At 39.5% G+C, this 206,479-nt stretch overlaps 2 protein-coding genes and 1 pseudogene across 23 annotated transcripts; 1 reads left to right on the forward strand and 2 right to left on the reverse strand.

Annotated features, from left to right (window-relative positions):
• Positions 1-1,508: 1,508 nt before the first annotated feature.
• PPP3CB (protein phosphatase 3 catalytic subunit beta) lies at positions 1,509-50,044 on the reverse strand. Of its 3 annotated transcripts, none has more exons than XM_082632682.1 (14): positions 49,707-50,044; positions 35,161-35,361; positions 34,334-34,458; positions 30,749-30,860; positions 28,793-28,938; positions 28,385-28,524; positions 28,204-28,281; positions 28,004-28,098; positions 25,124-25,249; positions 17,387-17,464; positions 10,200-10,284; positions 9,375-9,472; positions 4,532-4,561; positions 1,509-3,126 (listed from the first exon to the last, which is right to left on the reverse strand). In XM_082632682.1, exons 1-14 carry the CDS (start codon positions 49,789-49,791, stop codon positions 2,948-2,950), a joined length of 1,578 nt encoding a protein of 525 aa, XP_082488808.1. In that variant the 5' UTR covers positions 49,792-50,044; the 3' UTR covers positions 1,509-2,947. The 3 variants fall into 3 exon arrangements, with proteins under 3 accessions (XP_082488808.1, XP_082488809.1, XP_082488810.1); XM_082632683.1 differs by having other exon boundaries at positions 10,200-10,281; positions 49,707-50,043; XM_082632684.1 differs by lacking the exon at positions 4,532-4,561 and having other exon boundaries at positions 49,707-50,042.
• A 1,824-nt stretch (positions 50,045-51,868) lies between these two features.
• Positions 51,869-204,219, reverse strand: USP54 (ubiquitin specific peptidase 54). 19 transcript variants are annotated; one of them, XM_082634279.1, is made up of 24 exons: positions 145,314-145,382; positions 123,428-124,267; positions 112,386-112,478; positions 96,583-96,717; positions 94,910-95,023; positions 94,688-94,770; positions 94,158-94,263; positions 93,899-94,045; positions 91,858-92,007; positions 89,744-89,912; positions 88,235-88,405; positions 85,653-85,784; positions 85,103-85,483; positions 84,616-84,847; positions 83,555-83,688; positions 74,659-74,826; positions 72,071-72,205; positions 70,943-71,138; positions 68,487-68,916; positions 67,538-68,060; positions 59,856-59,974; positions 59,106-59,246; positions 55,222-55,408; positions 51,869-53,177 (listed from the first exon to the last, which is right to left on the reverse strand). In XM_082634279.1, exons 2-24 carry the CDS (start codon positions 123,572-123,574, stop codon positions 52,618-52,620), a joined length of 4,653 nt encoding a protein of 1,550 aa, XP_082490405.1. In that variant the 5' UTR covers positions 123,575-124,267; positions 145,314-145,382; the 3' UTR covers positions 51,869-52,617. The 19 variants fall into 19 exon arrangements, 17 of the variants coding, with proteins under 17 accessions (XP_082490405.1, XP_082490401.1, XP_082490407.1 ...); XM_082634275.1 differs by having other exon boundaries at positions 67,538-67,696; positions 67,892-68,916; XM_082634281.1 differs by lacking the exon at positions 145,314-145,382 and adding an exon at positions 204,167-204,219 and having other exon boundaries at positions 67,538-68,916.
• On the forward strand, positions 165,380-166,532 carry LOC309797235 (protein FAM136A-like; annotated as a pseudogene). Its single transcript has one exon. The product of its transcript is annotated as a protein FAM136A-like (transcript).
• Positions 204,220-206,479: the final 2,260 nt, after the last annotated feature.

Here is a 206,479-nt window from a genome sequence, read left to right on the forward strand (position 1 = left end):
GGTTCGTTGTGAAACTAGTTAGAAGACAGACTAGAAAGGGCTTCCTACTCAACAAGTAGGAAGGGGGCTTCCCTGGTGGCGCAGTGGTGAAAAATCCTCCTGCCAATGCAGGGGACGCGGGTTCAAGCCCTGGTCCGGGAAGATCCCACATGCTGCGGAGCAACTAAGACTGTGCGCCACAGCTACTGAGCCTGCGCTCTAGAGCCCGCGAGCCTAGAGCCCACGCTCCGCAACAAGAGAAGCCACCGCAACGAGAAGCCCGTGCACCGCAACGAAAAGAAGCCCCCACTCTCTGCAACTAGAGAAAGCCCGCGCACAGCAACAAAGACCCAACGCAGCCAAAAAATAAATAAAATAAATTAAAAAAAAAAACAAGTAGGAAGGGATCTATGAGGCACTGGGTGATATTCTACCACTCCTCATGTATACCACTTTTTCTTAGTTCCATTCCTTCCTCTTATTTTCTTCTTAAATTTTACCATTAACCCTAATTCTTCTGATTTGCTAATGATGCTTTATGTTTACTCATGATTCCCATAAACACTATATAACCCTAGTAATGGACCTAAGGAACTAAAGAAGTTCCTGCTACCTGATATATTAGTTAAGCTCTTAATTTAGAGATGCATAGTTTTCACAGACCAATAACATCAAGAGAATATTTAAGGTATACAGTACATAATAACTGTAAAGGCAGCTCATGGACTGGGATGCAAGTTAATATTACAGCAAGCAGAAGCTGTAATGATCAACAATTTGAGTTCTGTTTGCTACCTCGAATTAGGCATGTATATATACTTCAATTTAAATTAATGCTTTTTTTAAAAGTCTTTATTGAATTTGTTACAGTATTGCTTCTGTTTTGTTTTGGTTATTTTTTGGGCCGTGAGGCACGTGGGACCTTAACTCCCTGACCAGGGATCGAACCCACACCCTATGCATTGGAAGGTGAAGTCTTAACCACTGGACCACCAGTGAAGTCCCTAAATTAATGCTTTATAATGTGTATCATTATAATTATTGTTGAAAAATGTAATTAAAGTTGCTATATAATTATATTATTATAAAATGTTGAACAATATGCAAATTTCACTCAATTTGCAAAATTCTATACTTATTTTGATTGTGACAAAGAAGGAAAATGCAGTATTATTTTCTTATTGTTAAAACACTTAATAAATTCCAAATACTACTGTAACAAAATTCTAGACAATAACATTTTCTTTCAATTAAAAGTTAAGTGAAACACTGATTTTAAATAATAGATTTAGGCCTATAATAGGTACCCAGAGTGCTCAGTTACTAATGCTCATGTAAAACAAGTATAAGCAAAGTAAAAAAAAAAAAAAAAGAGCAAAATTTATGAAGACAAGAATTTAATTCATCATATTACCATGAACTACCCATGAGATAATTTTCTCTGAATATCCCAATTCTACTAACAGGATTTTCTGATTTGCATGAGGTCAAATCAGGCTACATCTTCCAAATAAAACCCAACACAGAGATAGGAGCAGCGGCCCATGCATGGAATTTATTGTGTGCTACTGTTTATAAAATAATCAAATAGTCCTGCACATGCATAATATTTCCAACTTAGAAAGGAGACCATACAGGGTGCACTTTCTGGCAAACAAACAATAGATGGTTCCGCTGCCTGGAGCTCTGAGTTGTATTCCAGGGCATGAGGGAAGCAGGCCACCAAAGTAAAGGAAATACCAAGCTACTGTGGCAATCAATACAGGTCAGTAATTGTGAAAAATTAGCACATGGTTCCATTTAGTCTAACCAAGCAGTTCTGTAACTATCAAAAGAAAATGTTCAACATGCAGTCTTGACTTTTATGCTTCCACTAACATCTGAATGACTGAACAGAACTGTTGCTTCTATGCTGCACTGCTTAATCAAAAACACTTCCAGAACATTTTAAAATTTCCTTTGCATCAAAACATAAAATGATAGAAAGCCAGCAGTAAATCACCCTGGTGGCTATTTAAGCAACTTGAGTACTCACAGTAAACTAAAATTTCTCATAACATCTAGGTAACCTATACATGTCGTACCTGTACATCATAGGTCTATATATTAAATATTTGCAAAATGAAAACATGCATACACAAAATACGTCAAGTTTTACAGACATGATTTGAATTAAAATTTACTTTGACAATGTACAAACTTCTTTTAAAGTACCTTAAATGAGTAATTCTGTAATTCTTCATAATTCTGAAATTTAGAGATTTTCTCCTTAAATCTCTGGGGTGTAAATCTCAAAAGATCTGGGCAAGAAAGATTCTAAATTAGTTTTTGGATTTGTGTACAAGTAAGAGAGTCTGCCTAGAAATAGGTTATGCATTCATAATTGAAAAATACCAAGACTATATTACAGAATTAGCCACATTTAGGAACTATAGACCTGAGGTCAGCATTTTGTATAAATGCCAACTGGGTTTCTCAGCATTTTGCCCATAATTCAAAACACAGCTTAGTAACCTCAGAAATGTATTTTAAGACCATGCTAATTCATCCTTTAAAGACATTTCATGGGGGGGAAAAAAAGTCCACATTATCTCTTAGGATTGTACTTGAAGTTATGGTTGAAAAACAAAATCTAATTCTACCGAGGGGAAAAAGAAATCTCATTTGTAAACTTAAATGTGTGAACCACAAGCATAAATGGAGGTGTAGTTGCCCTCCACTGGAAATTGCCCCAAGCCCCTTGCTCACTGCTCTCCACCTTGGCAGCGATGACCCAATCTTATCAGATAGCACAACATGTCCCAGGGCCCTCAAGCCTCCATCCAGGAAGGGGGCTGGGGTCTCAAAAGCACAATGGTTTCTCCAGAGGGACTGTGACATTTACAGTCAGCTTGACCGACCCCTCCAGCTCCTCGGGTGATCTGTCCATTTGGGGCCCGAGATGTGAGAGTCCCTGGGAAGCCGTGGGTCACTGGGCACCATGGTTGCCAGTCCCGTGGTTCTCAGTGGCATGTGCGGTGTTCAGAGAATTGAAACCATCTTGCTGTACAGCATCTTTCCGGGGTGGCATTCTCTCATTGATCCTATCCAAACCCTTTGCCTCTTCAAAACTGCAGATTCTATGTGGTGGAGAGAATCCTCGTATTGCTTAACAAAATGCAAATTTGATAAGTCAGTAATTGAAAAACATTTCTGAGATTTCAAAAACATAATTAATGATTTTTAAGAAGAAAGAAATTAGTTGTACATAGCAACATTTAAATCTTACTTTAACTGAAGCCTATCCCCATTCTAGATTTCCCCTTAAAATGTGAAATGTTTAAACCTAAATATAAACATGACAGCTTCATAGACAACAAGTGTTACATAGCCTTAAAAAAAAAAACACACACAAAAATAATCCTCCCCTGCCCCCAAGACCTCCAGGCAATGGTCTCAGGGTCTCAACCTGACTTCTACTACATCAATTATCTCCTACCTCAGGCCCTAAGATCACCAGTGACTATCACAGTAAGGCAGCAACAAGAGTAGGGGCAAGTGAGGAGGCTAAACAAGGTTAATCCTCAACATACAAATCTGTACCAAGAGTGTGGGAGAAGAAAAGAAAGTTAAAATTTAGCAGATCAGAACTACCTTGGAGGTCAAGGTATTATCACCCCATTACCACCAATATGAAATGAAAAAGGTAGGAAATGCCTCCAGGAGTTAGATCTGTGTTTGGCAGATTGTAAAATGTATTTATAGTTCCATATTTTAGGAGATGTTTTCCTTAATTCACTGGCCATTCACTGCCTGTTCTTTGGAAACCCAAATCAAAATAAATGGCAATCCTCCTCCAATTGTTATGGTTTCTCATTCACTTCATCTGGAGTGATGTATCCTCTATTAGTAAAATGTACATAGAAAAATTTTCCATACTATTGGTTATAATCTGGTTGTTTTAATATGCAAGCCCTGGGACTCAGAGTCTGTGCATGTGAACCAATTAAGTGGTTGGGGCAGCAAAGCTTTCAGCAACGTGGAATACCAACCCAATACATGATATATGCAGATGTAATATTACCAGCAAACACTAGTCCAGACTGCAGCACAAAATCATAGTGACAGCTCTGCACTCTCAGGTGAATTACTGAAAATGAGTATGTCATTTTTATATCATGAGTATACCAAACCTACATCTAGAGAGGATTTCACTTCAGAATAAAAAAAATCTGGGTAGCACAGAATCATGCAAAATATGGAACAGATCTTTATTTGCAACTGTAAATGCTATAATATTATACCATAACATGCTGTACTCTAAAGAATTCTGGAACATTAAATGCTGGTCACATTACTATACTAGAAAAGGGAAAAAACCAAATTGCCACTATGGAACTCAGTCCTTGTGATTTAAAAAGAAGAAGAAAAAGATATGACTGTTAAACTTGAGTCAGTGAGTCTGATTCATCTTGGACTGTGCAAGCTAGAAGTAAGACACACCCACAGGACATTCTCTGATGCCCACCCACACACCACAGATCTCTGCCCAGTGCAAGGACTCTGATCGTACCTTTTTCAGCCTCAATAGCCTCAACTGTGGCTGTACAGAAGTGAGCAGAGGCATGCAAAATGAATGAGAGAGATGAGAAGGGTCATATCGTACAGCAGAAAAGGCAATGATCACTTAAAATATAACAGTACCCCATACTACATTATCATTTACAATTTAACATATATAGTACCCGTATTAGAGAGCCCCATCCAATCCCCCAATTCCTGACACAGCACAGTTTACACACAGCACTAAGACACCATCGCTCAGAGCACAGAACACATAGACCTATTGTAAACACAGACACCTCAGCATCCATGCAAGTGCACACTAGTATTAATTACCCATCTTGAATTCAGTATTTTGATGACCTTAGAATTTTCCAACATGTTTATTATGTCACATCCATCACAATCACAAGGAAATTCTCTAGAGTGAAATTATGATGGTAGAATTGTAGCAGAGCAAACAGAAGGAGATTCTTTTCTTTCATGTCTAACTGAAATAATACTTATCACCAGTTGGTTCCCTAAGATATAAACTAGAAGGGGTCAGCAATGCTTTTCCTGTCACTTCTAATTCGTAGGGCAAAGCATAAGCTGCAAAAGTTGGTATGGCTACAAGGAAATTTATGGTCAGTAAACTTAGTGAATTACTCTAATTAGAACAGTTCCATAGTGCTGTCCTCTGTGGGTAATCTAAAAGGACTCTTCTTATCTACTAGGAACTTTCTTTCTGTTATAATTGGTGTTCCAAATATCTAAAGATATCTAAAGATATCAACATATAACATATATAAAAATCCATTTATGTTCAGTGTATCACGAACTCAAATCTACCTCAGGTACTAACAGCCTCAAGTGAAGATAAAAAGGCTACTGAGCATGTTTTCAAGCCCATCTACCAACTAGAGAGGAATCAAGAGATAGAACTGAGGTCCTACAGGCAATAAATCCTATTCGTTTCATGATATGGACATACATATAGATCATATAAATGAGAAATACATTCTTGGTATAGCTTGTCTCTGGCCCATTTAGAGAATTTCAACGTATTTAGTCATACATTTTTTTGTAGTCAAAGATTCTTTTGGTTCACTTCTGGGTTCAAACTGTATAAAGCACTCACACTGAGGACCAGGACCAAAGATTGCAGAGGACATTATTGCCTGCTAATACTGCCAAGTCTCAATTCTTACTTTACCCAAAGTGCACAAACTCATAATATTGATAATGTTCCATCCCTTCTACTTTGCTTCTTCAACGATAAGGCCAATTAGAATAATTATTCCTAAAATGAACTTTTAGCAGTATACATGATTTAGAAATAATAAAATTTATCCAAAGCAGTTATTAATGTGAAAGGACACTGATGAATCTAAGGAATTAAAGAAGGCTAAATTAGATGTTTGTAATCTCAATCAGATAGTAAAGTGGGGACCCCCCCGAAAAGGAGCATAAACACTGAATAAAGGAAGAATTAATTTTTCTCAACTGTTAAATCATATTACAAATTAAAGCAGATATACTTATTGTATACCCACTGTACTTATTTAAATCACCATTTTAAAAATCTAGCCCTGTACACTTGGAAAATACTCTTGGAATTTGTCCAGACAGAAAACTGGGATAAATGACCCACCTCTACTGGATCAGCCCTGGAATTCCTATTCTTCAAAACATGGACTATTTTCTTTATAATTTAGAAATTAAATAGGGAAAAATAAAATGCCTACCAGAATCTACGTTTTAAAGAGCTTGTGGTAACAGAAGTGATTTTATATGAGATATTTCATAATTTGTATTTTATATATAGTAATAAATTAAAAATAAAAAACTGATTATCACTGTAAGAATTAGTATCTATTTGAGTATGTCAATAGTTTAAAAGTCTATTAAAATTTTTTTTCAAATTATGAAAATGACAATACACTTTTGGGGGCTTTTAATTTTATATGCATTTTCTAGGTCAATTTATATTCTCTGCTCTTTCCCAAGACCTCTAAATGCCCCTAAATCCTTTTCAGGACACAAAATGTACATCACACTCAAAATTGCATACCATGTTAAGCTTGAATGCTTAGAATTCAAAGAAGATCATTTGAAGCTTACATATTAAGCTGGAAAGAAAGAGATCTGATAATTGCAAAATTCTATCTGAAAAGCACTATTTTTCCTCAATGTTTTTCAGTTTTATGGGGCATCTTGACATGGCCTTACTAAGTTTGAGTGTAATGCTGTTTCAAACTGTGTTCCTCAATACTACACAGGATAAGTGATCAAGAGGAATTGACCTTACTATAATATAGATGGCCACATATTTTCTCATATAGGTCCTCGTGAAGGTAGCATTATAACGGCTAGCTCCCAATCAAACCTCCAAGAAGAAAATGCACATAAAATATGATTATCAAATCCTACTCCAACAGAGTTATGCAGTTTGTAAAAACACTTGAGAAATATCATAAATTAACTGTAAAGTTATTGATGAGACAATTTCTATTTTCTGACAATAGGACGGAGGTCTTAGAATTTTAAAACTTTCTTTTTGCAATACTTAGCTCTCAGGTATTCACGTCAGGGGTCATGTCTACTAAAATTTTAAATGTTACATAAATTTTTAAAAATCACATGGGTGATCATACTTCTGTATGAGTTTTGTTATTTGTTTCAAAATGGGCTTGTCTTATGCTAAAGAAATCACTTCAACCAAACGTAAACCACACGATCAAGATCCATTGCTGGCACAGCTAGGGAGCTATCTAGTTTCCCAAATCGGACCCCTTAAGCTCAGCACCATCCAGTAACTCACTCTACGCCGGGAATAGACAGTCCCTTCAGTAAAGCTGTCTTTCAATCCTTCCCTGCAGTTGGGGGTGATTTCAAAGTTGGAAGACTGAGCTTCAGGCTGCATGCAAATTAAGAATAAATAGATGTGCTGAGCTCTCAACAAAGCATGTAATTAGCAGGCGCTAACTGTGAAATCTGAAAGAAAGGTTTGCTGTGGATACAACATAAAAGTAACAATATATCCAAGGATAACTGAGAGATGACCATAGTTTAGATTTACTTAAGTATGAGACCCTTTTGGTTTTCTTTTCCTTTTCTGAACAAACAGGAGGAAGGATATGGCATTTTTCAAGTTATTAAAATTCATCCTTTTCTATTAACATTCTTGCTAGTTTTATTGAATGTTTACGGTCTTCTTAATTTGTTTTAATGAAATTCTTTTTTGCTCATTTTCCTAATGTTTACAAGATAATAAGAAAAATGAAGGGCAAGAAATATAAAGAGAATCAAAGCAGATTTTTTTAAATCAAAAAAGAAACCTCATTCAAAATGAAAATTTGAAGCTATAATTTCAAAACATACTTATATATCTCACATATACCAGTAGTGGTAGCAGACAACACAATAACATATAAATAGAACATGTATAGGCTACAAGTAGAAATTATTTGTCTACAGAAAAATTCTTTTTATTTATTTAAGCATTTATTATGAGACCGAGTGAAATGAAATTGTGAAAAGTCAATCTAATTTAAATTTATTCAAAATTTAAAATTAAAATTTCCTATTTTTTTGCCTTAAAAATTTGACTAATTACAGCACCAAACATGACTAAGAAAACATCAGATCTGTTGCTTCCTGTTTTAATACAACAATGACCCTTGGAGGGCTGTCAAAAGTGACTACAATAAAACATAAATTAAGGCTTTACATATCACATTTTCTGCTTTCCAACCACAAGGGAAAGAAATCTAGACTTTCGGTTATTGGGTATAGTCTATAACATTCACATCACTTTCTTCTATTTAATCTGTAATGGGCTTTCAAAAAGTTAACCCAGTATTTACACAGATATTTACTCCAAAAAAACTTGTTTTTTTTAAAATATAAAATATTCAATGAGCCAGATTACAGGAATGCTTTACGTATAATTCTTTTTATTTTCATGCAAAATAAAGGCACACTTAATAACACCCTTTCAATTTTGACTTACAGGATTTAAATTCCACCCCTTATAACAATGACTTAATATCTAACGTTACATTCATGTTCAGAATGCACAAAGTACAGCAACAAATGCAGCAAACCTCAAAACAAGGTGCTACAAAGTTGCTTCTACATCAAGACAGACAAGTGTCTGATAGAGTAATTTAACTTAACATACTTTTACAGACATACAGCTAACCTAAAGAAAGACAGACAGATTTAGGAAAGCAGCTACATCTGCAGAGGAAGGAAACAGCGTGTTACAGACAGTCAATTATACATAGAACATTTGACAAACACCACAGAAAACAAACTTTGGCATCATTTACCAGGGTACAAAACCTTGCACAAATGTTTTGGCAAGTGAAGTGCATAAGTAATGTTCTGGGGCTCAAGCAGATTGTTAATTCTAAAATTAACATCTGAAAATATAAGCACAGTCTAATACAATTACATAAATTAGAAAGATAAAAAAATAAGAAACTTGGAATTACATTTCCATTTAAGTAATATGGATATCCTTGATTCACATTCTGAAACTGAGGCTTTAAAAAGAAAAGGGTGCATTAGACAAACGAATAAATATTTCAGACATTATGATATGAGTTATTCCCATATCATTTCATGAAAAGCTGAGAGACTGATCATTATTTGCAATTGAAAGGAACACCCATTCTATCATTTTCCGGCCTGGTCAGGTTATTAATCAGATACTACCTATCATATAGTATTCTGCTTGTATCAGCTGCTGAGACAAGAACTAAAAAGCAGAAAGAATTCCCTGCATGCATTATGTGTATTGTTAGCAAAAGAGTGAGGTGTGCCCCAGTCCATGTGAGGCACAGCAAGTTGCATAACATCATTACCACTTTGCAGGGTCTGCCGTCCTCCAGCTAACACTCCACTAGGCAACATCCCTGTGGGAGTCAGGCCCTTGAGTGTCAGCACACTTTCACTCTCCTCCCTATAGCAGAGAGATACAACAAAGATCAGAGACTTCCAACAAGTACTTAGGTTAAAAGAGGAGATGGGGCCCAGATGTAGGCCATGTATGTAACTTATGACATTCATTGCTATTACCATATTTTCCTCAATTCCAAGATATACATTTTTCCACGTTCTAAATGTTTCAGATATGAGGGTATGCTGTACAACTGAGACATATATTGTTCTTCCTGAAAAGCTTTATTAAATATGTGGTGAGATTCATCACCAATGGGTATCATAATATTGATAAAATATGGTATTTCATGTCTGATATAAGCAGTTTTGCAAAAAAATTTTTAAGGACTAACCCATTCATGTGCACCCTTAAACCTGGTCTTCCTGAATTAACCCCAGGAAGACAATTTGTGACTCCAGCAAAAAGGTCTTCCTTTATAGATGAGCAAGTTCATCAGGAACACTTTAAAAAGTGCCCCCTCCTCCTTATTATGCTCTAATTTTAAGGTGTAGATCTAATACTTTCATCATAGAATGACAAGAGATACCAAAGGTGAACAATAATAATCACAAGGGTCAAAAATACTAGTTTCAAAGGGACCTGTGTTCTCTTCAACATGTAAGTATACAAATTCTTTATAGAAGAATGCTACTATATTGCTTTTAGATATCAAACAGGACATCGCTTATAATAAAGTATAATAAAAGTGATTTCTGTAAGACAAATCATTGGGAAAATATATCATTACCTGAGAACAGAGAAGACCCTTGCCATCTTGCCAATTGCTCGAATTTTGTTTCTTATGATTTCTTTCCGGGCTGCAGCTGAACCTACTTTCAATGGAATAAATAGAAAGAAAGACTCAAGTTTAGGGCATCCATACTTGTACCATTCTATTAGCCTGCTTCACTCTCATCTGAACCAACACCAAGCCCCTCGCCACCAACTCACATGGAAGAAATTAGATGAATTCATGCCAAAAAGCTTCTCTTTCAATGTTTAGCTCAGCACTGGTCTAATACTGGGATCTGACACAGATACAACTGAAAAGTAATCAGCCAACTTTATCACTCTCACACTACAGACTAACCAGTAAAACAGCAATGGGAAAGAAACTAGAGTCCAACCTGTATCACAAACCAGAGGACAAAAAAATGGTAACAACTCTACAGTCTTTGTTTAATTCTCATGAGAGCCTATGGCATGCAGACTAACAGACTAGAACTGGTCATAACCTTTAGACTTCTGTTTGATTATCATAAAAGCCTTTGACATGCAGGCTGGAAATATCCCACCATACTACGACAAAAGAAGCTTCCTTGCTCAAAGTTTGTCTGAAAACAGTGATATGAAGCGACTACTGGGCAGATGACCCAGAACGAGGGGCCATAGCAGCATTTCAACAATGTACATCTCAACCTCATGGACTAGGTGTCCTCTAAGGTCATGCAAGTATATACAAGCTTTTACATCCCTAGGTGAGTATGACACAAGGAGAGTGAGCAATGAGAAAAGACTCCCCCAAAAACATGGCTAAAGAATCACTAATGCTTCATCTCCAAAGGGTTAGCTGCGCTGCCTATCACTGATACAGAAGAGAATGTATCAAAATAACTGAATCTTTGCCTGAATAAAGACTCAAAGGTTGTTATCTTCCTTCCCTTGGCCTCCAGAAAGAACAACAACAATCTCAGTCCTGTTATCTCATATACAGCAACTAGAATCACTCTGGACCCAAGAGTGTGGTTCCTTAGAACTGTGCTTCAACATGATGAAAACAAACATATGGAAGCACCGTGGTTGAGGAGAAGGTTAAGGAAAGGCTAAAGACACTAGACCAAAAGGGGCCTTAGGTACACAGAGGTCTGAACAACCAAAAGTCTTTTGGGCTAGAGCATCTTATTTAAAATTCAAGCAGTCCACAAATACATATAATTAAAAACTAAAATGATGACTGGACCTTACTGCAAGGAAACAGAAAAAGAAATCCAATTTCAAAGATGAAAACAAAAGACATATTTTAGAGAAAATAGGCTCCACAACCATGTTTATGATGCTCTAAGTGTAATATTGTAAGTGCTGAAGCTATAGCTTTTACAAATCCAAAACTGTGTAGGTCCATGGTACTACACAGGTATTTTTAAGATGCCAAAAAAATTACTTAAAGTCTCAAAATCATAGAATATTGGAATTTGAAGACATTAGAGATACTGCAAAGTTCAATTTCCTCATTTTATAGACAAAGAAACTAACTTTACTAAGTGTCTTGTCCAAGGACATAGGGTAAGTCTGATTCTCTTCAAATAAATTAATATATTTTGTTTTAAAATTGACACAGTTTTTGAAATAGCCAGACTGGGGGAGAGGAGTACGGAGATGGGGGAGGATGGCTGTAATGAGATACATTCACATTTTCAGCCTGAATTTATATATCTATAAAACTGAATGATATGTAAACTATACTGATTTCAAATTAAAAATTCACTGGAATATAAAAACACTTTACAAATCAGGATTTTAAATCAGTCTACAAACACATCATGCATAATATTAAAGTAAATGTCCACAGTAAAATTACTTTGGGGAATCAGACAGACAATCAAACACCCCTAGTCATGCAGGGAAAAGTACAAAACATTACAAATAAGCAAAAGAATGAAATTTTAAAACAAGAGGAATGAAAAAGAGGGAAAAATATTTCCATGCACAGAAAGACAGATATCTTGGAATATGACTTCTAAAAACATCAAATTCTAACTTAGATAAAACTTAAACTAAATTTGCACAAGGCCCAAGAGGACTCTGCATAAATATACTTAATGAATACACAAACTTACATGGACATGAGAATAACTTATGAAGTCATATTTCAAAACAATGTTACTCTGTCTGGTCTGTACCTTTTTTATTGCCATATATGAGCCGTTCTTCAGATGGAGAGTCCAGAAAAAAGGAAGTGAATGATGGAGAAAAGGTGGTTGAGACAAATAAAAAGATAGAGATTTAACTTGGCAGTGGTACTGAAGAATGAATGTAGAAAGAAAGGGAGAAAAATGAAGGTCCTCATATTTGAAATTTGAAAAATGTAGTACTGTAAGATCTGGCAAATAAAGGAGGGATGCCACTGGGTAGAGCTCTAAAGGAAAGATTTCTTAAAAGATATGTGTTCAGAAGAAATTATGGACAGAATGACTATAATATTTGATGAAAGTAGACAAATTAGGGACAGAAAAAAACACGTGAAAACACATAAGACTGATAAAAGACTGTGCTAACAACAATCGCACATTTATATTAATACCCTTAAGGAAATGTGTCACCCATGGAAGTATGTTAAGTGAAAGGCAATGACACAAATGAGATACAAACTCATGTGGTTCTTCAAGAACACCAACATCTGTAAAATCTGTAGCATACACAGAGAAATGTAGGTAACTTTATAAACTACCTCAGTGGAAAACCTTACCCACTCCCAATAAAGGAAAGGCTAGGCCTCCCACACTCCATAATAACAAGAGCACACAATTTCTTGAATCACAATTGTGGAACTTTTGCACATACTCAGGATCAACAGTATGTGCTGTCTGTTCCCAATCCAATCTGGGAGTTTGAGGGACATCTTTTTGCACAAATAGCAACAGATTGTTTCAAAGCAAGTAATAGCTCTTAGAGTAGGCAGCAGAGATGTCTCATTTGAGCTTTCCATTCTAATGCTGAGATACATGATTCCATTATAGGAAATACAAAGTTTTAGTTTAGTAAAACTATAACACATATGGATTATGTATTTCCTTTACCAAACTCAAGACAAAAGATAAGTAACTGAAAGCAACAGTATGCATTCTAAATATCATAGAAATCAGTGTTCAAAAATTCCCTTTAATGATTACATAACACCTCTAAAAGGAACACTATGTGCATTTACACATGCAATATGTTTAAGCAAATTTTTGCCTTTAAAAATAAACCCACATGTACATTAAACAATACAGAATACCAAAGGCCATCACTTAAGAAGAAAGAGAGTCTTATTCCTTTAGCCAATTTCAGCCTTGAATATGCAAAATCTACTCTTTCCTTCCGCCCAGTGGGAAATGTCCAACCCTGTTCTTTCCCTTCCCCCACAGAAAAGCTAAACCCTTATTGTGTCTCCACAGCAATCTCCAACCCAACAAGTTTTCTTTCTAAGTCAGATTTCTTCCCAGGCCCAGTCCATAACATGGTTCCACTGCTGAGTAGGAGAAGGGGAAGGAGAGGAGAGAAGGTATGCTATCATGCTCAAAGGAAAGAAAAGATAGGGTTAAGGGGAAGAAATAAGAGAATATGTATAAGAAAGGGAAACAAATGTAGTTCTAGTAGCTCTTTTCCCTATCCCATCCTAGTATCTATCCTAAACTCCTCCCCTTTCCTCCATTCCTCAAGGTTCTTTCTCCCCCAAGCCACTCTCATTCCCTAATGCAAACTCCCAGACCCATATTCAAAAAATTTTCTTGGGCTTCCCTGGTGGCGCAGTGGTTGAGAGTCCGCCTGCCGATGCAGGGGACACGGGTTCATGCCCCGGTCCGGGAAGATGCCACATGCCACGGAGAGGCGGGGCCCGTGAGCCATGGCCGCTGAGCTTGCGCGTCTAGAGCCTGTGCTCCACAACGGGAGAGGCCACGACAGAGGCCCGCGTACCGCCAAAAAAAAAAAAAAAAAATTTTCTTGGCGTCCCTGCTCTTAATACTTGGTAGTGTAAGGGTGAAGAAATGTGGAGTAATTGCACCTGCCATGTTGGCAGTGAAGGGAGATCTATTTCTAGTATTCAACGCTGGAACTCAGTGTATTTTCCCATAGAAACATTGTCATAAATGGTGCTTACCAATTTTTAAATTACTTAAGAGTGGGAAAGAATTTTCATCCTCTCTATTCCCTCAATCTATGGAAGAGAAGATTTTGAGAAGTTAGGTGACTTTCCCAAGATTACACAGCTAGTATAATGGTAGCACCAAGAGACCTGAACCACTGATCCTTTTCACTAAACTACAGTGCCTCTTTAATGATCAAATTTGATTCATCTCTGGGGTGTAAGAATGATATAACAAGTTGATAAATAAGCATAATTTATCAATAATAGGAAAAATGTTGATAAGATACATAAAATCTCATTAGAAGGAATATAATAAAATTTTATATTTACTCCTGGTTGAATTCCCAAAAATGATTCAGTGTCTATCTTCTTATAAATCATCAGTATCTAAACCAAGTACTATATTAGACTTAACAAGGAAACTTCTTCCCTTTTTACTATAGAAAGAGGACTAAAGCATCACCTATCACTACTCCTATTTAACACTATTAACAATATTGATACAATTTTTTTTTTTTTTTTTTTTTGCAGTACGCGGGCCTCTCACTGTTGTGGCCTCTCCCGTTGCGGAGCACAGGCTCCGGACGTGCAGGCTCAGCGGCCATGGCTCACGGGCCCAGCTGCTCCGCGGCATGTGGGATCTTCCCAGACCGGGGCATGAACCCATGTCCCCTGCATCAGCAGGCGGACTCTCAACCACTGCGCCACCAGGGAAGCCCAGATACAAAATTTTTGAAGAAAAAGAAATAAAAGGTAAAAATGTAGAAAATAAACAATATCAGCCTTATGCAAATGACATATTTTTTAAAGTTATGGGAAACAAAAATTACCGTAGGAAGTAATTCTGCTGATCCAACTTGTTGAACATAAGATAAACCCACAAACATATAATTCCTTTATACAGTCAGAAAATATAAGAGAGATACCAGTTGCAATAGTAATAAGAACATAAAATACTGAAATATTAATTTAACTTGGTAATAACAGACTTTTCCCAAAGAAAAACTATATAATTTTAAATAAAATAATTATATATTAAATATATTAAAAGGAGTAATTATAGTAAATGAACTAATTATATAGAGCAAGAGATTTTGATCTTAGTTTAGAAAATCAAATATTATTTTTAAAAAACTTCCTAGATTCAGATATAGATTTAATGTAACACCAATTAAAACTCCTATTAGATAGTTCACAGAATTTGACAAATTAACAGAAAACTCTATTGAAAAAATTAGTGGAACATGTACAAAAATTATTTCATTATATTATTGATCATTACATCAATAACTATAACATTAGGAAGTAGGAACTATTATCTTGATTTTGAAGATAAAAAAACTGAGGCTCAGAAAGGTTAAGTAACTTGCCCGAGGTCACAAAGCCATTATGAGGAGCTAGAATCTGAACCCAGAACTAGTCTTACAACAGTGATTTCAGAACACGGAAAATAAATATTTAATTGAAATTATTTAAAAATTTTATGGAAAAGACAGATATGATGAAATATGTTAGAACTAAAAGCTTCTAAAAATATCATAGAGAATTAAAATAAGGAAAAATTAATATTATTCATTAAATCTTATTATCCAAACAAAAAAAGAACTGATATAGGTTAATTTATTTCAATGAACAAAACTATAAACCAGAGTAAAAGCACATCCCTGCCTGCCACCAACACATGGCACTAGCAGACACTTGTATATAGTCACTTTGTGCTTTCAACAAATGGACTTAAAACTGTGGTTAAGAATCAAACCTGTTTGTAAGTAGAGAAATTTCTAAACAGTTTTTACTCAGATTTTACTTGTTAAATGGTCACTTGATAGGGACAGTTTACATAGTTGGGAAAGCAGATAGTAATTTCTCCCTTAGCATCATGAGAATTCAAAGAAATGTAAATTAAACCAACTGTAATTTATAGCCACCAAGCAAAATAAGTAAAAACAACCAAAACCCAATTAGGTGGGCCTGTGAAGAAATACAGGTCTATAGATTCATTGCTAGAAACACTTCATTTTGGTCCAATTCTTATGCAAAGTAATCTGGCAGTTCATAGCTAAAATAATGAAGCTAAAACTCTTCATTCTCTTTAACTCTGTAATTCTCTTCAAGAAATTTATTCCAAGAAGGAAAATTAAAACTATTGTATGAATATGTTTATTGCATGCTATTCATAATAAAGGTAATTTAAAGCAACCCAAATGCCAAACAATATAATATTAACTACAAAGATTATGGTATATTGATATACTTAGAAATATGTAGGTATCGAATTTTACCAATATGTAGACCATGTTTAATACACGGAAACATTTATATACTAATTAAAACTATGAAAAGTATGTTGCAACAAAGATGTGAGGGGCATATGGAAGGGAATAAAGAGTTTTCAGCTTACAAACTTTATGTTTTTGTTCATTCAGTTAATTAATATAAATATTTAAATTTAAGTTCTAAATAAAAACTTCAGAACATAAAAATAAAAGTAATTTTGTTTCTATCGTATTAATTTATACTATAAATGTGCATTAGGTACATAGGCTGGTTGGCTTACATAAGAACTAACAACCGTGTATAACTTTGTATGGAAAAAATGCTTGCTGAATTTTAAACTAAACTAACAAGTGGTCTCTTAGAACATAACCACTCATAAATTGAGAACAGCTTACTTTGAGTTTTCAAAGGAAGAAGTGACAACGGCATTGGGTATTCAGGTATGTTTCTGATGCACTAAGAATACAGTACCAAGGAAACAAAAAGCATTTTTATCCTCCCTTCTCTAAGTAGTGTCCATATTCATGAAGAACCACATTCTTTTAGCACTTCAATTTTCCTTTCCTTCTGTTCTTTCTTCCAGATTTCCCCTTTCCCTAAATTCATTTTCTTCCCCATACCAACAGAAAAAAAAATTACTAAAATGATTTTAAAATCTTAAAATAAATAATATCTGAAAAACTGACTTGTCATTTATCAAATAGCATAGCCATTTGAGAGCAATGACTATATTTTACAAAAGTATATTAAAGCTGGGCAGTTAAAAGATACTATTTCACAATAAAAAACAGTAAAATGAATAGTCATACCATCAAACTGGTCTTCTCCTTCAGTCATAAGTTCATCATCAGAGCAAATACTCAGAACGTTTACCAACATTTCCGTCACTATTAAAAAAAAAGTTACACATTAGTTTATCATATTAAACTATCTATATGTATACAGGGCAACTATTTACACAAATGATCCAAGACGACGAACATATTCTGATAGCAGAAATGATGGAATTAAAAGCTATAAGGGCTTTCAAAATCAAAGAAATTAAGTGGCTAACAAGCCTGAGAGATTCTTTATGGAATAAGTTTTCAGGTCTCTCAAGAAAAAAAAAAAAAGAAGCCCCCACAGGGATAAGAACAGGAATGAATAACATCTAAATACATACATTTAAATTCTTCATTTATGGATACAGCATTAAGGAGTAAGAAAGGGACTTCCCTGGTGGTCCAGCGGTTAAGACTCCGTGCTCCCAACAGAGGGGGCCCGGGTTTGATCCCCAGTCAGGGAACTAGATCCCACATGCCGCAACTAAGACCCGGCACGGCCAAGTAAATAAATACATATTTAAGAAAAAAAAAAAGGAGTAAGAAAAAAACATTGCACAGTTCCACTGTTTCAAAAAGTTTCAGGATTCAATCTTTTAAAAACTGGCTCCAGCAATTCCCCTGAAACTTAATTCTTAAGACTACTAATGACTATCTAACAACTGGAACCCATGGTTCTTTCTTAGGTTTAATTCTCCTTCACCGTTCTACATTCTTTTGCCTTCTCTTTTCCCTTGGTTTCCAGGATTCTACTCTTCTGGTTTTTCTACCTTTCAGACTATTTTTCCCACAAATTTGGACCTTCTCAAGATTCTCTCTGCAGTCCTGTTGTTTTTATATGTTCAATCTCTTGGTGATTCCATCCATTATTATATATTTTCAACTATCACCTTTTGAAGATGATTCAAAATTCTTTATTGCCAGTCTTGACCTCTCCTTCAATCTCTGGATTTCCCCGCTGGTTTTATTGCCAACTGTCTCAGACTATTTGTATATCATCTGTTTCCCCTACTAAAATGAAAGCTTCATGAGTGCAGGGTGCTGTTCTGTTTACTACTGCATCCCCAGAGCCTGGTACCATGCCAGGCACATGAGAGGCATACAGTAAATATCTGACAAATGAGTAAATAAAAAAATTAAAGGTATAAGCAAATTTCAATTAATAATAAAAACACGTATTGGATATTAGCCCCTGAATGTCCTGATGGCACCTTGAAATGAACACATTCAAACAAAATTCAATACTGCCCCTATTATTTCCCCTATAGTATATTAGTAGCACACCACATGTCAGGCACTGTGCTAAAGTTCTGGGATTCAGGTATAAAAGGTTCAGTCTCTACCCTGCAAAAGCTTACTAACTACTAAGGATATATAGTTATATATATACATATTATAACACAAAAAAGTGATGAGCACTATGCTGTAAGTACGCAGAGTTATGCACAAGATCTGCTGAAGAAAAGAAGGCTTTTGGGACTTCCCTCGTGGAGCAGCAGTTAAGAATCCGCCTGCCAATGCAGGGGACACAAGTTTGATCCCTGGTCCGGGAAGATCCTACATGTCACGGAGCAATTAAGCCTGTGTGCCACAACTACTGAGCCTGCACTCTAGAGCCCGCAAGCCACAACTACTGAGCCCGCATGCCATGACTACTGAAGCTCACGCACCTAGAGCCCATGCTGTGCAACAAGAGAAGCCACCACAATGAGAAGCCCGCACACCACAACAAAGAGTAGCTCTCGCTCACTGCAACTAGAGAAAGCCCATGCGCAGCAATGAAGACCCAACACAGCCAAAAATAAATAAATAAATTTATTTTTAAAAAAAAGAAAAGAAGGCTTTTGGTAGAGGAATCATGAAGTAGAAATTTGCCAGGTGGAGAGGGCAGATAAAGCATTCTAAACAGAAGTTAGAAAAAGTATGAAGAAGTCATATAGATCAGTGGAATAAAACTGAGTCCAGAAATAAAACCTCACATTTAAGGTCAACTGATTTCAACAAGGGTGCCAAAACAATTCACTGGGGAAAGAATAGTCTTTTCAACAAATGGTGCTAGGACAACTGGATATCCACATACAAAAGAATGAAGTTGGACCCCCACTTCACACACACAACACACACACACACACACACACACACACACACACACATTAAGTCAAAAAGGATCAAAGACCTAAATGTAAGAGCTAAAACTATAAAGTTTTTAGAAGAAAACAAAGGGGTAAATCTTCATGAGCTTGGCAATGGTTTCTTAAATATGACACCAAAGCACAAGCAACAAGAGAAAAAATAAAGAGGACTTCATCAAAATTAAAAACTCTTATGCTTCAAAGAACATCACCAAGAAAGTGAAAAAGACAATTCACAGAACAGGAGAAAACATTTGCAAATCATATATCTGATAAGGGACTTGCCTCTATAATATACAAAGAACTCTTACAACTCAATAGTAAAAAGACAAATAATCCTTTTAAAAATGAATCCATTTTGAAATAAACATTTCTTCAAATAAGATACGCAAATGTCGAATAAGCACATAAAAATATACTCAACATCATTATTCATTAGGGAAATGAGATACAATTTCATATCCAATATGATGGCTAATAAAAAAAGATACATAATAACAAGTGTTGGCGAGGATATGGAAAAACTGGAAACATTATACACTGCTGGTAGGATTGTAAAATGGTATAGCTGCTTTGGAAAACAGTTTGACAGATCCTCAAAAGGTTAAACATAGAGTTATATGACCCAGCAATGCTTACTCCCAGTTACATACCTAAGAAAAATGAAACCATATTGTACAGGAATGTTCATCACAGCATTATTCATAGTGGTCAAAAAGTGGAAACAACCAAATGTCCATCAGCTGATGAATGGATAAATAAAATGTATATCCACACAATAGAATATTATTTGATCATAAAAAGCAATAAAGTACTGATTCATGCTACAACATGGATAAACCTTGAAAACATTATGGAAAGAAGCCAGTCACAAAAGACTACATATTGCATGATTCCATTTATATGAAATACCCAGAATAGGCAAATCTATGGAAATAGTGAGTAGATTAGTGGTTGCACAGGGCTGGAAAGAAGATGTGGGGGGAACTGGGGAGTGAATACTAATGGACACAAGGTTTCTTTGGGAGGATGGTGAAAATGTTTCAAAACTGATTGTGGTGATAGATACACATCGCTGAATATACTAAAAACCATTGAATTACACAGTGTAAATAGGTTAAGTGTATGGTATTTGAATTATACCTCAATAAAGCTGTTATGAAAAAATAAAGAAAAAGTAAGAAGGCATGAAACTTAAACAGCATATAGTACATTAAGGAAGTTGGCTGGGCTGTTTCATACCTGGAACTAGAGAACACGAAAGAAAGAGACAAAAAGTGAGGCTGAAGAGAAAGTAGGGAAGGTCCAAAGACCACATGTGACAGGCTAAGGTTTAGCCTGAAAGTTACCAGAGTCATTTATGGATACTAAATAGTAGCTTTTAAGTGTGTAGTGCTTTCCATCTAGAAGCTTAGCTGTGAAGGAAAGGCAAGAGAATCACAGCACAGTAGTAGTCAATGAAAGATATCAGAAAAAGGAAATGTTATTTATTTTTTATTTAAAGATCAGATAGATTTGAACAATTTACAAAAGAGCTTAGCAGAGAGAGTTTGAAGATATAGAAGATGTAAATAATAAAGTAAGTTTCCTGAAAAAGCAGAAGGGTAATGAAATATAAGGACAAGTTAGAAAGGCTAGTCCTGGATAGAAGGGTCACATCTTCAACAGGATAAGAATTCAAGACGAGTGCGGTTTATTGGGAATTCCCTGGTAGTCCATTGGTTAGTACTCCACACTTTCACTGCCAAGGGTCCAGGTTCAATCCCTGGTTGGGGAACTAAGATCCCTGCAAGCGGTGTGGCACAGACAAAAAAAAAAAAAAGACTGCAATTTATAAAGCAGGGGAACAGTCAGTACAGAAAGCTCCCATTAATGGTACGTGTTCTCTCTGAGAGTAATGGAAGTGGCGAGAAAATGTTTTAAAAAGATAAAATTTTAGAATATATCCTAACGGAAATGAGTGAGGAGGCAGACTAGTGATATAAAGGATGTTTGGGTAATACTGAGAGCCTAGCTAATGCTAGAAATCAAAGGGTGGTACCAAATCATAAGGCTGTATAAATATCTCCAACAGTGCTTTATATGTTGACTGTAAGAGTGGAAAAAATGGATAGTTAGACTTTACTGGGGCTAAGATTTATAGAACAAAGTAGAAAAATGAGAGAAAGGAGCTTGGGGGTGTGTTAAGAAGAAAGAGAGGCAAGGGGGGATCTGACTAAAAAGAAAACAACATGTTCAAAGGCCTAGCAATCCCAATGAAGGTGAAGAGAAGCTATAACTGAAGTAAGGAGTTGCTAGAATAACAGAAGTTTCATCAGAGTATGTTAATAGCACTATCATTACCAGACTCAACACATCCAAGCCACCTTCAACCATTCCCTCCTCTTAAACGTGCAATCTTGTTAAGTCTCACTGATTCTTTTACAGTTCTTGCAGTTCTCCCATGCTCTCCATTCCTAATGCTAACAGGATTTCATTATGTTTCCATTTGACTCCTGATGAAGCTTTACCACAGGTCTCCCAATCTCTAGTCTTCCTTCCAGTTCACTTCACCAGAGTAATTTTTCTAAATGACTATCATGATTATATTCTGTTGCAGTTGCTTCCCACTATTTATCAAAGTTCCAGATTCTCTGTTTAAGTGATCAAGATCCTCCTGATCTAACCCTGACTTAACTTTTCATTCTTTTTCTACTACTGTCCTTCATACATCTTACTTGCTAATCTAATTGAACCCCTTAACACTTGTCAGGGACGTTATGCTTTCTTCCTTTCAGACTCAGGTTTGGGAAGTTCTCTCACCTAGAATTCTCCTGCCCAGATCTACCAGCACAATTCCACCATTCTTTAAGCCCCAGTTCAAATGCTACTTTAATCCCTCTGACAGATACAATCTCCTCTCTCCTGTTAATTCCTATAAAACTATGCTTGTCTTGGAGCACTTACCATATTACATTTTATCATTACTTATGTATCTTTAGTCCCCTATTAATCTGCAGAGACCCAATATCTTACTTGTATTTTTGTATCCTTAGTACCTTGAATAAAACATTTCCAAAATATATTATACTTCCAAAAATATCTAGCAAATGAACAAATTCTACATGTATGACCTTCTACGGAAGATCATACCATGCTGGACTCTGAAACAGAAGTTCTTAAATTGGGGCCAATAAGCCTGAGTGGGGTTACCAATCCACTTCAGATCTGTAAGCATCGTCAAAATGTTACATACGTACAGATGATACATATATTTCGTACATGAAATTTTCTGGAGGAAAAGTCTGTAACTTTCACCAGGTTTTCAAAAGGGTTTTGTATTAAGAAATTAATAAATGTATTTATGTACTTTAATTTTTTTTAAAAAGAGTCCTTATCTTTGAGATTCATTCTAAAATATTTATAGATACAAAAAATAACAGCTGAGATTTGATTCAAAATAATTGAGGTGTGGGATGGGAAGTAGTGGATGGGGATATAAATGATACAGTATTGGCCATGATTTGATAATTGTCAAAGCTGAGTAACTGGTACATAGGAATTCATCATATTATTCGCTATACCTTTGTATCATGCTGGAAATTTTACAACATAACATTTTTTAAAAACAAAATAAAAAGCCCCCAAAAGGGTAAAAAACACTACTTTCATCTAACTTTGGGATTAAACCAATCTCCAAGGGAGCCTCTGGCTTAGTTAGGTTAGTTGCTTCCCAGGGACTAGATCAGAGTCAAACTGGCTTTTTCCATGTAGAATCAAATGAAGTGCCATTTGCTGCTTTTCACACCAAAAGAACATTTTCATTAGAATGAAGAAGTAGTTAGGCTATTTAAACAGCTAACATGTATTAAAATGGAAAACCAGGCAGAGTTTGAGAAAATTTTCTTACTGTGCTCAACATTGGTTAGGATTCTATTTGCATATAATGTTCAAATCTGAGATTCCCATTTTTAGAAAGATATGAATAATTTAGAGAAGATCCACAGAAAAACAACAAAAATGGTCAAAGGGTTTGAACACGTCCTCACAATAGCTAAGATGATTTAGAGTGGCAAAAAAGAACAGAAGATCACTTAGTAGCAGACTTCAAATGTAGGATCACTGAATCCCACTGTTCTTCTTCACTTATGAGAGAGCCACAGAAACTAGATTAAATTTTCTCATTTCTCAAAAGGAGTTAGACTACATGATTTTAAGTATACTATGAGATCTAAAATTCTATGATGTCCTGGCTTTTGATAGGTGCATTCGTTGAGAAAACCTATTATCTTCTCTCTCCTTGTTTGAATACTCATAGCATAAACATTTAGGTTAGATATAATGAAATATTTCCTTTTTTGTGGAGGTATAAGAAAATCAAATTAGAAATATCCATTCTCCTCCTACCTTATCTTCTCTGCTCTCCCCACCCCCCACCCCACTCATACTACATTAAAATAGTTGTGTTGCAGTCTAGCCTGGAGGCAGGAGAATGAGCAAGATGAATTCTTAAATTTCCTTTAGCCTGATGATGCTATCATTGAACTATTTCTCATATACCAAAGATAGAAGGTTATAAGTGTAATGCATCCCTTGCACCTAAGCCCTTTACTGGCCCCCTTCTCAAATGCTAAAGTGGGTAATTCTATCTCCATATTAATGTTGACCTACGGAATAACTGACAAAGACCAAAGGCAATCTGCAAAAAACCTGTTTAACATACACAGTTTAAGTATTAACTCTGAATTGCAGAATGAAAAATTGCCTTGGCAGAAGTAACATATCTCAGACAGAAAGGAACATTTTGTAACACAGAAGAGGTGAGAAAAAATAGAGAGGGATATAGAACAAAATGTTTTACAATCATGTCTGTACTCTAATATTCTTATATTCCATGTACGGAAACTGAGGTATTGCTTTGTGGGAAAATTAACACTAAAATGGAAAAAGAAGAATGTGATAAAGTAAGGAAATCTTAGGAACTCTAAAGAACTAGAATAAAATATAAAAACAAAATCTCTTAAATAGCATTTATTTTTTTTAAAAAGCCTATTAAATACATAGTAATAGGAATCTCTAAATTATCAGAAAAGCATTACCACTAAAATTGTATACATATTTTTTTATATAGGAGAAGAAATATCAGGTCAGAATCTGAATTTCTCTTTATCATTTTTGAGAGTACAGAACTGCTACAAAATGACTAATATTGCCTCAAATGAGGGCAATTAAATTCTCCCATGAATTGCCATGACATCCCCAAAAGTGGTGTTAAAATATGTAAAAGTGTCCATTCCAAAGAAAAGCTATCCCTCTATTCCTTCATAAAATATTTAAGCTAAAGAAAAAAAGAAAGAAAACCCAACAGCTGAAGACAACATCAGGCTATTTATAAGTCTTCTCCCAGTCCTCCAGACACCCTCACATGGGGGCTGTAAACAGCTAACTAAAATATCTTTGAGGCTCTCATATCCACACCCACTGACACAAAGTAGAGCTGTAGCCACAGTGAAATTAGACTTCAGCTTCCTTTAGCAAGTAGTATATGCCTGCAAGAGTACACTGGAGCAAATGTAACAGTAATAAAACAATTTTTAAAAAATAAAAATCATACCTTTTTCTCCAACAAATGGTAAAGACCATGTGAAGACATCCATAAAATTGGGCAACCAGTAAGGGTGTGGAGAACAGTTAAATTGTCGAATATTCATCACATTATTTTCATACTTTAATACAGCAGCTGCAAGATAAGTCTGAATGTCAATGTAACAATTTGCCTTTAGCTCTAAAAGTCTAAAACACATATAAGCAGAAAAATATCTTTTTAAGGGGGTGGGGAATCAAGGTGTGAGTAGAATGAGGGCTAGTACAGGGAGGTAGGAATTAATTTTTAGTAGTAACACACTTTTGCTTTTAACACACTTTTATGTAGAGCATAGTCAGATCTTCACTTGTCATTATTAATGAAATTCCCAGTCTTTCTCGAATGTTTGTTTTACTTTATAATCCAATGATAAACATGCACTTTTACTAAATCCAAAATTGTGAAAACTCAGTTTTTAGAGGAAACACAGAATGACAATGAGCAATTTTCTAGGTTTAAAATTTCATACAAGTTGGAAGAATTTAAGAGGGTCTTTTTAGTTGCAGGCAACCTGAAAAGGACAGCTAAACGGAAATAAAGCAAGAAAAAAAAAAACAGAAAAGAAAAAAAATTTGGAACATTTTATTTATGAATGTAGGAATGTACTTATTTCATGTATTATAAGAAATCAAATGAAACTACTACAAAAATATTTTACTTCATATAGAAAAAAATTCCATTAAAATACCGAAAGAGAAAATATTATAACCAAATAACCCACAGGTAACATACTCTTCTCAATTTCAGGTATCTTTCTAACGTTTCATAAGTTGACATAAACAATACTTTAAATTAATCCGACATAGATTTCAGTCACTAGTTATATTATTTTATGGGACACTGGACTAGATGGGCTAGATTCTAATCTAAGCTACAGCATATACTAGCTGTGCAATAGTTAGCAAATTGTTTAACTAATCTGTTTCTCATTTATAAAATAAGACTAATATGTTCACCCTGCCTACCTCGGAAGTTTAAGGTCAGAGAATGTATTTCACATGAAAGTACATAAAAGTATAAAATTCTTTGTAGATACTATAATAATTATGTGGTTACTTTTTTTTCATTTTAATGTAAAGCACTGAAATGTAGATGTTAAATTCCAAGATTTGGGATTCTAGCTCATATAGAGTCAAAAGTAATATGTCTGTTTCCCTTATGAAATTCCCGTGAAATAAACATATTTTAAACTTAGCCTCAGAAATTAAGGGCTGATACCAAGCATTCAGCTTTAAAAGAGAGAAAGAATCTAGAAAATTGCCTTACAGATGGAATGAAACATTACAAACATATCCCATACCATGTAAGCACTCAAGTCATTAACAATATGTACAGAATCAGAACTAACAAGAGACATTTGATTCTGACAAGGCAGATTCAATGGTTTGAGTTTCTTTTCTGAGTACTAAGAAAAGTGATCCCTTAACCTCCTGAGTTAAACTGACGAAGGACAACCAGTAAGGCAGTAATCAACCAAGCACTGAACACTAGCTCCTTTAGTACTGACAAGGGGAGGTTACAAGGGGATGTAACAAATCAATTCTGAGGATGGCGTCCAAACTTAGATATGTTCCTCTTCAAAAATGAAGCCATGCTTCATTAGGTATCTCAAAATTTATAAACCAAAATATAATTTAAAAGACTATTTTAGCACTGGCATAAACCTTGGAGGCTGCAATGATACTAGCTTCTAAAGATTACCAACTCAGTTAATGTCAATGGTATGGTTGTTTTGGTAATTAATACAGTATGGCGTTCTTGTAGCATACTCTGTATCCAAGTTATTATACAGCTTGCTACTGTCTGATCTCAGGCAAATATTTTAATCTTTTAACTATCATCTATACTCTTCCAAAAACTCCTATTCCACTCCTCTTTTGAACTCACACCACAACCCATATTTAGCAACGACCTCATTATTTCTCCTAACGTACTTTTAAAAGTCTTTAACCTTCTGTTCTTTCCTCCTGGTACAACCACTCCAGTGTGACCCTGGAAACTATGGCATAGTCCACTGAATTCCAGACATGTCAAGACAGAATAGAAGCTGGCTTCTTAATTTCCTCTTCTGAAAATGTGAACTACATAAACATACTCAAGCTCATCTTCAGTGTCCCTGGCACACACTTAACTAGATTAAGATCCTTTGGTATTATCTCTCAATAAACTGTGTTCAAAGTTAAAGTAAACCCAGTTATTATAGACAGAGCAAATTTGGAGGGAAGGGGGGGGAACAGGAACCACTAGAACAGAAGGTAAATTAAAAAGATGTAAGAAAAAAGGAAGAAAGATCAGTAAAAAGAAAGGAAAGGGAAGAATGTATCCCTGAAAGGAGGTCAGATTGACTTAATCAAAGCCTCAACTACAAATCATAATGGGGCAGTAGAGATAAAAGTAGGGAATAAGAAAGGGAAAGAAAACCTACATCAGTGAACATAAAACAAGAGACATGATGAACAACTATGCGGTACAAATACATGAAATGGTCAAAGCAGCAACAACAGCTTTATGCAAACAAGAAAACATTCTCTTGACTATAAGGGGGAAGATTTAAGAAAGGGGAGTTTGAGAAAATCATGTTTATTTCTGCTTGACGTAGGTACCTCAGAACATTCTTTCACAAGGCAGCTTTTGTGAATGACAAGTTGTGGAATGGTTACATATGACTTAAGTTTCACATTTTGGATTTTTATTTCTTGCCCTCTCCCCTCCCTTATCTTATACTTTTTTATAATAAGATTTGGATAGTTACAGTTTCAAACAATACCCCTTTTTCTATTATATTTTCAAAAAAATAAGTCAATTTATATATTAAGTCATTTAACAATTTTTTTATCAACAACATCTTACCTTTATTATTGTAGACATCTAAGTAATTAGGTGCCGAAAAAATTGTTATTAATGAAGGGAACCCTGTAGTTTGACTTTTTCTGTACATTCTATAGCTGCAAAACAAATAGCTTAATATGCATCGTAAAGCATCAATCATGGTTACTAAGTTTGATTTGTACATAAGGTGTTAATTTGGGTCAGGGAAACAGAACTCTTACCCTGCATCTTGAGCTTCATGAGCTCTAATAATCGATAACAAATTATTGTTTTGCAAAAATTCACACACTGCTGGATAGCTGTGGGCAAAAAGAGTAAATTAAGTAAAATAATGACTTTCTATATGAAGCATATGCTATTTTAACAACTATAATGTGATTAAACTTGGATATTTTTCCTTACTTATAAAAATAAGAACATCCTCGAACTGTATTGTGACTAAAATGTTCCTGTGATTTTTCATTTCCAAAATCTTCAGAAGGATCAGACCATAGCAAGTCACACATTGGTCCAAATGCAGGTGGCTCTTTGAATCTATCTAACTGTGAAAGAAGAAAAGAAAGAAACAAAGAACAGAAATAACTTGTCAAAAAGTGAGAATGGAATGGACACAGGAAAGTGGTACCAACTTTGAATACTGTCCATACTACATTGTTCTCAATGGTTAGAAGATATTTCCATAAAATATCAGTATATTAATTTTTACCATTACCTAATCTTGGCAGTGAAGAGAGGTTTGAAGCTTCTAGTCTCTACCCAACAAAATACTATAAATAGGAATCAACTCTTGGATCTAAAATATATACTCACTCTCCTAATATCATCCAGTGTGTGTATTTCTGGTGAAAGTCCACCATGAACACAAAGAAATTGTTGGTTTAAAAGTGCAGCAAGAGGCAGGCTATCAAAAGCTTCCATACAAGCTTCATAGACTCTTTCTGAATATTTAATTTTACCTAGAAAAAGAAAAAAATTCAATAATTGAAAACTGCATAACTTGTTGATCATTTTGAAAACGTGTGTGTGTATACACACGACTATTAAAACCAAGGCAAGAAAATTAAAGATACGGGAAACAGCCAAGTGGCAGCCAGGGGTTCAGACTGGGTAAAGGGGTGAGTATAAAAAGGCAGCAAGGAGAAATTTAAGGGACAATAAAACTTTTCTGTATCATGACTGTGGTGGTAGGCAGCTCTATTCATTTGTCAAAACTCAGAACTAAACACCACAAAGAGTAAATTTTACTGCATAAAAAATTTTTTTTTAAAAAAGGCCAGCATCTTGCCCCATAAGAATCAAGAAGGATAAGCAATGTTATTGATCTTGTGAAGACAAAATATTTGCTCTCTCTAAATTTATTTTGTGTATGCAGCAGATAGTCATAAATGTTACTAAAAATAAGTAAGTCAAATCTCTAAAAATAGTTCAACTCTTTACCTTTATAGGCCAAGAAAGGCAAAATTAGAACTAAAAGTTAAAACAGTGTTAATACTTTACTTTATTCTAAGAGTCAGTGACTACTTTGTTGTTATAGGCAAGACTACTATATCACCACAACAAAACTCAAGGTCCATCCAATTAAAAAAAAGATTTTATTCATATGTTGCAGGAGCAGAGGGTTTCCTTTAGCCTACAATGAACAGTTAAAATGGGCAGTGAAGCAAGAAGCCAATATAACACAAGAAAGACTCTACCAAATTAAACTCTCATCTACTTTTAAGTAGATATCATACACATTCCCTTGCTCCTTTATACTTTGAAATTCCTGGATATTTTATGTTTTGGGTGGGATTTTGGCGGACGGTTTGTTCCTTATCTAAGGAAAAAAAAGAACTTAGTTCCTACTTCACTTTTTAATATTGTAACATTCAAATATGAGAAAATCTATATCCAGCAACCAGAGGTTATAAACTGAGAGTCTGCTGACAGATCTGTTTTCCAACACTGTGGTTTAATAAAAGTTTTAATTTGATTGCTTTTAGGTCAAGCATGCACTTTCCAGGTCTCATCTTATATTCTTTAGGTTACCCACCTGATCCTTGAAGTTATATGAGTTTGCCACCTCTGCCATTATCCATCACTATATCGATCTTTATTGAATCATGTTTTGAGCCTCAATAATTCTGAAGTTATTTCTAATTTTAAATCTTAATTCTAAGACTTAATACAGCCATGAATATTAACAAGTACACAGCTATGAGGTGTGAAAAAAGGTCAAACCCTGCTCCATACCATATGGTTGCTTATAGCTATTAGATTACCACAGCCATAATAATTTAAGAGAGAAATGGGGTAAACATTGTAGGTTAAGACCTTCCATTCATTAATAGTGTGTTTAAAACAATCTGCATAATTAAAAAATAAATAAAACAATCTGCAATGATGACAGGATAATTAATTTGCTAAGAATTTTCATGGGAATGCCTCAATATTGATGGAGAGAAATCTCCAACGCATCATTTCTTTTCTTTTGGTTTATATTCATCCTGTTAGAAAAAATAATTCTAACATTAAAACTACATACAGAGCTCAAAACTGTTCCTAGGTACATATGTAAAAATCAAACTCAATAGGAAATACTGAAATGAAAACATCTGAATAAAATTAAACACTAGAGAACGCTAGACAATCTTCCTCAAAGCTTTACACATTTGGACACAAAATCTGTTCTTACATGTTGCACTGTAAAATCTTCAAACTCTTACTACTGACATCACTCCAAAAGAATACTGAGGAACTGAAAATATTTCTCATGGCAGTACTCACATTCCTGCTTAAAGGTAAAATATTCAGTAAGGTGTCTGCATTCATGGTTGCCTCTCAGAAGAAATAATGTGCTTGGGTATAGAATCTTCAGGACCCATAAATATAAGACACACTACAAAAGAAAATGTTTCCAGTGAATTAATCTTATATTTTTGTTTAACTAAGCTGTTTGATCTTTGCTTCTTTTCCTCTAACCCTATTACCCTTACAATCTCTATCACTCTTCATTATCTTCTTCTTATCTTTTTCTCTTTGTCCCTTACTAAAACATAAGCTCCATGAAATTAGGGACTTTGTCATCTTATTCACTTCTGATTCTCCATTCTTAGAAAAGCACCTAGCAAACAGTAGAAGAGCAATAAATATCTGTTGAATGAATGAGTCAAATAATTTAATTACTTTAGATTTACAAATTGTTTGCTGTAAAAACAATTAGCAGATTGGTCTCCTCCTTAGGTATACCAATAAATAAAACAATAACAATGTCAAAAATAATAGCAGCTAACATTTATTGAGTACTCATAATGTGCCAAGCACTATATAATTAATTCCCCTCCTTTATTCCTCAAACAACCCTACGAAGTATATAATATTATCTCTATTTTACAAATGAGGAAACTGAAGCAAAGAGCTTAAGTAACTTGTCCGAAATCACAAAACCTCTAAGTAATGGAGATAGGATTCTGATCCTCTGATCTTAAACATTATGCCATGCTGCCTAATGAAGAGAATAACCATGCTTTATGTTTACATTGTTGGTTATGAAAATTGCCTTATATAATGTAGGTGCTTATTACGTGAAATGATTCAAAGATAATGCAATTTCTTAATAAAAAGAATATTAAAACAGTACAGCAGCTATTTTTCCCTAAATACACCTAACATAAGAAACAGACTCAATCCCACTACTGGGCAAATACCCTGAGAAAACCATAATTCAAAAAGAGTCATGTACCACAATGTTCACTGCAGCTCTATTTACAATAGCAAGGACATGGACGCAACCTAAGTGTCCATCAACAGATGAATGGATAAAGAAGATGTGGCACATATATACAATGGAATATTACTCAGCCATAAAAAGAAACAAAATTGAGTTATTTGTAGTGAGGTGGATGGACCTAGAGTCTGTCATACAGAGTTAAGTAAGTCAGAAAGAGAAAAACAAATACCGTATGCTAACACATATATATGGAATCTAAAAAAAAAAATGTTTCTGAAGAACCTAGGGGCAGGACAGGAATAAAGATGCAGACGTAGAGAATGGACCTAAGAACACGGGGAGGGGGAAGGGTAAGCTGGGACGAAGTGAGAGAGTGGCATGGACTTATATATACTACCAAATGTAGAATAGCTAGCTAGTGGGAAGCAGCTGCATAGCACAGGGAGCTCAGTGCTTTGTGACCACCTAGAGGGGTGAGAGAGGGAGGGTGGGAGGCAGATGCAAGAGGGAGGAGATATGGGGTTATATGTCTAAGTATAGCTGATTTACTTTGTTATAAAGCAGAAACTAACACACCATTGTAAAGCAATTATACTCCAATAAAGATGTTAAAAAAATAAAATTAAAAAAGAGAAAAAAAGAAACAGACTCACATTTTACTTATTTGGTTAAAAAAAAGAAGGAAAGACTATTTCATACATAAATAAGCTTGGTTTACATAATCATATACAAAAAGAAAAAACAAACTTCATTTATTTATTTTTTTGGCCGCGCTGCTTACGGAATCTTATTTCCCTAACCGGGGTTAGAGCCCGGGCCCTTGGCAGTGAAATCACAGAGTCCTAACCACTGGACTACCAGGGAATTTCCACAAACTTTATTTTAAACAAGTTAAGGTATATGAAATGTGTAACTATTCACATCTTCATTTTATTCACAAGAAAAAAATAATTAAACTGGGGAAATACTTATTAAACACCTGTCCTTTTTCCTTATTCTGATTCTTTATTATTTTCCTTTTATAACAATAAAATATATTAAAAGAGTCAGCTACTAAACCCTCTAATACAAAGACATACATACCAACATGCTCAGGTACCAACTAAGCTTCCTAAAATTTTTTATTTTATTGTTTTTGTCAAAGCCCCCAATCAAAACAGAATTTTTAAAAAAAGAAAAAAAAAGCCCCCAATCTTTTTATTAAGGAGGGCAATTTTCTAGTTTTCTTGAAGGCTCCAGGGAAGTTTGAGGAGGCTGATGATGAAACTATGAATGGAAAGAGGAACAACTAAGGACAATAAAATCCCCAAGGGAATTTGGGTGGACAGAGCCCTGAGCTCTCTTCCCCACTAAGGATCCTAGCATACCTCAGAAAGGAGGTTGAAAACACTGGAGGAGAATTAAACAACAGTAATCGGCATGGAAATTCACCAGGTAAAGCTTCAGTATCTAGTGGGGGAGATGGTTAAGAGCACAGGCTTAGAGTCAAACTGCCTAGCTCCACCACTTACTAACAATATGACCATGGGCAAGTTATTTAACCTCTCCAAGCCTCAGACTCCTCTATAAAATGGATAAAATAATAGTACTTACCTCATAACTTTGTTGTAAAGATTAATCAATGTATATTAAGTGCTTAGAATATGCTTGAAACACATTAATGCTAACACACCTATCTATTTGTAGAGCTTCTACCCAACAATTTTACCTGTAAGAATCTGTCCTGTAGAAATAATTGGGCAAGTATATAAAGATGTATAAATAATATGGCTCACAGAAGCATCACCTATAATGGCAAAAAACTGGGAACACCTTATATGCCTAACAATAAGAAGTTGATTAAATTGACTGTGACTTGTTTAGTCGATGGAATACAATGCAGCTATTAAAAATGATGCTATAAATTTATAATTATTTACCTGGAATGACATCACAGCATAGGGATTTATGAAAAAAGGAAGTTACAGAACCTTATAATAGGGTTCCATTTTCATTTCAAAAAAGGAAAGAAAGAGATGCATATATTAGAAAATACAAATTGTTCTAAATTTATATCTTATTTTAATTTATATAATTAGAAAAGTAAAAGGAGCAAAAAGAACCATCTACTGTTAAGTGATAATCAACAGGTCATTTTAATGTCTCAAGTTTTTTAAAACAAATACTTTCAGAATGCATAGATTCTATATGATATACTTGGGTTTTAACTGTTATGGAAGGAGGGATAGAAGTACTAGAGTTTAAGTAATAAAAGCACTGTAATATATTTTATTTAATCGGAAAAAATACAATTAATCTTTTTTTGCATGGGTGAATGCCTTTAAGGGCAAGAGAGATAAATAGCATTAGCTCCTTGAGGCCACTAGATAACAGGGCAATAAAGACCCCTTAGTTTGCTTACAATTTCCACTGGGAAAAATGGCAATTATAATTACATTAAGAGTGGCACAAAGAAAATTAAAAGAATAGTTTGAAAGACAGAAGAGGAATAAATAGTAGCTTTACTAAAAACTTTAGAATATGCAGAGGTATTAAAAAGAACCCAATACAGGTAATTTAAGGAACTTATTTTATTAGGAATTAATGGAAATCATCTATGATAACACTTAAAAGCAAATCAAATGACAGTATATGATTATTACCTCTATACTAAAATAACCTCTGTCCACATAATCACCAAGAAAAAGGTATCGTGTATTAGCAGGTGATCCTCCTACTTCAAAAAGTTTCATCAGATCAAAAAATTGGCCATGGATGTCACCACACACTGAAACAAGAAGATTATTAGATATGAAAAAAAAACTCTGAAATAACAAATTTTACTTAAATTCTAATTTATTTTACATAAGAGATAGTGTAAAATTCTATCAAGAAAGGTCTAAGAAGGAAGTAATCTATGAAGAGTCATGATAGGGATGATGTGTACACAGGTGTTCATGTGCTCAAGATCTAGAACAAGATATAACAAAAGTAATGAAATTTGTAGTAGGTGACAAAATTTTCATCTAACTTTATAAAGCTCCTCTTTAGGAAGCCAAGCATGCATGTCTTAGGATGACAAAATTATAATGGTGGCAGTAAAATCTCCATTCTACTAACTCCATACTTTCTGTTGACTTCTAAATGATCACTTTTGGTATCTGATACAGCATTGAGGTATCTGCCCCTAATGACTGAAAACAAAGTAAATAAGTATTTGTTGAATCAAATTCAGTGATGGCCAACACAACTAATGAAACCTTCACAAAAGCATATTAGACTAACTTCTGCACTCAGATTATTTAGGATCATGTTTATTCATTGAAAACAGGCAAAAACTTTAAAAAGAAAATAATCTGGAAATTCAAGATAATGTCCATGTAATATTAATTTAGTATACAATATGAATGAAGAAGAAACAGCTTTATATTTAGGTAAGTAAATAATGGTGCAGTAAAAAAAATAATATCCAAAACATAAATAAGTGTACCTGTAATTGGAGCCTCTACTTCTATCATGGTTTTCTCTCTCCGAAGAATGGCAGCACCCTCATTGATAATTCTAAGTGCAATTTCTTCATCTACCCGACCTTCTTTTACTAAGTGGTTCTTCAAAACATCAACCCTGGGTATCCCATCCATATCAAAAACTTCTTCAGATGTCAAGCGATGCGTTGGGGGGAAAGGGACAGCTGCAATTTTTTTTAATTAATAAAAAACAAATCACTATTAATATATTAACATAAAAACTAATCAATGGATCTAGGTAAATAAGAGTAAAAACTGAAAAGCTGAAGTTTTTGTTTTGCTTCTTCATTTACTGGATGGGGTATTAATTTTTTAAAAGCTTTTTTTAAAAAAAGTAATCAAACTATACTTCCTTTTTAATAATCTATATATAATAACAGAAGAATTATTAGAGAAATAAACTGTCTCACAAAATTAAAAGTTCTTTCAGGATAACTAAAGCTTTTTTCTTTAAGCCAAAACATTTTTGGTAGAATTCTCAAAACATACACTCTTCATCTTAAATGAAGTAAAATAAATACAACTTAATACCACATAAGCATGAATAGAAAGAAATCCCAAATATAAGGTGATTTACCAACTTCCTATTAAAAATATATAAAACAATGCCTGCTAGCCAACTTGAATAGAAACTTCTAGGGATATAGATTAAAACAGCCAAATGCTTATTGATGGAATTTAAATTAATTCAGATGCACATATAGATTTAAAATAACATTAATAAATAACGATAATTTTGAAATACTGCTTTTTCTCTTACCTTCATGTTTCATAAAATACTTTCATTCAAAATCTTTACACACATTTTTGACATCAGTGTATTCCTTATCACTGGATACATTTTTTCAGTCATCTAACATACTTTTCAAAAGCAAATCATCCTCACTCCCGTTTAAGTTGTTTGAGATACAGCACTTTTTAAATACATATTCAATGCTATCACTGCAAATTTAACCTAAGCCACAATTTCCATTTGTCTAACTACTGAAATAGTTGGCCTTTTTACTCCTGTAGCATATATTTACGATTTCCACAAGTAATTACCAACTGTATTGTTTTAAACTGATATTTGCTTTTTTCTATTCATAAGAATTTAATCATAATAAGAAATGCCAGATGAAAAAAAAAAGACAAACTGATTTCAACCTAAAGCTCTAAATCCATTGTCATTGAATAATCCAGTCACTTATTCTTACTCATAATGTTAAAATCAATACTTTTCTCTCATGCCTGTGATTCATTTCTCATGACTGTATTACCATTCTCTTTTTCAAACACATTAGCAAGGTTTTAGGTCAAAGTTATAATGTCTTTAAACATTATTATCTTCTTCATATACTTGGAATTTTCAACAAAAAATAGTACAATGATTTTTGTCTTCACTATAATTGAAAATACTTTGCTTCTGTTTAAATGAAATGAGATTTAAAATGTTGATTTTAAACTGATATTTGTTAAATGGTATGGAAAACGTGAAGGTCCATTTTCAATGGTATCTACCACAATTTTGAGGTCACATACCTAGGAAAAGTTACTACATATCTGTTAAAATTTTTTATTCCTTTTTTACTAAATCCAACAAATGACCTCTTTATGCATTCAAAATCAGCTTGGATTGAAGTAGTTTTAGGCCCTTTACCAAACAGCACTTTGTTTTTCAAAATAAAGAAAGCCAAGAGGGCTTCCCTGGTGGCACAGTGGTTAAGAATCTCCCTGCCAATGAAAGGGACACGGGTTCGAGCCCTGGTCCAGGAAGATCCCACATGCCCCAGAGCAGCTAAGCCTGTGAGCCACAACTACTGAGCCTGCGCTCTAGAGACTGAGAGCCACAGCTACTGAAGCCCACGCCTAGAGCCCGTGCTCCGCAACAAGAAGCCCGTGCACCGTAACAAAGAGTAGCCCCCACTCGCTGCAACTAGAGAAAGCCGGCGCCCAGCAACAGACTCAACTCGGCCAAATAAATAAATAAATAAATAAATATGTTTTTTAAAAAAAGAAAGGAAGAGAGAAATTTATAGTAAGAATTTAGTCTACCTATAGACTCAAATGTAAGGCAGATCTCTCTTTTCTGAAATAAAATTTTTAAAGAAAATGTCACTTTATATTTGGGTATACAGTACATAGTATTTTCTTGATGCTTCAGGGCCATCACTGTGATCATCAATTATTATGCAGAAGACTGGAAAAGTATAGGACCAACTGTTTCTTCACAGTTCAACTTAAAAAAACAGGGGGCTGGGTTAGAATTACATCAATTACCTAAGAAGAGTAAATAACCACATTCTCTTAGGAGGAAAAAAATTTAGGAAGAACTCAGTTCTTATAAGTGAGACAAGAACTAAGGCAGAGGGATATCAACCATTTCTAAAAGACTTTGAAATCATCAATTCCTCTTGCTTTCATCTTTTTTGATACTTAGTAAAACAAAACTTGAACTTGCTTTCCCCCCACTTCTTTAGAACACATCTATTCCCATTACTTTTTACTGCATCTAGAATAAGACATTAAGATACATTTTGTTCCCCCAAATATAGTATGTCAGATTCCAATAAAATAAAAACCTTTCTTAACGTATGTTCTTCTCCAACCAAAGATTAAACAAACCATTATACTATATGCTATAACCAAATTTGCCCCTAACAGTAAACCAATTGCTTAAAAACTACAAAATTTAGGTTGAGAGTCCGCCTGCCGATGCAGGGGACACGGGTTCGTGCCTCGGTCTGCGAAGATCCCACATGCCGCGGAGCGGCTAGGCCCGTGAGCCATGGCTGCTGAGCCTGCATGTCCGGAGCCTGCATGTCCCAAGCCTGTGCTCCGCAACGGGAGAGGCCACAACAGTGAGAGGCCCGCATACCGAAAACAAAAAACAAACAAAAAAAAACACTACAAAATTTAACAATTACTAAATAAAAGTTACTTTTGGGACATCATGAAAATTAAGTTTAAATATCTCTTAAATACAAATTTCTGAGATCAAGATGGGATCATATTTTTCTCATCAGGCCAAGAGAATTTTTCCTCTACTTAGGAAAAAAGATACTGTTTAAAATGCTGCATTCTAGATTATGCATACTTCCTAATAATCAACAACATAAGTCAACTAACAGGTGAATTCTGTTCAAAATACAGAACTTCCTAAAAACCCATCTGAAAGACAATCTCTCTCTGCCCCACTCAGCCAGTCGCCTGTGGTACTGCATGTTTTCATGCACATTGCGAATGCCCCACTGCAAGTCACACTGAGCTATTGCTCCTCTTTAACCAAGAGTCAGGATGTCTTTATTCATCTGGGAAAAAAAGTATAAACTGCCTCCAGACCTATGTTTTCCACTTCTTTTTCAATTCAAGGCATACTTTTAAATTTCAACACCAGGTGGTATACTTTTAAAGGAATGGGTACAGGTTGAGGGGTGAAGAAATGCCACCATAGGTAAAAGTAGATGAAAAACTGTTGTTCTAACAACACAACACTGATAGTGGAGAATAGAGAGTTTCAAAAGAATGTTTTAATATATGAGTAAATAAGAAAATAAGAGGCAAAAAGGCATTGTGCTCTTTGGCAGTTGGAGAAAGGAGCCATAGCAGGTGATCTAACTAAGCAAAATAAAACTGATCAAATAGAATTTGGCCTAATAGGAAATTAATTACTGACCCTGTTGGTCAATAGAGGGTTAAATGTTTTTCATCAAAAATTAGTATTCTCAGGGCTTCCCTGGTGGCGCAGTGGTTGGGAGTCCGCCTGCCGATGCAGGGGACATGGGTTCGTGCCCCGGTCCGGGAAGATCCCACATGCCGTGGAGCAGCTGGGCCCATGAGCCATGGCCGCTGGGCCTGCGCGTCCGGAGCCTGTGCTCCGCAGCGGGAGAGGCCACAACAGTGAGAGGCCCGCGTACCGCAAAAAAAAAATAAAATTAATATTCTCAACTACTACCATCAACTCCTAAGGTACTTTAAAGCATTTCCATCTAAGTTCAGGTTTTAAATGGTTTTTTACATTTCTAATTCATCTTCAGCCAACTATTCCTGTTTTTCTAGGGTTTTCATGCTATATATTTTTTCTCCTTATTTTCAGACTATTTTTCCAACTCTTCTATGTTTGAGATAGGGAAAAACCAGTACATAAATGTATGTAAATATAATGTGAATGGTCAATAACTGAAATGGCTAAAATGGAGGATTAGCTTGAACAACCTAAAGAGCTATAAAATCATAAAATCACCAAGTTTCCAACACTAGAAAACTTGATTTGGTAATATTCACTTTAACCAAACTGTTCTGTTGAAAAATTTCCTTTAACACAAATTTTGACATGAAGGTCATATCAGTATAGTAATCAATAACCTTCACAAGGTATTTTAATTCAGATTTAATATATGGTGGCTGATAGACAAGGCCTCAAAAAATTTAATGTAGGAAGTTGAAAAAATAACCCAGGGACACAGACTGATCAAGGATGGGGGAAGAGCAGAGATCTTACTTTTTCTACTAATGGTAAGAAATCCTGGGACTTAACTAATCCTGTTGCCCAACTCTAAGCAAAGGCTGCAGACTATTAGCCCCGTGAGGCCTCCAACACCAACTGGGGTGCAACCTGTGCCACCTGAAAACTACTCCAAAGTATCATTCAGATGTCTGTGCTTCTCACCAGTTCAAAATAAAGTTCCTCCTGATTTTTTTCTCTGTATTTCTTTTGTTCACACCATGCCATCCTCAGGCTGTTCTCCTCCCTCCCAATCCTCTTCATTGAGGCCTGCAGAATTCCCATTATAAAAAAAAAAAAAAAAATTCACCCTTCTTTCCTGTGTGCACATGCGTGGGCGCATGTACACACACATTTTAGCTCTTCACAGAATGCTGTCTTCATCTCTCTAGCTTAATTAAATCTTAGTCCTCCTGAAGGACAACACTTCTGAAACACTTTTTTCAAAGTTGACGATGCTCATTTTTCCACACTCCACTATTTCAGCAGAAAAGGCTACAGTCTTCTTTCAGCTCCCCACTACCACTTCCAACATCATCACTCCCGTGAAGAAGAAAATGCTTCCTCGTTTGAGGTTCATGACTTCTGGCTAGTTTATTCTTGTCCCAGCCATCTACTAAATTTCTGGTCATCTGTCACATGAAACTCAGTTTCCTGGTTCGAAAGCCTTCTCCACTCTAAGCACCACCATCATCAATGTCCATGTGGATGACCTACGTAAACCCAAGAACTGAGAGGTTTGAGCTCCATTCTACTTCAATTTCCCTAGCCTTAGCCATAATTTCTGCTGCAGCTCTGAAATCCTGAATTCTAATCTCTTACTCCATGATCAAAATCTCTAATCCTTTCAGATTCACTCCCTTTTCTTCATCTGTTCTCCAATTATATCAAGAACGTGGACAGCCTCTCCTAATCAACCCCCTTCTGGATACCTTTGCTTGCTGCAATTTTGAAGCTATTCCATCACCCACCCACTTTTTAAACAACATCCTGAATTGTTTAAAGTCCTTTTGTCCTTCTATCCACCCTACTTACAAAACTCCAATTCTTGGATGAGTTAGTTTCTAAACTTGGATGCTAAGTATAAAATCATCAAAACAGGGCTTCCCTGGTGGCGCAGTGGTTGAGAGTCCGCCTGCCAATGCAGGGGACACGGGTTCGTGCCCCGGTCCGGGAAGATCCCACATGCCGCGGAGCAGCTGGGCCCGTGAGCCATGGCCACTGAGCCTGCGCATCCGGAGCCTGTGCTCTGCAACGGGAGAGGCCACAACAGTGAGAGGCCCGCGTACCACAAAAAAAAAAAAAAAAAAAAAAAAATCATCAAAACAGCTCAGTGCTACTACAAATTCACGGTCTCCAACTTAGTTGGTCACTAGCACTAGCCATCAATCCTATTAAACGTTCTAGTCTGTGCTCTCTCCCATTCTCCTCAGTGGAGATTTCAAATGATCACCTCTTCCTTGAACACTACACTTAATTTCTCTCTTACTCAGTAGTCAACTTGCATCTTTTTCAGAGAAAATTGAGACCTTCAGGCCAAATGTCACTTTTCTGTCCCTCTCCATCCACATCTATGCCAGTATCCACTTTACATTTCTTCCTATCAGGGAAGAGGTATTCCGTCCATCCAATACTAAACATTCTACTGTGCTCTGAATCCCACTCCCCCAACTTCTTCACTTCAGTTCACCCTTCCCACCCACCCATGCCCCTATTCTGTTTCTTCTGCCTCTGACTCTCCATTGGTTCTTCCCTTTGAGCAGATAAACATACAACCAGCCCTCCACAACCACAGGCTTGCCTGTGCAGATTCAACCAACCACGGATAGAAAATATTTTAAAAATAAAGTTCCAGAAAGTTCCAAAAAGCAAAACTTGAATTTGCCTCTCTGGCAACTATTCACATAGCATTTACATTGTATTAGGTATTATAAGTAATTTAGAGATGATTTAAAGTAAATGTGAGGATATAGGTAGGTTATATGCAAATACTAAAACATTTTACATAAGGGACTTGAGTGAGCATCCACGGATTTTGGAATGGGGAGGGGTATCCTGGAACCAAATCCCCACAGATACTGAGGGGAGACTGTACTGAGGGGAGACTGTACTAAAGTCTCTATGATCTTAAAAACAACCCCAACAAGTAATTCTCCCTTACTCCTCATCCCTGTTTCTACTATATATCCCTTATTTTACAACTAAGCTTCTTGAAAGAGTAATCTACAGGGTACAGCTTCATTTTATCACTTTTTTGTCTACTTTCCTCAATCCACGTTTATCTGGCTTCTGCTCTATTCCTTCACCTTATATCTCTCTCCTCTCTTGGGTTCTTGAACTCACTCACCTGGTTTTTCTCTTAATTCTCTGGTCATACCTGATCAGCCTATTTCATGAACTTCTAGTCCTTTTTCTGGTCCTAGGACAGTGTGACCTAGGATTCTGTCCTTGGTCCTCATATCACACTCCTCTCATTCATAACTATGGCTTCAACTAAAATCTATATTTTGTGTACTCCCAAATAGATTATTCAGTCCAGACCCTGCCCCTAACTAAACTCCAAATCCTATTAAACTATCAAATATCTTCATTTGGATGTTTCGTATCTTAAACTTAATATGTCCAAAACTTAATGTCCTCTATACTATCACCAATATAGCTACTCATCTGGAAATTATCCTAGAAGTCTTTTTCTTCCTCGCCATAACATGGTCAATAGGTCCTAAATAATTCTCTGATCTGGTTTTGTCCCTTTGGTCCTGGGACACTGAATAAGGGCTTTTTTTTTTCTTCTAAAATTACTAAAATCTTTTCAATTTTGCCCATGCTTCACAATAACTCAGAATACTTTTTAAAATTCAAATCTCAACATCCTCCTGTTTCAAGACTGGCTTCATCATATAAAATCCAAATTGTGTCTCTTAACATACTATATGAGATGCCTTGTAATCTGACCCTTCCCTACATTTCCAACCCTCATCTTTTGCCACTAACTCACATTCCGGACACATCCTATACTTCAGATATTTAATCTTCATTTTTAAAGTTACATCACTTTAGAAAAATCTCTGTACTTCGCACGCCCTATTATTTGGAGGTACACTATTCCCACCTTTTGTCTAACTTCTCCTTGTCCTTAAATCTCATTTCAGTGTTCCAATTCTTTTTTTTTTTTTGTATTTATTATTTTTTTTTTGCTTTATAACAAATTTAATCAGTTATACATATACATATGTTTCCATATCCCCTCAGTGTTCCAATTCTTGAAAACGTTTCCTGTTCCCAGGCTAGGTTAATGGTGCCCCCCTCCTTGTGGTCCCATAGCAAAGCATATGATGCACACCTACATCATGGCACTTATCAATTGTACTGTAAGTATCTTGTCTCCTCCTCAAGCTTATGAGCTCCTTGAAGGCGAGGGAGCTGTCTTTCATCTCTACATACCTAGTGATTAGAACATGTATACTAATGTCTACTGAATTTATGATACATTAGTTACAGTTTCTAAATTACTTATCTTACACTAATTTATGTAGCAATGACAATATATTTATAGTGCTTTATTTACAGTTTACAAACTGCTTTCACATACATAACGCTATCTCAGAGACATCCTGTGAGTTCAGTAGGGCAAGTTTTATCTCAATTGCACAAATAGGATAACACGTTCAGATAAGTTAATGGCTCTCTCAAGGTGTTTCAACTAGTAAGGGGTACAGCCATGATTGAAGCTGAGTTCTTCAGAATGCTACTCCAGTACTATCTGTCTTATACACACAATGACAATGCTCTTCTGACTAAGAGTCATCAAAACTCTCCTCTTCACCAAGAAGGGTATAACCCACTCAGATGCCACGGGTAGAAGCATGCTCTAAAGAAAGATTCAGCAGATCCTACAACACTGTCTCCAAAATTTCTAAGTATCCCTTGGATTCCTTTTAATTTGTGGTGGTTCTTTGAACAAAATAACCTTCCCTCAAAAACTGGTTCCCTTTCCTGGCTTATTTTTGTTATGGTATCATCATTCTCTGTTACTCTGACTTAAAATTTTGGTGTCATTGTTCTCTTTCTGGACTCCAAGTCCTACTGATTCTTCAAATTCTTTTTTTTTTTTTAACACCTCCATTGCTGCAATGCTAGTTCAAGTTCTTATTACTTTGTGTACGAGAAAACTCTAACTAAAATCTCTACTTTTCCTCCCCTTTTTTGTACAAAGCATAGGTAGATAAATCTACCCAAAAATTTGGGGTAGTTTCTTAAGGACTAAAGAATAAAGGGAAGAAAAGCCTGAAACTTATTTTCAAAGTCTTTCTTAACCATTCCCAGTGCCTTCCATGTCACTCCAATCTCTTCTGCTTTCAACTACCAATGCTCAAACAATCACTAAAGCAAAATTAGTCTGATTACTGTTTTCTCAAAAAGGTTTGCTCTTCCACCTGTTTCATTCCCACATCCAGTCACTGATCCAATATATCTACTTTCTAATATTACTCAGAATTTGTGTCATATCTGGTTTTTCTCTTTCTCTTAATTCATGCTGTGGTCATTCTGCACTTGGACTACTCCATTAATCTTCTGACATCCTGATTTAAGCCTCTCCCATTATAATATTTCATTCTACACAATATCACGTTAGCTTTCAAAAACCAAAATACTGGGTCATTCCTTTACTTTAAAACCTTCAATAGTAATAATGGTGATGGCTACCATTAGTTGAGTACTTACCATGTGTCAGGCCAGGCACTGCGGTACAAATTTTACATGAATTGTCTCTATTAATCCTTCAAAAATCCCATATTATTAACTCTATTTTGCAGATGAGAAAATTGAGGGTTGGTGATATTAAGTATCTTGTCCTCAGTGAAAAGGCTAAAGTAGAACTAGGTTCAAACCCAGGCAGTCTCACTCCAGAGGCTTAATCATCCAGTGTTCTTAATCATCCAGAGGCTATACTGCTTAGCTTAAGTTTCAGATCCTCAATTTTGTGTACAAAAAATCCTTTCCAACTTCATCTCCTGTTTGCCAAGAACTTTACACAATACTGTCACACATTTCATGCTTTTTTCAAACTCCATGCCTTTCTGTTGCTGTTTTCTCTACCAGAAAATATTTTCTCTATCGCAGCCCTACCTTATATCTGGAGAAATTCTACTCATCCTTTAAGGCCCCCCGCTCAAAACATAATCCTTTCAGTAAAGTTTCCCTCCAATTAAGACAGTTAATTCATTTTTTACAGCTCCAACAGCACTTTGTACCTAATTCATTATATTATTTATTTGCAATAATGTCTCCCCCACCAGACTGCCTCCAAGAGAATCTATCTTACTTAATTCAATTCTGTATCCCTAATGCCTAGTATTATGTCTGGTACAAAGCACATACTCGATAAATGTTGCACAAATAAATGTTCCCAATCTTTTGCTTATTTGAATCTCACCCATCCTTCAAGGCCTCTTTCCTCCTATACAAACCCTTGCTAGACCACTCCAGTCCAGAATCATCACTACCTCCTTTGAACTCAGCTTGCTGGGTCTGCCACTTATCTGGCAATTATTAATCACACCCAGCCTTATGACATAAATGATTAACTTTTCATGAGTGCTTATTTCCCCAAGGACCAAGACTGTATTTTATCTTTCACACTTCTGTTGTTTCCCTACAGTTTTTAGCTATACAGCAGGTACTAAATAAATATTTGCTATTTGATTACTTTGAATTTCCAAAATAAATTTTACATACCATACAAGGATGCCAATTAGCTTTAGCTTATTTCACCTCTGTGTATAAATAAACATTTTTATAATGAAATGAAGTCATATGATTGGCACTAAAACACACCTCATCTAATAAATCAAAATTCTTTCACCAAACTTTTCCTTATAACTCTTGCCAATTCATTCAATAGCTCTGAACCTAAAGCTTTTGCCTCACTACTGAGCAGCTGTATTTCCTCCTTGGCATTTTCCTTCTAGATGACTTGTTGCCAGTGTTCTCTTTCCTTCTCATGCGCGTTCTCTCTCTCTCTCTCCCTCTCTCTCTCTCTCTCTCTCACACACACACAATATTCTCTGTTCCTTTGCTTTCTCTAGGACACATGGTACTGAAGATTTATTTTAGTATGCTGAACAGTTTAACGAAGGTGGAAAGAAAAAGAAAAATCATTTTCAAGAGTTATCTTTTTTATTTATTTTTTGTTTGTTTGTTTTTTTGTTTTTTGAAGTATGTGGGCCTCTCACTGTTGTGGCCTCTCCCGTTGTGGAGCACAGGCTCCGGACCCGCAGGCTCAGTGGCCATGGCTCACGGGCCCAGCAGCTCCGCGGCATGTGGGATCCTCCCAGACTGGGGCACGAACCCGTGTCCCCTGCATCGGCAGGCGGACTCTCAACCACTGCGCCACCAGGGAAGCCCTGGAGTTATCTTTTTTAGATAGGTAAGTCCACAAAATAGCTTTTGTAAACAAAAATTAAAATTCAAGTTGCTTTAAAATATAATGAAATAGAACTAGTAAAAAACATTGAAGTAGCTATGTGACCCCAAGACCTATGTGGGTCATCTAAAAATCTGTAATGAAAATAAGCAATCCTAATAAAGCTAAGGTACTGGAAAACACGTTAGCCTCAGATTTATAAGCAGGGCAGCTGGCAAGAGAACCTAAATGAATCATAAGGCTGCCCATCAGATATATAATAGCTAAAAAACTTACAAAGCACACTCTTTAGCATTTTGGTTCAATCTGGAAGTCTGATAATTTAAGAGATAAGGATAATATAACCTATGAAATAAAGAAAACATGTTGAATGCAAAAGAGAGTCACATTGTGGGTGCTAAAATGAACATATACACAATACAGACAATGCATTCTAAGCGATAAAGGTGAATTTTTGTATCAGGAGTAATAGATTTAATAATCTCAAGGGATAATCTAGTTTTACAAATCTGGGACCTCATCTATACAGCAAAAAGTACATTTTAAAAGTATCTGGAAAGAAAAGGAAGTACCTGAACAATTCAGGTCAAGCAAATTTCCGGGCGAGGAGGGAGAGCAATATACATAAATTCAGGGTTTTATACTTAAATTACACACACAAATTTTGCTGATGTGTCAATAAGGCATTCACGCCAATACAATCAGCTGTTTTTCCTAGTTTGTTTCTATTTTCTTATTTTCAACTTCCTATCTTAGCTAAAGATAGAAAAATGCTTAACAGAAAATTGTCAAGAGGGCATACTATCTCACCTAAACCACTTGGGCTACAACAACTTTCAAACAGAATTTGACCAGAGCCAGCAGCTGGAGCAGGCTCAGAACTGAACTGCTTTAACTAGCCAGGAAACCTAATCACCCATAATCAGGGATATGGAATTACCACTAATAATTTCAGTGAATAGATAATTTATACATGAATCACCTATAGTATTCCAAGATCTCAAACTTCACATGATGTGAATTTCAGGCATTTGATATTAAACACAGAAAGACCTATTTCCCCTTCAAAACCTATGTGACCATAAAATATAGGCCTCCTGACTAGAAGTGTAAGAGTATAAAATTTAGAGACCACAAGGAAAAGTTTCAGGGAGTAAAAGACTACTTGTATTCAACGTCAACGATGGTCTCCATAACATTACTACTATGAAATGGTACTGATGCAAAACTAGCACATACTGGAATTAAAAGAAATCTGGGGCTTCCCTGGTGGCGCAGTGGTTGAGAATCTGCCTGCCGATGCAGGGGACACGGGTTCGTGACCCGGTCCGGGAAGATCCCACATGCCGCGGAGGGGCTAGGCCCGTGAGCCATGGCCACTGAGCCTGCGCGTCCGAAGCCTGTGCTCCGCAACGGGAGAGGCCACAACGGTGAGAGGCCCGCGTACCGCAAAAAAGAAAAAAAAAAGAAATCTGGATTCTTAACAAGTTAAACCTAAGTTGAACTAGCACTGTGGTCATATATCTTCAGGAAACTGGTGTTCTTTGTCATCAAATGCAACATTAGAGTACAATTATTGACTGAGAAAGACAAGAAAAGCTTGAAGACGAAATCTAAAAGGAGATTTCTGTACGAAAGGTAAGTTTCCCAGAAACTTCCAAGGAAGCCAGAGACTCCATGAGCAGCACAAACCAGTCTGTTGCACACTATATCTAAAGCATGTGATCCATATCAGTCATTCCAACTAGCTAACAAATTCCATGAAGAAATGAAAGTTGTCTTGAAGAATATACTACAAAGCACATGAGATCTTATATCCATGAGCTCTACTAAACTGTAATTTTCTTACCAACAAAGTCCTATTTACCTAAATCAAGTGACTTTTATTTCATACCAATAAACTGCAAACATGACTGTGTCTTGCATTCAAAACTCACCCCTAAGGAATATGCCTTATGTCTGGAATCTTATTTTTACTGTATTAAAGCAGTACAAGGGAAATATTACCACATACTTGACAAGAAACAAGAAGATTCACAAGCATAAGGAGAGCATAAACTCACTGTTCAGCAATGTGACTGGTTGTCCCATCTAATAGTAGGCTGAAAAGTACCCAGGGAAATTAACAGACAGCACAAGTATACTGTCAGCAAATTAACAGGCAGCCCATGTCTCCTATTCCCATCCCCACAGAACTTCAGGATTTCACGATAGGATGAATGCCTGAACTACCAATCTTTTTTCTTTCTCTTTTTTAAAAGATTTCTCAGGACAAGGATTCCATAAACTCTTTTTTAAGTTCATTCCAATAACTGGCCTGAACAGATAGTATTAAGTTTTTTAAATTATCTACATAGCCTAGATACAAATTAGTGTTATTATTATTAAAGGAGACTCGAATTGACAAATTAAAATTAAAAAAACACAAAGGAAAAAGTTTTTCTTGTTTTTAAATATTTTAATGAAAACATATCTGGTCAGATTTCCAAAACTGGGCTAACAGTGTTTACATTGTGCCAATATACTTAAGAAGCTGAATGAAATAAATAAATAAAACAAATAAAAGAAGTATCTATCTTTCAGAAATAAATGTGATACAATAAGGAAACCTTTATTCTAAAATGATTTCAATTTATTGACCAAGCTACAGGATAAAGAAAAATCATTTCAAATTATGTTTTTCACCTCCGCAGCAGTGCTTGAAGTTGATGGGCTCTCCCAGAGAGCGTGGAAATCTTAAGCAACTCTCAATTAGCCCTCAATTTCTCTATCTTAAATTAATCTGCTGGCCTGTGGTCGTTAAACAACCATAAATTCTGCACCAGCTGAGAAATATTTAATTTTTTCTTCTAGGGGGAGTGTGTGGGTGTCTGCCTTCAAAGGAGGGCTTTGGCCTTTGGCCAAAGAGTGTTGACGGTTTTCTACGTAAATGCTTCTTCCTATCCCTGAAGATTTTTTCTCTTTTATGCTGTCTTTTTTCCATCTATTCTGTACTTAAAGCCGGGGCCCCCAAATTCTGGCTCGTCCCTTCACCCTTGTCCGATCCCATACAGTTCCCCCAATTTCCGCGCGGGGTGACACCTGAGGGCCGAGCGCGAACCCCTGCGGCTGGCGCTAACTAGGCGCGAATAGGGCAGACGGCTGTCATTGGGGGAGCAGACATGGGCCAAAGCCGAGGTGATTTCTGACTGCTCATCGCCCGGCCCCGCGTGGCTGAAGGTCTCCGAGACCCTCGGTCCGCCCCGGCAAGCCAGGCGTGCAGCTGTCGCGGTGCAGGAAGCTAATCGCGGCCTCTGGGCCGCTTGTGACAGACCGGGCAGGAAAAGAAAGGGGCTCACTGCGACTAGTAGCCTCACCCCTTCGGCTAGGAGACCCCAGAGCGAAACCCCGCCTCGGCCAGAAGGCAAGCGAGAGACCGCGGAGCCGCCGCCACCGACTCAGCCCAGCCCAGCAGGGGCCCGCCCAGGGGCCACTCCCCAAGGGAGGCAGCCAGTCATTCGCCCGCCCTTCCGGGCCCGCTCGGGAGGGGACGGTCTCCCGCCCGCCCTCACACAGCTACCTCCTCAGGCCAGGCCCTCAGGGCTTCGTCCACCTCTCACCTTTGACGACTCGGTCAGCCCCGGGAGGGGGCGGCGGGGGCGGGGGTGGGGGCGGTGCAGCCCGGGCCGGCTCCGGGGCGGCCATGCTGGGCCCGGGGCTCGGCTAGGCGCTGGGCCGGGCGGGGTTGGGGGCGGGGGCGGCGGCTACCAGAGCCAAGCGGCGGCGCCGCCGGGGAACATGGCGGACCCTCTTTCCCTACAGAGGGGCTAAGACCAGCATGCACCGCGCGTGCGGGGGCGGGGGCGGAGCAGGCTCTAGGGACTTGGGCAAAATTACTGAGGCTAGGAGAGAAACGGGACGAGCCAAGGGACCAGGTGAAAATTCTGGGCAGGCAGAAACAAAAGAGTGAGAAGAGATGGCTGTCTGCATCTAGTTGCTGCGGTGAATGAGTGCTAGGGAACACGACACCGGCTTTTATGGAGCTCCCAGTAAGATGCGGAGACTTGATCAAACCTAAGAATCTCCTACTAATAGAGAAAAAATATATAACAATTTGACTACCGAATCCGGGTACTTTGGTTGGTAACTGAAAGGAGAAATAGAGGAAGCATTCTAGATTCTAGAGCAAAGCAACAGTTCAGAATGGAGTCTGAGAGAGAATCTGACTGACCCTTGTGTTTAGAGCCTGGAACTGTCAAGAGTCTGGAGGCACAGAGTAACAATGCAGGTAGAGCAGACTAGGCTCCAAGGGTTAAGAATCAAAACAGGTAAGAGGAAAGAAAGGGATGACACCAAGAGATGTTCAAAGAGTACAGAATTCACCTGAAAAGGACACAGCCTCCCTCTTGATTCATTCAGAAAACAGAGATTACGAAGGCAGAGGAGCAAGTAGGGAATTGGAAATTAGTTCCTCATAAGAAATACCTCACAGGATATTTCTCTGCGTATACAGAAATGTGGGCCCAGGTTTTCTACGGAAACTTTAAAGAGACAGACACTCATGGGGAACGGAGTAGTGGGACAAGAACTGACTGTTCGGGACTTCCCTGGTGGCACAGTTGTTAAGAATCTGCCTGCCAATGCAGGGGACACGGGTTCGAGCCCTGGTCCCGGAAGATCCTACGTGGTGCGGAGCAACTAAGCCCGCGTGCCGCAACTACTGAGCCCGAGAGCCACAACTACTGAAGCCCACGCACCTAGAGCCTGTGCTCCGCAACAAGAGAAGCCACCGCAATAAGAAGCCCGAGCACCACAACAAAGAGTAGTCCCCGCTCGCCGCAACTAGAGTAAGCCCGTGCACAGCAAAGAAGACCCAGTGCAGCAAAAATAAATTAATTAATTTTTAAAAAAAGAACTGACTGTTCAATTAATAATTATTAGAAGAAGAGTGTGTGTATGACACCAGGAAAGGTACTGGATCATCAACAGAGACCAGCATATCCACTAAGATCTATGTATCTTGATGGCATAGGATTCAAGTAGCATAGGGTGAGAAATGCCTGCCCATCCTCCTGCTCAATACTACATGTGCTCAGAATCTGTTCATAATAGATGGTGATAATTAGATAAGAAGTTGTTCAAAGGTCTCAAAGAGCACCTTTCTACCTCTTCATTTTGTCAATCTCAGTGATCGTGAGAGCTGGGGTAAAAGAGAAGAGAAATGCCCAATGGGTATTCTTTGCAAAGGGAACTCACAAAATATTTTTTAGAGGGAGGTGAATTTGGGAGTGAGGCAGGGGTGAAAATGGATCTTTCTGGCATGGAAGTGCAATAATTCCACAGGGGAAGGGGAGCGGCAGCCATGGGAAGAGAGCAAGGAAAGGATACGAGGCGCATCACAAACTTGTAGAGGGAGGGCACCAAGAGTACCTAGATCAGGAGTGAGTTTGTAAGAGGAGTTTGAATCCCCAGAAAATCTCCCTAAGGAGGGAAGGAGAGTGTTGAGTGCCTCTTGGCAGGAAAGGATAGAAAATATACTAGTGGCAATAATAACAAGGAAAGTCGCTCCATATTAGGACCCATTGACTCCTACCTTGAATATATACCCTTCAACTATCCTTCAATTCCTCTTTGGCTCCTCACTTTCACTCTGTCAAAAGCCATATACAGAGCCCCAGGCCACTGGGAACTGGTATTTCTTGCTTCTCCAGGCTTCCCCACCCCAATACAAAAGAGCAAGAGCATACAAAAGGGATTAAATAGACAATTAAGTGACAAGGAATTAAATAGAACTATCTTATAGATTTATTAATGAAAAATACTTTACAAAAACAGTATGTTTGGCCCTAAAATAGTTCAGCTGACTCTCAGGGTTTACAACGGCGACTGAGCGAGTGGCAGTAATGGCTCTGCTGCTGAGGACAGGAGGGTATGTTAGTGTGCCTGACTCCATCTGTTCAGAAGAGCAATTGTTATGTTGGCAGCCTCGCATTCTAGGCCAAAAGTTTGAGGGCAGAGGAACAATCTGGGCAGGTGGGTTAGCCTGAATGATGTGGTCAAGACCAAGACTACAGGGCTACATGTCCCTCCAAGGATGGTGGATTGGGAAGACAGAAGGTCAGGTAATAGGGACAGGTGGATAAAACAAAGAAGTTGGTAATATAATAAGGAACAGAATACGAGGGCTCAGGTGGAGGTGGGGGCATAGAGTATTCAGGAATAAAATGGTGACCCTAAGATCCTAAGGAATGGCTAGTGTCCAGAGTAATATGGATTCATCTTTAAGGTGGGTCAAATAAAGCCCTAAACAGCAGCTGCTTCCTTTTGCTAGGTGAATGGAAATTGGAATTTCAAATATTCCCTCTCAAAGAGCCAGGTCTCTTTAGCAGTTCCTGGCACCCCTAGGAGAAGGTGCCAACTCTATGTTGAGATGAGACTAGCACAGCCCCAGCAGGGATGCAGGGTACCAACTCTGCTGCAGTACAATTTAACAGAGAAAGCTGTGGCTCCAGGAGAGGAAAGGGGTGACCTTTACCACCTGCTGTGCTGCAGGGCTCTAGCCCTGATCTGCTCTCTTCCAGGGGCATCTGCTAGAACAAACAGAAACTCCTCTCTCCCTGTCCTCCTGTGTCCAGATTGCAGGGTATAACTGCTTTGCCTCCAGTCATCATCTGGGGGCATATCTACTCTTCGAGGACCAGGGGCTCGAACCCCTGGAATAGGACCTGAATTCCAAGCTGACCTCAGGGGTACACGAAGACTGCTTGACGGTAGGGACACAGGGTAAACAATGGGAGGGTGGGAGGGTGAATGGAAAAGATCCTCCCAGGACTGAGCATGAAGAACCTGAAGGCCCTGGTGTCTCTCTGGTAGTGTGGCAGTGTGGGTTAGCTGAGGCTTGCACTCTGGAGTAGTCAGGAATCTGGCGCCAATATGCTGGTTGGTCTCTGACCACGCTCCCCGGGAGGCATCTGTTCTGGAACGATGGGGGAGACTCCGGTAGTTCAAAGTCCTTCCTGTGTGCTTGACCGCTTCGGAAGTTTCACCCCTGTCACACATAGCCAGAAACTGCCGGACACTCCTCGAAGTTCCTGGGAAGAGAAAAGAAACCCAACGATTGAGCATCTTCAGTAAAACCATTCTCCTTTCCAGAGGACCATTTCTGGCTGTTCCTTCCAACTCCCCACCTCTCCAAGAACATACACATAAGGGAAAGAAGGAACCTAGTTTTGCTTTTAATTTCATTTTTTAAAATTCTTAATAAACATTAAAATCAAGTCTCTTACCTCCAACCTGTGCAAATGAAACAGTCTCCTGGATGTTGCCATACTTCTATCTCACTGCACTATAATCCTTCCTCCAAAAGACAGACAGACAGACACACACACACACACAGAGTCACACACAAATGGCTCTCTAATATTGCAAATATATGTTCTCACTGTGACAACTTTACTCCTTAGAGCCACCACTCCAAAACATCACTCAGTTTTTCTTAACATGGTATCTTCACTGAAGTTAAGCTGTGTCTGCTTACATTCTTGCTCATTCTCCAAGATCTCTGCTTTTGTTTGCACCACTCCCACATACATAATGTGGAATGCCTTTTCTATACATTGATTCCCCTTTACTTAAAAGAAACAAAATAACTAATTTTCCAAAAATCACTTCTAAACAATATTTTTCATTCTTTATTTTAAAATTCCATCAACACCTGTACTATACTTACACATATATATATATATCTGACTATTGAAACTCTGAGCTCTTTGAGAGCAGAAAGCTGCCTTCTTTCTCCCCTGTATTCACTGTAGCATTTGGTGCAAAACAAGTTGCAATAAATGCTGCCTGACTAATCAGATACCCCTAATAACTGTCAAAGGAGGCTGGCTACCTGGCTGTTCCACTGAGTAATATGAAGTCCATTTATCCAGAAGGCCTGCGTATCCAAAGGTCCCTAATATTTGGACACAAATATCAACAATACTACTCTATCTTCTGTTCTAAGAATGACAACCATCCCTTGCCCTGGGGATTTACATATCCACAGACAGGTTTCTCAACCTCGGCTCTACTGATATTTTGGGCTGACAATTCTTTGTTTTGGGGATGGGATGGGGTGTGCAAGGAAACTGCTTGTGCATTGCTGGATGTTTAGCAGCATCCCTGGCCCCTCTACCCACTAGAAGCCAGTAGCACCTCCCCTTTCCCGTTGAGAATCACTGCCTTAAACTGTAGATTCGGCCCATAAGGAGGAAAAGGAACAAATCTAGCTGTGGAGGGTCAAAGCCAAAAGGATACTGTCCACCTTCCCCAGGATTGTCTGGGTCTCTATACATGGCATGGATATTCCAAGGATCTTTCCAAGTCTCCCATTCACACCTCGTCCTACTAGATCAGGGGTCCCCAACCCCTGAGCCACGGTCTGCTATCGGTCCATGGTCTGTTAGGAACCAGGCCACACAGCAGGAGGTGAGCAGCAGGGGAGCAAGCGAAGCTTCATCAGTATTTACAGCCGCTCCCCATCACTCGCTTTACCACTGGAGCTCTGCCTCCTGTCAGCATTATGGCGAGTTGTATAATTATTTCATTATATATTACAATGTAATAGTAATAGAAGTAAAATGCACAATAAATGTAATGCGCTTGAATCATCCCCAAACCATCGCCCCTGGCCCTCCCATCTGTGGAAAAATTGTCTTCCACGAAGCTGGTCCCTGGTGCCAAAAAGGTTGGGGACTACTGTCCTAGACCATTGCTCATCTGAGACTCGGGATGGAAGGAGAGGAAACTAGCTGATAGAGATGACACTTCCTGTTTTGGGGGATCCTAAAGACTGGGTATTAACTCCCCTTGGTCACTTAAAAGCATACCCTATCATGACTGAAGCAATTCATTTTCATGGGTAGTTAGATTCTGGGAGCTCTGGTCTAGACCATGTTGCCCAAGAAATGATTTAATCATAATTCATCTAGATCAATGCTTCATCTTTAAAGCAGTAATTCATATCCCTTTACAACCCCACCTGTGACCCCTCTTCCCCCACCCCCCAACAGGTGTACTGATTTGATTCTTCCAAGTCCCTGGAAATGTACCACATTCCAGCACATAATAGTAGATTGGGGGGAGAGTTACCTGGGGGTCTATGGGGCTCCCCTGCCACGTTGGGCATCAAGACATCTGGGGACAGGAACTGTGGTTGGGATGGGTAGAGTTGGGGACCAAGGAGAAACACAGGAGGGTCATGGATGACAGGGAGGGAAGAGGAGCTGGAACAACGGTGCCCGGTTTCCAAAGGCTTTTTCCTCACGTTTGATGAATCCTTATAATGAGACAAGACAAAAAAACATAGAGATGAGGATTAACACACAGCAGGATATGGTTGGGTAAACAGTGAGGAAAGCAGGGGGCGATGGAAGGAACTAGAGTACAAGCATTCCTTAATCTAGAGAGGGACCCAATTTACTTGTCACTCTCCCTATCAGCCCCTCTAGGAAACATCCTGACCACTATGAACTGGAGACACCAAACTATAGATTCTCGTCCCTTAATCTATCTTCCTCATAACCCTCACCTTCCCAAACTTAACATCACGGTCTTTAGCAAACTCCTTAATGCTAATAGTAGAATTAGAAAGATTGTGATAGAAATTTAAAAATAGAGAAGAGGGGAATTCCCTGGCGGTCCAGGACTATGTGCTTTCATTGCCAAGGGCGCGGGTTCAATCCCTGGTCAGGGAATGAAGATCCCACAAGCTGCTCAGCATGGCCAAAAAAAAAAAAAAAAAAAAAAAAAGTAACAAAAGCCTCTAAAAAAATACATAATTAAAAATTAAGAAATTAAAAATAGAGAAGAAATGAGAGAAATTCAGAAAGCCTGAGAGATTGAAAAAGAAAATTCTACACTCTCTATAAATATTGGGAACTAATATATATCTCCCTAAATGTACAATCAAAAACTCTCTATTCCATCTTTCCCATTACTGCTACACTCTACAGTCTCCACTTTGATGCTGCCTGTCAAGTTTGTACCCATTGATGCTTATGACCTGCTCTATACTCCATTCAACATTCGCTTCTCTGGCAAAATCTCAGAAATATCCCCTTTAACATATGAAACACGAATATGTCCAAAATTGAACCAACATTCTTCCAAACTCCTCCTCCTGGTACTGTATTTTCTTGTCACCTAGACTCAAATGTTGACACTGCCCTTGATTTTGCACTTTTCTTCCACAATTCCATTAGTTGCCTATGCCATGTAATGTCATTTCTACCTATAGGTTTTATATTTAAACTCAATTGGACCACTGCAGCAGCCTCCAATTTAGTCTTCCTATCTCCAGCCCACTACCTCCTTAGTGCAGCCTGCAAGTTCCTATGTGATATGGCAATGCTGATCTTTCTCATTTTATCTCCTACCATTCCTGTGCCTTTTACACTCTAACCTGCTTAACGTTCCTCAAACACACCAAGCTCATTCCACCTCAGGTCCTTTACACTCTGCGTTTCTGTTACTGGGAATGTTCTTCCCGTGGCTTACACCTTCATGTCACTGAGGTCTCTGATCAAATGTTACTTTCTTAGAGCTGATTTCCCTCACTACTCTATCAAAAATAGCCCTGAGAATAACCACTATTACCTCTTTACTCCTTATCCTCTTCCTTTGTTTTATTCTTCTTTATCACACATTGTCTGGGGTTTACTTGTTTATTGTCTTTCTCTCCTAGTAGAATACATTTTTCACTCCAGTATCCCCAGCACCTTGAACAGCTCCTGGAACATTACAGGCACTTAATAAATAATATATTAAATAAAATCATCTATATGCCAGTATATCTTATTTCCTTTACTAGATTGTAAGATATTTTGTGTTGTTCCATCGGTGTGTGCTCGTAGCACCTAACAACAGCATGGCACATGGTAGGCATTTACCACATAGCATAAGGACCAGGTGCTAGTCCTCTTGGCATGTGACACAGCCATAGACACCACTCTTCACTGGTTTCCCTTCTATCTCTCTGGTCTCTCTTACCAAGTCTCCTTTTGGGATTCTTCAGAAGAACCACCTTAAATCTGATACTCTTCAGGGATATGTCCTGGTTCCTCGCCTCTTTTTGTAATACTCTTTTCCTCTTTTTTAGTGGCTATGATTCCCGAATCTCAATTTCAAGTTTATATGTCTCACACCCAAAGGCCTACCAGATACCTATCTCCACTCAAGCTTAATATATCCAAAATTGCAGATATCTCTCCCCCCAAATATATTCCTGCTTCTCCTCCCTCAAATATTATCATTATCAACCTACAATTCCTAGATATTATCCTTGATTCTCCTTTCCCCATATCCAGGCAAGTAGGTATCAAACACATTAATTTTTACTTCCTAATTGGCTCTCCAGTATGTCCACTTCTATCCTCCCAAACTCCTTACTGTGGTTCGTGATATGACCCTTGTTTATAGTCTTTCCAGTCTCACTTGTCAATACTCTCCATCCTTCCCTCACCAGACGCTAATCATGCCATACCAATGAGCTTCTTTTAACTCAGTTAATGTCTGCTTCAGGTCCCTTTTTCTGCTACATTCTTTTTACTTCCTGCAGGAAGACTTCCCTGATTCTTCAAGCCTGGTTTAGATGTCCCCTCTATTATGCTTCCATAGCATTAAATTCTATCATATTATATTACAATTGTTTATTTATCTGTCTCCCCCAGTAGACTGTAAAGTCATGAGAGCAGGGACTGTATCTAGCTCACTCACCACCATTTCCCCAGCATCTGGCACAATACCTAGAACATAAGCTCAAAAAGCATTTGTTTAAAAGAATGAATCGGGACTTCCCTGGTGGTCCAGTGGTTAAGACTTCGCCTTCCAATGCAGGGGTTGTGGGTTCGATCCCTGGCAGGGAGCTAAGATCCCACAGGCCTCGTGACCAAAAAACCAAAACATAAAACAGAAGCAATTTTGTAACAAATTTAATAAAGACTTTAAAAAAATGGTCCACATCAAAAAAAAAAAAAAAGAATGAATCAGTGAATAAATGAATGATACAGAAGCCAGGACAAAGGAAGCCAACTCTCCTAGGAAAATAACAATTCGCCATTAAAGGTATATGAGAACAAATATTGGGAAGAAAAGACCATCTTTTCCAAAAAGAATGGCCACCTGTTCAGAGCTCTTTAGAAACTTATGAGCAATAAACTGGAAAAAATGACTACCTCTAGGGAAAGAAGTTGGATCTGTAGAAGTGGTGGAAGAGACAGGGGTTTTTTTTGTACCTTTTAATTTTTATATTACATTTTTAAGACCTGTTTTTTAGTATTTATCAAACTGACCTGGTGAGCACACTTCAATGTACTGGTGCTTTGTATCCTGACCCCTACTGTAATAAAAATTCAACTTGCCTTGGGCAAGTGTGTGAAATTCTCAAAAGGCACGTTTTAGAAACCCAACCACTGAAACTATTTGAGTTTGCTGATCTCTGCTGACTTGGGTGTTCCTGTCCTTTTCACATACAGATTACTGTATTAATGCCGTATGAAAAGCCCCAAGGATGAGGATTTTAAATCATTTTCCTTCTCTTGCTAATGTACATGCTTCATTTCAGCTTGAAAGCACACTGGACCCCACTCAGTCATGTACTAGGATGGGGAAGAAAAGGCAAAAAAAAATACTCCATCCCATCTCTTCTCTTCTTCCTTTGATTAGTACAGTGGGTTCTGACCCAGTCAGCAGCAGTGGCTTCTCCGAGACTCCTCTTGAGGCTGCTAGTACTCTTCTCATCCTGGGGAAGCCTATAATACACCTTCCAGAACTGCTACAGAGAAGGAACAGTCTTCTAGGCTCCAAGTAAATGTGTGTCAAGAAAATAATGACTATGTGTCCTCATTTTTGCTGAGTGTATCTGGCTTTCCCCCAGATTACAACCTTCAGTTTCTCCTGCCCCTTCACCTGCAGTATATTTTTACCTAGCAAGAGAAAGAGCATGCTCTGAATAGATAGACCCTGATTCTACTTACAAAACTGTGGGAAGAGACTGGGACCTCCTCCCTCTCTGAGACAACGGTGCCACTGAGACTGCGTGAGATGCGCCGAAAGTTCTCTGCACCATACTGATCATCCTCCCCACACTCCCTGCTGGGGCCTCGGCCAGGTGCAGCCTTCAAACACACAGACACACACAGGCAGACACATAGCACCAGACCTGTGGTTTTCCCACAGACACTGTCCCGAGGGATATGGGAGAGAATAGGGTAAGACTCACTAGTAGATATCTGAATTAGACGTATTTAAAAGGTAGTGGCCATGTGGCAATCTCCTCTCACTCAAAAGAAGCCCAATCTTGGACGAAGTGAGTGAGTGGCATGGACATATATACACTACCAAATGTAAAATAGATAGCTAGTGGGAAGCAGCCGCATAGCACAGGGAGATCAGCTCGGTGCTTTGTGACCACCTAGAGGGGTGGGATAGGGAGGGTGGGAGGGAGATGCAAGAGGGAGGGGATATGGGGATATATGTATATGTATAGCTGATTCACTGTTATACAGCAGAAACTAACACAACATTGTAAAGCAATTATACTCCAATAAAGATGTTAAAAAAAAGAAGAAAAAAAAAAAGAAGCCCAATCATAGACCTTCTTCTCTTCCAACAGCCCCACATTACCATGCCGCTGCTTTACCACCAACCCTACCACTCATATCTCTCCATAATTCTTTCCCAACACATCACCCCATGCCCAAAACTTTAGCACCTGAGGTGGCTACCTGAGAAGTAGACACTGTATTGGCTCCATGGAGACTTTGCTCCATTTCTGCTGTTGGGGTCTTTGAGAGATCAAGGCCAGGGGCTGAGCGCAACCTCCTCCCTATACCATCTGTAGAGCCTGAGGAGGAAAACATAAATACAAGTTGAAGCCATCTCTTCTCCTGGAGTCTAAACTCAGTCTGGCAGCACAAAACTCAGGAATTCTTGTTTCATTAAATAACAAATATGCATCTCTGAATCCACTGGAGGATGGGCTCCTGGAATGTAGAAACAGGAGTTTCAGAATATGGATAGCTTCCTATAAGGCCATAAGGATCTCAAAACACAGGCCTTGAAGAACCTTGTTGAGAAAGGGCTCTGTGGACAGATAGCTGAATAGTAAATATAATCAGCTTTGCTTCTGTCAGCCTTGGGCCCAAGACTTATAATACATACAGAGGAAATTATCTGATATAGTGATTCTCTAGATCATCTGTGATGACAAAGGAACTATTATCTCCAGTCGGTTTAGGAATTGAAAATTATCATAGTAATCACATATTAAACCGCCTCATTTTACAAAGCAGGAAAATGAGTTCCAGGATCTGACAATTAGTAAGTAGTTTAACCAGGATTAAAACTCAAGTCTCTGCATTTACACTTCCAGTTATATACTATGAGCAGGAGCTCTTCAGCAACATTTTGTATGTGCAGTGCTCTTTTATTTCCCCCATTAGCTTCTCTCTTTTATTCACTTAAATTCTAAACAAATTCTAAATGTTTATCTCTTCCTCAAAATCTTGCGAGACTATTAAGAGATGAGCTGCTCCAAACTGGATATGTGACTCCCAAGGGGCTCACCCCAATACAACTAATTAAGCCTTCCATTCTGAAAATGCACACATCCTTGACCTACATTTGATATATATGTCTATTGCCAATTCATGTCTTGATTTGATATTTTGATTCTAATATGTGTCCCTGGCTAAAGCATGATATTACTGATACTAAGCTAGAAGGCCAGTTATTTTCAATATTTCCTTCTGCTTAAATGCAGTGGTTCCAATACTACCTCAGATTCATCTAGAACTTTAAAAAAATACAGCTTTGTGTACCTCTCTGCAGACCTACTGAATCAGAATCTTTCTGGTTGGAGCCTGGGAATATTTATTTTTAAAAGGTTTCCACAAAAAGTGTGGGAGAATATCCTCAAACATTGTTGGAGGAAATGTGAAATGTTATAGTCTTCCTAAAAAGCAATCTAGAGATAACCATTAAGACTGAAAATATATTTACCCTCTTAACCAATAGTTCTACTCCTGGGAATAAGAAGCAAAACTATCTGTTTATTGCAGCCTTGTTTGTAGTGGCCAAGAACTAGAAATAAAGTAATGCCCATCTATAGCAGAATGGCTAAATACATTACACTATCCTCAATATCAAATATTGTCCAGCCACTAAAAAGAATGAATTGAGTTAAACTAGACGACTTAGAGGAATTTTCATCAAGTATTGTTGAGTTAAAGGAAAAAAATATGTAATATTATCCCCAAACCAAAAAATACTATATATGTAGGTCTATATAGGATGATATGAACAGAGAAATACAGAAATATGCACATTAGATTACTGTCTGAGAAGGTGGTGGGGGATAAATGGTAGGGATTGATTTGAAGGAAGGAGAGAGAAACAAAAATTGTCTGTAATAAAAACATCATGGGAACTTCCCTGGCTGTCTAGTGGTTAAGAATCTGCCTTCCGGGCTTCCCTGGTGGCGCAGTGGTTGAGAGTCCGCCTGCCGATGCAGGGGACACGGGTTCGTGCCCCGGTCCGGGAAGATCCCACATGCCGTGGAGCGGCTGGGCCCGTGAGCCATGGCCGCTGGGCCTGCGCGTCCGGAGCCTGTGCTCCGCAAAGGGAGAGGCCACAACAGTGATAGGCCCGCGTACTGCAAAAAAAAAAAAAAAAAAAAAAAGAATCTGCCTTCCAATGAAGGGGACATGGGTTTGATCCCTGGTCAGGGAACTAAGATCCCACATGCAATGGGGCAAGTAAGCCCATGTGCCGTAACTACTGAGCATGCAGGCCACAACTAGAGAGCCCATGTGTCACAACTACTGAGCCCACGTGCTATGGAGCCTGCACGCTCTGGAGCCCGTGCACCACAACTACAGAGAAGCCCGCCCAGTGCAGCAAGGGGCACATGTGTCACAACGGAAGATCTTGCATGCCACAACTAAGACGCGACGCAGTCAAAAATAAAATAAAATAAATAAATAAATATAAAACAACAACAACAAAAATCATGTGTGCTATGATCCCATTTATATAAAATTATTCTGGGTTTCCCTGGTAGCGCAGTGGTTAAGAATCTGCCTGCCAATGCAGGGGACACAGGTTCGAGCCCTGGTCCAGGAAGATCCCACATGCCGCGGAACAACTAAGCCCGTGCACCACAACTACTGAGCCTGTGCTCTAGAGCCCGTGAGCCACAACTACTGAGCCCACGTGCCACAACTACTGAAGTCCATGTGCCTAGAGCCCATGCTCTGCAACAAGAGAAGTCACTGCAATGAGAAACCCGCACACCGCAACAAAGAATAGCCCCTGCTCGCTGCAACTAGAGAAAGCCCGCGCACAGCAATGAAGACCCAATGCAGCCAAAAATAAATAAAAATAAAAATAAATAAATTTATTAAAAATAATAATAATAAAATTCTTCTTTTTTTAAAAAAACCCATTCTTCAGGTGACTATGGTGGGCAGCCAGATTTAAGAATTACAGCTGTAATGGTTAGAATTTGGTGCTCCTCTAATCAAGTCAAGTGTGATTCCTACCTAGACAAGAAGGTAGCCATTGGAACCTCCTGAAGAGAGTAGACACTTACTCCTTTAAAGATACTTAAACAGAGGTGGAGGTGGCCTTCTGTAAGGAGTACTGTTGACGGGTCTTCTCGATTTGATAGAATTAAGGTGACATCTACTCACTGATCAATAGTAACAAGAAGAAAGACTACCAGACATTATGTACTTCTTGATATGATATAAGAAGTCTAAGTACTACCTATGAAATATTCTTATTTTTAAAAAGTAAACCTGATTTTAATCAAGAATCAAGCCTCCTAACCCTAAGTACCAAGTTATAGGGAAAAAGAGGGTCTTAGGAGAACATGTTTTAAAAACAAAATGACAACAAAAAAACCTCTCCTAGAATATAATCTAAAACGTGGAAGACAAATGACCAAATTTCTTCAACAAATAAATGGCAAGGGGAAAAAAGAGACAGGAAACTTACAGGCTTAAAAAAAGCCTTGAGACACATCAACAAAATGCAATGTGTGGATCTTGTTTGGATTCTATTCGAAATAAAACAACTGTGAAAAGACATCTGTGGGACAATTGAAAAAAGTTGAATACTGGCTAGTTACTGTATTATATTAAGAAATTATTGTTAATTTTTTAGGTATAATAATATTATAGTTCTGCCTTTTAAAAAAGAGTCTTTATTTCTTAGAGATACATTCCAAACTATTTATGGAGGAAATGATATAATGTCTGGGATTTGCTTTAAAATAATCCAGTGGGGAGGGAAAGTGGCGGGGGCGAGGGAGGGGTCGCTAAATCAAAATCAGCCATCTGTTGATACTTGGCCAAGATAATCACAGTGGAAGTTAGTGATAAGAACAAGGGGGGTGATTATAACATTTACTCTTTACTTTAGAATATATTTGAAGTCTTCCATAACAAAAAATTATTTTTTATTTTTAAGATGATATGTGGGCATCTTCAAAATACTATGAAATTTAGAATATAGGTCAAGGGCAGTGTTCACATAACTCTTTAGGAACTATAGTCATGTCAAAACTAATCTGGTTGCAAAATACCACATTCTATACGATTCTATTTATATGAAATGTCCAAAATAGGTAATCTATAGGCAGAAAATAGATTAGAGGTTTACTGGGGAGTGAATACTAATGGATACAGGATTTCTTTTGGGGGTGATGAAAAAACACTTTAACTGATTGTGGTAATGGATGGACAACTCTGTCAATATCCTAAAAACCATTGAATTGTACACTTTAAATAGGTGAATTGTCCAGTACATAAATTATATATCAATAAAGCTTTCTTTTTTTTAAAGCAATAAGTCATACAGAGAAAGACAAATACTATAGGATCACACTTATATGTGGAATCTTTAAGAAAGCCAAACTCACAGAAACAGAGAATGGAATGGTAGTTGCCAGGAGCCGGGGGTGGGGGGGAATATAGAGATGCTGATCAAAGGGTACACATTTCCAGTTATAAGATGAATAAGTTCTAAGGATCTAACATATAGCATGGTGACTATAGTTAACAATATTGTATTACTATATACCTGAAAGTTGCTAAGACAGTAAATCCTAAATGTTCTCACCACAAAAAAAAGAAAGAAAGATATTGTAATTAGGTATGGTGATGGCTGTGTTAACTGACTTTACTGTGGTAATCATTTTGCAATATATACATGTATCAAACCATCACACTGTAGTCCTTAAACTTATACAATGTTATACAATGTTATTTGTCAACTATATCAATAAAATTGGAGAAAAAAAGTAATTTGGTGCTTAATAAATGCTTTACAATAAGATAAAGGAAGACTCCCCTAAAGATATATTCTGTCATATATGGATCCTAATTGGTATTTTCCTTCATCGTCTACTTGATTTATTCCACTGATCTCTTCTTTATTCTGCCACGTCAGTTCTGAAAGACTCAATTTAAAAAAGAGACTCTAACCAAAATAAAGCCTAGTTTGGTTTGACAAGTTATTTTGAGGACTGATTCATTAACTGGATTTTTAAAATTAGTTTTTGATCACTATTAAGTAAAAATTAATGGTTGGTAGGTACGCTTTCATACTGTTTTCAGAAGTATAATCTTCCTGAGTTTGCCAGTATGTATCAAGAGATTTTTTTAAGTTTATAACCTTCAACTAGTTATTACCCTTCTAAAAGTTTATCCTAAGGAGTTTATCAGAAATGTGGCCAAACTCCTAAGTATAAAGATATTCATCACAGTGCCGTATTATCAAAAAATTTTAAGTAACCTAAGTATTCAACCACAGTAGAATGGCTGAATATATTATGGTGTATTCATATGCAGCATATTATAGTCATTAAAAGTAGTTTTTTCCAAAGGGAAAATGCTTATGGATATAATGTAAGAAATCATGGGACTAAACTATATACATATATTATAATCCAGCTTTTTGTAAAAACAAAACAAATAAATATATAGTATATATGCATAAAAAACAAAACCAGAAGCAACATGGATGGACCTAGAGATTATTATATTAAGTGAAGTAAGTCAGAGAAAGACAAATATAATATGGTATCACTTATACGAGGAATCTAAAAAAATGACACAAATAAACTTATTTACAAAACAGAAATACTATAGACTCACAGACATAGAAAACAAACTTATGGTTACCAAAGGGGAAAGAGGGGGAGGGATAAAATGGGTGTTTGGGATTAACATATACACACTACTATATATAAAATAGATAAACAACAAGGACCTTCTGCATGGCACAGGGAACTATATTCAGTATTTTGTAATAACCTATAATGGAAAAAATCTGAAAAAGAATATATATATATATACATACACACACATATATATATATGTATATATATATATATACATATATATATGTGTGTGTATATGTATATATATATATATACATATGAACTAAATCACTTTGCTGTACACCTGAAACTAACACAACTTTGTAAATCAACTATACTTCAATTTAAAAAAAAAGTATGGGGCTTCCCTGGTGGCGCAGTGGTTGAGAGTCTGCCTGCCGATGCAGGGGACACGGGTTCGTGCCCTGGTCCGGGAAGATCCCACATGCCGCGGAGCGGCCGGGCCCATGAGCCATGGCCGCTGAGCCTGCACATCCAGAGCCTGTGCTCCACAGCAGGAGAGGCCACAACAGTGAGAAGCCCGTGTATCACACACACACACACACACACACACACACACAAGTATGTCACTACACTATTGATACTATGTATAAAATAGATAACTAATGAGAACATACTGTATAGCACAGGGAATTCTACTTAGTGCACTGTGATGACCTGAATGGGAGGGAAGTCTGGAAGGGAGGGGATATGTGTATATGTGTAGCTGATTCATTTTGCTGTACAGTAGAAACTAATACAACATTGTAAAGCAACTATACTCCAATAAAAAATAGTTAGAAAAAAAAAAGTAAACTAGGGGAAATTTAGAAAAAAAAAAACTATGTCAATCAGGGGTGGGGGGCGGCAACCCAAAGCCAGAAGCAAACTCATGAAACTACTGCTGGGGTTATCAATGATTTTTGTTACTTTATATATTTTCAAAACCATCTACAATAAAAAATGTTGCTATCTGGGATAACATAAGGTTTGTTTTGTTTGTAATATAATGTTTGACGTTCAATTGGTTAGTTCAGTTTTAATTGCAAATATTTTTTATGTGTGTTTATGATTCTTAAAATACTTGACATTTGTATATTCTTTCTCCCTTATATTAGAGAGGAAGCTAATTGAGGCAAACTCCAACTTTTCCTCATTCTTTGTAATCTTCTCATACTGCCCTGTCCTATGTATTAATACCTAAGGAGCACTTAATAAATGTTATTGCAAAGTTTACACTAGAGTGGAGATCCTAAAAAACATATCTTAATATTAAATCTTATATTTATATGATATCCCCCACTCTGATGCTCCTGGGAATATAGTAGATTTTCAATAACCACTTGTTTGGCTATAATTAAACGTTGGTTGGCTGCATGCAAAGAACCATACCACCTAAACTGAAGATAAATTTCTCTGAGTTTAATTTTACAGAATCATATATATCATTTAAAGAGTTGGAAGGTATCCTTTAAAAAAAATCATTGAACCAATTCTCTCATCTTATAAGTAAAAACTTGGATATTAAATGACTTGTCCAAATTTTTACTGACAGTTAATGATGGAGACAGAACAATAGTTCAGGCTTTGGAGTTCTTAAGTACATCAATCTTAAGTTATAAATATCCTTCATGTCTTCAGTTTACAGAACTAATTCTGTGCTGTGCATTTAACATTAGACTTCACTCTTCACACAGTATAATCTCACAAAGGGTCGGTGAACAGGTACCCTACAAGCATACCACCTTGAAAATTCTAAACCTGGTAGTTCCTGAACGGATCAGGGGAGGTCTTGATATTGCTGGTTCAGTACGATCTGGATATGCCACACTGGAGACCTGGCTCAATGTGAACATCCTCACTGCAAGTTGGAGCTTGTTCCTAAGCCATAGAAGAATGACTTTTCCTCTCAGCCTCCCATACCTCATGCTGAGTCACTCTCAAAGGCCTAGGAACCACTCCTTAGCATTCATACTACAGCAGCCCTGGGCAAATACTCACTGGTCTCTTCAGAAGGAGGGAACTAGCCTGTGAGTGATGATTCTGCCCCCATTCTCCACTCTAGCCAGAAAAATGTCTAGCCCTTGTCATGAAGTCTTTATGAATAAAGTCAGAAGTTCTACTGCTGCCTCCTAAGCTGAGGATATTATTTACATAGAATACAATCCCCCTTCTGATCTTATCTTCCTGCCTTCAGCTCTTCTATGGCCCCCCACCCCCTGCCCCTGGTTGCATTCTTACCTGTTTGGCTCAGTGGGTTCCAGGCCACTTCCTGCTGCCCCCATCCAGAAGAGCCGGATTGAGAAACCTGAAGACTGGCCTGGTAGAGAGACTCCAATTCTGAGGTCTCCTGCTCTGTGTCTTGGTTCCAATGTGGATGCAAAAGGATGTGGTTTCTTTCTGGATAGGTTACACAGGTATGGGAATCAGAGGGGGAGGACTTCATTCCTGGCCCAGGGACCCCAAGCTGAGAATCACAAAGCCTTGTAACATTCACCCAAGAATCCAAAGGCAAGGAAGTCCCCAAGTCGACACTGCTGCCCAGCTCCTTAGGCCTAGCATCTCTCACTTGAGACGGTTTCCCATGGTAAATACCTGACTCTGCCAACCTGGACTGTCCTCCCCTAGAAGTTTCACCATTAGGCAGCCCAGAGTTCATGGCAAGAGAAGGATGATCAGCAGGCTCTCCCCGGGAAGGCAGTCTGTTCCTACCATCCACAGAGGGTTGTTGTTTTGCCCAAGGCCAATGACCTTTCCCTTGACCCTGTGGGAAAGGAGGCTTTGAGTCAGAAAGGGAAGAGTTCTTCCTTAGGCTGTTGGGCAAACTTCTATCCTGGGAACCTGTATCATCCCTTGTGGAGGTGCCCTGCATCCTCTGGAACTGCTCTGCCAGACAGCGGACAAGCCCCTTTGTGGTAGGAAACTCTGGCCCATAGGGGTTCTCGCTGCCTCCGTCCACTTTTGAAATCAATGAAGTTTTGAGGCTTTGGGTTTGGAGGCATTGGTTAGTTTTCTGTAAGGTATTAGGAGAGTGAAGTACAGATGAGGAAGGAGCAGGCATTGTGGGGTGGCAGGCCCTGTACAGAGAAAGGCTGGGCTGAGCTGATGAACTTGAAGGACCACAGCCTAGACTGTGTGCATCTCCTCTCTCAGAGGTGGTTGTTCCAGTTGGCTGTAGCCAAGGCATCACCTGGGATGAGTCAGCAGGATCCCTCTTTTCTTGGAATAGCTGTTCTCGATCAGTGCCTCTTCCTTCTTGTTGGGGGAACCTGGTACAGCTGCTGTTGTCCCCCCTGTAGCTTTGCAGCTCACTCTCTGGTTCCCAACCATGATGAGAATTCTTCTCAGTTCTCCCTGGTGTTTTATGTAAGCCCTGCCTGTGGAACACAGAGGGGTCAATGCTGTCCACCTCAACAGAAGTAAGAAGGTTCGAGGCAGACCCACCGGAGGAATTGTGCTGTGGAGCAGACAGGGCAGATGACTCTGGGAATAATGGCGAATGTGACTCATGGCAGGAAGCGGGTGAGTGGATGAAAGAATTGGCCCCAAACTCTGTATTCATGTAGGGTTCCAGTTGGGCCTCCTGGCTTAACAATACTTGGAGCGGGATAGGCTGTTCACTGAAATAAATAGAGAGAGCCAGTCACAAGCTGTCTTAATTGACAAGATCACTTACAAAAATAACTGTTCATTTGGTTCCCATTTCTAACTATTCACAGAGGTAATGGTGAAAATAAATGGAAAGACAAGCATAAGTAGAGTCAACAGATCAGACGTTCACAGGAGAAGGCACATAGTCAGCTCACACCTAAGTAACAGGTAATATTAATTCTCTTTATTAAATACCCTCATCAAAGTTGCCCACAGTAACAGTATGTAAAGCTCTTGCTAATATTCTTCATTCCCTGTAAAGTCCCATCCCAATCATATTCTACTTACAAATTCAAAAACAAAAATTGCTCATCCCATATGCAAATGACAATAGAAGGTAAGCAAAGCCCAGAAATCACTCATCCCTAGGGTCCTGCGAGGCAGATCAGCCAAAAGAACCAGAAGGCCACATTTACAGAGTACAGGATGATTTGGGTTCCTGGGATTAATATAAAAATCAACCATTTCAAGTGTTTTTTTTTTTTTTTTTTCTTTTTGCAGTACGCGGGCCTCTCACTGTTGTGGCCTCTCCCGTTGCGGAGCACAGGCTCCGGACGCGCAGGCTCAGTGGCCACGGCTCACGGGTCCAGCCGCTCCATGGCATGTGGGATCTTCCTGGACCAGGGCACGAACCCATGTCCCCTGCATCGGCAGGCGGACTCTCAACCACTGCGCCACCAGGGGAGCCCTCAAGTGTATTTTTATAATATGGATTTGGTTGTATTTATTTACTGAGATATTTCCCCAAAGTAATGTGCTGTGACTCTCTTGAGATTTGGGAGTGGAAGTAGGGATTAACTTCAGTTAGTTGATTTCTTACTAATTATTTTGTATTTCTGACCTAAAGAACTCAGGGCTAGAAGCACTTAGATAAAACCTCAATCACTCACATACAGCTAATGGCAGAAGTTTTCTGAAAAGAGTTTAGCTGCCTAAATTGCTTATAATCAAAACACATCTCTGATCAGATTCTCAAATTAGCATTCAGCGAGTGGGGTAAACAATAGGAGAAAAGAAGATCCTAGCTATGAGCATTAAATTTGAATGATAATACACTATAAACTTTTGTGGGCATAGTCATTCAATCACCCTTACAACATTTTGAAGAATATGATATTACTTATAAGGAAAGCCTAATGGAGTCAAACAGACCTGGATTTGAATTCCATGCTTCTACCACTTTCTAGCTGAGTAATCCTGGGTACCTTACTTATCTCATCCTCTCTGAGCCTGAGTTTTCTTATTTATAAACCATTGCTAAATAGTAATCCCTGTCTCCTAAGGTTATTGTGAGAATTAGATAAAATAAAACATAAAAGTGTTTATCTTAGTGCCTGAGCATATATTCAAAAAATGTTAGTTTCTTTTATAATGTTTATATTCTGAAAACTACTCAGGTTTGTTAACAGCCAAAATTAATTCTTACTTAAATCTATCTATTCTCAGTAACAGCCAATTTCAAGGGCTAAAACGGGGAAACTACACCAATGGCCATGGGGACTTTTTTCCTACTCCTGACCATAGGGAAGCAAAACAAAGGGAATCTTTGTGTCTCCTCTCAATGGATCAATCAGAGCAAGGAAGACTGCTTTCTCTGCTTCCTTGAAGGACAGGAAGCACTGAAATCCCAAAATAAATCACATGGTTTCTACTGCAAAGTGAAATGTAACTCAGATTGCCATGTCTAAGACCATAATATGTACAAATTTAATAATCATGTTATTACACAAGTCCAGAGGCAAACTCACCCACAGGAAATATAGACAAGTGGTCTATTTATTATGCTATACTCTCTGCATCTTTCTAGGCACTATTAAGAAAAGGACCAGCAGTAGGATGAGCTTTTCATTGTATGTCTGACCTGAGAGAAGAAATCTTTTCAGAGGACTCTTCTCTCTCCCCTGGAGTCGCCAAGACAATGAGAGCTGGCTATGGAGCACCCATGGTCACTTCCTCCCCTGGCGTCCATAAACTACAGTGGTTCCCAGGCACTACCTTGTTGGCTGAGGGAGAGCTCCCCTCTGTGAGGGGAGGCAGGCTGAGGGCTGCGACGGCGGCTGAGATGGTTGCTGCTGCTGCATGCGATCCTGCAGGCTCCGTGCTTTTCGAATACTGATTTGCAGCTTCTTATCGACTAGGGCTCTGCTGTGCGTGCTAGAGCTGGCACCATGCAGGGCAAGTCTTAGTTTAGCTAAAATGCAAAAGAAAATATAGCAGAAACAGAACACAAAACTACAAACAAAAATAAAAAGAATAAAATTCAACCAAAAATGAGCAAAGATATGCAGTAAAACTCAAAATATGCAGCAGGAATACAAGGCGTGGACCATGCATATGCTGTCCAGGGCACAGAGCTGCCTCTGGCTATAAGGAACATTCATGGAAGCCATGGAGGCCAAACAGGTTAATTCAAATTTAAAAAACAAACAGAAAGCTAAACTAAAATGAGTCAGGAAGATAAACTGGTGCTTCCATCTTAGACGTTGCCACTCTCATTGTCCTTTGCAACTGACCTGAACGACTCTGGTCTCCATTCTCTGCTCCCATCTCCCCCTTCCCGATGGCCAACAGCAGAAATAAGATCCAAACCTGCATCTGTCTTTATAGAACACAGTTTCTTGTGGGTCACATTAAAGAACCAGATACAAATTCTAAGCCTTAGTCCCTTGCTGTAACCTTATGGTGCAGCATAGCAGGAAGGCAGGGGAGAAACATAAAAAATCAAATATGCAATACAAAGTCACAGGCCTGGGAAGTCACAGTCAATTTATTCATTTCTTCCTGCCCTAAGCTCCACCTCACTAGTCAGTAACTAGAGAAAGAGCAGACTAACCTCACATCTGAGATCTAACTTTATTTTGGGATTAGAAGGTAGGTCTAGCTGGATAGTTCATTTGTAGACTCCTGCTGAGGTTTTTCCAGTAAATATCCATAGGCCACAGTGACAACGCCTAGCACATTTAGAAATCTGAAGGGCAAAAGATAGCTAAAGTGCCTCAGTTTGGGGGAGTGAGAGTGAGGAGACTTAAAAGCTGTTTTTATCCTATCTGAGTGACGACACTAATAATACCTATTGTGAAGTTAGTCAAAAGTGCCATAGCCATAGCGGTTAAAGTTACTTACAGATAGCTTCGTTACAGAGAGCCAAAGCAGCAGCACAGTCTCCCTTCTGTTCCAGGTGCAGCGACTCTTCAAACACTGAATCTGCCTCTTGTAGGGACCTCTCAAAGCCGTCACTCCTCCCTGAAAGGGCCAGCACTTTTCATTTTCATAACAATCTGTTCCAACTTTTCCTATGTACTGATTTTTCCCTTCAGTGCACACAGATCCTTGCTGCTGAGCCTCTGGTCCACCCTTACTCCAACTGACCATTACTATTAAGAATTCTCTGAAACACATAGGACGTCCATTTTTGCCTTAGCTGAGACTTTACCAAAGCCATGAAAGAGGGGTATGTCATTGTCCACCACATATTCCAACTCCAAGACCTCTTAGGGAGGCCCTCAACGAAAGAACAAAGTACTGTCTATAATAGAAGGGTGGGCTCTTATGCCTGGAACTGACATGCTTCTCCACAGTGTGACAAGATACATCTTGGCAACCTGTGTTCAATGCCCCAGATCTCCACTGAGACCTCCACTGCTGTGTTAAGGCAAAAGTGGCTTCGGCACTCTGTGAAAAGCCATCTGTAATACTTCTTTCCTACATTAATTCATAGTTTTCTCTGTACCACCTGCACCTGGAAAATCAATACCCCTCTTGGGCACAGGTGTTCTATGGTTCCTAACTTCAATGTATCTACCAGGCCAGTGGAAATGCCCTTGTTCTTGGTTTGCACACACATACCTTTCATCAGCACTGCTAAGTATTTACTTCTATCATGCCCTTGCTCACCAAACCTACTGTAAAAAAGTCACCTTCCCTTGCAGTGAGCATAAGATGTTGCTTCCTCCCCTGAAAGTGAATGTGTGCCAAAGCAGGTGCAGGAGAGTCTAGGGACAGTGCCACATGAAAAGCAAGAAAGTACTGTAAGGGCAACTTTCGTAAAAGAATTCTCAAGTTTATATATCCCCTTGCCTTTTACTCACTCATAACCATAAATTAGTAGTAAGCTGTAACCCAAGTTCACCTGCAATGGGATTAATGGTGAGTTTTCACAAGCTCACAGGAAAAAAAATTTCTCCCATAATGCACCCATCCTCCATTAACCTCCAGCTGGACATGGTAAGAAAAGCTCTTCCATACCCCTAACATTCATTCCCTAATTCACCAATAGCTTCGGAGAACAATGAGAAGGAAGTAGAAGTAACAAGTTGGTTCTGAAGAACTTGACATTTGGGTTCTACTCCACCGCTAGAGGTATGGTCCCTGGGGTAGGGGGTACTCAGGCCTGAACTTTTCTCACTATATCTGAAATCAATTGAATCTATACAACCTTTACAATCAGAGGTGGTGGCTAGAGCAATTAAAACAAAAAAAGTTCTCTACAGAGATATAGGCAAACTATAGTTGGTCAATGATTGTACTAAATTTTAATTCTTATCCTCCAGAATCTTAGCACTCCACTCCTTGCTCTAAATCAAAGTGTATGGAGAACTGACAATGAAAATACAGCCAGAGGGGTCCACTCTCAACTCTAAGGTACTACCCAACTGACAGAGCGGGGAGAAAGGCAAGGGAGCAAGATGACAAGACCCCTCTTTCAGAAGCAATATGAACCTGAGACACCAATGTGATATAGCTTGAGGACAAAAAGGAAGAAAAAACTATCGAAACATAGGGACATCTAAGAAATTAGGAATGGTAATCTAGTTTTGAGACAAATACAATGCCTTGGAAAGTATAAAGCAACAATTGCCTTGAATCAAAAGACAGTAGGATTAGAAGAGAAAAGTAGCCCCCAAATAAGCCCAGGAAGTTTTCCTAAGTGTTGATAAGAAGAAAGAAGTGATCAAAAGAAAGCAGCCACCCAAAACAGCATCAGCTCCTATTCTTTACACTACTTTAGCACAATTTGTTGCATCTGGAGGTTCCGAATAATAAATTCATTTCATAGAAAAACAGAGATATAGGTTTCAGGGCCTATTTAAAATAGATACCTCAGCCTTTTTGAATTCTTATTTTGAAGGCTAGTCTCTGCTGGTACAAAGTGATGTCCTAAAGCAATTGAAGGGGAAAAACGTAACTAATGGGGGACAGCTGGAGAAGCTGAAATAAAGTCCATGAAAATCGTGTGAGATTGGGATATGAATCATCAGAAGATCAAAAGGAAATCAGGCTCTGTGTTCTTAGAACCTGTTTGGTAGATCCACTTCCCTGAAGCTCCAGGTAGGAAATCTCAAGGGCATATTTCTGCTGAGCGAGAAGAATTCCCCTCACTGTCAGTGTGGCTCACTCACTGCCTTTTTCTGCTGCTTCTGAATTGTGAGTAGTTTAATTTACACCTTATATAGCTGTTCATCAGAAATATTTTTCATGAACAATATACTATCTCTAATCTACAAGCTTTTAATAAATGGGCCCCAAATCAGTGCCTGTCTCTAACCAATAGGCCTGTCACCTCCTACTTTAACTAGCTCTCACTGAAATGGCTGAATTAAGATAAAATATAACTTGGCTAAAGAGAAGACAGAATTTATGAGCTTGAATACTTTTGTCCTCCCAGCTTTCTCTGTCCCCATCACCCACAACCTAATGCTCACAACAATTACCCTGATTCTGCAGTTCATCTAAGTCCATGAAGCGGCTGGGATGAGGGTTAAACCCTTTAGCTGCCTCTAATTCCTTCTCTCGTTTCCTTTGAAGTTCCTGTTCCTGGGCCCTTCTGGCCACCTCTTCTTGCAATTCATCCAGTTCAGTTTTGGAAGATATCTCCCCACCTGGAATACAAGCAAGGGAGAAGAGAAGTCGCCACATTTCCATAACCAAGACTAAGCACTTGCTGTATTTATGGCCACCGCACTGCTTTTCCTTTGGAACTCTTGGCTTCAGTTTGGAGTTCATATTTGCATAGTGCTTTCCATTTCAGATTCAGGATGATACCTAGGCCATGAATAATAATAATATTTATTGGGTGCTTTATAACAACATGACAACTAACATTTGTTGAGTATTTACTACATGACAGGCATAGCTGTAAGCACTTTTACATATGTTATTTAATTCTCACAATAATATATGAGGTAGATACTATTATTGCCCACATTTTAAGAATGAAGAAACTGAGTCACAAAGATGATAAATAACGTACCCAAGGTAACAAAAATGGAAAATGGTAAGGCTGAATTAAAGTCAAATAGGTTAAATTCATAATCTGTGCTTTTAACTATTAGAGAGCATTCTCTACCATGTACTACCAGTGACTCACCAGGAAGCTTCAAACAAGTCAATTTCTCCCTCTTAATTTCCACCACCTTTTTAATGAGTTTGGAAAACACTGATAGTAGTAAAAATTTAATTTTTTTCAGTGTTCACAGATGGAACCAAACAGGTCTAAAAGGATGTCCATGATATATTAAGTGAAAAATCAAGTGACAGAATAATATCTATAGTATGACTCCCTTTTATTTATTTTTAAATGCTAGTAATAAACTTATCTATGGACAACTAGGGCACCTGCCAGATGCTGGTGGGGGACCTCGATGCCCAAGGAGACAGGAGGAACCCCCAAGCAACCCGGTAGGATGGTGGGGGACTAAGGGGGGAGGAGAAGTGGAGGTAGGACAGGACCTGCACCCCCAAGGGGTGGCTGGGAGCAGGGAGGGGTTTCCATGCCTGGAGGGAGCCTCGGGGGCTCGATCAGGGGGAGCACGCCTGGTGTTTCCCCTGCCCAATTGGCCTGGGAAACCTGCCCAGCTCTCGGCCCGGTCCTACGCCCTCAAGAGGCCCCTTCTACTACATTGGTTTTAGGGGTAAAGGAGGGAGGCTGGAGGAGAACAGGAGAGGCAGGTGGGATGGAGGGGCCCTCCAGGACGGAGGAACAGGAGAGTCACAGAGGGAGTGTGCCCTGCCCACTTGGGCTGGGAAGCCTGCTGGGCTCCCAGGCTGGGTCCCCCGCCCCCCAAGATCAGAGGCACTCCTGAACCCCTTCTGTTGTGTTGAGCCTAGGTCCCACCCCCCACCCATGGCCTTTTCCAGCCCTGTGCGTCCTAAGCATAGGCCCCGCCCACCACCTAAACCCCACCCATGCCTAAGCCCTGCCCCCACAGCCAAGGCCTTTTCCACCTTTTTTTTCCTTTTTTCCCCTCCTCTTTTTTACTATTGTGGTTCCCTTTTACCTTCTGGTTTTGTTTCATCTATACTTTTATTTTTATTTCTTTTTTCCCCCTCCTCTTTTTTACTATTGTGGTTCCGTTTTACCTTCTGGTTGTTGTTTCATCTATACTTTTATTTTTATTTTCTTTCTAACATATCTGTTAGTTTCCTAGTCTAATTTTATTTTTTACTCTGTTATTTTTCTGTTTCATTTTTTGCCACCCCATACAGCTTGCGGCATCTTGATTCACAAACTGGGGGCTGGGCCCAAGCTCCTGTGGTGGAAACTCTGAATCCGAACCACTGGACTAACAGAGCAGCTCAGACCCCAGGGAATATTCATTGGAGTGAGGTCTCCCGGAGGTCCTCATCTCAGCACCAAGACCCAGATCTACCCAAGAGCCCACAAACTCCAGTGCTGGAAGCCTCAGGCCAAACAACCAGTAAGACAGGAACACAATCCTACTCATAAAAAAAAAAAAAAAAAAAAGAGCCAGCAAAAAAATATGTCACAGATGAAGGAGCAAGGTAAAAACCTAAAAGACCAAATAAATGAAGAGGAAATAGGCAATCTACCTGAAAAAGAATTCAGAGTAATGATAGTAAAGATGATCCAGAATCTCGGAAATAGAATGGAGGTATGGATTGAGAAAATACAAGAAATATTTAACAAAGACCTAGAAGAACTAAAGAACAAACAAACAGAGGTAAACAACACAATAAGTGAAATGAAAAATACGCTAGAAGGAATCAATAACAGAATAACTGAGGCAGAAGAACGAGTAAGTGAGCTGGAAGACAGAATGGTGGAAATAACTGCCGAGGAGCAGAATAAAGAAAAAATAATGAAAAGAATAGAAGACAATCTCAGAGACATCTGGCACAACACTAAACGTACCAACATTCGAATTGTAGGGGTCCCAGAAGAAAAAAAGAAGGGTCTGAGAAAATATTTTTGAAGAGATTATAGTGGAAAACTTCCCTAACAAGGGAAAGGAAATAGTCACCCAAGTCCAGGAACTGCAGAGAGTCCCATACAAGATAAATACTAGGAGAACCACACTAAGACACATATTAATCAAACTAACAAAAATTAAATGCAAAGAAAAAATATTAAAAACAGGAAGGGAAAAGCAAAAAATAACATACAAAGGAATTCCCATAAGGGATTTTTCAGCTGATTTTTCAGCAGAAACTCTGCAGGCCAGAAGGGAGTGGCAGGATATACTTAAAGTGATAAAAGAGAATAACCTACAACCAAGATTACCCAGCAAGGATCTCATTCAGATTCAAGGGAGAAATCAAAAGCTTTTCAGACAAGCAAAAGCTAAGAGAATTCAGCACCACCAAACCAGCTTTACAACAAATGTTAAAGGGAACTTCTCTAGGCAGGAAACACAAGAGAAGAAAAAGACCCATAAAAACAAACTCAAAACAATTAAGAAAATGGTAATAGGAACATACATATCAATAATAACCTTCAATGTAAATGGATTAAATGCCCCAACCAAAAGACACAGACTGGCTGAATGTATACAAAAACAAGACCCATTATGAGCTGTCTACAAGAGACCCACTTCAGACTTAGGGACACATACAGACTGAAAGTGAAGGGATGGAAAAAGATATTCCATGCAAATGGAAATCAAAAGAAAGCTAGAGTAGCAATACTCGTATCAGATAAAATAGACTTTAAAATAAAGACTGTTACAAGAGATAAGGAAGGATACTACATAATGATCAAAGGATCAATCCAAGAAGAAGATATAACAATTATAAATGTTTATGCACCCAACATAGGAGCACCTCAATACAAAAGGCAAATGCTAACAACCATGAATGGGGAAATCGACAGTAACACAATAATAGTAGGGGACTTTAACACCCCACTTACACCAATGGGCAGATCATCCAAACAGAAAATAAATAAGGAAACACAAGCTTTAAATGACACAACAGACCAGATAGATTTAATTGATATTTATAGAACATTCCACCTGAAAGTGGCAGAATGCACTTTCTTCTCAAGTGCACACTGAACATTCTCCAGGATAGATCACATCTTGGGTCACAAATCAAGCCTCGGAAAATTTAAGAAAACTGAAATTGTACCAAGCATCTTTTTTGACCACAGTGTTATGAGATTGGAAATCAATTACAGAAAAATATTGTAAAAAACACAAATACATGGAGGCTAAACAGTGTGCTACTAAATAACCAAGAGATCACTGAAGAATCAAAGAAGAAATTAAAAAATACATAGAAACAAATGACAATGAAAACACAATGACCCAAAACCTATGGGACACAGCAAAAGCAGTTCTAAGAGGGAAGTTTATAGCAATTCAATGTCACCTCAAGAAACAAGAAAAATCTCAGATAAACAATCTAACCCTATACCTAAAGCAACTAGAGAAAGAAGAACAAAGAAAACCTAAAGTCAGTAGAAGGAAGGAAATCATAAAGATCAGAGAAGAAATAAATGAAATAGAAATGAAGAAAACAATAGCAAAGATCAATAAAACTAAAAGTTGGTTCCTTGAGAAGATAAACAAAACTGATAAACCCTTAGCCAGACTAATCAAGAAAAAAGGGAGAGGATGCAAATCAATAAAATTAGAAATGAAAAAGGAGAAATCACAACTTGACACCGCAGAAATACAAAGGATTATAAGAGACTACTACAAACAACTATATGCCAATAAAATGGACAGCCATGAAGAAATGGACAAATTCTTGGTAAGGTACAATTTTCCAGACTGAACCAAGAAGAATTAGAAAATAATAACAGACCTATCGCAAGTAATGAAATTGAAACTGTAATTAAAAATCTTCCAACAAACAAAAGTCCAGGACCAGATGTCTTCACAGGTGAATTCTATCAAACATTTAGAGAAGAGCTAACACCCATTCTTCTCAAACTCTTCCAAAAAATGCAGAGGGAGGAACACTCTCAAATTCGTTCTACAAAGCCACCATCACCCTGATACCAAAAGCAGAAAAAGATATCACAATAAAAGAAAATTATAGACCAATATCACTGAAGAACATAGATGCAAAACTCCTGAACAAAATACTAGCAAACAGAATCCAACAACATATTAAAAGGATCATCAACCATAATCAAGTGGAATTTATCCCAGGAATGCAAGGATTCTTCAATATACGCAAATCATTCAATGTGATACACCATATTAACAAATTAAGGAATAAAAACCATATGATCATCTCAATAGATGCAGAAAAAGCTTTTTACAAAAGTCAACACCCATTTATGATAAAAACTCCCCAGAAAATGGGCATAGAGGGAAACAACCTCAACATAATAAAGGCCATATATGACAAACCCACAGCAAACATCATACTCATTTCCACTAAGATCAGAAACAAGACAAAGATATCCACTGTTGCCACTCTTATTCAACGTAGTTTTGGAAGTCCTAGCCACAGCAATCAGAGAAGAAAAAGAAATAAAAGGAATACAAATTGGAAAAGAAGAAGTAAAACTGTCACTGTTTGCAGATAACATGATACTATACATAGAAAACCCTAAAGATGTCACCAGAAAACTACTAGAACTAATCTATGAATTTGGTAAGGTTGCAGGATACAAAATTAATGCACAGAAATCTCTGGCATTCCCATACACTAACAATGAAAAATCAGAAAGAGAAATTAAGGAAACAATCCCATTTACCATTACAACAAGAAGAATAAAATACCTAGGAATAAACCTACCTAAGGAGGCAAAAGACTTGTACTCAGAAAACTATAAAACACTGATGAAAGAAATCAAAGATGACATAAACAGATGGAGAAATATACCATGTTCTTGGATTGGAAGAATCAACATTGTGAAAATGACTTTACTACCCAAAGCAATCTACAGATTCAGTGCAATCCCTATCAAACTACCAATGGCATTTTTCACAGAACTAGAACAAAAAGTTGCACAATTTGTATGGAAACACAAAAGACCCTGAATAGATAAAGCAAACTTGAGAAAGAAAAATGGAGCTGGAGGAATCAGGCTCCCTGACTTCAAACTATTCTACAAAGCTACAGTAATCAAGATAGTATGGTACTGGCACAGAAACAAAAATATAGATCAGTGGAACAGGATAGAAAGCCCAGAGATAAACCCACACACACACGGTCACCTAATTTATGACAAAGGAGGCAAGAATATACAATGAAGAAAAGACAGCCTCTTCAATAAGTGGTGCTGGGAAAACTGGACAGCTACATGTAAATGAATGGAATTAGAACACTACCTAACACCATACACAAAAATAAACTCCAAATGGATTAAAGACCTAAATGTAAGACCAGACACTATAAAACTCTTAGAGGAAAACACAGGAAAAACACTCTTTGACATGAACCACAGCAAGATCTTTTTTGACCGACCTCCTAGAGGAATGAAAATAAAAACAAAAATAAACAAATGGGGCCTAATGAAACTTAAAACCTTTTGCACAGCAAAGGAAACCATAAACAAGATGAAAAGACAACCTTCAGAATGGGAGAAAATATTTGCAAACAAAGCAACTGACAAAGGATTAATCTCCAAAATATACAAACAGCTCATGGAGCTCAATATCAAAAAAACAAACAACCCAATTAAAAATGGGCAGAAGACCTAAGCAGACATTTCACCAAAGGAGACATACAGATGGCCGAGAGGCACATGAAAAGATGCTCAACATCACTAATTATTAGAGAAATGCAAATCAAAACTACAATGAGGTATCACCTCATACCAGTCAGAATGGCCATTATCAAAAATATAGAAACAATAAATGCTGAAGAGGAGGGTGTGGTGAAAAGGGAACCCTCCTGCACCGTTGGTGGAAATGTAAATTGATACAGCCACTATGGAAAACAGTATGGACGTTCCCTAAAAAAACTAAAAATAGAACTACCATATGACCCAGCAATCCCACTACTGGGCATATACCCTGAGAAAACCATAATTCAGAAAGAGACATGTACCACAAAGTTCACTGCAGCAATATTTACTACAGTCAGGACATGGAAGCAGCCTAAATGTCCATTGACAGATGAATGGATAAAGAAGATGTGGCACATATATACAATGGAATATTACTCTGCCATAGAAAGAAACGAAATTGAGTTATTTGTAGGGAGGTGGATGGACCTAGAGTTTGTCATACAGAGTGAAGTAAGTCAGAAAAAGAAAAACAAATATCATATGCGAACGCATGTATATGGAATCTAAAAAAATGGTACTGATGAGGGAAGGGTAAGCTGGGACAAAGTGAGAGAATGGCATGGACACATATACACTACCAAATGTAAAATAGATAGCTAGTGGGAAGCAGCAGCATAGCACTGGGAGATCAGCTCGGTGATTTGCAATGACCTAGAGAGGTAGGATAAAGAGGGTGGGAGGGAGGCTCAAAAGGGAGGGGATATGGGAATATATGTATGCACATGGCTGATTCACTTTGTTGTACAACAGAAACTAACACAGCATTGTGAAGCAATTATACCCCAATAAAGATGTATAAATAAAAAAACTTATCTATGTACTTGTACATAGAATAGAAAGCACAGAAAGAGATGTAGAAAGATACATGCCATAATAACAGTAGTTCCTTCAGTTTGAAGAGGCAATGGGCAAGTTACTGAATTGTTGGGCTAACACTTACTTCCGTAATTTTTTAAAAGTGTGGTCAGTGTCACCAGATAAGAAAAATAGGGTTTACTATACAAAGAGGATGGTGGGGTGTATGTTGTGTGAGGAATTGATTCTAACTCCTTGCCAAATATCTTTTACCAGTTGAGGAATCCAGTTGGTGAATTCTATCCAGCTAATCTAGAATTAGGGCTATCAGTGAAATCATGAGACTCAGTCTTTAGTGTGCTGAAAAGCTATTGGCTATCAAAGGAAAGAGAAGGGGGAACAGGCTCATGGAAGAGCACAAGTTTCTCAAAGCAATGTTAGTCAATATGAGATAAATTAAAATGTGGGAAATAAACCAAACCTGTAATTTCATTAGGAAGAATGAATCTCTTCCATGGGTTTCTAACTATAACCTACTCTAGCCCAGGATTTCAGAGATATCTGCTTCTACAGGCATTGTTCTGCTCTGCCAGATGTTAGCAACCTATGGCACTCATACCTAAAAGAGTTCATGCCTTTTTATTCCTGCTGCATATCACCCTTCCAGCCACCTTTAAGAACTTTCAGTGGCCATTAAGAGAACTGGTGGTCAGACTAGTAATGTTCCTCGTGTCATCTCTACAGGTTGGCACATAATATTCTGTCCTCGTCTCCCTAGTGAGCTGGCCACATATCTATATTCAGAAGCTCAGTAAACCATACCATAGTTAGGTTTCTGCCCACACACCCTACTCCCAATTGATCTAACATACCAGAAAAAAAGGGATGAAACACATCTTTCAGAGAAGGTTGATTTCTAAGTTAGACAAATGGACCCAAGAACTCCTCAGCCGACTAAACAATACTGAATACTCACCACCTTCCTTCAAGCATCACAAAAAGTCTCCATATTCGGGAGACTATATAGTTACCACCTCAATGTTCAGCTGTGAGTAAGTAAAGGATTTATTTTACTTATTTGAATATGCACTGTAAGTATGTATGTATGTTGTGAGAAGAATGTAAAAAGGATATAAAACCTATGACTACCTCAAATGTCTATGCTTGGTGTCTCATACCTGAAATTCCAAAATCCCTTTATCTTCAGGCTTTGACTTGTTAAAATGCTAGTTTGTCTTAGAGAAAGCATACTTTAAACTATTCTCAGTCACAAACATCTAGTGTAAAAGAGTTAGATCATTCCTTTAAAGCTTGTTTTGAGAAGGAGGGACACAGGCACATTCAAGAAGGAAAAACAAAGCAGGGATACTAGACAGGATATAGAGGCAGGGGTAAGGGTAGTTCTGACCTGCTTATTTCCCAGTTTTGCCCATAGCCTACATGTCCCCCTTGTTATCTCAATTCATAGTACTAAACAATAAAAAATCCATTCCCACAAGAATGCCTCTATACCAAGGAAAGCCCTAGGAGTTATTCTTCTGAGGAAAGCAGGTGCTACTGATACTGTTCACCATATTTCTGTTCCATCTTGCCCCTCCAGGGCTCTCTCCAAGGTGGAAAGGAGCAAGCAGGCAAGCCATGATAGAGAACAACAACAAAAAAGATAAATCCAGAGAGGGAGCAGATCAAATGCCTTCACATTTACATTCTGATGGAACAAAGTACAATTGTCCTCTAATTTCAAATGTGCTCGGGTTAGGCTGTTTCCCAAATAGAACTGGCAGTAAAATCCAGTTCTCCAAATCCAACGTCCTTGCGCTTACCTGAGAGGGGCTGATTCTTTGTCCAGCCACTCCTGGATACTGTGGAGTCTGCCTCCAGGATGCTACTACTGTGAGACTTTGGGATGTGACGCCAGGAAGGGGCCAACCCAGATGATCTCTTAGCACTTGTATCCCTTCAAAACAGAAACCAGAGTCTAGTGAAAGCATCAGAAGGCTGATAACTAGCAACATTCCTAGGACTAACTTCCCTCCAAAAACTACAACAAAAACCCCAAACATCGAACTAATATAATTAAAATATCTGCAAAACTACTTCTGAAAATTGAAATACCCACTCGTTCCCCCATCTTATCTCACCTCATTCACATTTTGTGCATCTAGCAGTGTCTGGCACAAAACTTATTTAGTGAATTAATAAACAAATGCTCTCATATGGATTGCCTTCCTCTTTCTTATACTTTTGTAGCATCTTCTCATGTGTAAAACTAAACAGGGTCTGAGGTCAGGGAAGAGCAGTGGGAAAGTATGAGGATACGGTTATCACTCTTACAGAAGATATCACTCCTTTCCAAGCTATACTGTTAGGAAACTTGTCTCTGAGGTAACTCAGTAAAAACAATATATGGAGATCTGAAATTTATAAAGCAAATGGGCCCTATGGACAGGGTGCAATGACCACTATTAAACTGTCATAATTATCTTATGGAATTATGAATATCACTGGCTTCATAAGACACAGAATCCCCAGTGATCTTTAAAAAAAAGCCTAATATAAAAGGCAAGAATAAATAAAAATTGGGTTTTCTCTCTGATCGTAGAACTATGTAAGTTTTGGTTCACTAACTCATTCTTTCAATAAAAGTTATTTACTAAACAATTATTTTATATATAATACTTTAAAAGTTGCCTCTCCTTTCTCAAATGTCTTTGCTGCTTCTCCCAGCAGAGGGTACTGTTGCCATAGAAAGTTGATCGAGCACATTTTGCTTGCCCACAAGACGGTAACAAAGTCCATCTCTTCACTTGTCTGAGTTAAAAAGCCTCTTGGTGGCTCACATTTCGGCAAGGGACAATGCAGCTATTCAAAGGCCAAACAATACCTGCAGACATTCGAGCTCTCAGGCAGGGCTGCATCCAGGCTGACAGGGCTGCTGCTGTTCCTCTCACTGCTCTCATAGCCAGATTCCATTCGCTGGATTAGGCGAGGGTGCTGCTCTAAAAGGTGACAGCCTGGCCGTAATGGGCCCCAGATCTTGTACTGGGGTCTTGGTCCGCCAGTCTTAATGTCGTAAGCAGGTGGCTTGCTTATTTCATCTGGTGTAAATTCTTTAGCTATCCCAGTGAAACGACAAGTATGGAAAAGGAGGTAGATTTAGCATCTGCCTCAAACGAAGATATAACTAACCCTTCCCTCTAGCTACTCATTCACTCAACTCATATCCCCAAAAGGCGACCCATGAGGGTAAAATTTTTACCCTTCAAGGTAAAAGTGCACCTTGCCAAGTCTACCAGAAAACCCAGGTTTTTTTTTAAATACAAAAAACAACTTTATTCAAAAGCTCAATTCTTCCCTAATTAGCTCCTTACCTGAATCCTCAGAAAAGGGGCTAAGCTGCGTATAGCCACCGTGCTTCCTTCTGTCCTTACTAAAGATACTGTCAATATTGAGAGACTCCCGTTTGGGTCTCCATGTTGGACGATACTTGCTAGAAGAACTGGATTTTGACTCACTGCTGGTACTCTCTACTTCCCAGTCACGAGAGTGTAAAGGCAGGTTCCGAGGAGGTTTTTTGTCAGTCTGGTCTCCTCCCCTGCCCCCACAGGGAGATCCTAGGTTGGTCTGAGAAACCAGGGATGGTCTGTTATGGATAATATTGCTGACTGTCTCTTTAAAATCCCTTAGCCTGTTGGTGCTGCTGGATGATTTGGAGGCATTCCTAGGAGCCTGTTTCTCTTTCAGTGTTTCTCCTAAAAACACAAAGGATGAAACAACTGTAAATGTTTAAAGTCATCACGGGCACCCAGACCCCAGAGTTGAAAAAGAATGAAAGGCCTTTGAGCAGACAGGAGAAGCCACAGTTGGAGTGTGAGTGTGACAGAGTGAATAAAGAAAGAGAAACTATGCAGGGGGGCTTGCCTTCACTGTGGTACCCTGAGGCCTGAAGCTCATCGCCTTTCCTCCTGACCCGGCCAGAGCTCCTCTTGCGCTCTATCAGTGACCCTTTCTTGGATGGGAGTTTCTGATTACATTCACTATCAGTCAGGTGTCCTGAAAAAAAACAAGGAAATGGGGGTAAGCTGGTATCTGAGACTGACCTCCATCCTTCAGAGAACCTACTCTCCCTTTGGGATTCATGGCAGTACCACAAACTTAGTGGATCGGAAGCTGTAGAGGCCACGACTATGTGATTTAAGTGTAGCAGGAATCTCTCAATAGATAAAGGCAGAAAAGCGCAAGTATTTAGTGGGAACTTCCAACTTTACAATGTCTCCTGAGCAATTACCAATCTCGATCCCACTCATAATCCTTCCCAGTGACCCAGATGGACACATTACTTGGTAGTTTTTAAAAGGCAAAAGTTTTAAAGATTATATAAGAATATCATGGTAGCAACACATACCGAGTGAAGTTTAATTTTTATTACATCTGGTATTATCCTAGGTGCCCCAGTCTTTGCCCACAAGAGCTCTGATTGATTGTATATGGCTTTAAGACCCAGTTCTAAACATTCCTTAAATGTGAATCATTCCAAAGGACATCTGAACTTTGAATAATTCCCATTCCCAGCCATAACCCATGCTTTACCAAACTTGACTTCGCCCAGAGATTACACTTCATAGTTCCTCAATACTAATCACCGGGAAACCCAGGAGATCTGGGCTCTTTTATGTAACTTGCCATACTTCACGCCCACAGTATGTGAATGTATAAGTATGATCTGACAACAGCAAAGGTCAGATTCTAAAGGATATAATCATCTAAGCTGCTGGAGGCCAAAGGTGAATTAAGCAACTGAATTAAATTGGAATATAGGCTTATAGGAAATCCCCTAGGGTTCTCAAATATCTGAGAGCTAGCAGAAATTTGCTTTCATATGTTATTTATGAAAATCCTTGTACATATTCAGGTATGATATGCAATGATATGGCTACATATTTTCAATTACCAACGCAATCTCTTATTGCTTTTATCTAATCATTTGCTATCTCTGGGCCCATAAGAAAGACTTATCAGTTGGAACAACTAAATCCACAAATGTAAAAACCAATGGGCATGCTCCCCCACTCCCAGCCATTCACAAACCCTTTAAAAAACCTGACTCTCCTTATTTATCCTGTGACTTGGTTTCTCCCTGTTTCACAGTTTCAGAAATACAATCTAAAAAAATCACACTTTGCAGTAGTCATCTATGCAATAGTCATCAAAAGAAATCCAACATGAATCCAACCAAACCACTAGATCCAACTAGCAATTTATAAAAAATACAGAGGACAGAGAAACACGCTACAGTTTACCATACAGACACAATCAGCAAAATTTAAAATGTGGGAAAACTACAGCACAAACTACCTAGTTCTTCAACAATAAATAGAAAGGAAGAAACAGAGGCAAAACCTACAGATTAAAGGAAGTGTAAAAGACTTATTAACCCATCACAATGTGTAGACCTCATTTGGATTCTGAGTCAAAAACAAACCAACCATTAAAAAATATGACATTTATGAGATAATAGGATATTTGAACGCTCATTGGTTATTTAGTGGTTTTAAGAAGCTATTAATTTAAAAAATGATTCTTTTAGAGATACATACTAAAATATTTATGGAAAAGGTGATATAATGTCTGGGATTTGCTTCAAAATAATCCATGAGTAGGGGAAGTGGGCAGAGGTACAGATAAAACTAGATTGACCATGAGTTATAATTATTGAAACTAGGTGATGGGTACATGAAGGGGCTGTATACTATTCTGTATGCTTTTGAATATGTTTGAAATTCTCTCTCTCTTTTTTTTAAAGGGCATGCACAGGATGTAAACCACCAATCTGAAGCCATGGGATCACTAATTCCCAAGTCTCTAAGAGTGTGGGCACTGTTCTATGCCTTAGGTGATGAACTTTTCATCTCAGCAGTCAGTCACTTACTGTTCTTCCTTTTGTGCCCTGTAATGATTTCTTCCACTGACACAGGCACAATCTTCTGTAGATTAAAAGAACAATTCAAGAACGTTCTCTGCATGGAACTCACAATAACAAACAGGCTAGCTTTCCATCCTTTTATTTCTCTGTCCTTCAGGAAGACCAGCAAGGTGATGAGCAGGTTTCCCCATCCATAAATATGCCCCTTCTCTCAAAGCCCTTCAGGGCTTTGAAACAAAGCCTGGCATGAGAAGGAAATGAGGTGCAAGACCACAAGGTTTAATGGGGCACTATGAGAATGACAGGGATCAAGAGCACAGAAGGAAAAAAGCCTTCAGAAAAAGAGTTCAGAATAAATAATCACATTACAATTGTCCTTACTGATAGGCTGCTGTTGACAGGAACATCATCATTCATTCAGAAGTGAGTTGCTTTCTTTCATCCCTCTCAATTACCCAAGTTCTGTGCACTTCCCCTTTTGCATGACAAACATTTCTGACTTGCCCCAGTTTCTTTTTCTTGGGAGACCCTCTATGCAGAACTGAATCAGGCAAGCAGGGTCCACTGTATAAGTCCCTACCTGTGTCCCGACTGCTCTGAGACGTGGAATCGTTCTCCACATTATAGATGACTGTTCCCTGAGAATCAGAAGAGAAGTGACTGACCACAGACTCATGGTGGGAGTGCTTGTAGGGATAGCTCTCCGTTGAGGAATCTGTTCGAGTATCACTTGAGATGGAGGGCTCCCTCCCTGAGGGAAGGAGGAGACATGCAAAGGTGAGGAAAGAGAGGACAGTGATAGAGAGGGGGCGAAGAGCTGGATGGCAACAAAGGTTCACAAGGTAAGAACTTCCTAAATGGAAGGGTGAGAAGGATATACCAGAGCCGTTCTTCCCAACACCCAACTTCAGATAACCCAGACACACAATTCCTTCCACTCCTGCCCCTACCTTGCTGAAGCCCTCCCTTTGCCTGCCATTGTGAAAAACTGTGGGGCTTTTAGAAAACCTACAGGGGGAAAAGTAGAAGAAAGGAAAAAGTTGTGAAAAGTAAGATCTACTTAGATGGCAAGTCCCATGCCAACCTGGCACACATAACCAGTTGTTTCCCTATCCCATAATTTTTCTCCTATACTGCCAGAAAAGTCACTTTTAAAAATTTAAAAGCATTTTTAATATCTATGAGACATTATGGGGCAGTTATTTATACTTTGGTGTGAATTAGTTCAATTAGACTACTTTCCTCTGAACACCCAGCTGAGATAAGCACAACAGTGTAAATGGGTGTTTGACTGAAGGGAGAAGAAGCAGAGCAGGTCTGGGTGGGGCACAAGGGTGGGAAGAACATACCAAACAGGAGGGAGGTACAAAAGGGAGGGGAAAAGATTCCAAAGACAAGTATCTTCTCTTTCAAAATTATACTCAGGGCCAGCCAGCCTTAGATCCAGAAGAGGAAAAGAGTATTACTTTTTCCTCCTTTTAGGAATCAAGCCAAAACCATTAGGGTTGTATTTCTATTATAGGATGAGTTTCTGAGGGATAGCCTGAGACTTTAGTAATAAAGCTGCAACTGTTTCTACAGGAAAACATGATTTAAGTTCCAAATAACTGAATTAGAAGTGAACAGCTGATTCATAAGCTAAGGAATATTGCTACCACACTTGGCATTTTAAAACAAACATCTCTCATCCCAAACAAAATGACGAGCTTTGTAGTAACTCATATCATTTTCTGCGTCTTAACAACTCAAGTCACTGTTAAATTGCTAGTAAGAATGAGTCATCTTAGCAATATTAGAAGGTTAAATAGTGAGGTTTCCCTCACAAACTTAATACCTCAGTCTAAATGAACATAATTTCCTTCTCATTTTTGAAACGGGGCCAGGTGATCTAGACAATACATTCCTAAACACTGAAGGAAACAAAGCCTGGCAAAACTTGGGCTTCAGCATTAGTTGGTACTTCTTTCTTATCTCTGATGAATCCTCTTTCTCCAAGCTAGGTTAAGGGCTAGGCTCATGACTGTGAGACACTACTGTCCAGTCATCACATTGGAGTGGGGAGGGAGAAGTAAAGAGCTAGGCTGCTCACCTGAATCTTCACTATCATAGCACGTCCTGCTGTACGACTGGAACTCAACTTGAGGGGGCAGGTCCTGGGTGGACACTGGGGTACCCTGGGGGTCTGCATAAAGCAGCAGCAAAGGCTGATAATGTCCCTTGATGCATTTGGTCACCACATCCTTCCATTTGGGCCCAATCTGAACCAGAAACAACCAGAAAAAGCATGACAATTATACTTCATATTCATAATTCAACACATATCTTTCTACTCTATTTTTCTAAAGAAAATAAAAGAGATGAAAAGACAAGAACTGGGTAAAGAAACAACAAAAGAGATCTTGGACCTAAACTTAATGCTTTTTTTTTTTTTTTTTTTTAATTTTTGGCTGCGCCACACAGCATATAGGATCTTAGTTCCCCAACCAGGATCAAACCCACGTCCCCTGCAGTGAAAGTGCGGAGTCTTAACCACTGGACCTCCAGGGAAGTCCCAATGAATTTTTTTTTTTTTTTGCGGTACGCGGGCCTCTCATTGTTGTGGTCTCTCCCGTTGCAGAGCACAGGCTCCGGACGCGCAGGCTTAGCGGCCATGGCTCACGGGCCCCGCCGCTCCGCGGCATGTGGGATCTTCCCGGACCGGGGCACGAACCCGTGTCCCCTGCATCGGCAGGCGGACTCTCAACCACTGCGCCACCAGGGAAGCCCCCAATGAATTTTTTGTTAAGTCTTTTTTAATGAAATCCTTTTAGAAAGCACTAAAACCCTATAAGAGATAGGAATGATGAATAAAATTACTTTTATTCCTGTGAAACATCAATTCAATTATGAAGTATGAATAAAAGTTCTCAAAGCTGAATATGCTATGTGAGGGGACTTCAGTTGACTTGGTGATGAATTTCTTTTCACAGACATCAAATAAAAGCCCTTGTTTGAAATTTGCATTTCTATAATTTTCTCCTAAATATTAAAATCACCTTCATGAAGCTAAAGAGCAGACAGAAACTCTCTCACAGACTGCCTGAAAATAAGTGACATTCCGTCTCAGAGTTCACACAAGGCAGGACATAAAATATCAAACTGCGTAGAATATACAGCTGAACCTCTCAGCCTTAGCTTTGTGCTGGATTCAGTGCTGCCATGGCAGTGGAAAAAAGTGACAGAATAGCCATGGAAACAACAATCCAATCAAATCCCCAAACTCACTCTCTTTTAAGTTTGATCCAGTCACATTCTTAGATGGTGTGGTCTTGGAGTCAGACCACTGGCACAGTGTTTATTTCATAATAGACGTTCAGTAAATTTATAACTGATTTATCATTTTAACTGAAACATTTATATGCTTTTTACATACAAATCTGATTTAATATTTTATAAGGCAGGTATTATTTTTCAAATGAAAAACCTAAAGCTCAAAGAATTTACATAAGTTGCCCAAGATTACAACAGTAAAAAAGAGATGAAGAAGAGAATCAGGGAATTTAACAAAGACTTTACTATTTGTAGAGGACACTACGTAAGGCCCATGGGTTGGTGTAGATTATAGTCAGCAGTCTCCTAGCTGCTAACCTTATCACAAGAGGCTTCCTCACTCACACAGATCACCTAAACTACTTCAGCCACACACTCTGTGGTTTAGATAGTACCAAATTCCCAGCTTTAAATATCATTATAGCCTTATTTTCTCTACACTATCCCCAAAATACATTAATCCGTGATAGAGTACTTCAGGGAGATAACAATCAGAGAATAATTTATAGCAGCCCTGGGACAAAGTATTACCCACTGTTAATTACAAGATTTGGAATTCTGAACTCTGTGCTAAGCTTATAACCTAATTTGAGGCATTAGATTGTTCTCGCTCAAATCAACGAATTAACACATTTTTTAAAAAGCCCTTTCAACTATAAATTCAGAATGGTTCTGAATGCTAGTGAGGTGATTCAGAGAAAATAATAGAAGATAAATTGATCCTGTCCTCAAGAACTTGGTCTGTTGGGGAAGAGAAGACTGACACTCTCATAAATTCAATAGATAGGCAGACAGACACTAAAATTATGAAAATGAAACACTGAAGACAAGTAATTGTCCATAGTTTTTTGTTCCATTCACCAAACACGTCAAGAAGGACTTGAATATTCCTACCTCCTTGACGTGAGCATCATCAAAATACATCCATTTGCGGATCTTTGTTTGGAAAAAGAATGTAGAATAATGTTTGCCGTAGTAACAGATCATTCCTACTAAGTACAGTTCAGACTGCTTGGCCCGGTCATCTGTCACTCTGAAAAACAGCTGTGGGGAAAGAGGAGAAAGGAAAGAACAGTCACATACTCAGCCCTCTCACATCATCTCTCAGCAGACTCCATCATTTCTTAATTAAGGTACTGACTTGCTTCTCCTTTTGCTAATCCATATTTATCATCAGAAATGAACCTAAAAAGGCAAAATTTTAGCGAAATATCAGAGAGATAGTGGCCAAACTGGTAACGTGGTGATGTTTCTTCATAACTTTTATTTTATTTATTTATTCATTCATTCATTCAAACTGCGGCGAGTGGGGGCTACTCTTTGTTGCAGTGTGTGGGCTTCTCATTGCGGTGGCTTCTCTTGTTGTGAAGCACGAGCTCTAGGTGAGTGAGCTTCAGCAGTTGTGGCATGCGGGCTCCAGAGCACAGGCTCAGTAGTTGTGGCGCACGGGCTTAGTTGCTCCACGGCATGTGGGATCTTTCTGGACCAGGGATCGAACCTGTGTCCCCTGAATTGGCAGGCGGATTCTTAACCACTGCACCACCAGGGAAGTCCTCTTTATACCTTTTAATAATATTTTCTTGCTGGGGCCTATTCTAATATGAGCCAGGAATGTTAAAAAATAAATAAAACAAAAACAAAACATTCTCAAGTTTCAAAGGTTATTTATCAGCTGGGGCCACAAATATAAATTTCCTGTTGAGACCCTAAGTAGAAGGTAAGAAAGCCCTTAGGGGGAGCAATCCCACCATACTGGTTACCAACATTTCAATTCCTAGATATCTAGCGCTGTCCTAAGTGTTAAGAGACATACAAAATATTTGAAGGCAAGTACTCTTGCCTTTAGGAATGTGTTTGGTTGAAAAATCAATCATAAAAATAAAGCTAGGGGCTTCCCTGGTGGCGCAGTGGTTGAGAGTCCACCTGCCGATGCAGGGGACACGGGTTCGTGTCCCGGTCCGGGAAGATCCCACATGCCGCGGAGCGGCTGGGCCTGTGAGTCATGGCCGCTGGGCCTGCGCGTCCGGAGCCTGTGCTCCGCAACGGGAGAGGCCGCAGCGGTGAGAGGCCCGCGTAACACCAAAAAAATAATAAAAATAAAATAAAGCTAGAACAGAACAGAATATGTAGGCTATAGAAATCTAGAAAAATGATCTTTTATTGTGCATAGCCTACTATGTCAGAGACTCCTTGGCAAGGAGACGTAAAGTAAGATCCCAGATGGTTCACTTATTCTCAACCATGACTTAATGACATTAAAAAACAACAAGGGATCTCCTTAGTCACAGGACCATCCCAGAGGGAAACCAGTAAAAAGGAAACCACAGACTTTCTGGCTCTTCTCTTGAACTGAAGGAAAACCCTGGCTGTACCTATACTAGGGTATGCCACTGATAAGGTAAACAGCCCACGTCTGAAGTCTGTTTCCACTAGAATGCTCTTCCAAGCCACTTCATTACCTTCTCAGCAGATGTTGGTTCCTACCATGAATTTAATATTCTAGGACTCATGTCATCAACTTCTACCTCCTTCACCTCCCGTAGCAGAACTAGTCAGGACTGCTCACTTCTTTGACCTTACTACCTCCCATGGTTGAATACACTTCCCTATTCTACACTGGTATTAACTAATGATAAGTAGAGCATATAACTCTATGAATTACTTGATTTTTATCAGTAGCTAAGCTCTGCCCATCCTGTCTTTCAAGGCCAAGATCATCCCATATCTTCCAAAAAGCCTTTGCCAACTATGCGCAGGAGGTATGTGAGCATGTACATGTACGCACATGTATGTGTACAGATACACACAATATATATTTTCAAAACTCTTTAATATTTGTCATTTAGGATATACCTTTGTGTTCAGAGTTCACTGCCCTTGAGCAATAGTAAGTTACAAGAACTCCAAGTGAGAGATAAAGGTAACTAACACTCACATCACCCAGCTTAAGGCAGGTGCCCAGGCTGTGAATGACATCCTCTGCCAAGTCTGAGTGGTCCGAGTCCCATACCAGCCCAATCGTGATAATCTGTGGAGCGTTCATCAACACACGGCGAATCCGAATCCTCTCTCCACAGTTGCTCTGAAATACATATATGATGCTAGTGAGAAATGTTGCCCACTGACTCTGCCTCAATTCCACTGATCTCAGGGTTTCCCTCCCCACTCTGAACCCCACCCCTCACTTAACTCACCGGGCAGTTCCGCAGATCCCCCATGGTGCTGGCATTCTGCAGCAGCTCACCAAACATGCTTGGTGAGGGTTTTTCTCGTCTTTCCAGCATACAAATAGCCTGATTGCTTCGAGATGGGGAATTGAAGGGGGATGATGTTGGGAGTTGTACAGGGTTATAGCTAAAGCATTCATGCAAATTCCTAACTCACATGTTTGACTTTCTTCCTCTGCCCACTATGCCAAAGCCCCTCATCCTGACCAGCCTCAGTATCCCACAGAGTAAGTGTGCCTGCCTGTCCCCAAATCCGATGCTCATAGAATCCCCATTCCTCCTCTCACTCTGCTCGCCAGAACTTGAGACTAAGAAAAGAGGACAGATGGGAGAGGAAAGAAGGAGAACAGAGGTTATTTTAAAATTACTGTTCTGAGTTCCTACAATACAGCAAATACTCAGCAATAAGGATACAAGCTATTCGGGTGCCTTCAGTTAAAACCCAGTCAACTGAAGGATTGCCTAAGTATACAAACAGAGAACCCTATAACACTCACCAAAGGGAAGTAGTGGAGATATAATGCACCATCTGGATGAAAGGCAGCGGATCAGAAGTGGCGCCACAGCTGGTACATACACACTAAGCCCGGGGAGAAAAAAGCAAAACCAGCAGCCACAGTCATTAACTGTTTTGGCACCCATTTGACATCCTACATCCTAGCATAAAGTGTTCTTGAAGAAAAGGTCTAAGAAGTGATGGGAATAGAAATAAGGTTCACCTGCTCAAACAATGTCATTGCAAATTTCTGGTGGGAGATGCAGTGTTGGGCAGTGCATATGTCCTCTTTGGTTTCATCAGCAATGTGGAAGTGAATCCTCATCAGGAGGTTTTCCTAATAGGGAAGGACAAAAAGCAGTACGTAGACAATATTTAACAAACAAAAGTACAAATTTGTTGGCAGTTTACTCAGAGAAACAGCAATCCTCCTTGAAGGGAGGAATACCTCTGATTTTCTTTTAAATTTTTAATTTGAAATAATTATAAATTCACAGAAAATTTCAAAAAAATTATACAGGAGGTCCATGTACCCTTCACCCAGTTACCTCCACAGGTGACATGTTACATAACTATAGTACAATATCCAAACCAGCAAATGGACATCAATAAAATCCACAGAGTTTATTCAGATTTCACCAGTTTTACATACATTCATTTGCATGTATGTGTAGCTCCATGCAACTTTATCACATGTATAGTCATGTAAACACCCCCACAATTAAGATATAAAACTCTTTCATCGCCACAAAGCTCCCTTCTGCTATTCCTTTAAAACTTTACCCACTCAATTCCAACCCTAACCCTTAGCAACCACTAACATGTTGTCCCATCTCTATAATTTTATTATTTCAAGAATGTTAAATAAATGAGATCATTTAGTACATAACCTATTGATGCTGCGTTTTTCACTCATTGTTACTCCCTTTAGATCATTCAACTTGTTACATAAATCAACAGTTCATTCCTTTTTATTGCTGCACAGTATTCCCTGATATAGAAGTACCCCAGTTTGTTTCACCACCTACCCATTAAAAGCATCTGGGCTTTTTTGCTTTGGGGCTATCACAAAAAAAGCTTCTCTGAACATTCATGTACAGGTTTTTGTATGAACGTATGTTTTCATCTCTCTGGGATTCACATACAGGAATCTAACTGCTGAATGATATGGTGGTTTGCAAGTTTAGTTTTTTAAGAAACTGCCAAAGTGTTTTCCAGAGTGGCTATACCATTGTTCATTCCTACCAGCAATAAATCAGTGATCCAGTTTCTCAGGGGCACCCCTGATTTTGGCCTATATTTTACCCTATAGTAGGATGTATATCACTCAGATTGTTTAATGGTTGCATAGAGTCTTTTGAAGGTTGATGAATAGAACCCAGAGTTGAGAAGAGTTAGGGTCCTCTACTAAAAGTCACTGGGAGCAAAGTAGCCATCTACATAGCACATCACACTTGTGCTAAGGACTCAGCTATTCTCTGTTTAATTATCTTTAGTATGTAGGAGTTCTCAAACTGTGGTCCCCAGACCAGCAGCATCAGTGTTAGCATCACCTAGGAACTTGTTAGAGATATTCTTGGGACCCACTCCAGACCTACTGAAACAGAAACTCAAGGGAGTTGGGCCCAGAAAATTGTATTTTAATGGGCCTTGTCTCCTCTGAAGGTGAGAGCTACTGTTCTGTGCGATGGCAAGCACAAAACTACCCTAAGCCTGAAGAAAAAAGAATAAACCCACTAGGCAATTCATACTTTATGAGCAGAAACAACTTATAGAAACTAGGGAAATTCCTAGTTATAACTGTAGAGACCAGGAGCACAGTAAAGTAGCCAGTCCCTGATGGAGACCATCCACAGTCTCACCCCATATCAAAGAGGGCCAGAGGCCAGTACTTACAAAGCACTCCGCAGCATCATCCATAATTCCCAGCTGGAAACGCTGTTCATCCTGAAAAGTCTTTGCCAGAGCACTGCGGAGAGTGTCAGATGGAAGCACTTTTTCAGTACTGCACTGAAACTGGTTAAAGATTCCCTGTAGGGAAGAGGTTAGACAAGGGGAAAGGCACAATGCTGTTACTGAGCTTCTATGCATCCCAGTCTGTCATGCTAGGATCTCCATGCTTACAGCTATGGAGCCAAATGTACTTTGAATGAGTTGATATGCTTGCAGTTAGTTAGAAAAAAGTAAAAAAAAAAAGAGACTCATAATAAAGAGCATGATGTGTGCTAATAAGGATCCTTACTCTTCCATCTGAGTGTGATACCATCAAGGACTCATTAGGAGAGACTGTTGTCATGAGTTAATGCAATGCAGTTACCTCATTTCCTCTGATATAGAAAGAGGTAGATGGTCTACAACAAATAAAGATAAATTATATGTCACTGAATTGGTAAATTATTCTCTGGGGGCACATTGTATGAAACTTGGCCCTTCTTTTAAATTGTTTAGCTACTATAAAATTACCCAAAAGTAAAAAGAATAATATAACAAATACCTACGTGTCTAACACTAAGAAATAAACATTCTATAATGTTTACTTCCAATCTACAGATAAAGCTAAAGTCCCCTTTAAGACCAGCCACTCACTATGAGTTTGTTGCACAATCTTCTGTTTATAATACTCTTACATATATTTGTATGTGTGTGTGTATGTATATAACCCTCAATAATACATAGTACGCTTGTGTGTATGTGTCTTTTGTTTATGTAAAAAGTATCACACTGAATTTTACTTTTTTAAAAAATTCAGCATTCTTTTTGAGGTTACCCATATATTTCATCCTTTTCCCCTGCTGTATAGTATTATATCATGTTACTACATCACATCTATTTATCCATTTGTATAGTATTATATCATGTTACTACATCACATCTATTTATCCATTTCTTTATTGACAGATATTTTAATAGTCTCCAATTTTTTGCTATTGTAAAGAGGCTGTGCCAACTTAAACTTCTACCAGTGCATGAATATAAATAAATTTCCCCATATCCTTGTCAGCAATTAATACAGTCAGACTGGTTAATTTTAGTCTTTCTAACTACGTTTAGTTCTTCTGGGTCTTCTGTGAGTACTACTTGCAGCAAATACCTTCTTCTAGTCTTCTGGTATCTTTCAAGCACAGCAGTGTTTTATTTTGGTATAACTAAATGTATCTATCTTCTCCATCTTTACCTATATCTGAAACAATGATGAATGTGATATCCAGAGAATGGAAACAAAGAGTGGCAACAAGTGGCACCTGCTTTGTGGTGTCCTTCTCAAGAGGTATTGGACCCTCCGCACAGAGATTTTAGAATGTGCTCCTTGACATCACATGGCCCAGATCCACACTAAACCACCCAGATAAACAACTCACCCAACGATGAGTTACATGTCAACATGCCAAAGAATGTCACCGGCTTGAAATCCTCATTAGTAATTTATTCATATAAAAAAATTCCAGGGTTACTTTCAGACTTACTAATGAGACCAGAAATGAGATCACTTTTATAAACCTACCTATGTGAGCTAAGAATAGAATAGGAGGTCCCACCAACCTAGAATGGCTAATTATTGGTCCTCATTTTACTTGACGTTTTACTTGTGGTAGCTCAGTCACTCATTCCCTTCAGATTTTTACCCAAATATTACCTTCTCAGTATAGTATTTCTGGATCATTTTATTTAAAATTGCAAGCTCCACCCACTCTTTCTAAACCTCCCACCCTTACTTGTTTTATTTTTCCCTTTGGCACTTTTACCAGCAATCATACCATGTATATTACTTATTTATTGTCTAACTGTATTCTCTAGAATATGAAGACAGAAATTTTTGCCCCTTTAATTCCTTGCTACACTCCCAGCATCTATAATAGTAATGGCATGTAGGCCATCAACAACTAGTTTTGAATGAATGATTTTATATGGTTAGATCTTATTAAGGGAAAATATGAACTCCCTTCTCTTTTTTAAGCAGATAAAGAATCACCTAGAAAAGGTGAAAATTTTTCTTAAGGTAACACAACTGGTTCAAGTAAAATGGGACTAAACCTTGTTCTGCTAATTTCAAGAGACCTCTGTTCTCTTCCTAGCATCATTCCACCTCATACACACTGAACATCTATCCCTACAGCAACTTGAGAACAATTTACTGTGAACCCTGCTATTATTTCCCTACAAACAATTCCATATGATGTGGAGGAGGCGGCACCAGAAAAACATATTTAGTATTACTTAATAAGCATGGGGCTGGGGGGAAATCTATTACAATTACTTTAGTTTGGAGTTACCTAGAAAGTTTTAACAAGTCTATTATAAGATCAGGTAAAGACAGAGCAAGGCCTTCCATAATTTGTTGCTGGAAATGGAAGAAGGTCTATCAGTGACTCCTTAAACTAGACCAAAAGTAAAGGTCTGGGTCCACAGTTAAACACTCCCAGAGGGCAAATGGATATCTGCCAAGTGACCAATGGGATTTTGAAACTTGGGGAAATGTGAAGAAAAAAGGAAAAGGAAGGTAGGAAAAGAAGTAGTGGCTGCTTCTACTTATGGTGATCTGAACACTTAATGATATGCTGAAGGGAAGTCACCTCAGCTTTGCAAACTTGGTGACCACTATCATATCCCAACCTGCCACTCTTCTCAACTGTTAATGGTAAGACATTAATGCTGACAAAGGCTCTACCTCTAGAGCAAGGGATGGATGAGGTTTGGTCCTTTGTTCAGAGTCTAAAACCGGTTCCAAGACAAACCAATGGAAAATTAGTTTCAGGGTAGTTCTGTACAAACACAACAAATGCAAACTGCAGCCCCTCTAGTCTCTCTCAACTGGGTTTCCTCAAGAATTAATACTCTAAAGCATGAACAGTTCCTAATGAATTAACTTCTCTGCTATGCATAGTGCTAGTTATGTTACCATCCTAGAGAGAATTAAGAAAATAGTCACTCAGAATACTTTCTGTGTTCTGTGGTTCAGATAACTCTGTTTGAGGAAGGACAGAGATACACTGAGAGATAGCATAGAGTAATAGTTAAGAGTATGGACTCTGGAACCATAGTATTTGGGTTCAAAATCCCAGCCCTGTTACTTACCATCTATATGACCTTGGACAAGTTACCTAACTTCTCTATGCTTCAGTTTCCTCTTCTAAAAGAGAATTAATAATAGTATTTACCTCCTAGGATTATTTGAGGATTAAATAAATTATCTATCTTTCTACTTATATCTTAGACTAAAGTCTGACCGTATCAAAGTGCTATCTAAGTGTTAACTGTTATTATAATCATTCTATTTGGGATTCATTTTAGGTTACTGCCTGACACTGATGTATGAAGAAGGGCCTTGAGAGTCAGAAAGCCTTCTACCTTGAGCTACCTACCCAGTTTCTAAGGTCTAGGTACAAAGGAAGAAATTCTTCTCTATTCTGCTGCTTGTATTCAAGAGAGGCAGATTTCCCATGACCTAGATAACAAGGGTTTTAGCACAGAAAAAGAAAGACTTAAAGTCAGAGCTCTGACTGCACACATAGTGGATATGCAACAACAGATCTGGCTCTCGTGTTCAGTGGCATCATCTCCATGCTACTCTTCTTTTAACCTCTTAATTACAAACAGCTTTCTCCACACACACTGAGTACCTGAATGTATTCAGAATAGCCTCTGCCTGCATCTTCTTTATTTTCTTATCCAATATTTTAATTATTGTTACTGGTATTGCTCTGCCATTGTTAGGAAGAAGCAAGTGTATCAGGGATGACGCAGCCTGAGCCTGCCCAGCATGCATCTGTGAGCCGCAGCTCTGGAAGAAGCTGTAGCACAAAGCCCCTCTGTTAGGGCAGCACACTAACCCCTGTGTGTCCCTCTCACATGAGCACAAGGCAGGAATGGGCCTCCTCCTGTCCCCTTTTTCACCCTCCTCCCACCTTTCCCAGAGGGAGATCCTGTTCACACCAAAGAAAGCCAAGAACATTTAGTTCAGCAATAAGAACAGGTGGTAGGACCAATAAGGAACAAAAACTGGTATTCTTCCAATTGCTGAGTTTTATGGCAGAGAGGGAGAAAGGGCAGGAAGAACCAAAACCCAGGAATCATTTTCCCCTGTGGGATCCCTGATGGTTTCATCTCAATAAATAAAAAAACCCACCTTTGAGGTTTCTCTCTGCTGTTCTTCACAGAGTGAAACCAAAGAGGTCTTCCTTTTCACTCTCAGGAAAAGGCAAATTACTTTTTGTTTGTTAACTATTTTCTTGGATGCAGTGCAAAAGCAACAAGACTAATGACTACAAGCAGGTGCTTCCCCATCCACCTCTCTTGGATCAAGTAGCAAACAATTCTACCCACAGGAGCATATAATTATTTGGATTAGTAAAAACCACGTAAATAAGATAAAAGTGCCATAAAGACAGAACGTCTTTGTGCTTTGTCAACTACAAATGCAGCTGTTGCTTAAGTTTTTCCCCCTAAAACACAGACTTTGTCTTTAAGGAGGGAACAGCTGTCTATTTCTCTCTCAGAATTCCCTAGCTTTGCATCAGAAAGAAGTCATGAGTAGAGAAGATATGGGTCAAGAAAAAGGCTGTCACTAAATTTGATGCTTTATGGGCCCAAGGTCTTTGAAAAGTGCCCCAGTCAGCAGTTCAACTCATCCCTGAGAGGTGTCCAGCAACACCTTCTACAAAGGCGTGACACATGTTATACACTACTACTAACTCAATTCTTAGAGTTTCTCTTCTTGATCTAAGCTTCCCAAAGCTATCATTTTGGCTTTCATAACTATCCCTTTTTTTCCACACCTCCTGTAAATCATAGACCTAAATAAATCATAAACCTAGATGTGGCCAATCAAGCCTGTTTGTAAACACAACCCTTTGAAAGGAAAATAAAGGAGCTACTCCTTGAGAGTCACTGACTGCTGGAAAATAGAACTTTCACCCTAGATTTGTATGTTCAAAAGAATGTTGAACGTTTTCTTTCAAGAGGGGAAAGAACATTGAAATATTTACCATTTTGGCATCCAAAACAGTAACACTGGATTTTTAACATTTTATTACAAAAAAGTTCAAATATACAAGGGTAGACAAAATAGCACAATAAATTCCCATGTACCTATCATCCATCCTCAACCATTACTGACCTATGGCCAATCTCATTTCATATATACCACCCACCCACTTACCCCTCCTCCCAGATCATTTTGAAACAAATACCAGACATTATTCATCTGTAAATATGTCAGGATATGCCTCTAAAAAATAAGAACCCTTTTTGTTTAAAACATAACCATATAACAAACCCCTTCTCTAGTGTTCAGTGATTTTTTTGTGATATAACAGAATCAGTGATTACATCTCCCCTGACAAGTGTGAGCTGCAACTCCCAAGGCTTGTAGTCTATGAGCTGACCAAATATGTGTTCTTCAAATTAAAGTTGTTAAGTATAAAAACTTTAGTGACAATTCTGAAGTGACATTTATGCAGTAAAAACAAAACAAAAGGAAAGGTACCTATGTAAAGTGATGGCTATGTTAATTAGCTTGATTGTAGTGATCATTTCACAATATACGTATATATCAAAACATCAAGTTGTGTGCCTTAAATCTCACAATTTTTATTTGTGAATTATACCGCAATAAAACTGAAAAAACAACACTTAACCATAATACCATTACCACACTCAGAAAAAGGTATCCAGTCAGTTTAACAGAATTCTTGCTCCAGGGAGAGAAAGCAGAGAACAGCTGGCCAGTTTCTCTCTTGGGATTCTTTAACCTTATGTCTTAAAATAGCTACCTTCTGGACTTCCTTATTAGAAAATTACCCACATATCCTATATCAGTCCCTTTAAATTAAATTCAGTTACCAATACCATATCTCCCCATGAGTTTAGGGCTTTATTTGCATTCAATTTATAACTCAATACCTTGGACTTACAGTGGTGAAGTAAAAGACCATCATAAACTTACCTTTCACACGCATTCCTGCTGCCTATGCAAAAATGACACCCACATACACAAAGGCAGAGACACAGATAGAAACAACAAGACCTCAAGACACTGGACAGACAGACACAGAGACAGGCCAAATTCACCAGGGAATAGTATTGCTTTTAGGGGGAAATCATAAACTAATATTGAGATTTATAAAAATGTAACAGCCATTCTGGAATTTTTGCCAAGATCAGAAATGTAGGACCTTAAAGGTTACCAACAGTATTCAAATCAAATTTTAAGAATCAATATCATAGCCACTTACCCCACAGGGGAAATAAAAAGGGGGACCCTTCTGGACATGCACAAAGATTTTGAGATTGTATAAGTTTCAGGTTCTGCCATAAACTCTGAAAAGAATCATGATGATCTGCTATATTTTTCCTTGTAGTCATACCCCTCTATTTGAAATACCATGTAAAATTCTGAACTCCAGAATTTTAAAAAGGATAAGAGCCTGAGTTTTATACTATCCAAGTTATGTCAATGATTAAATTAGTCAAGAATATTTAGGTACGGGGCTTCCCTGGTGGTGCAGTGGTTAACAATCTGCCTGCCAATGCAGGGGACAAGGGTTCAAGCCCTGGTCCAGGAAGATCCCACATGATGCAGAGCAACTAAGCCTGTGTGCCATAACTACTGAACCTGCGCTCTAGAGCCCGCGAGCCATAACTACTGAAGCCTGCATGCCTAGAGCCCGTGCTCCGCAACAAAAGAAGCCACCGCAATGAGAAGCCCGCGCACCGCAACGAAGAGTAGCCCCCACTCGCTGCAACTAGAGAAAGCCCGCACACAGCAGCGAAGACTCATGGCAGCCAAAAATAAAATAAATTAATTAAAAAAAAAGAAGAGGGCTTCCCTGGTGGCACAGTGGTTGAGAGTCCACCTGCCGATGCAGGGGACACGGGTTCGTGCCCTGGTCCGGGAAGATCCCACATGCCGTGGAGCGGCTGGGCCCGTGAGCCATGGCTGCTGAGCCTGTGCGTCCGGAGCCTGTGCTCCGCAACCGGAGAGGCCACAGCGGTGAGAGGCCCTCGTACCGCAAAAAAAAAAAAAAAGAAGAATATTTAGGTACAGTCTAATACAACTTTAAGAAAGGTTAACCAAAAGACCACACAAATATGTTCATATCACATAGATAAGCAGAACAAGGAAGTTCAATTCAAATGGATAGGTGCATTAGACATAAGGACATACCTTCCTTATGTGAGGGCTATTTATTACTAGCTAAAATTTCCAGGTAACATACTAGAAAGCTAATTTCCTGGCTTAAATAAATAGCCAGTCTAGGATAATGGGTTTACTCCTCTCTGATAGTGGCCATGACTATAGAACAATGAAGAACCTTCCATTCCTCCAGTCTACAAAAAAATGACCAGACTAATTCCTTATACCACTTTACTCGATATGTTTAATGCTTCGGTCCCCAGTAGAGGAACAGCTACATGGTACACAATAAAAAAATATTGAGAGATTTGTTCCCTGAACTCTCATATTTCCCCCCAATTAACAAGTGAGCTATCAGCAGAACACAGACTTTCCTGCCCCTTCACAACAGTCTTACTGCTCTAAAGGTACAGAGTTACATTCTAGAACCCCTATATATAAAAACCTATTTCCTCCCTACCTACCACCATCACCACCACCATTCCCTGGCTTTTATTCCTTATACTAACATCCTTAAAAAAAAATCACTAATTGAGAAGGTTTGTTGGATTTAATCAATCAATGCAGCATTCTTCTTTGCCTATAACAAAAAACACTCTGTCCTACATCCTGGCACTGTAAAGCCTCTAGTACAATCCCTGGAAGGAGAACAAAATCTTTGTGGCATACTAAGTACAGAGGACGGATTTCCTCCTCTGGACAGAGATAAATAAATAAACCAATACCAAAGTCAAGTCATACCCTGGGGGCCAGGGTGTAAGAGCAGACTCAATATGAATAATAAATCAGAGCTCTGGGCTATAGGCATGACAACAGTTTAGGTCAGGAAAAATCTTTCAGTAATACTAGATGGGAATAAATTTGGTATTTTAGAAGGGACAGGGTAATTAGCACACAAATCTCTCTTTTTTTAATAAATTTATGTTTTCATTTATTTATTTTTGGGCTGTGCTGGGTCTTCACTGCTGTGCACGGGCTTTCTCTAGTTGCAGAGTGAGCAGGGGCCACTCTCCATTGCGGTGCACAGGCCTCTCACTGCAGTGGCCTCTCCTGCTGCAGAGCATGGGCTCTAGGTGCGCGGGCTTCAATAGTTGTGGTGCACGGGCCCAGATGCTCCGCGGCATGTGGGATCGTCCCGGACCAGGGCCCGAACCGGTGTCCCCTGCATTGGCAGGCAGACTCTTAACCACTGCGCCACCAGGGAAGCCCCCCACAAATCTCTTCTATTTGCTGAGTCAGAATTGAAAGGCATTGCAGTTCAAAGTAAGCAGAAAGACAAACTAACACAAATTCTTCATTAATAATTTGCATACAAGATTCTGAGGCTGTAATTACTTTAGGGACTTAGTGTCAAGTAACACAGAAAAAAAAAACAGTATATTTTACAGGACCAAAAGAAATGGATTATCATAAATATTGTGTACAAACCACCAAAAAGTACTAGATGCAACATATACTATGGTACCAATGAAGATCACGAGGCACAGGACTATTGGCAGACGTTCATAAAGCAGAAGAAAAAAACAAAAATATTAAAGAAGATGTGACCCAAAAGGTATTCACATAAGGCCAGTAGTAAATGCATTTTAAGTAAACAACTGGAGAGAGAGCAGGGACACATATCTTTCAGCCCGACTTGGAAGGGCAAATCCTTCATCCAAACATCAGATTAAGGGAAAGTTGGCTAGCTTCTGACTCATCGAGGAACATGTTTGTGTTTCTTTTTGTCCTTAATAGTAGGTTCTAGAGATAAGCAATTATGCTCTAACATAAAGAATTATGACTTTATAAAGAACTGGCAAGTTTTGCAGAGTACTTCAAATTCAGCAAGTTTAGAATCTCTTGTTTTAAAAAAAAATCTAAGAAATCAGAATTTTACAAATCAAACTTAGCATTAAAGAATGCAAACAGGGGCTTCCCTGGTGGCGCAGTGGTTGAGAGTCCGCCTGCCGATTCAGGGGACACGGGTTCGTGCCCCGGTCCGGGAAGATCCCCCATGCCACGGAGCGGCTGGGCCCGTGAGCCATGGCCGCTGAGCCTGCGCGTCCGGAGCCTGTGCTCCGCAACGGGAGAGGCCACAACAGTGAGAGGCCCACGTACCGCAAAAAAAAAAAAAAGAATGCAAACAGGTCATGAAGTATCAGCAAAAAGAATTCTTATTAGCCTCATCAAATATTCCTCCTTTTTAAATAGGAGGCAGAGAAAAATAGACATAATTACACCCATAGAGAAAAAAATATAAAAAATATATAGAATTACACCCACACTGGGACACCACAAAGTTAACATGTAACTTAACGGCAGGATACCAGATAACTGCTCTGCTGAGAGAATCCCAGACTTTGACTTCTTCTGTCAGCAGATCTTTCCCACCATCAACTCCCCTTCCTGCCTCCCTCCTCCCCTCCCCCACATCTCTCCCTTCCCTTACTAAATGAGGCATGAAGGCCTAGACTTACTAAAAAAAGTATGAGACCAAAAGTCACAATATGAAAATCTCTATTAAACAAGACAAGAGTGAGAGAGAATATAAAAGACAGAAAGAATAAGAAAAGGAAAAGGCAATACCCTAAACTCCATAACTAAATACCAAGAAGTACTAAAAGACTATATGAATCCAGAAAAGTTGTGTTTATATTATGGTCCAGGCACTGTGAGGAACACCAAAAGAGAAGAAAAGCTGGGCCACCTTCCCAAAAACCCATTCAGCCATGCTAAACACTGTTAAAATCAATTACGGATGTAGATATAGTATTTTTAAAACTTCATGAAGAAGATAAATTTCTGAAAGGCAGATGTGGTTTGGCTTAAAAGGAATGTGTTACTGTTCTGTTTATTGTTATTATTTTTGTTATTATTTTGGGTGCCAAGGGATGCAGGCAAAGTGAATGACATCTGCAATGCAATGTCTAAGAGGCAGGCATAGTAAGTATACCATCTGCTATCACAGATGAAATGGAGTGCCTGGGGAAGGAGAGGAAGCGAAAAGGAAGTGTGAAAATAGTTTTTTAAATGTCCATAATCCTGCTTTTCCAAGTGATTTAAGAGACAACTGGGAACCACTTCAAGATTATAAGAAGGTAGTAACTTCAAAATAGCACTCCAGGGTAGTCTTAGGTTAGAACAAATGAAATAGGAAGATCTAGAGATGGAAAGGGTCTGAAAAAAAGAAGTACTCTTTTTACTAAAACGGTGGGCAAAAAGACCTATTACTAGAAATATTATAGACCAGAGAGGAGGCATAAAGAGAAATGATAATTCCTGTGGTAGAATTCAGGCTATTTTCAGTTTTCCTCTTTACACTTTAGTATACTTTCCAGAATGATTGCAGTATTTTTCTATATTTATAATAAAAATCATCATTCAAATAAAGAACAAACATGATGTGTATATACAGCCAAAGAATAATAAATAAATGTCCATGTGCCTGCCACACAATTTAAGAATGGAAAAATCGAGTTTGAGCATCCACAAATGATTATATTCTACCCATTCCACCTTCCAGAGGTAACCATTATCCTGAATTTTGTGAAAATCATTCCTTTTTTCTCTACAATTTTATCATATGTATGTATCCCGGAACAATATGTTATTTATTCTGCCTGTTTTGGATTTGTATATAAATGCAATCATAGTTTAGCAGTCTTCTGTGACTTGCTTTTTTCATTCAATATACAAATCTTCCTTGATTTATGATGGGGTTACATCCCAATAAACCCATTGTAAGTTGGAAACATGCCTAACTTAACTACTGAACATCATAGCCTAGCCTAGCCTACCTTAAACTTGCTCAGAACATTTACATTAGCCTACAGTTGGGCAAAATCATCTAATACAAAGCCTACTTCATTATAAAGTGTTGAATATCTGATCGAATTTATTGAATACTGTACGGAAAGTGAAAAACAGAACGTTTGTATGGGTACAGAAATCATTATAAGTGTATCGGTTGTTTAACGTCGTGATTGTGTGGCTGACTGGGAGCTGAGGCATGCTACAGCTGCCTAGCATCACAAGAAAGTATCATACTATATATATCACTAGCCCAAGAAAAGATCAAAATGCGAAGTAAGGTTTCTACTGAATGTATATCGCTTTCACATCATCATAAAGTCAAAAAATCGTTAAGTCAGACCATCGTAAGTTGATGGCTGTCTGTAATGCTTCTGTGATTAACTCAAAATGATACATGTAGCTGCAAGCTATCCGTTTTCACAACTATATAGAAGTGAAATAAACTACTACTCTAGGAATAAACCATAATTTTTTAATCGATTATATTAGAGTTGGAATGGGTTGTTTCATTTTCCTGTAATCACAAAAAAAATACTACCTTAAACATCTCCAAACATATCTTCTGGTATGTGTGTACAAGGAAGTTTCTTACAGCGAATACCCAGGAGTAGAATTACTGAGTAGTAGGATACCTGCTACTTCAATTTTATTTGACAAATGTAATGACAAACTGGTTTCCTAAATAGTGGTATCAATTTATATTCCAACCAAAAATGTATGTAAATTCTCATTATTCTACCTTGTAGGTAACAATTTTACCTGACTTTTAAATTTCTACTAATCTGAAGGGTATGGTTTAATCTACATTTCTTACATTACTAAAGAGGGTAAGCGTATTTCATATGCTTAAATATCAATTGGGTTTCCCATTCCGAGAAATGCCTGTTTATGTGTTTTGTCCATTTTCCTGTTGACTCATTTTATTATTTACTTATTCTTCATGGGTGTTCTTCTCTGGAGTTCTATGTTGGATACCAGTCCTCTGTTGATTATATATATTGCAGATACTTTCTCCCAATTTGTAGCCTTGTATATTTATTGTATTTATGGAGTCTTCTGATGAACAGAAGTTCTTAAATTTTCTATAGTAAAACGTATCAAGCTTTTTAACTTTGTATTTTTCATGTCTTATTTATTAAATCCTCTCTATCTCTTAGGCCATGATATTCTCTCATAGTTTCCTCTAAAATGAAGTATTTTGTCTTTCACATTTTACTCCTTAATTCATCTGAAATTCTTACTTTTGGTATAACATGAAGTAGGGATCTAATTTCCTTTTTGTCTATACAAATAATGAGTTATCTAAGCATGTTTATTGGAAAGTCTAAGAGTATAATTTTCAAATTAAGTGCACAATAATTAAAAGAATGCAAACAATGCCATCTAAAACAAAGTATGTGCAAATTAGAGCCTAATTATTTAACATTTATTTAGCACTGAGAGATTGAAAAGCACCTTAGGGAAAAAAAATCAAATTTTTAATCTTCCAATACAGCAAAAGAGGCAGTGAAGGAAAAGAAATGTAATGGATAGATCAGGCAATGATGTGATGAGGAAAGCATCAGAATTCCAACACATCCTCAGCTTATAAAAAGACCCAAAACACAGCCTTTGATCCACTAAGCCCATTTACCTATCTATCATAAGCAACTGCTTCTCTGAAAAACTCCCAAGATACAACCTCAGCCCCTTTAGCTTGAAAAACAACTTCCTTTCTGTAACTGGCTATTTCAGAAGGTGTCCCATAAGGTCTGGTGATTGGTTTCCTTTATCTTTCTGACTTATATAATTATATTGATTTATATTAAAGTAACAATTTGTCCCTGTGGAAAATGAAACATAGCAAGACTATGACAGCCAATTCTCCAGAGTCCCATCTGGGTCAGTGAAGAATATGGCACAGTCCTGACTAATCAAAGGCATGTCAGAGGGTCATGTAATTTCCATCATCCCTTCTTGTTACAGATAGGAGTTTCCAGTTTCAGGAGATTGTTCTACCAGGGATTTCTCCAGGATTCAGATCTCTCTAGCAAGTAACTTGCCTTGTTTTTTTGGTTTTAATGCCATGAACCAGACTTCCCTTGGACTTGCTGACCAAAGGACCACTATGTTTCTTGTTTATCTAAAGTTAGATACTTAATGCCAATGTACCTTTCAGAAAAATCAAGCCGAATGCTCTTTTGGATGGACTTCCGTCTGAATGGGCATAGTCAGAAATGTTACAACTTGTAAAAAATCTGGTTTTATTAAAATTTCATATTTAAACTCCCCAATTAACCAATAATTTTTTAAACAGATTTACTGGAGTATAATTGTTTTACAATGTTGTGTTAGTTCCTGCTGTATAACACAGTGAATCAGCTATATATAGACATATATCCCCATATACCCTCCATCTTGCGTCTCCCTCCCACCCTCCTTATCCCACTCCTCTAGGTGGTCACAAAGCACCGAGCTGATCTCCCTGTGCTATGCAGCTGCTTCCCACTAGCTATCTACTAGCTATCTATTTTACATTTGGTAGTGTATACATGTCCATGCTACTCTCTCACTTCGTCCCAGTTTACCCTTCCCCCTCCCCATGTCCTCAAGTCCATTCTCTACATCTGTGTCTTTATTCCTGTCCTGCCCCTAGGTTCTTCAGAACCATGTTTTTTATTTTTTTAGATTCCATATATATGTGTTAGCATACAGTATTTGTTTTTCTCTTTCTGACTTACTTCACTCTGTGTGACAGACTCTAGGTCCAGCCACCTCACTACAAATAACTCAATTTCGTTTCTTTTTTTTTTTTTTTTCCCCGTTGCGGAGCACAGGCTCCGGATGCGCAGGCTCAGCGGCCATGGCTCACGAGCCTAGCCGCTCCGCGGCATGGGGGATCTTCCTGGACCAGGGCACAAACCCGTGTCCCCTGCATCGGCAGGAGGACTCTCAACCACTGTGCCACCAGGGAAGCCCAATTTCGTTTCTTTTTATGGCCGAGTAATATTCCATTGTATATATGTGCCACATCTTCTTTATCCATTCATCTGTCGATGGACACTTAGGTTGTTTCCATGTCCTGGCTACCGTAAATAGAGCTGCAATGAACATTGTGGTACATGACTCTTTCTAAATTATTAACCAATAATTTATATTCTATATTTTGTTAAAAGTTATAATGGTTCCAAACATAGGGTAGAAAAAAAAAGATATTTGTGACCCTAGTGGCAAAGAGTTCAGAAGACTCAGTTATCTCTTTCCAGAAATATCTGCCTACCATGGACTAAAACTTCAAACTGATGTTGGTCAAAAAACTGTTTTGAGTCAGTTGTTGCAAATTTAACTGCGAAATTCTCCTGGATTTTTTGGTCACAATTCCTGCTCTCAGGTGTAAAAGCAACTAAATTAATAATGATCACAACCAAGCATCCCTGTGACAAACCAAGAATTCAGACTTCATGAGACTGAAAAATGACTCTAGAAGCTTACTCAGAACTTAGGCATACTCATCCAACCATAAATAATCCATTGTATATCAGGACCAAGAAAACAGCAAGGATAAGTGTTGGAAAAGTAATAGAGAATGGGCCCTTCCACATCCTAGTTCCTTCTCTTTAGCAACTTACCTAAAATCTCTGAGTCAGAACTCTCTCGCATTAGGGCATTTTATTTGTCTCTAAATGAATCCTCAGTTTCATTTTATTCAGAAATGAAAAACTTGGAGTCAGATAATGGGGTACACAACTGATATAAAGAATCTATTGATTATTACATGTAATAATAGGAAATATTAGGGAATGGGAAAATGAGAAAATTTTAGTACTGGATTTTTTTTTAATAAATTTTTTAATTTTTATTTTTGGCTGTGTTGGGTCTTTGTTGCTGCACGCGGGCTTTCTCAAGTTATGGCGAGCAGAGGCTACTGTTCATTGTGGTGCGCAGGCTTCTCATTGCGGTGGCTTCTCTTGTTGCGGAGCACAGGATCTAGGAGCACAGGCTCCAGTAGTTGTGGCACACGGGCTCAGTAGTTGTGGCTCGCAGGCTCTAGAGCACAGTCTCAGTAGTTGTGGCGCAGGGACTTAATCACTCCGTGGCATGTAGGATCTTCCCAGACCAGGGCTCAAACCCATGTCTCCTGCACTGGCAGGCAGATTCTCAACCACTGTGCCTCCAGGGAAGCCCCCTGGCTTTTCTTTTTTTTTTTTTTTTGCGGTACACGGGCCTCTCACTGTTGTGGCCTCTCCCGTTGCGGAGCACAGGCTCCAGATACGCAGGCTCAGCGGCCATGGCTCACGGGCCCAGCCGCTCCGCGGCATGTGGGATCTTCCCAGACCAGGGCACGAACCCATGTCCCCTGCATCGGCAGGAGGACTCTCAACCACTGCACCACCAGGGAAGCCCCCTGGCTTTTCTTAATAGAAAGAGTTTGTGCTAAATTTAGCTTTAATAGACAATAGTTAATTCCATGAAAAACAGTTGGTTGTTTATTCTTTCAAAACGAAAATTTAGTGTTAGCTTTTCGGATAAATACTCAAAGTCTAAGCACATTTGAATAGTATCCAATCACATTAAATAGAGTTGTGCGGGCAAAAGGTTCAGAGAAACAGAATACCTAAACCAAGTAGTAGTTCTTTGAAACAAGCAAAACTAATCATACTTATCCTTTGTACTAAACCACATGCAAATAATGCAGTAACAAATTCTTTAGCATCAAGCTGAATAACCAAACCACCTTAATATTGATCATTAACCTAATGATAGTGAGAAGAAACAAATTTGAAGTATTTACCTTGAGAGCACAAAAGATGCAGGAATCTCCCATGCATTTGTGAGTTGTAAGCTGCCTAAAGCTACGTCGGAAGATGTCCAAGTGCCATAAAACCTGATGAAAAGGGAAAATACTTCATTACTCTACAAAAAACCCCCATTTAATTTCAAATTCAAGAAGTCAAGCAAACATAGGTAGACAATAGACATTGTTACTCCCAAGAGAAAAGCTCACTCTAGTGTATTAAAAAAAAAGTGTCAAAAAAGGTGAGGTATCCAACCAGAGGGATAGGTGACCGTATTCTGGAAAAGACACTAATTCGAACATAAAGTAGGTCACACAGACAAAATGATATGAGATACATCAAATGTGATCCTAAAGAGGGAATTTATGGGTTAAAAACTGCAGAATAAGGATTTATTTTAATGGTCCACACAAGAAAACCATGAATATTTTAAAACTTATTTAGAAGCTTGAATGGTAGTGTGGAATTTTGCCTTTGTTAGATTTCTCAATTTTTGGACCTTTCTGAGAGAGGTGTGACCTCCTTAAGTCAACAGAATAAAAAAAAATAATGGTGATATCAACAGTGATAAATCGGTTCATAGTGGGCAGAGTCAAGATGGCATACTAAGAGGACACGGAATTCGCGTCTCCGCACAACTAGGGTACCTACTAGGCACCAGTGGGGGACCACGGACACCTAAGGGGACGGGAGGAACCCCCAGCAACCAGGTAGGATGTGGGGCATGGGGGGGAGTGAAGGGGGAAGAGAAGTGGAAAAGGGAGGGGACTGGCATCCCTGAGGGGAGCTGGGGGAGGGGATCCCACGCCTGAAGGGGGAAACTGGGTGACCACTGGGACAGCAGAAGATCAAAAGGGAGCACGGCCAGGTTTCCCCTACCCACTTGGGCCCCCAGCAGCCTGCTGAGATCCCAGGCCTGATCCTCTGCCCATTGAGTCCCCCGACAGCCGCACAGGCCTGCGGGAGTGGGAGGGAGGGAAGGGGGAGCAAAAGTAAAGGCTGGACCTCTGGGACTGGCAACCCTGAGTGGTGGCTGGGGGAGGGGAGGAGTTGCTACACCCAGCAGGACCCACCCATGGTTAGGGGTCCATCAGCAGTAGAGGGGACCCTGGGGGAGACAATGGGGGAGGGGCACAAAGGAACTGAAGGGAACCGGGCCAGCACCTTCTCTGTCCACTTAGGCACCAGGGGGCCTGTTGGGCTCCCGGGCCTAATCCTCTGCCCTCAGAGCCTCCCTCCTGCCCTGCAGAACCCAAGCCCCGCCCCTACACCCCCACCAAAGGCCCCACCTCTACACTCAGAGACCCTGACCAACAAGCTGGGCCTAAACCCCACCCATACACCCTCACTAAGGGCCCTACCTCCAAACTCCAGAAATCCACACTTCAGAGGCCCTCCTTTCCACGTGAGAGAGGTGTGACCTCCTTCCCACACAGGTCCTAAGCAGAGGCCCTGCCCCATGTTTAAACACTGCCCCATCGAGGCTCCACCCTCAAGGCCTTTTACAGCTGCGTGGGTTCTGGAGCCTAGGCCCTTCCCCACACCCAAATGTCACCCCCCCACACTCACCTATATCCTGCCCCACCCTAAACTCCACCCCTGCCTAAGTTCCACCACCACCTAAACTCTGCCCCCATAGCCAAGGCTTTTCTTTTTTTTCTTTCTTTCTTTTTTCCTCTTTTAGACTGGGGTTCTGTTTCACCTTGTTGATTCATTGTTGTTGATATTTTATATTTTTATTTTTCCTAATAAATCTTTTATTTTTTCTAATTTTATTATATTCTTTATACTTTGTTATTATTCTCTCCTTTTGGCTTGTTCACCCCGCCCCTTTTTTTCTTCTTTTTTCTGTTGTGGTTTTATTTTACCTTGTTGCAGTTGTTTCAATTATAGTTTTATTTTTCCTAATATTTATCTTTCTAATTTAATTTTGTTTTTACACTTTGATATTGTACTGCTCCTTTCTTTCTTTTTTTCTGTCCTTCCTTTTCTTTTTTTTTTTTTTAACCACACCACGAAGCTTGCGGGATCTTGGTTCCCAGGCCAGTGACAGGTCAGGCCCGACTTCCTGTGATGGGAGCTCCAAGTCCAAAGCGCTGGACTAACAGAGAACCTCAGACCCCAGGGAATATTAATCGGAGTGAGGCCTCCCGGAGGTACTAATCACAGCACCAGGACCCAGCTCTAATACAACTGCCTGCAAATTCCAGTGCTGGATGTCTCAGGCCAAACAACCCATAAGACAGGAATACGGCACCACCCATCAAAAAAAAAAAATCAAAGGACAAAAACATATGTTACAAACAATGGAGCAAGGTAAAAACTTACAAGACCAAATAAATGAAGACAAAATAGGCAACCTTCCCTGAAAAAGGATTCAGGGTAATGATAGTAAAGATAATCCAAAATCTTGGAAACAGGATGAAGAAAATACAAGAAACATTTAACAAGGATCTAGAAGAACTAAAGAGCAAACAAACAGTGATGAAAAACACAATTACTGAAATTAAAAATACACTAGAAGGAATCAATAGCAGAATAATTGAGGCAGAAGAATGGATAAGTGAGCTGGAAGATAAAATGGTGAAAATAACTGCCAGGGAGCAGAATAAAGAAACAAGAATGAAAAGAATTGAGGACAGTCTCAAACACCTCTGGGACAACATTAAATGCACCAACATTTGAATTATAGGGGTCCCAAAAGAAGAAGAGAAAAAGAAAGGGTCTGAGAAAATATTTGAAAAGATTATAGTTGAAAACTTCCCTAACACAGGAAAGGAAATAGTCAATCAAGTCCAGGAAGTACAAAGAGTATCATACAGAATAAACCCAAAGAGAAACATGCAGAGACATATATTAATCAAACTGTCAAAAATTAAATACAAAGAAAAAATATTAAAAGCAGCAAGGGAAAAACAACAAATAACATACAAAGGAATCCCCATAAGTTTAACAGCTGATCTATTAGCAGAAACTCTGCAAGCCAGAAGGGAATGGCAGGACATGCTTAAAGTGATGAAAGGGAAAAACCTACAACCAAGATTATTCTACCCAGCAAGGATCTCATTCAGATTCGATGGAGAAATTAAAACCTTTACAGATAAGCAAAAGTAAGAGAATTCAGCACCACCAAACCAGCGTCACAACAAATGCTAAAGAACTTCTGTAGGCAGGAAACACGAGAAGGAAAAGGCCTACAAAAACAAACACAAAACAATTAAGAAAATGGTAATAGGAACATACATATCGATAATTACCTTAAATGTAAATGGATTAAATGCCGCAACCAAAAGACGTAGATGGGCTGAATGGATATAAAAACAAGACCCGTATATATGCTGTCTACAAGAGACCCACTTCAGACCTAGGGACACATACAGACTGAAAGTGAGGGGATGGAAAAAGATAGTCCATGCAAATGGAAATCAAAAGAAAGCTGGAGTAGCAATTCTCATATGAGACAAAATAGACTTCAAAATAAAGACTATTACAAGAGACAAAGAAGGACACTACATAATGATTAAGGGATCAATCCAAGAAGAAGATATAACAATTGTAAATATTTATGCACCCAACATAGCGGCATCTCAATACAAAAAGCAAATGCTAACAGCCATAAAAGGGGAAATCGACAGTTACACAATAATAGTAGGGGACTTTAGCACCCCACTTTCACCAATGGACAGATCATCCAAAATGAAAATCAATAAGGAAACACAAGCTTTAAATGACACATTAAACAAGATGAACTTAATTGATATTTATAGGACATTCCATCCAAAAACAACAGAATACACTTTCTTCTCAAGTGCTCATGGAACATTCTCTAGGATAGACCATATCTTGGGTCATAAATCAAGCCTTGATAAACTTAAGAAAATTGAAATTGTATCAAGTATCTTTTTCAACCACAACGCTATGAGACTAGATATCAATTACAGGAAAAAAACTAAAAAATACAAACACATGGAGGCTAAACAATATGCTACTAAATAACCAAGAGATCACTGAAGAAATCAAAGAGGAAGCCAAAAAATACCTAGAAACAAATGACAATGAAAACACGACAACCCAAAAGCTATGAGATGCAGCAAAACCAATTCTAAAAGGGAAGTTTATAGCAATACAATCGTACCTCAAGAAAAAAGAAAAGTCTCAAATAAACAACCTAAGCTTATACCTAGAGCAATTAGAGAAAGAGGAACAAAAAAACCCCAAAGTTAGCAGAAGGAAAGAAATCATAAAGATCAGATCAGAAATAAATGAAAAAGAAATGAAGGAAGCAATAGTAAAGATCAATAAAACTAAAAGCTGGTTCTTTGAGAAGATAAACAAAATTAATAAACCATTAGCCAGACTCAACAAGAAAAAAAGGGAGAAGACTCAAACCAACAGAATTAGAAATGAAAAAGGAGAAGCAACAACTGACACTGCAGAAATACAAAGGATCGTGAGAGATTACTACAAACAACTATATGCCAATAAAATGGACAAACCAGAAGAAATGGACAAATTCTTAGAAAAGCATAACCTTCCAAGACTGACCCAGGAAGAAATAGAAAATATAAACAGACCAATCACAAGCACTGAAATTGAAATGGTAATTAAAAATCTTCCAACAAACAAAAGCCCAGGTCCAGATGGCTTCACAGGCGAATTCTATCAAACATTTAGAGAAGAGCTAACATCTATCCTTCTCAAACTCTTCCAAAATATAGCAGAGGGAGGAACATTCCCAAACTCATTCTATGAGGCCACCATCACCCTGATACCAAAACCAGACAAATACGTCACTAAAAAAGAAAACTACAGGCCAGTATCTCTGATGAACATAGATGCAAAAAGCCTCAACAAAATACTAACAAACAGAATCCAACAGCACATTAAAAGGATCATACACCATGATCAAGTGGGGTTTATCCCAGGAATGCAAGGATTCTTCAATATACGCAAATCAATCAACGTGATACACCATATTAACAAATTGAAGGAGAAAAACCATATGATCATCTCTGTAGATGCAGAAAAAGCTTTTGACAAAATTCAACACCCATTTATGATAAAAACTCTCCAGGAAGTAGGCATAGAGGGAACCTAACTCAACATAATAAAGGCCATATATGACAAACCCACAACCAACATCGTTCTCACTGGTGAAAAACTAAAACCATTTCTTCTAAGATCAGGAACAAGACAAGGTTGTCCACTCTCACCAGTATTATTCAACATAGTTTTGGAAGTTTTAGCCACAGCAATCAGAGAAGAAAAAGAAATAAAAGGAATCCAAATGGGAAAAGAAGAAGTAAAACTGTCACTGTTTGCAGATGACATGATACTATACATAGAGGATCCTAAAGATGCTACCAGAAAACTACTAGAGCTAATCAATGAATTTGGTAAAGTAGCAGGATACAAAATTAATGCACTGAAGTCACTTGCATTCCTATACCCTAATGATGAAAAATCTGAAAGAGAAATTAAGGAAACACTCCCATTCACCATTGCAACAACAACAACAGAAATACCTAGGAATAAACCTACCTAAGGAGGCAAAAGACCTGTATGCAGAAAATTATAAGACACTGGAGAAAGAAACTAAAGATGATACAAACAGATGGAGAGATATACCATGTTCTTGGATTGGAAAAATCAACATAGTGAAAATGACTGTACTACCCAAAGCAATCTACAGATTCAATGCAATCCCTATCAAACTACCACTGGCATTTTCCACAGAACTAGAACAAAAAATTTCACAATTTGTATGGAAACACAAAAGACCCTGAATAGACAAAGCAATCTTGAGAAAGAAAAATGGAGCTGGAGGAATCAGGCTTCTGAACTTCAGACTATGCTACAAAGCTACCGTAATCAAGACAGTATGACACTGGCATAAAAACAGAAATACAGGGCCTCCCTGGTGGCGCAGTGGTTGAGAGTCCGCCTGCCGATGCAGGGGATACGGGTTCGTGCCCCGGTCTAGGAGGATCCCATATGCCGCGGAGCGGCTGGGCCCGTGAGCCATGGCCGCTGGGCCTGCGCATCCAGAGCCTGTGCTCCGCAACGGGGGAGGCCACAACAGTGAGAGGCCCGCATACCGCCAAAAGAAAAAAAAAAAAAAACAAAACAGAAATACAGATCAATGGAACAGGACAGAAAGCCCAGAGATAAACCCACGCACATATGGTCACCTTATCTTTGATAAAGGAGGCAGGAATGTACAGTGGAGAAAGGACAGTCTCTTCAATAAGTGGTGTTGGGAAAACTGGACAGCTACATGTAAAAGTATGAGATTAGATCACTCCCTAACACCATACACAAAAATAAACTCAAAATGGATTAAAAACCTAAATGTAAAGCCAGACACTATCAAACTCTTAGAGGAAAACATAGGCAGATCCCTCTATGACATAAATCACAGCAAGATCCTTTTTTGACCCACCTCCTAGAGAAACGGAAATAGAAACAAAAATAAACAAATGGGACCTAATGAAACTTCAAAGCTTTTGCACAGCAAAGGAAACCATAAAAAAGACGAAAAGACAACCCTCAGAATGGGAGAAAATATTTGCAAACGAAGCAACCGACAAAGGATTAATCTCCAAAATATACAAGCAGCTCATGCAGTTCAATATCAAAAAAAACAAACAACCCAATCCAAAACTGGGCAGCAGACCTAAAGAGACATTTCTCCAAAGAAGATATACAGATTGCCAACAAACACATGAAAAGATGCTCAACATCACTAATCATTAGAGAAATGCAAATCAAAACTACAATGAGGTATCACATCACACCAGTCAGAATGGCCATCATCAAAAAATCTGCAAACAGGGGGCTTCCCTGGTGGCGCAGTGGTTGAGAGTCCGCCTGCCGATGCAGGGGGCACGGGTTCGTACCCCGGTCTGGGAAGATCCCACATGCCGCAGAGCGGCTGGGCCCGTGAGCCATGGCTGCTGAGCCTGCGCGTCTGGAGCCTGTGCTCCGCAACGGGAGGGGCCACAGCAGTGAGAGGCCCATGTACTGCAAAAAAAAAAAAAAAAAAAAATCTGCAAACAATAAATGCTGGAGGAGGTGTGGAGAAAAGGGAACCCTCCTGCACTGTTGGTGGGAACATAAATTGATACAGCCACTATGGAGAACGCTATGAAGGTTCCTTAAAAAACAAAAATAGAACTACCATATGACTCAGCAATCCCACTACTGGGCATACACCCTGAAAACCATAATTTAAAAAGAGTCATGTACCACAGTGTTCAGTGCACCACTATTTACAATAGCTAGGACATGGAAGTAACCTAAGTGTCCATCGATAGATGAATGGATAAAGAAGATGTGTCACATATATACAATGGAATAGTACTCAGCCATGAAAAGAAACGAAATTGAGTTATTTGTAGAGAGGTGGATGGACCTAGAGTCTGTCATACAGAGTGAAATAAGTCAGAAAGAGAAAAACAAATACTGTATGCTAACACATATATATGGAATATAAAAAAAAATTGGTTCCGATGAACCTAGGGGCAGGACAGGAATAAAGACACAGACATAGAGAATGGACTTGAGGACACATGGACGGGGAAGGGTAAGCTGGGATGAAGTGAGAGAGTAACATTGACATATATAGACTACCAAATGTAAAATAGATAGCTAGTGGGAAGCAGCTGCCTAGCACAGGGAGATTAGCTCAGTGCTTTGTGACCACCTAGAGGGGCGGGATAAAGAGGGTGGGAAGCAGACGCAAGAGGGAGGGGATATGGGGATATACGTATGCATATAACTGATTCACTTTGTTATACAGCAGAAACTAACACACATTGCAAAGCAATTATACTCCAATAAAGATGTTAAAAAAAATCTGTTTATAGTTTGTAACCTTGATACAATGTGATGAGAACAACACTTTACTTCTATGGTATTCCTCTCAAAAACCCATAATGCCAATCTAATCATGAGAAGCATATCAGACAAACTGCAATAGTGGGACATCCTACAAAATACTTGACTAGTACCCTTCAAAATTGTCAAGATCATCAAAAACAAGGAAATTGTGTGAAACTGTCACAGCCAAGAGGAGCCTAAGGAGACAGGACAAGTAAATGTAAATGTAATATCCTGGATGGGATCCTGGAATACAAAAAGACACTTCATAAAGAAACGCACGAAATCTGAGTAAACTATGAGTTCAGTTGAAAAAGAAATGGTGTAATATATAGCATAAATGCCTTAGGAAGCTCCTCTTATCTGGAAAACATTTAAATAGCACCATATATGAAAAGGCACTACTTTTGGAGCACCAGATTATAGCACACCTCCGGGGCTTCTTCATACTTTGGTGTCTATAGATATATATTTCCAAAAGTTCTTTGAAACACGTTACACTCCTAAATAAGCAATGCCTTTTTATAATAAATGTAATGGGTTCAATACATCTGTGGTGAACACAGCTTTCATACCAAAAGTTAGAATATTAGCTCATTGAAACAATTACTTTCAGCTTGTAACATGATTATAACAGGCACTCCAAAACTATCAATGTCTTCAAGTATAAATATAGAAATAGGTATGTGTGTGTAAGTTATATATTCTATATGGCACTGGAAATTAGAACAGAAATTTGTAAATATTATTGCTTAGACTGACAATAAAAATAGAACATATAGAAAAAAACAGAATTATAAAAACAGGACTATGGCCTGATAGGAGGTAAATACACACACATCTCTATCAACACCCTTTTTTACCTTCTTCTAAATTACAAAAGTATTGTTAGTTTATGCAAAGTGACTCAAAAAGCTAATATGTGGGGGGGGGGAAGCCTAACCAAACACCCACCCCCACCCCCGCCCCCACTGCAACTGCATACAATTTGTGGTAGTAATTAGTGAAGGTACTTAAACTCTTTCTATAGTTTGACAGCATAGAATTTTTGAATTTTTGACTCTAGACAGCATAGAATTTTTTAATGCTTTCAAAAAAAAATTTGAAAACAGAGTATGGAAATTTTATTACATAAATAATCTTGACAATGAAATTTTGTCATTTGCAACATGGATGGACTTGGAGGTTATTGTGCTAAGTGAAATAAGTCAGACAGAGAAAGACAAATACTGTATGATATCACTTATATGTGGAATCTAAACAATAAAATAAACTAGTGAATACAACAAAAAAGAAACAGATTTACAGATATAGAGAACAAACTAGTGACTACCAGTGAGGAGAGGGAAGGTGGTGGGCAAGATAGGGGTAGGAGATTAAGAGGTACAAATTATTCTGTATAAAATAAGTAAGCTACAAGGATATACCATACAACATAGGGAATACGGTCAATATTTTATAATAACTATAAATAGAGTATAACCTTTAAAAATTGTGAATCACTATGTTGTATACCTGTAACCTATATAATATTGTACATCAAATTTACCTCAATTTTTAAAAAAAGACATTTTTATACTACTGAGAAGACTAAACATGGACTGGGTATTAGATAATATAAATAATTTTAGCTAAACTTTTTAGGTGTGATAAAGTCATTGAGATTATGGTTTTTTTCATGTCCTTATGTACTAGAGAAATACATTGAAGTATTTAAAGATCACATGATGCTTGGGAGTAGCTTAAAATAATTCAGCAAAAAAGGGGGCCAGTGAATGAACTAAGACTGGTAAATATTAATCATTGTTGTGCCTGGTTGATGTGTACATGAAGATTCATAATACAAAATAAATAAGTAAATAAATAAATAAGCTTGACAAGATTCTTGTACTACAAATGAGAAAATTAAAATACTATTACCTGTACAAGGTCACAAGGCTAGTCTAAAGAAAGGCTAAAACTAGAACCCAGGTCTCCTAAGTCCAGTGCTTTTTATACCAAATATGTTGCCTTGTCTTTTTTTCTTTCATAACAACTTATTTTCTCATACATCTGAGGTGTAAAGCTAATATTTTACCCAAGCATAATTATCTTGGTTGGCAAATTTCATTTACTTTTACTTTGAAGAGGAGAAAAAAGGGGAAAGTAATCACTTGAAAGTTAGACCAAGGGGGATGAACCGAACACACTATGGCCCTGATTGGGCAGGGCAGGCAGACAGACAGGAAGCTTTGGGATTCTGAGACAGCTAAAGTGGCAAGCAAGACAAAAAGGGAAAATTTAGAGTAGATAATCACCTTAGAGGAATTTATTTTCTACCAGCTCTGTGCAAGCATATCTGACCAGACACTGCAGGAGAGCTCAGAGGAAGGAGATGAAGAAGTGGACAAAGACTGGACCCGGATCAGAACGTGTGCTAAGAGCCTGAATATTATGAGACAAGAATAACATACCTGATTCATTTAAATTAAGTTCAAAAACAGGCAAAACTAATCTATGGTTAGTGGTTACCCTTCAATAGTGTTTACCCTTGGGGAGTGGTTAGTGACTGGAAGAGAGCACAAGGGAGTCTTCTGCAAGCTGGAAATCAGCTCTTTGTTACTCTGGGTGCTGTTTACATGGTTGTGATCTGTTTTGAAAGCTGAATTGTATAATTATGATACATGCATTTTCCTGTATGTATATGATACATCAATAAAAAGTAAAAAAGAATATTAAAAAAAAGAATAACATACCTGAGAATCTTTCACCTGTGGAAAGAATTTTGCTTTCTATACTAGAGGAAGGCAACTAGGGTGATGAGACACCTTCGTCTCAAATGGAAAAAAAGGAAACAGTAGAGACTGTTCAGGAAAAAAGTCAATAAACAAGTAGTAAGATCATCTAGTCCATGTACCTCCCTTTAGACAGCTAAGTAGTAGTAGTTACAGTTATTATTTCTACTATCATTATTACTCTCCTCTTTTACAAATGAGGTAGTTGAGACTCAAAGAGATAAAGTGACTTGCCTACGATCACAGAGGTTAACTTAATAAATGATCTTAGGCTGCTGACCTCAAAAAGAGACTATCAAGTATTAGATTTAAAAGAGTAATCAGAAATACAGCATCAGCAAGTGAAAGTCAAAGTTCACCAAAAAGAAAGAAATTACCCTTACCTGCAAGGCACTGTTGAGGAAGCAGCTGTTTTGTCCTGGCTCATTGCTGAGGCCTTTGCTGGGGGCTATGGAGGTCGAGCTTCGAGGAGCAAACATCCCTTGGACACTACCACGGCCCCCTGAAAAATAATTTCTCTTCCAAGACATTATTGTTCACATTTAGCCTGAAAACACAGAGGAAGTTTTGTATCTTTTGGGGAGGGAGTTTCTGTCTGCTGAAGTCCTTAATATAAAGAGAATCCAGAATTTAACAAATTTATGTTGAAAGATTTTGAATTTACAACATTTCAAACATCATATACGCAGCTCAAGAAACTCAGGTATCCTTAGATCCACATGACAGAGCTGTCCCCTACTTGCTCCAAGCAATGCCCAAAATGTAACATGGCACAGGATTAATTCAAACAGAGAAATCCTTCCTTCGATTTTTCTTGAACTGCCTCCATAAAACCCTGGTGAAGTGGCTGTACTCCTCAACTCCAACAGAATCCAGGATCAGGGTAGGATGTGTTCTTTAGGCTTGTTTATAATGCTTCTTGTGGATTGAAGAATTTTCCAACTGGAAGGAGAGGCAGACAGATAAGCAAGAATCCAACGCAACCCTCCTCGCCTTCTATTGCCTCGTCCCATCATCCTCTGAAGTAAAAACCCAAGTTCTAAGCAACTGACATAGATTCCACAAAGCTAAGAAGCTTGTTTGAAATAAATGGAGTTTCTGTTGTTGTTGTTCTGCTGCTGTTTTTTTAATATGTCCCAAACATTTTCTAGTATTCCATCCAGAACTTCAGAAAGTCTCTTCTCTTTTCCTCTGTGACTAGACTAGCCAGCTGTGCCAGAGAGCTTTAAAGAAAGAAAAAAAAAAACAATCAAAAGCTTGCGTCATTTAATGACTCTACTAGCTTTGTGCGCTTCTGCCAAGATCAGCGTTGCCTCACCTCTCACTAAAACTTGAAACCGAGACAAACAATGCTCACCACCCCACCCCTGCAAAGAAATCCTAACAACAACAAAAAGGAGAAACACTCAAACCAAAGAGGTGGGAAGAAAAAGGTGTGCGCAGCTTTACTCTCATAGGAGCCTTCTCCCAAATTTTCTAGGAGGAGAAGAAAGTTGACCTGGACAAAAATAAGAACTGAATGCAAACTTTCCAAAATCAGGCTAAGAAAAAAGTTACCAAGTAAACACACACCAAACTAGAAATTGAAACAGTTTGTTTTGGATGTTGTAAGTACAGAAAATTTTCAAGGTATTTTACATGCTCATGGCTATAAAAGCCTATTTAAAGGTGGGAGTGGCAGTTATCAGTCTGGGCTCTGAGTAAAGATGTCCCATCCCAGAGAAACCCTCATGGTGAGTAAACCATATGTCCTTAACATCCAGTCCAAAAGAACTAAATCTTCTTCTGACCTGTTTGTTTGTATGTTAACATTTTTTGCCAGAGGATCAGAGAGATAATTTGGGTTACAAATCACTCAATCCTCAGATTATATCCAAGGTGTTCACAATCAGAGGCCATCCATTGACCAACATTAATTTTCACCTAATTAAAATGCCAGTGAGGCAACAAGGGAAAATTTCCTTGGAAGGAAATGCTTCTAATATTCACCTGTAAGTTTTTCTATAAGGCTGCCAGGTACACAGAAGGAAAAAATTAAGAATGTTAAATATTAAATTTGGTTTCTAACAGTTTCCCAAGCTTCTCCCTTCCTTCCCACCATCATATGGATGACCTAAAAAAGCAAAAATATAATATCTTAATCATTCTTGGCTCACCTAGCAGTATCCATAGTGCGTTCAGTGGAAAAGCTGAGGCACAGGAATATTAAATGGTTGCACAGACTGTTCTTTTCCTTCTCTAAATTCCCAGACTATTTACAATCTACAGGTCACAGTTAAAGTATTAGGTTATACATTATAGTGTCATATTATTCTGTATTTGTTTTTATTAATCTCTATTTGTTTTATATGGTGTCAGTCATACATCCTGACTATGACTGTATGAAATGAAATACTAACTAGTGTCAGACATGTGCTAAACAATACCTATATTCTTTACTTAATCTTCATAACAGCCCTATCATGTAGGTATTAATAGTTCCGTTTCACAGAAGAGTAAAGGGAGGCTTAAAGACATTAACTTGCCCAAATCAAAGCTGGTAAGTGGCAGAGCCAGAATTGTTTGACTACTTACTGTGACTTAATTATATATTTTATTATACTATTCCAAAAGCTCCTAACACAGTGCTAGTCTAGTCATAAGCAGGCACTCAATAAACACTGCCTGATGATTAGCATATAGCACCAGGCAGGACCCCATGTCTCCTACACAGACTACAAGACCCTCAACCCTCTACACACACCCCATACACACCCCACTGGAGGCCACTAAGCAACTTCCAACAAGCCATGCAGCATTCCTTCAGCTCAACTGCTGCAAAGGAATGACAAATACCAACCCTTCACTTTGCTCAAAGCCAAAAGGACTTGGCAGGCAGGTGGGGTTTCCAGTATCCACATTAGGAGCTCACTGAAACTCAGCCTGCCCTATGATACACACCCCTGAGTTCAGGGAGCAAAGGGAAAAAAGGCAGTAGCAGAAAAAAAAGATTCTCAGGCTCTGAATGGCAGCATTATGTAGGGTAAGGCAAAAAGCTCTCACACTTGAGCTAGGTGTGTCAGAAACCAGAGGTGAGAGCCAAAAAGAACAAAGCCAAGAGTGGTAATAACAAACAGTCCAAGAAATACTGATGACAAAATATTTCACTTAAATTACAGGTCTAGCAACAAACAATATAATCCATCTACTAAAGATACATGAGAAAATAAAGAGTTCTACCGACATGGCTCTAACAACCTATTTTTAAAAAGAAAAAGAACTTCCTAGGCAGTACCAGAGTATTTTAGGGGTAAAAGAGCATAATGTCTGCAACCTACTCTGAAATGGTTCAGTAAAAAAAAAAAAATTGTGTGTATGCGTGTATACTTATGTATATATGGAGAGAGAAGGAGAGAGAAAATAGTAAAGCAAATATAGCAAAATGTTAACAATAAATAAATCTGGCTCAAGGGTATATGAAAATTCTTTGTTCCATTTCTTGCAACTTGTTTGTAAGTTTTAAATTATTTTTTAAGTTGAAAAGGAATTGATATCTGCAAATAATAAAAGAATTTAAAATTATGTAAGAATTACCTTGTACTGTATGCAGTATTAGTAACTCAATGCAAAATCATGACTAAAATCATTAAGCTGGTAGATAATAACCATGCCAGATGATATTGGCAATCCCAAACTGAAAATAAAAGAAAGAAAAAGAAAAATACAAAAATGTAAAGATATAAGGACAAATTAAAAGGAAATAAAGCTTGAATCCTATTTCTATGACAAGGAGAGGTCAAAACACAGTGTAAGTTCAAGTTGTTGTCAGGAGTAAGTGATGTAGAGTAATTGTGATATTATTAAGAGGACTAGGACTAGACCTGGAGTTGGAAAAACATGGGTTCAAATTCTACATTTTTACTACTTTATGTAATCCCAAATAACTTAGGTGTCCTGAACTTTGTTTTCTGGGTCTATGGAACGGTGGCACAATACCTATTTCACACAGTGACTGAGATTTAATGTGATAGGTATGTGAAAGCAAGTTTTCAAAACAAAGAATTAATAATGAGTTCACTGAATGAGTGAATTGCTGAGCCTAAAAACTGAAAAGTAAATTTCTGTTTGGGGACCTCAGGATACTAGAAAGTTGTAAGCCAGCAGGAATAAGTCTTCTAATTATATAAAAAGAACAATAGGCCTCACATAGAACAAGGTACATGTCAGTATGATTTAGCTATGTGCTTGAAGAAACATTTGAATTTTACAATTATTTAAACAATACAAAGTTTAACATAAAAAGGTAAACAACTGAGTCTATTACAAGGAATAGGGTAACATTTCAGAAGGTCTACAAACACTGACCATGTTCAACTGATCAATGATTCAAATGGAAAAGCCATGAAGAGTATCTCAGTTTCTAATGAAGAAACAGTAGCCCCATCACTAGTGATTAAAGTCAAAAGTAACCCAAACAATAGGAAGTCAAACTGTACAACACTGAGATATCCCAACAGTTTCCAGAAAATTTGCCCACATTTCTGGTTCTGTTATTCTATATAGCAGTTTACTTATAATTTACTGAAGAATCTATACTTGCACTGATAAATCAACAGGCAATTACCTCAATTCCTTGGTACACTCCACATGTCAATAATTACAAACTATATCCATAGTATCTTCTCGCTTATTATGAGGATATCAATGTCTGGCATATAGTAACTGCTATATAAATTATTGTTATTGTTATTATTACCATTCAAACATTCCCTTCTCATGAGCTCTTTTCCCTTTAAAGATAACCACATAGATATCCTATATTCTTTAAAAAACCAGTAACAGTAAAGAACACCTTGAACGTATTAAATCCTTATGCCTACTGTCCTAAATTTTTTTCAACCTTTCACTGCTAAACGTCTCTGTAAAATAATTTATAACTGCTGCTTCTCCTTGCTCATCATTAATGTCTTCAGAACATGGTACTGTTCCTTTATTCCACCACCACAATTTTACTTCATGGAACATTTGCCTTCTAAAGAAATCTCCTAATTTTAAAACCCACTGGCTTTTTCCATATGCCTCATTCTTCTTAACTTTTCTGCAGCACCTAACACTGGCTGCCTGATGTAACACAATCGTGAATTCATAGGGTGAATTAATAAGAAAATAAAAGAATGACAAAAATGAGAGAATGACAAATGAACACTGGTTCTCCTACTGCTCTGACAGTCCATTTTCTCTCTCTTTTGTTGCTTTCTTAAAAGTAAGCATTCTGGGACTTTCCTGGTGGTGCAGTGGTTAAGAATCTGCCTGCCAATGCAGGGGACATGGGTTCAAGCCCTGGTCTGGGAAGAGCCTACATGCCGTGGAGCAACTAAGCCCATGAGCCACAACTACTGAGCCCATGTGCCGCAACTACTGAAGCCTGCGTGCCTAGAGCCCTTGCTCTGTGACGAGAGAAGCCACTGCAGTGAGAAGCCCGTGCACTGCAACGCCACAACTAGAGAAAGCCTGCGTGCACCAACGAAACCCAACACAGCCAAAAAAAAAAAAAAAACTAAACTAAACATTCCCTAAAGTTAAAATTAGACCTTCTTGCTCTTGTCTAGAGTACTTCCCATGAGTGTTCTCATCCCCTTTTCCATCAGAACTTCAACCATAACTTCTGGTTTGATAAATCACAAATCTTATGAACTCTGAAACCAAATTACCAACTATGTGCACATTGTCCCACTTTCAAAACAAGTTTAACATGTCCAAATCTGAAGTCACCACCTTCCCCCCCAAAATAGTCCCTCCTCTTAATCCCCCATTTTAAAAATTAATTAATTTATCTATTTATTTATTTTACTAATGGCATTGAGGCAGGAGATAGATGGGCCCCAGGCTGGGCAGCTGGAGTTGTTCCCTGTGGACAGATACTCCAAAATAGCAGGCACGAGAGAAGAGCTGAGCACTGCCCAGATAAAAGATAGAGACAACATATTTCTCTTTCTTGAGGTCAAGAAGACCTTCCTGACTATACATGCACAGAAAGGCTCTTTGGAGGTCAAAAGGGAGGGGGCATCACCTCATAGTAAGAGATGTCAACCTACCTATAGGTCACTTCAATAGAATCCACCTTGGCTAAGAGATGTGTGTGCACACATGGGAGGACCCTGACATATACCAAACACGGACTCAAAACCAGGCAAAGCAAGATGATTGGCCAAAGGAAACCTGGAAGAAATGCCTCATATAAATGATTCAAACTACCACGAGGTGGGCTTCCCTTGTGGTACAGTAGTTTAGAATCTGCCTACCAATGCAGGGGACACGAGTTTGAGCTCTGGTCCGGGAAGATCCCACATGCCGCAGCGCAACTAAGCCCGTGTGCCACAACTACTAAAGCCCATGTGCCATAGAGCCCGTGCTCCGCCACCACAATGAGAAGCCCACGCACCGCAACGAAGAGTAGCCCCCGCTTGCCGCAAGTAGAGAAAGCCCACACGCAGCAAGGAAGACCCAACGCAGCCAAAAATAAATAAATAAATAACTACCACAGGGGCGCAACTCTGAGCCTGCCTGTGTGTCTATTCACACATAATCTTTTTCTTCCTAATAAACACTTTACTTGTTTCACTACTTTCCGTCTCTATGTGGAAATTCATTTCTACACAGTTGACAGGCCATGGCCTTGTGACTGGCCACTGGTCCCTGGTGGTCCAGTGGTTAGGATTCGGCACTCTCACTGCCACGGCCTGACTTCAATCTCTGGCCGGAAACCAAAATCCTGCTTCAAGCCCCTGCAGGCCGAGGTCGCCAGAGATCAGCATCTCCAATTACCCAGGTTCTAAACCTCAGTAGTTTCTGACTCTTTCCTATCCTTCCCCATCCACATCATAAAGGCTTTTCAATTCTCCCTTCAAAATCTCTTACATTGATCCTTCTTTTTCACTTCCAGTGTCATCACCTAGTTTACACCAGGATTACCTCCCATTTAGACTATTACAATACAAAAGTCTTTCTGGCCTCCTGTCTCTTGCTATTCCAATTCATTTATATAATTAGTTTTTTTAAACTAATATTTCTCTTTAACATACCTCATTACTTATTTGTGATTTCACACAAAAAAAGTGGAAAGCTTGAATTATTCCTTAGCAGTAGAACAATGTCAGCTGCTCATCCAAAAGAGGTTTTCAGTAGGATCACTCCTACCTTTTCAGGTCCTCAAAAAAGCAAAGATGTCTACTCTTACTACCCCTATTCAATATCATACTGGAGGTCCTAGACTGTATAATAAGGCAAGAAAAAGAAGTTTAAAAAACATATAGATTTGGGCTTCCCTGGTGTCGCAGTGGTTGAGAGTCCGCCTGCCGATGCAGGGGACACAGGTTCGTGCCCTGGTCCGGGAGGATCCCACATGCTGCGGAGCAGCTGGGCCCGTGAGCCATGGCCGCTGGGCCTGCGCGTTGGGAGCCTGTGCTCCGCAACAGGAGAGGCCACAACAGTGAGAGGCCCGCGTACCGCAAAAAAAACCAAAAACATATAGATTATAATGGAAGAAGTAAAAACCGTCTTTATAGACAATGATGTTCTACACTTGAAAATCCCAAGAAATCTACCCAAAAAACTCTAAGAACTAATAAGTGAAGTCAGTAAGATCACAGAATACAAAGTCAATATTTTTTTAAAAAATCATTTGTGTTTCTATATACTAGCACTGAACATTGGAAACTAAAATTCTTTTAAAGTACTACTTAAAATAATACCATAAAAAATAAAATACTTAGATATAAATGTAACTACATATATATATATGATCTGTATCCTGAAAACTACAAAACTGAAGTAAGTGGATAGACATGCCATGTTTGTAAACTGGACATCTCAGTTTTGTTAAGTTGTCAATTCACTCCAAACTGGTCCATAGATTCAATGCAATTTCAAATCAAAATCCCAGCAAGATTTCTTTTTGTAGAAATTGACTAGCTGATTCTAAAAGTTATATGGAGGCAAAGGAATTAATTTTTCTTTAATAGTTATTTATTTATTTATTTATTTATTTGGCTGCACAGGGTCTTAGTTGCAGCACATGGGATGTTCATTGCAGCATGCAGGATCTTTAGTTGCAGCATGCGGGATCTTTTAGTTGCGGCATGCAGGATCTTTAGTTGTGGCATGCGGGATCTTTTTAGTTAGCATGCGAACTCTTAGTTAGTTGTGGCATGGGAGATCCAGTTCCCTGACCAGGGATCTAAACCGGGCCCCCTACATTGGAAGTTCAGAGTCTTAGCCACTGGACCACCAGGTAAGTCCCGAGGCAAAGGAATTATAATAGCCAAAAGAATTGTGAAACAGAAGAAAAAAGTTGGAATACACAGAGGTCAACACCATGTGGTATTGGTGAAAAGACAAATACATACATCACTGGAACAAAATAGAGAGCCCAGAAACAGGCCTACACAAGTACTGTCAACCGATTTTCAATAAACGTGCAAAGGCAACCCAATGGAGAAAGGATGGTATTTTCAATAAATAATGTTGGAACAATTGGACACACACATTCAAAAAACTGAATCTTGACCCATACCTTACATCCTACACAAAAATAACTCAAAATGGATTACAGTCCTAAATGGAAAACCTAAAACTACAAAAATTCTAGAAGAAGACAGATGAAAATTTTGTGACCTTTAGTTAAGCAAAGATTCCTTAGATACAACAACAAAAGCACAACCCATAAAAGAAAAAAAGAATTATAGAATTGAACTTCATCATAATTAAGAGGTACTGTCCTTTGAAAGACACTGTTAAGAGAATGAAAAGACAACCTAAGGATGAAAAGAAAATAGTTTCAAATCACACACTGGATAAATGACTTGTATCCAAAATATACATAGAATCCTCTAAACTTAATAAGAAAAAATATAGAATTTCCTTAAGTGGACAAAAGATTTGAACAGATACTTCACTCAAGAAAATACACAGGGGGCTTCCCTGGTGGCGCAGTGGTTGAGAGTCCGCCTGCCGATGCAGGGGACACGGGTTCGTGCCCTGGGCCGGGAAGATCCCACATGCTGCGGAGCGGCTGGGCCCGTGAGCCAGGGCCGCTAAGCCTGTGCGTCCGGAGCCCGTGCTCCACAACGGGAGAGGCCACAACAGTGAGAGGCCCGCGTACCGCAAAAAAAAAAAAAAAAAAAAAGAAAATACACAGGACTTCCCTGGTGGCACAGTGGCTGAGAATCCGCCTGCCAATGTAGGGGACACAGGTTCGTGCCCTGATCCGGGAAGATCCCACATGCCATGGAGCAACTAAGCCCGTGCGCCACAACTACTGAGCCTGTGCTCTAGAGCCCGCAAGCCACAACTACTGACCCCACGAGCCACAACTACTGAAACCCATGTGCCAAGAGCCTGTGCTACACAAGAGAGCCACCCCAATGAGAAGCCCACGCATCGCAACAAAGAGTAGCCTCCGCTCGCTACAACTAGAGAAAGCCCGTGCACAGCAACAAAGACCAAACACAGCCAAAAATAAATAAATTAAATAAATAAATTTTAAAAAATACACAGATAGCAAATAAACATATAAGAAGATATTCAATATTATTAGTCTTTAGGGAAATGGAATTAAAACCACACTACATGCCTACTAAAATAGCTAAAAACAAAAACAAAAATATTTAAAACCTGACAATAACAAAGGCTAATGAGGAAGTATCAGAGCGACTGGAAGTCTCCTAAATTGCTGATAGAAATGCAAAATGACACTGTTGGCAATTACATATAATGTTAAATATACTTTTACCATCTGACCTAGCAATCCCATTCCTAGGTATTTTACCCAAAAGAAATGAAAGCTTATGCCACATAAAAACCTTTACACAAGTGTTTATAGTGGCTTTACACATAATCACCAAAAACTGGAAACAACCCAAATGTTCTTCAACTAGTAAATGGTACATACATACAATAACTCAACAATAAAAAGGAAAGAATATTGACATAAACAAAAATATGGATGAATCTCAAATGTACTATGATGAGACTCAAAAGGCTATATACTATATGATTTCACTTTTGTGACATCTTGGAAAAGTCAAAATTAAAATTCAAAAGTCAAAATAGACCAGTGTTTCTGGAAGTTGTGGGTGACAGTAGGGGTTGATTGCAAAGGGGCAGTACCAGGGTGATGAAACTGTTACGTATCTTGATTGTGTTGGTAGTTATACTATACTACCTCTATGCATTTAGCAAAACTCAGAACTCTATACCAAAAAGATTGTGGTATTTTAATATAAATTTTGGTAATTTTATATAGACTACCAAAGATTCTAAAAAACACTTTTTAAAGCATATTTTAAAGTGTCAATTAAAAAAACAAAAACCTTTCCCGGGTCCCTCCTGAAGAATAATGTCCAAACTTCTCAGTCTGATTCTTAATAACATAATCTGACCTTAATTTATATTTTATATTTATCTCTTTTTATCTCACTACATAAAACTTCTCCACCCAGGGCTTCCCTGGTGGCACAGTGGTTAAGAATCCGCCTGCCAATTCAGGGGACACAGGTTCGAGTCCTGGTCCGGGAAGATCCCACATGCCACGGAACAACTAAGCCCGTGAGCCACAACTACTGAAGCCTGTGTGCCTAGAGCATGTGCTCCGCAACAAGAAGCCACCATAACGAGAAGCCCGTGCACCGCAACGAAGAGTAGCCCCCGCTTGCTGCAACTAGAGAAAACCTGCGCACAGCAACAAAGACCCAACGCAGCCAAAAATAAATAAAGAAAATAAATAAATTTATAAAAAGAAAACAAAACTTCTCCCCAAACAAAGAGTTTTCCCGTTTCTGTGATCTTATTAATAGTTTTACCTACTTGGGATGCTCAGTATCCTACTTCCCCTCTATAGGTAACCCAGCCTCTTTGTAAAAACCTTTGCAAAACACTCCTTGACTACCCCAAGCCTGAAGGGATCTCCCCCGTTTCTGAATTCCTATATAAATTTTCTATAATTTTAAGGGAAACTAATGTTTCTATCAGACCATTGTTTCTAGGGTCCTTCCCCTCTCCCTGTTCCCCTCCATCCCATCTGAGAATAGAATGGATGGAGGTCAGAAGCCAATTGTGTTATATCTGTTATTATGTTATATACAAATATTTGTAATTGTGGGATACATTACATAGGAGTTCACTATAGTTTATTTTATTTGTCATATAATCTATCTTTCTATTTATAAATTGTGATTCTAACTAAAAAGCATGATTCTAAATATATATGTGTGTGTATATATGTATGTATGTATGTGTACATATATACATATACATAAACTTTCCATAATTACTTCATCTTATAAAGCAAGATATTCTAATATTAATGTGACTCAGTTAAAACTTCAGGCTTTCCTCACTGTCAATATAAACATTTTAAGGGATATCACACAGCTTTGGGCAGATGAGATCCTAGTGAGGTAGTTCTGTATAAATGCGTCTGAGTCATATCCTTAGATACTTAGTTTAAAAAAACAAACAAACAAAAAACCCGAAGCTAAACAAACTTGGTGAGCATTGCATTACTTGTTTAGTGGCAATCTGTTCCAAAGAAGTTGTCCATATGCGGTTTGTTTGTTGTTATTGTTCTTTAATTTATTTATTTTTAGCTGCTTTGGGTCTTCATTGCTGAGCAAGGGCTTTCTCTAGTTGCAGATAGCAGGGGCTACTCTTCGTTGCGATGTGAGGGCTTCTCATTGTGGTGGCTTCTCTTGTTGCGGAGCACAGGCTCTAGGCATGCGGGCTTCAGTAGTCGTGGCACGTGGGCCCAGTAGTTGTACCACACAGCCTTAGTTGCTCCTCAGCATGTGGGATCTTCCGGGACCAGGGATCGAACCCGTGTCCCCTGCATTGGCAGGTGTATTCTTAACCACTGAGCCACCAGGGAAGCCCCATATACAGTTTTCAATACAGAATCTTGCTTAGTTTTCATGTCAGCCAATTAGATGATGATTAAAAACAACCACCACCTGATATTGGTAACTAAGTGCTAGATGCAAATTTATTCAAATTGAAATTAAAACGGCTCCATAGTCCATTATCTAATACTCCTATCTGATTGATTTTTGTCTTTGTAACAGTAGCAACCAAAGGGCACTGCAGCATCCTGCAGAGAAGGGTTCTAGACTACAACAAACTGATAGTAGGCTATTTGGCAGCTAGTTATTTCCAAACTCTTTGCAGAAAATGTATCATTATCTTTATCCACATTTATTAGTTTCCAGCCAACTCCAAACACAATGGAATATTCAATCAAAGATGGAAGGAGGAGAAAGAGCATACAAGAATCTTATTGCCGTGTTGCTCTCAACTCTGAAGAAGATACAGCAACCTATATTTTACTATTGCTGAATAGACTCTGAATAAGCTTGTTCATAAATTCCTTTTTTCCCAACTTTATTGAGGTATAATTGATAAAGCTGTAATATATTTAAAGTGTACAGTGTGATGATTTTATATATGAATACATTGTGTGAAGGGATTCCCATATCAAGTTGATTAACACATACTAGAAAGGCAACAGAAAAGACCAATGAAACTAAAAGCTGGGTTTTTGAAAATATAAATAAAATTGACAAATCTTTAACTAGACTAAGAAAAAAGAGAGAGAAGGTTCATATAAATAATATCAGAAATTAAAAAGGAGGGGGCTTCCCTGGTGGCGCAGTGGTTGAGAGTCCGCCTGCTGATGCAGGGGACACGGGTTCGTGCCCCGATCCCGGAAGATCCCACATGCCGCGGAGCGGCTGGGCCCGCGAGCCATGGCCGCGGAGCCTGTGTGTCCGGAGCCTGTGCTCCGCAACGGGAGAGGCCGCAACTGTGAGAGGCCCGCGTACAGCAAAAAAAAAAAAAAAAAAAAAAAAAAGAAATTAAAAAGGAGAAATTACAACTGATAACAGAGAAATACTAAGGACCATAAGAAACTACAGTGGACAATTATACACCAACAAACTGAATAATCTAGAAGAAATAAATTAAAATATAGAAATATACAACCTACCAAGTCTGAATCATGAAGAAATAAAAAGTGTGAACATAAATACTTATATTTATTTAATCTTTAATTTACTTTATACTTATTTAATCATCATAATGACCTAGCTCCTGGGCTTTACTAAGTCAAAACAGCCTGCATTACCTTGTTGTCTCTAATCAGGTAAACTTCAAGGAAGCTTAGAAGCCAAAATTGGGAAAGAAGCATGTCATCTTATCACCTATTACCTATTTCTTTATGTAGTAGAGTTACTAAATTGTATGTCCCACATTGTTCCCAATCTGAACATACTAACTTCCTGTGAGCAGGCTAAAAAACCTTTCCCATGTGTGAAATGACAGAAAACAGTGGGTCCCAACCTTTTTGCAGACCCCCACATCCAGAGGCAAGCTTAAGAAGAAACCATGAATTGTGACAGGAAATGATATTAGTAAGAGCAATTCCCTGGGAAGGGAGAGGCACCATATGTGCAGCCAACACTGAAAGGCAAGGGCAAGGTAGGGGTAGAATTAAGAAAAAAAAAAAAAGAAGAAACCATGAAGATTAAGCTTCAGGGCCCCTCTCTTGCACAGGCCCTCAGGCCCAATATCTACTTTTCTTTTTTTAAAAAAATGTTTCCCTTAAAGTGGGCCCCCTGAATTATGTAAGCTCCAGGTCCCACAGACTCTGAATCATATTACAGAAACTGAGCTTTTATAGTATATGTTACTTGAGAAAATATATGATTCAAAAATCTACTTTAAATGCAGTAATACTAATAAATTTGTACCTTACTAATCAAAGTCATCTAATACGTTATGATTTATATAAATTTTGTTAGCACTAAATAGATCTAAATTGTACTCTTTGGTGTATATTTGAATTTTTCATTCTTGGGCTGACTGTAATAATTCTACTAGGGATCCACACACAGTTGACAGAGTAGAAATGGCAGGGCTAAATTTAAAAGATCATGGCTCAAGACTGCCAGTATTAGAGGTACAGCTCTAGAAAATGAAGACCTCTAGAAAAAAAACATTTCTCTATATTAATGAAATACAGAGAATGATTACTTCACAACAAGTATACACAATGCATCATAATGTGCTGCCATTTTTCTCAGGCCAAAGTATTAAACCAGGCTATAGACGTAGCCACCCTAATTATCTACTACTATATTCCTCACCAACAAAGTCAGCTTCTCTTAGCCTCTGTGTCTGAAAAAACCCTAAGTAGTCATTCAAATGTTTGCAAAATGAAACTGGCTTAACCGTAAAGAGAGATGAGGCTTGGAAGGACACTGGGCCACAGGAAGAGGCTATCACCCTAAGAGACAGTGGGGTAAAGGAGGTTCAGAGATCTATAGCTTATTAGCATTGGAGACTTCTTTGTGAATGGGATATGAGTGTAACTGAGACCAATACTGACTAGAAAGGATTTATTCCTGCAGAACCTGAAGGTCCTTTGATGAAACCAGGAGTAAGGTGCAGGTATCTTAGAAAGGGATAGCTCCCTTAAGGGAATTCATTTCATAATCATTAAATGAAGTTCAATGAGGTCTCTAAGTAATACTACTAATTCTATACATAGAGAATTCCATGACATTCATGCAAATGATAGTATCAAAGTATCTCCACCAAGACATTTATTAACCACAAAGGGAAAGATAGTAAGTTTACTATAGGGAAATGAGGCAGAAACCCCCTTAACCAAGTGATGAAGTCAAACATCAAGAGCAATAATACATATTGACATCATGAATCCCATGGTAATAATGCACTGAGAACACATTTCTTGACATTCTTGCCTAAACCATATAATCTCAGTTCAATCATGAGGAAAAAAAAAAATCAGACAAATCCAAATTGAGGAATATTTGACAAAATAACTGACTAATACCCTCCAAAAATGTCAAAGTTATAAAAGACAAAGAAAGACTGAGAAACTTTTACAGAACCTAGGAGACTGAGGAAAAAAGCCTAAAATGCAATGTGAGATCCTAGATAGGATCCTCAATAAAGAACAATGGTGAAGAAAGTTAAAGTTTGACGGTCTTTACTTAACAGTATTGAACCAATGCTAATTTCCTGGTACTGATCATTATACTATGCTTATATAAGATGATAACATTAGAGGAAGCTGGGTTAGGGCTATATAAAAACTGTACTATTTTTGCAACTTTTCTGTAAGTCCAAAACTGGTTCAAATAAAAAACTTTTTAAATGTGCAAATAATTCATTGAGGGAGATGAAAGCTTGGGCCCAATGCGGAATAGAGGCAATTGGAGGATTAACATCTATACTTATAAAGGTAGGTGGACTAATAGTTTGTGATCATGGGAAATTTAGAGTCCAATGAAGGCTTGTGTGAAATGTCTGGGGTTATCATGTTTAACATCACAGTTTAGCAGTTAATGGGTTATTAGTTCAGAAACCTGTTTCTCAGAGCTTGATTTACCTAGAATGAACTATTAGAAAAGTTTTTAAATCTACAAGATCAAGCATAAGTAAATGTAAAATAACAGGGGTCTTGTTAGGGTGATGAATTATTTTTTTTCCTCTTTTCTCTATTTTCTAAATTATCTATAATTCATAGATGAATTATCTTTAATTTATAGTTTCCTTACTTAAAGTAAAACTAAAATTGGAATTTAAACTCTTTTCCCTAAAAACAGAATGAAAGGACTCTGGACCAGAGATAACCAACCATTGAGACACCTAATATTCTAACAATATGAAAGCTGTTTAATAATTGGTAACTACTTCCTATTTAGAAACAGGAGGCCAGATGTGGATTTCTATTTCCTTTCATTCTATTTTCATTGCTGCTGCTGCTAAGGTCCAGATCCTCTCCCCTCTGGACTACTGGACCACATTCTGACTCTTTGACAGGTCTCCATTTCTATATATGTGACTACCAGAGGACTCCTAAAATACCATGACACTCCCCTTTTCAATGGCTTCCAGAGATGGGTATTCTTTTGGCTAGAGAAAAATGGTATTTTTATTGTTTTGTTTTGTTTTTTGTGGTATGGGGGCCTCTCACTGTTGTGGTCTCTCCCATTGTGGAGCATAGTCTCCGGACACGCAGGCTCAGCGGCCATGGCTCACAGGCCTAGCCGCTCCGCGGCATGTGGGATTCTCCCACACCGGGGCACGAACCCGTGTCCCCTGCATCGGCAGGCAGACTCTCAACCACTGCGCCATCAGGGAAGCCCAATGGTATTTTTATAATTCACAAGGGGAGAAATTAATGGATGGAGTTTTCACAAGTTTCTCTCCCATAATTTTTTCTTGTCCACTTATTCCATTGCTTACAGGGCAAAAACATTAACAAAGAGTAAACTTTAAAAAAAAACAAAAAACAAAGCAGGGACAAACAGTTTTTGGGGGGCAGGAACCCGCTGTGTGCCCCCTTTGCCTGGCAAAGCAATAAAGCTATTCCTTTCTACAAAAACAAAAACAAAAAAAAAACCCCAAAGCAGTCAACAGGACCTATTTTGACAGTTTTTTTTTCTTATTGACTCATGTTCATGATTGTGTTTTCTTTTTTTTTTAATTAATTAATTTATTTTTGGCTGTGTTGGATCTTTGTTGCTGCGCGCGGGCTTTCTCTAGTTGCAGAGAGCAGGGGCTACTCTTCATTGCGGTGCTCAGGCTTCTCATTGCAGTGGCTTCTCTTGTTGCGGAGCACGGGCTCTAGGCGCACGGGATTCAGTAGTTGTAGCATGTGGGCTCAGTAGTTGTAATGCACGGGCTTAGTTTCTCCACAGGATGTGGGATCTTCCCGGACCAGGGCTCAAACCCATGTCTCCTGCGTTGGCAGGCGGATTCTTAACCATTGAGCCACCAGGGAAATCCATGAATATGCTTTTTTTATTGCGTATTTTTACATTCGCATAGTCTGCTAGTAAAATTAACTACTAATTTATAAGATTGAATTAAATATGCCTGGCACCTACACAAAGTTTGAGAATCATTAGACCTTACCACCATTTTCCAGCTACATCTTCTACTCACTCATTTATTCATCAGACATTTCACTGAGCACCTATTAAGTGCCCCTCGCTCATCCTCCACTCCAAGATAAGCATTCCCATCCTCCCCCATATTACAGTTATTTGTGTACATGGAGTAAGCGTATCTCTTTATTCCACACAGAAGTTGAATATAATAGGCACTGAATCACTGAAAGTTTAATTTAAAGAGAAAACTTCTCATTTGAAGGGATAAGTACCTAGAACAGCCAATTCCAACATTCTGATAAACTCTGACTCTCCTTAAATAAGAGTCCTCCAAATCTCCATATCTAGCTTGAGATATCACAGATGGTTTTTTCTAATGAAGACTGTATTAACTCAATCAATATTTGCTCTGATTCAAGCTTAAAAATAAAAAGAGATAGCATCTACAACCATAAACAAGGCCACGTTATTTGTTGATTTATGGGCTGGTTATCACAAACTCCCCAGTGAATACAGTAACTCAACTCAAACAATTTCCTGAGGGTTGGACTTTGGCAGCTTCAAATTATTACATCATGTACAACAAGAAAAACTGTATGCTGATAAAGGGCAGAAAGCCTTATATTTTTTCTTTTTGTAAGAGCTTAGAAAACTGTCATTTACAATAAATTTGTCCAAGAGCAGCTGGAAAAAAAAAAAAAAAAAAAAAAGAAGACGTTTCACTTTGCTATTAAGTGACAAATGTAATGACTAAGAAATGACATTTGGGGACTTCCCTGGTGGTCCAGTGAGTAAGACTCCGTGCTCCCAATGCAGGGGGTCCAGTTCAATCCCTGGTGGGGGAACTAGATCCCGCATGCATGCCACAACTAAGAAGTCTGCATGCCACAACTAAGAGCCCACATGCCGCAATCAAGAGTCCACATGCCATAATTAAGAAGTCCACATGCTGCAACTAAGACCCAGCACAGCCAAAAATAAATTAATTAATTAATTTAAAAAATAAATAAAAAGAAATGACATTTGCAGGCTACTTAGCCCCTCCTTATAAAGATCCAGAGCTATACAGATAATTTACTGACTTCTAAGGGAGGCAGCATGATAGTAGAAAGAACATAGTGGTTAAAAATGCAGCCTTTACAGGGCTAACCACATTATATAACCTCAGGAAACACCATGATCATAGTGGAGATCCAGGAGGCACCATTCCCAGCGAACACAATGTGAATTATAAAACTCAGGGAATGGGCTTCCCTGGTGGCGCAGTGGTTAAAAATCTGCCTGCCAATGCAGGGGAAGCAGGTTCGAGCCCTGGTCCGGGAAGATCCCACAGACCGTGGAGCAACTAAGCCCATGTGCCACAACTACTGAGCCTGTGCTCTAGAGCCCATGTGCCACAACCACTGAGCCTGTGAGCCACAACTACTGAAGTCCACGGGCCTAGAGCCCACACTCTGCAACAAGAGAAGCCACCCCAATGAGAAGCCTGTGCACCACAACGAAGAGTAGCCCCCACACGCCACAACTAGAGAAAGCCCATGCCCAGCAACAAAGACACAACATAGCCAAAAATAAATAAATAAAATAAATAAATTTTTTAAATAAATAAATAAATAAAAATAAAACTTAGGGACCTAGAGTTCGCATGGTAGAACAGGTTTGGACTCTACCACCTAACAACTGTGTTATCTTGACCAACTTATTGAATCAATTATTGAAGTCTCAGGTACCTCATCAATAAAATGGAATTTAAAAAAATATATGTCTCTCATACGACTCTTACGAGGGTTAAATGAAACAGTGTGTGTGTATACATACATATATGTGTATATATATTATATATATATATATATATATATATAATTAGCCCAGTATCTAGTAAATGAGGCATAAATGTTTTGATGATAATTATGAAGAAGCAGGATAAAATGAATCTAAATTCCAATCCTGCTCCATCACTTTCAGGTCATTTACTACATGTAATAAATGTGATGTATTGAGAGTATTGCAACAAAATTATAATACTTAGGGCCAGGTACAAAATAGGATCTCCATAAATAGTAGCTATGATTATGATAACTGCATCCCCTATAACCATCCTCTCTCTTTCCTTCTCCCTTTCTCTCTTACACACACACACCCACACACACACACACATACACACTTACTGTAAAAATTCTATGAGATTAAACTATAATTGATAGCACAAACCAAAAGCCATATCAAAATGAGGGAAAATGTATTCTAAAAATAATGCATTTTCAATACAATTCACCTCGACTACTGTGGTAACTTCCAAACTATTCTCCCCCTTCTAATTCTATCTATAAAATGGTGCCAAAAGCAATCTCTGATCAATTACTATTTAGCTCAAAAAACTTCAGTGACAAAATACTTACACTTAAAACACAAAAAAATGAGTTGTTCTATGTATATACCCAGCATTTTGCTCAATAAAGAATATGTATATTTACTGAAGAAAACCTGCATATAAATGGACCCATGCAGTTCCAGTCCCTGTTGTTCAAGGGTCATCTGTATTACCCTTTCCCCAGCCCCATCTTCCCAGTATTTCCTAATACTAATAATCCACTCCACTCAGCAAACCTGTTTGAAGAAGCCATCCTGCTGGCAATTTATAGTAATAAAGACTAATGATAGTCACACCCTATTAGGAAGGAGTAGTCATTTATATTTAATTCATTTCCCAAAAGATTTTCTAAATACTGTCCCCTACCAATTGGAATTTAATCTCTCCATCCCAGGAACATTTTGTTAATCAGTTCTTAACCAACACACGAGTACTTTATTAGAATAAAAAGCAGAAAGTTACATTGCCTTACACTCAGCCGATGTTCAATACTTGTTAAATAAAAGAATAAATGAAGAACTAAGTTTTTTGAAATACATTTTTCAATTTAGAGATAACTCAGTTATAAGTATAACCAGTCATCTCTTTATTTCTTCCCTGAATCTACTGCCTAAATCATATCATACCTAAATCATACCTTCTGTTTCCCAAAGGTCTATGGAAGAAAGATACTCTACCTAATAGCCAGTAGCACAAACACAGCATTCTTCCTCAAACATACTGCCAGTAAGGCTTCCCTGGTGGCGCAGTGGTTGAGAATCTACCTGCCAATGCAGAGGACACGGGTTCGAGCCCTGGTCTGGGAAGATCCCACATGCCGCGGAGCAACTGGGCCCGTGAGCCACAACTACTGAGCCAGCACGTCTGGAGCCTGTGCTCCGCCACAAGAGAGGCCGTGACAGTGAGAGGCTCGTGCACCGCGATGAAGAGTGGCCCCCGCTCACCTCAACTAGAGAAAGCCCTCGCACAGAAACGAAGACCCAACACAGCCAAAAATTAAATAAATAAATAAATTTAAAACAAACAAACAAAAAAGCATACTGCTAGTAGCACCAAACCAGTAACTATGGTAGGTAAAGGGAAAGAAGCCAATAGTGGATACATTAGGCCCCGGGATAGCAAAATGATAACCGTGAGTTCCGTAAAGTTACTTTATATTATCCTCTAGTTCAGTAACTTAGAACTAGAGTGTTTTGCTAATGTTTTAAACCCTAAGATTTTTTTAACTTAAATGCTCAATTGCAACCATGCAGTTTTTATTAATCATTATAAACATACCACTTTAAAAAAAAAGCTTACAATTTAAAAAACTAAAAAACTAAAAAAAAAATAAACATACCACTACCCAAATTATTTCAGCACAAACAATAATGAAAGCATGATGGCTCTATCAAAAGCCACTGACTGCACTGGCTTGACTCATTTCTGCTAGGAGAACACTGGCACTGAATGGCACAAGCAACTCCAGTGTGAGAGACCAAGCACATGACTGGGAAGGTGACAGAGGATACGAAGGAAAGAAAGGCATATATCAAGAACCCCTCCTCTCTGGGGGCAGGAGTGGAGGGATGGGCAGGGATCCACTGAAATCTACTCTAAAAGCCTTCCAATACTCAAACAAAAACATGCTGCCAGACTCCTGCTTTTGAGCCAGTTCGAATCCCACCTCTACTTCTGACGACTGAGAGACCTTAAGCAAAGTACTTACCCCCCAGCTCTTTCAGCTGTAAAATTATAATAACAGTAGCCACCACTTAGTGAACACCAACTCTATGCTAGGCACCAGACACATGGTACGTCCTTTAATTCTCACAATTAATCTACCAAGTAGGGATTATTTCCCTCATTTTCCAGAAAAGAAAAACCCATGTTCTACCTATGCATGACTGTTTCCCAAAGGGATAATACTACCTATCTGACAAGGTCATACTGGGAATTAGAAGTAAATGCAAAGCACTTAGCATAGAAACTAGCACTTGCCACATGGTAGTAGAGCTCAGGAATTCATTACTGTACAAGTGCACCTATCACTTGAATAAGTGATTCAATTGAACCGCAATGAAATACCACAAACAAGTTTTCCCTCACATCAGCTACCATAAAAATGACTTTTAATTAGCAGTACTTCTGAAGAACCCAAGGCTTACAACTTTATAACTGCTTGAAATACCAGAATATCATCCATTCAATGTCAACACATACAAACACACACACACACACACACATACTGTTTCTTAGTTGAGGATCAAAACATATAATCCAAGGAAATAGAAAGCCCATTATGAAAGTGATATTTGACTTAAGCTGAACACCAAATATTAAATATTTTACTTTCAAAAGGATATAGATCTCACATCTCAAGAGAGAAGGTGCTAATGAACAAATCTAACTTTCCAAAAGTAATTCCCAGAACCATCTGTTATCCTCAAGTACTCAGCAAACCAGTTCCCAGAATTGACAATATATTGCCAAAATCTTAGTGAATTTTGCCAACATTTGCTGAGAAGAAAAAAGAATCATTCCAATTCTGGAAATAAATGCTACTTTCTAGCTTAGCCACAAAATAAGACCTCTTCTTCATTATTTCTTTTATCAGTATGTTAATACTGAAAATAAGTATAAAGAAATCACAAATAACCTTCTATCTGAAGGAAATTTAAAATACTAAACCCACAACCCTTGCCTTTAATTCTATGAGCTCAAGAAAATCTATGAGAATGGGTTTTTAAACCAATAATAAAAATCAAATTTCCAAAGCCTTAATAATTGAATAAGAGGAGGGAAGAACAGAAACAACAGTCAGCATTAAAGAAGCCTTCTGAAAGTTAAGAAGTTAACCTCACTTTCAAGGTTTAAACTTTGCCCGTTAAAAGCAACACTTCACAAAGACTGACCAGTTCCCTACATCCCTCCACCCACCCAGTTTTACCATAAGCACGTACTTACCAGAGAGCACACTCAAACCTCCAGCAAAAGGCCACCAGCAATCACAAGGGCATTTGTGGGACCAGTGATACAGGAATGGGGAGGGGCAAGGGAAGAGCTAGAGTTCTGGGGAGGGAAGGGTACGGAGGGAGGAGACAACTGAAGCTAGCAACAATGGGAAACTGTGAATTTAAACCACAAAGGCTTCCCGCAGAACAGAGTAACAGGGAAAGGGCAATTCTTTTTACCACCTACCAGGAACTCAGCACTGACAACTCATGATAAAGCTAAAAACATGGAGCTTCCAACTAAACACAAAGTAAACTTAAGAAACTAACCAAAAGTAACTTGAAAGGACATATCACAAACTTCATAGAGGCTTAAGAAAAACATTTAGGAGTCTGTTTCCTCCCAGAGCATTCCTGATGACAGAGGTCAGCAGTATAACAATAAGGTTTGCGGAGTGGCAGCTGCTTTCAAATGGAGGGCCAGCACTAAAAAAGTCCTTTGCACTAAGTCAAAAGGAGCACTTGAAGACGCTTTCGTAGTGCTTTTGAGAAAACCAAAACAATGTCGTTGTTTGAATCCTTAATTCATAATTCCAAGACTGTCTAGACTTGAATTAAATCATTTTAAGAGGCAAAACTCTTCTAACTATCTTAAACAAGACACTCTCTTAAAGAAAATTACTGCATAAACTGAGAGGTTGGATTCAGGAATCAATTTTTAAAAGCTTGGACTCTCAAAGATTCCCAACCTGAAAGGCGAGGACAGTGAAAAATCTCCCCCCTTCTCTCAGGGAAGAGGCCAAAATTATATCACCAAGAACAAACAGCAGGCAGAGTCCTACCCCCAAACATGTGATCATTCCACCCAGAACTCACATTTGCAGGCAGGGCACAAAGGCCCCAGAGGACCAACGCACACCCTTCTATGTACTACTCCCTGTTATAAAACAGCTTTACTGAAAGGAGTTGTTTTATAAGCATACTGATGAAAAAACTCATCAGCAGAATCCTTGCCGAATAGGAAGTTCTGTTGTATTTCTACAGGTTGAGAGAAAATGTATGGGTTGATTTTTTTTAAAGATTTAATTAAGATTTATTGGCAAAATTAAACAAAAGCAGGCACTACCCAAAACTAATTAAGTTCTTACATTTTAACAATATACTAGTCTAAAGTAGTCCTTTCACAACAAGGGAAGTGCCCAAATTAAAAAAAAAAAAAGAAAGAAAAAAAGAAACTATTGCTTTTCTTTTGCTAACCATTAGCATTCTAATTCAGGTCTCCTAGTGCTTGTTAGTGTCATTTCAAAATGTGAAACACAGGATTTCTACGATCAGTGCTAAATACAAAAAAAGAGTGTACAAATATCAAGGTCAAGCTCTCCAATCAAGTCCTTAAGAGATGGTTATATATTCCTTGTGGAACTAATCAAATAAAACTAAGAATACTGGGGCAGAGTTACAGAGCTTCAACCCTGGTTACAATGCAACTAGATAACATGACTTCTCATCTCAGCCAGGCAAGGGAGGTGATCCACAGGGAAATCTTACCCTAATGAACTGTAATCTCTTTTGAAGCCACTCAGAAAATACTTCATGCAAAACTCTCCTACATACTCACATTCTGCCTTGTATAAGTTATTTTTGGACATTTCTTATTTCCTTTTCAAGACTGCATAGGAGATTCTGTCTCATACAAAGAGAACCCTGTGTCAACCACTAGGCAACTCAACCCAAAATAAATTGAGTAACTACAGCTTTGTGCTAGATGAGTGCCAAACTGCTTGTAGGAGTGTTTTTGTGGGCATGATTGCTAGGTCAAGATGTTGCAAGAAGGGGGACCACTTCCAGGGCTCGAGAGTGGGCTCTTGTCTAACACTCGGAAATGAATCCGAGGAGACACACATACTGACAAAAGCAAAAGACTTTACTGGGAAGGGGCACCCGAGCAGAGAGCAACAGGGTAAGGGCACCTAGGAGAACTCCTCTCCCCATGGTTTACAGTCTCAGGTTTTATGGTAAGGGGATCAGTTTCCAGGTGGCCAATCATCTTGCTTGGCCCATATTCGGTCTGACTCAGGGTCCTTCCTGGTGGAACAGGCATGTCTCAGCTAAGATGGATTTCATCCTGAAGGTTTATGGGAGGTTGCCAGGACACATTGTCTCCTCCCTCCTCCTTCTGGCCCCTCCCAAATTTTTCCAGGTTAGTTTTACAAGACATACTATGGGCTGGCGTGTCCTCCCTCCTTTCAGCTCCTCCCAAATTCTCCCGGTTAGTTTTCCAAGGCAGAACCGTGTTCTTCTTCAGGACCTCCTATTGTGAGACAATGCAGGCAAGCAGTTATCATCCTGCCTAGCCAAGGTGGGGAGTTTCAGTCAAGGGTTCCCAAACAAAGAGGGAGACTAACATATATGGGTTTAGATGTCAGTTTTAAATGTTCAGGGATCCTGAAGTTGGATGACACTGGTTACAACAGTGAAGCTGAGCAGGAGCCTGCAGAGCCTTCCCAGGTACAAAAGCCGCTCCGTGTCTCAGTTTCTTGGTTGTAGAAAAAAGGCTTTAGTCTCCTAGGCCTTCCCTGAGTTCCAAAGAGCAGCCTCATGCAATCAATAATTAGATTAGTCACAGGACTCCTGGTTCCTCCTGAAGGGATATCTGATGCATATCTTCAAGCTGTTCTTCAGAAACTTAAGATCCCCCTCACCCGGCCTCCAGGTAGAGAATGGTGACTACATCTAACCACAAGCACTAGACCCCAGACTATCTGGAACCAGAAGATTGATGACTGAGATTCCAGGAACATTACCCTGTTACCTCACCATCAACCAATCAGAAGAATGTACATGAGTTAGTTGATCAGGCACCCTGCAACCCTCACCCATAATGTTGCCTTTAAAAAAACCCTTCTCTGGGACTTCCCTGGTGGTCCAGCGGTTAAGACTTCCCCTTCCAATGCAGGGGGTGCAGGTTCGATCCCTGGTGAGGGAGCTAAGATCCCACATGGCTCGTAGCCAAAAGACCAAAACATAAAATAGAAGCAATATTGTAACAAATTCAATAAAGACTTTAAAAATGGTCCACATCAAAAAAACTTTAGATAAATAAAGCTTCCCTGAAAGTCACTGGGGAGTTCAGTTCTTTTGAGCACAACTGACTGTTCTCTTTGCTTGGCACCCTGCAGTAAATGCTGTGCTTTCCTTCACCACAACCTGGTATCAGCAGATTGGCTTTCCTAGGCTCCAAGCATGTGAACTCAAGTTTGTTCAATAACAACAGTACTTTGTAAAACTGTGCTTCAACAAAACTTGTCCTATTTTTCAAGTACTTTTCAGGGAATGTTATACCACAAAAGTCCACCTTTGACTATACAGATAAAGACCTCTGAAAAAATATAAAAAATTTTAGCAGGGAGAAACTACTTCTAAGACTTGAATAAAACAATCAAGAGAAATCCTTGTGCGGGTGAGTGGGGTATGTGGCGGGGGTGATATGGAAGAGCACAGGCTGAAAACTCCCACTTGGTCACATCCACTATCCAGAGGGGTAGGGTACAGCAGAATGTTCAATTTAATAAGAGAATATTTTGCTTCTCTTAGAGCCATAAAAGAGAAACAGACTTTCTCTAAGAAAAACCAAGGTGAGTCCCTCCTGGAGTAACCCCCAAAACCATTTTTATTGGTTTTTATTTCTGAGATGCTAATGATAATGCTGATATTAGCGGAAAGGAAGGAGTTGAGTGGTTCCAGAGTAGGAGCCAGACTGGAAAATAAAAGTATCTTGATTCTAGCACTCTAGGGAGCAGTGAGGAAATCTGGAGACTTTTAAATAAACTATGGAGGATTGAGGTGGGGAGGGGTAGGGTAAAGACTGCTTTATATCAAGTGGAAGCCCATGGAACAGTAGCATTTGACTCCTGGCTATATGTTCACATGGGGGAAAAAAAGCTTAAACTGGAGTTTGGAAAATGAAACTAAAATATGGAGTTGATCTTAGTTAACAAGGAACCCAAGAGAAAATATTCTAGCCTTTGACTCTAGATTGTAAAGAAGAATATACTGGAAAGTCCATGGAAAACAATAAAAACTATATAGCTAATTTGTATCTAGTTTATATTCTGAGATTTATTTAGTGTCAGTAAATAGCATATGTACCTTGAATAGCTGATTATTTTACTCAAGTACCATTACTAAGAAGAGGTATAATGCAAAAAAGGAATAGAGAAGAAAAAAAAAAACCAAACAATTATGATCCTAAGGACATACTTCGGATAAACTCTGGCTATTAACCACAGACCTAAGCAACAAACCATCCAAAAACAGTTCTGTGTATTTCTCACACAAATGGACTCTGAAAAAAGAGGAAAGGCAGTCAGGGGCCACTTATTTGAGTTTCTAATGTCATAACATCATTATCATTTAAATTCATATATTTAATTACATCTTGCATTATCCTAAAAATTATTTGAAATAGCACTATGTCATTATGAATATAGCCAATATATCTCTAAAACAAAGGTTTAAAATTTCTTCAAAGAGACTGAAAGCTTCTAGAGAGGAGTAAGGGTGTTAAATATTTCTCAAGCACCACAGAATCACCTAAGTGCTAGTGAAACCTAGCAGGACTCTGTGGGGCTCTTGGGCATGGAAGCCTTTCAAACAGTTGCTAATCAGGGAAGGGAGGGGATGCAGAGACAAGGGAGGAGCAGCCAACAAACAATAGTGTAGTCTTGGGGCAGGGTCCTCAAGGGATACTCATAATGATATCTTTGAGCTCTTTTACAGAACTAAAATCCCCAACAAATGGAAGATTTTAGCATTCTTTATTCCAGAGAAGGTCACAGTTTGATAACCTCCAGAAGCTCATCAGGAAGCCACCTGAGGCCAGATTAAAGGAGTGCAGGTCCTGCATACATTCTGATCCTTATCAGCAACCCCGCCCTTGAACCACTGCTGTAGAACTCCTCATCAGGAATTCCCTGGCAATTCAGTGGTTAGAACTCTTTGCTTTCATTGCTGAGGACCCAGGTTCAACCCCTGGTCAGGGAAATAAGATCCCACAAGCTATGTGGCATGGTCAAAAAAAAAAAATCCTCACCAAATCTCCCCACATTGGGACACACAGTTTTTCAGGGCACAAGTCTTCTGTGTCCCCCTTTGCCTGACAAAGCAATAAAGCTATTCTTTTCTACTTCACCCAAAACTCTGTCTCCAAGATTCAATTCGGCACCAGAGCACAGAGGCCAAGTTTTTGGCATCACTAGTCTCATAGAAAGCGGTTAAAAACACGAACCTCTCATTCTCTTTTAAATCTTAAGCCTACAAGTTTAAGGCAAAATCAAGGAAGAAGAAAGACATGCCTAAGGGAAAAAACAGAAAGAAAGAAGGAAATGTTGGGGGGTGAGGGGAAGATGATGAAATAGAGTGCAAGTAAAAATTATGTTGCTAGCCTATTCCTGTACTATAGACTCCAGAACAGACTAAGTTCAGACAGACCCTGTCCAAGGGATCTCATGAGACCACACAGAGCTTGAACTTACTACTTCCTGTAAGTAGAGGACATTGAGGCCCAGTTATGCTGCTTCTACATTAACACTCTCCCTCCAATTTTCTGAAACCATGTCTGACCCCTAATCATATATTTTTCTCATTTTTACCTTCTCTGTCCGTATAGCTCTTATCCTAAACCTCTTCAAACCCTCAGACCCCAAATCCACTTCTAGAGCTCTTTCTTCTAGTGCTCTTACTCCAAATCTGTGAAGATTTAGGGCAGGCACATAATGAGAAGACTAAAGGACAGTGGTGACTGTGCCAAAAATTCAGGATGGCCACAAACTAAAATTGGGAATACACTGAAGAGCAATTTGCTCCCAATTCTGATAACACCTTGCTATGTCACTGAAATAATTATGGGTGTTAACTCAGAAGATTCTAAAGGCAAAAACTCTCCTTAAGAGGTTTCACAAGAACCAAATTGAGTCTATAGTTGTGCTAAGCTGTCAGCAGAGTAATTTACATTTTTGGCAATATTTATCCTAAATCGTCTCTGGTCTTCTCTAGCTGTAGTGAAAGCCTCTGAGATTTCTACCACATTTCAGCAAATTATAACTGATTTGGGGTAGAGTTACTAATAATGTATTAACATATACATGCTAGGGGAATTCCCTGGTGGTCCAGTGGTTAGGACTCCATACTTCCACTACCAGGGCCTGGGTTCAATCCCTGGTCAGGGAACTAAGATACTGCAAGCCATGTGGTGTGGCCAAAAAAAAAAAAAAAAAAAAAAATATATATATATATATATATATATATATACACACATGCTAAATTTTTCCCCATGTTCAACTGAACCTTAAAAACTACACCATCATTGGCACAGTGGTTAGGAATCCGCCTGCCAAAGCAGGGGACACGGGTTCAAGCCCTGGTCCGGGAAAATCCCACATGCCGCAGCGCAACTAAGCCTGTGCACCACAACTACTGAGCCTGCACTCTAGAGCCGTGAGCCACAAATGCTGAGCCCGTGCCACAACAATAGTTGTTGCGTGCCACAACTATCGAAGCCCACGTGCCTAGAGCCCGTGCTCCGCAACAAGAGAAGCCACCGCAATAAGAAACCTATGTGCTGCAATAAAGAGTGGCCCACGCTCGCTGCAGCTAGAGAAAGCCCACGCACAGCAACGAAGACCCAATGCAGCCAAAATAAATAAATAAAAATTTTTTTTGGTGGGGGTACGTAGGGCTCTCACTGTTGTGGCCTCTCCCGTTGCGGAGCACAGGCTCCGGATGCGCAGGCTCAGCGGCCATGGCTCACGGACCCAGCTGCTCCACAGCATGTGGGATCTTCCCGGACCGGGACACGAACCCGTGTCCCCTGCATCGGCAGGCGGACTCTCAACCACTGCGCCACCAGGGAAGCCCATAAATAAATAATTTTTTTAAATCCTTTAAAAAAACAAAGTCACACCATCGTGCCAGGACAATTCAAGGGGGAAAGAACAGTCTCTTTAACAAACAGTACTGGGGACTTCCCTGGTGGCAAAGTGGATAACACTCCGCATTCGATCCCTGGTCAGGGAACTAGATCCCACATGCATGCCGCAACTAAGAGTTTGCACGTCACAACTAAGGAGCCCACCTGCCACAATTAAGGCGTCTACCTGCCGCAACTAAGGAGCCGGTGAGCCGCAACTCAGGAGCCCACATTGTGCAACTAAAGAGCTGGCGAGCCACAACTAAGGAGGCTGCCTGCCTCAACTAAGACCCAGCACAACCAAATAAATAAATTAAATAAATATTTAAAAAAAAATAGTGTTGAGGCTTTTACCCGAAAATTGGGTTCACCTCTTGCTGCATGTCCAGCCAAAAGACACAACCAAGCCAAAGACTGGGAGAAGGAAGGATTTATTACTTGCAGCTAGTAAGGAGAACACCAAGGATCTTTCCCAAAGCAGTGTCTCCCCAAATAGCAAAATTGGGAAAGTTTTAAGCTAAGAGTACATGCATATTCATGAAGGGACTTGGGCCAACGACAGAGTCCAAGCTTTAGTTGACTGAAGTCACAAGGGTCAGAAAAGGTCAACATCATCATCCCTCAAGTTCCAGCTTTTCTGGTGGTTGAGCACTTCATGCTAATCTTTACCACTGAAACAGAACTGGGAGTCTTTACAACTGATATATTATCTTTGCTATTGTTACTTCTCTTGTCTGACAACTGGTCTGCTTATTTTTGCATTCGTTTGTTCCCTTAAGATCACTAATTACTGAGACCTGTTCAAGGACTAGCACTGTGACCAGGCTTAGATCATAAAATGGCTTAGGCCAAAAATGGCTACTCTTATATCAAGAAAGCCATGCCTGGTTCTCTTTCTCTGGGGATCCCCAACCCTATCTGCTTACAAGGCAACTGGATATCCATATGCAAAAGAATGCAGCTGGACTCCTATCTCACACCACATGAAAAAAATTAACTAAAAATGGATCAGGGACTTCCCTGGTGGTCCAGTAGGTAACACTCTATGCTTCCCATGCAGGGGGCCCAGGTTCAATCCCTGGTCAGGTGGAGAACTAGATCCTGCATGCATGCCACAGCTAAGAGTTTGCATGCCGCAACTAAGAAGCCCACATGCCGCAACTAAAGATCTGGCATACTGCAATTAAACAGGCCACAACGAAGATCCCACATGCAGCAACTAAGACCCAGCACAACCAAAATAAATAAATAAATAAATAAAATGGGTCAGATATCTAAATAAATGAGCTAAAACTATTAAAACTTTTAGAAGAAAGTTTAAGCATACAACTTCATGACTTTGGGTTAAGCAAAGTCCTCTTAGATATGACACAAGCAGCAAAAGGAAAAATAGATAAATTTGACTTCGTAACAATTAAAACTTTTATGTTTTAATGGACACCATCAAGAAAGTAATAAGATGGGGCTTCCCTGGTAGCACAGTGGTTAAGAATTCACCTGCCAATGCAGGGGACACAGGTTCGAGCCCTGCTCTGGGAAGATCCCACATGTCACAGAGCAACAAAGCCCATGCACCACAACTACTGATCCTGCGCTCTAGAGTCTGCGAGCCACAACTACTGAGCCCATGTGCCACAACTACTGAAGCCTGTGCCTAGAGCCGTGCTCCGCAACAAGGCAAGCCACTGCAATGAAAAGCTCGCGCACCACAACGAAGAGTAGCCCCCGCTCACCACAACTAGAGAAAGCCCGCACGCAGCAACGAAGACCCAATGCAGCCTAAAATAAATAAATTAAAAAAAAATTTTTAAGTAATAAGATAACCAAAAAAATGGGAGAAAATATTTGCAAATTACATTTCTGATAAGAGACTTGTATCTAGAATAGATGAAGAATATTTACAACTGAATAATAAAAGCAATCCAATTTAAAAATGGGTATTTCTTAAAACCTCAATTTAAAAAAAGTTCTGAATAGATATTTCTCCAAAGAAGATACACAAATGAATAATAAGCACGTGAAAAGCTGCTCAACGATACAGTATGGAAAGAGGCAAGAGGAGTGACTTTACAGTGAAGAAACCTGACAGCCAGGGCCTCAGGCAGGTGATCAAGGTCAATATCAACAATGATAAATCATGTTGACAACATTTATCCTTGATATGATGTGATGAGAATGATACTATATATCTGGATCTTCCACCCAAAAACCCATAACCCCAGTCTAATCATGAGAAAAGTATCAGACAAATTTCAGTGGAGGGGCATCCCACAAAATACTTGACCAGTAGTAGTCCAGGTCATCAAAAATAATCAAAGTTTGCAAAACCGTTATAACCAAAAGGAGTGGTGATAAGTAATGCAATGTGGAATTTTAGATGGGGACTTAAACAAAAAACCTAAGCTGGGACGAAGAGTAGCATTGACATATATGCACTACCAAATGTAAAATAGCTAGTGGGAAGCAGCTGCATGGCACAGGGAGATCAACTCGGTGCTTTGTGACCACCTAGAGGGGTGGAATAAAGAGGGTGGGAGGGAGACGCAAGACGGAGGGGATATGGGGATATACGTATGCATATAGCTGATTCACTTTGTTATACAGCAGAAACTAACACAACACTGTAAAGCAATTATACTCCAGTAAAGATATTTAGGGCTTCCCTGGAGGCGCAGTGGTTGAGAGTCCGCCTGCCGATGAAGGGGACACGGGTTCGTGCCCCGGTCCGGGAAGATCCCACATGCCGCGGAGCAGCTGGGCCCATGAGCCATGGCCGCTGAGCCTGCGTGTCCGGAGCCTGTGCTCCTCAACGGGAGAGGCCACAACGTTGAGAGGCCCGCGTACCGCAAAAAAAAAAAACAAACAAAAAAAACACAACAACTGAAGACATCTTAACAAACTATGGGCTTTGGTTAATAATGTTTCAATATTGGTTTATTAACTGCAACAAATGTGCCACACTAGTGTAAGATGTTACTAATAGGGGAAACTGTGGAGAGACACAATATGGGAACTCTCTACTATTGAAACGAAGCGGGACCCTGCGGGGCCCAACTGGGTATAAATCCTTTCCATGTCCCCTGTTTCCTGTTTGTAGGAAACAGGCTTCATTCAGCCACCTTGACTTTCCCTGAGCTCCAAAGGGCAGATTCAAACAGTTGCTTATCAGGGAAGGGAGGGAATGCAGAAACGAAGGAGGAGCAGTTAAGAAACAACAGTGCAGGGACTTCCAGGGTGATCCAGTGGTTAAGAATCCGCCTTCCGATGCATGGGATGCAGGTTCAACCCCTGCTCAGGGCCACAGCTAGAGAGAAGCCCATGCGCTGCAATGAAAGATCCCGCAGGCCGCAACTAGGACTCGACGCAGCCAAATAAATAAATATATATTTTTTTAAAAAGAAAGAAACAGCGCAGCAATAAAAGCAGGGTCCTGGTTCCTCCTCAAGGAATATACATAACAATACCTTTGAGGGCTTCTGTAGGAAATAAGGACCCCACCTAGGTGGAGGAGGGTAACTTCAGGCTGTGCACAAGATTCTTGGAACACCACCCTGTTACCTCAGAAGAAAGCCTGCACACAGAAAATAAGGAAGACTCTGACCTCCTCCCCAAATGAGTCTCCCTTAAAACACTTTCATGGGGCTTCCCTGGTGGCACAGTGGTTAAGAATCCACCTGCCAATGCAGGAGATACAGGTTCGAGCCCTGGTCCAGGAAGATCCCACATGCTGCGGAGCAACTAAGCCTGTGCACCACAACTACTGAAGCCCACGCGCCTAAAGCCCGTGCTCAGCAATGAGAAGTCTGCGCACCGCAATGAAGAGTAGCCCCTGCTCGCCGCAACTACAGAAAGCCCACGTGCAGCAACGAAGACCCAATGCAGCCATAAATAAATAAACAAACAAATAAATAAATAAAACACTTTCATGGTTAAGCAGAATCGTCAGAGTTGGTTTTTAGGCACAGGTCTGCCATCTCCCCAGATTGCCTACCTCCTGAATAAAGTAACCTTTCCTTTCCAACCAACATGTTTGTCAAGTATCAGCTTTTGAGCAGTGAGCAGCAGAATCTGATTTTGGTAACACTATTTGCTCAATTTTTCTATAAATCTAAAACTGTTCTAAAAAATAAAGCTGATAGCTTGTTAATAATTAAAAAAACAAACATAGATTAAATTAAACAATGAAATGAAAATCAAAACCACCTCTTCACACCAAAATTGCTATAATAATAAGGGTTAACAAGAGTGGAAAGAAATCTGAATCTTCCTGCACTGCTGTTGGAAATGTAAAATGGTACAGCCACTTTAGAAAACAGCCTGGTAGATCCTCAAAAGATTAAACATAGAGTTACCATATGGCCCAGCAATTCTATTCCTAGAGATAGGTAGGTAGGTAGGTAGGTTAGGTAGGTAGGTGGGTAGGTAGACAGATAATCTCCAAGAGAAATTAAAACATATGTTCACTTAAAAACTTGTACATGAATGTTCATAGCAGCATTATGCATAATAGCCAAAAAGTGGAAACAACCCAAATGTATATCAACTGATAAATGGATAAATAAAATGTGATATATTCATACCATAGAATAGTATTCTGTCATTATAAGAATGAAGTGCTAATACATGCTACAACATGAATAAACCTTGAAAATATTATGCTAAGTGAAAAGGCCAGTCACAAGGACCACCTATTGTACGATTCCAATTATATGAAATATCCAGAATAGGCAAATTACAGAAATAGAAAGTAAATTAGTGGTTGCCTAGGACTGAGAGGAGGTGTGAAAGAAATAGAAAGTGACTGCTAATAGATATACCATTAATTTTGGAGGTGATAAAAATATTCTAAAATTAATTGTGGTGATGGTTGTTCAACTCTGTAAAGATATTAAAAACTACTGAATTGTAAAACTTTAAATGGATGAATTGTGTGGTATGTGAATTATATCTCAATAAAGCTGTTATTTTTAAAAAATCACAGTTTTCCTCTTTGCAAAACAAGGACACTGTTCCATGTCTGTGGTTTAAATTAGGTTCCCATAAACAACAGCAGCTGCCACCTGGTAAAACTAGATGGCTTCAAATGCTTGGCAAACAACTTATGTGTGTATGAGATTTTGAATAGCTGTTTTTAAAGAATACATAAGCAAGAAAATCAGGCTGTCAGGGCATTCTTACCGTCTGAGATTGTCATTTAATTCAGGACAGAATGCAATCACCATTTCTCTAATCAAGAAGCCAACAGTAATACTACTGTTTACATGTATGTCCAAAGCGAATGGACACAGATAATTCACTGTGACAAAAATAAGGCTGAAAATGCCACCGACATGTCACAGCAGCAGAAGTCAGAGTACAAGTGTTATGTTTGGGTGGAAAGACAGAACAGATGAACAAGGCAGCCTGAAACGATACTTGCTGGGCACACCCTTTGCTAAACAATTACAAACATTCCCCTACATGTCTGTAGAAATCCTTCCTGTTGCTTTTTGGGCAAATTTCCCCAGAGTACTCTCAGAAGCTGACTTAAAACCACCTGTTTGAAAAACAATCTGACTGTGCTCCAGGTGCAAAGAAAGCAGAGAACTAATGAACCTTTGGTGAGTGAAAAGGGGGACAGAAGGATAGGGGAAAAAGATGGGCAAGTATTTACCTTCATTAAAGAGACTTAAACACCACTCCCAAGTTGGTGATCTGAACTGGGAACAGGGGAAAAGGGAGACATGACAGCATGGTATTAATGGTTTGGGAAAGGAAGTGGTCCTTTGTGCCACTTTATTTTCTTTCCTTAAACAAAGAATTTAAATGTCCAGTTCACAGAGAGAAAAAATAGATGACCAATAAAGATAGGGAAAATGTCCTATCTCATTCATATTAAAGAAATGTAAAAGAAAACTACTATCACCTTTTGTATCTCAGAATGCCAAGTATTTAAAAGTTTGGTGAAACCAGAGCAGGTGAGGGTGAGGGGAGGGATAAATTCTTATTCACTCCTGGTAGAAATAAAATTAATTTGGTGGTATTTCTCAATTTAAAATGCTTATACCGGGGCTTCCCTGGTGGCGCAGCGGTTGAGAGTCCGCCTGCCGATGCAGGGGACACGGGTTCGTGCCCCGGTCCGGGAAGATCCCACATGCCGCGGAGCGGCTGGGCCCATGAGCCATGGCCACTGAGCCTGCGCGTCCGGAGCCTGTGCTCCGCAACGGGAGAGGCCACAACAGTGAGAGGCCCGCGTACCGCAAAAAAAAAAAATGCTTATACCCTTTGTTTCAGCAATTCAACTTCTAGAAATTTACCCTGCAGTTTGCAAAGATAATGTAGAAAGATATTACAGTTGCACTGTTTGTAATAAGTAAAAACTAAATGTCTGTCAATAGGAGATTGGTTAAATTATGGTAAGTCTCATTTAGGAATATTTACAGATGAAATAATATGTAAGGAATTTACTTCAGAATAATTATGGGTTGACTAAGGAGGAGTGGGGGGAAGGATAGATGAAACACAACTGACCGCGTATTTAATAGATCATGAAGCTGGTGATGGGTATAGGTGAGTTCAACACACTCTTCTCCTTACATTTGTATATGTCTGAAATTTTCCATAATAAAAACATACAAATGTATTAAACAACCTCACTGAAGGGGGTAGGGGATAAAGGTACTGACCTAAGCAACTATGGAAATGACTGGAGTTTGTAAGACTAATGGCAAAGAAACTGAACGTTACCACTGTTCTAGCTAGTACAGATGCTTCCCACAGATGTACAAGTTAACAATTCTGAAAAACACTATACATGTATATTGGAATTGAACAATTAAGTAAATGAATGGGAGATGGTGGAAGGTTTCTCACGTTTGGAATGGGAAGTTACAGATAAGATGGAGGAAAAGGCTAAAATTATCCATGTGGTAACAGATTAGAGTTGGAATATAAACTTGTGTTTAGCTTAATAAAGACACAGATGGGGGACCTCCCTGGCACTCCAGTGGTTAAGACTCTGCGCTTCCAGTGCAGGGGGTGTGGGTTCGACACCCGGTCAGGGAACTAAGATCCCACATGCTGCATGGCATGGCCAAAAAATAAAATATTTAAAATAAATAAATAAATAAAGATAAAGATGGTTACATCTAGAAATATTTACAGATGTGTATATGTATACACACATATATTTACTTGCTCTGTCAGCTGAGAATGCTTAGAATCAATGACACACCAGTTGCAACAAGCACACCTAGACCTGACATCTTAGTTTCAAATACTATTCTCCAATAAAAGTATCCAAGGTTCCTTGGAGAAATGGCTAACTCTAGGCCTGGGACAGGAAATACATGAGATGAGCCTGGAGCATCTTATAATGTCAAAAAGTAAGGAAATGCTAAAAAACAAAACACAACAAATATCCTAAATTGATAGAGGTATATCAAAGGGACACAGGAGACAACCAAAGGAGTGCCCAATGGCCAAATCTGAAACAATTTGAGAAGAAAAAGAAAGTAATATTGGATTATAGGCTAAAGAATAAGATAAATATCTATGAGTCCATACCAATATAAAGAAATTTATTCCTGGGGAATTCCCTGGTGGTTCAGTGGTTAGGACTCCATGCTTTCACTGCAGGGGGCATGGGGTCAATCCCTGGTTGGGGAACTAAGATCCCACATGCTGCACAGTGTAGCCAAAAAAAAAAAAAAAAGTTTTTATTGAAGTATATTGATTTACAATGTTGTGTTCGTTTCTGGTGTACAGCAAAGTGATTCCATTTTTTATATATACATATATATATTCTTTTTCACATTCTTTTCCATTATGGTTTATCCCAGGATATTGAATATAGTTCCCTGTGCTATACAGTAGGACCTTGTTTATCCATTCTAAAGGTAATAGTTTGCATCTACCAACCCCACACTCCCAGTCCATCCCTCTCCCTCCCACTTCCCTTTGGCAACCATAAGTCTGTTCTCTATGAGTCTATTTCTGTTTTATAGATAGGTTCATTTTGCCATATTTTAGATTCCACATAGAAGTGATATCATATGGTATTTGTCTTTCTCTTTCTGACTTGCTTCACTTAGTATGATAACCTCTAGTTCCATCCATGTTGCTGCAAATGGCATTATTTCGTTCTTTTTTATGGCTGAGTAGTATTCCATTGTGTATATGTACCACATCTTCTTTATCCATTCAACTGTCAATGGACATTTCAGTTGTTTCCATGTCCTGGCTACCGTGAATAGTGCTGCTATGAACATAGGGTTGCATGTAACTTTTTGAATTATAGCTTTCTCTGGATACATGCCCAGGAGTGGGATTGCTGGATCATATGGTAATTCTTTTTTTTTTTTTTTTTGGTGGTACGCAGGCCTCTCACTGCTGTGGCCTCTCCCGCTGTGGAGCACAGGCTCCAGACGTGCAGGCCCAGCGACCATGGCTCACGGGCCCAGCCGCTCCACAGCACGTGGGATCCTCCCAAACCGGGGCACGAACCCACATTCCCTGCATCGGCAGGCGGACTCGCAACCACTGCGCCACCAGGGAAGCCCAGTAATTCTATTTTCAGTTTTCTGAGGAACCTCCATACTGTTTTCCATAGTGGCTGCACCAACTTACATTCCCACCAACAGTGTAGGAGGGTTCCTTTTTCTCTACAGCCTCTCTAGCATTTGTTATTTGTAGACTTTTTAAGGATGGCCAGTGTGAGGTGGTACCTCATTGTAGTTTTGAATTGCATTTCTCTAATAATTAGTGATGTTGAGCACCTTTTCATGTGCCTAATGGCCATCTATATGTCTTCTTTGAAGAAATGTCTATTAAGGCCTTCTGCCCATTTTTCAATTGGGTTATTTCTTTTTTTATTGTTGAGTTGTAGGAGCTCTTTGTATATTGTGGAAATTAAGCCCTTGTCTGTTGTATCATTTATAAATATTTTCCCCCATTTTGTAGGTTGTCTTTTCGTAAAAAAAAATAAAAATTTTTAACAAAAAATTTTTAAAATAAATAAAATTGGCAACTGCCTAGAAAACAAACTTAGGAAAAAGGAGTAGGGGAGGGATAAATTAGGAGCTTGGGATTAACAGCTATATGCCACGATATATAAAATAGATAAACAACAGGGTCCTACTGTATAGCACAGGGAACTATATTCAATATCTTGTAATAACCTATAATAGAAAAGAATCTGAAAAAGAAAAAAATATATAGATATATATAAAACTGAATCATTTTGCTGTATAACAGAAACTAACACAACATTGTAAATCAACTATACTTCAATAAAAATTAATTAATTAAAATGGCCAGGGCTTCCCTGGTGGCTCAGTGGTTAAGAATCCACCTGCCAAGGCAAGGGACACGGGTTCGAGCCCTGCCGAGAAGATCCCACATGCCGCGGAGCAACTAAGCCCGTGCGCCACAACTACTGAGCCTGCGCTCTAGAACCCACGAGCCACAACTACTGAAGCCTGTGCACCTACAGCCCATGCTCTGCAACAAGAGAAGCCACAGCAATGAGAAGCCCGTGCACTGCAAGGAAGAGTAGCCCACGCTCACCGCAACTAGAGAAAGCCCATGTGCAGCAATGAAGACCCAACGCAGCCAAAAATAAAATAAATAATTTTTTTTTAAAAATGGCCAACTGCCAATAAAGTCAATATTTGTTTACCTAAAAAAAGTATGTTGGGCTTCCCTGGTGGCGCAGTGGTTGAGAGTCCGCCTGCCGATGCGGGGGACACGGGTTCGTGCCCCTGTCTGGGAAGATCCCACATGCCGCGCAGTGGCTGGGCCAGTGAGCCATGGCTGCTGAGCCTGTGCATCTGGAGCCTGTGGTCCGCAACAGGAGAGGCCACAGCAGTGCGAGGCCCACGTACCGCAAAAATATATATATATATATTAAATTAAGATAATAGGGACTTCCCTGGTGGCGCAGTGGTTAAGAATCTGCCTTCTAATGCAGGGAACAAGGGTTCGATCCCTGGCCCGGGAAGATCCCACATGCCTCGGAGCAACTAAGCCCATGCACCACAACTACTGAGCCCACACGCCACAACTACTGAAGCCCACGCACCTACAGCCTATGCTCCGCAACAAGAGAAGCTACTGCAATGAGAAGTCCACGCACTGCAACTAGAGAAAGCCCACACACAGCAATGAAGAGCCAACCCAGCCAAAAAATAAACTTCTAAAAAAAGAAAAAATATATTTTTAATTAAGATAATAAAATAAAATTACCAACTGCCACCCTATCTCCTTACCCTGCTTTAGTTTTTTTAATTGTACTTATCACTACCAGACGTTATTCATTATCTACCTTCCCCATTAGAATGTAAGCTCCATAAGGCAAGGGCTTTGTTTATCTTATTTGCTACTGTATCTCCAGAGTCTAGTATACTATGTGGACACATAGTGGGCATGCCATAAATAACTTGCTGAATGAATAAATGATTAGGGTGTTAGGTGAAAAGAGCAGATTATAACAGTATTTTCAAAAATATTTCATTTTTATAAAATCAAGCAAAATGGAAAACAAAAGCTACTATACACATGCAGAGTCAATCCTCATTACATGGATTCCTCATATGCCAATTTTCCTACTCACTAAAATTATTTGTAACCTCAAAATCAATATTTGCAACACTTCTGTGATCACTCATGGACATGTGAATGCACAGAATGGTGAAAATTTTGAGTTGCCTGAGGTGCACATTCCCAACTAGGTCAAAGGCAATACTCAGCCTTCTGTTTCAGCTCTCATACTACAAACTAGTGTCCTTTTAGTGGTTTATTTAGTACATTTTTCACATTTTTGTGCTTTTGGTTGGTGATTTCACTGTTTAAAATAACCCCCAATTGTAGTACTGAAGTCTGTTGTTTCTAAGTGCAAGAAGGCTGTGATGTGCCTTCTGGAGAAAATACGTGTGTTAGATAAGGTTCATTCAGGCATAAGTCACAGTGCTATTCACCATGAGTTCAATGTTAGTGAATCAATAATATATATTAAATAATGTGTCTTTAAACAAAAACACACATAAAACAAGGTTACATGTTGATTAGTTAACAAAAATGGGACCAGAGACTCATAGGAACCTAATCCTGTATTTCCCCTAGGAGCAATGATTCAGTATTCATTAATTCAGTGTTTTCTGTGATGCTATAGAACATATTAGCACAAATAATAAATCTGTGTGTGTATTTGTATACGTAAAATTAAATTAAAAGGTCAGAGAGATTATATACCATTATACCATGAGGTTAATATAGTTATTGTTAATATAATCTTTGGGTGGGAAGATTATAAGGTATTCTTATTTTTTCCTTATTTGTATTTTCTATTTTTTCTTTTACAATGAAAATATTTTTTGTTAGAAGAAAAAACTGAGTTGCTGCTAATATTTTAAAATAAGAATTATAGTAGTAAACACTCTATGGTAGCCAAAGGAATATAAAAACAGGAAAAGAACAGTGATTTTAAATAATTAAAGTGTAAATTTATAGCTCTCCTCTTAATTTTTTAACCTGGATCTTCTAAATGAAACCTCATGTAAGCCTATACACTTCTCCCTGATTAGTGATTAACAGACTACTCAAATACTAACAGTTTGAAACTCACTCATTTATAATTATAAAATTTATAATTATAGAATTTTAGAGTAGAAATAATCTTTGGAGAACTTAAAGTTTCTAACCTAATGCAAGAAAATTTTTTGTAATCTTTTTTACAAGAGGTCACTCAGCTCCTAACAGACTATGTTCAAGAACAGAAATCACATTATCTTATAAGGCCATACATTTTAATTTCTACCCACTGCTCTTAATTCAATCTCTGATCAAAAACAGAGGAGATCTACTATTTCTTCTTTACTTATGCCTTTCAAATATGTAAGACAAAACTCATGTGTTCCCTTAGTCTCCTCTTTCCAGGCTAAATACTCTAGTACAACCAAGACTCAGAGCAGTACACAACTTTATTCATCCCCTCATGTAATCCCCTCTCTTTTGAGTATGCGCTGGATCTAGTGACCTGTTTCTAATGAACAAAATATAGCAAAAGTGATGGGATGTCATTTGCAAGATTAGATTAGGCTCTGGCTTCCATCTTCTTCACTGTCATGGAAGTCAGCTGCCATGTTGTACGGAGAGTCCCACAAGGCAAGGAATTGAAGGATGCCTCAGCCAACAAGCTAGAAAGGAACTAAGGTCCTCAGTCAGTTAACCTGTGAGAAGCAGAATCATGCCACATGAGAGGCAGAACTTGGAAGCTGATCCTCCCCCAGTTGAGTCCTCAGATGAAATCAAAGCTCCTGTTAAAAACTTGATTACAAGGACTTCCCTGGTGGTGCAGTGGTTAAGAATCCACCTGCCAATGCAGGCGACACAGGTTCGATCCCTGGTCCCGGAAGATCCCATATGTCACAGAGCAACTAAGCCCATGCACCACAACTACTAAGCCTGTGCTCTAGAGACCGCAAGCCACAACTACTGAAGCCCGCACGCCTAGACCCCATGCTCTGCAACAAGAGAAGCCACCACATTGAGAAGCCGGCTCACCACAACAAAGAGTAGACCCCGCTCTCCGCAACTAGAGAAAGCCCGCACACGGCAATGAAGATCCAAAGCAGCCAAATAAATAAATAAATAAATAAATAAATAAATAAATAACTTGATTACAGCCTATGAGACACACACTCTGATGCCTAACTCACAGAAACACAGATAACAAATATTTGTTGCTTTAAGTTGCGAAATTTTGAGGTAATTTGTTATGCAGCAATAGATAAATAATACACTAGTAATTTCACTTCTCATCATAGCCAAGAAAAATTCTCACACATGTATCTTCCTTAATTAGAGGAAAACTGAAAACAAGTTAAATGTTCATCAAAGGAGAATGAATAAATACAATGTGATACAGTCTTAAGATTTAATGCTATGTATCATTTTAAAAATGGAGTATACAAGGTAGATCTCTAAGGGGGAAAGAAAGGACTGATAACTTATCTACTGGATTTGAACGAATGAAGCAGAGTTTTAGGTCCTAGCTGAGTCTGGGAATGATTTAATAGTGATTAGAACTTTAAAAACTGAGCAAATGAAAAAAGCAAGGCAATTATGCTTAGGAAAATGAAAAGTTGTATAAGAAAAGAATTATCTGAAAGGGCGGGCCGCAGTGACCCAGGAAGCGGCGGCGAGGGGGCGAGGGCGCGAGGGGGCGGGCTCTTGAGCGGGAGTCCATGTGGGCGCCGGCCGGCAGGGAGCAGCGCCGGGTCGCCATGGCGGAGCTGCAGCAGCTCCTGGTGCAGGAGGCGGCGGACTCTGGTGAAGAGTCTGGAGAGACAGAACATCTGGGAAAGATGCAGGGCCTCATGTCCCGCTGCAGCGCCGTCTGTTGTGAGGACAGCCAGGCGTCCATGCAGCAAGTGCACCAGTGCATTGCGTGCTGCCATGCACCTCTGGCTCAAGCCCAGGCCCTGGTGACCACCGAGTTGGAGAAGTTCCAGGACGGCCTGGCCCGGTGCACTATGCCTTGCAACGACAAAGCCAAAGATTCAATAGATGCAGGGAGTAAACAGCTTCAGGTGAAGCAGCAGCTGGAGAGTTGCGTGACAGTGTGTGGATGACCACATGAACCTCACCCCAACCATGACCAAGAAGATGAAGGAATGTCTCCCGTCCATTGGGAAATAGATGTCTGCTATTGGCCATTGGGGCTGAAGGCAGGAATCTGTTTAAAAAGAGGAATGGGGATTTGGATTTTCTAAGGAACTTTTATGAACGAGGAAATTAAGGATGGCCGCAAGTTTAAGGCCTATGTCACTTGCCTCTGGACACTGGTTCCTTTGTGTTTGAATCCTAGAAAGTGAAAAAAATTGGTGCTAAAATTTGGGTCAGAGATAGCACAAGATAACACAGGAGAGTTTTTGTGAGCCTGAATTTCATGTGGCAAGTGCTTATCCTGTCAACAGGGAGTCTCCCTTGTACCAAACCAGAGCCCTCCAAGGTACCAGATTCTCTTAGTACACAGATACCAACAGGCTGGCAGTTTCATCTGACCCGCCTATGAGCTGGTGGAGTGTGAGGAGAGGTGTTTCTATTTGTTGCCAACCTCCTGTTTACCAGAAGGATCACTACAACATTTTCCACAAACTGGAAATAAAACAAAATCCATGAGGTCACTAAGTTAGAAGGGGAAAGGGGGCTTCTGGGGATCTGTTTTGCTTGGTTTTGTTTTATATACAAGGGCATGAAGTTATTTTAAGATGTAGAGTTGGGGGAGGTAGTTTGGATAAAAACTTTGAAAGGGTCCTTGCAGATATTCATTTCTGGCCGTCAAAATGTGGATGCACATTTCTTAAAATTCTCACGCATGACATCTTTCAGCCTGGAGACCCTGAAAAAATATAAGAAGCGCTATCACACTGGTAGGGGAAGCAAACCTTCCCTCTAACTGGCAGCCATGATGAGCCCTGAGGCTGTCTGCAGCAGAGCCAGACGAGTCACAAGACAATCTTGCAGTGACACTCACCCTTGAAGGGAAAGGGGATTTTGATTGTGCTATATGCTAGTATTCAGGAATGACAGCAAAAGATGAATTGTTACCTGCTTAATTAAGAGAGTTATGAAGTACTGGCTTTGGAAAAATCTGGTTTTCATAAAACAAAATAGAATGAAAGTCTAAACCCAGTATTGCTTACTCTGCCCCCTGTAATAACAGAGCTCCGTTGAAACAATCCCTTGGCAACATGAAGGTCAAAGGAGAAAAAGTAAGCAACTCAGGGGCAAGCTGTGACTCCTTTAGAGCAAAAAATGGGACAGCCCACCCCCCGGCCCTGTTACCAAATACCACTTTTGTGACATGGGTTGTTCTTGCCCCAGTTCTGGCACCTTGATCATTTTATTAAGGACCTTGCTGTGTTTTCAGCCACTTATTACTTGATAATATAGCCTGTTTGCTCTTTCAAGATGGTAATATATTTTCCTAGTGGTTTGGTTTTAAAAATAAATAAGATGTAATTTTTCAAAACAAAACAAAACAAAAAAAGAATTATCATCATTGTACATGATGTAGCTCAGGTTCAATATTTGTATAATATAAATAATAAATAACGACTTTACCCCCCAAATCACATAACTATGTTGAAAATATACCGAACACATATATGTATTTAAAAGCGCCAACACTTCATATTCTTTATATTGAACACTTTATATACATTTAACAGTTTTCAAAAGCAATTGATATGATTATATTATTAGAAATATTTAAGACACTTGATTATGGTTGCCTCTGTGGGGGGTATAACTGCTATTTTTCCTTATACACATACAAACTATTCACATTTTAAATTTTATTTATTTTTATTTATTTTATTTTAGGCTGCCTTGGGTCTTCGCTGCCACATGCAAGCTTTCTCCAGCTGCAGCGATCGGGGGGACACTCCTCGTTGCGGTGTGTGGGCTTCTCATTGCGGTGGCTTATCTTGCTGAGGAGTATGGACTTTAGGCGTGCCAGTTCCGTAGTTGTGGCTCACGGGTTCTAGAGCGCAGGCTCAGTAGTTGTGGTGCACGGGCTTAGTTGCTCCGCGGAATGTGGGATCCTCCTGGACCAGGACTCGAACCTGTGTCCCCTGCACTGGCAGGCGGATTCTTAACCACTGTGCCACCAGAGAAGCCCCACATTTTTAAAACTATGCACATGTATTGCTTTGATGAAAATAAGATAAAGTTCCTTGTAGGGAGGGAGAGGGAAGGGGCTTTGGTTTTATCTCTATTGTTTTATTTCTAAGAGAGAAAGAAAAATTATATAACAAATACCCATGTTTCCATTTTAAATTGCATAAAATTTAAATAAATGTTTTAAATTATTCTAAAATTTCTCAATACTCCTCTCCTCAAATCCCAACAATTTCCTACATAAATGGTTTTCAGACCATTTTTGGTCCAGTCTCCCTTCCTTAGAATGCTCTCAACTTTATCAGTGTACATTTAAACCAATATGCAAAATGTATTTGCAACCTAGCACAAAAATATATTGGAACCAGTACTTTTATGACCTGGATAAACTGGTAATATAGCCGAAGGTGTTTTTAGCAGCTACATTGCACAGGCAGTTGCTGCTACATTTGTGATTAACCAAAATTCCCAGATATTTTTCACATGAACTGCTGCCCAACCAGCTCTTCCTCATTCTGTTATTGTGCATTTGAAGTTCTGAATTTAAATATAGGATTTATTCCTGCAAAGTTTAATTTCAGTTTGAGCCCATGATTTCACCCTATGGACGTAATTTTTAAGGCTTTATTTATCATCTGTCAAATTAACTATTCCTGCATCTTTGCAATACTTACACCTCTGATTAACTTGTTTTAAAAATGTTTTAATGGGACTTCCCTGGTGGTGCAGTGGTTAAGGATCCGCCTGCCAATGCAGGGGACATGGGTTCAAGCCCTGGTTCGGGAAGGTCCCACATGCTGTGGAGCAATTAAGCCCGTGCACCACAACTACTGAGCCCGTGTGCCACAACTACTGAAGCCCATGTGCCTAGAGCCCCATGCTCCGCAACAAGAGAAGCCACCGCAATGAGAAGCCCGCTCACCGCAACTAGAGAAAGCCCTCGCAAAGCAACGAAGACCCAACACAGCCATAAATAAATAAATAAATAAATAAAAATAAAATTGTTTTACTCTAACCAAGGTCCAAAGAAAATCCACCAGAGGCTTTTCCTGGTGAAATCGAGTCTAAGTGGGTACAAGTATTCAGTCTTCTACACATTCATTTAGTCAATCAACCAAACCATATTTTACTATATAACATCTACAAATGTATCATGAAAGACTGGGAGAAAGAAAAGACAACCCTCAGAATGGGAGAAAATATTTGCAAACGAAGCAACTGACAAAGGATTAATCTCCAAAATATACAAGCAGCTCACGCAACTCAATATCAAAAAAACAAACAACCCAATGCAAAAATGGGCAGAAGACCTAAATAGACATTTCTCCCAATAAGATATACAGATTGCCAACAAACACATGAAAGGATGCTCAACATCACTAATCATTAGAGAAATGCAAATCAAAACTACAATGAGGTGGACTTGCCTGGTGGCGCAGTGGTTAAGAATCTACCTACCAATGCAGGGGACATGGGTTCGAGCCCCGGTCCAGGAAGATTTCATATACCGTGGAACAACTAAGACCATGCACCACAACTACTGAGCTTGCGCTCTAGTGCCCGCGAGCCACAACTACTGAGCCTGCATGCCATAACTACTGAAGCTCATGTGCCTAGAGCCCGTGCTTCACAACAAGAGAAGCCACCACAATGAAAAGCCCACGCACCGCAACGAAAGAGTAGTCCCTGCTCTCCGCAACTAGAGAAAGCCTGCACGCAGCAACGAAGACCCAACACGGCCAAAAATAAATTAATTAAATTAAAAAAAACAAAAACAAACCTACAATGAGGTATCACCGCACACAGGCCAGAATGGCCATCATCAAAAAATCTACAAACAATAGGGCTTCCCTGGTGGCGCAGTGGTTGAGAGTCCGCCTGCCGATGCAGGGGACACGGGTTCTTACACTGGTCTGGGAAGATCCCACATGCCGCGGAGCGGCTAGGCCCGTGAGCCATGGCCTCTGAGCCTGTGCGTCCGGAGCCTGTGCTCCACAATGAGAGAGGCCACGACAGTGAGAGGCCCGCGTACTGAAAAAAAAAAAAAAAAAACAACTACAAACAATAAATGCTGGAGAGGGTGTGGAGAAAAGAGAAACCTCTTGCATTGTTGGTGGGAACGTAAATTGATACAGTCACTATGGAGAACAGTATGGAACAGTTTTTTCTTTAAAAACTAAAAATAGAACTACCATATGACCCAGCAATCCCACTACTGGGCATATACCCTGAGAAAACCATAATTCAAAAAGAGACATGTACCAAAATGCTCAGTGCAGCTCTATTCACAATAGCCTGGAGCTGGAAACAACCTAAGTGTCCATCATCGGATGAATGGATAAAGAAGATGTGGCACATATATACAATGGAATATTACTCAGCCATAAAAAGAAACAAAATTGAGTTATTTGTAGTGAGGTGGACAGACCTAGAGTCTGTCATACAGAGTGAAGTAAGCCAGAAAGAGAAAAACAAATACCGTATGCTAATACATATATATATGGAATCTAAAAAAAAAAAATGGTTCTGATGAACCTAGGGGCAGGACAGGAATAAAGACGCAGACGTAGAGAATGTAATTGAGGACACGGGAGCGGGAGAGGGTAAGCTGGGACGAAGTGAGAGAGTGGCATGGACATATATACACTACCAAATGTAAAATAGCTAGCTAGTGGGAAGCAGCTGCATAGCACAGGGAGCTCAGTGCTTTGTGACCACCTAGAGGGGTTGGATAGGGAGGGTGGGAGGGAGATGCAAGAGGGAGGGGATATGGGGATATATGTATACATATAGCTGATTCACTTTGTTATACAGCATAAACTAACACAACATTGTAACACAATTATACTCCAATAAAGATGTTTAAATAAATTGCATTAATTTAAACATGAAAAAACATTAACAATGCAATAGACCAAAAGCCACTGAATTGTACACTTTAAATGGGTGAATTATATGGTATGTGAATTATATCTCAATAAAGCTGTTAAAAAAAGAAAGACTGGGGCTTCCCTGGTGGCGCAGTGGTCGAGAGTCTGCCTGCTAATGCAGGGGACACGGGTTCGAGCCCTGGTCTGAGAAGATCCCACATGCCATGGAGCAACTAGGCCCGTGAGCCACAACTACTGAGCCTGCGCGTCTGGAGCCTGTGCCTCCGCAACAAGAGAGGCCACGACGGTGAGAGACCTGCGCACCGCGATGAAGAGTGGACCCTGCTTGCCGCAACTAGAGAAAGCCCTTGCACAGAAACGAAGACCCAACACAGCCAAAAATATAAATAAATAAATAAATAAATTAAAGTACCCTTAATTTAAAAAAAAAAAAAAAAAGACTGGGAAACTCTGGGATTATGACTATAACTAGAACAATCTCTTGATCTACTAACCTCGTAATTCTAAATAGAAGTAATAGAATTTAAGAATAGAAATAGGGCTTCCCTGGTGGCGCAGTGGTTGAGAGTCCGCCTGCCGATGCAGGGGACACAGGTTCGTGTCCCGGTCCAGGAAGATCCCACATGTCACAGAGCGGTTAGACCCGTGAGCCGTGGCCGCTAAGCCTGTGCGTCCGGAGCCTGTGCTCCGCAATGGGAAAGACCACAACAGTAAGAGGCTCGCGTACCGCAAAAAAAAAAAAAGAAGAAATTTGTTATGATAAATCAGCCTATACTAAATCTTTTGGGTTAATACTCCATATCATCTGTTTGATCACTTATAATTTAATTTTTCTGTATTTAACATTAATTTTACAAGTCTGCAGTTTTCCAACTACTTTCCTCTTTTTGGATATCAGGACATTTGTCTCTCTCTGGTTTTTATGATTTCTCAAAGATTAACAACAGTGACTCTGAGATCATCAGCCAGTTAATTCAGTACTCTGAAATTCAACTGAGCTTTAAAATTTAAATTCACTTTAAAATGATCATTCTTGCCATCTAGGCTAGTTTGTAGTTTACAATTTGCTATATACTTTCTAGTTTGAAAACTATTGGCCTTGCTGCTAGTAATAATCTATAGAGTGCTTATTTTTTAAAGAACTTTAGAATTTCTCAAAAATCCTATAAATAGGTTAAATAGAAATTAATATACCATTATCCTATTTTACACATAGGGAAACTGAAGAACAGAGAAATTTAAATTATTTACCCAAGGTCAAAGAGCTACAATGAACCAAAATCTCCTATTGCAGCCTAGGGCTTTTTTCATAAGGTCATGTAGATCTCTAACACAAAACTACTTAAGACAGCACACAAAGCTTCTTGCTTAAAAACTGATTTTTCAGTTAGTGGTTGACAGGGGTTAAGGAGTGGGTAGGTGCAGAGGAAGTGGGTACAGCTGTACAAGGGTAATATGATGTATCCTGTGGTGATGAAAATATTCTGTACCCTCACTGTATCAATGTCAATATGTTGGTTGTGATTTTGCACTACAGTTTTGCAAGATATTACCACTGGATGAAACTGGGTGAAGAGTATATCAGATCTCTAATTCTGTGTGAATTTTGAGAAGCATCTCAAAAGAAAAAAGTTTACTAAAAAATAATTAATAATTGATATTTCTTTTTTAAGCCAACTTAATTTTAAAGAAGCTTACTTAAAATGAATAGTTTAGGTAAATTAAAACAAAAAACAAAATACAATCATGCATAGGGCTCTGAAAGCCAGCACAGGGGACTTAAAAAGCGTCTAAGTCCCATTAACTAAAGCTTTAAAAAAGCCATAGAGATCCCTGGATATTAAAAAGGAATCCCCAGGATTTTTATTTCCCAAAGAAGCAAAATCAAACAAGACAGTATAGGAAATAAACTATTAAGTCACCTCAAAGCAAATCACTAGAATAAAGTTAAAACCACCAAAGCTTTCCTCAACCATCGACACACTTTACTGCAAACCTCAACTTAGAGAAAAAATGAATGTGCACATGTGTCACCTTCAACTTGATATTCACAACCACACATTTCAAAAGAGTCCCAAAATTGCTTCTGTTTTTTTGCTACTCACAAAGTGCCTGAAGCTTCAACCATTTCCTGCTTCTCCCAGCTGCAGGACTTGCAATTAGGAAAACATTCACTCAGCATCTAGAGCAGGTCTGGTTAGAAGGATGAGCTCATCCCTTCAGATGTGCACCTGATCCTCAGGAAGTTGCTCCTCCTCCAGCCAGCAGGTCTTTGTATGTTTAAAGTGACACCCACAACCTGTGTAACCACTTGGCCAGAGCCAGAACAAGTCCTTCTCTATACATGCCTACTGCCACGGAATCATTTCCTGCTCTGGCCACCTCACACAGCCACCAAATTCAGGCAGCAGTATAGCAGTAGCAGCTGCTGCTGCTCCCAGTATGGCCTCACTAGAGAAGGATTTCATTTTCAGCTTATAATGGAGGTGAGGTTCTTCACTTCTACCCTGTGAACATCACACTATTTGTTTCAACAGGTCCTTGCCCAGAGTCAGACCTGACCAGAATCACCCCTTTTTTCAGAACTTACAACTCATTTTCTTAAACCAGGAATGTAATGCTTCTCCATTCTCTTATTCTGCTTGTCTTGTCTACAAGTCTCAATTAACAGAGGCAGCTAAATGCACTATATGCATTTAAAGCTAAATGCTCCAAACCCAAGTTTGCCCCTCAGTTTCACTACTTCTAAGAAAACATTTACTCTGCCATAGCTGTCTATTTATTGGTAAAACACATAATAATACTAACTCAAAAGATATGGAGAATTCACTTCAAAGTGATGTAATATTGGTACTTTAATTATCTTCAATCAAAAGTACCTGGGTACTGGGCTTCCCTGGTGGTGCAGTGGTTAAGAATCCGCCTGCCAATGCAGGGGACACAGGTTCAAACCCTGGTCCAGGAAGATCCCACATGCCGCGGAGCAACTAAGCCCGTGTGCCACAACTACTGAGCCCGTGCTCTGCAACAAGAGAAGCCACCGCAATGAGAAGCCCGTGCACCGCAACAAAGAGTAGCCCCCGCTCACCGCAACTAGAGAAAGCCCATGCGCAGCAACAAAGACCCAACACAGCCAAAAGTAAAAAAAAAAAAAAAAAAAAAAGTACCTGGGTACCAAATAGTCATTCAACAAATATTTCTGTGCACCTATTATATAAAACTGTCTGACAGTGCCGAACTGGGCTTTCAACTTAAAAAAAAAAATCTAAGAAATAACCCTTCCCATCTCAGCCTTCCACAGGACCTTTGCAGTATTTTTACCTCTGTCATGGTAAGCTTCTAATACACTAACAGGCTGAGTTAGGAATATAAACTAGTTGGAGTAACATCAAATTCATTAGTGGTTACCTTTGAGAGATGGCAAGGGACTTGTGATCAAGAAGGAGATAACCAGGAGCCTTCAACTTATTTAGTAATATTTAATTTGCTGGATAGTAGACACAAGGATCCTTATTGTATTATTCTTCTTAAATGTCTTAAATAATAAATAATAAAAATTTTTAAACAGAGAACTTCTGAGCATCAAAAGACACAGTCAACAGAGTAAAAAGACAACCCACAGAATGGGAGAAAATATTTGCAAATCATTTCTCTGATATGGAGTTAATATCTAGAATATATAAAGAACTCCTACAAGTTAACAACAAGTGATTGAAAAGTGCACAAAGGACAATAGACATTTCTCCAAAGAAGACATACAGATGGCCAATAAGCATATGAAAAGATGCTCAACATCACTAGTCTTTAGGGAAATGCAAATCAAAACCAAAATGAAAATTGAAAACACCCATTAGGATGGATACTATAAAAAAAAAAACAGAAAATAACAGTTGTGAAAGAGGATGTGAAGAAACTGGAACTCCTAGTGGGAATGTAAAATGGTACAGCCACTATAGAAAATGGTAAGGCAATTCCTCAAAAAAATTAAAGACAGCATTATCATACGATCCAGCAATTCCACTTATGGGTATATATCCAAAAGAACTGAGAGGATTGGCCAAGATGGCGAAGTAGGAAGATCATCTCCTCCCACGGGCGCACCAAAATAACAACTATTTACAGAGGAAATACTGATGAGAAAAACTGGAAGACCAGGAGGAAAGATCTTCTACAACTAAAGAAATAAAGAAGGAACCACAAAAAGTTGGGTAGGAGGGGTGGTGACATGGTATAGTCAAAACCCATATCCCCAGGTAGGCAAACCACAGGTGGGAGGACAACTACAATTGAAGAGGTTCTTCTCAAGGAACAAGGAGCCCAAGGCCCACAACCAGCTCTCCAGGCCTGAGTCTTGCACCGGGACAACAAGCCCCACATTTGGCTTTGAAGGCCAGTGGGGCTTACTTTCAGGCGAGGCAGAGGGCTGTGGGAAATAGAGACTCCACTTTCAAAGGGCACACACAAAATCTCACACACTCCAGGACGCAGCGCAGAAGCAGTAATTTGAAAAGAGCCTGGGTCAGAACCCCCTGCTGATCTTGGAGGGCCTCCTGGAGAGGCAGGAGACAATTGGAGCTCATCCTGGGGACAAAGACACTGGCAGCAGCCATTTTGGGGAGCTCATTCTACCATGTGGACATTGGTGCTGGCAAGCGCCAATTTGGAATCCACCCTTTAGCTTATTAATGCCGAGACCCAGCCCCACCTACCAGCCTCTCAGCACCAGTACTGGGACACCTCAATCCAGCAGCTAGCCAAGCAGGAACACAGCCCCATCTACCAGTAGGCTGGCCAGAGACACTGGGACACAGCCTCACCCACCAGTGGGCCAGCACTAGCCTCAGGACCAGCCTCTCCCACCAGTGGGCAGGCACCAGCAGAGGAATCCAATACCAGTAGGCTGACACCACCTTCAAGATATCCAGGACCCCACGGTCAACCATATCAGGAACCTGCCCACCCCCACGCCCCTGGGCCCTGGCCCTACCCACTAGCAGGCTGACAACAGCTCTGCAACACCTTGGACCCCTCAGCTGGCTGCCCCAGGATCCAGCCCCACACACCAGTGGGCCAATACCAGCTTGGGACACCCCAGACCCCACAGTCAGCTCTGTCAGGAACTAGCCCTACCCACAGGCATGCCAACACTAGAACCAGGACCCCCAGCCCCACAACCACCCACCCTGGAACATGGCTCTGCCCATCAGTGTGCCAGCACTAGCCCCAGGACCCCTGGGGCCCCAGAGCCAGCCTCCTTATGACCCGGCCCCACACACCAGCAGCCAGTAGCGTCTGCACAAGTCAGGGTCTGGCAACCAACCAGAGAGGGGGCCAGCCACACCTACCAGACCACCCATAGTAGTCAGCCCACCACAACAGAAGGACCCACGCACATAGCTCTGGTGACCAGAGGGAAGTGCACTACTGGGATGCATGGGATGTCTCCTACGAAAGGCCACTTCTCCAAGATCAGGAAACATAACCAATCTACCAAATATATAGAAATAAAAACAGCAAATTAGGCAAAATGAGGTGACAGAAGAATACGTTCCAAATGAAGGGACAAGATAAATTTCCGGAAGAACTAAGTGAATGGAGATAAGCAATCTACCCAATAAAGGGTTCAAGGTAATGATCATAAAAATGTTCAAAGAACTCAGGAGAAGATTGGATGAAAAGAGTCAGAAGTTAGAAGTTTTTAACAAAGAGTTACAGAATATAAAGAAGAACCAAATGGAGTTGAAGAATACAATAAATAAAATAAAAAACACACTAGAAGGAATCAACAGTAGATTAGATGATACAGAGGGATGGATCAGCAAGCTGGAAGACAGAGTAGTGAAAATCACTGAAGCTGAACAGAAGAAAGAAAAAAGAAATGAGGACAGCTTAAAAGACCTCTCAGACAACATCAAGCATTCTAACATTCACATTGTAAGGGTCCCAGAAGGAAAGGAGAAATAAAAGGACAGAGAACATATTTCGAGATATAATACCTGAAAACTTCCCTAACCTGGAAAAGAAAACAGACATCCAGGTCCAGGAAGCACAGAGAGTCTCAAGAGGATCAATCCAAAGAGGACAACATGCAGACACATTGTAATCAAAATGGCAAAAATTAAAGATAAAGACAGAATATTAAAAGCAGCAATGTAAAAGCAACAAGTTACAGATGAACCCCCATAAGGCTATCAGCTGTCTTTTCAGCAGAAACTCTGCAGGCTAGAGGGAGTGGCACAATATATTTAAAGTGATGAAAAGGAAAAACCTACAACCAAGAATACTCTACCTTGCAAGGCTTTCATTCAGATTTGATGGAGAAATCTAAAGTTTACAGACAAGAAAAAGCTAGCTAAAAGAGTTCAGCACTTGGGCTTCTCTGGTGGTGCAGTGGTTGAGAGTCCGCCTGCTGATGCAAGGGACACGGGTTTGTACCCCGGTCCGGGAAGATACCCCATGCCGCGGAGTGGCTGGGCCCGTGAGCCATGGCTGCTGAGCCTGCGCGTCCAGAGCCTGTGCTCCGCAACAGGGGAGGCCACAACAGTGAGAGGCCCACGTACCGCAATAAAAAAAATTTTAAAAAAAACCTACAAAAAAAAAATCTCATTGGTAAAGGAAGTAAACCAACCACATGTAAAGCTAGTAGAAGAGTTAAAAGACAAAAGTACTAAAATCATCTGTATCCACAATAAGTAGTTAAGGGATACACACAGATGTAGCATATGATGTCGAAACCAGCAAACATGGGTGGGGAGTGTGGGGGGAGTAAAAATGCAGGGCTGTTAAAATGCATCTGAATTTAAGAGATCAGTAACTTAAAATAATCACATACATATAGATATATAGCTATATATAAACGTCATGGTAGGGACTTCCCTGATGGCACAGTGGTTAAGAATCCGCCTGCCAATGCAGGGGTCACAGGTTCGAGCCCTGCTCTGGGAGGATCCCACATGCCATGGAGCAACCAAGCCCGTGTGCCACAACTACTGAGCCTGCACTCTAGAACCCACAAGCCACAACGACTGAGCCCCCATGCCACAGCTACTGAAGCTCACGTGCCCAGAGCCCGTGCTCCACAACAAGAGAAGCCACCAAAATGAAAAGCCTGCGCACCACAATGAAGAGTAGCCTCCACCTGCTGCAACTAGAGAAAGCCTACGTGCAGCAACAAAGACCCAACGCAGAAAAATAAAATAAATAAATAAATTTATTTTTTTTTAAGATATAAAAAAATAAATAAACCCCATGGTAACCACAAGCCAAAAATCTGTAATAAAACCACACACAAAAAAAGAGAAAGGAATCCAAACAGAACACTAGTCATCAAATTACAATGCAAAAGATCAAAAGAAGAATGATTTCACTTATATGTGGGATCTAAAAAACAAAACAAATGAGTAAGCAAAACAAAACAGAATTATAGATACAGAGAACAAATAAGTGGTTTTCAGAGGGAATGGCGGCTGGGGGGAGAAATGAAATAGGTGAAGGAAATTAAGAGGTACACACTTCCAGTTGCAAAATAAATGAGTATGGGTATGAAATGTACAATCTGGGGAATATATTCAATATCTATGTAATATCTTTGGTGACATATCATAACTAGACTTAGTATGGTGATCATTTTGAAATATATAGAAATATCAAATCGCTGTGCTGTGTAACAGGAACTAACATAGTATTGTAGGTCAATTATACTTCAAAAACAAACAAACAAACTCATAGAAAAAGAGATCAAATTTGTGGTTACCAAGGTGGGGAGGGGGAGGAGGGAGAATTGGATGAAGGCAATCAAAAGGTACAAACTTCCAGCTATAAGATAAATAAGTACTAGGGATGTAAGGTACAACATGATAAATATAATGAACACTGCTGTATGTTATATATGAAAGTTGTTAAGAGAGTAAATCCTAAGAGTTCTCATCACAAGGAAAAAATTTTTTTCTATTTCTTTAATTTTGTATCTACATGAGATAATGGATGTTCACTAAACTTACTGTGATAATAATTTCGTGATGTATGTAAATCAAATCACTATGCTGTACAACTTAAACTATACAGTGCTGTATGTCAATTATATCTCAATAAGACTGGGAAAAAAAAAAGAATTGAAAGCAGGTTCATAGCAGCATTATCCACAATAGCCAAAAGATGGAAGAAATGCAAGTGAATGGGTAAGCAAAATGTGATATACACATACAATGGAATATTATTCAGCCTTAAAAAGGAAGGAAATTCTGACACATGCTACAACATATATGAACCTTATGCTAAGTGAAATAAGCCATGCACAAAAGGACAAATACTCTATGATTCCATCTATATTAAGTACTTAGAAGAGTCAAATTCAGAAACAGAAAATAGAATTGTGGTTGCCAAGCACTATAGGGAGGGAAGAATGGGGAGTTGTTTAATGGGTGTTGAGTTTCAGTTTTGCAAGATGAGAAGAGTTCTGGAGATTGGTTGCACAACAATGTGAGTATGTTTAATACACTGAACTGTAGACTTCTAAAAGGTTAAGGTGGTAAATTCTACATTGTGTATTTTACCACAGGTAAAAAAAAGAGAGAACTAATCAAAATAGGTCTAAACCTGATAAATATAAATTACTGAGTGAGAAATATTTTAAATCCTAGTTCAAACAGTCTGCTGCTTTTCTCTTCTTTCAAAAATCAATTCAAGCTTGGTACTGCCCTGGTGGTCCAGTGGTTGGCACTGTGCACTTCCACTACAGGGGGCACCGGCTTGACCCCTAGTGGGGGAACTAAGATCCCACATGCTGTGCAGCCAAAGAAAAAAACAAAAATCAATTCAAGCTTTATTGGTGATATTTGGTGAAAAAAACTGATGTGCCATAGGCAATAAATGAATTTATTGCTCTGATCAATTTCATAAAACTGAAGAACCTAATTAATATATTGGGGGTAGCTAACGTACACCTAGAGAAGAAAGTTGAAAGTACAAACACACCTCACTTTTATTGTGCTTCACTTTTTCATTATTATTATATTTGCTATGGTGGTCTGTGATCAGTGATCTTTGATGTTAACTATTGTAATTATTTTGGGGCACCACAAACCATGCCCATATAACACGGCAAATTTGATAAATGTTGCTTTGTTCTTACCACTCCACCAACCAGCTGTCCCCCCATCTCTTTCCCTCTTCAAGGGCTTCCCTATTCTCCGAGACACAACAATATTGAAATTAGGCCAATTAATAACCCTACACTGGCCTCTAAGTGTTCAAGTGAAAGGAAGAGTCACATGTCTCTCACTTTAAATCAGAACCTAGAAATGATTAAGCTTAGTGAGGAAGGCATGTCAAGAGCCAAGATAAGCCAAAAGTTATGCCTTATGCATGAAACAGTTAGCCAAGTGGTGAATGCAAAGGAAAAGTTCTTGAAAGAAATTAAAAGTGCTACTCCAGTGAACACACAAATGATAAGAAAGTGAAACAGCCTTACTGCTGATATGGAGAAAGTTTAAGTGGTCTGGGTAGAAGATCAAACCAGCCACAACATTCTCTTAAGCCAAAGCCTACTCCGAACTCTACTCAACTCTATGAAGGCTAAGAGGAGTAGGGAAGCTGCAGAAGAAAAGTTTGAAGCTAGCAGAGGTTGGTTCATGAGGTTTAAGGAAAGAAGTCATTTCCATAACATAAAAGTGCAAGGTGAAGTAGCAAGTGCTGATGTAGAAGTTGCAGCAAGTTATCCAGAAGATGTGGCTAAGATAATTAATAAAGGTGGCTACACTAAACAGATTTTCAATGTAGACAAAATAGCCTTCTATTAGAAGAAAATGACATCTAGGACTTTCATAGCTAGAGAGAAGTCAAAGTTTGGCTTCAAATCTTCAAAGGAGAAGCTGACTCTCTTGTTAGGGGCTAATGCTATTACCAAACCGAACTCAGGTCCACTTGTCCAATACGCAGGAAAGCCAATCTACTGACACTAAGTTGTGGTGAAGGAAAGTACAGCATTTATTGCAGGGTGCCAAGCAAGGCGAACAGGTAACTCATGCTCAAAAGACCTGAATTCCCTGATGGCTTTCAGGGAAGGGTTTTTAAAGGCAACATTAGGGGTGCGGGTTGCAGGGTGCAAGATCAGCTCATGGACTTTCTCCTGGTTGGTTGAAGATGAGATAACAGGATGACATTTTGGAAATTTTAATCGTCAACTTTCTGGTTCTAACCAGTCTGGGGTCTAGTGCTTGTGGTCAGCATGCAGTCACCTCCACCTGGGTGGGGGTTTTATTTTCTGCAGAACAACTCAAAGATATGCATCAGATTGTTATGTATATCTCTTGAGGAAGAACTAGGAGTCCTGTGATTCTGTTTTTATTTATTTATTTATTTATTTATAGCTAAGTTGGGTCTTTGTTGCTGCATGGGCTTTCTCTAGTTGTGGTGAGCAGGGTCTACTCTTTGCTGAGATGTGCAGACTTCTCATTGCAGTGGCTTCTCTTGTTGTGGAGCACGGACTCTAGGCATGCGGGCTTCAGTAGTTGTGGCTCATGAGCTCTAGAGCACTGGCTCCATAGCTGTGGCACATGGGCTTAGTTGCTCCACGGCATGTGGGATCTTCCTGGACCAGGGCTCGAACCCATGTCCCCTGCATTGGCAGGCGGATTCTTAACCACTGCGCCACCAGCAAAGCCCGTGATTCTGTTTTATAGCTGAACTATTGTTTAAGCTATCATTACTTTTCTTGCTTGACTGCTTTTCCATTGTTTCTGCATTCCCTCACTTCTCTAATTACTAACTGCTCAGAGTCTGCTCTGTGGAACTCAGGGAAGGCCTAGGAGACTAAAACGTTTCTCTACAAACAAGAAACAGGGGACACAGAGGGGCTTTTGTACCCAGGAAGGCCCCACAAGGTCCTGTTCGGTTTCAATGCAGCCGGTGACTTTGATAGGGATAGGATAGGATAGTTATACAGGTAGTTGTAGAAGTCCCAGTACGGGATTATAGATAGAGAGGGAAACCTAGGAAACTTTGGGAGACCACTGTAAGTTAATGATCGCTCAAGAAAGCTATCGGAATGTCGTGGAACACAGCAGCCTTGCTTAACTATAAAGCGATAAATAAAAGCAGGAGATATGTCCCAGGTCATTAGGTAAAAGAAAAATGTTACCACCCTTCTACTGATTTGAATAAGCGCTATGACAGTCCTAGTTTGACCTCATAGGGCCAGACACTGTCCTGCCCAATACGAAGGAGGAGCTAGTGATGTAAGCCTGAGGTCTACTCGAAAAAGGCTGTCTTTTCCCCTCCCCTACTCTCCTTTTATTATAAAATTGTAGCCCACTTAATCCTTGGGGCAGAGCCTCCTTGCCTGACCGCTTGCATCTCTCACAAGCGTCCTATATTAATAAATCTACTTCTTGCCTATTACTTTGCCTCTCACTGAATTCCTTCTGCACTGAGACACAAAGAACCTGAGCCTCAGTAAGTCCAGACACCAGGTGAGTGATTCTAATTAAAGGACTGTGGGTTCAAGTCCCAATCAGTGTTTTGGCCAGGTTCAAGTCCCGGACTCATGGGCTCAAGTCCCAATCTGGGTTTAGGCTGGGTTCAAGTCCCAGCACATGGGTTCAAGTCCCAGTCTGAGGTGCACAGTTTCAAGTTTAGGTTAAAACCAATGCTCATTTACCATTTTGAAAATCCTAGAGCCCTTAAGAATTATGCTAAGTCAGGACTTCCCTGGTGGTCCAGTGGTCAAGACTCCGTGCTCCCAATGCAGGGGGCCCAGGTTTGATCCCTGGTCAGGGAACTGGATCCCACACGCCACAACTAAAGAGCCTGCATGCTGCAACAAAGATCCCGCGTGTTGCAACTAAGACCCGGCACAGCCAAATTAATAAATAAATATTTTTTTAAAAAAGAATTATGCTAAGTCTACTCTGCCTGTACTCTGTAAACGGAACAACAAAGCCTGGATGACAGCACATCTGTTTACAACATGGTTTACTGAATATTTTTAAGTCCACTGCTGAGATAAGAAAAAAAGATTCCTCTCAAAATATTGCTGTTCACTGACAATGTACCTGGTCACTTAAGAGTTCTGATGGAGATGTACAACCAGATTAATGTTGTTTTCATGCTTGCTAACACAGCATCCATTCTGCAGCTCATGGATCAAGGAGTAATTCTGACTTTCAGGTCTTATTGAAATAGAAGGGAAGGGGGCAGGGAACAACCTCTAAAAGAATGACATAGGGACTGCCCTGGCAGTCCAGTGGTCAAGACTCCACACTTCGAATGCAGGGGGCATGGATTCGATCCCTGGTCAGGGCACTATATCCCACACAACACGGGGCGCAGCCAAAGAAAACCAAAAAGGACATAGCCCTTGAGGATATGACATAAACTGGTTAGAATCAACTACGTCCAAGACAGCAGAAGATTCGACTTCCAGTGCACCTTGAGCCTCATTATATGCTCACTATAATACACTAGCATCTAACTGTCACACCTACAGTGTCATTGGTGCCATGAGTTTGGAGGCTAACCATAAAAGGTCAAAAAGTGGGCAGTGGTCCAATTCCTGGAACTCTCCACCCCTTCCCCAAAATAGTTGGAATAATCCTCCCACTCGTTAGCCTATGAAATTATTCAGCCCATAAAAACTAACCACCCCATATTTCAGGGCCTCTTGCCTTCTGAGATGGCCCACACTCTGTGGAGTGTGTTTCTCCCAAGACCATTCTCGCCTTTTGAGATGGACCACATTCTGTCTATGGAATGTGTATCTCTAAATAAATCCACTCCTTATCTATCACTTTGTCTCTCACGGAATTCTTTCTGTGATGAGACATAAAGAACCTGAGCTTCGGGGCTTCCCTGGTGGCTCAGTGGTTGAGAATCCCCCTGCCAATGCAGCGGACAAGGGTTCGATCCTTGGTCCGGGAAGATCTCACATGCCACGGAGCAACTAAGCCCGTGTGCTACAACTACTGAGCCTGTGCTCTAGAGCCCATGAGCCACAACTACTGAGCCCACGTGCCTAGAGCCCGTGCTCCACAACGAGAAGCCACTGCAATGAGAAGCCCGCGCACTGCAATGAAGAGTAGCCCCTGCTCGCCGCAACTAGAGAAAGTCTGCGCACAGCAATGAAGACCCAATGCAGCCAAAAATAAATGAATAAAAATAATAAATAAATTTATTTAAAAAAAAAAAAACAACCTGAGCTTCATTAAGTCCTGAGACCAAGTGTGTGATCACAGTTAAAAGACAGTGGGCTCAAGTCCCTATCTGGGTGTGCAGCTTCATTATTATTTAAGAAATACATTTTGTAAGGCTATAGCTGCAATAGGTAGTAATTCCTCTGATGGATCTGGGCAAAGTCAATTGAAAACCTTCTGGAAAGGACTCATCATTCTAGATGCCGTTAAGAATACTTGTGGGTAAATCCCTGGTGGTCCAGTGGTTAGGACTCCATGCTCTCACTGCCAAGGGCCTGGGCTCGATCCCTAGTTGGAGAACGAAAACCCCACAAGCCACGTGGCGTGGCCAAAAAAAAAAAGAATATTTGTGCTTCATGGGAAGAGGTCAAATTTCAACATTAGCGGGAGTTTGGAAGAGGTTTATTCCCAACCTTCATAGATGACTTTGAGGGGTTCGTGATAAAACTTGAACAGATATGGAGTTACTCCTTATGGAGGAGCAAAGAAAGTGGTTTCTTGAGGTGGAATCTACTCCTGGTGAACATGCTGTGAAGATTGTTGAAATGACAACAAAGGATTTAGAATATTGCATAAACTTAGTTGATAAAGCAGTGGCAGGGTCTGAGAGGACTGACGACAATTTTGAAAGAAATTCTACTGTGGGTAAAATGCTATCAAACAGCACTGCATAGTACAGAGAAGTCATTCATAAAAGGAGGAGTCAATTGATGTGGCAAACTTCATTGTTGTCTTATTTTAAGAAACCATCGGGCTTCCTTGGTGGCGCAGTGGTTGAGAGTCAGCCTGCCGATGCAGGGGACACGGGTTCGTGCCCCGGTCCGGGAAGATCCCACATGCTGCGGAGCGGCTGGGCCCGTGAGCCATGGCCGCTGAGCCTGCGCATCCGGAGCCTGTGCTCCGCAACGGGACAGGCCATAGCAGTGAGAGGCCCGCGTGCCGGAAAAAAAAAAAAAAAAAAAGAAAAAAAAAGAAACCATCACCACCACCCTAAGCTTCAGCAACTGTCACCCCGATCAGTCAGCAGCCATAAACACTGAGGTAAGACTCTCTACCAGCAAAAAGATTACAACTCATTGCAGGCTCAGATGATGGTTACCATTTTCTAGCAATAAAGTATTTTTTAATTAAGATATGTACATTTTCAGGAGTTCCCTCACCGTCCAGTGGTTAGGACTCGGCGCTTTCACTGCTGTGGCCCCGGGATCAATCCCTGGTCAGGGAACTAAGATCCTGCAGCCCTCGCAGCGTGGAAAAAAAAAAAAAAGGTACATTTTTTAGACATAATGCTATTGCACACTTAGAAGACTATAGTATAAATATAATTTTTATTTTTATTATTATTTTTCTGTGGGAGTACGCGGGCCTCTCACTGTTGTGGCCTCTCCCGTTGCGGAGCACAGGCTCCAGACACGCAGGCTCAGCGGCCATGGCTCACGGGCCTAGCCGCTCCGCGGCACATGGGACCTCCCGGACCGGGGCACAAACCCGTGTCCCCTGCATCGGCAGGCGGACTCTCAACCACTGCGCCACCAGGGAAGCCCTAAATATAATTTTTATATGCAGTGGGATATAAAAATTCAGGTGAGTCACTTTATTGCAGTATTCTCTTTATTGTGGTGGTCTGGAACCAAACCTGCAATATCTCCAATGTATGCCTATAAATATCACCACTAAGGTTTGCTAAAAAACAAAGACTTAACCTAAAGTACACAGTCCCCAAATACTAAAATGAGAGCTTAGAAATAAAATAATTATTCTTCTTCATATTCTATACAAAGTTTGAAATCTGCATTAAAGTGTATTAGCCCCATTCCTGAGGCTTATTTAGAAAGGGTGGAAGTAAGGAAACTACAATTAAAAAACTAAGAAATAATCCTTCAGAGGAAGTATGTGCTTCATAGGTTATTGTAAAGATTAAATGGATTACTATATGTAAAGTGTTGAGCATAGTGGCTGGCACATGGTATTGCTCAACAAAAGTTATTCAAACTTTCTCCATTTTCTCATGTCCCTATTTTTTCCCCTTAAACCAACATAATCAAAATTAGTTTGACTGTTTTTAACACAAACATGAACAGTATTTGAAATAACTTTCTGCAGTTCACAAAGTGATTTTACAATCACTATCATTAAATACAGTTCAATGAAGAAAAAAAAGAAAGAAAACTAAAATTTGAGTGCCTACAACATGATAGCTACTGCACTGAGAATTAACATCTATTATTTCACTTAATTTGCTCAAGTAGGTTATTATTATACTAATTTCACAGATAAGAGAGCTAAGGTTCAGAAATATTTAGTAATTTGAACAACTTTGCACAGTAGTATTAAATTGAAGGGCTGAGATTTGAATTCTGTCTGGCTCCAAAGTTCATACCCTTATCACTAAAAACTATCTTAAGCCCTGTGAGAGAGAGTTTTTTATTCTCTTGTTCAATTACTCATTCATTCACTCCCTCACTCAATCAAACAATTCAATGGTGCCAGGCACACTGTTCTAAACTAGTGATATTAAAATTAATAAAACAGCATCTGCCCTCATAGCCTAGAGGGTGTATGTGTCTGAGGGAGGGATAGATGATCACAAATCAACCAGAAAACAATTAAGAAAGAGTTCAATAACAGTAATATAAGCAGAATGCTGTTGAAACATGGAGGGTAAATATTAGCTTGGGGGAATCTGGAGAAAGCACTGCAGAAGAAATATGATTTCACCTGAAATTTTTAAAATATGTGCTTATAACTTGATAAAAAAGCATCTACACAAAAACCTACAGGGGCCTTCCCTGGTGGTCCAGTGGTTAAGAATCCACCTTCCAATGCAGGGGACACAGGTTTAATCCCTGGTTGGGGAACTAACATCCCACATGCCACAGGGCAACTAAGCCCACAAGCCGCAACTACTGAGCCCGCACACTCTGGAGCCTGCATGCCACAACTAGAGAAGCCTGCGCACTGCAACAAAGAAGAACCCATGCACCAAAACAAAAGACCTAGCACAGCCAAAAATAAAAACAAAAACAAAAACCTACAGCTAACATCACACTTAAGGGTGAAATACTAAATACTTTCCCCCTAAGGTTGGGAACAAAGCAAGGATGTCTGCTCTCACTACTCTTAATCAACATAATATTAGAAGTTCTAGGCACTGTAATAGGCAAGAAAGAGAAATAAAAGGCATACAGATTGGAAAGGGAGAAATAAAACTCTATTTGCAAATGACATGATGTCTACATAGTAAATCCCAAGGAATCTACAAAAACACTCATAGAAGTAATAACAAGGTCACAGGATATAAGATTAACACAAAAAAAATCAATTGCATTTTTTTTTTTTTTTTTTTTTTTGGCTGCGCTGGGTCTTCACTGCGGGGCGTGGGCTTCTCTAGTTGTGGTGCCTGGGCTTAGTTACCCCACGGCATGTAGGATCTTAGTTCCTCGACCAGGTATCAAACCCGCATCCCCTGCATTGGAAGGCGGATTCTTAACCACTGGACCACCAGGGAAGTCCCAATTGCATTTCTATATACAGTTGACCCTTGAACAACACAGGGGTAAGGGTGCAGAACCCCCTAAGCAAGAGGAAAATCCACTTATAACTTTACAGTCACCCTCCAGTATGGGCGGTTCCATATCCTCGGATTCAACCAACAGAGGATTACGAAGTACTATAGTATGTATTTATTTTTACAAATCCATTTATAAGTGTACCTGCATAGTTCAAACCTGTACTGTTCGAGGGTCAACTGTACTAACAATAGACGTGCAGAAAACAAAATAAAAAACATATTACCATTTACAATCACTGTAAAAAAAAAAACTAGGGGGAACAGATGTATATGTATGACTGATTCACTTTGTTATAAAGCAGAAACTAAAAAAAAAAAAAAAAACTAAATACTTAAGTATATACACTTTCCAAATCATGTACAGGGTCTGTATGTTAAAAGTATGATGAAAGAAATCAAAGCTGACATAAATAAACAGGCTTGTTCATTGATTGGAAGACTCAACGTGATAAAAATGTCAATTCTCCCCAAATTAATCTATAAGTTTAATGCAATTCCTATCAAAATCCCAGAAAGGCCTTCTTTAGACCTAAACAAGCTTATTCTAAAATTTACATGGAGGTCTTCCCTGGTGGCACAGTGGTTAAGAATCCGCCTGCCAATGCAGGGGACACGGGTTCGAGCCCTGGTCCAGGAAGATCCCACATGCTGTGAAGCAACTAAGCCCGTGCGCCGCAACTACTGAGCCTGCGCTCTAGAGCCCGCGAGCCACAACTACTGAGCCCGTGCTCCGCAACAAGAGAAGCCACCGCAATGAGAAGCCTGCACACTGCAACGAAGAGTAGCTCTGCTTGCTGCAACTAGAGAAAGCCCGCGCACAGCAACGAAGACCCAATGCAGCCAAAAATTAATTAATTAATTTAAAAAAAAAAACTCACAAATTTTTTATCCTACACTTCTGAGGTTAAAAGTCCAACACACTCTCACTGGGCTAAAATCATGGTGGTAGTAAGGCTACTGCTCTCTTCTGGCTCTATTGCAGAATCTTTCCTTGACTTTTCCAGATGCTTAAGGGATGCCTGCATGCCTCTGCTTATGGTCCTCTTTCCTCCATATTCAAAATCAGCAACAGAGATTGAGTCCTTCCCACATAGCATCTCTTCTGCCTCCCTCTTCCACTTTTAACAGTCCTTTTAATTACATTGAATCCATCTGGATAATACAGAATAATCTCCCTATTTTAAAATCAGCTGATTAGCAACCTTAATTCCTTTTTGCCACGAGGGAACATACAGGTTCTGAGGATAAGGACACAGATATATTTGAGAGTGCTATTATTCTGCTTGCCACAACTAATTTAACCAAAAAAAAAAAAAATGTTATACTTACATTGGGAGAGAAAGTGTGTGTGTATGGGGGTGGGGGTAGGAAATAGCACTTTAAGCGTATTATTTAGAAATATATATGAAGGTAAATACAAAAAAGAAAAAAAAAGACAACATTTAAAAGTGCTCTGAAGAACAAGAATCAGGAGTGGGTAAGGAAGAGTAGAGCAGAAGAAAGATGTTTTTCCTTATAAGCCTTAAAGTATCATTTCACTTTTAAACAATGTACACACATTACTATGACTTGATTTTACTTTTAATGGCCTCAAATTTGCATGGCTTTATTGTCACAAACAAATCAGTTGCATAACGTTAGTAATCCCCTTGGGCACTGCTCAGCAAGAGCTAAGCAAAGAACTTTGAGGAAACTGCAGGAAATGTAGGAAAAATAACAATTTGGGGACCTCCCTGGTGGTCCAGTGGTTAAGGGGGTACAGGTTCAATCCCTTGTCGAGGAACTAAGAAACCACATGCTGCACTGCGTGGTCAAAACAATAAAAAGAGAAAAAATTAAACCGTAACTATGGAATCTGTCCTGACTAGGGACACGTATCTTTCTGCATTCTGATTAAGAAATCTAGTCAGAAAGTTCCTAACTAGTTTCCTGAAAAATATCTGTGATCTAGAGAGGAAGGAGATTATGTCTAATAATTGGGAACTAGAATCTGAACAAGATTAGTGTCATAAGCTCAAATAGTGGTTCACCCTCATCAATGCCACCACAAATAGGTTCTGTTCAGTGTATCAGTTCCAGGTGAAAAATGGCACTGGGCAAAGTCAGGATAATAGAAAAGCTTTTGACTTGTTAGGGAACAGAAAGTAGTTTACACTGGCTGAAATAAGACAGTGGAAATCTAACTAGAAATAAAACTAGAATCACAAATCACAGGTTAGTCTTTGATAGTCAATGGCAGATCACTGAATGCTATTGAACAGGAAAGTGACAAAGAGTAAAGCATACATTCTTACTCAGTTTTTTTAAGTGGTTGATATTCAGTGAAGCTCAAGGAAAGCCAATCCACTGCCAAGACTATAGGGGACACTGGAGGCTCCCAGGTACAAAATTTAAGGAGGCACTCACTCTCAAGGTCAATCAAGTAACCCTGCACTTGCACAACCCTGAGAGTAAGTGACGGCCTCCTTAAATTTTGCACTTGCACAACCCTTAGTATCCTTATTTTGTGTGCTAAGCACCTCATTTGTCTCATTCGTAATAGCTAAAAAGTAGAAACAACCCAAATGTCTCAACTGATGAATGGATAAAAAGAATGTGCTTTATTCATATAATGGAATATGAAATATTTTTTGGCCATAAAAAGAATAAAACATTGATACATGCCACAACATGGATGAACCTTGAAAATACTATGCTGAATGAAAGAAGTCAGTCACAAAAGACCACATATTGGTATTTTATGATTCCATTTATATGAAATGTCCAGAATAAGTAAATCTATACAGACAGAAATAAATTAGTAGCTGCCAAGGGAGGGAGGGGTTGGGATGGAGAATGACTGCTTATGGATATATAGTTTCCTTCTGGACTGATAAAATGTAACAAAATTGATTGAAGTAACAGTTGCACAACTCTGCACATATAGTAACTTTTGAACTGTACACGTTAAATGGGTGAATTGTATGATATGTGAATTATACCTTAATAAAACTTATTTTAAAAGCAGATGCTTAGGGCTTCCCTGGTGGTGCAATGGTTAAGAATCCACCTGTCAATGCAGGGGACACAGGTTCAATCCCTGGTCCAGGAAGATCCCACATGCTGCGGAACACCTAAGCCCATGTGCCACAACTACTGAGCCTGTACTCTAGAGCCTGCAAGCCACAACTACTGAGCCCTCATGCTGCAACTACTGAAGCCTTCACACCTAGAGCCCATGCTCCGCAATAAGAGAAGCCACCACAGTGAGAATCCCGCGCACCGCAACAAAGAGTAGTCCCCGCTCGCCTCAACTAGAGAAAAGCCTGCACGCAGCAACAAAGACCCGACGCAGCCAAAAATACAATAAATAAATTTTTTAAAAAACCAGGGACTTCCTTCGTGGCACAGTAGTTAAGAATCCGCCTGCCAATGCAGGGGACACGGGTTCGAGCTCTGGTCTGGGAAGATCCCACATGCCGCGGAGAAACTAAGCCCGTGCACCACAACTACTGAGCCTGCACTCTACAGCCTGCAAGCCACAGCTACTGAGCCTGCGAGCCACAACTATTGAAGCTCATGCACCTAGAGCCCGTGCTCTACAACAAGAGAAGCCACTGCAATGAGAAGCCCGCACACCACGACGAAGAGTAGCCCCCGCTCGCTGCAACTAGAGAAAGCCTGCACACAGCAATGAAGACCCAACACAGCCAAAAATAAAATTAATTAATTAATTAATTTTAAATTTCACTTTATACATAAAAAAGCAGATGCTTAGTAACTATCTATTGAAATAAGGCATAAAAAGGATGAAAGTCATTGTGAAATAAGAACAAGTTGAATTTTTAAAAGGAGTTGTTTCTTTTCATGAATTTTTAGAGGAGGCATAGGAAAAGACACCTCTAAATCAGATTTCTATACTTTGCCCAATTAAAATCATTACCAGAGTTTGGTTCATACAGATTTCCTACCCAAAATAACTTGCTATGTGGCAATTTGTGATTTAAACATTGGTGTTGACTGATAAAGCATGAATAATTTAAACGTGTATTCTCAATATCAATAAATACTCTGTAACTCTGAGATGTCTAAAACCTACCTTTGTAATTACAAAATTTCTTATTTCAATTCTGTTAAATAACTAGAAGTTTCCTTAGACCTGGTGGGCCCGAAGAAGGGGAAAAACCCAAGATTAAAATGATATTGCCGGGCTTCCCTGGTGGCGCAGTTGTTGAGAGTCCGCCTGCCAATGCAGGGGACACAGGTTCGTGCCCCAGTCCGGGAGGATCCCACATGCCGTGGAGCGGCTGGGCCCGTGAGCCATGGCCGCTGAGCCTGTGCGTCCGGAGCCTGTGCTCCACAACGGGAGAGGCCACAAGAGTGAGAGGCCCGCATACCGCAAAAAAAAAAAAAAAAAAAAAAAAAAAAAATGATATTGCCTTTCTCTGGTGTTCCCCAACACTGTAGGAACACCCATGATGTAATTCTCAATTGTTCACAAACACCTTTCTGGTCTTCAAAGACCACAAGTAAAGATAAATAAGAGGCTGAAATAGCAAAAAAGGATCAAGGAACTTGTTTTCTTTTGGCACCATACAGCTTTGACTGGGGCCAACACCCAGGACAGGATGCACCACCAAAGGAAGTGGATCTGCACAGGGAAACAAGTGCTGAGCCCAGGTCAGAAATGAGACAATGACATACAAAGAGAAAGCTCTGTTTCTATAGTAAGTGAATTTTTCTACAAACCTACTATGAAACTAATGTATTAACTAAAAAGTATTTATCCAAATTTTCTTCTCAGGAGAAAATTAACATTTTTTTCTTCTGGGAAGTCACTGACTTCCCACCAGCTTTATATTAAAAGCCTACTTTTCATGTCTTAGGAAAAAATGAATCTATACACAGGTCAGAATAAAACTGACAAAAACATATTTTGCAAGAGTCCAATATAGTCTTATCCTCAGTTTCTGTTTTCATTTAAAAACTCAAATGCTATTTGAGGGAATTCCCTGGCGGTTCAGTGGTTAGGACTCAGCGCTTTCACTGCCAGGGCCTGGGTTCAATCCCTGGTGGGGGAAGTAAGATCCCGCAAGACTTGCAGCGCAGCCAAAAAAAAAATAAAAACAAATGTTATTTGAAAAATGTGCTTTTTGGACCATGTTTCTTGCTTTCAATGTGGTACAGGAAGGTACTGTTAATGGAAAGTGCTAAAATACTGAAATGTCAATTTCAGAAACTTCATTAGTTGCATACCAACAATGAAAGGACTATATTTTCTATTTGCAAAAAACAAATGTAATAGGTTTTTCTTAAAAGCCACTGGTCTGTACTTCCCTGGTGGTCCAGTGGTTAAGATTCCGTGCTTTCACTGCAGGGGGTGCAGGTTTGATCCCTGCTCGGGAAGTTCCTCATGCTGCACGGTGTGGCCAAAGCCACTTGCCTACATAGCCAAATTGAAATAAGGAAAACTCTGAAAGAGTAACAGAAAATTTAAAACTTTTGTTTTTTGCGGTACGCGGGCCTCTCACTGCTGTGGCCTCTCCCGTTGCAGAGCACAGGCTCCAGACGCGCAGGCTCAGCGGCCATGGCTCACGGGCCCAGCTGCTCCGCGGCATGTGGGATCTTCTCGGACCGGGGCACGAACCCGTGTCCCCTGCATCGACAGGCGAACTCTCAACCACTGCGCCACCAGGGAAGCCCTTAAAACATTTTTATACATACAACAATCCTACATTCATGTATGTGTCTGATATAAACCATCAATTAAAAAAGAGAAATACAGTAATTCACAAATTTACTATATGGCACTGTCCCCAAAACAAAAACAAATAGAATTTGGATAGCCTTTTCTATAGATGTATCCTCTGGGGAGAAAGACTGAAAAGTGAACCTCAAACCGAATTCTTCTTTTCCACTAATTCTCATTAAACATAAAAAAAATGTTCATATTTTTAACATTGATAGACCAACTTAAAAACTTTAGTGAAGACGTGATCAAGTTGGTGACTGGTTCGGCATTAATGTGGACATTAGAATTTATTTTCAGTATTATTTCTTCTGGGAACAATTGTGTTTTACTAGCAGCTAAATTATCTCTTTTAGTACTTCATATGATTTTCCAAACTCCATACCCAGCCATTCTTACTCTTCCCAATGTTCAGCAATTTCTCCAGAACATTTTCCTTGTCAGCTTCTGCCCTCTCTTACCTTTTAGTTGATGCTTTCACTTGCAGGCACACCCAGACCTTAACAGGACAGGGAATTTATCAGCAGCTATCAGCAATGGAAAGGTTCTGGAATGGGATGGGGAGTTATGTGTGTGACCAGCAATTCATGGATTTTTCTCTGCCTTCTATACTTGGCCATTTTGACACAGCCTTTAAGGCAAATACCCACCCTACCTTGGTAGCTCTGCCTATTCCTCTCAAGTGCTATCCAACAGAACTTTCTGCACTAATGGAAATGTTCAATATCTGCACTGCGCTGTTCAATATAGTAGACACATGTGACTACTGTGTACTTGAAATGTGGCTGGTATGACTGAGGAACTGAATTTTTATTTAATTTTAATAGCCACATGTGTCTAGTGGCTTCCATATTGAACAGCACAGCTAGCCTAGATTCCTGCAGAGACTAAAGCTATTGCTCTAATGCCAAACCCCTTGGCTAGTGACCAGACACCCAACCAGGATCAAGCTAGCCCTGTCTCCTAGAAGATGTTCCTTGTATCCCCCAGCTTGGTGAGAGGGTCCTACAGTGAATAAATGAATCATCTGGAACCACAGAGTGACTACCTGCCTAATTTTCTATAGCTCCTACCATCTCAACCCCTACTGCTTTGAGTTGGAGTTACCACCTTCCTTTAGACACTGCACATTAGATCACTGCTTCTCAGACTTTAAGGTGTATATGAATCACCTGGGGATCTTGTTAAAATGCAGATTCTAATTCTGCATTTCAAACATGCTTCTAGGTGCTTGGTACCTAAACTAAGTGGTACTAACCCTAGGTTCTTGGTTCTCCTAACCCCTGATCTGACTGGTGTTACTGATGGTTCAACAGCAAACATATGAATTCAGACCTCCTAAGTCATAGTATACTTTTCATTGATCAAATATTTGCACCATGTAATGAAGCTGCACAGCAGTATCAATTTTGAGCAGTAGATGATGTTATTTGATGTGATATACCATTTTTTAAGCATACTATTTTACAGAGGAGGCTATGACAATGAGCTAAAGATCACAGTTCTAATAAGTGAACAACTGGAATGGGAACCAAGGTTTGTTTGGTTCCAAAGCCCACATTCTTTCTGCTATGCCAACCACCCCCTCAATGCTAAACTCAGGAATGTCCACATGTCAGGATTTCCCTTCAGAAGTGAGCTGTGAAGGAACATTGCTCCTAAAGAGTTATCTTTTTTACCCAGGTATAACAGTAATCAGAAAAACCAGCTTCTTCCATGTGTATGATTAAATATCAGACATGATTATTATTTATATATTCTATTGTGTATTTTCAACCTGATCAATTTTATTCAGCTATTGTCTCCCCAAATTTAAATTCAACTCCTTTAACTCAGATAACACATCACTATAAACAAGATTAAAAGAGTTTCTGACTTTTCTAATCAAATCTCATTTGAACCCAGAAGTGAGCTTTCTTCCTCTATTTTTTTAAATTAATTTATTTTATTTTATTTTATTGTTGGCTGTGTTGGGTCTTCCTTGCTGCACACGGGCTTTCTCTAGTTGCAGCGAGCGGAGGCTACTCTTCGCTGCGGTGCACGGGCTTCTCATTGTGGTGGCTTCTCTTGTTGGGAGCACGGGCCCTAGGTGCACAGGCTTCAGTAGTTGTGGCACACGGGCTCAGTAGTTGTGGCACACGGGCTTAGTTGCTCCGCGGCATATGGGATCTTCCCAGACCAGGGCTCGAATCCATGTCCCCTGCATTGGCAGGCGGATTCTTTACCACTGCGCCACCAGGGAAGCCCCTTTTCCTCTATTTTTAATTCATAGTTTTATTCACCAGACTTGGTTTGAATAATTCTAACCCTCTTAGAATTTTCCTATTGTCAAGATAACTTCGAAGCATTGCAGTAGCACATTCTAGTGTTTTACCCATTGATGGTCAAAAGGTTTCCCATAAAAACAAAGAGCAAACTAAAAAACATTGCAAGCTACATAATAAATGATTAATATTTTTACCATAAAGAACTATAAAACATGTCAAAATAAGAAAAAAATTGCATACACCAAAATGAAAATTGGCAAAGACATGAAGAGCTGAAAAAGATAACTATCTTGAAAATCCAAAAGAATCAAATGAAAAACCATTTAAATCATTTTTAAAATAGATTTACTACGTTATCCAATTCAAGATCAACACAGAAGTATCAATAGCTTTCCTATACGCCAGCAATAACCAATTTTTTATATGTCATGAGTAGAAGATCCCAATTGCCATATCAACTTTAAATAACCATTAAATAACTAGAAAAGTAGACATGTGCAAGACTACTATCAAGAGAACTATAAACTTTTCTAAAGGATTTTTTTTAAACCTAAATAAAGAGAATACACTGTTTCTAAATGTAAAGTCTCAACATTGTAAATTCATGGGTGTACAAATTCACAGATAAAGTAAGTTATTTGTTGCAATCAATCCCAATTACATTCCCAACAGAATCTTTGTTTGTAACAAAACCTGAAAGACTGTTTCCGAAAGAAAAAAAAAGAAAATCTCTTCTTATATATATGCTAAGACTGAGGGGGACCTGACCTTCAGCAATAATTAAAACTGGGTGGTATTGGGAAATCCCTGGTTAGGACTCTGCACTCTCACTGCCAGGGCCCAGGTTGGATCCCTGGTTGGGAAATTAGATCCTGCTAGCCCTTGGTGCGGCCACAAAGAACAAAACAAAACCAAAAAGCCTGGGTGGGGCTTTCCTGGTGGCACAGTGGTTAAGAATCCGCCTGCCACTGCAAGGGACACGCATTCGAGCCCTGGTCCAGGAAGATCCCACATGCCGCGGAGCAACTAAGCCCATGCGCCACAACTGCTGAGCCTGCACTCTAGAGCCCGCGTGCCACAACTACTGAAGCCCACATACCTAGAGCCCGTGCTCCGCAACACGAGAAGCCACCGCAATGAGAAGCCCGCGCACCGCAACGAAGAGTAGCCCCCGCTCGCCACAACTAGAGAAAGCCCACGCGCAGCAACAGACCCAACGCAGCCAAAAATAAATAAACAAATAAATAAATTTTTAGAAAAAAGAAAACAACCAAGTTAAAAAAATATGCAAAGAACAGAATAAGAAATTTCACAGAAAGAAATGTAAACAGCCAATAAAGAAACAAAAAGATGCACAAACTCACATGTAATCTGGAAACTATAAATTAAAAATTTTAAATTTACCCATTATATTAGTAAAACAGCACAAGATTGATATCAAGTATCAGAGGCAACTTCATAAACTGCTGATGGAATAAAGAATGGTACATAGACTGTAGGGCAAATTGGCTGTATCTTTCAAAATTAAAAACATCTATACTTTTTTTTTTTTTTTTTTTTTTTTTTGCGGTACACGGGCCTCTCACTGTCGTGGTCTCTCCCGTTGCAGAGCACAGGCTCCGGACCCGCAGACTCAGCGGCCATGGCTCACGGGCCCAGCCACTCCGCGGCATGTGGGATCTTCCCAGACCAGGGCACAAACCTGTGTCCCCTGCATAGGCAGGTGGACTCTCAGCCACTGCGCCACCAGGGATGCCCCATGTATACCATGTATACCATGTAAACAACAATTCTAGGCACCTACTCTAGAGTTATTCTAGGACATTTGCACAAGAGACAAGAATAAAGGATGTTCATTTCAGTGTTGCTGATAACTGCAAAAATCTGAGAAAACTTAAATGTCCATAGATAAAGAAACAATTAAATAAATTACAGACATTCAAACTGAAATACAATCAGCTGTTAAAAAGTGTGTACTGGGGCCTCCCTGGTGGCGCAGTGGTTGAGAGTCCGCCTGCCGATGCAGGGGATACGGGTTCGTGCCCCGGTCTGGGAGGATCCCATATGCCGCGGAGCGGCTGGGCCCGTGAGCCATGGCCGCTGGGCCTGCGCATCCGGAGCCTGTGCTCCGCAACGGGAGAGGCCACAACAGTGAGAGGCCCGCATACCGCAAAAAAAAAAAAAAAAAAAAAAAAAAAAAGTGTGTATGACAGGATGAGATCTCAAAAGCATATTGCTAAGTTTAAAAAAAAAAAGAACTACAGGAAAACAAAAGAGCTATAGGAAAAAAAATTATCAATCCACGGACTTAAAAAAGATATAAATAGATATAGAAATTGCATATATTGCAGGAAAAAGAACTGGAAGAAAATTCACCAAACAGAATAGTTCTAGAAGAGGAACCTTTGCTTCTTAGCCTCTACATAAAGAATTATGTTTTTAAAGAATGTATTCTTTTTTCTCTTTCTTCAAATTAAGTACACAATTTAAACATTTGTAAGGTTTTTAAATGTTTTTAAAGACAGGGGCTTCCCTGGTGGCACAGTGGTTAAGAATCTGCCTGCCAATGCAGGCGACACGGGTTCGACCCCTGGCCCAGGAAGATCCCACGCGCCACGGAGCAACGAAGCCCGTGTGCCACAACTACTGAAGCCCGCATGCCTAGGGCCCGTGCTCTGCAACAAGAGAAGCCACGACAATGAGAAGGCTGTACACTGCAACGAAGAGTAGCCCCTGCTCGCCACAACTAGAGAAAGCCCACGCGCAGCAACGAAAGACCCAACGCAGCCAAAAATAAAAACAAATAAATTAATTAATTTAAAAAATAAAAGAAATTTAAATAATAAAAAAGACAGAGAAGTCAACAAAAAATATTGTTTTAATTTTCAGTTTCCAGATTATGTGAGTTTGCGCATCTTTTTCTTTCTTTCTTTTTTTAATTGAAGTAGCTATTTTACAACGTTGTGCTAGTTTCAGATATACAGCAAAGTGATTCAGAGATAGATAGATAGATAAATAGGTAGAGCGATAGATAGATAGAACAAATTGTTTTTCAGATTCTTTTCCATTATAGGTTATTCCAAGATATTGAATATAGTTTCCTGTGCTATACAGTAGGTCATTGTTAGTTATCTATTTTATGTATGGGGACTTCCCTGGTGGTGCAGTGGTTGAAAGTCCGCCTGCCAATGCAGGCGACACGGGTTCGAGTCCTGGCCCGGGAAGATCCCACATGCTGCGGAGCGACTAAGCCCGTGTGCCACAACTTCTGAGCCTGCGCTCTGGAGCCCGTGATCCACAACTACTGAAGCCTGCATGCTTGGAGCCCATGCTCTGCAACAAGAGAGGCCACCGCAAGGAGAGGCCCGCGCACCGCAACGAGGAGCGGCCCCCACTCGCCACAACTAGAGAAAGCCCGTGCGCAGCAACAAAGACCCAACGCAGACAAAAATAAAGAAAGAAAATAAAGAAAAAAGAAAAAAAAAGTATATAAGAAAAAAAAAGAATCCGCCTGCCAATGCAGGCGACACGGGTTTGACCCCTGGTCCGGGAAGATCCCACATGCCAAGGAACAACTAAGCCCGTGTTCCACAACTACTGAGCCTGCGCTCTAGAGCCCATGAGCCACAATACTGAGCCCACATGCCACAACTACTGAAGCCCATGCGCCTAGAGCCTGTGCTCCATAACAAAGAGAAGCCACCGCAATGAGAAGCCTGCACACTGCAACAAAGAGTAGCCCCCGCTCACCGCAACTAGAGAAAGCTCACACACAGCAATGAAGACCCAACACAGCCAAAATAATAATAATAATAATATTTTATATATAGTACTGTGTATCTGTTAATCCCAAACTTCCCCTCCCTCCCCTTTTGGTAAGCATACGTTTGTTTTCTATGCCTGTCAGTCTGTTTTTTATTTCTTTATTGGCTGTTTATATTTCTCTCTGTGAAACTGCTTATTCTATTCTTTGCCTAATAAAAAATAATAAATACGGGAAAATGTTCAACTTCACAGGTAACCAAAGAGATGGAAATCTAAAATGAGATATCACTTTTCAGCTACCATGTAAATTGTTTTTGGTTTGTTCAGTGTCTATGTACTATTGCTAATATAAATGCTGAGAAAGTAATACTTTCTCCCGGTGGACAGAATCTTTCCAGAGGCTGTGTGTATCAAAGTAGAAGAAAAGGTCTCCAGGCTCTCCGGTGGTGGGTGGAGTTATAGAAAGCTTTTAGACCATTATTCTCTTTACACATCATCAACTGCTTTCAGTTTTCAACCCTTCTGGAGAAGTTCCCGTTCTCACCACTGAAGGCTCTTCCTATCATCTCACTCTCTTGCTCTAAACCTTTCTTGGAAAAATGTTTCAATGCCTCAAAAATAACTCACATTAAAACATGGGCACACAGCCCACTTAGTTAAAAGGTGTTAGAAAACATTGGAATCTCATTCACACCCCCGTGCTATTCCAGCTAAAATCTGTACTGATGAGGGACTGATGCAGAAAGTCAACTCAATGAAAAAAAATCACTGACTCACCATCAAATCTGCATGTAATTCTTAAGAATACCTGGGACATTGCATTAAATGACTTTGGGCAAGTCATTTAAAAGTTCTCAGTTTCCTCAATATAATAGGAAGATATAAAATTTGAATTTCAACCAGAAAATCAGATTTTGGACTTCGGAATATAGAGTTTTAAGAACCTGGAAGTAAATATACAAAAAAATAAAATAAAATATTTTTTAAATGCAGTATACACAAATTTTTACCTAAATCCCTTAGTCTGCTGTAATAACATTTGCCCTGTATATGAATATAGATAACCATTTCCACTGTTAAAATGATCACTTTCTGGAAGCTTACAGATGTTAACAATTGCTTATTAACTATTTTCCCAAGCATAGCTCCCAATACAATCATATACAACATGAATATGGTAATGTACTCAATTCTCTGTACAATACAAACCTCATATTCAGCATCATGCTAATATTCAAATTAGTTCCTCATATGCAGTGTCAATATTTGAGGGAGAAAACTCTATGAATAAAGAGACACAGAGATTGAATTCTGATCTTCTGACCAATTCCACGTTCAATGACTGGCCCCCTACCCCCATTCCAAGGCCCCCTTACTGCAAAAGAAAGGAATCTTGCTTAGATTACCAGTCACATATATTTCCAACTCCAATCCCTAATCTGCCATTTACTAGCTCTATGATCTTCTGCAACTTCCTTAATTTTTTAAGTTTCAGTTTTCTTATGTTTAAAATTGAAGTATTACTACCAGCTGACTAGCAGAGTGTTGTGAAGATAAAATGAGATAATTGGGGGTGTGGGGGGATAAATAAATAAAATGAAATAGTGTGCCTAGGACCTTAATAATCAATCAATGAATGTTAGCATTTATGCTTATTATTATTATTATTATTGACTTAAGAATGTTCAGGGGCTTCCCTGGTGGCGCAATGGTTAAGAATCCGCCTGCCAATGCAGGGGACACGGGTTCGAGCCCTGGTCCGGGAAAATCCCACATGCCGCCGAGCAACTAATCCCATGCTCCAAAACTACTGAGCCTGCGCTCTAGAGCCCGCTAGCCACAACTACTGAAGCCCATGCGCCTAGAGCCCGTGCTCCGCAACAAGAGAAGCCACCGCAATGAGAAGCCTGTGCACCGCAACCAAGAGTAGCCCCCGCTCACTGCAACTAGAGAAAGCCCACACGCAGCAACGAAAACCCAACGCAGCCAAAAATAAATAAATTAAATAAATAAATTTTAAAAAAAATGTTCAGTGATACTTGAGTACTTTAAAAACACTATTATGGCTTCCCTCGTGGCGCAGTGGTTGAGAGTCCGCCTGCCGATGCAGAGGACACCGGTTCGTGCCCCGGTCCAGGAAGATCCCACATGCCGCGGAGCAGCTACGCCCGTGAACCATGACCGCTGAGCCTGCGCATCCGGAGCCTGTGCTCCGCAGCGGGAGAGGCCACAATAGTGAGAGGCCCGCGTACCGCAAAAAAAAAACCACTATTAAATTATGAACTGATCTGTGAATTTTCTCCTCAAGCTTCCATTCTAATTTTACCTCTTCTGAGAAACGTAATGTGTTTTATTGATGCAGCATAGTTTAGAATTTGCTTAATATTTTGTAATTTTTTAAATAATTTCTTCCATTTTAGTCTTGTCAACCTATGTAAACTCCTCAGGGCCAGAACCTTGTTTCATAAGCCTGTGTTCACATATATATTGTGGTTACTACAATGTAATGATTTGTTACTCTATTTCTCTCCCTTCCTAGGCTCTGAGCAATTCCAAGGCAAAGAGCAAGGCTTACTTATATTTGTATCCTGGAGACTTAGTAATCAGACACAAAATAGGTCTCAATAAACGTTTGTTGAAGGGATAAATGAATGAATTAATCTTTTTCCCCCCTGCAATGTCTTACACAGTACTCTACACATAATAGGAACTCAGTAAAGCTCCTTAATGGATTCATGGAGAAATCTTTTGGACTCAACCACATAAAGCTTTATCTTGCCTCAGAAAAGCATTTCGACTTTAAAGGTTAGCTACTAACATTACAAATTAAAAGTTTTAGTCTAACATATATCAAATAAATAGGTTCAATGACTAACCACATCAAGGCTAGCTCTAGAAGGATTAAAATCCACTATTCTAATTAATGAATTTGTAAACCTCAACAAGGAGAATGCCAGTTACATAATCAAAAGAGAGGTTATCAAGGATCGAACCCACACCCCTTGCAATGGAAGCCTGGAGTCTTAACCACTGGACCACCAGGGAAGTCCCTGTTTTTCTTTAATTAACAATGATCTTTTGATGTTCCTACTTCCTGGTTTCTTGCAAAAACTCCTATATGTCCTGGCTCCTCCCTTACATCTTCAGAGCGGTCCCTCAGAGTCATCTGAGAGGCTGTCTTCCAGGCTTAAGTCCTCAGCAAGTCCATCAAATAAAACGTTGATTCTCAAAAAATAAATAAATAAATAAAGAGGTTATGCCTTTGCAAATTTATACCTACAAAAGATAGTGAGAAATAATTATCAGAAATAATTATTTCTCAGAAATAATTATCAGAAAGCTTGTATCTGTATATTGAAATGAACAAATTATTTTTTATGCCTGAATTGATGCCACTGTTTTCACTAGAAATAAGAGTTAACAGCAAAGTGATCCAAACCTGTCTCTAGAAAACAGTCCTTGGGCTTCCCTGGTGGCGCAGTGGTTGAAAGTCCGTCTGCCGATGCAGGGGACACGGGTTCATGCCCTGGTCCGGGAAGATCCCACATGCCACGGAGCGGCTGGGCCCGTGAGCCATGGCCGCTGAGCCTGCGCGTCCGGAGCCTGTGCTCCGCAACGGGAGAGGCCACAATAGTGAGAGGCCCGCGTACCGCAAAAAAAAAGAGAAAACAGTCCTTGAGACTCAGAGAGTAAATGTTTTGCCTCTCAGTGATTTTTAACTCCCAGAAGACTCCTTTTATTTCCAGATTGACGGATATTCAAAACTCTTTCTGTCTCCTAAAAATAAAACTTCATCCATTTCTTAAAAGGCAAACAACCTGAATAGACACACTTTCGGAACACTAGGTTTTATATTCAAGTATCTAAAACTATCCCTAGTGTTCAGCCTTGTGCTGCTGCAGTAGAAACATTTTTCTTAGTTTTTAAATTACATTCGTGGAAGGTTTAAATGTCGTACTGTACATTCTTTCACTGTATGATCTAAACTGATTTTACACCGCATATATAATTTCATAAGTACACCGTAAAGGAATTCTACACTTGAATGAAACTGGAAAGAAACGTGAACTTAGCACACACCCCCTTCTTCCAACTCGATACGCACATCTTAGGTTTTTTTTCTCAGGAATTTCTCTCTCCCGCCCCCACCCCACACTTTATTTCAGAGCAGCAACATTCATTATCCCACTCACCACTACCGAAAGATCCTTTCCCACTAATACTATTTCACCAGGACCTTCCTTTCACATCTCAGAGCCCGTGGGGGATTTCTTTGGAAGCGGGGGGTGGGCGGTGAAGTTCCGGGACGCCACCATTCCCGCCATGTCCTATAGGACCCAGGTCCTAGCGCGCAGTCCCCGACCAGCCTCAGGCGGACCCCAGGAAACTGCGAAGGTCTGACACCGCACCCCCCATATCCGCCAGGGCAAAGCAAACCGGGCCCAACCTCTAGGCTCCCATTCAACGTACCCTCCTCCTCGCTGTACCCCATTTCTTCCCACTTACTTTACCCAATTCTGAGTCCCCATAACCATCTTGCTCCCAACACGAACACCCTTTTTACACTCCGGGCCCTGCCCCTTGAACCCTTCTACACCCCGGTCCCTCCCCCTGGACCTCCCACCAGCTTCAACCCTCACAGCGTGCCCTAGTGCAGACACGCGCCCTGTCCCTATAGCTACTGGACCCGGGTCCTACCCCACACGTCACACTCGGGCCCATTTCTCCCGCGACCCGACCTTCCCCACCCCCCTCCCCAAGCGCTACCACACACACCCCCCAGCACCCTGTTACCTCCGGCCCCGCCCCCCTGAGTGTCGCACTCACCGCTTCTGCCGCCGCATCATTAACCGCCGCGGCTGCTATAGCTACAGGGAGCCAAGGCAACCAGCTCTCGCGACACTTTCCTCAGCTACGGCGAGAACGGCCGGGAAGAGTCTCTCGCAAGAAAGTAAATGAATGAGTCAGGGTCGAGATGGCTAAGTATATCTCGCGATAGTATTGTGTAAAATGGCGGCCGCAAGGCGCTTAAGGGGTGGCCTGGAAAGGTCTGGAGGTGGGCGAGGGCGGAGAAGGATATTGAACTGGCAGGAGAGTCGGAAAACTATTGTAGGCAGGACGCAGGACGGTCTGGGATGGGGGAAGTTAGTATGACGAGCCCTACACTGGAATAACTTGAGGTATGGGGCTGTCTTTTCCCAGTGCCTCAAACTTAAAGCAGTGTCACCTTGGCTGAAGTTCAGTCTTCCTGGCATTTTCCTTATGCATGCAGAGTAGAGATGGAGGGAGCAAGCCAGAAATTGACCTTTCCATCTCCTCCTTAACCTTCCTTCTGGAAACTTTGATTCGTTCTTCCCCTACTTTGGTTGTGTATTTGACTTAACAGAAATATTTACGTTTATACACTGGTGCCCCACCCCCATCAATTTGCTCAACGAAACTAGGAAATCAAAGTGTTTTGTTGCTGTTGTTTTTAGTCGAACATTATCACAGATGTTTGGCCTTGAATGTGGAAGGGGGCCGCACTGGTTTGTGATTTGAACTTTGCAGTTGTTGCTTGCCACCCTGTGGGCACATCCTTACTTGGTGACTCTCTCAACACTTAGTTGTAAGGGCTTTCTCTCTGCTCTCAGAAAGCTGTAAATGCAGACTGAGTAGGATCTGGAACAGACGATGGACATGTTAGGGGAAACACTGACTGAAGCTGCCCACCCTGGCCAGGCAAGATAGTAGCCACTTGCATGAGTCATCTTACAACAGGAGGTCCTGGTAAGGAACGAGGAACTAACAAGCTACCACCAACCGGTAGAATTCGGGAAAGGTCAAAAGGAGAGAGGAGACACCAGTCCATATGTCCTACCAACATTCCAGAATCCTCACTGGAAACTATTTTGTCTGAGCAGTGCGTGCACCACCAGGAAGGACCCTGAGTCAGAATGATTGGCCAGAGACAACCCGGAAAGTAACCCCACTCCCATAAAACCCAAGACTGCAAGCCACGTGGTAGAGCAGTTCTCCTGGGTTCCCTTACCCTGCTGCTATCTGCCCAGGCACCTCTTCCCAATAGTCTCTTGCTTTGTCAGCACGTGTGTCTCCTCGGACAATTCATTTCTGAGTGTTAGACAGCAGCCCACCCTCAGGCCCTGTAAGGAGTCCCCCTTACTGCAACAGCTTATATAAAGAACGTTGTTCAGTGAGAGTAAAACAGAGGGGAACAAATAAGGGAATAAAAATAATAAATGGAGGGCCTCCCTGGTGGCGCAGTGGTTGAGAGTCCGCCTGCCGATGCAGGGGATACGGGTTCGTGCCCCGGTCTGGGAGGATCCCATATGCCGCGGAGCGGCTGGGCCCGTGAGCCATGGCCGCTGGGCCTGCGCATCCGGAGCCTGTGCTCCGCAACGGGGGAGGCCACAACAGTGAGAGGCCCGCATACCGCAAAAAAAAAAAAAAAAAAAAAAAAATAATAATAATAAATGGAGAATTCAGTTTCTTCTCTCCAATCCCCTGAATACCTCTCATAGTCTAGACCAGTGCTGTCCGGTAGAAACATACTGTGACCCACATCATGCAATTTAAAATTTGTAGGAGCCACATTTTTTTAAAAAGTAAGAAAAATGAAATTTAGTTATTCACTTAACCCAGTGTATTCAAAATATTTCAACATGTAATCAATATTTTGAAACTTTAAAAAATTTTTATTGGAGGTATAGTTGATTTACAATGTGTTCGTTTCTGGTGTACAGCAATTTTTAAAAATATTTTGAAATTATTAATGAGATATTTTACATTCTTTTTTTCATACTGGGTCTTCAAAATCCATTGTTTATATTTACAGAGCATCTTAATTTAGCCTAGGCAAATTTTAAGAGCTTAATAGCCACATGTGGCTAGTGACTGCAGCATTAGACAGCAAAGCTCTAGACCCTATACCAGGGAATGCATTATCTGGGTGACTTCAGGGGCATAGTATTATGGGCAGGTGGTTTATGTAAAAGAAACCCTTGAAGTTGCTAACTCAAACGGCTGCAGAGTCTAGGTGGGTAACAATAAAAGAGACCTGATGTAAAACAATAGGTGGTAGTGGGGACCTGTGCCCACTGAAGAGTGCAAGTGAAACAGGAGGAAAGGAGGCAGGGCACA

Source organism: Mesoplodon mirus (genome assembly GCF_964341445.2).
Source record: "Mesoplodon mirus genome assembly, chromosome: 2".
Taxonomy (NCBI): domain Eukaryota; kingdom Metazoa; phylum Chordata; class Mammalia; order Artiodactyla; family Ziphiidae; genus Mesoplodon; species Mesoplodon mirus.

Bases quoted from the DNA above. Each gene is read 5' to 3' on its own strand.
- USP54 (XM_082634281.1), bottom strand. From the start codon at position 123,574: ATGTCTTGGAAGAGAAATTATTTTTCAGGGGGCCGTGGTAGTGTCCAA. The intron at 112,479-123,427 runs GTAAGGGTAATT...CCTTTTCATCAG, and splicing joins TCCTCAACAGTGCCTTGCAG to GTTTTATGGCACTTGGACAT. The intron at 59,247-59,855 runs GTAGCCACCTCA...GTGTGTTTGAAG, and splicing joins ATACAGTGTCTACTTCTCAG to GCTGCACCTGGCCGAGGCCC.
- PPP3CB (XM_082632682.1), bottom strand. From the start codon at position 49,791: ATGGCCGCCCCGGAGCCGGCCCGGGCTGCACCGCCCCCACCCCCGCCC. The intron at 30,861-34,333 runs GTAATAATCATA...TTTCTTTTGTAG, and splicing joins GAGGTTATTTTAGTATAGAG to TGTGTCTTATATTTATGGGT. The intron at 28,939-30,748 runs GTGAGTACTGCC...TTCTTTTTCTAG, and splicing joins TTTTACCTTTAAGCAGGAAT to GTAAAATTAAATATTCAGAA.